Source organism: Oryctolagus cuniculus, chromosome X (genome assembly GCF_051225735.1).
Source record: "Oryctolagus cuniculus isolate XC-2025 breed Fujian yellow rabbit chromosome X, ASM5122573v1, whole genome shotgun sequence".
NCBI lineage: Eukaryota > Metazoa > Chordata > Mammalia > Lagomorpha > Leporidae > Oryctolagus > Oryctolagus cuniculus.
In genome coordinates this window covers 37,445,384-37,733,741 of record NC_142888.1, presented here as the reverse complement: position 1 = coordinate 37,733,741, position 288,358 = coordinate 37,445,384, and the positions used below count along the sequence as shown (strand labels likewise).

Below are 288,358 nucleotides of genomic sequence, written 5' to 3'. Positions count from 1 at the left end.
CAAGCAAGAGCAAGAGCAAGCTCTTCCATTTGCTGGTTCACTCCCTGGTTAGCCGCAAAGGCTGGAGCTGTGCCAGAGCCAGGAGCTTCTTCCGGGTCTTCCCCGCGGGTGCAGGGGCCCAAGGACTTGGGCCATCTTCTGCTTTCCCAGGCCACAGCAGAGAGCTGGGTCGGAAGTGGAGCAGCTGGGACTAGAAGCGGTGCCGATATGGGTTGCCGTTACTGTAGGCGGCGGCTTTACCTGCTATGCCACAGCACCGGCCCCAGTACCTGGTTTCAAGTTCTAGCTCCAGCTGATTCCAGCTTCTTATTAATAGGGACCATGGAAGGGAACAGTCACAGCTCAAGCAGTTTGGTTCCTGCCATTCATGTGGGAGGCCTGGATTGAATTCCCAGCTCTCAGGTGTACCTACTTCCCCACTGCCCACCTCTTGAAAGCATTTGGGTAGTGAACCAGCACATGGGAGTGTACTCTGGTTCTGCCTCTAAAATAATTTAAAAATCTTGCTGGGACAGGTGTTTGGCACAATGGTTAAAAGACTGCTGGATTGGGAGAGCAATGCTGTGGCATAACAACTTAAAGCCCTGGCCTGCAGTGCCAGCATCCCATATGGGCACCGGTTTGAGTCCCAGCTGCTACACTTCCAATCCAGCTCCCTGCTAATGCACTTGGAAAAGTAGTGGAGGATGGCCAAAGTAGTTGGGCCCCAGCACCCATATGGGGGACCCAGAAGAGGCTTCTGGCTCCTGGCTCCTGGCTGTTGAGGCCATCTGGGGAGTGAAACAGCAGATGGAAGACCTCACTCTGTTTGTCTCTACCTCTCTCTGTAATTCTACCTTTCAAATAAATAAAATAAATCTTTAAATAAAATTTAAATAAAAGAGTGCTTGTGAGGGGCCGATGCTGTGGTGCAGCGGGTTAACACCCTGGCCTGAAGCACAGGCATCCCATATGGGTGCTGGTTCTAGTCCCAGCTGCTCCTCTTCCGATCCAGCTCTCTGCTGTGCTCAGGAAAAGCAGTAGAAGATGGCCTAAGTCCTTGGGGCCCTGCACCCACAAGAGGGACCTGGAAGAGTCTCCTGGCTCCTGGCTTTGGATAGGTACAGCTCCACTCATTGTGGCCAATTGGGGAGTGAACCATTGGATGGAAAACCTCTGTCTCTGTCTTTCAAATAAATAAAATAAATCTTTTTTTTTTTTTTTAAAGAGTGCTTAGGAAACCGGCATTCCACATTGGAGTGCCTGGGTTCAAGTCCTAACTCTGCTTCTGATTCTAGCTTCTGTTAATGTGTAGCCTGGGAGGTAGTGGTGATGGCTTAAGTACTTTGGTTTCTACCACTCGTGAGAAACTTAGATTGAGTCTCAGGCCCCTGGCTTCAGCCCAACAGAGCCCTGGCTGTTGTGGGCATTTGGAGAGTAGCCAGCAAATGGAGGATATCTCTCTCTCTGGCTCTTTCTCTGGTCTTTCAAATACATTTTTATTTTTAAAAAAGATTTATGTATTTATTCTGAAGGAGTTAGAGTGTCAGCAAGTGCATGTGTGTGCGCTTCCATCCACTGGTCCACTCCCCAAATGGCCACAATGGCCAGGGCTGGGCCAGGCCAAAGGCAGGAGCCAGGAGCTTCCTCTGGTTCTCCCACATGCGTGACAGGAATCCAAACACCTGGACCATTTGCTTTTCCCATGCCATTAACAGGGAGCTGGATCAGAAGTAGAGCAGCCGGGTCTGGAAACTGGCATCCATATGGGATGCTGACATTGCAAGCTGCAGTTTAACCCAACGATGCTGGCCCCCAAATTAATGTATTAAATTGCACGTTCTTCTGTGTGGTGTGTCCAGCACATCCATGTTGTACACAGCACTCATCATGTTAGCCACGTAGTAATTGTCATGGTTATCACATCTACTGTCATGGCATTTCAGTGCTTGTGTTTCAGTAACCCTGATTTTATTTAGTAATAGCCCCAAAGTACAAGAGCAGTGATGCTGGCTGGTAATTTGAATATACCAAAGAGAAGCTGGGAAGTGTTCCTTTTAAGTGAAGAGCTAAAAATTCTCTATATAATAAAAATAAAAAAGATCATATTCTGAGGTTGCCAAGACCTACTGTGAGAAGAAGTCTGTCCTTGAAATTGAGGAAGGAAAAATAAATTTCACTTAGTTTTGCTGTTGCACCTCAAACTTCAAAAGTTACAACTATGGTGTGTGATAGATGCTTAGTTAGCATAGAACAGGTATTGAATTTATGTATGTATAGAAAAAGCAGTTTATATAGTATTTGGTACTATCCACAGTTTCAGGCATCCACAAGGGTTCTTGGAATGTATCCCCTGCAGATAAGGCCAGGGTGGCTACTGCACTAATGTCTCATGATGTTGCTGCAAGGTTGGTGGACATTAGATGGGTTTAAAACAGTTCCTGGTACATAGGTGCTCGACTGATACCTAATACTGCTTTGCTTCTTGAGCTGTAGGCAGGCTGTAATCTGGGTAGATGTTTCTAGTAATTTTCAATCTGTGTGCTACAGAAGTCATATGCAGGCAGGATGCTCCCCTCTCATTTGCCAGGGCTGCTTTTCTTTTTCACAACATCAACAGACGTGTCCTTGCTAGTTGGAAGGACATTGTTAGGATCGCAGGAGGTGCACATAGGAGTAAGTTGGAACCTGTGGTCTTGGACATTAATGGCAGTGTCCCTTTAGTTCTGTGACGGTGTCATGTGTCTCAAGTCCTATAAGAGTGAAGAGGAAAGTAATTATCAAACAATTTATCTAAGAGGGGATAGACTTATGGGAATATTTGGAACATTGGGAAAGAAAGGCCTAAGACATAGTAAGACATTCTGGGTAGAGAAACCAAAAGACGGGGCAGCAGGAGCAATCTCAGAAATGGGTATTTAGCAAACTAGCCTGGTAGGAATGGGGTGTTGGGGAACTATGAGATTCTTATTCTGTTGTTTTCCATTACCTACTATTCCTGCAGCTGGAAACATGAGGTTTTCTTTTTTCTATTCTTGGTTCTCCTGCAAATCAGGTAAAAATGTCAAGTCATTGGTCCTCTCAAGGCCTCAGTTGCCTAAGCAATAAAATGAGTAATCAGATGACTTCAGTGGTTCTCAACTGGGGATGTGTATTAGAATGTACTAAGCTGTTTTTAAATATAGGTGTTTGGATCACACTGAGAGCATTGTTTCAGTAGGTCTGAGGTGAAGTCCACATTTCTATATTTCGTTTGTGTTTTTTAAAAATTTTTTATTAACGTAAAGACAATAGATTTCCTGTAGTTCCTAGATACAGTTCTGAGAATATAATGATACTTCCCTCTCTCTGTATTTTGAAAAATCCCTGGAGGTAATTGTGATGTTCATTCGCAGTATTTTAAGAGCCATCTGATTAGATAAAAATCACTAGTCCCACTTTCTGGAGCTCAGATCGCTTGGGTGGTAGCATAAACTGCTTCAAACCAGCTGCAGGTTGACTGTAGACAAGCATGGATTGTGGTCCATTTGATCCAGGTGGCTGTTCCCAAGATCTCTGACTCTGAGCAGGGCACCTAACTTTTCTGAGCCTCATTTTCCTCATCTGTTAAATAGGCCCACATGGTCAGGTTGTGGTGACGAGAGAGAATGTAACACATGTAGTCTGTGCCTGGTACAAGGCATGCTCAACCAAGGCCCGCCTAGAACTACTATTGCATCTGCAGTTAGCTGTAACTCTAGATACAAATATGTTGCAATGCTTTCTGGTCCTTCTCCCTGGATATCAAATACAGAACTTTCTTCATTCTCTGCAAACCGGCATCCTTCCTTTTGTGTGACCTGATGTGTGACATGACTATCAACTGTGACTAGACTCTTTTCATAACCCAGCAAAAGTTTAATGCACTGGGATTCCTGTTAGACTCCAGAAAACTATGAAAAGTAGGTCAGTTGAATTCAACAAAATTATCTAGGTCTATGGACTTTAGAGCCCAAATCTGGGCTTTGCTCCTTCTAACCATATGACTGTGTCCTCAGAAGGTTATAGTATCAAGCTAGTTAATGCATATAAAGTACTTGGAGCATGGCTTTGCATATAGTAGATATTCAGTGTCTCTTAGTCATTACTGTTAATATTACTATGCATCAGGTCTTACGAGGGAGCTTGGAATACAGAAAGTCTCTGTAGTCAAGAAACTTAGTGCAGTGAGCCAATATGCAGATAATTTTAGTAAACTTCCGGTGCAGCTGGAGAGTCATGGACAAGAAGGGTACTTAACAGTCTGCTGGGGCTGCCGCTGTACCACAGCAGGTTAAGCCACTGCCTGCAATGCTGGCTCCTCTGTGAGAGCCAGATGGAGTCCTGGCTGCTCCATAGGAGACCTGTATGGAGTTCCAGGCGCCTGGCTTCAGCCTGGCCCAATTCCTGCCATTGCAGCCATTTAGGGAGTGAACCAGCAGAGGGAAGATCTCTTTCTGTCTCTGTGTCTCTCTTTATTTGCGTAACTCTTCCCTTCAAATAAATAAAATAAATCTTTAAAAAAAAAAAACAATCTGCCTCTATTACATAAAAGCACTCTGCTGGAAGATGCCTGGTACAATGGCAGGTATCCATTCATTCAGGTGAGTCTGAGTTTGATCCCTGTCTACCACTGACTCTTGCAACTTTGGGGACAGCCAGTCTCTCACGGCTTTAGTCTCCCCATTTCTAAAATGAAGTTTCTCATTTTGTTGGAAATGCCTTGTTTAGGTATCCTGTAAGTTTTTTCATCCATTTGTATCTTGCCGTAGTTGTTCTGATCATAAGACAATATATATAAAATGCTCATTTGTGTATTGCATAGTTGATGCTGAGTGAGAAATAATAGCTTTGTTATTTTTCTAGCAAAAGCCTCTTCTGTTATTTTTTGAAGTAAAAACTTCAGAAACATAGGGGGCAGGCATTTGGCCTCATGGTTAAGACACCAATTATGATACTTGTGTCCCTTCTTGGAGTACCAGCTTCAACATTTGGCTCTAGCTCTTGATTCTAGCTTACTGCTAATGCAGCATGCTAAGTAACTAGATTCCTGCCACCCACTTGGGAGACCTAGATTGAGTTCCCAGCCACCATCATTGGCCTTGGCCATTATGGGCATTTGGGGAGTATGAACCAGTGGATGAAAGCTCCCTCTGTGTTTGTCTGTATGTGTCTCAATTAAATAAATAATTTAGAAAACTTAAATAATACATACCTTGTGTATTTCAGTATTCTGATTCTGAAGCACTTCAGGCCAAGTTTCATTAAAGAAGTTGGGAAAGACTAGGTCTTTGAATGAACACATGTATAATACTGTTTGTGTTTACAGGAGTAATAAAATTCTAGGTTGGGAGAGATTTTTTTTCTTATTTTTAAAAATAGAATCTTATTTTCATTTTTTTATTTGAAAGGCAGAGAGACAGAGATGTAGACAGAAAGATCTTCCATATGCTGGTTCTCTCTCCAAATACCTCTAACAGCTGGGCTGGGCCAAGCTGAAGCAGGGAGCCAGAAACACTAGTACTTGAGCAGGGACCCAAATACTTGAGCCATCACCTCATGCTCCCCCTCCCTGCAGGATGTGTATTACCTCAGAAGCAGAACCAGAACTCAGATCCAGGAGCTCAAATGTGGGATTTGGGCATCTTTTTTTTTTTAAGGTTTATTTATTTGAAAGTCAGAGTTACACACCCAGAGAGAGAGAGAGAGAGAGAGAGAGAGAAAACGAGTACTCTTCCATCTGCTAGTTCACTGCCCAATTGGCCACAATGGCCAGAGCTGCATTGATCCGAAGCCCGGAGCTAGGAGCCTCCTCTGGGTCTCCCACGTGGGTGCAGGGGCCAAGGACTTGGGCCGTCTTCTACTGCTTTCCCAGGTCACAGTAGAGACCTGGATCGGAAGAGGAGCAGCCAGGACTTGAACGGCACCCATATGGGATGCCGGCACTGTAGGCAGCAGCTTTACCTGCTATGACGTAACACTGGCCCCTGATTTGGGCATCTTTTTTTTTTTTTAAGATTTATTTAGTTTATTTGAAAGAGTTACAGAGAGAGGTAGAGACTGAGAGAAAGGTCTTCTGTCCGCTGGTTCACTCCCCAGATGGCCACAACAGCCAGTGCTATGCCGATCCGAAGCCAGGAATTTCTTCCGGGTCTCCCAAGTGGGTGCAGGGGCCCAAGGACTTGGGCCATCCTCTGCTGCTATCCCAGGACATAGCAGGGAGCTAGATCAGAAGTGGAGCAGCTGCGACTAGAACCGGCGCCCATATGGATACTGGTGCTTCAGGCCAGGGCTTTAACCTGCTGCACCACAGTGCTGGCCCCTGATTTAGGCTTCTTGAGCAGCATTTTAACTGCCCTGCCAAATACCATTTGCGTTGATTATGTGTTTCTTAAAGTGTTCTGTTCAAACAGATAGAACCTTAAATATCACCAAGCTGTAACATTGTTACTAAGATTCCTGACTTGAAAGAAAATACAGATGAGTTTCTGTGGCATGATGCGTTCTCCTCTGCTCCCTGCCAGGTCTTTCAGAGCCTTGAAGATCACCATCTGGAAGTGGTAGCTTTTTTCCGGGAAAATGGCTTCCACGGCCTTCTTGCCCATGACTCCGAGTACGCACTCTACAATATCCCCTCTTACTACAGTTCCCATGCTCTGAAGCTGAGCTGGAATGGGAAGAACCTCACTACGAACCAGTTCCTGATGCAGGAGGTGGCCAAACAGCTGGGCCTGAAGCGGATGAATTTTCCTATATTTGCTGCACTGCTAGGTAGGTAGCCCAAACAGTAGGCTCCAGTGAGCCATAAGGTCTCCTTTTCCAGTGTTACATGATGGAGACTAAACTGAATTAGACTGTCATGATTGGGTTTGCTTTTCAAAGTCCACAGGGTAAACACTGTGTTTGGGAGAACCCAGGGGATTATTATGCTTCTTAGGAGACCATACTAAAGCTCAGAATGTTTGCGTGATGGATTGCTACAGAATATTCTAGACCTTTATTCTGATTCTTGTCAAGCTTTTCTCTTGTGTTAACATTGCATAGCTGTTTTATTTATTTACTGTTTCAGACCAAAAGCTTTGTTAGTCCTATACAACTTTGGTTCCCTACTCACGACATTGGCATTTATAAAAAAGTACTGAATTTAGATCAGGAACAAAAATGGTTGCTTATGTTTTCCTCTTTGTTTCTTTTGTACTAATGTTTTATTTTGAAAATTTCCAAAAATACAATAAGATTTTAAAAAGTTTGAAGTGAAAACCCTATATTCACCACTTGTATCCCACCATTAGCATTTTATTATACTTGGATACGTGTTTATCTGTCCAGCAATCTGTCTTTTTAAAAAATTTTTATTTATTTATTTGAGAGGTAAAGTTACAGACAAAGAGAAGGAAAGACAGAGAAAGGTCTTCCATCTGCTGGTTCACTCCCCAAATGGCTGCAATGGCCAGAGCTGAGCCGATCCCAAGCCAGGAGCCAGGAGCTTCTTCTGGGTCTCCCACGTGGGTGCAGGGGCCCAAGGACTTGGGCCATCTTCTGCTGCTTTCCCAGGCCATAGCAGAGAACTGGATCAGAAGGGGAGCAGCTGGGACTAGAACCGAGCCCACATGGGATGCTGGCGCCATAGGCAGAGGATTAACCTACTGCACCACAGTGCCAGCCCCGCAATCTGTCATTTTAAAGATATATTCCAAAGTACAGTGCATTGCAGAGAGGTGATTATGTTTTGAGTTGGTTTGCTAAGTACTGGCAACATGAAGATTAGTATCTTGTCTTAGGTCTGTCCTCTCCTCTGTAATCCCAAAGAACATGAGTTTGGAAAGTCTAATGGATTCACCATAAGTTTTGAAATTTAGCCTTGTGAGAATCACTGAAGTCACATCTCCCTGGTTTGTTTCTTCCTCTGTGAAATAAAAATAATAACAAGAATATTTCATGATGGTGTCAGAGGGGTTAAATGAAATGAAATACAAGAATACTTAAAAGTTTATGCAAAAATAGAATTAAAAGACAAGTTTATTTTGGTATAAAACATTTCTGAAATCCACACGTAGTTTGTCCATAATATACAGTTTCCACAAACCTTTTGAAGACCTCTCTATGTATGGATTTCAAATTTTTTTGCACCACAAAACTTATCTTTTAATTCCAGTCTCCACAAATGTTTTGAAGTTCCTTTGTATATACAATGCCCAGCACTTATTAGAAAGTCAGTAATTGTGCCTGCTGTTAGAGCAGGCAGCGTGACTAAGTGATGAGTAATAGCTTTAGTGTGTGATAGTCTTACCTTCTTTTTAAAATTTTTTATTGGAGCTAGCGCTATGGGGCAGCGGGTTGAGCGTCCATCCCATATGGGTGCTGGTTCTAGTCCCTGCTGCTCCGCTTCCAATCCAGCTCCCTGCTAATGTACCTGAAAAAAGCAGCAGATGATGTCTCAAGTCCCTGGGCCCCTGTACCCATGTGGGAGACCCAGATGAAGCTCCTGGCTTCAGCCTGGCACATCCCTGGCCATTGTGGCCATTTAGGGAGTGAACCAGCAGATGCAAGGTTTATCTCTCTCTCTCTCTCTCTCTCTCTATATATATATATATATATATATATATATCCTTCTCTCTCTGTACTTCTACCTTTCAAATAAATAAATCTTTAATTTTTTTAAATTTTCATTTAATCTGAAAGGTGGGGGGGATGGGGTACAAAAGATCTTGCATCTGCTGGCTCACTCCCCAAATGCCCTCCAACAGCCAGGGCTGGGCCAGGCTGAAGCCAGGAAACTGGAGGTCAACCCAGGTCTCCCACATTGGTGATAGAGACCCAAGTTCTTGAGCAATTGTCTACTGCCCCCCAGGGTATGTATTAGCAGGAAGCTGGACCGGAAGCAGAGAAGGTGGGGTGTAAATCAGGCTAACAGGGGATGCCTGTATCCCAAGCAGCATCTTAACCACTTTGTGTGTACCGCCTACTCTGAGACAGTTCTAGCTTTTTATATTAGTATGGGCACTTACTGGCTAGCTGCCTTGGGTCAAGTCACCAAACTTGTCCAAACCTCAGTTTCCTTTTCTATAAAATGGGGATAATAATACTGTTATGCAAGTCATTATTAAGATGATTCACTTAATGCACTTGATACAAAGTAGCTAATCAAGCACATAGCTGTTGTAATTATTGCATCAAGAATATCGTCCTTTGTGAATGATGGAATTATTTTCTGCCCCCCAAGACTCCTTTCGTGGCCTGGAGGTTCTAAGAAAACTTGGTATAATCAATAAATGACCAATGTACTTTATAGGTAACCACATTCTCCCAGATGAGGACCTGGCTGCTTTTCACTGGAGCCTCTTGGGACCAGAACATCCTCTTGCATCACTTAAGGTAATGTGCCCCATTTCCTGCCTATAGAGGTTAGCGGACATCAGACTTTAACTGGAGTTTAATGGAATAATTATCTGTCATTAAATTGCAAGTCTCTGCCGGCGCCGCGGCTCACTAGGCTAATCCTCCGCCTAGCGGCGCCGGCACACCGGGTTCTAGTCCCGGTTGGGGCGCCGGATTCTGTCCCGGTTGCCCCTCTTCTAGGCCAGCTCTCTGCTGTGGCCAGGGAGTGCAGTGGAGGATGGCCCAGGTGCTTGGGCCCTGCACCCCATGGGAGACCAGGAAAAGCACCTGGCTCCTGGCTCCTGCCATCGGATCAGCGCGGTGCGCCGGCCGCAGCACGCCGGCCGCGGTGGCCATTGGAGGGTGAACCAACAGCAAAAGGAAGACCTTTCTCTCTGTCTCTCTCTCTCACTGTCCACTCTGCCTGTCAAAAAAAATAAATAAATAAAAATAAATAAAAATAAAAAAAATTGCAAGTCTTTCACATATTTATACAGATAAAAATAGTTATGGTCAATACCCTTAATATCTTAAGAACTCAAAGAAATATATGAAGAAAAATACCTCTGTCTCAGTTATAAAATAATCAGAAAAGGACAGAAGCAGAAAATTAGCTGCAAAGGAAATGCAGTGGCCAATAACATTACTTTTAGCTGTTTGCTCTCAGTAGTGATCAGGCATAGGAACTCATTGAGCAGTGTGAGAACAGTTTAGCAAGTATTGCGGCATTTATCTACCCACTTCTATGAGGGCTCTAGCTGGTACACTTCTCATACACTTCTGGTAGAGGTGTAAGTGGTAACTGTGTTATTTTTCACCAGTTGCTTCACTCTCCTAGACAACTGTTTCATCCTTTCTCCCCTGCTCCCCAAGCCTATATCATACTAGTACTTTCTCCTCATTGGCTCACTCTCCCATCCAAGTACTAACCAGGCCCGACCATGCTTAGCTTCCAAGATCAGACGAGACTAGGTGCATTCAGGGTGGTATGGCCATAGACCTTGGCTCACTCTCAATTCATGAGCTCACCTGCTATTTCACTGAGAAAATGAAAGCAACATGAACTTCTACGAGCTCCCAAACCCTCTTCATCTGACCTACACGTACTGGTGTGCATGTACACTCTGCTTGCCTCCGATTAACTGTGGATGACCTGCTGATGCTCCTGTCTAAAACCACTCCACTTAGACTAGATCCCATCCTGTCTTGCCACCTGAAGAATATCAGTACAGCAATTCTCCCACTCTTCTTCCTGCATCATCCTTTTTCCTCTTTTCATTGGCTCTTTCCCATCAGATATATAAGCATACAGCCAATCTTGACCTCATTCTCCCCACCAAAGCGCCTGCTCCATTTTTCTTCTTACAACAAATTCCTCTAAGGAGTTGTCTATACTTGAGCTGCTCACTCTCCTCTTCCCCTGTTCTCACTTCCATCTGATTTGCTGAAATTGCCCTGACAAGGTCATAAATTACCCCCACGTTAATAAGCACAATGGCCAGCTCTCTGTTTTTATCTCACTTGACCATCAACAGAATCGGACAGGGGCTGGCGCTGTGGCATTGTGAATAAAGCCGCCACGTATAGTGCTGGCATCCCATATGGACACTGGTTCAAGTCCTGGCTGCTCCACTTCTGATCCAGCTCTCTGCTATGGCCTGGGAAAGCAGTAGAAGATGGCCCAAGTGCTTGGGCCCCTGCACCCACATGGGAGACCTGGAAGAAGCTCCTGGCTCCCGGCTTTGGATTGGTCTAGTTCTGGCTATTGCAGCCATTTGTGGAGTGAACCAGTGGATGGAAGATCTCTCTCTCTCTCTCTCTCTTTCTGCCTCTCTGTAACTCTACCTTTCCAATAAAATACATCTTTAAAAATACAGCATTGGAAGATTATGGCCGGCGCCGTGGCTCAATAGGCTAATCCTCCGCCTGCGACGCTGGCACACCCGGTTCTAGTCCTGGTCGGGGTGTCAGATTCTGTCCCGGTTGCCCCTCTTCCAGTCCAGCTCTCTGCTGTGGCCCAGGAGTGTAGTGGAGGATGGCCCAAGTGCTTGGGCCCTGCACCCCATGGGAGACCAGGAGGAAAGCACCTGGCTCCTGGCTTCTCATTGGCGCGGTGCGTCAGCCGCAGCAGCCATTGGGGGGTGAACCAATGGAAAAAAGGAAGACTTTTCTCTCTGTCTCTCTCTCTCTCACTGTCCACTCTGCCTGTAAAAAAAAATACAGCATTGGACAGAGTTGCTGATTCTTCACTTGGCTTTAAGGACATTACTGTCTTCTTGCTTCCTTCTTGCTTACTGCTACTACTATCTCCTGTGCTTCTTCTGTGTCTTCTTCTCTAGTTCTTTTCAATTAACTTGTTTCCATTTTATTTGAAAGGCAGAGAGAGAGAGAGAGAGAGAGAGAGAGAGAGATTTCTTCCATCTCCTAGTTTACTCCTCAAATAGCTGCCATAGCCAGGGCTGGGCCAGGCTGAAGCCAGGAGCCTGGAACTTAGTTGGGCCTCCTACAGGGGTGGCAGGGAGCCTAGTACTTGAGCCATCATCTGCTGCCTCCCAGGCATGCATAAGCTGGAAGCTGGGTTGGACGCAGAGTAGCTGGCACTTGAATCAGGTACTCTGGTGTGAGATGCAGGTATCCCATGTGATGACTTAACCTCTGAGCCAAATGCCTGCCCCTCTTCTAATTTTTTTTTAAAGATTTAGTTGTTTGAAATTCAGAGTTACACAAAGAGAGAAGGAGAGGCAGAGAGAGAGAGAGAGAGAGAGAGAGAGAGAGAGAGAGGTCTTCCATCCACTGGTTCACTCCCCAATTGGCCGCAATGGCCAGAGCTGTGCCAATCCAAAGCCAGGAGCCAGGAGCTTCTTCCGGGTCTCCCATGTGGGTACAGGGGCCCAAGGACTTGGGCCATCTTCTACTGTTTCCCAAGCCAATAGCAGAGAGCTGGATCAGAAATGGAGCAGCCGGGACTTGAAGCGGCACCCATATGGGATGCCAGCACTACAGGTGGCAGTTTTACCCACTATACCACAGCACCGTCTCCTCCTCTAATTCTTAACCGCGGAGTATCCCAGAGTTCCACCCTGATTCCCTTCTCTTTTCTGTTTACACACATGATTTATCTCATCAAGTCTCTTGACTGAATAACATCTGCCCATTGAGGATTCCTAAATTTGTGTCTCTGACCTCTCCCTTGAACTCTGGATTCTAGTATCTAACTGCCTGCTGAACATCTTCTTTTTCATGTCATAGGCATCTTGAAGTCATATGTCCCAATGGCAATTCTTGATCTTTCCCCTAAGCCTCCTCCTTTCTCAGACCTCCTCACATTCATTAATGACAACTTCAGTCTTCAAGTTTTTTAGACTAAAATCCTTGGGATCATCCCACCTCCTCTCTTCCTCACCCCCTATATGTCATCTGTTGGCAAATACCATCAGAGCTTCCTTCTATTTATTTCAAGTTTTAAACATTTTTTAAAAATGTTGACAGATACAAGGATTGTGCATATTTTGTGGTATTATGTGATATTTTGGTACATGTTACACATGTATAATAGTGTAATATCCAATCAGAGATTGTGTAATATCCAATCAGGCATTTAACATTTGTTAATAGTGAAAGCATTTGAAATATTATCTTCTAGTTTTTTAAAATAGAGAAATATACCGTACATTAAGATTATGTATTGTCACTCTACTGTGCCATAGAACTCCTCAACTTCTTACTCCTATCTAGCGCTAACCTACTACCCATCGATGACCATCGTTCCATCCTTCCCGTCCCACTTCCCTCCCCAGCCTGGGGTAATGACTATTATATTTTTAACTTCTATGAAATCACCTATTGTTTAGACTCCACATAGGGTAGGAGTGAGATCATGTGATGTTTGTCTTTCTGTGTCTGGATCATTTCACTTAACATTATGACCTCCAATTCCATTCATGTTGCTGTAAATGACAAGATTTCATCCATTTTTATGATTCAGTAACATTTCATTGTGTATATGTACCACATTTTCTTTATCCATTTATTGGTGGACAGACACTTAGGCTGTTTCCATTTCTTCACTATTATGAATAGTGCTGCAAAAAATGTGGGGATGCAGATGGTTCTTTGACAGATGGATTTCATTTCCTTTGGCTATATACCCAGGAGTGGGATTGCTGGATCATATGGTAGTTCTATTTTTAATATTTTGGGGAACCTCCATAGTGTTTTGGGGAACCTCCATGGTGTTTTCCACAATGTCTGTACTAATTTACATTCCCACCAACAATGTGAAAGGTTCGTTTTTCTCCACATCCTCCTAAGCACTTACTGTCCTTTGTCTTTTTAATAAAAGCCAACCTTACTAGAGTGAGGATCTCTCCTTGTGCTTTTCATTTGCATTTCCCTGGTCATCAGTGATGTTGAGCATGTTTACTTGTACCTGTTGGCCATTTGTATGTCTTCCTTGAGAAATGTTTATTTAGATCTGCTCATTTTTAAATTGAATCATTTGGGTTTCTTTTTTGCTTTTGAATTAAGTTCCTTTTATGATCTGAATATTAATCACTTGCTATAGCTTGTAAATTTTTTTTTTTTTTTTTGCCATTTGAAAGTTGTCTTCTCTTTGTTTGTTTCCTTTGGTGTGTAAAAGTTTTCTAGGTTGATGTAATCTCATTTTTCTATTTTATCTTTTGTTTCCTGTGCTTTTGGTGTCTGATTTAGAAACTCCTTGCCCATTCTGATGTCCTATTGTGTTTTCCCTCTTTAAAAATATATTTATTTATTTGAAAGGTAGAAAAACAGAGAAAGACACACACACACAAGCACACACACACAGACACACACAGAGACATCTTCTGTCTGCTGGTGCACTCTCCAAATGCCTGCAATAGCCAAGGGCCCAAGTACTTAGGTCATTTTCTGCTGTCTTTCCAGGCACATTAACAGGGAGCTGAATCAGCAGCTGAAAAGCTGGGACTTGAACCTGTACTCCAATATGGGATACATTGTTACAAGCAGCCACTTAATGTGCTGTACCACAGTGCCAGCTGCTTGCCTGTGTTTTCCTTTAGATTCTGAATTTCAGGTCTCATATTTAGGTCTTTAAGCTGATTTCAGTTGATTTTTTAAAAAAAGATGTATTTACTTTATTTGAAAGGCAGAGTTACAGAGAGGGAGAGAGAGAGAGATCTTCCATCTGCTGGTTCACTCCTCAAATACCTGCAACATTTAGGGCTGGGCTAGGCTGAAGCCAGGAGCCAGAAGCTTCTTCTGGGTGTCCCACGTGGGTATAGGTGCCCAAAGACTTGGACCATCATCTGCTACTTTCTGCTGCTTTCCCAGGTGCACTAGCAAGAAGCTGAATTGGAAGTGGAGCTGCTGGGACTTGAACTGGCATAAGGGATGCCGGCACTGAAGACAGTGGCTTAACTCGCTGTGCCACAATGCTGACCCCTTGGGTTGATTTTTGTACATAGTGAGAGATAGGAGTCTAGTTTCATTCTTCCGCAATCAGATATCCAATTTTCTCAGCATCGTTCATTAAAAATACTACCTTTTTTGGGTTGCATATTTTTATAGCATCTTTGTCAAAGATCGGTTGGCTGTGGATGTAAGGGTTTACTTCCAGGGTCTCCATTCTGTTCCACTGATCAATGGATCTCTTTTATGCCAGCATCATTCTGTTTTAATCACTGAGCCTGTTGCTTTGTTCTTTTTGCTCACAATTGCCTTGGCTCTTCAGGGTCTTTTATGGTTCATTGTAAATTGTTCTAGTGTTTTTTTCTAGTTATATGAAAAATGTCATTGGAATTTCATAGGGATTGCATTGAATCTGTAAATCACTTTGGATAGTGTGTTCATTTTAATGCTACTGAATCTTTCAGTCCATGAATACAATTTGTGTTTCCAATTCTTCGTGTTCTCTTCAATTCTTTCATCAATGATTTATAATTTTCATTGCAGAGATCTTTCATCTCTTTGGTTAAATTTATTCCCAGGTATGTTTTTGTAGGTATTAGAAATGGGATAACTTTCTTGATTTCTTTTTCAGCTGATTCATAACAATGCTACTGATTTTTGTACTTTACTTTTGTTTTCTGCAACTGTGTTGATTTTTTTTTTACTAGTTGTAATAGCTTTTTGGTGGAATCTTGGGAGTTTTCTATAAATAAGATCATGTCATCTGCAAATAAAGACAATTTGATTTCTTCCTTTCCAGTTTAGATGCCCTTACTTTCTTTCTTTTGTCTAATTGCTCTACTTAGGACTTCAGTACTATGCTGAATAAAAGTGGTGAAAGTGGGCTTCCTTATCTTGTTTCAGATCCCAGAAATCCTTTAGCTTTCCCTGATTCAGTATGATGTAAGCTGTTGGCTTGTTATATACAGCTGTTATTATGTGGAGATATGTTTCTCTACCTAATTTGGTCAAAGTTTTTATCATTAAGGGATATGGGATTTTTTCAACGTTTTTTTCTGCTGTTATTGAGATGATTATATAACTTTATTCCTCATTCTGTTAATATGGTATATCACATTTTTCAATTTGCATATGTTGCATACTCATTACGCCTCTACAATGAATCCCACATGATTCGTGTTAAACTTTCTAATATCCTATTAGATTTGATTTACTAGTATTTTTGCATTGATGTTCACTAAGGATCTTGGCCTGTAGCTTTCCTTTTTGTTGTATCCTTGTCTGGTGTTCTTTTCTTAAAGACTTTTATTTATTTGAGAGGTAGATTTACAGACAGTGAGAGGGAGAGACAGAGAGAGAGGTCTTCCTTCCAGTGGTTCACTCCCCAAATGGCTGCAACGGCCAGAGCCGAGCCGATCTGAAGCCAGGAGATTCTTCTGGGTCTCCCTCAAGGGTGCAGGGGCCCAAGCACTTGGGCCATCTTCTACTGATATCCCAGGCCATAGCAGAGAGCTGGATCAGAAGTGGAGCAGCCGGGACTCAAACTAGCTCCCGTATGGCATGCTGACACAGCAAGCGGTGGATTAACTTACTGCACCACAGCGCTGGCCTCCCTTGTCTAGTTTTGATATCCAGGTAATATTGATATCTTAGAATGAATTTGGAAGAATTAACTCCTGTTGAATTTTAAAATAATATAAGCACAATTCATGTTAATTCTTTAAATGTTTAGTAGCATTCAGCTGTGAGTCCATCTGGTCCTGGGGTCCTCTTCAATGGGGAGATTTTTTTTTTTTTACAGGCAGAGTTAGACAGTAAGAGAGAGAGAAAGGTCTTCCTTCCATTGGTTCACCCCCCAAATGGCCGCTATGGCTGGCGTGCTGCGGCCGGCGTGCCGCACTGATCCGAAGCCAGGAGCCAGGTGCTTCCTCCTGGTCTCCCATGTGGGTGTAGGGACCAAGCATTTGGGCCATCCTCCACTGCACTCCCGGGCCACAGCAGAGAGCTGGCCTGGAAGAGGGGCAACCAGGACAGAATCCGGCGCCCCAACCAGGACTAGAACCCGGGGTGCCAGCACTGCAGGTGGAGGATTAGCCTAGTGAACTGCGGCGCTGGCCAGGGGAGATGTTTTTAATTACTGATTCCATCTCACTTCTCATTACTGATCTGATTAGTTGTTCTATTTCCTCAAGATTCAATCTTGGTAAGGTGTATGTGTACAAGAATTTGTCACTTTCTTCTAGCTGATTGAATTTGTTGCCATATAATTGTTCATAGTAACCTCTTAATCCTTTGTATTTCTGTGGTGTCAGTCAGAATGTCTCCATTTTCATCTCTGATTCTATGCATTTGAGTCTTCTCTTTTTTCTTGGTTAATCTAGCTAAGAGTTTATCAATTTTCTTTATCTTTTCAAGGAACAAGCTTTTTATTTCATTTTTTATACCATTGTTATTTTAAGTCTTGTGTCATTTATTTGTGCTCTGAGTTTTTTTTTTCTTTTTTTTTTTTTCTTGACAGGCAGAGTTAGACAGTGAGCGGGAGAAACAGAGAGAAAGGTCTTCCTTCCATTGGTTCACCCCCCAAATGGCCGCTGTGGCCGGCATGCTGCGCCGATCTGAAGCCAGGAGCCAGGTGCCTCCTCCTGGTCTCCCATGTGGGTGCAGGGCCCAAGTACCTGGTCCATCCTCCACTGCACTCCCGGGCCACAGCAGAGAGCTGGACTGGAAGAGGAGTAACCAGGACAGAACCAGCACCCCAACTGGGACTAGAACCCAGGGTGCCGGTGCCGCAGGCGGAGGATTAGCCTAGTGAGCTGCAGCGCCGGCCTGAGTTTTTTTTAAAGATTATTTATTTGAAAGTCACAATTACAGAGAGAAGGGGAGGCCAACAGAGAGAGAGAGAGGTCTTGCATCCACTGGTTCATTCCCCAATTGGCTGCAACAGCCAGAGCTGTGCCAATCTGAAGCCAGGAGCCAGGAGCTTCTTCTGGGTCTCCCATGTGGGTGCAGGTGCCCAAGGACTTGGGCCATCTTCTACTGCTTTTCCAGGCCATAGCAGAGAGCTTAGTGGGAAGCAAAGCAGCTGGGACTAGAACCGGCACCCATGTGGGATGCCGGCACTGCAGCTGGCGGCTTCATCCATTACACCACAGCGCTGGCCCCATGCTCTGAGTTTCATTATTTCTTTCCTTCCACCAATTTTGGGTTTGATCTGTTCTTGTTTTTCTAGTTCCTTGAGATACATGCAATAAGTTGTTTGAAATGCAAGCACTGATTGCCATAAACTTCCCTCTTCGTACTGCTTTTGCTATACACATAAGTTTTGGTAGGTTGTATTTCCATTTTCATTCATTTAAAAATGTTTTGATTTCCTCCTTGATTCACTGATTGTTCAGAATTGAGTTGTTTAATTTCCATGTATTTGTGTAGTTCCCAAAGTTTTTATTGTTACTGAATATAGTTTTAGGGCATTGTGATCATAAAAGATACTCTATATGATTTCTATTCTTTTAAATTCATTGAGACATGCTTTGTTACTTTTCATATGATCTATCCTTTAAAATGGCCCATGTGCTGCTGAGAAGAACGCGTATTCTGCTGAGGTTGGATGGAAAGTTCTGTAGATGTTTGGTGGTTCCATTGATCAAGGTTATAGTTTACCTCTACTACTTTGATGATTTTTCTATCTAGATGATCTGTCCACTTCTAAAAGTAGGATGTTAAAGTCCTCTGTGGGGAGCAATCCGGACTAGACTGAGTTACTGGAATTAAGACTTATTCTATGCATCTGCTCTCCCACAATATGGCGCTGGGAGAGAAGTAAACAGCTTCTGCACAGCTGCCTCCAGTTCAACCAATAAACTGTAGGACTTGCTCCTGATTGGAGGAGAGCAGCGTACTCAGCGTGTGGGCAGCCGAGTTGGGATTGGCAGAGGAGGACTATAAAGGAGGAGAGAGACGGCATGCATCAGGAACATCTAAGGGGAACATCTAAGGGGAACACCTGTGCAGCCCCCGAGAAGAGCCGGCCGGCGGTGTGCCGCTCCCCTGCGGAAGTGGGGAATGTGGCCAGGGGGAACTGCCCTTCCACGGAGGTGGAAGGGATAGTAGCCAACCCGGGAAGAACCAGCAGCAAACCCGGGAAGGGCCGAGCAGATGAAAGAACAGCGCAGGGTCCTGTGTCGTTCCTCCACGAAGAGGGGGAGCGACATAATGGTGCCGTGACTCGGATATGAAGCCTAGGCAGGGCTTAGTGTCGTTCCTCCACGAAGAGGGGGAGCGACATCCTCTACCATTATTGTATTATAGTCTGTCTCTTCCTTTTTTTAATAGTTGGCTTTTTAGAAAGTTAATTTATTTATTTGAAAGGCAGAGTTAGAGAGAGGCAGAGGCAGAGGCAGAGAGAGAGAGATCTTCATTCACTGGTTCACTCCCTAGATGGCTGCTACAGCTGGAGCTGCCGTGATCTGAAGCCAGGAGCCCGGATGCCCAAGCACTTGAGCCATCTGCTACTGCTTTCCCAGGCCATAGCGGAGAGCTGGATTGGAAGTAGAGCAGCCAGGACTTGAACTGGTGCCCATATGGGATGCCGGCACTGCAGGCGGCAGCTTTACCTGCTACATCACAGTGCTGGCCCCTCTCTCTCTTCCTTTAGGTATACTAATATTTACTTTATGGGAGCAAATGAGGTAAGCCACTGCCTGTACCACCAGCATCCCATACTGGGTTCTGGTTTTTAGTCCAGGCTGCTCCATGTCTCTCTCTTTCTCTCCCTCTTTCTGTAATTATGCTTTTCAAATAAATAAATGTTTGCTTTATGTATTTGGGTGCTCTAACATTGGGTGCATATAATATATAAGTGTTACTTCCTCTTGCTAATTGAGTTCTTTATTATAGTTATATAAAGACCCTCCAGTTCTCTTGTTACTGCTTTTGATTTAAAATCTACTTTATCTGATAGAAGTATGGCTACTCCTGCTTTCTTTTGAGTTCCATTCTTTTTAAACATTTTTAAAATTTATTTGAAAAAGGTAGAGAGGTAGAGAGAGAGCGAGAGCTAGAGTGTAAGAGAGAGAGAGGGAGAGGGGTTTGCCATCCTCTGGTTCATTCCTCAAATGCCCTCAATGGCCAGAACTGAGCTGATCCAAAGCCAGGAGCCAGGAGTTTCTTCTGCATCTCCCACATGGGTGCCGGGGCCCAAGAACTTGGGCCACCCTCTGCTGTTTTACCAGGCACATTAGCAGGGAGATGGATTGAAAGTGGAGCAGCTAGGACTTGAACCAGCACCCATATGGGATGCTGGCACTGCAGGCCAGGGCTTTAACCCACCACACCACAGCACCGGCCTCTTGAGTTCCATTTTCATGGAATATCCTGTTCTATCCTTTCACTTTTGTTCTGTATAGCTAAAGTGAGTTTCTTGTAAGCAGTATATAGTTGGGTACTGTTTTTTAAATTCGTTCAGTCATTCTTTTAATTGGCAAATTTAGACTGTTGACATATAAGGTAATTATTACATATGATCTTACTACTACCATATTGATACTTGCTTTATATTTTTATTGTTGTTCCTTTCTTTGTCCTTCTCTTATCATCTTCATTTGTGATTAAGTGGTTTTCTCTAGTGGTATACTTTGATTCTTTATATATTTTTTGATAAGTCTGTTATAAGTTTTTGCTTTATGTTACCAGAGAAATACAAAAAATTTCTTTAAGCTATAACAAAGGGCTGGCATTGTGGCAAGGCAGGTAAAGCTGCTGCCTGCAGTGCTGGTATGTCATATGGACACCAGTTTGAGTCCTGGCCACTTCTGATCCAGTCCTCTGCTATGACCTGGGAAAGCAGTAGAAGATGGCCCAAGTCCTTGGGTCCCTGCACCCACGTGGGCGACTGGGAAGAAGCTCCTGGCTCCTGGCTACAGATCAGCACAGCTCCAGCTGTTGCAGCCAACTGGGGATTGAACCAGTGGATGGAAGATATCTCTCTCTCTCTCTCTCTCTCTCTCTTTCTGCCTCTCTGTAACTCTGCCTTTCAAATATTTATTTATTTCCACCCACTGGTTTACTCCCCAATTGGCAGCAACAGCTGAAGCTGTGCCGACCTGAAGCCAGGAGTCAGAAGCTTCTTCCGGGTCTCCCACGCAGGTGCAGGAGCCCAAAGACTTAGACCATCTTCTACTGCTTTCCCAGGCCATAGCAGAGAGCTGGATCGGAAGTGGAGCAGGCGGATCTTGAGCCAGCACCCATATGGGATGCCAGTACTGCACACGGTGGCTTTACCTGCTACGCTACAGCGCCGGCCCCCTATAGTATTTTTGATTGGTAATTTTTTCCTTAGTATAGTATCGTATTTTTCATTTTACTTTTTTTTTTTTTTGACAGGTAGAGTGGACAGTGAGAGAGAGAGAGAGAGAGAAAGGTCTTCCTTTTGCCGTTGGTTCACCCTCCAATGGCCGCCTTGGCCGGCACGCTGCGGCCGGCGCACCGCGCTGATCCGATGGCAGGAGCCAGGAGCCAGGTGCTTTTCCTGGTCTCCCATGGGGTGCAGGGCCCAAGCACCTGGGCCATCCTCCACTGCACTCCCTGGCCACAGCAGAGAGCTGGCCTGGAAGAGGGGCAACCGGGACAGTATCCGGCGCCCCGACCGGGACTAGAACCCGGTGTGCCGGCGCTGCTAGGCGGAGGATTAGCCTAGTGAGCCGCGGCACCGGCCTCATTTTACTTTTCAATTGAAGGATTCCTATTTTATTTTGTTCAATTTCATTTTTACTGAATCTATTAGAATATTGAATCGTTTCTCTATATTCTCATTTATTTTGTTGAGTTTCCTTAAAACAGCTAGTTTGAGATCTTCAAGCATTTGGAATTTTCAGTTCCTAGGTGACTGGTTGTCTTGCTGTTTCGGTGAGGTCATGGTTCCCCAGAAGTTCCTGATGCTTATTGGGGTGTGACATCCTCCGCACATTGAAGGATTAGCTTTTAGTAATCTGGCATTGTCTGGGGCCACCCTTCTAGAAATTCTAAGCAGTCGGATCATTTTCTCTGAGCCCATGGATACTTCTGCTATTTCTACACTAGCTAGCACCCTACATCATGGTTTGCCTCAGGTCCACTGTTGATATGTTCTTGCTGAGTCATTTCCACAGTGCTCTTCAGACTCAGTTTACCTGCAACCTGCAGTTGATGTGTTGTTCAATAGGACTGAGGAAGTACCTGAAAATGAGTAGCGTGTCCCTACACGCCTCTTCCTGGGCCTGTGGTAGTCTCAGATTCCTTGTCCTCTGTCCACGAACGCCATGATTCTGTACTACATCTGGAACCCTCAGCCCACCAAGAGCAGTGCAGCCTGGAGGTAGGAACAAAGCTCACACTGCGGTGAGCTGTTGGCTGCTGAGACGTGCTCAGCGCCCGATGTGACACCCACCAGCTACCACTGATGCTGGCTGGGATATGCGCTGGGCCCCGAAGCATGTGCAGAGGCTCTGCCTGCCAGCACTGTCCTGGAGACAGGACTGTTAGGATCTGTTCCATGCTGGATTTTACCAGCCTGCCACTGCGTCTCCAAACAGTCCTATGATTCCTTGCTGCATGCCCAAGATTGTAGGGGGTGTGATGGGGCAGCCCCTCAGCTACTCAGGCAGGCCCTAGATGGATCACACCTGAATCTCACAGTTACCCGGCCCTGTGCAATCTCAAGGGTGCACAGCAGGGCTGCGAGAAGCTGATGGTGCTACACTCCGAAACTAGTGTGTCTCACCAGGGCGCAAGGCACTGCCTGCTACAGGGCTAAGTCCAGAGACTGTGCACAGGGACCTGCTGTGGGAGACACTGTCAGGATCACACTTCCCTGGCCCCTTGCTGCCCAAGGTTGCAGGAGAGTAATGAAAGTAGACCATGGCCCCAGGCTCCCACAGTCACAGGTCCCTATAAAGTCCTCAGGGTTTCCATCAAGCCCTCTAGAGGCTGGCAGTCATATCCGCCAAAATGAGCCCGACCTCCTGAAGCATAGGTCTCCACGTGATGCCTTGCTAGGGAATACTGGCTGAGAGCTAGAGGCTTGATCAAGTGCAGGTCTCTGTGCAGCAGGCCTGGCTCTGAGCTGCCAGGAGCGATCCTGAGCTCCCTCTTCTGGCCTCTCGGCATTGCTGCAGTTTGGCTTTCTGTAGGCTGTTGGAGGAGGGGCGGAACCGCCAAATACTCACTCCTGGGTTTCTGGGCCTTAGGGGCAGCACAGGGGAGCTCGGTCCGATGGAATTTTTGCACAGTGGGCCTGACACTGGGCTTCAATCCACTGTCCCTTTCCCAAGCAGGAGTGTCTCTCCATGCCGTGGTCTTTGGATCTGGGGCAAGGTTAGCACAGTCAACTCTTTTCTTGCTGCTTTCTTCAGTGGGACAATGCTTATGATTCTAACAAGGCAAGGCACTGTGCTCTCTCACCTGGCTTCAGGAGTGCTTGTGAAGGTGACTTGATGTGTTGTCCAGCTGTTCACATTGCTTTCTCTGCGTGGAGGTAGTCACCATTTTGGTTCCACCTCTCTTCAAATTGACTGGCTGCTCACCATTTCCCCACTGCTACCCTGGCCAAGCCACCATTACTTGTTTATTGTTATTTTAAAGATATATGTATTTATTTATTTGAAAGAGAGAAAGAGAGAGAGAGCGAGAGAGAGAGAGAGCTGTTCCATTGGTTCACTTCCCAAATGGCCACAACGACCAGCAACTCCATCTGGGTCTCCCACATGGGTGGCAGGGGTCCAAGTACTTGGGCTGTCATCTGCTACCTTTCTGGCCATATTGGAAGCCAAGCAACCTGAGCTCGAACCAGCACTCCCCTAGGGGATGCCAGGATCACAGGCTTAGTCTGCTGCCCGCAATCCCAACCCCATTTGCTGGGATTTTGATAATAGCTTGTTAACTGTTGGTTTTCTGCTTCCTCTCTCCCTACTTTCATATATTCTCAACATATCAGCAGAGTGCATCTTTAAAAAAAAATGACTGACTCATATCCCGTCACTTCTCTATTTCAGATCTTCCAGTGCCTCTTCATGTCACCCACCAAATCCTTACCCTGGTTACAAAGCCCTGTATTGTCTGGGCCCCTGTGCTATGTCCAATCTCATCTCCTCTTTCGCTCTGAGGATCTTTGCACTTAGCAGTCCCTCTACTTAGAATGCTTCTTCTTCCCACATAACTAATTTCCCACTCCTAGATGTTTTAACAAACATCATTTGCCCAGTGAGGACTTCCTGTTCACACTCTTTAAAATTATGGGCACACATGCACATGTGTACACACACACACACACTCACATTCCCTAGCCATTTCTCTATTTTATATTTTCTTTAAAGCACTTATCTCCCTTTATCACACTGTGTAGTTTTCATCTTTATTTTCCTTTTTTAAACTCCCTTCATCCCATCCCAGCTCAGCTACAAATAGAATTTAAACTCCTGCAAGGGAAGGAGTTTTTGTCTTGTCTTGTTCACTGCTATATCTCTGGTCCTAGGACAGTGCACGCAGTACATAGCACGCAGTAAATATTTTTTTAAAGGAATGAATGATAGTCACCTTTTAGCAAAACAGTTTGTATTGAAATTGTTGAAGGGGTTTATGCCCTGACTCAGCAATGACAGTTTGAGGGAGCTTGTAATTAAATGATTGGAAAATGGACAGCAAGGTATACCCACATTTCATCATAGCCGTACCATTTATATCTCTCTAACAATTTCAAGTATCATGAAAGAAGGGAAAGGGGTATAATGGTACAGTGAATCACCCTTGTAACGTCTTCCAGATTCAACAGTTAACAAGATTTTGCTGTACCTTCTGGTTTTATTGTTGTTGCTAGTGTAATTCAAAGCATACAGCAGATTTCAAGTCATGTCACTTAGGCATTCTTACATATACATCACTGAAACACTTGGACACTTTCTTACATAAGCACCATGCCATTATTATCCCTAGAAAATGAGTGCTAGGTCCTGATACTATCTTAATATCCATTCAATTTTCATATTTCTTGATTGAATCTTAAAAAAAATCTTTATGAGGTTGCTTCAGATGGGATCTAAACATGGTCCACACATTACAACTTCCTTTTATTCATCTATTTTTGAAATATTGATTTATTTCTTGAAAGGCAGAGTTATACAGAGAGAGAAGGATAGACAGACAGATCTTCCATCCACTGGTTCACTTCCCAAATGGCCGCAATGACTGGGGCTGGGCCAGGCTGAAGCCAGGAGCCAGGAGCTTCCTCCGAGTCTTCCATGTGAGTGCAGGGACCTAAGGACTTGGGCCATGCTCTGCTGCTTTCCGCAGGTGCATTATCAACGAGCTGAATCAGAAGTGGAGCAGCCAGGACTCAAACCGGTGCCCATATGTGATGCTGGCATTGCAGGCGGTGGCTTTACCCGCTATGCCACAATGCCAGCCCCACGACATTATTTTTAAAGGCGAATAATTGGAAGCAGCCAAAATGTCTCCCAAAAGAAACCTGATAAATTATGGCATGACATAAAATAGTAGTTTTCTGTGTAGAAGGGTTATTAGTATCTTTGCAACTGTTTGGTCTTTTCCAAGTGCACTGTACTGGGATAGGTTTGTGTCTGGAGTTTCTTACCCCACCTCACCGTTTTCCTTAGTTGTCCATCCTTAATATCAATGCCCCTTCCTTATCTTGCCTTTCCTAGGTTCGAGCTCATCAGCTGGTTCTTCCTCCCTGTGATGTGGTGATCAAGGCTGTCTCCGAGTATGTAAGTTCCATTAAGGACCCCTCAAACCTGGATGTGGTTGGGAAGGATGTTTTCAAACAGTCTCAGGTGAGCTGGCCTTCTCCTTCCTTTCATGCCCTCCTCAGCAGCTCTCCCGATATTTACTGTGATGCCCAATTGCTCTCCTCTGAGCTGCTTGTCTTTAACATGCTTACAGACTACACCCTCAACATTTCCTAGTTTGTTTGTTTGTTTGTTTGTTTACCAAAAAACATTACTAGGCCTTGGTGGAAAGGGCACTTCACCTTTTTTGTATGGATAATTGGAGTAATGCAAGTCCATTCTGGAAAATTTAGAACATGAAGAAAAGAAGCCGTTTAAAATCTCATTAACCAGGAACAGCTTGCGGCTGTTAACACTCTGACATGTCTCCAAGTTTTCTTTGTTTGTTTTGATGTATATGATAACATAAAATAAGCCTCTGTGGTGGATGATAATGGGTAATGAAAAAGACCACTCAAAGTGAGTCTGCATAAAACAAGAATCAGGGGTGGGCATTTGGCCTGACAGCCACATCGTATCTGGGGACAGAGCCCACCTTTGCTTCCAATCCAGCTTCCTGCTACTGTGCATACTGGGAGGCAGCAGGTGATGGGTCAAGTAGTTGAGTCTCTGCCACCCACGTGGAAATCCTGAATTGAGTTCCAGTCTCCTGGTTTCAGCCTGGTCCAGCCTTAGCTATGGAGGGCATTTGGGCAGTGAACCAGGGGATGGGAGATCTCTGTCTCTCTCACTTTCTGCCTTTAAAACTAGCCAGAATCAAAATTTCATGTTAATTAAGGAGAAAGAACTCAACTGATATCCTCCAGAATGAAACTAAAAATTAAGCAAATAAGTTACTTTTATTTCTGACAAATCGCATTATACTTACAACTGGATTTTTACTTTTTAAGGTAACATACAAACTGACTTTTGTGTGTATGTGTATACAGTTCTATGGATTTTTAGCATATTCACAGGTTTACATAACCACCATGGCAATCAGGATACAGAACAATTTTACTATCCCAAAAATCTCTCATGCTATCCCGTGGTAATAATAATCCCCATCCTTAATTCCTGGCAACCACTTGTCTGTTCTCTGTTGTAGTAGTTATGTCTTCTAGAGAATAGTCATGTGAATGTAATCATATAGTATAGAATCTTTTGAGAATGGCTTTTTCCATTCACATAATGCCTTGAGATTCTTCTAAGTTGTAGAAGATTAACACATCAGTAACTCATTCCTTTTTATTACTGAATAATATTCATTGAATGGATATAGCAACAGTTTGTTTATCCATTCCCCCTTCAATGACAGTTCGATTGATTACTGTTTTTGGTGGCTGTGAATAGAACTGCTATAAATATTTATGTACAAGTTTTTGTACAAGCATCACTATTCAGTTCCCAAGTGTAATTACCTAGGAGAGGAATTTCTGGCCACATGGTAGGTAAGTGCACATCCAATTTTATAAGAACTTTGCCAAGCCATTTCCCAGAGTAATTGCTCCATGCCTAACTGGCGCTTGATAGTCACAGTATTTTTTGATTTATCAAATACGATTTCTATATATTTATGTATACAACACATCAATTTGACATATGTGTACATCTTGGAATGGCTAAGTTGAGCTAATTAACATGCATTGCTTCACATATTTTTCCTATATGTGGTAAGGGAACTTAGAACCTACTCTCACTAATTTTCAAGAATAAAATGTTATTAACCATATCATCATGTTATACAATAGATTGTCAGTTTTTTATAGTGATTCTAAAGGTGCAATGGTGGCACCTTATCCTCCTTGTAATTTGCATTTTCCAAGTGACTAATAATTGTTCTTCTTTCCTCTATGATGAATGGTCTTTTCATGAGCAATCTTTTTCCTGTTTTGTTTAATAGGTTTGTTTACTTAATGTTGAGTTTTGAGAATTCTTTATATGTTCTGTATACAAGTCTTTTGTCAGGTATCTGGTTTGAAAATATTTTCTCCTACTCTATTAATTTTTTAATATTTATGTTATTTATTTGAAAATCAGAGTTATAAAGAAAGAGGGAGAGACAGAAAAAGATCTTCAATCCACTCCTCGAATGATTGTGATGGTTGGGGCTGGGCCAGGCCAAAGCCAGGAGCCCAGAACTCCATCTGGGTGTCCCATATGGATGGGCAGGGGCCAGAGTATTTGGGACATCTTCCTCTGCTTTGCCAGGTGCATTGACAAGGAGTTGAGTTGGAATCGGAGCAGCTGAGACTCAGACCAGTGCTCTGATATGATATGCTTGTGTTGTAGGTGGAGGTTTAACCTGCTGCACCACAGGGCTGGCCCTCTATTAATTCTTTTAACAATATCTATTACAGAATAAAGTTTTTAATTTTCATCAATTTTTATCTTTTATAGATCATGCTTTTGATCTCATATATAAGAATACTTTGCCTAACTATGGGAATGAGAATTTTTTCATGCTTTGTTTTAAAAGTTATATAGTTCTTCACTTCACATTTAGGGCAGATCATCCTTTTTTAGTTCATTTCTGTGTACAATGTAGTAGTTTTAAATTTTTTTTGTATATGGATGCTCAATTGTTTCAACAGTTTATGGAGAAAACTATCTTACCCATTCAGTTGCCTTTTCACTTTTGTCAGTAATCAACTGGTCATACTTGTGTGAGGCTATTTCTGGACTGTCTTTTGTTCAGTTGATTCATCTCTATCCTTCCACCACTAGCACACATTCTTGAATAGTATAGATTTATAGTAAGTCTTTAAACTGGCTAGTGATCCTCCAATTTTATTCATTTTCAGTATTATATTATTTTTTAAGTTTGTTTGCCTTTCTTTGTAAATTTTAGAATAGCTTTATATTTACCAAAGAAAAATCTTGGGCTCTTGATTAGAATTATGCTAAATATATAGATGAATATCATGAGTCATTGAATCCATGAATTTAGTTTGCCTCTCTATCGAGGTCTTCTTTGATTACTTTCTTTTTTTAAAGATTTAATTATTTATTTGAAAGGCAGAGTTACACACACTCACAGCAGAGAGAGAGGAAGAATCAGAGAGAGAGGTCTTCCTCCCACTGGTTCATTCTCCCAGTGGCCCCAGTGGCCAGAACTGGGCCGGTATGAAGCCAGGATCCAGGAGCTTCTTCTGGGTCTTCCCAAGCACTTGGGCCATCTTCTACTGCTTCCCCAAGCACATTAACAGGAAGCTGGATTAGGAGTGGAGCAACCAGGACAGGAATTGGCACCCATATGAGATGTGGACATAGCAGGCTGCAACTTAACCCACTACACCACACTGCCAGTCCCTTGATTTCTTTTGTGTAAAACTCTCATAATTTTAAACATATAAGCCCTGTATATATTTTTCTATTTAAGTATTTCATGTGTAAGTATCTAATATAAAGGATATTGTGTTTATTTCCATTTCTGATGGTTCATTGCTTATATATAGGAATATGATTTTCCGTTGACCTTATACTCTGTGATCATTCCAAACTCATTACTTCTAAGAGTTTTTTGGTAGATTTCATATTGTCTGTGTATGGGGACAGCTTTATTTCTTTGTTTACCATCTGTATGCCTTTTTTTCTTGATTTACTGTGCTGTTTAGGGTTTCCAAGTAATGTTGGATAGCAACGCTGAGAGTAGATATCCTTGTCTTGTTCCTGATCTTTAGAGAGAGTATTCAGTCATCATTAAGTATGATATTAGCTATTTATTTTGTACATGTATGTTATCAGACTGAAAAAATTCTATTTTTCAGTTTGGATTTATTTTATTTGAGTGGTAGAGAAAGGGAGGGAGGGAGAGAACAAACATGTAGTGTTCTGCTGGTTTGTTCCTCAAATGCCAACAACAGTTGTGCTGGGTTGGGGCCAAAGCCAGGAAGTCATTCCAGATCTCCCACATATGTTGCAAGAGCCCAGCAACTTGAGCCAGGTCTGCATTGGCAGGAAGCTGGAAAAAGGGGCTAGAGCTGAGAACCTGCCTCAGGTACTCCAGTGTGAGACCCTGGTGTCCTAATCAGCATCTTAACTGCTATGCCAAATACTGGCCCCAAGTGAGAAAATGCTCTTCCATTCCTTGTGTGCTGTGTGGTATATTTTGTCAAGTACATTTTCTACATCTATTGATAGAATCATATTGTTTTTCATCTTTGGTCCTTTAGTCCATTAATATTTTGGATTGATTTTTGAATATTGAACCATGCTGCATTCCCAGGACATGGTTCTAATGAATTATTCCTTTTTTGTATTAGTGAATCTGAATTGCTGGTATTTCATTGAACATTTTTATGTTTAATTTCATGAGGGATATTGGTCTATACTTTTGTATACTGTGTTGATCTGTTTATTTTTTATTTTTTTAAGATTTGTTTATTTACTTGAAAGAGTTACAGAGAGAAAGAGAAGGAGAGACCAATGCAGATCTTCCATGGGGCCAGTGCTGTGGCATAGTAGGTTAAGCCTCTGACTCCACCTCTGGCATCCCATATGGGCGCCGTTTCCTGTCCCAGCTGCTCCTCTTCCAATCCAGCTCTCTGTTTATGGCTTGGGAAAGCAGTAGAAGATGGCCCAAGTGCTTGGGCCTGTGTACCCTCGAGGGAGATCCAGAAGAAGTTCCTGGATCCTGGCTTCAGATGGGCCTAGCTCTGGCCCTTGTGACCATTTGGGGAGTGAACCATTGGATGGAAGACCACTCTCTATGTCTCTGTCTCTGTCTGTCTGTTTCTCTCTCTGTAACCCTGCCTCTCAAATAGTAAACTTAAAAAAAAAAAAAAAGAGAAATCTTCCTCCTATTGGTTTACTCTCCAAATGGCTGCAAAAGCAGGGGCCGGGCCAGGCTGAAGCCAGGAGGAGCCAGGAACTTCTTCCAGGTCTCCCACGTGCGTATAGATGCCCAAGGACTTGGGCCATTTTTCACTGTTTTCCCAGGTACATTAGTAGGGAGCTAGATCAGAACTGGAACAGCCAGAACTTGAACCATTGCCCATGTGGGATGCCAGCACTGCATATGGCGGCTTAACTCATTGCACCACAGCGATTTTACTTTTAAGTCAGGGTGTTGCCACACTCAAAATGAAAAGGCAGCTGCTCCTCTCTCTTCTGTGGGGACTGCTGATAGTTTTGGTTTAGCAGACAACCCACTTAGGTTCAGATCACTGGATCTCAGCATCCTTCTGTGGGCTGTGCTTTAATGGAAGTGCTTTTTATAAGGCCTTTGCAGATATAGGTGTGTTAACTCCATGTACAAAAGGTCTTCAGAAGGTTCATGGAAATTGTGTGTTGTGGAAAACTGCACGAATTTCAAAGTTTTTGTCACCAAAAATGTCTTTTTAATTCTGCTTTTCTATAAACTTTTTGAAGTGCCCGTGCATGTACTAGTTAGTGCCTGGTCTGGGTCTATGGTCTATCTCTGCCTCTCCTTATTTTTTTAAGAGATAGATTTATTTATTTATTTATTTGAAAGGCAGAATGACAGAGGGAGGGAGGAATAGAGAGAAAGAGATTTTCCATCTGCTGGTTCACTCCCCACATGGCTGCAACAGGCAGGTCTTGGCAGCCTGAAGCCACGAGCCAGGAACTCCATCTTATATGGGTGGCAGGGGCTCAATTACTTCAGCCATCAGCTGATGCCTTCCCAGGTGTATTAGGAGGAATTTGGATCAGAAGCAGAGCAGCAGCTCCTTGAACTGGCACTCCATTATGGAAGTTGCAGTTTACCCTGCGAGGCCAAGATGCCTACTCCCCTGGTTTCTCAAAATCCGTGTTCTGCTGTTGATTGTAAGATTGATAGCTCAGGGGGTGAGTGTAAGAGTTCATAACCAAGCTTGTTTAGTTGATTTTTGAGCTGTTCCATCTCTGTGATCTCTTCAGTACTTCCTGATCATTGAGCCACTCCCTTTTCAGTCCTCTTGCCATAAAGTCAGGAATTTAATTATTCAACTCTGCCATATAATTTTTGTGACTGCATTTGTAGATGTCTCTCTCTTATTTGAAATGCAGTTACACAGAGAGAGAGACAGAGAGAAAGAGATTTTTCATTTTCTGGTTCACTCCCCAAATGGCTATAACAGCCAGAACTGGGTCGGGCTTAAGTCAGGAGCCTGGAACTCCATCCAGCTCTCCCTCATGGGTAGCAGGGGCTTAAGGACTTGGGCCATCTTCCGCTACTTTCCCAGGGCACATTAGCAGGGAGCTGGATTGGAAGTGGAGCAGCGGGGACTCAAACCGTTGCTTATATGGAATGATATGCTGGTATCACAGGCACTGGTTTAACCTGCTGTGCCACAATGCTACGCCTGCCCCAGCAGCATCCTAACCACTACATGAAATGCCTACTCCTAAGCTTACCTTTTTATTCCATTTCCACCAACTTTCTAAAGCCCTTTCATATTATTTAATGGAAAAAGAAAGATGATGATGTGATGAAATGTGATGATTTCACTTATGTGGAAAAAAGTAAAACCCACGTTGGCATCTATATAAACATGAGCACTTCAAAAATTTCATGGAATAACGAAAATAAAAGGTATCTGTGCAGTTTCACAAACTTTTTGAGGTACCCTATATACGTTATATGTACAAGCACATAGCAAAACTTAGGAAAGAACATCTACGTAAACTGTTACCATTGCTCACATCTGGGGAAGGGAGTGGGTACAGAGAGAGATATTAAGGAAGACTCTGTATGATTTGGGTTGTTTTAGATAGTTTTCAATTGTAGATGTTACTAAGTATAATGAGATAATAAATAAATAAATAGGTAAGGGAACATTGTTACGATAGAGTGTTGTTCAATCACATAAGTATCATTCCCTAAGTTTGTCATTTGCAAATGTTCTTTAGATTTGGAGCCCTTTTTTTTTCAAACAATTCTGTCAAGTCTAGTTGTTTGAGAAGGTGGACAGATTTTTGTTTCTGAGTAAGGCTGGAGGGCTAGGAGATCTTTATTCCTCTGGACATGCACGCATACATGCAAATAAAGAAGGCTGGCACGATATATAGCTGTGGGTACTAGCAATCACAGTCTCTGAGAGATGACACTGTAAGTTTCCCCAAAATTTGTATTACGTGTTTTAAGTTTTCTGCAAGAAGCAAACACTATTTGTTATAGTCAATTATTTTTTTCTAAAACTGTTCAAACTTTGGGCTGTATCATGAACTGAACATTCTCATATGTTGATGATAGCAATAGAACTTGAGGTGTCTGTTCTGCAAAGAGATTTAGTACCATGTGTCAAGAGTCTAAAAATGATCATACCCTTTGATCTAGTAATTATACGTCTAGGAATTTTCCATTTGAAATAACCCAAGAGATTTATATACACATATGCTTATGAGAGCATGATTTATCATGAAAAATGACATAGGATAGCATAGTCTTACATTCCATTTGATAAAATAGAAAGATTTCTAAATAGTCGTGGAAAAAGCATGACAAGTGAAAAAGGCCCCTTCTCAGCCCTTCCTCCCCCTCTACAAGAGATAAACAGTAATTTTTACCTGTGTTGCCATAGATTAGATAGCTAAGCTTTATATGTCCTCATTTGTATCTCTCTTCTTTTACCCAATATGATAGTATTGATGAGATTTATACATATTATTGTGTGTATCAGTGCTTTGTTCTTTTGATTGCTGTATGGTATCCCACTGTATGATTTTACCATAATTTGTTCTCTTGTTGATATACATTTGAGTTGTTTCCAGTTTGGGACTTTTTTAAATGAAGGGATTGTTAATATTCTTTCATGTTTCTTGGTAGATATATGTGCTCATTTCTTCTGGGTAGATACACAGGAGTAGGGTTGTTGTGCCAAAAGGAAAGGACATGTTTAATTTTGTAAGAAACTGCCAGACTGTTTTCCAAACTGTACCAGTGTATACTCCCACCAGCAGTATGCTGGAGTTCCAGTTAGTCCATGTCCCTGAAGGTGCCTCATACTGATAGCCTTCCATTGTAACCATTCTGGTAGATGTGTAAAGGTGTCACATTGTGGTTTTATATATGTTTCAGTACTTTGGGTTTAGCTCATACCTTTTGAACCAATATAATTTCCTTTTTAAGTTTTCTTCCTAAGGATATTGCCTGAAATACACAAATAACTTGAATGGACAGTGTATACCCTTTGCTGCATAACATATTTTTAAAATATGTATCTATTTTCAATTTATTTGAAAGGCAGAGATCTCCCGTCTGCTGTTGCACTTCCTAAATACCCACAATTGTTGGGCCTGGGCCAGGCCAAAGCCAGGAGCCCGGAACTCCATCCAGATCACCCATGTGGGTGGCAGGGACCCAAGTACTTGAGCCATCACATGCTCCCTCCCAGGATTCACACTAGAAGGAACTGGTTCAAAAACAGAGTAGCCAGGACTTGAACCAGGCACTCTGGTATGGGATGCAGCTGTCTCCAGTGACAAGCACTGCACCAAATGCCCAGCCTCTGCATGACTTATGATAGCCAAATGTGAGAATTAGTTACATGTTAAATATTAGGAAAGTAGTTACATAATTTATGATGCATTCATGATGGTGAAATATGCAACCATTTAAAGTTATTTAGGCGGGGGGATGGTGCTGTGGCACAGCAGGTTAACACCTTGGCCTGAAGCACCGGCATCCCATATGGGCGCTGGTTCGAGACCAGGCTGCTCCACTTCCAATCCAGCTCTCTGCTATGGCCTGGGAAAGCAGTAGAAGATGGTTCAAGTCCTTGGGCCCCTGAACCCATGTGGGAGACCCAGAAGAAGCTCCTGGCTCCTGGCTCGGGTTGGCACAGCTCTGACCATTGTGGCCAATTGGGGAGTGAACCATCGGATGGAAGACCTCTCTCTCTCTGCCTCTCCTCTCTCTGTAACTCTGACTTTCAAATAAATACATAAATCTTTAAAAACAAACAAAAAACCCCAAAACCACAAAATTACTTAGATAGGTTAGTTTAATATGATAAAATCAAGACACAAAATTAGACATAGGTGTAATAAAATAGAACGGCTATACTTCAACAACAAAAAGTTCATTTAAAAGAATACTGTAAGGGGCCAGTGCTGTGGCATAGTGGGTAAAGCCACTGCCTGCAGTGCTGGCATCCCATATAGGCGCTGGTTTGAGTCCCAGCTGCTCCACTTCTGATCCAGCTCTCTGATATGACCTGGGAAAGCAGTAGAAGATGGCCCAAGTCCTTGTGGCCCTGCACCCATGTGGGAGACCTAGAAGAAGCTCGTGGCTCCTGGCTTCGGATTGGCTCAGCTCCAACTGTTGCAGCCATTTGGGGAGTGAACCAGAGAATGGAAGACCTTTCTCTCTCTCTGCCTCTGCCTTTCAAATAAATAAATAAATCTTTAAAAAAAATACTGTAAGGAAGCACAACAAAATATCTTTGGATAGTGGTACAATATAATTTTTCCTGCTAATCCCTAGGGTTTTTTTTAATGATCATGTGATCATTATAGATAGCAGAAAATGTAAGTAAACTTCATTTTATCTAAGAAATTTATTATTGGGGCTGAAATTGTGGTGTAATGGGTTAATCCACAGCCTGCAATGCTGGCATCTCATGTGGGTGCCTGCTTGAGTCCCAGATGCTCCACTTCTGATCCAGGTCCTTGCTGGTGCACCTGGGAGGGCAGCAGAAGATGGCCTGAATGCTTGGACCCTTGCATCCACATGGGAGACCCGGATGAGGCTCTGGGCTCCTGGCTTTGGCCTTTGCCCAGCCCTGTCTGTTGTGGCCATTTAAAGAGTGAGCCAGTGGATGGAAGATCTCAATCTCTCTCTGTCTCTCTCTTTCTCTCTCTCTTTAAAAAAGAGAAATTTATTATTATTTATTTCAGAGGCAGAGAGAGAAGGAAAGAAAGAGAACTGCTTCACTCCTCAATTGCCTATAGTGGCTGGGACTGGGCTGGGGCTGGAGCCAGGAGCTAGGAACTCAATCAGGTGTTCCACATAGGTGATAGGAACCTAAGTACTTGAGCTGTCATCATTGCCTCCCAGGATTTGCATTGGCAGGAAGCTGGAGTCAAGAACCAGAGCCAGGAATTGAACCCCGGGCACTCCACTATAGGACACAGAGATCTGAACTGCTAGGCTCAATGCCAACTGGCTTTCATTTTATGTCCTATAATACTGTCTCCTATCTGTTTTTTCTGCAAAGTGGAAATTCATTCTCTTGTGTTTTTAAAACTATTTGATTTCTGCTACTGTTTTGACTCCCAGATTATAAGTTATATGAAACAGACACTCTCGTATTGTTTCTGCTTCTGAAAGTCTGATGTTCTATCATGCAGTCCAGGACAGAAGATAAAATAGAACGATTCAAGAAAGCAGTTGAGTACTATTCAGTCACAACCAAACTCTCTTCGCTGCCAGTGGCTCCCTCATTTCTAGGTAAGGCTTCCATTTGACCCAAAACTATTTTGTTTACAGGGGAAACTGAGTTGGTCTCTCAGGAACTCTGGGGCCAGAATGGAATCATTTGTTTGTATTGTGCCCTCCTGTTTGACAGGCATTCTTCTTTTGATTTCCATGTCATAAGAGTTACAACATAAGAAATGTTAGTGAAATGAGCCGGTCCCCAAAAGGCAAATACCATATGTTCTCCCTGCTCTGTGGTAACTAATGGAGTACCTAAAATATAATGTATAGGTATGAAATTGACACTTTGAGATGCCATGATTTTTAACAGCCCTTGTCTTGTCTGTTGAGGAACAGTATTTATTTTCTCTTTATACTATTTGTTGAACTCTTTACTTACTGCAGGGTTAATCTCATGAGTATAAAGTTAACTGACAATAGATTTTTGTAAAACATAAGAATGGGAATAGGAGAGGGAGGAGGAAGAAGGGTGGGATCATGTGTGGGCAGGAAGGGAGGGTGGGAAGTATCACTATGTTCCTAAATCTGTGTATATGAAACGCATGAAATCTGTATACCTTAAATTAAAAAAAGAAAAGGAAAGGTTCGTGATTTCTCAAATTTATAGATGGGATATAGTTGCTATTTCCTTAGCTTGTCCTCCTGCTCGTGCTAACCCCCCATTCTTGCCTGACATATGTAAAATAGCTCTGTCTTTGGGAACTGAGTTAGAATTCTACCTTGGCTGCTTGCCAGCTGTGTCACCTTGGCAACTCACACTTGTATAAAATGTGGCTCATGACACTTACTTTATAGGGTTGTTATCAGCTGAAATAATTTACATTAAGTTCTCGGCATGGCACATAGTAGCTATTCAATGAATCATAAATTTATATATGAATAACTGTTCATGTGATAGTGGGTTAGCAGAATGTAGCATGCTAAAATTATTAGGATTGAATGAAGTATAGGTCTTTTCTCTTACCTTCAGGCTTTCGGAATAATCGACTTGGAAATCCTCCCCTTCCACGAAATCAAATGGGCACCATTTCTGCGGGAAAGCCAATGGTAAGTATCCTCTAGAAGGTCTGAGAGCATTCGTTCACATTACTCAGATTGCTTCCCAATTTTTATAATCTTGAGTTAAGGAGTGAGGTTGATTCAGTGTTGTCGGACCTCCAAGGCTGCATAAGCCTATGTCACATTCTTAACTTGAGGCTGGCAGACTGTGTAAAGATAGCATCCAAACCAGTAACCACTAGGACATTGTAGAGACAGATGAACTAATGTCAGAAAATGGTTCTAGGACACCTGGGCAGGTTCATTATCCAGCTTCTGGTAGAATCTGTTCATACATCTCTATTGAAATTATTCCTCACTCCTCTCAGGAGGCACTTTGTATCTCAACAATCCCTGCTACTGGCATCATCTACTATGTCGCAAACTCTGAGGGACGCATCTTGGAGCCTAGTAAAATGTTAAATAGTTTTTGTGTCTGTTTTGTCCTTTAGTTTTCTCACCAAGTGCCCCAGAAAATGAAATATCCACCACCATTCCCAATGGGACCCAACTCATCTCTTCTCTTGTCTCCCCATGCTTTGGGGGACTCACATGCTTTCTCTGAGGATCCCGTGCTGCAGGACAGCCCCTTTGCCAATTGGGCTGTCTCTTATGACTCCTCTGCATCTCAGTTTCCCAATTACCTGACTTCCAAAGCTTCACCTCCTTTGGGACCAGACTCTTCCCACTCCTCTTCCTCTGATGGTGATGAGCCAAATGGAGGCAGCTCTGAGTAAGTATGAGTATAGACTCCATGGGAAAAGACTTTTGAGGCATCTGTGTTATTTGTTGCAAACTTGGCCAGAGATGTGGGAGAGTGTGCATTGTTGTATTTCCACTTAAGAAAGCAAAATGGAAAACCTTCCTTTTGGCTTACTCACTTCATGCTCATCGGAGCCGGTGTGTGTAGTAATTTTCAGACATCCGGGCCACTGAGGCAAGAGGCAGCAAAATGGGTAGTTAGGGAAGCCCTGCTAATGGACAAACTGGATATCGTGGCTGTCACTTCTTAATTTGTGGCAGAGGTAGATTAGGTAGATTGAATATTTTAAAAAAGAGTTTATAGAGTTGAGTAGTTAATTTTGTTGTTTAATAAGTAAGACTGCATTCTGAGGATTGAAATAGTAGTATTTTGTACTAGTGTGTTTCTTCTTAGATTACTAGTGCTCTAAGCATATTTTGCCTGGGACACACAATTGCCTTGAGGTTGCAATTGTAACTATTTTTCTTAGAACATTAGCAGCCTCTAAGCCTGGCCTCTTAGAAGGTGGAAAGGACTCCGTGTGATGTGCGTGAAGCCCTGAGGGCAGTAAGAGGGAAGATTTCAGGTGGAGTGCTTAACTCAGCGTCCTGACCTGCAGAGCCGTTGTGTGATTCCTTGGGATTAGAATGGGCATCTTGAGTTTAAATCTGTCAACCTCCCTTTTATCTCTGTACTGTCTTTCTGCGTTTTTATAGTCACATCACAGAAGCACTTCAGCTTCAGCAGCAGCCTGGATGGACAGATCCCAATGGTGACAGAGAGTCTTGGGTACAGCCCGTTGATGCTGGAGTTTCAGAAGGCAGCCTAGGTGATGGTGAACCCCACATCCCATCTCTGCTGTCTATGTCCACGAGGAACCACATGGACATCACCATTCCACCCTTACCTCCAGTAGCACCAGAAGTCTTGCGGGTTGCTGAACACAGACATCGCAGGGGTCTTATGTACCCCTATATCTACCACATCCTCACTAAGGTGAGACCACACAGCAGCATCCACCTCCTGCATCTTAATGCTGTACTTCATGCTTTCTAGGACCATAGGTAACCAGAGAAAATGCACATCGTTGGTATCTGAAGGGAGATAAACAAAGACCAAGTGTGCTGGTTGATGTGAAACCACCAGGAGATGGGACTGTACAGTAAATTAGGCCCCTACAAGACAAGAACCATGCATAGTTTTTAAAATGTTATTTTTATCTACTTGAAAGATAGAGATTTTTCACCCACTGGTTCATTCCCCAGATGCTAGCAACAGCCATGGCTGGGCCAAGACTGAAACCAGGAGCCTGGACCTACATCTGGGTCTCCCCTGTGCGTGGCAAGGGCGCAAACACTTGGACCTTCTTCCTCTGCTTCCCCAGGCTCATTAGCAGGGAGCTGGATTGCAAGTGGAATAGCTGGGACTCAAACTGTCACTCTGATATGGGATGCATGTGTCCCAAGTGGCTCCTGGCTTTGGCTTGGCCCAGCCCCAACTGTTGCAGCCATTTGGTTAGTAAACCAGCATATGGAAGATATCTCTTTTTGTTTCCCCCTCTCTCTGTAATCCTGCCTTTAAAATAAATAAGTAAATTTTTAAAAAATGAAATATAGCTTTTTGTTAAAAAATATTTATTTTTTATTTATTTGAGAGGTAGAGTTATAGACAGAGAGAGGGAGAGACAGAGAGAAAGGTCCTCCATCCACTGGTTCTCTCCCCCAAATGGCCATAATGGCTGGAGGGGAGCCAATCTGAAGCTAGGAGCCAGGAGCTTCTTCCAGGTCTCCCACATGGGTGCAGGGGCCCAAACACTTGGGCCATCTTCCACTGCCACCCCAAGCACATTAGCAGGGAGCTGGATCAAAAGAGGAGCAGCTGGGACACAAACTGGCGCTCACATGGGATGCCGGCACTGTAGCCGGAGGCTTAGTTTACTATGCTACAATGCCTACCCCAGAATATAGCTTAAAGTTGGCTGTGGTGAGCTGGGTTTCTTACAGCTTCTTTTCATTTGAAATTCTGTCTGAATACAAACAGAAAATGTAGACAGGTTGCAGAGCCTGCAATTCATTGCTTGTTTTTCTCAGCTCAATTCTAAATCTTGATGTGGCTGATTTTCTTCTTTTCCCTTTACTATTCTCTCATTAGGGTGAGATTAAGATCCCTGTATGTATTGAGGATGAGTGTAACATGGAGTTACCTCCAGCTGCTCTCCTGTTCCGATCAGCTCGTCAGTATGTGTATGGAGTCCTTTTTAGTCTGGCGGAGACACAGCGGAAAATGGAACGCCTGGCCATACGGCGGCGACTGCCTGTGGAAAGTAAGTATAGTTCTTGCTTTGACAGTTCTCTCCTTGCTTGACTCGGAGTAGAAATGTTCTGTGCAGATGCATCATCCATTTGGTTGTAGAGCAATCTTTAAGAAAATGCGTCATTACCAGAATACATATTGGTATGAGCAATGCATGAAGTGCAGCCCAACTCTGCAGTTATCAAGCATTCTGAGTGATTTCTACTTAAAAGAATCACACTGGGCTTGGAGAAGGTAGAGGCATATCTGACACAGTTTCTCCTCTGTGAGTTCTTTGTTTTGGGATTTGATCCTGCAAGTAGTTTTAAGCTGCAGAGTGACAAAGTAAAATTAGTTTATTCAAAAGAACACTCTAGATTTCTGCTTCCAGGAAGATGGAGTATATCAGATGTAATTCTACCTATTCTTTCTGCTAAGTAGAACTAAAAGTCCAGGACATTATATATAAAATGAGCACAAGACATTCTGGGAGGTAAAAGAAAAGGCAGACCGGCTGAAGATTTGGGGACCCTAGGTGTGACATGGTAGTACCGGGATGAGTTTCCTGGGTTTTCTTTTTGATTCACATATCCTAGACTGGGTATATGATGAGCTGGCATCCCAGAAATTTCAACAGCTTCCGACAAGAAAAGTCCTCCAAAAAGCCTGCTTTCTCTGGGTGAAGGACCTAAAAGAGTAACCTGACAATACAGAAAAATTTTAGATAATAACCACTGTACTCCAGCCAAATATCATAGAAAAACCTGTGAGCCACTCCCACTCCCACCAGAAATGCCAGAGGAAGAACTTGGACTTCTACCCTTACCAGTCTATGATGAGGTCCCTCAACTTCTCCTCCTGGGGAGGTATCGACAAGTCAGGAGCCAAGACTTGTGCTCACAACTGCCAGTAATTAGACAGTGTTCCACTTCACCTACCAGAATGGTGTCAGAAAAAACCTGCTAAAACATAAGACTTTCTAAAAAAAAGATTTATGTATTTATTTATTTGAAAGTCAGAGTTACAAAGAGAGAGGGAGAGACAGAGAAAGAGATCTTCAATCCACTGATTCACTCCCCAGATGGTCAAAAGGAGCCAGGAGCTTCATCCAGGACTCCCATGTAGATGACAGGAAGTCAAGTCCCTAGGCCATTATCTGCTGCCCCCCCCCCCCCAGGTACATTAGTAGGAATTTAGATCAGAAGCAGAGGAGTCAGAGCTCATACCAGCACTCCAGTATTATATGCAGACATCTCAAGAGGTGACTTAACCCACTATACCACAAGACCTACTGTGTATATATAATTTAATACCTAAAAAATGTACTGAAGAGGATATACAAAGAGATACTCTCAAAAACTGTGTGGATAAATCAAAATGGAATTATAAAATTAGTTCATAGGGCTGGCGCTGTGGCGCAGTAGGTTAACGCCCTGGCCTGAAGCACCGGCATCCCATATGGGCACCAGTTCTAGTCCCAGCTGCTCCTCTTCTGATCTAGCTCTCTGATGTGGCCTGGGATAGCAGTAGAAGATGGCCCAAGTCCTTGGGCCCCTGCACCTGCATGGGAAGACCCGGAGGAAGCTCCTGGCTCCTGGCTTCAGATCGGCGCAGTTCTGGCTGTTGCAGCCAATTGGGGAGTGAACCATTGGATGGAAGACTTCTCTCCCTCTCTCTGCCTCTCCTCTCTCTGTGTAACTCTGACTTTCAAAGTAAAATAAATAAAAATCTTTTTAAAAAATTAGTTCAAGTTTTTCATAGGAAGGGATGAACAAGAAAGCAGGTAAATAAAAAATAGAAAAATTACAATGACAGATTTAAGCCTAATATATCAATGATTCATTAAATGTAAGTAGTATATGCCAATTAAAATGTAGAGATTGGGGTCTGTGTTGTGGCACAGCAGGTTAAACTGTTGCCTGCAATGACAGCATCCCATATGTGCAGGTTCGAGACCAGGCTGCTCCACTTCTGATCCAACTCCCTGCTAATGTGCCTGGGAAAGCAGTAAATGATGGCCCAAGTACTTGGGCCCCTGCCACACACTTGAGAGACTTGGATTAAGTTCCTAGCTTCCACCTTTCCCCTAGCCCAGCCCAAACCATTGCAGGCTTATGGGGAGTAAACCAAGAGTTGAGAGCTCTCACTCTCCCCTCTATGCAAACAATAATTTCAGACATCATATAGAGTATATTCTTAAACCACTGGAATCAAACTAGAAATTAATAGCAGAAAGGTAACAAGAAAATCTGTTAATACTTGGAAAAATAACAAATCATATGTATATAATTTATGAGTCAGTGAGGGAATCTCAAGAGAAAGAAATAAACACATTATTCTGAATGAAAATAAAAATATAGATACTTCTTGACTTAGGATGGTGTTATGTCTCAATACATCCATTATAAATTTAAAATAACATGAATTGAAATGTATTTAATGCACTTACTGAACATCATAGCTTAGCAACACAGTACACTGTAGAATATTTGATGTTTATCTTCATGATCACATGACTGGGAGCTGTGAATCACTGTTGCTGCCCAGAATGAGAAGATAATACTGTATTTTTTTTTAATTTTTGGGTTATAGCCATTCTGATTGGGGTGAGGTGATACCCCATTGTGTTTTTATTTGCATTTACCTAGCGGCTAGTGATCCTGAGCATTTTTTCATGTGTGTGTTGGCCATTTGTATTTCATCATTTGAAAATTGCCTATTCATGTCCTTTGCCCATCTCTTAACTGGATTGTTTGTTTTGTTGTTGTTGAGTTCCTTGAGCTCTTTATAGATCCTGAATATTAATCCTTTATCACTTGTATAGTTTGCAAATATTTTCTCCCATTCTGTTAGTTGCCTCTTCACTTTCCCGAGTGTTTCTTTAGCAGTGCAAAAGCTTCTTAGCTTGATGTAATCCCAGTTGTCTATTTTTGTCTTTATTGCTTGGGCTTCTGGGGTCTTTAACAAGAAGTATTTGCCTATGCCAATGTCTTTCAGAGTTTCCCTGATGTTTTCCTCTTGTAATTTGATGGTATCAGGTCATAAATTTAGATCTTGATCCATTTTGAGTTGATTTTTGTATAAGGTGTGAGGTAGTGGTCTTGTTGCCTTCTTCTATGTGTGTAGATCCAATTTTCCCAGCACCATTTCTTGAAAAGATTTCCTTTCTTCAGGGATTGATTTCAACTCATTTGTCAAAAATCAGTTAGTTGTAGATGTGTGGATTAATTTCTGGGAATTCTTTTTTCTTCCATTGGGTTACATGTTTATTTTGTTGCCAGTACCAGGCTGTTTTATTTATAACTGCCCTGTAATATGTCTTGAAGTCTGATATTATAATGCTTCCAGCTTTGTTCTTATTTAAGATTGCTTTAGCTATTCATGATCTCTTGTTTACGTATGAATTTTAGCATCACTTTTTCTAGATCTGAGAAGAATGTTGTTGGTATTTTGATTGGGATCACATTGATTCTGTAAATTACCTAGGGTAGTATGGAAATTTTGATTATGTTAAATTTTTAAATTTACAAGCATGGAAATTTTTTCCTATTTTTATGTGTCTTCCATTTCTTTCTTTAATGTATTATAATTTTCCTTGTAGAGATGTTTCTCATCCTTGCTTAAATTTATTTCAAGATAGTTAAGGGTTTTTTTTAGCTATTATGAATGATACTGATCTTACAAGTTGTTTCTCAGTGCTGTCATTGTTTGTGTATACATAAGGTGTTGATTTTTGCATGTTGATTTTATATCCTGCAACTTTACCAAACTCTTGCGAGTTCCAGTAGTCTCTTCGTGGGGTCTTTTGGATTCCTTTTTCAAAAAGATATATTTATTTATTTAAAAGGCAGAGTTACAGAGAGTTAGAGACAGAGAGAGAGGGGTCTTGCATCCTCTGGTGCACTCCCCAGATTGCCATACTGGCCGGAGCTACGCTGATCTGAAGCCAGGAGCCAGGAGCTTCCTCCAGGTCTCCTACACGAGTGCAGAGGCCCAAGGACTTGAGCCATATTCTGCTGCTTTCCCAGGCTGTAGCAGAGAGCTGGATTTGAAGAGAAGCAGCTGGGACTCGAACCAGAAACCATATGGGATACTGGCACTGCAGGCAATATCTTTACCTGCTACACCATGATGCCAGCCCCTTGGACTCCTTATATATAAGATCATGTCATCTGCAAACAGGGATAATTTGACTTCCTTCTATCCCTTTGTTGTTGTTGTTGTTGTTGTTGTTGTTGTTTTGTCTAATGGCTCTGGCTAAAATTTTGAGATTGATAACTATATTGAATGGCAATGGTGAAAGTGGGCATCCTTATATGGTTCTGAACCTTAATGGACATATTTCCATTTTTCCCCATTTAATAAGATGCTACCCATGGGTTTGTTATATATTGCCTTAATTGTGTTGAAGAATGTTTCTTCCATACCCAATTTGCTTAAGGTTTTTATCATGAAAGGCTATTGTATTTTATCGAATGCTTTCTCTGCATCTATTAAGATAATCATATGGTTTTATTCTTCAATTTGTTTATGTGATGTATCACATTTATTGATTTGCATATGTGGAACCATCCCTGCATTCAGGGAAAATCCCACTTGGTCCAAGTGAATGATCTTTCTGATGTTGGATTTGATTAGCTAGTATTTTGTTGAGGACTTTTGCATCTATGCTCATCAGGGATGTTGGTCTATAGTTCTCTTTCTTTTTTTGTATCTTTTCTGGGATTAAGAATTAAGGTGATTCTGGCCTCATAGAAGGAGTTTGGCAGGATTCCCTCCCTTTCAGTTGTTTTGAGTAGTTTGAGAAGAATTGTAATTAATTCTTCTTTAAAAATGTGGTAGAATTGAGCAGTGAAGCCATCTGGTCCTGGGCTTTTCTTTGTTGGGAGGGTCTTTATTACTGATTCAGTTTCCATCTTGGTTATTGTTCTGTTTAGGTTTTCTGTGCCTTCATGGCTCAATTTTGGTAGATTGTATGTGTCCAGAAATCTATCCATTTTTTTCTAGATTTTCCAATTTGTTGACATTATAGCTGTTTATAGTGATTCCTGATGATTCTTTTTATTTCTATGGTATCTGTTGTTACATCACCTTTTTCATCTTTCACTTTATTAATTTGAGTCTTCTTGATGGTTTAACCCACTGTGCCACAACACCAGGCCCATTGCCAACTGATTTTTGACAAAGCTATAAAGGTACTTCTTTGGAGGAAGGAGAATTTTTGTTAAATGGTGGTAAATCAACTGGACATCCATAAATAAACAAGAATCATATATCTAGACTAGAATATAAAGTATATAAAGAACTCTCAAAAGCAAACATTTTAAAAAAAATGTTTGTAATGTATTTTTGAAAGAGTTACAGAGAGAGAGGGAGGGAGGGAGAGAGAGAGAGAGAGAGAGAGAGCGAGCATATGCGAGAGAGCGATCTTCCATCTGCTGGTTCACTCTCCAAATTGCCTCAGTGGCTGAGGTTAGGCCAAGTCAGAGTCAGGGGCCCCATCTGAGTTTCCCACATGGGTACAAGGGTTCAAGGACTTGGGCTATCTTCTGCTTTCCAAGGTACATGAACTGGGAGCTGGATAGGAAGTGGAACATCCGGGTCTCAAACTGGCACCCATATATTATACTGGCATCACAGGCAGTGGCTTAATGCATTATGCCACAACACTGACCCAGAAAAGTAAACATTTTTTTAGAAAAATCAGTATAATTTAGATAATTGGCAAAAGACAATACAATAGATTTTTCACTGAAAAAGATGTGAAAAAAGGGATGGGTGTTTGGTGCTGCAGTAAGATGCTGCTTGGGATGCCTGCATCCCATATTTGAGTGCTTGGCTTCTAGTCCTGGCTCCTCTGTGGATTGCAGCTTCCTATTAATGCTCATCCCAGGAGACAGCAAGTAATGGCTCAAGTACTTGGGTTTCTGCCACTCTCATGGGAGAATTGAATTCTCAGCTTCTGTCTTTGGGCTGACCCAGCCTCTGTAATTGTGGACATTGGGGAGTGAATCTGCAGATGGAAGATCAAAATCAATTAATCTCTCTCTCTCTCTCTCTCTCTCTCTCTCTCTCTCTCTGTGCTTTTTCTAATAAATATAAATAAATACATTATAAAGAGATGTGAAAATATATTTAACACTATTATTCATCAGAGAAATACAAATTGAAACCACAATGGGGTGACTTTGGGTGTCTCAACAACCTTGGTACAGGGATTGCCCAAGCCCAGACCTAACAGATTTGTTTTCTCATTTCGGATTGGAGGCTTCTGCTCTGAACATTCTCCACCAGATCCTCAGTAAGGCCAAGAAGCATCGAAGCTTGATCCCCCTCATGGTATTTGTTGGAGCCAGAGGTACTAGAGCAGTATTATATTTCTAGAGAAATAGAAAGTTGTATGAGCAGTGTTGTATGTTATGCATCTGACACTGCAATCCAGATGTCATTGGGGATAGAAAGAACACCTTGTAGAACAAAGTGGGTCCCAGTGATCAATACAAGTTCTATTCAATAAATGTGGATTACAACAAACTGAAGAATGAAGGTCCAGATTTTTAAATTACATGTTTCACCATAAAATTGCTTAGAATGGAAGTACTCCAGGCGCCATCCATGCAACTTTCTACTTTACTAGGAAATATTTCCTCTCTAAATACTCGAAATCTTGGTGATTTTTTGAAGTCTCTTACACTGATTAATAAATATATGAAACTTAGAAAAAATGTAAAATGAAGTATCATTACATATCTTTCAGTATGGCTAAGATAATGATAAAATCACATGCCAAAGAAGATGTAGAAAACTGGATCACTCACAAAATTTGGTAGGAATACAAAATGATACCACTACCTGGGGAGATAATTCATCAGTCCCTTCCAGTAGTAAAAAATCAACTTATCATACAACCCAGCACTTAGCTGGGTGGGTATTTATTCCAGAGAAATTAAGACTTATTTTTCATGCAGGAGCTTGTTCACAAAGCACTTTTATTAATAGCCCAAGCTAGAAACAACACAGATATTCTTTAAAGGGTGAATGGTTAAACTGTGTTATGTTTTCATACCATGGAATACGAATCAGGAAAAAGGAATGAACTGTTGATTAAACAACAGGAATGACCCACGAGGGCATTATGCTGAGTGAAAATGTCAATCTGAAAAGGTCAAATATTGTATGATTCTGGTTGTGTAACATTCTCAAAATGGCAAATGGGAGAGATGGAGAACCGATTATTATTGCCATGAGTCAGAGATGGTGCTGGAAAGCACTGGGTGTGGCTGTAAAGGGGCAGCATAGTGTGGCTACGGAATAGTCCTGTAGCTTGATTACCGTGATGGTCACATGAATCTACAAATATAGAACTACACACACACACACACACATATTGTCCCAGTGTCAGTTTCTTGGCTTTGACATTATGATTATTGAAAGCCTAACCATTGGGGAAATTAGGTGAAGAGTACGTAAGACCTCAGTCTACTATTTTTGCAATGCCCTGTGAATCTGTATTTATTTCAAATTAAGACTTTTTTTCTAAAAGAGAACCCTAGTGATTGTGGAGCAATGGACATGAGGGGGACCAGACAGGCTGAAAGCAGGAACAATCAATCTGGAGACTCTTGTGAAGTAAAAGATGATACCCGAACCATTACAGTATTTGTTGTGATTAAGACAAGGGGACAGATAGAAGTAATAAGAGGCTAGAGTCAGCAGGACCTTGATAATAAACAGATGTGGAGGAGGTGGAGAAAGAAGACGCTAGGATGACTCCTGGGTCTCCAGCTTAGGAGCCTCATGAATCCTAGAAGCAGATAGAAGACACGTTTGCCTGGTCCTGATAAACCTTCGGAAATCTAAAAGATGTTGGAGTTTTGAGAATTTCGTGAAATTCCTTACATTCTTTTTACATCTTTCTTTGCCCAGCCTGGTGTATGTGGTTAAGAAATGAGTTTCTTTTAACATTTTATTTGTATATTTGAGAGGCATAGAGACAGAGAGTACCCACATCCTCCCACTTGATGCTCACTCTAGTAGTTCAGCATTGTGTGACATTGAGCCTTGATTTCTTCATCTGCAAAATGAACACCATGTTTTTGATAATGTTGTCATAATAATTCTCTCAGGATTTCGTGAGATAATATATGTAAAGTACTTAATGTGTATCAAGCAGGTAATGCTTGCTATGCATGCTGTTACTATTGCTAACAATAAAAATGATAGTGATACATTATATATGTGTATTGAAATGTCACACTAGAGCCCCAACATAGGAGTAATTATTGTTAATGAAGAATCAAAAATAGAACACAAAAAAAAAAACTACTGAGAAAAAAATTAAGAAAGGTTGAAATGCGATAGATCTTCTGAATTGTGACCGACTGCAGAAATACTCAGAGGTTATCTTAGAGCCCATGTTTCCACCATTTCTTCTTTCCAGTTCCTTCTGTGATCCTCAAAGAGTGGTCTGCCTATAAAGGGAAGTCACCTCAAACCCCTGAGCTTGTGTCTGCACTGACATTTCGGGAATGGACTTGCCCAAACCTCAAGAAGCTCTGGCTAGGCAAAGCGGTTGAAGACAAGAACAGACGAATGCGGGCCTTCCTGGCCTGTATGAAGTCAGACACGCCCAGCATGCTCAATCCAGCTAATGTCCCCACCCATCTGCTGCTCATGTGCTGTGTGCTCAGGTAAGCCATGTGACATGGAGGTGGCCAGTTCCATGACCCTTGTTGTGTTTGATTTTCTTTAGTTTTTGTCCATTTCAGTCCTTATTCCTGATCCAGTTCCTTCCTCCTTATTACCCATAAGTCATCCATTCTTGAGTATTTGGTATGTGTCCTTCCAAGTGTATACTTAAACATGCGTGTTTGCACAGAACATACTATTGTTCATATGGTCATTTTTCCCCATTTTTGATATGAATGGTATTGTGCTTACACATCTCAATTTTTTTCTTACTTTTTTGACCTGATGTTTGTTTTTAAGACTGATCCGTTGATTTGAAAGGCAGAGCGGCAAAGAGAGTGGGCAGAGAGACTTTTTGTTGCCTGGTTCGCTCCCTAAATGACCACAACAGCCAGGTGTGGGCCAGGCCGAAGCCAGGAGCCAGGAACTCCATCCTGGTTTCCCACATGAGTGGCAGGGCCCCAAGCACTTGGGCCATCTTTTGTTGCCTTCCCATGCACGTTAGTGGGGAGCTAGATTGGAAGCAGTGCATCCGGAACTGAAACCTGCAATCTGATATAGGATGCTGATGTCACAAGCAGATGTTTATGCTGCAGTGTTACAATGCCAGCCCCTCAGTGTTATTTTTGAGATCTAGCCATATTCAGTCTTCTTGACTGCTGGATTATGTTCCATCAGATACTGATTTTTAAAAGTTTGAAATTGATATTCATTTTATTTGAAAGGCAGAGAGACAGAGACATCTTCCATCCTCTGGTTCACTCCTCAAATGCCCACAACAGCCAGGGCTGGGTCAGGCCAAAGCCAGGAGGTATGTGTTAGCAGGAATCTGTATTCAGAAGCACAGTCAGGGCTCACATCCAGACACTCGGATATGGAATGCAGACATTCCAAGCAGCTACACAAAACACCTGCCCCCACTGTATTTATTTCAATGATGAATGGATCATTGTTTCCAGTTCTTGGTATTACATAGAGTGCTGTAGGGAAATCTCACAGATGTATGTGTCTCTTTGTGCTCATGTACTAGTTTGTCTAAAGTATATACACAGGTATAGAATTTCTGTGTCCTATGAAATATGCATGTAGGTTTTTCACTGAAAATTGACAGATTAGGGGCCAGCACTATGGCTCACTTGGTTAATCCTGTGCCTGCGGTGCCGGCATCCCATATGGGCACCCAGTTCTAGTCCCGGTTGCTCCTCTTCCAGTCCAGCTCTCTGCTGTGGCCCGGGAGTGCAGTGGAGGATGGCCCAAGTCCTTGGGCCCCTGCACCCTCATGGGAGACCAGGAGGAAGCACCTGGCTCCTGGCTTCAGATCGGCATAGCTCCGGCTATAGTGGCCATTTGGGGAGTGAACCAGCGGAAGAAAGACCTTTCTCTCTGTCTCTCCCTCTCACTATCTAACTCTATCTGTCAAATAAAAAAAATTGCCAGATTGCTCTAGATAATAGCTATACTAATTTGTATTCCTATAAATAATACATAAAGATTCCTACTTCTTATTATTGCCAGTATTAATATCATATAACTTAATTTTTGTGAATCCTATTATCTTTGAATTTATATTCCTTTGATGAAGTTGATATTTTATTTTTATGCTTATTAGCCATTTGAGTTTTCATATTCTATAAAATGCTTATTTATCTGTCTTTCAAATTTTCTATTAGGTTACTACTTTTTCTGGTTGCTTACAGAAGTTCCTTGTCAGACTTGTGTATATATACACACATGTATATACATAGCAAATATCTGGTTTTTTTATTTAAAGATTTATTTATTTTGAAGTCAGAGTTACAGAGAGAGAGCTAGAGAGAAAGATCTTCCTTCCACTGGTTCACTCCCTAGACAACTGCAATGGCCAGGGCTGGGCCAGACCAAAACCAGAAATTAGGAGCCTCTTCCAGGTCTCCCATGTGCACACGGGGGCCAAGCACTTTAGCTGTCTTCAGCTGCTTTCCCAGGTGCAATATCAGGGAGCTGGATTGGAAGCAGAGCAGCCGGGTCTCAAACCAGCATCCATATAGGATGCTGGTGTCACAGGCTGGGGCTTTACCCATTACACCACAATGCCAGTCCCCAGCAGATATCTTTTCACTATGCGTGTACCTGCAAGTATGTGTCAAATATCTTTTCCAATTGGTCACAATTTGTTTAAACTTTATACACAGTATTTTTTTTAACAGAAGTTGAATTGGAAAAACAAACCTAGGCTTAGTTTGTCCTATTATACGCTTACAACACCAGTTACTTTTGTGACCTGGAAAATGTTAAGACTTGTCACCACCAGCAGGCAAGGCAAGCAGCCAGTTCTGCAGTGGATATCAGCTGGGTGGCCTCCACTTTAATTCACATCTAACACTGTCCTGGGGACAGCATCATATCCCGCAGGTTGAAGGCTCGGTTCCCAATACTGCCCCCTTCCACTTTATAAGCCAATCCCCAAAAGACAGATAACATGTGTTCTCCCTGATCTGTGGTAACTAATAGAGTACCTGAAAAGTACTCTATAGGAGTGAATTTGACACTTTATGATGTGATGACTTTGAACAGCCCTTGTCTTCACTGTTTAGAGACACTGTCGTTTGTTTTCTTTTTTCTTCATACTAGTTGAACTCTCTGCTTAGTGTAGAGAGTTATGAGTATAAAGTTAACTGCAAATAGACCTTTGGAAAAAATAAGAATGGGAATAGGAGAAAAAGAAGGAAGAAAGTTGGGAGTATGGGCGGGAGGGAGGTAGGGTGGGAAGAATCACTATGTTCCTAAATTTGTATATATGAAATGCATGAAGTTTGTATTTCTTCAATAAAATTTAAAAAAATAAATAGATGCCAGTGACAAGCCCTGTGTGGTTTTACCTGTGCTTACGACTGGTTATATAAACCAGTCTTCCCACAACCCCTTCCTTGGGTTCACTTCCTTGGAGTGACTCCAGAAAATTGCTGATTCATTATAAAGGATATTACAAAGGATGTGATATGGACGAAGAGATGCATAAAGCAAGGTATGCGGGCAGGGGCATCAAGCTTCCATGCCTTCTCCAGCTTCATCACCCTCCAGAAACCTGCACATGTCCGACTATGCAGAAGCTCTCCAAACCCTGTCCTTTGGGGCTTTTATGGAGACTTCATTGCACAGACATGTTTGAAGTGTGGACAGCTGGCTTGAAATGTGATTGGACAAAAAGGCTTTGGTAAGATCTAATTCTAATCAAGTGAGTAAGAAATCCCAGTGACGCCTGTCCAGATATGTCAGCCTTTCTTCCTCAAATATGGGGCAGGAACCCTTCCCAAATGGAAATCTTAGCTCTCTGCTGATGCTTTGGGAGGCAGCAGGTGATGGCTCAAGTGGTTGAGTCCTGCCACCCATGTGGGGGGCCTGGATGGAGTTGCCAGCTCCTGGGTAAGGCCTGGTCCAGTCCTGACTATTGCCAGCATTTCAAGAGTTAACCAGCAGATGGGAAACTTCTCTTTGCCTTTCACTCTTTTTTTTTTTTTTTTTTTGACAGGCAGAGTGGACAGTGAGAGAGACAGAGACAGAGAGAAATGTCTTCCTTTGCCATTGGTTCACCCTCCGATGGCCACCGTGGCCAGCGCTCTGCGGCCGGCGCACCGCGCTGATCCGATGGCAGGAGCCAGGTACTTCTCCTGGTCTCCCATGGGCTGCAGGGCCCAAGCACTTGGGCCATCCTCCACTGCACTCCCTGGCCACAGCAGAGAGCTGGACTGGAAGAGGGGCAACCGGGACAGAATCTGGTGCCCCGACCGGGACTAGAACCCAGTGTGCCGGCGCCACAAGGTGGAGGATTAGCCTAATGAGCTGCAGCGCCGGCCCTTCTCTTTGCCTTTCAAACAAATAGAAATTTTTTTAAAGATTTATTTATTTATTTGAAAGTCAGAGCTACACAGAGAGAGAAGGAGAGGCAGAGAGAGAAGTCTTCCATCCGCTGATTCATTCCCCAATTGGCTGCAATGGCTGGAGCTGCGCTGAGCCCAAGCCAGGAGCCAGGACCTTCCTCCGGGTCTCCCACGCAGGAGCAGGGGCTCAAGGACTTGAGCCATCTTCTACTGCTTTCCTAGGCCATAGCAGAGAGCTGAATTGGAAGTGGAGCAGCCAGGCCTTAAACCAGCGCCCATATAGGATGCTGGCACCACATGCAGCGGCTTTACCCGCTACACCACAGCGCCGGCCCTACAAATAGAAATTTTTTAAAAAATAAAATGATTACCTTATTTTTTTTTTTGACAGGCAGAGTGGACAGTGAGAGAGAGAGAGACAGAGAGAAAGGTCTTCCTTTGCCATTGGTTCACCCTCCAATGGCCGCCGCGGCCGGCGCGCTGCAGCCGGCGCACCGCGCTGATCCGAAGGCAGGAGCCAGGTGCTTCTCCTGGTCTCCCATGCAGGTGCAGGGCCCAAGGACTCGGGCCATCCTCCACTGCACTCCCTGGCCACAGCAGAGAGCTGGCCTGGAAGAGGGGCAACCGGGACAGAATCTGGCGCCCTGACCGGGACTAGAACCCGGTGTGCCGGTGCCGCAAGGCGGAGGATTAGCCTAGTGAGCCGCAGCGCCGGCTAACCTTATATATTATGTGAGAAGGTAGGTGAAAATTTATTTGTGGTCAGCAGCTCTACAGCAGTGGTGTGACAGGGGGAAGATTAGAGTTTGTATGACCTATGTTGTGGAAGGAATTATAAACCAGGAACTGTTGACAAAAACCAAAATACATATCTATCATAGTATCACAGTAGTGTTTAATTTTTACTAAGCTTTTATTTTAATTTCATGTTTACAGAAAAAATTGGAATAACAGCACAATGAACATACATAACCACCACCTATATTCTATGGGAGTCTTCAAAAAGTTTATGGAAATGCATATTAATGGAAAAAAGTATACATGAATTTCAAAACTGTTTTGTTAATTCCATTTTCCATGAGCTTTTTGAAGTACCTTCATATAATTTTATTATACTTGCTTTATCACATATAACTATGCATGTATCAATGTCTAGTCATTCATTCATCCTTTTTTATTTGAAATAAATTACATCTATCAGTACATATTTCAAAATAAATTGTAGCTGTCAGCACACTTCTCCACTCGCCAAGAAGTTTTTGGTCTTGTCAGACCCATCAATTTATACCTTATGATATGTGCTTCGCAGTCTTATTTAATGAATTCTCCCTTACCAGGGCTAGTGCTGTGGGGTAGTGGGTAAAGCCACCGCCATCAGGGTCGGCATCCCATATAGCTGCTGGTTTGAGTCCCGGCTGCTCCCCTTCCTGTCCAGCTCTCTGCTATGGCCTGGGAAAACAGTAGAAGATGGCCCAAGTCCTTGGGCCCTTGTACCCACGTGGAAGACCCAGAAGAAGCTCCTGGCTCCTGGCTTCAGATTGGCCCAGCTCTGGCCATTGCGGACATTTGAGGAGTGAATCAGTGGGTAGAAGAGCTCTCTCCCAATCCCTGTAACTCTGCCTTTCAAATAAAGAACATAAATCTTTAAAAAATCCTCACCTACCCTTGGGTTGTAAAGATATTTTTCTACATTTTCTTATAGTTTTCTAATGTTTACTTCCAAGTCAAGTCTTTAATATAGTCATTTATTTTGTAAATTCTGTGAGAGCTAGCTTATTTTTTAAATGTAGTATAGCCATTCCCCAGTTCCATTTATTAAATATTCCTTTCTTCCTATATGCCAAGTTCCTATATATACATGGGTTCATTCCTGGATTCTGTTTTGTTCCATTGCCTGTTATATACCTCATCAGTACCACATTGTTTTAATTATTAAGGGTTTATATTTTCCTTATTATTAGGGCAGGGCAAATCTCTACTCTTTGCTTCTTTTGTTTCAGAATTATACTAGCTATTCATGTGCCTCATGAACCTTTATTCTCGCATATATAATTTAGAATCAGTCCAGTTTCCACAAAACCTTGTTGGATTTTTTTTTCTTTGTCATTGAGGCACTGATTTCTTTACAGTATAACATTTTCCCAGCCGAAGATCATAGTTTCCTTTTCCTGTTTATTCAGGTCTCTTTCTTTATGTCTTTTTTTTTTAAGATTTATTTATTCATTTGAAAAGCAGAGTTACAGAGGCAGAGGCAGAGGTAGAGTGAGGTCTTCATCCACTGGTTCACTACACAGATGACCACCTTAGCTGGAGCTGTGACAGTCCAAAGGCAGGAGCTAGGAGCTTCTTCTGGGTCTCCCATGTGGGTGCAGGAGCCAAGCACTTGAGCCATCTTCTTCCACTGTTTTTCCAGGTGCATTAGCAGAGAGCTGGATCAGAAGTGGAGCAGCAGCCGGTGCCGCGGCTCAATAGGCTAATCCTCCGCCTAGCAGCGCCAGCACACCGGGTTCTAGTCCCAGTCGGGGCACCGGATTCTATCCCAGTTGCCCCTCTTCCAGGCCAGCTCTCTGCTGTGGCCAGGGAGTGCAGTGGAGGATGGCCCAAGTGCTTGGGCCCTGCACCTGCATGGGAGACCAGGAGAAGCACCTGGTTCCTGCCTTCGGATCAGCGCGGTGCGCCAGCCGCGGCGGCCATTGGAGGGTGAACCAACGGAAAAGGAAGACCTTTCTCTCTGTCTCTCTCTCTCACTGTCCACTCTGCCTGTCAAAAAAATAAATAAAACAAAAAGTGGAGCAGCTGGGTCTCAAACCAGTGCCCATATGGGATGCTGGTGCTACAGGCAGCGCTTTACCCACTGTGGCACAGCACAGGTCCCTTACTTTATGTCTTAGTAGAGTTAATTCTTTTCCAAGGAGGTCTCCTACATTTAAAATTATGTCATAGGTACTTTATATATATTTTGATTATGGTTGCTAGTCTATTTTCTATTATACTTCCTCATTTTAATTTGTTGCCAGAGAGGAAGTAAGTTCTTACATAAAGCAGATATCGGGCTCTACAAATCAACAGAGAGTTCTAGAAGCCTGAACTTTGATACTGGGCAAACCTAACTTTCAATTCCTGTTCTGGTGCTTTTCAGCTTGCATAAGTCACTGTAGCCTTTCTGGACATCTGTTTGTTCACAATATATGGGTATTATAATTCTGGGAGCTATTTCAGCAATGAGATCACATATACTGAGCTCCTACCATGTAATAGATATTCAATATATATTAAGTCCCTAACCAGCTTGACATTAAGAATGGTGACTTTTGAAGTTTTCACAGTAAGAATAAATGGGAAGGATTTATTACTACTACTTCCTAACATGTCCCTGAGCCATATCCCTGTGGCATCCCATATTAACTCTGGAATTGTATATTTTGCTTATCTTCTCTGTAAAACGTTTAAATGCTCATTTTCCCATTTATTTGGCCCTGTGGATAATATGTAAATGACTAAAAATGAGTTATGAACAGTTATAATAAACAGCAATAAGACTGTGTTCTTTTTTTTTTTTTTTTTTTTTTTTTTTTTTTTTTTTTTTTTTTTTTTTTTTTTTTTTACAGGCAGAGTGGATAGTGAGAGAGAGAGACGCAGAGAGAAAGGTCTTCCTTTGCCGTTGGTTCACCCTCCAATGGCCGCCGCTGCAGCCGGCGCACCGCGCTGATCCTGGCAGGAGCCAGGAGCCAGGTGCTTTTCCTGGTCTCCCATGGGGTGCAGGGCCCAAGCACCTGGGCCATCCTCCACTGCACTCCCTGGCCATAGCAGAGAGCTGGCCTGGAAGAGGGGCAACCGGGACAGAATCCGGCGCCCCAACCGGGACTAGAACCCGGTGTGCCGGCGCCGCAAGGTGGAGGATTAGCCTATTGAGCCACGGCGCCGGCTCAAGACTGTGTTCTAATAGAGTCTCTGTATTTCCTGTGAAAAGAATCTTCTTTATTCTATTTTTTTATAAGTTTAACTTATTTTCATTTTATTTAAAAGACTCAAAGAAATCTTGTGTCTGCTGGCTCACTCCCTCAAATGCCTGCAAAAGCCAGGGCTTGGCAAGCCAAAGCCGGGCGCCTGGAACCTAATCTGTGTCTCCCCATATGGATGATAGGGACCCAATTACTTGAGAAATCATCTGCTGCCTTCTAGGATGTGGGTTAGCAAGAGGGTGGATCAGAAGCCGAGAAGCTGGGACATGGAACTAAGCCCTTGATGTGGGATATAGGCATATCAGTCATCAACCTAACCGTGTGCCGAAGCCTTCCCCTGCACCTACTCTTCATTTAGACACATTTCTGATAGTTTTGCCCTATGATTTTCCAGTATGAAACAGACCAAAAGCAGCAAATTGTAAAGGAAGTGAGAGAGGGAATAGGTGCTACTCTTTCAACCAGTGTCTTTTAACCAGTTCTAGTGACAGTAATGATAAATGATAGCCTACTGCCTAAAAGCAGGGGGAAAAGACAACTAAAAAAAAGAAGAGGCAGCATCTGGAGTCATTTAGTGTAGGGTGAAATAGCCCTATATAAATCATTAACCCAGTGTTCAAAAAATCATAAAGAAGAAGTACTATATGGCCAGCGCTGCAGCTCACTAGACTAATCCTCCGCCTGCGGTGCCGGCACACCGGGTTCTAGTCCCGGTCAGGGCGCCAGATTCTGTCCCGGTTGCTCCTCTTCCAGGCCAGCCCTCTGCTGTGGCCAGGGAGTGCAGTGGAGGATGGCCCAGGTGCTTGGGCCCTGCACCCACATGGGAGACCAGGAAAAGCACCTGGCTCCTGCCTTCGGATCAGCGCAGTGCGCCGGCTGCAGCAGCCATTGAACGGTGAACCAACGGAAAAGGAAGACCCTTCTCTCTGTCTCTCTCTCTCACTGTCCACTCTGCCTATCCAAAAAAAAAAAAAAAAAAAAAAGGCTGGCGCCGCGGCTCACTAGGCTAATCCTCCGCCTAGCGGCGCCGGCACACCGGGTTCTAGTCCCGGTCGGGGCGCCGGATTCTGTCCCGGTTGCCCCTCTTCCAGGCCAGCCCTCTGCTGTGGCCAGGGAGTGCAGTGGAGGATGGCCCAGGTGCTTGGGCCCTGCACCCCATGGGAGACCAGGAAAAGCACCTGGATCCTGGCTCCTGCCATCGGATCAGCGCGGTGCGCAGGCCGCAGCGCGCCGACCGTGGCGGCCATTGGAGGGTGAACCAACGGCAAAGGAAGACCTTTCTCTCTGTCTCTCTCTCTCACTGTCCACTCTGCCTGTCAAAAAAAAAAAAAAAAAGAAGAAGAAGAAGAAGAAGTACTATAGTATTACCTATTATGTACCTGGCAATTTACTAAGTCAACCCTTTGGGTATGATAGTTCTAATCTTCATAATAGTGCTGAAAAGGAGGTGGTATTTACCTCCATGTGGGGGTGAGGAAATAGGCTCAGAGAGCCATAACTCATGAAGGTTACCTAGCTAGTGAGGGATAGTGAAGGAGGTTAACCCAAGTTTCTCCAACTTGCAATCCCTAAGTTATTTAAGAATATAAAATTTCAGGAAAATTCAGTTTAATAATTAGCGTAACATATGGTTGGAAATTTACAATTGAGCTTTAGATGAAGAAAGTAAGCACTGGGTAGGAACACTGAACTAGGACCTGATTAAGTACTAGGCATCTAAACTCAATTAGCTTTTCTAACTATAGGTGAAGAGTGCCTCCTGTGAAAATAAAGTAATACCTGAGAATTTATGGCTAAAACTTATCTTGGTGACGCTCTTGAACAGTCGGTCTATGGAAATGGAGTCTTCTAGCAAAGGTTGATACAGTTTGAGGAAGGCAGAAATAGTTGCTGCACAGAGTGAGAGATACTGAAAAACTCTTGCCAGGTTTCTGAGATGCAGCCCTGTTGAATATGGAAAGGCATGAAGCAAATCGCTTACTGTTTCTAGCCAAAGTTCACTCAAATTTCAACAGCTTCCAGAAATAGAGCATGATGTTGTGCAAGGTTTCTGGGTAAAGTTCAGGAGTCTCTCCTGAGAAATAAGTATATTAAGAAGCAGTGGTTCGGGGCTGGTGTTGTAGCACAGCAGGTTAAGCCACCACCTGTGACACTGGCACACTTTGAGTGCTGGTTCAAGTCCTGGCTGCTCTACTTCTGATCTGGTTCTCAGATAATACACCTGGAGAAACAGCAAGTGATAGCCCAAGTGCTTGGGCCCCAGCACCCATGTTAGAGATCTGGATGGAGCTCCAGGCTCCTGGAGCTCCCGGGGCAGCTCGGACTTGAACCGGCACCCACATGGGATGCCAGCACTGCACGCAGTGGCTTTACTTGCCATGCCACAGCACTGGCCCCAACTCTTTCCCTTCTTTACATGATATATAATACATTGTTATGAACTGTATTCCACCCACTTTCTGTGCTGTAGAACATTAGAACCTAATCTGCCTTCCAGGATGTGCATTAGCAGGAAGCTGGATCAGAAGCCGATAAGCTGGGACTTAGAGCCAGGCAGTTGATATGGGATGTAGGCATCCCAAGCCTCAGCCTAACCATGTGCCAAAGCCTTTCCCTCTACCTCTCTCTATTCTCCCTTCACCCCACTCTTCTCAGCCTCTACTAATCACTTTTCTAACTTTCCAATTTTTTCTAACCAATTACTTTTTCTATCATTTTTCACTTCTATATATGTGAAAGAACATATGGTATTTGTCTTTCTGTGTCTTATTACTTCTGGCTTATTTCACCTACTATAATGCTCTCCAGTTCTATGCATTTTGATGCAAATACCAAGATTTCATTCTTTTTTTATGGCTGAGCAATATTCCTTTGTGTGCCCATTTTAAAATTGGATTGTTTGTTTTTGCTATGGAATTGAGTTCCTTATAACTTTTAATATTTATTTTTGGAGTTATTGGAAATATAATTGCTTTTTCAATTTCTTGTTCAGATAATTTGCTATTGGTGTATAATATCACTACTGGTTTTGGTACATTGACACTCGTTGGATCTTATTATTAGTTCTAATCATTTCTTTGTGGACTTTGGGGTTTTTTATGTGGTAGATGATGTCATCTGCAAACTGACAGCTTGACTTCCTCCTTTCCAGTTTGAATGCCCTTCAGTTGTTTCTCTTGCCTAACTGCTGTAGCTAGGATTTCTTGAATTAAAGTGGTAAAAGTGGGCCTCCTCGTCATGTTGCAGATCTCAGAGAGAAAGCCTTCAAAACTTCCCTCATCCAGGATGATGTCAGTTGTTGGTTTACTATACTTGGCCTTTATTTTGTTGAGGCATGTTCCTTCTGTGCCGCATTTGTTAAAAGTTTGTAATCATGAAGGGATGTTGAATTTTATCAAGTGTCCTTTCTGCGTCTGTTGAGAGGACCCCATGATTTTTGGCCTTCATTCTGTTGATGCGGACTATCTCATTTATTGACTTGCAAATGTCGAACTATCCTTGTGTCCTTGGGATGAATAATCTTTTAAATGTGTCATTGGATTCAGTTTGCTAGTATTTTCTTGAGGATTTTTACATCTACATTCATCAAAAATATTGACCTTAGTGCTTTTGTGTGTGTGTGTATTGGGTCCTTTTCTGGTTTTGGTATCAAGGTAATGCTGATCTCATAGAAAAGTTTGGAAGAATTCCTCCTTTTCTGTTTTCTGGAATCATTTAAGCAAACTTTGTACTAACTCTTTTTTTAAGATTTATTTATTTATTTGAAAGTCAGAGTTACAGAGAGAGAGGAGAGGCAGAGAGACAGAGAGGAGAGGCAGAGAGAGAGAGAGAGAGAGAAGTCTTCCATCTGCTGGTTCACTCCCCAGATGGCTGCAATGGCTGGAGCTGCGCTGATCTGAAGCCAGGAGCCAGGAGCTTCTTCCAAGTCTCCCACATGGGTGCAGGGGCCCAAGGACTTGGGCCATCTTCTGCTGCTTTCCCAGGTCGTAGCAGAGAGCTGGATTGGAAGTGGAGTAGCCAGGTCTTATACCGGCACCCATATGGGATGCTGGCTCTTCAGGCCAGGGTTTTAACCTGCTGTGCCACAGCGCCGGCCCCTGTACTAACTCTTAATGTTTGCTTGACTTTAGCAGTGAAGCCATCTGATCTTGACCTTTTCTCTGATGTTAGGCTTTTTATTAATTGATTGAATCTTGCTACTCTATTGGTCTGTTCAGGTATTCTATTTCTTCATGATCCTTTGTGAGGTGTAGGTATTCAGGAATTCGTCCTCTTCTAGGTTATCAAATTTGTAGCTGTATTATTCTTCATAAAAATTCATAACAACCCTTTGAATATCTATGATCAGTTATAATGTTTCCCTTCATATATATATATATATATATATATATATATATATATTTGAAAGGCAGAGCAACAGAGAAGGGGAGAGACAGAGAGAGATATCTTCCATCCCCAAATGGCTGCAACAGCCAGGGTTAGGCCAGGCCAAAACCAGGAGCCTGACCAAACTCCATCCAGGTCTTTCACGAGGGTGGCAGGAACCCAGGTATTTGGGACATAATTTGCTGCCTTCCCCAAGCACATTAGCGAGAATGCTGGATTGGAAGTTGAGTGGCCACATTGATATGGGTTGGCAGAGTCCTAAATAGTGACAACCTACTGCACCACAATGCCACCGCCCCATTGTCTCCCTTTTTATCTCTGATTTTTTTTTTAATTTTTTTTTTTTGACAGGCAGAGTGGACAGTGAGAGAGAGAGACAGAGAGAAAGGTCTTCCTTTGCCGTTGGTTCACCCTCCAATGGCCGCCGCTGCAGCCGGCGCACCGCGCTGATCCGATGGCAGGAGCCAGGATCCAGGTGCTTTTCCTGGTCTCCCATGGGGTGCAGGGCCCAAGCACCTGGGCCATCCTCCACTGCACTCCCTGGCCATAGCAGAGAGCTGGCCTGGAAGAGGGGCAACCGGGACAGAATCCGGTGCCCCGACCGGGACTAGAACCCGGTGTGCCGGCGCCGCAAGGTGGAGGTGATTTTATTTTTTAAGTCTTATTTTTTTTCTTATTGAGTTTACATAAAAACTTTATCAGTTTTGTTTATTCTTTCACAGAACCAACTCTTTGTTTCATTGATACTTGTTTTTTTTTTTGTTCCTACTCTCTCTTTTTTTTAAAGATTTGTTTATTTATTTGAAAGACAGAACAGAGGGGGATGTATGTATGTATGTGTATATATATATAAAATAAAAAACTTTAATTTTTTAAAAATGTATTTGAAAGAGAGATAGTGAATCAGAAGTAAAGGAGGCAGCACATGAACCAGGCATTCCAATATGGTACGCAGGCACCCCAAGCGGCAACTTCACCCCCACTGTACCACAATGTCCTTCCCATGCCATTTTTTTTTCTGCTCTGAGTTTTGTTGTTTCCTGCTACTAATTTTGGGTTTGGTTTGTTCTCCTTTTTCTGGTTCTCTAGGGTGCAGCAGTAAGTTCCAATGCTGCTTCCTGCCAATGTACACCCTGAAAGGTAACTGCTGGATGGATAAAGTAGTTGAGTCTCTGCCATCCATGTGGAATATCTGGATTGAATTTCAGGTTCCTGAGTTAGGCCTGGTCCAGTCCCAGCCATTGCTGGCATTTGAGACACGAACAAACAGTTGGAGGACCTCTCTCTCTCTCTTTCTGTCTCTGGCTTTTTCAAGTAAAATTTTTAAAAAAATTAGAAAGTTTTTTTCATTATGGATTTTTAGTTTTATTGCATTGTGGCCAAGAAAGAGATTTCATAAAAATCTTTTTAAAAAAGATTTATTTATTTGAAAGACAGTGTGAGAGAGAGGTAGAGACAGAGGGTGATCTTTCATCCACTGGTCCACTCCCTAATTGCTTGCAACACCTCAGGCTGAGCAAGGCCAAAGCCAAGAGCTGAGAACCCCATCTATGTGGCAGGGGCCCAAGTACTTGGGCCATCATCTACTGCCTTCCGAGCTTCATTAGGACGAAGCTGAATCAGAAGCAGTATAGTTTGGACTTGAACCAGCACTCTGATATGGGAGGCTGATGTCCCAAGTGGCAGTTTAACTCACTGCACCACAATGACATCCCAAGATGTGTGCTTTTAAAAGTTTGTTGAGACTTGTTTTGTGACCTACCATATGATCTATCCTGGAGAATGTTGCATGTGCTGTTGAGAAGAGTTTGAATTCTGCAACTGCTACATGGATCATTCTATAGATGTTTGTTAAGTCCATTTGAGCTAGGGTGCAATTTGTTTGTTCTGTTTCTTTATTGATTTTTCTGTATGGATGATCTCTCCATTTCTGAAAGTGGAATATTAGTGTCCCTTTGTATTACTGTCCTGAGGTCTGCCTCTCCATTTAAGTAGATTGATATTTGCTTCTTGTTTTGGGTGCTCTGACATTGAATGCATGTCTACACACACACACACACACACACAGACACACACTCACACATATATATATTTACAATTATTATTTCCTCTTATTGGATTGACCCCTTTGTCATTATATAAATGACCTTTGTTTGCTGAATTGGTCAATATAGTTACTCTTACCCATGAGTTTTCTGCCTTCCAGAGAACATATGACTAGTAAATCACAATTTCAGAGCTATAGGATACAGTAGAACCCTTACCCACGTCCCATGGGGCAAGTACAGTTACGCTGGGGTTTGTGTACTGGCAGATGTGGTCCTGGCTCTGTGGAATGCAGATTAGCCCTTCTTCTGATTCCATGAGGTGAGTTTGGGTGTCCTTGGGACTTACAGAACCAAATCACAGTCTCAGAACCGCAGAATGCAATGCAGTCTTTACCCAGGCCCCACACAGCAACCTTGGCTTATACTAGGGACTGTGCACTGACAGGTGCAGGCCTAGAGTACTGGAATGAAGGCAGGGCCTCCCTCAAGTCCCACAGGTTGAGCCCTTGAGTTCTCAAGGGCTTATAGAACCAGAAATCACAGTTCCAGAGCTGCAGGAAGAGATGAAAATCTTACCTGAGTCCCACTGGGGGACAATTCAGGTTATGCTGGGGATTGCACACTGGCAGCTGCAAGCCTGAGGTGGTAGAATTCAGTTAGGGCCTTCCTCAGATCCCTTAGGGCAAGTGTGGATATCCCCAGGGCTTATGGAACCAAGAGTCCCAGTCTCAGAGCTGTAGGAAACAGGGTACCTTGCCAACTGCAGAACTGCAGCTATATCATGCAAAGAGGACCTTCCTTTTTGACCATGGGGTAAGTGCGGGTGATTATTGTACTCCTGAGATGATTGGACCAACAGCCAGAATCCCAGAGGTGCAGGACCCAGAAGGAGCCTTCCCAAGGTCTCATGGCATAAGCAAGTTTACAATGGGGATTGTGTTCTGATGACCAAGTGCCCAGAATCAAAGGATACAGAGAGGGGCTTTCACAGGCCCTTCTAGGACTTGTATACTGGCTGCTGCCAGTGCTCAGCTTCAGGATGTGGAAGGCAACTTCTGGAGATCACACAAAGCAAGCAAGCATGACTACAGAGTTTGTGTCAGGCAATCCTGCAGCTGTGGGATGCAGAGGGGCCTTACATCTGCCCTGTGAACCACGCTGTTTCCAGGGGCTTCTGTTTGTAACTTCGGGCTGCCTACTGGCCCATACAGCAGAATGGAGTCTAATGGTGGCTGTGATACAGTACCTTGTTATCTAGGGCTTTGGGGAGGAGGCATTATGGGTTCCTTTTTCTGGAGCAAAGCAGTTTCTTGGACCCCAGTCAGCTTTCCATACTGGACTGAAAGCTTGGGAGGACTGTGGAACTCTCCTGTAGTTAAGGCTGCTGGTCTCTAGCAATGATGGCATTGGCTGAGCTTTTCTTCTTACCTTTTCCTGGCAATGTCAAGTTCTCTCCCAGCCTGGAAGCTAGGAAAAGAGTTGCAGTGGGCTTTGTTCCTTCTCTATATGTTGGCTCTCCGAGTCTCCATTGTTCAGTGTTCCTAATACTTTTTTGTGTCTTAAAAAGGGTTTATTTATTTACTTGAAAGGCAGAGTTACAAAGAGAGGTCTTCCATTCACTGATTCACTCCCCAAATGGCCACGATGGTCAGTGCTGGGTCACGCCAAAGCATGGAGCCTGGAACTCCATCCAGGTGTCCCACATGGGTAGCAAGGGCCCAACCACTTGGGCCATTTTCTGTTGCCTCCCCAGGTGCATTAGTGGGGAACTGGATGAGAAGTGGAGCAGCTGGGACTCTAATTGGTGCTCTGATGGGGTCACTATTGCAGGCAGTGGTCAACCTGCTGTGCCACAACACTGGCCCTCCCATCACTTCTGCAGTAAATCTGAAAATGCTGTCCTTCCTTTGTTGTCCTGGTTCTTCTCTGTGGCCAAGGCAAGCGCAAGGCACCAGCTTTCAGCCATCTTGGACCCTTTCTTTGGTATTTTCTTCTTATTCATATCTCTTTCTTTTTGTTAGAAGAACTCTTTTCTCCTTATAAGGAGTCTGGTGGAATAAGGTCTCCCTGCTTTGTTTCTCTTTGTCTGTCCCTCGTCTCTATAGGATACCTTTTCTGGGAACAGTGTTCTTGGCTGCTAATTTTTTTTTTTTTGACAGGCAGGGTTAGACAGTGAGAGAGCGAGAGAGACAGAGAGAAAGGTCTTCCTTTTCCGTTGGTTCACCCCCCAAAATGGCCACTACAGCCGGCGCTCTGCGCCAATCCGAAGCCAGGAGTCAAGTGCTTCCTCCTGGTCTCCCATGGGGTGCAGGGCCCAAGCACTTGGGCCATCCTCCACTGCACTCCCGGGCCACAGCAGAGAGCTAGACAGGAAGAGGAGCAACCGGGACAGAATCCAGCGCCCCAACCAGGACTAGAACCTGGGGTACTGGTGCCACAGGCGGAGGATCAGCCAAGTGAGCCGCAGTGCTGGCCTGCTAATTTGTTTTCTATCCACACTGTGAACGTCTCATCTCACTTGCTTCAGGCCCAGAAGATCTCTTCTGCAAGTGCTGCTGTTAAGTACACTGGGATATCTTTATTTGTTGCTTCTTTCATCCTACAGACTTCAGGATCCTCTCTTGAGCTTGGAGAGCTTGATTATAGTATGTCTTGGGGTAGACTTGGTTAACTTGACTATAACTAATGATCTCTGACCTTATTTTCTGCTCCAATTATGTATCTTCAGAGAAGCAGTCTTTAAGCTCAGTGATTCTTTATTTAGTTTGTTCTATTCTGCTATTGATAGCTTCTGAATTGCTTTTTTTTGTTTCACTTATTGTACTTTTCAGAGAATTAGTTTGATTTCATCTCTCTGCAAAGTCTCTTGTTTAGAATATTAAATCATTTCTGTGTTCTATGAGTTCATGGCATTTGAAAATGTATGTTTCTTTTTTTAAAAGATTTATGTATTTACTTGAAAGAGTTACACAGAGAGAGAGAAAGAGACGCAGAGAGAGAGGTCCTCCATCTGTTGGTTCACTCCCCAATTGGCCACAATGGCCAGAGCCATGCCGATCTGAAGCCAGGAGCCAAGAGCTTCCTCTGGGTCTCCCATGCGGGTGCAAGGGGCCCAAGGATTTGGGCTGTCTTCTATGGATTTCCCAGGCCACAGCAGAGAGCTGGATCGGAAGTGGAGCAGCTGGGTCTCAAACAGGCACCTATATGGGATGCCAGCACTGCAGGCAGTGGCTTTACCCACTGTGCCACAGCACTGGCCCAAAAAATGTATGTTTCTAGCTGGTCAGTTTCTGGCATTTTATTTTGTTCATTAGGTGAAGTCATAGGTTGTTGAGAGTTATTGACACTTACTGGTGTTTATCATCATCTACACATTTTCAGGATTGGTTGTTGTAACTTTGCTTCGTGGCTGTCCTTTCAGAAATTCTAAGTAGTTGTTTATTTTATGTTTTTAAACTTATTTATTTATTTGAAAGGCAGAGTTAGAGAGAGAGAGAGAGAGAGAGAGAGAGAGGTCTTCTATCTTCTGGTTCACTCCCCAGATATCACAATGGCTGGAATTGCGCCGATCCGAAGCCAGGAGCTTTTTCCAGGTCTCCCACATGGGTGCAGGCGCCCAAGGACTTGAGCCCTCTTCTACTGCTTTCCCAGGCCTCAGCAGAGAGCTGGATCAGAAGTGAAGCAGCTGGGACACAAACTGGTACTCATATGGGATGCTGGCACCACAGGTGGAAGCTTAGCCCACTGTGCCACAGTGCTGGCAAATAGTTGTTTATTTTCTCCCAGCCTGAGGATACTTTTGCTATTTGAGCACTAAATGGTACCCTAAGTTGAGGTTTACTGGAGGCGCATTGTTGGTGTGTCTTCACTATTTCAGTCCTAGAAGATGCCCTGAGTTCAGTTTTGCCCCAAATCTGCTGTTGATGTGTTGTTCAGATTGAATTTGGGAGGTGTCTAAAAAGTGGTCATCCATCCCTGCAAATATAGTCCTATGGCCACCAATGCTGCAATATTGGTTCATATCCAGAGCCCATAACCTGCTGAGACCAGTTCAGCATGAGGGATAGGACCAAAAGCAAACTCTGATATGCTCTGTCAGCTGCTCGTGTGCACTCATAAACTGAGAGTGCTCCCACAAACCACAGGTTATGCTACCTAGAATATAGGATTAACCAACTGGGCTTGTGGGGCTCCAACTGGCATGGGGACAAATTGAGAGGCTTTGTTCTTAGGCACCGGCTTGGATACAGACACCATCTGAATCTGCCAAGCACTGGATTTTTTGAACATAGCACTGAGTTCCACAACACTATCCTGTGGTTCTTTGCTGCCTGCCCAAGGTTGGTGTTCGAGTCATAAAGGCCAACTGTTGAACTCCCGGATTGGCACTAAGCTGGGTCACGCCTGGGTTTCACAGTCACCACACCCTTCATAGTCTCCAGGGTGCCCATCAGGCCCATGTGAGGCTGGTGGTGCTACACAGTGAGATGAATCTGTTCCAGAGCCGGTGCTTTGGCATAGTGGGTAAAACTGCAGCCTGCAGTGATGGCATTCCATGTGGGCACTGGTTTGAGACCCGCTGCTCCACTTCTGATCCAGCTCTCTGCTATGGCCTGGGAAAGCAGTAGAAGACGGCCCAAGGCCTTGGGCCCCTGTAGCCACATGGGAGATCTGGAAGAAGCTCCTGGCTCCTGGCTTTGGATCAGTGCAGCTCCAGTCTTTGTGGACATCTGGGGAGTGAACTAGTGGATGGAGGATCTCTCTCTCTCTCTCTCTCTCTCTCTCTCTCTCTCTCCCCCTCTCTGCCTCTCTGCCTCTCTCTGTGTGTAACTCTTTCAAATAAATAAGTAAATCTTAAAAAAAAAATCTGTCCCACCAGGTGCAGGTCTCTTGCCTGATATCAGGGCAATTCTAGAGCTCCCTCTGCAACCCCTGACCTGGGGGTAGAGGCTTTTGGGTTCTATTAGGTACTGCATCTCATAGTGATGGGACCAACTCTGAGCTCAAAGGCAATGTCTCATGTTCCTCTTCCTGCTCTTCTCCTCAGCAGCTGGAGTCTTGCTCTGCTGTCTGCAGGAGGTTAGGGATATGGTGAGAGTGGCAGGGCCTTAGCCTCATTATTAAAGAAGTTCCAAACACTCCAAACACTCATTCTGCAGGTGTGGGCCTTGGGGCAGGAGCCATGGGCCCCATCTGGCTTTGGTTGTTATCGTGGCAGGACTAGTGCTGGGATTCAAGTTTAAGGACGGGGCTTAATTCACATTCCGTCTCCCAAGCAAGGGATGAGGTATCTCTCTCCATACTATGCTCCTTGGAGCTGGAGGAGAGGTGACATGGGCAACTTGTTATCTCTTGGTTTCTTTAATATTTATTTAGTTATTTGAAAGGCAGAGTTACAGAGAGGCAGAGGTACAGAAAGAGAGGTCTTCCATCCACTGGTTCACTCCCCAGATGGCTACAAAGACCAGAGCTGCACTGATCCAAAGCCAGGAGCCAGGAGCTTCTTCCAGGTCTCCCACACTGGTGCAGGGGCCCCAGCACTTGGGCCATCCTCCACTGCTTTCCCAGGCCATAGCAGAGAGCTGGATTGGAAATGGAGCAGCCGAGACTTGAACTAGTACCCTTATGGGATGCTGGCACTGCAAGCAGCAGCTTTACCCGCCATGCCACAGTGCCAGCCCCTCTTTAATGCATCTTTTCTTCTTGTTATACTAAAGTCAGACAATGTGGTCTCTCACTTTGCTTGTCTTGTGAAGGTGACCTCTGCTCATAAGAGGTGTGTTGGCCCTATTAAACACAAAAATGTATTATCAGATCCCATTATAAGACCCTGGAAATACTTGATGTTAAAATATTCCAAAGGAAGCATCACAAATCAGTGTTCAAGAGATGAATTTAAAAAACCATTATTTTATTTGTTTCAAAGGTAGAGTTAGAGAGGAAGAGACAGAAAGAGAGGTCTTCTGTCCACTGGTTCACTCTCCAAACAGCCGCAACAGTTGCGGCTAGGCCAAGCCAAAGCCAAGAGACAGGAGTTTCACCAGGTCTGCCATGTGGGTTTAGGGGCCCAAGCACTTGGGCCATCTTCCACTGCTTTCCCAGGCCATCAGCAGGGAGCTGGATTGGAAGTAGAGCAGCTGAAACTCAAACTGGCCTGCAGGCAGCAGCTCAACCCTCTATGCCACAACACCAGCCCCCTAGAGATGAATTTTTTAAATAGTTATGGCTTAGAGAATTGGATTCGTATTGGGGAGAAAACTTCCATTTAGAGCATTGTCTCATATACATCCCAGATGGATTGATTGTAGAGATAAGGGTTTTAGAAAAGGTAAAAGAATAAAAAACAGCCCAATGATTTAATTGACCTTGGGATAGGAATGGGATTTTTAAAATGAAAATAAGCCTCAAAGCTGGGCGTTGTCAGAAACTGTAGCAGTCTAGGGCAGTCAGGAAAGGCCAACACTTCAGTTGCTCGTGGCTGCAATACAGCAAGCTGAAAACTTGACGGGGAGAGCTGGGCAACAAAGTAGTCTTAAGGGGCCTTGATGCAGTCTCACATATTCCTGAGAATCTAGAAAACTGCATGCATCCTCAGGAGAAACCAGACAGTAGCCTGGATACACATTCATACCTTGCTGAACATGAGGCCTTGCACAAGGTAAAAGTAGAAACCAGGCACACTTGTAAACAGCCTGGATTTTTAATCCATGCCTCGATATATACATATATCCCCTTGAAGTCTTGATGCTCAAGGTGTTTGTGCACAACTTTGACCAATCATTGGCTAACTAAAAAGATATGCTATGTAAGGAAGATGCTTAAGAAACATGTACAGAGCAGTTAAAAATCTGAGCAGGCACGTTAGTGGCCACATAAATCAGGCAAGACAGACTTTTCTCCAATGTTAGTATGAATGAGTCACTAAACAAACAAAAGTGCATGAGACCTATAAATCTAACCGTATTAGTAATTACACCAACTATACATGAATTGAGCACTCTAAAACAAAAACAAAAAGAAGATATCATTGGGCTCGGCACTGTGGCATAGTGCCACCTCTTGCTGTGCTGGCATCCCATATAGGCGCTGGTTCGAGTCCTGGCTGCTCCACTTCTGATCCAGCTCTCTGCTAATGCACCTGGGAAAGCAGCTGAGGATGGCCCAAGTCCTTGGGACCCTGCACCCATGTTGGAGACCCAGAAGAAGCCCCTGCTGCTGGCTTCTGCTTTACCCAGCCCTAGCCATTGCGGTCATCTGGGGAGTGAGCCAGCAGATGGCTCTGTTTCTGCAACTTTGACTTTCAAATAAATAAGTAAATCCTTAAGAAAATTGTGATGATAGTTGCACAGCTCTATAAATTTACTAAAAATAATTAATTTGTGACTTAATAGATGAATTTTATGAACTATACCTTTAAAAAGCTTCTTTAAGGTAGGTTTCAGTGTATATTAAAATTATTCCTGGGGCCAGCACTGTGGCACATAGTAGGTTAAGCCTCCGCCTGCAGCAATGGTATCCCATATGGGTGATGGTTCGAGTCCCAGCTGCTTCTCTTCTGATCCAGCTCTCTGCTATGGCCTGGGAAAGCAATGGAGGATGGTCCATATGCTTGGGCTCCTGCACCCATGTGAGAGACCCAGAAGACGCACCGGCCATTGTGGCCATTTGGGGAGTGAACCAGTGGATGGAAGACCTCTCTCTGTCTATGGCCCTGCCTCTCAAATAAATAAATAAATCTTTAAAAAATTATTGCAATGGAGTGGGCATTGTATGTAGTGCAGTAGGTTAAGCTGGCACTTGAGATGCTCATACACCGTGTCAGAGTAACTCGTACCTCCTCTGCATCCAATACAGCTTCTTGCTAATGCACCTAGGTGGCAGCTGATGATGGCCCAAGTGTTTGAGTTCCTGCCACCTACATGAGAGACCCCAATGGAGTTCGTGGCTCCTGGATTTGACTTGGCCCGAGCCCTGATGATTGCGCCCATTTAGGGAATGAACCAGTGAATGGAAGATCCATCTCTTTCTCTAACTCTGCTCTTCAAATAAATAAATGAATCTTTAAAAACATAAATAAATAAACAAACAAACAAACAAATAAATAGTTGGGGCCGTGTTGTGGCAAAGCACTTTAAGCAGTAGCCTGCAATGCCAACATCCCACATGAGTGTTTGTTTGAGTCCTGGTCGTTCCATTTCAGATTCAGCTCCCTGCTACTGCACCTAAGAAAGTACTAGAAGATGCCCCAAGTGCTTGGGCCCCTGCCACCCATGTGGGGGACCTGGATGGAATTTGTGGCTCCTGGCTTTGGTCTGGCCCAGCCCTAGCTGTTGCAGCCATTTGGAGAGTGACCAGCAGATTGAAGATCATATTTTTTTTCTCTCTTTCTCACATACTCTCATTTTTCCTTTCAATTAAATATAATAAATCTTTAAAAATAAATATTTTAAACTCAATTGTGTTGATACTTGCACAGGTTTGTAAATTTACTAAAAATTATTAGGATTAATTTTATGAATTATACCTCAATAAAGCTTTTTTAAAAAAAGATTTATTTATTTGAAAGTTGTCATTAGATCTTCCATTTGCTGGTTTACTCCTCAAATGGCCATAACAGCTGGGGTTGGGCCACGCCAAATCCAGGAGACTAGAACTCCATTCAGATCTCCCACGGAGGTGTGGGGGCTGAAGCAATTAGGCCATCTTCCACTGCATTCCCAGACCATTAGCAGGGAGCTGGATAGGAACTGGAGTATCTGGGATATGAACCGGTGTCCATATGGGGTGTGGGCATTGCAATTGATGGCTTTACCTGCTGGCCCCTCAATAAAGCTTTCAGGTAGGTTTCAGTGTATGTTAATTATTCCAAAGGAGCCATCCTTGTGGGACACTCATATCAGAGGTGTCTGGAATCAAGTCTTACCTCTGCATCCAATCCAGCTTCCTACTATTGCACACCCTAGGAGGCAGCAGGTGATGGGTCAAGTGTTTGGTTCCCAGACTCTCACGTGGGAGATCCTGATGAAGCTCCAGGCCCCTGGCTTCAGCCTGGCCCAGCCCTCAATGTTGCAGGCATTTAGGGAGTGAACCAGCAGAGGATGACTCTGTGTGTGTGTGTGTTGCTCTGCCTTTCAACCTTTCAAATAAATAAAAATAAACTAAACAATTCTGAAATAAAGTTTTTTTCAAAGGTGAATTATGACAAAAAAAAAAGACTGAGCTCTTTCCCCCTTGAAAAAGGGAATACTTAAAAAGGAGACCAAGAATTGTGACTGCATCTGTATGCCCAAATACCCAAAATGAAAATGACAAGTGACAAACTAGGGAAATATTCGCAACTATTAGGACAGTATGTTAATATTCTTGCTATACCATGATTGTTTAAGAGATTTATTTATTTGAAAGGTAGAGTGACAGGGAGAGGAGAGAGGAGAGAGGAGAGAGGAGAGAGAGAGAGAGAGGTCATTCTCTGTTGCTTCACTTCCAAAATAGCCACAATAGCTGGGGCTGGGCCAAGCCAAAGTCAGGAGTCAAGAATTTAATCTGGGTCTCCCATGTGAGTGCAGGGGCCCAAGCACCCTGTCCATCTTCTGCTTTCCCAGGCACACTAGCAGATAGCGGGATCAGAAATGGAACAGCTAGGACTTGAACCGGCGCTCAGATGGGATTCTGGCATCACTGGCAGCGGCTTAACTTCCTGTGCCACAATGCCTGCCCCATAAAGACTTTTTTAGATAACAGAGTCCCACATGGGTAAATGACATTCTCTTCAAACTCATTTGTTTTACAAGAAACAAAAGCTGCTCTAATCATCTTATTGTGTTAACAGGTAATCTCATAGTCATCCCAGGACAAGAAAAGCGCTACATACCTGGAGTGCTCCTGGAAAGGCGGGACAGTGATTGTCACTCTCTTGGGGTTCTGTAGCTCCTTTCTGCATGTCTGTTTTGTTGCATCTGTTGGCTCAAAATTTCAAGACCCTAATTAGGAAGTCATGGATATATTAAATTTGGATCAGCTGTTCACCTTACTAAACTGTCAGTATGGAAGATTATTTTATTTGAAAGGCAGTTAGAGAGGGGAGAGGGAGAAGGAGAGACAGAGAGAGATCCTGTGGTGTACCCCCAAATGGCCGCAACAGCCGAAACTGGGCCAGACCAAAGCCAGGAGCCAGGAGCTTCATCCACGTCTCCCACACGGGTTCAGGGGCCCAAGCATTTGGGCCATCTCCCGCTGCTTTCCCAGACATATTAGCAGGGATCAAAAGTGGAGCAGCCACGAATCAAACCGGCGCTCATATGGTTTGCCGGTATCACTACGCCACAGTGCTGGCCCCTACTGTCAGTATTATAAAGATAGCACTTCAGATTGTCTGAAACGGAGGCGCAGACAGAACAGGAAAATGAACTGATATGTCTGTGATTGTCATAGATCCGCTACAGAACTACGTGTTTGGAAAAGATGTGTAACCTCGCCATTAACAATCAATGACAAATTTTAATACTGAGATGCCTATTTTTTTGCCCACTATATCCTTAAAGATCAGTAATAATCCTTGGTAACATACTGCTAGGAGATGGGGCATGGATTCTCCCAAGCTGGCCTGGAAAATAATTTTTCTGTATTTATTTAGGATCTTTAAAATGAGGGAAACCTTTGGCCTGATAATTCTACACTGGGAGTCTAGTCTGAGGGAATGAATAATCAGAAATGTAGACAAGATTTAATATGTGAATAAGTTTATAGTGTTAGTTATAAAATAAAATGTATAGACAGCTTAGAACTATTTAAGTAAATTGATATACTCAATGAACATGCAGTCATTAAAAACCGCATTTTAAAAAAGTACTTAATACAAAGTTCTCAGAGTATAATCTTGAGTGAAAAACAGCCAGATGCAATGTTCTGTATATACAATGAAAGAGAAAGAAATTGAGGTGTGAGATACTAAAAAGAAGCAAACTCTAAGCAATCATAACTTTCGTTATAACTTGAATAATTTGATTATGTGTTATTTCATTTTTCAGTGTTTTCCTTTTTTCTGTTTTAAGATTTTCTGAATGAGAATGAATTTGAACTTTTGTTACCAGAATAAAATTGTAAATATTATTTAAAATTGAAAAAAATTGAGGACAGACATTGTGGCATAGCTGGTTAAGCTGCCACTTTTAATGCCTGCAACCCGTATTGGAGAGCTGCTCCACTTCTGATCCAGGTCTGTGCTAATCCAACTGGGAAGGCAGTAAATGATGGCCCAAGTGCCTTGCTGGGATCTTAAGCCTGAGACTAGCCCCTGACCAGCAGGGGGCAGTACAAGCACTCCCCGACAAGGCGAACGGGAGAGGTAAGGTCAACGGGTCAAGCACACCACAGCAAGAACCCGTGAGTTCTGTCGAAGCAGGAACCACTTTATTGAGGAAGTGTACAGGCTTATAAAGCTTATGAAGGACATGCACAGTAGAGGAGCCAATCAGTGAAAAGGTCACGCAGGCACCGGTGGACCACGCACAGGGGCACCTTAAGCGAGGTATAGGGATCACGCACTGTCCACGTGTCCGGAACTAAATCGGACCTATCCCTGCAGGTGGTCCAATCTCGCGCTGATTAACCGCAGACATGCCCCCTGATCATCTGCCAGGCGCCATGTTGTTAGGGACTATTTTATGCAATGCCCAATAGTGCTTGGGCCCCTGCCACCCATGCGGGAAACCTGGATGGAGTTCTTGGCTCCTAGCTTTAGCCTGTTGCACCCTTAACTATTTTGGCCATTTGGGAGTAAACTAGCAGATGGAAGATTCTCTCTCTCTCTCTCTCTCTCTCTCTTTCTCTCTCTTTCTCTCTCTTTCTCTCTCTTTCCCTCCCTCCCTCCCTCCATCCCTCTGCCTTTCAATAAATATTTTTAAAAATGAAGTTGAGGGGCCAGCATTGTGGCAAAGCCACTGCCTGTGATGCTGGCATTCCATATGGGTGCCAGTTGGCGTCCCACTGCTCCGCTTCTGATCCAGCTCCATTCTAGTGGTCTGGAGAAAGCAGTGGGAGATAGCCCAAGTGCTTGGGCCCCTGCCACCCACGTACAAGACCCAGATGAAGCTCTTGGCTTCCGTCTTCAGCTTGGGCCAGCTCCTGCCAATGAGGCCATCTTGGGGATGAACCAGCAGATGGAAAATCTCTGTCTCTCCATGTCTCTCTGTAATTCTTTCAAGTTTATAAATAAATCTTTTTTTAAAAAAAAGATGTTACATAAAAGGGGAAACTACTAAATATTAAAGCATATCTAAAACTTAAGTCAGTATAGGTCTGATGTGAGAAATAAGCATAAAGTGATTAGGATGGAAACAAATCTTTGTATATGTGAGAGTTTAATATATGATTGAAGGAGATCTTTACCAAATAGTAAAGGAAGGCTTTTAGCATAGTTGAAAGAGTTACAAATGGTGATCAAGAATGCCTGCTGAGCCCTTGCTTTTTCTCTTTTGCTTATAAACTTTGGAGATGTAGGTAGTATTATGCCATTCTAGAGATGAACAAACTAAATCCCCAGAGGTTAAAGCAATTGCCCAGAATCACAGAAAAGGAGTAGTGGCACCTGGGTTAGAACTAAGTTTGCCTCCAAGTTTGTATTCTTTTCCACTACATTCTGTGTATATGAAGTTCCTGGCAATGTGTCTAAAATATCAGAGGCATTTAGGAAATGTTATTCACATGAGTAACTTATAGTTTGCCAAATAGAATAGAATATACTTATATATGATGTTAAATAATATAACTATCAATAGTGATGATAAAGATGCTATCTTGGCCGGCACCGGCACACCGGGTTCTAGTCCCGGTCGGGGCGCCGGATTCTTTCCCGGTTGCCCCTCTTCCAGGCCAGCTCTCTGCTGTGGCCAGGGAGTGCAGTGGAGGATGGCCCAGGTGCTTGGGCCCTGCACCCCATGGGAGACCAGGAGAAGCACCTGGCTCCTGCCTTTGGATCAGTGCGGTGCACCGGCTGCAGCGTGCCAGCCGTGGTGGCCATTGGAGGGTGAACCAACGACAAAAGGAAGACCTTTCTCTCTGTCTCTCTCTCTCACTGTCCACTCTGCCTGTCAAAAAAAAAAAATGCTCTCTTGTTGTTGAGATGAAGGAAGTTCTTTGGGAAATAAGCAATGATGTAATTTTCCCAGAGAAAATCCCTAATGAAATCATATACTTCGAAGCACCAATGATTACTGATTGATTCAATTGTTATTTAGTGCTGTCCCATTTCTGAGCCCTTCAGTCCTCTGAGTCATTGTACCGTATACTCTGTATCTCATGATTCCTTCATTCATGACTAGCTGAATAGCAGTATCAGCCCAAATATGAAGCTAACAATCCCGGGGAGTCTCTGGGCATGGACTGATTTGCTCAGCAAACGTTTGTTGAGCACCCACTCTGTACTTTCTAAGCCTGAGGGATATATAAAGTTGCAAGTTAACATGAAAGTATAAACCAAACCAAACAAAAAGCTCCAATTCTTAGTAAATTAAATGCCCCAGCCTCAGGCCGGCACTGTGGTGTAGTGGATAAAGCCACCATCTGCAGTGCTGGTATCCCATATGGGTACTGGTTCGAGACCTGGCTGCTCCACTTCTAATGCAGCTCTCTGCTATGGCCTGGGAAAGCAGTAGAAGATAGCCTAAGTTCTTGGGCCCCTGCTAGCCATGTGGGAGACCCAGAAGAAGCTCCTGGCTCCTGGCTTTGGATTGGCTCAGCTCCAGCCATTGCAGCCATTTGGGGAGTGAACCAACGGAAGGAAGACTTCTCTCTCTCTCTCTCTCTCTCCCCCTCCCCCTCCCTCCCTCCCTCCATCCATCTGCCTCTCTGTAACTCTGCCTTTCAAATAACATAAATAATTCTTTTTTTTTAAATGTTCCTTCCTCTATGGCACTCTCTGATTCCTTCAGGCACATGACCCCTCTCTCCTTAGAGCACGCAGAACAATCTGTATAAACATACCCCTTGTGTTGTTTTAGTCTTTGTGTAAACTTGACTCCTTTAAGGAGCTCCTATAGGCCAATCTTTCTTGCACAGTAGGAAGGACGTGACTGATATGATTGTGCTTTGGAGGAGTTGTTGTTGAGGTTTGTTTTGTTTTTCTTCTGTTTGTTTTGACATGGCCTGACTGCTGCATTTAGTCACTCATCCAATAAACATTTACTGATAACTACTGAAATGTCATGTACTGTGCTAAGATAGTTCATGATAAGTAAGGAATTTCAAACAAGGACAAACAATTTCATACAAGTTTCCATACCTCACGGGAACTCACACTGGGACTTGAAAAGAATATGTTGGCTTTGTACGACTTCAGTCAAGCATTTAAACCTCTCTCTGTCTGTAACTCGACCTTTCAAATAAATAAAAATCTTTAAAAAGAATAAAGAAGCAGTGGGACTTGTTGGCATTTTCAGACTCATCCTAGAACTCAGAGAAATAATAATTGGTCTTGAAAGTTATGGTTATAAGACTACCCATGCTGTTGTGATCATTCCAAGGGAGAAAATGGGAGCTCAGAGAAGTTTCTAGGTCACACAGCTAGTGAACGGCAAGTTATTGATTCTAAACCAGGCTGTCTGGCAGCAGAATCCAAGCCCTCTCTAGGGTACCACACTACCTATTTGTAGTAGTAACTGGACTGGAGTCCCCAGGAACCCATCTCATGTGCCACTCAGAAGATACGATCACTTGCTTCAAATGCCAGTGTCTGAAATCATTCATAGCTCCAATAATTATATATGATCATTATGTTGTGGGCCATCAGTTAGCTAAGGATACAGACTTCGTATTTCTCATTCTCTCTCCCTCTCTTACTCCCTCCCTCTCTTTTGTCCCCTCCTCCCTTCTCTCCTGCCCTCCCTTCTTCTCCCTGTCTTTTCCTTTCTTCTGATTTCTGTATTCTTAGTTTCTAGAACAGTATGGCATATTTAGTTTCTGAACATGCAAGTACTCACCAGTGAATACCTATTTATTTACTTAGTGGATTTTCTGTCTTAGAGAATGGCCCCATCCTACCCAACCACGTGCCCAAGCCTCAATTCCAGGAGACTTTGCTCTTCCCTTCTCATCACTCCCTTCTCATAAAAGTCTTGTGAATTTATCTCCTTTATAGGTCTTATCCTTGTCCCTGGTCCTGCTCATCCCCTTAGCCAGTATGTTTGTTCAGTCCCTCTTTGACCTCAATTTGCTGCTGTTGCCTCCCAACTGGTATGCATGCCTCCTGTCTCTTCTCCTCTGAGCCAGGAAGTATCAAACCAGTCTATATCACTCTTCTCCTGAGAATCTTTAAATATTTCCCTACAACTTCGGGATTCAGGTGGAAATTTCATAATCCTGTTTTGACATCCTTCATGAACTAGCCTATTTCTAATCTCACCTCTTGTCACACCAAACATGTTTAGTTCCAGTAATATGGGACCTGGTGCATTGTGCTGAGCCAAAGTTCCATGCCTTCACACATATTCTCCCTTAACCTAGAACATTCCTTCCCCACCTTTTTTTCTTACTAAATCCTATAGACCTTTTCAAACTCAGATCCTGCTGACTTTGGTCAGTATGCCTCCCCTTGCACTTAAAAGTCATGGCCCTCTTATGTGCTCTCATAGACTCCTCTGCCTTATCCCATCTTGGTATTTAGCATGAAGTCCAGGTACTGATGTATGTGCCTATCTCATTTACCACCATGACTGCATATAACCACAGGTAATAATTCTTTTACTTCACTCAGTTGAAATTGTCAAAACCTAGCCTAAAATCTGACCTGCTATAGGTTCTTAGCTCAGTATTTATGACATGAATAAGTGAGCTTTTGTGGCCTAATGATGATGCTTTTCTTTTCTAGGTACATGATTCAGTGGCCTGGTGGCCGAATCCTGCATCGCCATGAGCTCGACACCTTCCTTGCCCAGGCAGTGTCAACCCAGCTTTACGAACCAGATCAACTCCAAGAACTCAAGGTAAGTCGATCAACCCTCATTTATATTCTTTATTTTGTGAGCTCATGGGTCTACTTTAGGAGTTTTTTTTTTCTGGAGCTGAGGAGAAGAGTAAGTTCTACAGCTAAATGTATGATTTACTTTAGCTAAATATGTATGTCTGTTAATGAAACCAAGAGGCACCTGATAGATTGTCCCATAATCATGGGTGGAAATGGACAGAAAAAGTGGATATCATGCAAGACAAATAAATCATGGCCCATAGACTTCAGTAAGGTTTCTGTTCTTACAAGATATCCTACAGGGTCCTTGTCCTAATGTCTCCTGCTTGTCTCTAAGTAAATGATCACAGTGCCTCCTTTTAATAATCCATGTTGGGTATTAAGAGAAAATATAAAAAAGCATAAGGAAGAAAATAAATCTGCCATGTAGTGGAAGGCAGTAGAACACAGTGATAAACACATTTGCATAGATTTTAAATTTTTGCACCAAAATAAACTTTTCATTTTTTTCTACAAATACTTTGAAGTACCCTTGCAGAATTTGAATCCTGGCTTCATAACCTCCTAGTTATGTGACCTTGGGCGGGTTACTTAACTGCTCTAGCTTCATTGTCCTTACTTGTAGGATTGAGAGTAGTAAGTAAAATAATCCATTCCTTGCATATTTTACGTACTTAGTACTCAATAAATATTAGCTATTAATGCAGGACACTCCTCCCCTAACTTTAGCTAGTAGCCAAGTTGCTTTGAGGCCCTAATAAGACTTGCAAAATTTTAATTTATGTGAAGTCAACTAAGGGAAAGATAAAATAGTACTAGACAAATAATGAATGGTTCCTTTCTGCAGTAAATGTAATATTGCTTGGTCCTAGAGCAGCTATTGATTCCAGACCACACCAAGTAGGGGCCCTATAAATACTTTCTTATTGAAGCATCAATACCTGCTGCAGGACCAATTTCAGATAACCGCCATGGAGGAAACATCAGTGTTTTCTTCCAGACTCTTGCCATGTATTTCTTACATAGTTGAAATATTGTTTGTGTAATTGTGTACACCCAGCCCTCTGTACCTGTGAGTTCCACATCCACAAATTCATCCAACCCTGGATCAGAATTACTCAGGGAAAAAAACTACATCTTGGGTTGGGTGTTGTGGCATAGCAGGTTAAACTATCGCTTGGAATGCCTGCATCCTATTATCAAAGTGCCTGATTTGAGTCCCAGCTTGGCTTCTGATCCAGCTTCCTGCTATTCCACATCCTGGGAGGCAGCAGATGATGGATCAAGTACTTGAGTTCTTGCCATCCACGTGCGAGACCTAGATGGAGTTTCAGGCTCCTGGTCCAGCCATGGCTGTTGCAGGCATTTAGGAGATGGACCAGCAAAGGAAGATCTTGTGTGTGTGTGTGTGTGTGTGTGTGTGTGTATGCCTCTCTCTCTCACTGTCTTACTCACTACGCCTTTCAAATACATTATTTTTAACGATGGTGTCTGTACTGAACATATACAGACTTCTTTTATCATTATTCCCTAAACAATACAATAAAATGACTACTAACATAGCATTTACGTTGTGTTAGAAATAATACAGTAATTTGGAGATGATCTAAAGGGTATGGGAGAGGGCCAGCGCCGTGGCTCACTTGGTTAATCCTCCGCCTGTGGTGCCGGCATCCCATATGGGCACCCGGTTCTAGTCCCGGTTGCTCCTCTTCCAGTCCAGCTCTCTGCTGTGGCCCGGGAGTGCAGTGGAGGATGGCCCAAGTGCTTGGGCCCTGCACCCGCATGGGAGACCAGGAGGAAGCACCTGGCTCCTGGCTTCGGATCGGCGCAGCGTCGGCCGTGGCAGCCATTTGGGGAGTGAACCAACGGAAGGAAGACCTTTCTTTCTGTCTCTTTCTCTCTCACTGTCTATAACTCTACCTGTCAAATAAATAAATAAATAAAGGGTATGGGAGGATGTGCAGAGGCTATATGCAAATACTATACCATGCTTTATAAGGGACTTGAGCATCAGTGGATTTTGATATCTAAAGAGGGGGTCTTGGAACCAAATCTTCCATGGGTACTAAAGGAAGACTGTATAACAGGTTTTTTTCACTTAACATCACCTGTATTTCCTATGTCTCAAAAAATTTAGTAAAATCCTATCATATGGGTATATCATTTAATTATTTAGATTGTTTCCTCTTTTCCCATGTAATATTATAATTAGCATCTTTATGCATAAAGCTTTATTTACATTTCTGTTTCTTTAGAATAAATATTTTTCTTCTTAAAATATTTTTATTTATTTTATTTATTTGAGAGGCAGAGAGAGAGAGAGAGAGAGAGCGAGCTCCCATCTGCTGGTTTACTCCCCAAATGCCTAAAACAGCCAGGTCTGGGCTGAGGCCAAAGATTAGAGCCAAGAACTCAATCCAAGTCTCCCACACAGGTGGCAAGACCCCAACTACGTGGCCATTACTGCTGTCACTGAGATTGTGCATTAGCAGAATCTCCAGAGAGCAGAGCTGGGCATCGAACCCAGGCACTCAGACAGGGGACACAGGGCTCCCAAGTGGCATCTTAACTGCTAGACCAAGCATCTGCTCTAGAATAGACTTTTTTAAAGATGTATTTATTTATTTGAAAGTCAGAGTTACACAGAGAGAGAAGGAGAGGCAGAGAGAGAGAGAGACAGACAGACAGACAGAGAGGTCTTCCATCCACTGGTTCACTCCCCAGTTGGCTGCAACGGCCGGAGCTGCGCCATTCTGAAGCCAGGAGCCAGGAGCTTCTTCTGGTCTCCCACGCAGGTGCAGGGGCCCAAGGACTTGGGCCATCTTCTACTGCCTTCCCAGGCCATAGCAGAGAGCTGGATCAGAAGTGGAGCAGCTGGGACTCAAACCGGTGTCCATATAGGATTCCGGCACTGCAGGTGGCAGCTTTACCCCCCTACACCACAGCGCTGGCCCCTAGAATAGACTTTTAAAAGTAGAATTTCTGAGTCAAGTATGAACATTTTCAAGATTCTTGATATGTGTTGCTTAATTGTAATGTATGTTCCTTGTCAGCTTTATGAGTACCCATTTACTTTACTGCATACTCATCAATATTGAGTGTTGTTTCAATCTTTGGTTTTTTAATTTTTCCTAATTTGACAGGCAGGAGAAAGGTATCTTCAGTTCTTCTCTTTTTTTTTTTTTTTCATCTCAGTATGATTTTTATTAATGAAGTTTCAGTTTCCGTTCATATCTTTAGGTGCGTCCTTATTTTACACAAATGAATATAGCGTTTATGTGCCTAATATAATTAACATGCAGAAAAATATCTGTGTTTTGCTGTCAGTTTGTGGTTTGAAAGTGCTGATGAGCACAGCGTTACCAATTTTGCAGAGACAGAGAACTTGAAACAGAATGAATCTGTTAAGATGGAGTTCCCCGAAAGGGACAGTTTAACTGATGGCCTAGGGAGTGTCTTTTTTTTTTTTTTTTTTTTTTTGACAGGCAGAGTGGACAGTGAGAGAGAGAGACAGAGAGAAAGGTCTTCCTTTGCTGTTGGTTCACCCTCCAATGGCTGCCACGGCCGGCGCGCTGTAGCCGGTGCACCGCGCAGATCTGAAGGCAGGAGCCAGGTACTTCTCCTGGTCTCCCATGGGGTACAGGGCCCAAGCACTTGTGCCATCTTCCACTGCACTCCCGGGCCATAGCAGAGAGCTGGCCTGGAAGAGGGGCAACCGGGATAGAATCCGGCGCCCCAATCGGGATTAGAACCCGGTGTGCCGGCGCCACAGGCGGAGGATTAGCCTAGTGAGCCATGGCGCCAGCGGGAGTGTCTTTCAAATCATCTCAGACGGTATGGGGGGGGGGGGAGCCATTGTAACCCATGAGTCGTACTTTGGAAATTTATATTCATTAAATAAAAGATAAAAAAAAAATCATCTCAGAGAAAAGCATGGACAGAAGCTGTGTGTGCACTCCCATGGCTATATTAAAGGGCAACATATTCAGAGTTAACTGGGAGAATCAGCATGGAGGAAGAAGAGTAAATGTAGTCAATCATTGTACAGATTGAGTATCCCTTTTCTGTAAAAGCTTGGGACCAGAAATGTTTTGGATTTCAATTTTTTGGGGGGATTTTAGAATATTTCCATATATTTTATAATTTGATATCCTGGGGTTGGAACCTAAGTCTAAACACAGAATTCATTTATGTTTCATATATACTTTGTGTACCTACCCTGACAATGATTGTATGTAATGATTTTAATGTGCCTACATTTTGTTTACAATCTTCCACTCTGGTGTCACGTGAGTGCCCAAAAAGTTCCAGATTTTGAAGCATTTCAGCATTTCAGATGCTCAACTTGCAGCTTGTTACTAGTAATTTTTCCTCTGTGGTTGTTTCAGATTGAGAAACTGGATGCCCGAGGGATTCAACTTGCTGCTCTGTTCATGAGTGGAGTCGACACAGCTCTGTTTGCTAATGATGCCTGTGGCCAACCAGTCCCTTGGGAGCACTGCTGCCCCTGGATTTACTTCGATGGCAAGTTGTTCCAGAGCAAGCTCATTAAAGCAGGCCGAGATCGCGTATCCCTGGTCGAGCTCTGTGATGGCCAGGTACCAGCCTGTCGGGCAGCAGCTAAGGCCTATCTGGGATCTACTGTGGGGATAAATGGGCCGGGATGGGAAGGGAGCAGAGACCTCAGGGAAAGAGGGAGCAGAAGTGGGAGAATGTGTCTGCCCCTCCCCTAAGCTAGCCAGTGCGGTCCCAACAGCCTGAAGTCTGAATTATACATGTTATAACAGTGTATGTTGGAAAAAGTTGTGAGGAGATGAAAGGGTTCATATCCCCCTCTCTTTTGGGGCTATACTTGTTCCCCATGCAATACTCAGTTATACTTTATGCCTTTCCTCCAACTCTTGGGATTTCATTTCCCTTATTTTCAAAAACTGTTAAGTCACTTTTGCAATGATGCTTGTTTTATTGAACTGTGTTTAGAAATGGAAGAGGATAGTCAAGTGGATGACAGGGTAGAAGCAGGTTCTTTTGCAATGAAACCTTGGGCAAGGTGAAGGCAGGCAAGGAGAAGGGAACCTTCCTTATTCCTTTATCTATCTGGGGGGGGGGTGGGCTGAGGGACTAGGGCAGGGGTCGGCAAACTACCCAGCCTGTCCCCTGTGTTTTTATTTTTTAAATACCACTCATCCCAATTTTGTTAAAAAAAAACTTTATTGGAACACAAGTATATTCATTCACTTACACTGCTTTCATGCTATAATGGCAGACAATATGGCCCATTAAGCCTAAAATATTTACTATTTCACCCTTTTCAGAAGAAGTTTGCTGACCTCTGGACTAGAGGTATGGACTTACCCTGGACAAGAACTCAGGGTCTTCAATCCTGGGTATGGGGAAAACGGTTAAAAGGCTTTGTGTATATCAGGTTTTCTCTCTCTCTCTCCCAATTCTTTTACCTCTCTCATAAAAAAAAATTCCTTCATCTGTTGCTGACTGTGTACTATAGATCCTCAGGAAATCCATATTGTTATGTTTGCCTTCCTTGGCCTAGTCAATGTGCCTCGCAAGGCCACGGTCACAACTGATATGACTGTTGCGCGGTCTCATGCGACGACTGGGGGATTTAGTGCCAAACAGACTTCCTGAGTGTGCAGCCTGACCCATTTACCTCCAGGCTTCAAATTCCCTTAATACAATTGTGAATTGTAATTCAATTGTAATACAATTGGAAATACAATTGTGAGACTGTACCTAGAATGCTCCGTACTGTGCCTTGAAACATGGGAGAGGTTCAAAAAAGTGGTAGTCGCTATGATTATTCTGTTCCTCTTTTGAAGGCTGACCTGGCAACCAAAGTGGAAAAGATGAGACAGAGTATCCTTGAAGGAATCAACATGAATCATCCGCCACCTTCTGCTCTACTTCCATCACCTACTTTTGTGCCTCCCATGGTGCCCCCTCTCTACCCTGTTTCACTTTATTCCCGAGCCATGGGCTCAATGCCACCTCACCCTCAAGGAAGGAGCCGGGGGTTTGCAGGTCAGTACCTAAGAACAAGATATTTGCCATCCTCCATTTATTTGATAAGAACCCCCGGAGTCATTATTACCAGTTACGGAATCAATAGATTCACGTGTGTCTCATCTCATTTTACTTTCCGTGCCATGTTGTGATAGGCTGACAATAGCTGACTGAGATGGAGGGTGATAGCCTGCAGAAAAAAGAAGTCCATTGGATCCCCAGTCCACTGTCCGTAGAGATTTTTTTGGTTCCCAGGAATTTGCTTCTCACCAACGAAACTCATGCAGTGACTGATATGGAAACCAGGAATGACTTTATTAAGATCTATCACTAATATGACTCATATCTTCTTGGTTACTGTTAATTTATTCATTCTCTATAGGCAGATGCACACAGGAGCTTGCAAGCGGAGCAACGGGAGTAGATGGCCCAGCATTGATAACTCCCCGGTCCCAGGTCTACTCTGGGAGTAGATCTGACCTGTTTCTCTTTCTTAAGCTCCAGAAGCATGGAGAGAAAGAATTCACCATGCATGCCCCTCAAAGGGTTGCAGTGCAGTGGGGGAAACACATGCATGCACATAAAGACATGTACATGTATAAGGGGTCTTCAAAAATTTCATGGAAAATGCATGTTTTGAAAAAAAAAATCTATGTGTGGATTTCCAAAAGATTTTGCACCACAATAAGCTTACCTTTTAATTCCATTTTTGTACAAACTTGCTGAAGTACCCCTGTACATGCATATACCTACATACATGTATAAATTGTGGTGACACCTGAGCTGCCCCTTACAGGTGACTAGACAGTAATGCTTAGGTAACTCAGATACTGAACCTGAAAATCTAACCAACCTGTCCCTGATAAAACAGTGTATTTCGGTGGGGAATTTTAACATGAAATAGCAGGTTTCTGTATTATTGCTGTGAATGAAGGTGTTTCTTGTCTGCTGTTCCTTGCTTCAACGATAGTAAAGCTGGAATTTGAAGGTAATCTTTTAGGGTCACAAAAATTCAATATGGCTGTTTAGCTCCAGGCTGGGCTTAGATGAGCAATGTGAAAGTCAGCTCTGGTAATGCCCTCATCAGCCAGGTAATGATGAAGTCTTATAAACCCGGGAGCCACCCATTCCATCTCTTTGGAGTAACTTTGCAGATGCCTCAGTCTTGGTGTGTTGTCTTTAGTGTTTGCATCCCAGAAAACAGCCTTAAGGTCAGATTCGCAGGGAGCCCTCACACTCTCCCCAGCTACCAGCGATGCTTAGTCTCCAGTTACTGGTGGTTCGTGGGGAGCTTCTTGCCTGCCTCCTGAAAAGCTGCAATAGGATCCCAAATACAAGTCTCTCTTGTCCCTCTTAGAAATACTTCCTTGTTTCCTGGACCCTGAGTTTTACATAAATGAAAGGCTCTTTACGAAGAACTTGCTAAAATGGCTTAAGGGTCATTAACATTTGATTTCTTCCTGTAAACTCAAAGGCCTACGAGAACTCCATATTCTGTGCAAGCTTACTTCTGTGCCAAATATCAAAACTCAACTGTTCTTTGGAGTTCACACATGTAGAATTGGAGTTTCCTCTGTTTTAAGGATTGTGCTGTCTTGTCTCAAATTCATTCTGGTTTTCAATTGCTGGTATTCCCATTTTTTTTTTATCATAAAGCACTATTTAGTTTCATTATTTTCAGTTTAATTTGCTGTTTGGCTCCTTCTACAGTGTATAGTGATGTGTATTTGTACCAAATTGCTTTTGGCCTATAAATTTCCAATAACAAGATTTTAAGACAATTTGTTCTGTGAATGAATATTGAATTCCCATTATATGCCAGGCCCTGCAGCTGAGAAATGAATCACTCACACCCCACTTGCTAAAAGTGAATGTGCACTTATCTTCAGTCCCCTCCCCCCGACATTTGCTTTCATCATCACCCCTCACTGCTTATCAGAGAGACATGGAAATATAAAGAGTAAGTGGGCTATAGGGTCCTTTGTTCCCCCTCTTGTCCTACATTACACTTAGCATTCATTACTGCCATTCTTCCTTGCTTGCCAGGTCTCCATCCCATTCCAACCCAAGGAGGAAAACTAGAGATTGCCGGGATGGTGGTGGGCCAGTGGGCTGGCAGCAGATCCTCCAGGGGCCGAGGATCCTTTGGCATGCAAGTGGTGTCTGTCGGCGGGCCAGGAAGGGGGTATGTATTCAAGTGGAGTGCTCTGAGCTAGTGTCAATCAAGGAGTCCTTGGGGGATGCTCAGCTGTTGAACCCTTTTATTAAGGTAAGAGGTGTTCACTAACTCCCAGTTTGAAAGCTAGTTTTACATTTAGTTTAGCAAACATACAATCAGTGCCCTCCCTGGGATGCTGAGCAATTCAGTGTAATATAAAAATGACTGAGATAGGGGTTTGCAGTGATAACACAGAGGAGGAGCATCTAACTTAAGGAGGTCAAACTTCTTAGAGGAGGTGAATAGTTGATGAAGTAAAAATGGGGATGTCATTTTTACATGTTTCTCATGATGACTTTTTCTCCCACTTGTTAAAGGCATGGAAAAGAACAGACTGGTAGAGGAATCAAAGGACACAAAAAAGGAAATAAACAAGTAAGCATCCTTTTTTTGACATTATCTAGCTTCTGTTTGATACTCCTTGCATTTTCAGCTAAATTACAGGAGATCAGATCCGACATGGAAGCCCGAGCTGCTGCTCTGCGGAGCTTTCATACCTTCTCCAGGTATTCGCCTTCATTCCCCTGTTCTTCGGTCATCTAGCAAGGGTTTGCCTGCCCAGAACTCTTCCCACAGAGCTGCAAAGTGCCATCCTTTCCCTGCATGGGGTCATAAGTAGAAACAAGGTATCGGGTCCTGAAGACCTGTGTCTAACATGGTGTGTGTTACCTGCAGCCAGAGGAAGGCCAGCGTGAAGCCCGAGGGGCCACCAAGGATGCTTAAGGCAGTTGGTCCTTTATCTTTGCTGAGTATGGAGAGGGAGAGCATTGCTGTTCTGCTCCTGTGTTTTTTTTTAAAGATTTGTTTATTTATTATTTGTTTGAGAGGTGGAGTTACAGACAGTGAGAGGGAGAGACAGAGAGAAAGGTCTTCTGTCCACTGGTTCACTTCCCAAATGGCTGCAACGACCAGAGCTGAGCCAATCTGAAGCCAGGAGCCAGAAACTTCTTCCAGGTCTCCCACGTGGGTGCAGGGCCCAAGGACTTGGGCCATCTTCCACTGCTTTCCCAGGCCACAGCAGAGAATGGGATCAGAAGAGGAGCAGCCAGGACTAGAACCGGCGTCCATATGGGATGCCAGCACTGCAGGTGGTGGAGGATTAACCTACTGCACCACAGCGCCGGCCCCTGCTGCTGCTTTTTTAAAAATTATTTTTTGTTTTTAAAAATGTATCGCTTTATTTATTTCATTTGTGAGGCAGACAGAAAAATAGAAAGAGCTCCCATCCTCTGATTCATTCCCCCAAATGCTGGAGAGGTCGAAACTCAATCCAGGTCTCCAGCATGGGTGGCAGTGACCCACTGCTTGAGCCAACACCTGCTATCTCCCAGGGTGCACATTAGCAGGAAGCTGGAATCAGAAGCAGAGCTGGGACTCAAACTCTGATATGGAATGCCAGCACATCCTATGTGGCATATTGACTGCTATACCAAACACCTGCTTATTTTTTTTTTTAAGTTTTTTTATTTGTTTGAGAGACAGAGACAGAGAGAGAGAAGTCTTTCCTCTGCTGGTTCACTCCCCAAATGGCTGCAACAGCTGGGGCTAGGCCAATCCTAAGCCAGGAGCCAGGAGCTTCTTCCAGGTCTCCCACATGGGTACGGAGTTCCAATGACCTGGACCATCTTCCACTGCTTTCCCGGGCACATTAACAGGGAGCTGGATCAGAAGTGGAGCAGCTGGGACTCGAACCAGCACCCATATGGGATGCCAGTACTGCAGGCCACAGCTTTAACCGCTACACCACAGCACTGGCCCCCTGCTTATTCTTAAAGACTCAGAAAGGTCTTAAACTTTATTCATGGTCTTGATTAAATAGCCAGCCCCATCCCAAATTCTTGTAGTGAGCCACAATCTGGTATTGGACTAAAACTGCTGGGTTCCTCATACTGTAACAGCTCCCATTTACTTGAGTGTGTACTTTCTACTAAGCCCCCTCAACTAGATGTTTTACATGTACACTCTATTCCTAGGCAATTTTGTCAGCAGTTTCAAATCCTAAATATGTTCTCTGGCATACAGTCAGCCCTTATTGCATCCATGTTAACCACTGTTGGTTAATGTTTTCTCAAAGAATAAAAATTAGCTTTAAAGTTATTTTGAGCCAAAAATGGAACTAGAATAGTAGCATTTTACCATGTGCTCAAAAACTAGAAAGCAGTGACTTTCGGATTTTTCCAAAGCTTCTCAGCTCTTTCCAGAAGCTTCTCAGTAAGGCAGAAACAAGTGTACCTAGAATGAAAACTATCCCCTACATAGGCTCCCCTAAGAATGGTGCAGCCTGGGTGAGTGCAAGATGTGAGCATCAGGCTTACAATCTGAAAAGCCTGATCCTTTTGGCATACTTAACAGTAGATCCACCTCTCGGTGGTTGATTCACACTAACCAAGACCACAGAGATGGCTTTGTGAATAGGGCTGGGGCTAGGAAGAAAACAGAAAAAGATCAAGTTCCAATTTATAAGAAGAAGAAATAATCATCGCAATATATCGCATGCTTTCTCTTTTCCAGTCACTCTTAACAAAAACATGGGCTCATTGACACCAAATAAATACCCTGTGAGGTATTTATTACTCTCCATTTTCAGTAGGAGGAAACTGAGGGTCAGAAGAGTGAGGTATCTTGCCCCCAACTGTCTATCAAGTCAGTATCAGAATTGACATTCCAGCCCAAGTTAACTAATTCCAAAGCCCGGTTGTGGGCTGATTGCAATACAGTGTAAAAACTCTAATCGCTGGAGACAAGAGTAAGATTCAGGTCTGGCTGCTTCTAATGCACATGCTTTTAAGCATGACTGTGAGAGCTTTCTTTCTCTAATGGCAAGTTGCAAGGGAGGCCATTGCATCAGAAGCTTGCTTGGGAACATGGAGTCAGAGCAATGATATCACCTAGCGTTTATTAGTCCGTACGGTGTGCTGGAAACACACAGTGTATTTCTAAGTGCTTTGCATGCAGTGTCTCATTGAATCCTTACCAGAACCCATGGAGTAGATACTATTATTCTCTCTATTTTACAGAGGAAAAAGCAAGAGAAAACAGGGGATGGCAGGTGATCTTAAGTTTCTGGCACTATTATCTATTCTGGAGGTAACCTAGCCAAGGGAATCCCCACATTAACTTCGTAGCAAGGCGTCTAGAAAGCTGCTGCTGCTGGTCAGAGCTGCTGCTGCCTACCTTGCTGACTTTTTCTGTCCACTCACCCTTTCTCCAGAGTATGAGATAATTAGTTGTTTCACCTTGTTAAATCTTCTGACACTGTAAGTCCTGTCTCCTTAAGATTATTCCTACACCACTGAGTTTTCCATGTTCTCAAATTCTTTTTTTTAAAGAGTTTTATTTATTTATTTGACAGGTAGAGTTACAGACAGTGAGAGGGAGAGACAGAGAGAAAAGTCTTCCTTCCTTTGGTTCACTCTCCAAATGGCCGCAATGGCCGGAGCTGTGCTGATCCGAAGCCAGGAGCCAGTTGCTTCTTCCAGGTCTCCCATGCAGGTGCAGGGTCCAATCACTTGGGCCATCCTCCACTGCCTTCCCAGGCCACAGCAGAGAGCTGGACTGGAAGAGGAGCAGCCAGGACTAGAACCAGCGCCCATATGGGATGCTGGCGCTGCAGGCAGAGGATTAACCTAGCGCGCCACGGCACTGGCCCCTCTCAAATTCTTAAGTCATTTATCTACAGTGTTTCGATTTCTTTATTGACTCCCTTAGGAATCAGGTAGCTAATTCCATCCCTTGTGTGACTTTTTGCTACTTGCATCCAATTCTCATGTTCTTGGGCAGCATTTCAAAGTGACCTCCATGTGTTTTGCAGACTTTGGAGCCAAATGATTTAGCTATGACTCTCATTTTGCCAAAAATTTAACAGGTATTAGATTTCTAATATGAATTGTATCTTAGTGAACATGATAAGGCCTTGGAAGTCAAGCAGGCTAGGATACAGTCTAGCCATGCCATTGACCTTAAGCAAGCCATCTTAAGAGACAAAGTGAGAGAAGGTGAGCACTCAGATCTACTGGTTCACTCCTCAAATGCCTGAAACAGCCAGGACTGGACTGAGCATCAAAGCCGGGAGCCAAGAACTCAACCCCAGGTCTCCCACATGAGCAGCAGGAATTCAGTCACTTGAGCCATGACCACTGCTTCCCAGTATCTGCATTAGCAAGAAGCTGGGAGTGAGCAGTAGAACTGCTATAGAATTCAAGTACCCCAATACTGGACATGGGCATCTTAACCAGTGTCCAAACCAGTAACCCAAACACTCACCCCATTTTACTTTTTTGAGTGATCCTCCGTTGTCTTATCTGTAAAATGACCAACAGAATATGTGGCCATTATTAGTAGTAATAAGAAGTTGTTTTCATTCACCATTAACATTCATTGAGCGCCAACATCATGCTGCAAGGTAATACAGTTCATGTGATTGTTGTTAGTTATAAAAGATCCTGTAGAATATTACACACACACAGATCCTCTGTGGGTTTTTTTGTTTGTTTCTGTTTTTGTTTTTGTTTTTTGGCCTTTCATTTAATTGTCAGCATGGGAGAGTGTTAAAAGGCAGTTTGGTTACTACAATGAAATATCTGATACAAGCTACTCATGATGGAAAGAGAGGTTCTGGAGGTTCATGTCCACATTTGGGCAGCCCCATTGGTTGGGTGTCTGCTGAGGGTGGCAAGTGGCAGGGCAGCACGAGGGCAGAGGAAGGATCACCTGGCATGCCATGAAGCAGTGACAGCAACTGGGCCTCGCTCGGGCTTTGATAAGCAACCCTCTTGTGAGAACTGCCTTCCGAGGACACGCTCATTGAGCTGAGACCTTCCACCAGGCCCGCTTGTCAAACACCATAACTGGATTAAGTTCCTACCTTCCATTAATTTCTGACTTTGGGGTTTAATGTCCTGCCTGAATTCTGGAATCAAGTCGTGTTCCAACCATAGCAGCAAAGAGAATAGACTTTGGAAGCTGAGCAAGCCAGGGTAGAATCTTGATCCTGCCACTTCCTATCTGGGTGTCCTTGAGCAAGTCACTTTAACCTTCCCAAGCCTCAGCATCCTCATTGGTAGCTACCGTTTAGGATCCCTATGAGTAGTAGAAAAATATTAGAAAATATATTGTAAGGCTTTGGGTTTTTTTGTAAAGATTTATTTATTTATTTATTTATTTATTTATTTATTTATTTGAAAGTCAGAGTTACACAGAGAGAGGAGAGGCAGAGAGGGAGAGAGGTCTTCCATCCAATGGTTCACTCCCCAGATGGCTGCAATGGCCGCAGCTGAGCCGATCCGAAGCCAGGAGCCAGGAGCTTCTTCCAGGTCTCCCATGCGGGTGCAGGGGCCCAAGGTGTTGGGCCATCTTCTACTGTTCTCCCAGGCCACAGCAGAGAGCTGGATTGGAAGTGGAGCAGCCGGGACTAGAACCGGCGACCATATGGGATGCTGGCACCTCAGGCCAGGGCGTTAACCTGCTGCACCACAGCACTGGCCCCATAAGGCTTTGTTAAGTGGTAGCTGTGTCCTTTTTGTGTTGTTGTCACCACTGAATTTCAGTCAGATCCACCTGCTGTCACCCTTAGTTCTCAGGATGGAGTCAGAATAGATGAGGTAGCCACAAGCTTTAGCCTCTCTGGTGTTTTTGAAGAACTGAAGCCGCTTCCTTAACTAGCTTGCAGACACGCTTGGGAGGGTTGCCAGTTGGGAAATGTGATTTTCACAGAGTATCTCTGTTTTTGACAGGGTTCTTCAGATGGAATTGCTAAATCCCTGGAGCTTCATCACGGTCGATCTCGCTTACAGGTAAATGGAAACAATGGCACATTGATCAAGGAAGAGAAGAGTGATCATCGTCTTCCAGCTCCATCACAGTGTGCCTTACCCAGAGACAGCAACATGTGTAACAATGGGAACCGCTGCCTCCCCGTGAAGAATGGGGAGAAGAACCGCTTACAAGAGCAAAAGCTAGAAACTATGGCACAACGGAAAGAGGAATGACACACTGAAGATGGCTTCACCAGATTAGCAAGAGGGGAAAACCTGTACTTTTCTGATTCTAGGCCCAAGCTAGAGGAGGATATAAATGCTTACCCTAGATTTACCCAGCATTTTGATGAACTTTCCTGTTGTAACCATCTTTTCTCCCTCCCTGTCTTTTTCTGGGCTTCCCGACTTAGAACGTGGGGAAGTTCTAGTTAAAGATAATTAGCTCCTAATTCTCAAATTGAATATGTAGCACCAGCATTTTCTTTATCTCCCCTGGGAGCCTATTAAGGCAATAACTGTCAGAAATTGGATATCATTGTGCAAGCTACTGTAGGAAAATCCCAGCTTTGGTTTTCTGATTATTTACCAGGATACTCATTTAAAGACTTCTGTGATCATCTGCTGATGAGGTTTGGGGGACAGCTGTCTATGGCTTCCTGACACCTAATCCGTAGTACCCACCTCCTCCTCTCTCTCCCAACTCACTCACCCAAGAATTTTGTACCACGACCTCTAGCTCTGACCTAAAAATCAGAAAGGTAGATGTTTTCGAAGAAGGGACGTAGTACTGGTTATTTTTATTTTATTTTATTTTTTGTTTTATACATTTAAAAAATAACTACCAATGGCCTTTGTACTGGGAGATTCAAGTGAGTCGGAAAAGTACTGGGCAGATTTTTCCTGCCTCTCAACCAGTGCATTGTTTGTAAAATAGAAGACGTGGTGCAGTTTACCCACTCCTTGCTGCCCACACCCTGAAAGGGTGGGAATCGATGTAATGAAATTGAGTATGAAAGGGACTCAAAAGACTGTATGTGTGTGTGTGTGTGTGTGTGTATGGGTGGGTGGTTGTGTGGGTGGGTGTACATATGAATGTGTGTATCTATAAGCATACACATACCCTTTATATAAAGAAACAGATCTATTTATCTATACATATTTTATATATATATAAGTGTGTGTGTGTGTATATACATATACATGTGTATATGTATACACATACAAACATACATACATGGTGATGTCCCAGAGGAATTACTGAATTTCCAAGAAATGCTTCCACTGCTATGGACTGGTGGGTTTCAAAAGACCACACTTTAAATCTGAAATCCTTACTAAGTCACAGCCCATCACAATTAATGAAAACGTGGGCTATTCTAAATCAGACAAAAAGTACTTTCCTGAGATTGCCTGTTCGGAACAACATATACCTGGGTTGTCACAACCTTAAGCTTGAACAGAGCCCTCACATCCCATATGGTGAAAACAGGAGGTTGGAATGGGATTGGGAAGAGTTGTGCAATTCCTTCTGAAGGTTTGGAGAGAAAAAGGGGTGGGAGGCATTTGAAAGGGCTGTCAGCCAATTCGGAGAAAATCCTTTCTGGAACTCCAGAGTCAAATTGCCTGGGATTGGTTGACATGAATCCCTGAAGGAGAGGTCTAGCATTGGAAAGATACGGGGTAGGGAAGTGCGAGGAAACTGACAATTTGCTTTTACATGCCTAGAATGTTTCATTTGTTCATTGACATTTTGACTACCGGATCTTTTCATTTGCTTTGCAAGGAAGACTTCAGAGGACTCTGGCCTGGGCCTTGAGAAGTATTCTGTGAGAGATTCTCAGCCCCCTTTGTGACCAGGATCTGCCCAGGACTAAGAGGCTGTTCCTCCTTGCTGGAGATAACCTTGAGACAACCTTGCATTTCCAGTTTCCCTCCTTGAGCAGCCAGAATATGAGGGATGAAAACATGGCTAGCAACAAATTAGCATTATGTCTACATTCAGGAATTGAGGCTTCCAGCCCCACACACCTCCTTTGGGGCTTTATGATATTCCTGCCCATGAAGTACTGTTTCTACAGGAATACAACTGACTAGAATTGTAGCTGATTCTCTCTTTTTGAAAAACTCCATGCACCTTAACCCTTAGCAGGTCCTTGGTGATTTTTTTCCACAGACAACCAGAAGGCTGTTTGCTCACTGCCCACTTATAATGACCATATCATGAGAACTTGAAAAGTCTCAGACTGTTCAATCCCAGTCTGGTGCATTTAAGAGAACCCATAGTTTGCAGGGGCAGGGAATCCTGGAATGCCTTGCCTCCTGCCCAGACCATTCTTCCATAACCCTCGGATGACAAGAGTGTCTACCTAGCCAGATATTAGCAGGAACAGAGTGTACAAAAGCAGCCTCTTTGGAATCATCTCCGCTGATTTGGTTCCCCTTCTTCTCTTGGACCTGCTCAACCTTTCACGTCGTCTTGAAAGCTAGGACTTCTCTATCCAGCAAGGGAGGGAATTTGTAGTTAATTTAGATGGCTTGAACTTTTCTTTCTAGAGCACAGAGGGATGAATCCTTTGGAGTTCTAAAAATAACCAGAATCACTGAGCTCTGATATATATATATATATATATATATATATATATATATACACACATATATATATATAAAAAATCAGGTATATATCTATATGTAGATATATATCTATATATAGATATATATGTAGATATATATATATATCTCCAGTTTCTAATAGGAAGTAGGTGGAGTTCAGTGGTAAGATTTTTTTTTTTGGTTGCTGTTTCTATGCATCTTGAATCTACCTGATACACTCAGATGACAGTATTGTTAACTCTCACGGCAGTAAGATGTTTTGTAGGCATTCACTGTGAGAGGTAAAATTGCTGCTTTGACAGAGATGATTCCAGTTTGCCAAAAGGCTTGCTTTTCTCCTTTCTGTACAAACTCTACCTTCCTGTAACCTGGCCCATGGTGAAACAAGTGGCCCACCTCCAACCTTGATTTCTATTTGGAGTCGATATTTTGGGCTTGAAAGGTTACAAGAGAGAACCATAAAGGGCCATATTCCTAGATTTTCATTTATCTGCCAAAACACACAATTTAAAAGCCAGAAAACTAAGGTTCATCACTGGGAGGTGAACTTTTTCTAATTGGAGACCCAACTGGGGGAGGTGGAGCCTGATCTTTGCTGTACCACTTGAAGCGACCGTCATCCTTCACTTGAGGTTCCATTTCTGACTGTGAAATGGCCTCTCTTGAACAAAGTCATGTGGGAACCCATAGAAATGACCCCTTTACCTTGGAGGGTCACAAGCAAAAACACCCTGGTTGTGCATAGCCACTGATCCCCGAGGACTTGCCATTCTTGATTTCTGTTGGTGTATCTTGGGGTCAGCCTATAATTCCTACCCTTATTCAGTGGCCAGTCCTGTCAGGACCAGGCCTGACAAACTTCTGCTCACTTGCATTATGTTTATTCTGAGCCAGTAGGACTCTGGGTAGACTTTAAAGCCCAAGGAATGGTACTTGCTTTGGCTTAGGGACATTTGATTTTTGTCTCCATCCTGATTTTCTGACATTGTTGGCCAAGTCACACTAACTTTTTTTGATCACTGAGAAACACAGCCGGACAAGGCATTAGGGAGGGTGGTTGAAGTCGGGGGGTGGGGTGGGGGGGGCAAGAATGCTTATATAGGGTAGAAAGAAGGTGGGCGTAGCAGTTTGGTTATGCTGGTTCAGTCCTTTGGAGCCCAAGGAGGCCCCTGTGGGTGTGTCAGTGCTACCGTTTCAGCCTCTAAACCCCCCACCCCAACTCCTTTGAAATGACAATACAAGTAGACCACAGTTTCAAGTAGTTAGTATAATTTTACTAAGGTTTAATCATTATACTTGTTCACTTCCTGGTGCATATTTCCTAAATATTCCTAGGGTTCAGGGTTACGGGGTGGGGGGGTGAGTTTTCACTGTTCCGTTGTGTGTCACTCTCTATTTTTCTCCCTCCTGTGACTTTGGCATCTTCTCATTTGATTTTCTATTTTCTTTTCCCTTGGCTTATTGCAGTAGTCCGCTGGTGCAGGTAGGGAGCTCAGTGCACCCATTCTCCTATTACTGCTAATTACCTTCAGTATTGTCAGAGGTTATTTTGATGTTCTAGGAAAATAACGTCATTTTTCTACAAAATCATCTGTTCCAAGTTAAAAGCAAAATAAAACATCCCCTGTGCTAGGGTGCCCATTTCAGCTTTTGACGTTGCCCTTGTACTTTTATAGATGCTCTTTTTGTCCGTGTTGGTAGTAACTAATGACTAGTGAATTTTCATGTAAATGAAGCAAATTAAGTATTTCAGGTTTTATTAATCTCTCATAACCCTGCCAAATCTGATGACTTTATACTACTTCCCAGAAGGCACTTCCCCCTCCTACCTTTCATTTTATTCTATTCTATTTTTAGACTAACACACTAGGTAAAGAACTTTAACTACAAAGAGTCAGTGATTTTTTTTAGTGCTCCCTGATAATGATGTTATTGACAAAAGTAAGAGATTCTTTCATTGTTTTTTTCCTGTGTTACTATCTCCTCTCCTGTGCTCTTGACAGTGTGTTTAGTGGATGGATAATATGTATTTCTCTTTCCCACTCCCAGATTCCAAATTCCCTGCCTTTTTGGCCCACCTCACTACAAAAGCTCCATAGTTTATTAATGTAAGTTTGAATGGATGCTTCTTTGGGGAAACTACAGGAGTTAATGGAAATGTTTCAGAAAGGAAAGAGAATGTCTCAGGAGTTGTTCTGTGATGGAATCTGGTCTGTTGTTCTGTTAATGCTGATGGAAAGAAACTTACAGCGCTTAATAAAAGTTTATTCTTTTAGTAAAAAAAAATTGTGAAATAATTTTAGGCGTGTGAAGTGTGATTTCTTCTCCCATCTCTGGAACTCTTTGTGCAAATGGGGGATATACTTCTGTTGGTTCCAGAAGTATTGTACAGAGATTTAGGGGTCTATCTGTAGAATATCAGGGCAAGAGACTCAGTACAAGAATCATCAAAAGCAAGAGCATATTTTACATCCTGATTGACTTCTTCTAAAGGTACCTTTGACTCCACATCTCCCAAATGGAACTTATCTTTCCGAAGTCTGCTCCTTTTCATGAGTGGCACAGCCTTCTACTTGCTGACCTGGGTGTCAGTTATCTTGCCTCATCCCTTTCCTTCATGCCTCAAATCTAGCTGCTATCAACAAAACTGTCTTTCCATTTCTCACATCTCTCCTCTTTTCTGTCCTTGCTCCTGTACCTTCCGTGGTTCAGGCTTCCGCATGTCTCACCTGGACTGTTGTAGTTGCTTTCCTGTCTTACTCCCAGTCAGATGATTGTAAGCAACATTTTGCATCGAAGACAATGTGACATACCCCCCCTTTTAGATTTATTTATGTATTTGAAAGGCAGAATTACAGAGAGAGAAACAAAGATCTTCCATCTGCTGGTTTATTCCCCAATTGGCCGCAATGGCCGGAGCTGGGCTGATCTGGAATCAGGAGCCAGGAGCCTCCTCTGGCTCATCCACATGGGTGCAGGAGACCAAGAACTTGGGCCATCCTCTGCTGCTTTTCCAGGAGCATTAAGAGGGAGCTGAAGCAAAAGAAGAGCAGCCAGGACTTGAAATGGCACCTATGTGGGATGCCGGTGCTGCAGTTGACAGCTTTACCCACTACACCACAGTGCCAGCCCCAACAGTGTACCTTTCTATGACAAAAGAGCCCATACCTTTTTCTAGGTTCTTGAAGGAGTCTATGACACAAGAACCATTTGTTTAACACATCATGTTGGCCGGCGCCGCAGCTCTCTAGGCTAATCCTCTGCCTTGCGGCGCCAGCACACCGGGTTCTAGTCCCGGTTGGGCCGCCGGATTCTGTCCCGGTTGCCCCTCTTCCAGGCCAGCTCTCTGCTGTGGCCAGGGACTGCAGTGGAGGATGGCCCAAGTGCTTGGGCCCTGCATCCCATGGGAGACCAGGATAAGTACTTGGCTCCTGCCATCGGATCAGCGCAGTGCGCCGGCCACAGCGCGCCGGCCGCGGCGGCCATTGGAGGGTGAACCAACGGCAAAAGGAATACCTTTCTCTCTGTCTCTCTCTCTCACTGACCACTCTGCCTATCAAAAAAAAAAATCAAGTTTATCAGCTTCCTGAGTAATCTGTACACTGCTTCTCAGCTTCCATGGCTCCCTTATGATCTGGCCCCTGGCCACTTTTGTAGCCTCATTTCCTACCCCCCTCGCCCATTCCAGTGGTAGTAAAGTACATCTCATGCACATTAAGTTGTCCATACTCATTTCTTCTCATTTGCTTGTACTGTTATTGAGAATGCATCTCTCCCTTTGCCTCTGGTACAGTCTCAACTTTTTCCTCCAACATTCAGCTCATGTCTTTATGATTATTTTCATGATTCACAACTAGGTAGGAATCCCCATACAGACTCATCACAGCCAGCTCCCATAGCACTTTGTTGTGTCTCTGACCCTGAATTAAATTTGAGAGCAATGTGCTTGACCATCTGTGTATTCTTGGCACTTTACAGCATGTACTTAGTAAATTCAGTTTGATGAATAAATCAAGAACACCTTTGAAAATGTTCTTTGATAAAAGCAGATTGTAAGGGCTGGCGCTGTGGTGCAGTGTGTTAAAGCCCCAGCCTGCAGCACCGGCATCCTGTATGGGCGTCGGTTTGAGTCCTGGCTGCTCCTCTTCTGATCCAGCTCTCTGCTATGGCCTGGGAAAGCAGTGGAGGATGGCCCAAGTGCTTGGGCCCCTGCACCCATGTGGGAGACCTGGAAGAAGCTCCTGGCTTCGGATCAGCTCAGCTCTGGCCGTTGCAGTCATTTGGGGAGTGAACCAGCGGAATGGAAGACCTCTCTTTCTGGCTCTACCTCTCTCTGTAACTCTGTCTTTCAAATAAATAAAATAATTTTTAAAAAAAGCAGATTGTAGACTTTCAAAAAGGATATGCTGGTGCCAAAAGAGTATGAGGGGTCAAGCCTGGATGATACTCATTTAGATGTGGGTTTTTTTTAAAAGAATTATTTTATTTATTCGAAAGAGTTACAGAGACAAGTAGAGCCAGAGAGAGAGAGAGAAATGTCGCTCCCCCACTCGCGGAGGAGCGGCACCGTATGCTGTTTTCTTTCCCGGTCCTTCCCGGATTTGCTGCCGCTCCCCTGCCTCCGCGGAGGAGCGGCACCATCGAGCTCTTCAACCGACTCTCTCAGGGGCCTCGCATGTTGTCTCTCTCCCCCTTTTATAGTCCTCTCCCACCAATCCGTGCTCCGCTGCCCGTGTGCTGAGCACGCCGCTTTCCTCCAATCAGAGGCTGGATCGGGAATCAGCTAATTAACGAAGCAGCTGTGTAAGATTTGTTTACTCCCTCTCAGCGCCATGTTGTGGGAGATCAGATGCAGAGAGTTAGTTTCAGTCCACAGTCTCAGTACTTATTTGTCTCCCCACCATGTTGCGCCCCACCATGTTGCGGGAGACGGACCCTGCTCCCCACAGAGAAAGGTCTTCCATTCCACTGGTTCACTCCTCAAATGACACAACGGCCAGAGCTGAGTTGATCTGAAGCCAGGAGCCAGAGGCTTCTTTCAGGTCTCCCACATGGGTGCAGGGGCCCAAGGAGCTGGGCTATCTTCCACTGCTTTCCCAGACCATAGTAGAGAGCTGGATCAGAAGAGAAGCAGCCAAAACTTGAACCAGCACCCATATGGGATGCCAGCATGTTGGGGCTTTAACCCATTGTGACACAGTGCCAGCACCTAGATGTGTTTTTTTTTTTTTTTTTTGACGGGCAGAGTGGACAGTGAGAGAGAGAGAGAGACAGAGAGAAAGGTCGTCCTTTTTGCTGTTGGTTCACCCTCCAATGGCCGCCGTGGCCAGCACGCTGCGGCCGGCGCACCACACTGATCCGATGGCAGGAGCCAGGTACTTATCCTGGTCTCCCATGGGGTGCAGGGCCCAAGCACTTGGGCCATCCTCCACTGCACTCCCTGGCCACAGCAGAGAGCTGGCCTGGAAGAGGGGCAACCGGGACAGAATCCGGCGCCCCGACCAGGACTAGAACCCGGTGTGCCAGCACCGCTAGGTGGAGGATTAGCCTAGTGAGCCGTGGTGCCGGCCTAGATGTGTTTTAAAATTGGGCTTTGAGGGACTGGTATTGTGATGCAGCAAGTTAAGCCACCGCTTGCACTGCCAGCATCCCATATGAGCACTGGTTGGAGTCCTGGCTGCTCCACTTCAGATTCAGCTCCCTGCTAATGCACCTGGGAAAGCAGCAGATGATGGCCCAAGTAACACCAATCCACAATGACTACTTATCTCCTGCTGAGATCTACAGCATGCACATATTCACCTTTATAAGGCAGGGAAAAGTTATTTTTAAAAGTATTAGGAAGTAGGACTAATAAATAATGCCTACCTTATCCCCCTTACACATAGTTTTGAGAATAACAGTCTAATGCATGTAAACATTTAAAATACGCTAAATAAGACATGGTTGCACTGTTTTTTTTTATAATTAAAGAATTATTTATTTATTTGAAAGGCATAGTAACAGAGAAGCAGATGCAGAGAGAAAGAGAGAGGTCTTCCATCTGCTGGTTCACTCCCCATATGGCCGCATTTGAAGCCGATCTGAAGCCAGGAGCCAGGAGCTTCTTCATGGGTGGCACGGCCCAAAGATTTGGGCCATCTTCTGCTGCTTTCTCAGGCACATTGGCAGGGAGCAGGATTGGAAATGGAGTAACCAGCACTTGAACCAGCGCCCATGGGGGATGCGGGCACTGCAGGAAGTAGATTAACCTGCTGTGCCACGGAGCCAGCTCCTCTACTCACTCTCTGGAATCCCTGGAATTACCATATGAATCATCATGGGCTAGCCTTCTGGAGGCGAGAGACCTTGTCATTCAAGTACCCCAGCCAAGACCACCCTAGATTCGCCAGCCTCCAGCCAACCCAAGAGCATACTGCAGATATATTAGTGAGCCCATACCAGATTAGCCAAACCTACTACAAATCAGCAGAACTATGTAACTGACCCATGGACTCATGAACAATGATAAATGGTTGTGGTTTCAAGCCACTGAGTTTTGAGATGGTTTATTATATAGCAATTGCTAATACAGAACCAGTAATGCAATACAAATTATACTTTACTGCAAGATCTACTTGATCTGTACACAGAGGGCTCTTCACATTATCTTCTCTTCTATACTGCCTCCCTGACTACTTTGCTTCCTTAGTGTGTCTCTTAAGATTAGCATTTCCCAGATTTTCTATGCTCAGTTGTCTTCTCACTATACTCTCACTGGTCAGTTTCATCTTATTCTATGGGCTCAACATTTAACATATAGATAGATAGATGATAGATAGATAGATAGATAGATAGATAGATGCCTCCTAAGTCTACTCAGCTCTGCTGAGCTCCAGATGAGGAACTCAAGTAGACTGCCAGACAAGCCCGCATAATACTCTTCCAGAAAAATCACAGATGTTCAAATGTGAAGTCTTGAACCTGCCCCTCCATTGATTCCTATATTTCATCATCTTTTTTCCTAAGATTTTATTTATTCATTTGAAAGAGTTACAGAGAACCAGAGCAGAGAGAGAGAAAGACTTCCATCTGCTAGTTCACTCCCCAAATGGCAACAATGGCCAGAACTGGGCCAATCCGAATCCAGGAGCGAAGAGCTCCTGGGGCCCAAGGATTTGAACCATCTTCTACTGATTTCCTAGGCCATAGCAGAGAGCTAGACAGGAATTGGAGCAGCCGGGACTTGAACCAGCACCCATATGGGATGCTGACACTGCAGGTGGTGGCTTTACCCACTATGCCACAGTGCCAGCCCTGTCCTCCTCATCTAACTTGATTGCCCCATATCTGATTAATGGCGCCACCACCACCTTCATATTCACTCAGGCCTGAAACTTCAGTCATCTCAGACTCTTCATGCTACATACCTAATCACTTCTTCTGCAGCCTCTCATATCTGTCTCTCTTCTTCATCTTTATATCCTGCCCCATTTTCCTTCTTTCTATTCCAGTGAGCAGTGGTTCAGCAACATTAGCATCACTTGGAAATCTGTTAGAAATGCAGACTATTGGGCCCCACCTCAGTTTTACTCAATGAGAATCTGCGTTTTAACAAGATCCCTTTGTAATTCAAATGCACATTAAATCAGCATTATAATGTAATCTAAATCTAGATAGATATAAGTCTTCACCAGTTGTAACCTAGGCTCCATGACAGTGGCACTCAAAGCTGACTATATATCAGCACATTTGTGAAGTCTTCATTTTCTGTGCATCTTTTCATGACTTATAATGTTTACTAGTCATCTTCTCACACAGAGATACAAAGAAAAAAATTAAAATTGAACTATGCCTTGCCCAGATAGCTCAAATGACATTTTCTTTTTTTTTTTTTTTTTTTTTTTTTTTGGACAGGCAGAGTGGACAGTGAGAGAGAGAGACAGAGAGAGAAAGGTCTTCCTTTTGCCGTTGGATCACCCTCCAATGGCCGCCGCTGCAGCCGGCGCACCGCGCTGATCCGATGGCAGGAGCCAGGATCCAGGTGCTTTTTTTTTTTCCTGGTCTCCCATGGGGTGCAGGGCCCAAGCACTTGGGCCATCCTCCACTGCACTCCCTGGCCATAGCAGAGAGCTGGCCTGGAAGAGGGGCAACCGGGACAGAATCCGGCGCCCCGACCGGGACTAGAACCCGGTGTGCCGGCGCCGCAAGGTGGAGGATTAGCCTATTGAGCCACGGCGCCGGCTGACATTTTCTTTTTTTAAAAAAAATAGAATACCCAGGGGCCGGCACTGTGGTGTGGTAGGTTAAGCATCTGTATCCATATGGGCACCAGTTCACGTCCTGGCTGCTCTACTTCCAGTCCAGCTCTCTGCTATGGCCTGGGAAAGCAATGAAAGATGGCCCAGCTCCTTGGGCTCCTGCACCCACCTGAGAGACCCAGAGGAAGCTCCTGGCTCCTGGCTCCTGGCTTCGGATCAGCACAGCTCCAGCTGTTGTGACCATTTAGGGAGTGAACAAGCAGATGGAAGACCTCTCTGTGTCCATATCTCTGCCTCTAAAGTAAATCAATAAATCTTTAAAGAAAAAATAGAAAACCCAAGGGTGTGTCTGGCTCAGGGGTTATGCTGCTTGGAACACCCACATCCTATATTGCAGTGCCTGGGTTCAAGTCCATGCTTCTACTGATGTGCATGCTTGGAGGCAGCAGGCACTAATGTCCCTGCCATCCATCTGGGAGACCTGGACTGTGTTATTTGCTCCTGGCTTTTGCATGGTGCAGCCTCAGCTGTTAGTGGCATTTGGGGAGTGAACCAGTAGATGGAAGAGACTTGTGTGTGTATGTGTGCCTGTCTGTTTCTCTACCTTTCAAAGAGAATGAAAATAAAAACCAAAATAAATAAGTAAAAATTGAAAAACAGCTTAGACAATTCAAACAGAATAGAAATGCACAAAGAGAATACTGAAGAACCTGTAGTACCACCTTAATCCCAACCCCCTTCCCCAAATATAGCCATTCATAATCAGTATTTCCTTCTAGAAAATTGACATATACCTTTATATGTATATCTGTTTATTTTTTATTGTTGCTTAAAACTATAAAACATAATCATCATATTTTTATACTTAATATTTTTCAGAGCTATTTTTCTAAAAGCATGCATGAGTCCATTTGCTGTTATAACACAATACATTATTCTGGATGATGATTTTTACTTAAAGAATACAGGTTAGGCCGGTGCCGCGGCTCACTAGGCTAATCCTCCGCCTTGCGGCGCCGGCACACCGGGTTCTAGTCCCAGTTGGGGCGCCGGATTCTGTCCCGGTTGCCCCTCTTCCAGGCCAGCCCTCTGCTGTGGCCAGGGACTGCAGTGGAGGATGGCCCAGGTGCTTGGGCCCTGCACCCCATGGGAGACCAGGAAAAGCACCTGGCTCCTGGCTCTTGCCATCGGATCAGCGCGGTGCGCCGGCTGCAGTGCGCCGGCCGCGGCGGCCATTGGAGGGTGAACCAACGGCAAAGGAAGACCTTTCTCTCTGTCTCTCTCTCACTGTCCACTCTACCTGTCAAGAAAAAAAAAGTCTTTAAAAAAAAATACAGGTTAATTCTTTATATCATTTCAACTCATGGCAGAAAACAGAAGGACAAGTGGGCACATGCAAAAGAGGCAAAATGCCACAGGCAAGCTTGCTTTATAAAAACCCCCTTCTGGTGGTGAATAATCCAGCCTTGCAGTATCACATTAATGAGAGAATTAACTCAGTCCTGAAAGAAAGGCAATCATCCGTGCCTCCATGACCCAAACACCACTCACTTGATCCTACCTTCCAACACTGCCACAATGAAGAATGTAGTTTCCAGCCATGGACATTGGGAATGGGGGGGGGGTGACACTGAAACCATTGCACAACATATGCACTGTTTTTTTTTTTTAATAAAAGACGTATTTATTTCAAAGTCTGAGTGACAGAGAGGGAGATCTTCCATTTGTTATCCATTCCCTTAAATGGCCACAATGGCCAGAGCTTGTCCAGGCTGAAGCCAAGAGCCAGGAACTCCATCCGGGTCTCTCTGTGGGTGGCAGGGGCCCAATTAGTTGGGCCATCACTGCTGCTTCCCAGGTGCATTAGCAGGGAGTTTGATTGGAAGCAGAGCAGCTAGGATTCAAACCAGCACTCTGATGTGGGATGCCAGAATCACAAATGGTGTCTTAGCCTGCTGCATCACAGAGGCGGCCTCCCTATTTCATAATATTTAATCCCATGTCCTATTCATTAGATGGATAAATTCCTTATTGATAACTGTTGTGATCATTTCACATGCTGGGTGGTATTAACCTGTTGAACTAAAGCTACAGCGATTTCCTGTTTTAGGTGTATTGCAAGGATCATCCATGTACATATATATTGGTAAACTTGTACAAAGATATCCAGAGCATAAATTTTTAGTGTCAAGATTGTTGGATATGTTGCTTTTGATTGTTACTTAAACAAACCCCCGATTCTAGCAGGATTGCTAAATTGCTGAAGCTGTTCAGTTTTCTATTAGACTGTCTTCCGTGCTGGCCATACCTTATCCAAGTAGTTTTTTTTTTTTAATTTTTTAATTGTTGTCAGGCAGAGTGGACAGTGAGAGAGAGAGAGACAGAGAGAAAGGTCTTCCTTTGCCGTTGGTTCACCCTCCAATGGCCGCCCCGGCCAGCACGCTGCGGCCGGCGCACCACGCTGATCTGAAGGCAGGAGCCAGGTGTTTCTCCTGGCCTCCCATGGGGTGCAGGGCCCAAGCACTTGGGCCATCCTCCACTGCACTCCCTGGCCACAGCAGAGAGCTGGCCTGGAAGAGGGGCAACCGGGACAGAATCCGGTGCCCCGACCGGGACTAGAACCCGGTGTGCCGGCGCCGCAAGGCAGAGGATTAGCCTAGTGAGCCGCGGCGCTGGCCTTCCAAGTAGTTTTCTCAGTGTAGAAACATCACTCTGCCTCCATCCCTGCATCAGCAGCAACACCATCATCTGGAACTTCTTAGAAAGCAAATTATCAGTCCCCACCTCAGATGTACAGAATCTGTAACTAGCATTCTATGCTTTAACAAGCTAGGTGACTCGAATGCATGCTAAAAGTTGAGGACTATTCATTGCTTTAGCCAAGGAAGCCAAAAGATGGTTGCCAGTGACAATGGAGGTTATGAGTCTCTTCCTTTAAGGCCAAGAGGAAAAAGAAAACTGCTCACCATTCCCAGCAGGATTCCCAAGGCTCACCCTAACTGGCTTGCTTAAGTCACAAGTGCTCTGCTGAATAATGTCGGTGATCAGAAGAACTTGGAGTAGGATCAACGTATCCTAAAATACATGGACTATGAGTGGGAAGAATGGATACACAAATAAAAATCTAGTGATTACTACAAAGGAAAAGGTGGGGATGCATGTTGAGAAGGCACTATCAAAGGCCACAGCATTCAATCAAGCATTAGACGCATGTTCTATTTTAATATATGTTGCCAGATTATACCCTCGAAAGATTGCACTAATTAATGATCTTCCCAGCAGTACACGAAAAATATGTTTCCTAATGTCATCACTAGCCCTGTGTGTAATCAGAAATCAAAATATTTCCCAATCTGGCATGTACATATGGTGTTTTATTGTTTTGATTTGTATTTCTTTAACTGTGGATGAGGTTAGACAGCATTTCGAATCTCTGTTATGTATTTACCTTCCTTTCTAAACTATTTGCTTATTCCTGAGCTCACTGACTATCGGATTTTGCCTTTTTCATACCGTTCTTCTTAGAGAATTACTTATTTGAAAGATAGAATGATAGAGAGGGAAATTATATATATATATATATATATATAGAGAGAGAGAGAGAGAGAGAGAGAGAGAGAGAGATCTTTCATCCACTGGTTTACTCTCCAAATGGCCATAATGGCTGGACTGGGCCAGGCTGAAGCCATGAGCTCAGAGGTGCATCCAAATCTCCATGTGGGTGGCATGAGCCTGAGCACTTTCGGCTGTCTTCTGTTGACTTTTAGTAGCAAGCACTAGAACCTGTGCTCCGATATGGGATGCCAAATTCACATGCACCAACTTAGCTCACTGTGCCACAATACCTGCTCCCATATAGATTTTTCTGAAATCTTTGTAACTTTAAAAAAAGAAACAAACAAAAACTAGCCCTTTGGCATGTGTGAGGGTATTTCAAAAAGTTCATGAAAATGAAATTAAAATATAAGTTTATTTTGGTGCAAAAAAACTTGAAAGCCATGCATAGATTTTTCATAGAATATATCTTCCTTCCTTCCTTCCTTCCTTCCTTCCTTCCTTCCTTCCTTCCTTCCTTCCTTCCTTCCTTCCTTCCTTTCTTGGCAGAGTTAGTGAGAAAGAGAGAGAGACAGAGACAGAAATGTCTTCCTTCCGTTGGTTCACCCCCCAAATGGCCGCTATGGCTGGTGCCACGCAATCCGAAGCCAGGAGCCAGGTGCTTCCTCCTGGTCTCCCATGCAGGTGCAGGACCCAAGCACTTGGGCCATCCTCCACTGCCTTCCCGGGCCACAGCAGAGAGCTGGACTGGAAGAGGAGCAACCGGGACAGAATCCAGTGCCCCAACCGGGACTAGAACTCAGGGTGCCGGCACCACAGGTGGAGGATTAGCCAAGTAAGCCATGGCGCCGGCCCATAGAATATATTTTCTATGAATGTTTTATAGACCCCTTATATGTTGGAAATATGTTTTCTAAGTTTTGTCTTTTCTATTTTTAACTTTATTTAGAATTTTATTTCAGAATAGTTTTAAATTTACAAAACAAAAATTCTGGGGCAATAATACAACGAATTCACATATATTCTCACCCCATTTCTCCATTAATATCATATTAGTATCTGTCACAATTAATGAATGTTTATGATTTTTTTGCATCACAAAACTCTGACCTTTTAAGTAGTCAAATTCACTAATATTTTCCTTATGACACCTGAGTTTAAAATGGCCTTCACTGGGGCCAGCTTTGTGGCATAACAGGTTAAGCTGCCACCTGCGACACTGGCATGCCATATGAGCGCCAGTTTGAGTCCCAGCTGCTCCGCTTCTGATCCAGCTCCCTGCTTATGGCCTGGGAAAGCAGCGGAAGATGGCACAAGTCCTTGGGCCCCTGCACCCACATGGGAGACCTGGAGGAAGCTCCTGGCTCCTGGCTTTGGCCTGGCTCAGCCTTGGCCATTGCAGCCACTTGGGGAGTGAACCAGCAGATGGATGATCTTTCTGTCCCTCTATCCCTGTGATTCTGACTTTCAAATAAAAAAACTAAATTAAAAAAAACAGTTTGCAGTTATACTACATTTTGTGGCAATACTGATATTATCCTGCTGAAAGAAGCTGTGTTACTCATTTTCGATTTTGCCTAAAATGCAGGTAAAATCATGACAGACTGACATGAACAATTCTGAATAAAAAAGAAGTAAAAAAATCTTAAAAAATATAAAAGGGCCTTCCCCATTCCTAGAATACAAATAAGTACATTCATATTTTAATCTGGAATTGTGTTTTTACTTCTGGTCCATCTAGAACTATATTTTGGCCAAAAACAATGAGATAAGCATACTTCCACTTTATCATCTACTGTGGAAGAAGCCCTCTTACTCTCCACTGATTTCAGTTGCTATGTTTATCATAAATAAAATTATCTTACGCTGGGGCCGGCGCTGTGGAGCAGTAGGTTAATCCTCCACCTGCGGCACCGGCATCCCATATGGGCACCAGTTCAAGTCCCGGCTCCTCCTCTTCCAGTCCAGCTCTCTGCTATGGCCTGGGAAAGCCATAGCAGTCCTTGGGCCCCTGCACCCTCGTGGGAGACCTGGAAGAAGCTCCTGGCTTTGGATTGGTGCAGTTGCGGCCAATTGGGGAGTGAATCATCGGATAGAAGATCTCTCTCTCTGTTTCTCCCTCTCACTGTCTGTAGCTCTACCTCTCAAATAAATAAATAAAATCTTTAAAAAAAATTATCTTATGCTTTGTGAATCTACTTATGCAATCCATTTTTCCTCATTGGCCTAATTTTTCTTTACTAAACTGGATCATTTTATCTTTGTAGTATTTTAAATGTCTGACAGAAATTGTCTTCTATCATTTTAATTTTTACAAATGTTCTGGTTATTCTCTCATGGTTTACTTTTTCAAGTGAATATCATAATCATTTGCCAACTCAGAAAACCTTTCAAAGTTGGGGCTGCTAGAAGATGGGCATTTGGCCTAGTGGTTAAAATGCCTGTGTCCATATTGGAGCACCTGGGTTTGATGCCCAGCTCCAACTCCTGGCTCCAACTTTCTGCTAATGCAGACCCTGGCAGGCAGTGGTTCTGGCCCAAGTAATTGGAGAATGAACCAGTGGGAGAGAGAAATATCTCTTGCCCTTCTCTCGATAGATAAATGATAGATAGACAGATAGATAGATGATATAGAAACAGATATAAATATAGATGTCTCTGTGTATGTGTGTGTGTATCTGTCTCTTAAATTACAAGTAAAATTTGAAATTCTGAGCCTCCATTCCAGACATAGTGAAGTACATTTTTTCAACTTAATATTTTCTTTATTATTTCTTAAGATAAAATTTTTGATTTATAATATAACCAAAGGTTTAATGGCTCTGCTAAGTAGAGAGTTCAACAAACCAAAAATAAAAAGATCATATTCCAGCAGAAAAATAGGCAAGGGCTATAAACAATAATCAAATTAAAACATGTTCAACTTCACTCACAGAAAACAAATTTCAAAATATAGTGAAACATGTTTTAAAAATATAATATTCTTGGGGCTGGTACTGTGGCATAGTGAGTAAAGCCACTACCTGTGGCATCAGCATCCCATATGGGTGCTGGTTCAAGTCCTGGCTGCTCCATTTCTGGTCCAGCTCCCTGCTGGTACACCTGGCAAAGCAGCAGAAGATGGCCTAAGAACTTGGGCCCCTGCACCCGCGTGGGAGACCCAAAAGAACCTCCTGACTCCTGGCTTCAGATTAGCCCAGCTCTGACTATTGCAGCCATTTGGGGAGTGGACCAGCAGATAAAAGATTCTCTCTCTCTCTCTCTCTCTCTCTCTCTGTGTGTGTGTGTGTGTGTTTGTCTGTAACTCTGCCTTTCAAATAAAAATTAGATCTTTAAAAAGTATACAACATTCTGGAGTGGGCATTGTAGTACAACAGGTTGATCTGATGTTTTGGATGTCTGCATCTCATATCAAAGTGCAGGTTCAAGTCCCTGCTCCTCTGCATTTCCCCTGCTACTCTGCACTTCTTTTTTAATTAATTAATTTATTTGAAAGGCAGGGTTACAGAAAAGCAGAGGCAGAGACACAGAGAGAGAGAGAGTCTTCCATCTGCTGGTTCACTCCTCCAAATGGCCGCCACAGCCAGAGCTTCGCTGATCCGAAGCCAGGAGCCAGGAGCTTCTTCCGGGTCTCCCACACGGGTACAGGGGCCCGAGGACTTGGGCCATCTTCTACTGCTTTCCCAGGCCATAGCAGTAAGCTGGATGGGAAGTGGAGCAGCCAGGACTCAAACGGGCACCCATATGGGATGGTGGAACTGCAGGCAGCGGCTTTACCCACTACACCACAGCGCGACAGTGCTGGCCCCTACTCTGCACTTTTTTTTTTTTTTTACAAAACTTTTATTTAATAAAGATAAATTATGAAAGTACCAACTCCCTGCACTTTTGATTCAGCTTCCTGCTAATGTGTCTGGGAGGCAGTGGATGATGACTCAAATACTTGAATTCCTGCCACCGATGTGGAAGAGTAGGTGGAATTCTTGGCTCCTGACTGTAGCCTAGTCTAGCCCGGGCTGTTGTGGGTATTTGGGGAGTGAACCAGCAGTTGAAGATCTCTCTCTCTCTCTCTCTCTCTCTGCCTCTCAAATAAATATATTTATTTTTAAAAATTATGACATATAGTACATGAATTGTGTTACCCCAAGTTCATGTTCACCTGGAATCTGTGATCATGACCTTATTTGGAAATAGGGTCTTTGCAGATGTAGTCATATTAAAATGAGGTCAGGCTATATTAGGGTGGGCCCTAATCCAATGTTTGGGGCCCTAATAACAAAAGGAAAATTAAGACAGAAGGAGTACAACATGGGACAAGGGAGGCAGAATGACAGTTCTGTAAGCCAAGGAATGGCAAGGACTGTAAGTACCAGAAGTGAAGAAGGATGCTCTCTAGAGCCTTCAGAGAACATGCCTCTGCCAACACCTTGATTCCAGACTTCTAGGCTCCAGGACTATAAGACAATACATTTCTGTTGTTTTAGCTATTTTTTAGGCAGTGGCTTTTTTTTTTAAAGATTTATTTATTTATTTGAAAGTCAGAGTTATACACAGGAGAGGCAGAGAGAGAGAGAAAGAGAGAGAGAGAGAGGTCTTCCATCTGCTGTTCACTTCCCAGTTGGCTGCAATACCCGGAGCTTCGCCGATCCATAGCCAGGAGCCAGGAGCTTCTTCTGGATCTCCCACACGGGTGCAGGGGCCCAGGACTTGGGCCATCTTCCACTGCTTTCCCAGGCCAAGCAGAGAGCTGGATCAGAAGAGGAGTAGCTGGGACTAGAACCAGCGCCCACATGGGATGCCGGCACTGCAGGCGGCAGTCTTACCCACTACACCACAGCGCCAGCCCCAATTTTGTTGTTTTAAACCATCCAGATTGTGGTAATCAATTGTGGCTGCCCTAGGAGGCTAATAAACATTCTGTATCTGAATTTTAAATAAATCTCCAAGTATGGTTCTTATACACAACCAGTGTTGAGAATCAGTGTACTAAATAATATTGTAACTATCTTTGACTCATTCAAAAGATATATGGCAAGAAAAAATAGGCGGGGCTGGTGCCGTGGCTCACTTGGTTAATCCTCCACCTGCGGCGCCAGCATCTCATATGGGCGCCAGGTTCTAGTCCTGGCTGCTCCTCTTCCAGTCTAGCTCTCTGCTGTGGCCCAAGTGGTTGGGCCCCTGCACCCGCATGGGAGACCAAGAAGAAGCGCCTGGCTCCTGGCTTCGGATTGGCGTAGCGCCGGCTGTAGTGGCCATTTGTGGGGGTGAACCAACAGAAGGAAGACCTTTCTCTCTGTCTCTCCCTCTCACTGTCTATAGCTCTACCTGTCAAATTAAAAATAGACAAAGTTTTTATTTTTAAAAAATATTTATTTATTTATTTATTTATTTGAAAGGCAGAGTTACAGAGGGACAGAGGCAGACGCAGAGAGAGTCAAAGTCTTCTATCTGTTGGTTCACTCCCCAAATGGCCACAATGGCCAGAGCTGTTCTGATCCAAAGTCAGGAGCTAGGGGCTTCCTCTGGGTCTTCCCACATGGGTGCAGGGGCCCAAGGACCTGGGCCATCCTCTACTGTTTTCCCAGGCCATGGCAGAGAGCTAGATTGGAAATAGAGCAGCCGGGACACAAACCGGCACCCATATGGGATGCCAGTACTGAAGGTGGTGGCTTTGCCCACTATTACAGAGGCATGGTCCTGCAAAGGTTTTAAACAATTGACAGAGGATATCCATTAAACATCATATGAAAAGATGCTCAACATCACTAGTGATGAGGGAATGCAAATTAACAAACATAGGTTAACATTTTTCTTTTTAAAGATTTATTTATTTGAAAGGCAGAGAGGGGAAAAAGAATGAGAGGTCTTCCATCCACTGGTTCACTCCCCAAATGACCACAACAGCCAGGGCTGGGTCAGGCCAAAGCCAGGATCCAGGAACTCCATCTGGGTCTCCCACATGGGTGGCAGGGGCCCAAGCACTTGGGCCATCTTCTGCTGCCTCCCCAGGTGCATTAGCAGGGAGCTGGATCAGAGGTGGAGCAGGTGAAACTGGAACCAGTGCTTATATGGGATGCTGGTGTTGCAGGTGGTGGCTTAACCCACTGCAAACAACAGAACCCTGGCCCCGAGTTAACATTTTACATCCATTAGATTGGCAGTTTAAAGGTCAGAGTCTTAGTAAATGTCAAAACATACCACTGATGGGATTGGTAATTGGCATAATACTTTTGAAGGGGAAATGAGCAGTATTAGTAAAATTGAAGATATCTGTACTCCATGACCTGGAACCCACTTTTGAGTGTTCACCTGGAGAAACATGTCAGCACCAGGAAGCCCTACCAGAAGGTTCACTGCAGCTCTGCAACAGTGAAAAATTAGAACTACTTCAGCGGTGGTTTTTTTGTGCAGTGTTTAAGATATTGTTTGGAATACCTACATTCCATATGAAAAGTGTCTGAGTTCAAGTCCTCGCTCGTTTTTTGTTTTTAAAGATTTATTTTGTTTATTTGAAAGAGTTGCAGACAGAGGCAGAGAGAGAGAGAGAAAGAGGTCTTCCATCTGCTAGTTCACTCCGCAGATGGCTGCAACCGATCGGCTGTGCCAATCCGAAGACAGGAGCCGGGAGCTTCTTCTGGGTCTCCCACGTGGGTGCAGGGGCCCAAGGACTTGGGCCATCCTCTACTGCTTTCCCAGGCCACAGCAGAGAGCTGGATCAGAAGCAGAGCAACCAGGACTAGAACTGGCACTCAAATGGGATGCCAGCGCTTCATGCCAGGGATTTAACCTGCTGCGCCACAGCGCCAGCCCCCTCGCTCGCTTCTGATTCTGGCTAATACACACCCTGGGAGACAGGAGATGATGACTCAAGCAGTTGGGTCCCTGCCACCCTGGCTCCTGACTTTGGCCTGGCCCAGCTGTTACAGGCATTTGAGGAGTGAACCAGCAGATGGAAAATCACTGTCTCTTTGCCTTTCAAAAATTATATATATATATATATATTTATATATAATACTTTTTTAAAAAAGGAGAAACTATGCCTTCTAAAAAAATTCAAATACCCATCAGGGGAGTGGAGAAATAATAAAGTAATACACATCCATACAATGGAATTTCCTGCATCAGGTAAAAGGAAGAAGGTACATTTCCCTTTTTTGTAGAAAGATCTCCAAGACATATTGTCAAGTGAAGAAAGCAATTTGTTACATAATATGAATGAACAATATGATCCCATTTGTGTGAAACGATAAGGAGCCACACTGACTTCTGTATTTCTGTATTATTATCCTGCCTGTCTTCACGCCTACCCCTACTCCCAGTGGAGTTTGTTTAGAGCAGTGAGGCTGTTTATGTAGCTGCTATCCCAGTTCACCTCACAATCAGCACCAAGCAGGAGAGAGACCCTGTTACGTGTTTTGTGGGGCCTGGTGTAAAGTGAAAGTGGAGGGCCCCTTGTTCAACAAGCAGGGGAAAGGGGAGAAAGTGTAATTAAAAGTCCTAGCTGGTACATTTTTTTCTTTAGAGTTATTTTTTTTAAAATGTATTTATTGGGGCGGGCACCATGACATAGCAGGTAAAGCTGCTGCCTGCAGTGCCAACAACCCATATGGGCACCAGTTTGAGTCTCCGCGGCTCCACTTTTAATCCAGCTCTCTGCTATGGCCTGGGAAAGCAGAAGATGGTCCAAGTCCTTGGGTTCCTGCACCTGCATGGGAGACCCAGAAGAAGCCTCTGGCGCTTGGCTTTGGTTTAGCTCAGCCCTGGCCATTGTGCCCATCTGGGGAGTGAACCAGCGGAATGGAAGATCTCTCTCTCTCTCTCTGCCTCTTCCTCTCTGTAACTCTGCCTTTCAAATAAATAAATGCATCTTAAAAAAAAAAAAAAAAGATGGCTAAAACAGGGGCTGGGCCAGGCAGAAACCAGGATCCTGGAACTCCATCCAGGTTTCCCACGTGGGTTGCAGGGGCCATTATCTGCTGTTTTCCCAGGCACATTAGCAGGATACTGGATCAGAAGTGGAGCAGCCAAGACTTGAGCTGATGCTCTCATGGCAGTGGCTTAACACTGCACCAAAACACTGGCCCCTACAACAAATATTAATATATCTTCATCATAAGATTTTTCTGGCTTACTAGTCTGCAAATTCAATTACTTTGTCATCAAAATTTATATTTTATCATTTTTAAAGCAAATTTTATCAGTTTAAAATGAGAAGCAGGGAGACAGAACTTCCATCCTCTGGTTAACTCCCCAAAATGCCAACAAAGGGCAGAACTGGGCCTGGCTAAACCCGGAAATTGGGAACTCACTTCAGGCCTCCCACATGAGTGATAGGAACCCAGTTACCTGAGCCATCACCACTGCCTCCCAGGGTCTGCATTAACAGGAAGCTGGAATCAGAACGGAGCTGCAACTTGAATCCAGCCACTCCAATATGGGTTGTGAGCACCCCATCCAGCATCTTAACTGTGCCAAAATGCTTGGAAATAATGTCAGTCACAAGATTGCAATAAGATTTGATAGGTTTTTAATTCTGAGGATGATTTTCTGCTGATACCACTGTCATTGGCACTGTTAAGAGTATTTTGTAGGCAGGCAGTGACAATATCTGTGATGAATTATTTCAAAATTCAAATTTTAGTACATCTAGAGCTGATGATTCTTGCACAAACATTTTTCTAAAAATATTTAACTTCATACATTAGTTTCATGGAAGTCTGAATCTAATTTTAAATATAAATTTATACAATGGCATTTAATGTTTTCTCTAACTTTTTTGGATCTTTCTTTTTTTCTTTCTTTTATTTATTTATTTTGAAAATCAGAGTTATGGGGGTGTAGAGAATCTTCAGTCCTCTGGTTCACTCCCCACATGGCTGTAACAGCCAGGCCTAGGCCAGGCCAAAGCCAGGAACCAGGAGCTTCATCCATGTGGCAGGGGCCCAAGTAGTCAGGCCATCGTCTGCTGCTTTTCCCAGGCCATTAGCAGTGCGCTTAATCAGAAGAGGAGTAGCCAGGACTTGAACAGATGCCCATATGGGATGCTGGCATTGCAGGCGGCTATGAATGTCTGTATTCTACTGCTGTATCTCCAATTACAAGGAAAAACTTTTCCATTATCTTCCTCTTTAATGGTTGATTCATCCTAATTTTTTTTTTGTCTGATGTGTCTATTATGTTGACATTACATGTAATTTCTATCTCTATTTCTAAGCCTGAGGACATTTCTTTGCAAAGTTGTACTACTTTACTGAACCAGAGATTCTAAACTCTGACAAATTCTAAGAAGTCCTTCACATACATTTCTGCAATGTCCAAGGGTATGTTTTTATTTTGTAATCATTTCCTGGGAAAGTTTACTGCCTAAGCACCAGCAGTTCCTATCTCAGTGTGCAGGCTAAAGAGTTCATCTTTGTGCAGATACTGTAGGGACAAGTTCTGGTGACAGGACTAGCTTGCCTCTCATCAAGGGTCCCCTCACTGCCCCTATGCAGAGATCCTTCTCTCTTCCAGGGCTGTGGCTACTGCTGGCTCCACTGCTGCTTCTGCTACTGTTGCCCCTCTGGTTGCTGGCCTGATATCCCTCTCTGGGCCCTGTGGTGTCCTGGACTTCCCCCAATGTGCTTGTGCACACCAGGTGGCCTGGCCAATGGGTCAGCATGCTCACTCTCTGCACTGCCCAGAGACTGAGCACTGACACTCAGTGCATCTCCTCTGCTCTCATGCATGCTCCATTCGCATTTCAGATTACATTTTTTAAAAGATTTATTTATTTATTTGAAAGTCAGAGTTACACAGAGAGAGAGAGAGAGAGAGGTCTTCCATCTGCTGGTTCACTCCCCAATTGGCCACAAAGGCCGGAACTGCGCCGATCTGAAGCCAGGAGCCAGGAGCTTCTTTTGGGTCTCCCACGTGGCTGCAGGGGCCATCTTCTACTGCTTTCCCAGGCCACTGTAGAAAGCTGGATTGGAAGAGGAGCAGCCAGGTCTCAAACCGGCATCCATATGGGATGCTGGCGCCTCAGGCCAGGGCATTAACCTGCTGCACCAAAGCGACGGCTTCTCAGGTTACATTTACAAAACACAAGTTCGAACATAAACTGTTAAGGATTTCAAGACAGTAAGAGTATGCCTTAAACTGCATGGTGCACCTATTATCCTGAAGGGGAAAGTGGTGTTCCTCAACTTCGTTGTTTGGCACCTAGGACACCATTCTGCTCATTTTTATTCCAAGTGTGTGTAACAGCATGTTTTCCTTCTGATGTTCAAATCAAGCCAATAACTGTTGATTGATTACCTTCCTCCATGACATCTATACATTGGTTGTTAAATCCACACCAGTGATAGAATGGATTGGTGATGTGCCTGGATTCTGGACCTGCATCACCAGGAACCCCTGCTTGGACACATACTAGCTATGCAGCCCGAAACAAGTGAATTAAAGTCTCTATATACAGCTTCTTCATCTATAAAATGGGGATCATCCTAGCACCGCCCTCATGGGGTGGCTGGAAGGATTAAGTAAGCTAATGCATCTAAGGAACCATGCACCACCTGATAAAGTCTCAGATTTGTCATTTTGTCTTTTGTTTCAACTCTCCATGTACTTTCAAATCTGTTTTAGGGCAAGACTGTACTTTCTCACATGTGTTCTTTTTTCCCTGCTGTGACCCTCATCATGTCTCCTCTCAGCAGCTATAGTACTTAGAATTCTGCCGAGAAATGAGTTGGCAAAGAGCAGGGATTGAATGGTGGTCAGGGGTGAACTTCACCCTAGCTGTTTGAATACTCACAATGGGAATGCAATCTCTTATCTGTATAACTAAAAAGAAAAGCTTATAACTGTTAAGTGGAGGTGGGTATTGGAGGAAAGCTTCCAGAGCACCCTCATGCTATGGCAGTCAGTCCAGATCGTGCACTACATCCTCTAAGAGACAAGGCACCAGACCACACAGGGAAGCAACTAGCTGCTTCCCAAACTTGGCAATGGCTAGAGTTTTCTTTGCCAGCAAATCGTACTTCCTTGGGTTCAGCTCCCTGGCAGCTTTGCCTTTCTCAAAATTCGAAGCTCCCTCTGCTTACCTCTCCGGAATACTGGGGAGGAACTTTCAGGGCAGAGGGTGAGTACCAGCATTACTCAGTTTTTCATCACTATAACTAAATATCTGAAACAAACTACTTACAAAGGAAGGAGTATATTTCAACTCACAGTTTTGAAAGGTCACAGTCTAAGATCAGCAGGCCCCATTTGGTTCAGTATCTGGTGATGGCATTCTTGCTGGAAGAGTTCTTTATAAAGCCACCAGGATTTAATCATGGGGCTCTCTAATGATGCAGTCCAATCTCATCACCTCCCAAAGGCCCTACCTCCAAACACCCTAATTGGATTAAGTTTCTACCTTCTTAGTACCGTTAACTTAAGACTTTGGGGAACCAAGCCTTTAAGACATGGGTATTTGGGGGGACATTTAATAGCGGAACAAATATCCAAATTGTAGACACTCCACTGTATGTGGTCAAATGCTACGTCCTGTCAAGCCTTTCCTGACACACTGACTGGACATGTTTGATTTATAACTCTTTGTTCACACACAAGTTGCTCATACTTCAGGTAGCACATAAAGTTTGATCTTTCTCAGCCTTTGTTCATTTTCCCTTGTCTCCCTCATTAGATTGTATACTCCTTAAGCATCTTTTGGGGCCACATTGTGGCACAGCGGGTTAGGCTGCCACCTGTGACACTAACATCCTATGAGTGCCTGTTCAAGTCCCAGCTGCTCCACTTCTGATCCAGTCCCCTGATAATGCACCTGGGAGAGCAGAAGATGGCCCAAGTCCTTGGGCCCTTGCTACCCATGTAAGAGATCTGGATGGAGTTCCTGGCTCCTGGATTTTAGCCATTTGGGAAGTAAACTAGCAGATGGAAGATCTCTTTTTCACTCTGTCTCTCCTTCTTTCTCTGTAACTCTGCCTTTCAAATAAATGAATAGATCTTGTGGCATAGTGTATAAAGCCACTGTCTCAACACTGGCATCCCATGTGTCCCAGCTACTCTGCTTCTGATCTAGCTCCCTGTTAATGTCCTGTGAAAAGCAGCTGAGAATGTCCTGACTATTCAGGCTCCTGCTACCCATGTGGGAGACCCAGATGAAGCTCCTGGTTTTGGCCTGGCCCAGCACTGTCCATTGCGGCTATCTGGGGAGTGAACCAGTGGATAGAAGAGTCTCTCTCTGTCACTCCCTCTCCGTAACTGGCTTTCAAAATAAATGAATAAATAGAGTCTCAGGGCTGGTGCTGTGGTGCTAGCTGCAATCCTATGGATGCCAGTTCAAGTCCTGGCTGTTCCACTTCTAATCCAGCTCCCTGCTAATGCACCTGGGAAAGCTGTGCAAGATGGCCCAAGTCCCTGGGCCCCCTGGTGTCCACATGGAAGACCCTGATGAAGCTCCTGGCTCCTTGCTTTCGCCTGGCCCAGCCCTAGCTAGCCCTAGCATTTGCAGCCATTTGGGGAGTGAACCAGTGGATGGAAGGTTCTCTCTCTCTCTCTCTCTTTCTCCATCTGTCTCTGTAATTCTGACTTTCAAATAAATAAATGAATCATAAAAAAGAGTCTCATTCATATCTGGAAACCCATATAGGATGGAGGCACTGCAGGTGGCAGCTTTACCTGCTACACCACAGCGCTGGCCCCTATAATGTTTCAAAATGTGTTTAAACTTCAATCGATTCAAACTGCCCTTTCCACTGAGAACCTGACCATACTTTCCCTTGCATTACATAGCATTATGACTTAAGTGAACATTGCTTTGGGGAATAGAGTTTGAGTTTTGTCAGACATTTATATGTGGTTTATATCACTTCTAGTCACACATATTACCCAGGTGTAGAAGTTGCTTCTAGAAATACTCTTCTTGCTCACCTTTGAATCTAATTTTGTATCCATAAGTCTATATTTCTTTTTTTAAAAAAAGAACTTCAAAAACATGCCACTTATTATCATTTTATTTGAAAGGCAGAGAGAAATATACAGAGACAGAGAAAGATCTGTCACTCATCAAATGTCCCCAACAGCAGGGGCTGGCTGAAGTCAGGAGCCCAGAACTCAATCCAGGTGTCTCATGTGGGTGGCAGGAGCTCAACTACTTGAGCCATCACCTGCTGCCTCCCAGGGTTTGCATCAGCAGGAAGCTAGAATCCAAAACAGAACCAGGACTCTAAAACAAGCACTATGATATGGGATTCCAGAGTCCCAAGTAGGGTGCTTTTTTTTTTTTTTTTTAAAGATTATTGGTGCCGCTGCTGTGGCGCAGTAGGATAATCTGCCTGTGGCGCTGGCATCCCATCCGGGTGCCAGTGCGAGTCCCAGCTGCTCCTCTTCCAATCCAACTGTCTGCTGTGGCCTGGAAAAGGAGTAGAAGATGGCCCAAGTCCTTGGGCCCCTGCACCCGCATGGCAGACCAAGAAGAAGCACTTGGCTCCTGGCTTCAGATCGGCACACCTCTGGCCGTTGCGGCCATTTGGGGAGTGAACCAACGGAAGGAGGACCTTTCTCTCTTTCTCTCCCTCTCACTGTCTGTAACTCCACCTCTCAAATAAATAATATTTTTTTTACTATTTTATTTATTTATTTGAGAGGTAGAGTTACAGAGAGAAGGAGAGACAGATCTAACTGCTGGTTCAGTCCCCAAATGGAGCAAAGGCCAGAGCTGGGCTAAGACAAAATTAGGAGCTTCTTCCAGGTCTCCCACATGGATGCAGGGGCCCAAGCACTTGGGCCATCTTTCACTGCTTTCCCAGGCCTTAAGCAGATAGGTGAATTGGAAGAGGAATAGCTGGGACACTGGCCGCCCACATGGGATTTTGGCTCCGTAGGCAGAGGCTTAACTTAGTACGCCGCAGGGTGGGCTCCCCAAGTAGGGTCTTGACTGCTGGGTCAAATGGGCCCACCTACTCCCTACACCTATTCTTTTCTTTAAGACATCCTCCCTCCCCCAAACTGTAAGCTTCAGATCCCACTAAAATTGGAATTTCCTCTGGCTAAGACACAAGTGTGACTTAGTTACTCCTGCTGAAAACCCTTCACTGGTTTCTTACTGCTTTCAGGATAAAATCTAAACTCTTGCATTTTTTGCAATCTTTCTTGCCCTCTTTACTTAGTTTGACTTCCTACCTATATTTTGTCCTTCCTCTTTGTTTCAACAATAGTCAATATCTTTAGGGAAATGTATGTGCCTCCATGCATTTGTACATGTTGATCCTTTTATGTACTTATTCTTGTTTATTTCTGTAGCCTCCGAATCTTCCTGACGTCTTCCTAGCCGCAGCAAACAGTTTCTGAGGCTCTTTCTTTTATCTTATTTGTTTATTTATTTGAAATGCCGAGTGACAGAGAGAGAGAAAAGAGCCATCTTTCATCTGTTGACTCACTTCCCCCAAATTCCTGCACGTAGTTTGCGGAAACCTAAGCACTTGGGTTATCACCTGTTGACTTCTAGGTGTACTAGGAGGGAGCTGGATTGGGAGTAGTCAGGACTTGAACTCAGGCACTCTCCTAGGGAATGTGGGTATAGGGGAGGCTGGTGTCCAAGGTGGCAGCTTAACCTGCTGAACCAGGAACCACCCCCTACACACACTGCCCCAGCTGTTTCGTAGCTTCACTTTGCTCTTTGCATGAGGTATTTGTGTGCTTACTGGGTCTTCCATTCCAATTGCATACTTGCAAACTTGTTTCCTGCCCTGGCTTGTTATTTCCCACTGCAGAGGGAAATCTTTTCATCATTGTACAAGTACTCCAGGACCTAACACACTGTCGTCACTATGAGTATCGTCAGAACATAACTCAAAGGGCACTGATTAGGAAATTGCTGTACGCCACTGTGCATATGCACACGCACACAATTTTCTGTTTTTTTAAAAGATTTACTTATCTGGGAGGTCGAGTTACAGAGAGAGGGAAAGACAGAAAGGTCTTCCATCTGCTGGTTCACTCCCCAAATGGTCTCAACAGCCAGAGCTGGGCCAGGCCGAAGCCAGAAGTTGCTTCTGGGTCTTCCACGTGGGTGCAGGGGCCCAAGCCCCTGGGCCATCTTCCACTGTTGTCCCAGGCCATAGCAGAGAGCAGGATCAGAAGTGGAACAGCCAGGGTGCTAACTGGTGCCCATACAGGTGCCCACACTACAGGCCGAGTCCTGCTACGCCAAGATGCTAACCCCACATTTTTTTTTAAGTATTGGGGCCCTTTAAGAAGGAGGTCTATTAAGCGAACTAGATTAATTTCTAGAGTGCTTTTGAAAACCACGACCAGGTGTTTTGAGCTGGATTCACTCAACCTCTCTTGTAATCCCACCCCCTCAGGCTGCAGTCAGAAAATCTTGGAACAGGTGAAGCAAAATCCATGAACCCAATTTGAACTGAGTAACAGGGTCAATGCAAAAGAGTTCAGAGGGAGGAGCCAAGCAACACAGAGGGAGGGGATGAAGTTGAAACGCCGAGGTGGCAGAAGGCGCAAGGTTTAACTTCCCGCTTCTGAAGCAGGCTTCTCTCAAGCTGTATTTCGGGGTAACGACAGAGCTTCCCTCACAGGGTAAAGAACAAGCGACATGGAGACCGTGGGAAAGAGCTTATGGGGCCGCTGAAGGTGCGCAACGAACGGGAGCCTCTGGGACTACTCTGCCTGTACCCCGGCTGCAGCCCGCCCCCGTCGCCTATTAATTTTGTAGTTTGGAGTCGTGGAGTTCACCTCTTCTCATAGGAGGAGAAGGCTGAGGAGGAGGAGTGCGTGTGTGTGAGTGTGTGCGAGAGCGAGAGCGAGCGCGAGCGTGTGTGTGTGACAGAACTGCTTAACTCCCTGCGTGCCCAGAGGAGGAGGAAGGCTAGGAAATTTCTGGCCCCACTCAAAATGGAACCAAACGCCTGCCTCGCCTAAGATGGCGGCTTCTCCGCCTCTTGGCTCAAGGTCTTCGGCGGCTATTGGGCACCTTTAAGAGACGAGCGGGTCTAAAGGTAGCTGAACACCGCCCTCCTTTCTCAAGGTGCTGCTCCGCCCCCGATTACGTCACGCGGGAGTCGCCGGCGCGCTGCTCCCCGCCTCCACCGCGGTTACCTCGCATGCCCGGCCTTCATAAGATGGCGGCCGGCTCGCCTCTCGGCGGCCGTGCCGCCACTCTCAATATGGTAGCTGTTTACCTCATATTTCTCCTCCCCAACTTCCTCGTTGTTTTGAATAAACTTTATTGACTCCCCTGAATTGTCTACCACCACCACCGGGCTTCTGCCGGTGACTTTTTGGATCGTCTTTCTCAGACCTAGGGGCCGGTTCATTTCATTCCTCGCTGATTTGCTCGCTGCTATCTGCTGCCGGCTCAGCGACAACGCCACTAGCCCGTTGGCCGGGGTGGGGTGGGGTGGGGGTTGGGGGGGGAAGCGGCCGCTGGACTAGGCCTGAACCGTGGTTTCCAGTAGGCCCAAACGGGCCGGGCCGGGGGGTGGGGTGGGGGTGTGCTGTGGAGAAAGCTCTCCTGAATCCCTGCGGGCGGCAGCACCTCGCGACCCGGGGGGTGGCTTGAGGGGAAAAGCGAGCAAGGTTTGCTGCGTTACGGCGTCTCTCCCAGAATTCGGCGCGCGCCGCCGCTGGGGCCGGAACTGCCCGGCGAGCCTCCGCTGAGCGAGGCGCCGCGCCGCCGCGGAGCGAGCCCGGCCGCCGGCGTGTCGCTGGGACTGAGCTCCGCGGGCGTGAGGAGCCCTTGTACGGTTCAGGATTGAAGACGTTCTTGTCAGGTTTGGGGACGTGAGGAGGTTCCTGTCAGTTGGGGAGGCGTGAGGCGATCCTCGTAAGTTTCGGGGGCTGTGAGGAGATTCCTGTCAGTTTCAGATTCTAGGATGATGTAGATCCCTGTCAATTTGTGGCGGCGGGGGGGGGGGGGGCGGAGGGACGCGGAAACGCTGATGAGTTTCAGGGGGCTGTGAGGAGATGCCTGCCAGTTTTGGAGCGACAAGAAACAATCCATGCTTAGTTTCGGGAGACTGAGGAGATTCTACCCAGCTTCGGGGTTTGGGGAAAGAGATGGTTTTTAGTTTGAGGGGTGCAACGAGAACCGTGCCATTTTTCAAGTAGGGGACGAGCTGATCAGTTTTGAAATTGGGATCCCTTTCCTTTTGGGGGGTGGGGAGGGTGACGAGACTCCTGACGGGTCGGGAGCGGACGGATAGACTGAGAGTGACGGAAGGGATCATTTAAACTCAGCAAACGCGACCCCAGAACTGTGATTGGAGTTGAGCGCCCAGTAGGCTCTGCCTTGTTCCCGAAGGCTTTGAGATAATTTCCGAGTAACCCGAGCAGACTTTTCAAGGCTGCCTCTATTTTGGGGGGTGTGTGAAAGAAGGGGCTTTCCGCGAGGCACACCCCCACCCCACCCCGAGCCTCATTCTTTAGGCTGGGGTTTTGTCTCCCCATAAAAGCGAGCCCCCCGAGGGGGGAAGGGGGAGGAAGGGTTTTCCGTGAGGGATTAAAAGCCTTCCTGAAAAGGCGTCAGGTATTATCCTGAAACCCGGAAAGAAGTTATCACGGACTTGGGGCCCGGGGAGGTGGGGTGTGGGGGGGGTGGGGGGCGGGGAGCCTGGACGGCCAAGCGCCCGACGCTCTTTCCGTGTGAAAGAAATTCTATAGGCCGGGCGGACTTGCTCCGGGGCCCCCTACAGCCGCGCCAGCTGGGTTGCATCCCGCCGCCGGACGCGCCCGCCGCTCGGGAACCCTGGCTGGAGGCGGGGGCGGGGGCGAGGGCGAGGGCGGGGACGGGGGCGGCGGGGGAGGGGGACACCTGATTCACTCTGTAAAAAGTGTTGTTTGTGCCTAGCCTTCGTCCAGAGAGGACGCGTGCCGCCGCCGCCGCCGCCGCCGCTGCCGCCTCCGGCCCCTCCTGCCATCACGAACCTGGCCCTCCACGGAACGCTCCCAGGCAGGGGGAAGATGGCCTCGGTGCCCGTGTATTGCCTCTGCCGGCTGCCTTACGATGTGACCCGCTTCATGATTGAGTGTGACATGTGCCAGGACTGGTTTCACGGCAGGTAAGGAGGGCAGGCCAGGCTGGACAAGGTGTAGTGGCTCACTTGCTCGCTCTCCTTTCTTCAGCTCTGTTTTAGGTTCCCGCTCAGGCTCAGAAACACCCCTCTAACCAACCACCACTACCAATAATTAATTACCATCCCAGTACCCTGCTTGCTAGCTCACTCACTCACTCACCCACTCACTCCCTCCCTCCCATCTTCCTCCCTTCCTCCCTCCTTGCAAACCAGGGCCTAGCCAGGTCCTTAATCTCTGGTTTCCCCTTTTTCTCTGTTTTCCCCAATGTATTTCTTTGCACCCTTCTTTTGAAATTTTTTTTAAAAAAACATATTTGAGTCTCTTTCTCTCCAGCCACAAAGAAAATGTCATTTTTGTATTCTGGTACTTGTATTTTGCCTTAGACACTGGCTTCAGGGGAGACAGTACTGCATTTTTGAGATATTTGAGTCCAACAAACATGGATTGGAGCCATGGCTTTGCACTTACTATCAGAGTGACCTTGGGCAAGTTGCTTTGCTTCTCTGAGCCTCATTGTCTCTTCCTATACCGTGCATCAAATATATCCTCTGGACTATATAAAGCACTTTGCCCGAACTCAATAAATTTGGAAGCAGAAATGCCATAGTATTTACAGTACTTATCTGCAGAACCATCCAACTAAATTTAATTAAGCAAAAGAGACGTTGGGTAAAACAGCAGGAGTAAAATTGCTAATGAATTCCCTCAAGTTAACCATGTGTGCCCATAAGCACCTGTCACTGAGGATTCCAGAGCGGTTAGTGTGTGGAATAAAAGTGTAATATTATCCCATTATTGGGATTAAAATCCCAGCTATGGAAAGATAACCATGAGGGGAATTTTTACACTCTGTGGTGCCACCCTCCTGATGCATGTTAGTTGTCACTAGCTGTCATTAGCCCCTTGCAGAGGAGCTGTTCTGTTGTCATGTGCAAGACTAAACTAAAATTTGACCCTCAGCAGGGACTGACTGCCCACACTCAGTGCATCCCAATTCATATTTAACTGATCTTTATTGACTATTTACTGTGTGCCAGGTGCAGAGTTCTGTTTATTGCCCCTTGTTGTTTAAGAGGGAACAAACCTGGCAGGTGGGGTCTTTTCCCTTGCCCTGGAAGTAAGTTGGGGATGTCTTTCAGGATTCTAGCTATCTTTGCTAGTGCTGATCAAGTAATTCCTCAGGTAAACATTCTTCTGTCAGTGTTTCCCCTATAGGATGAAGTTTAGTAACTTTTGTGTGAAAAACAAGACCTTTTGTGATCTCATTGTTCTATCATTTCCTGCCACTCCTCCTCATTTGATTATGTCCCAGCAAGACTGAACTACCTGCAGGTCTGGGAAAATTCTGTACTCTCTTCTGCCTCTTTGTATATGCCATTCTCATTAATTTCCTTCTCTTTACAACTCATAGAACACCTCCCCTGTTAGAGAAATCTTTCTGGGTTTGACATTAAATTTTGTATGCATCTTGTTAAAAACAAATAATTTTAACATAGTTATAAATATGTCTGTCATTCATTAGGCTAGCTGGAGCTAGTTCAGTGCTAAATATGTAATGGATATTGGGTACAGTTTTGAATGAATGACTGTTCATGAGAAAAGCTATTGTGTGTTGCCCTTTGGATTGTATGGGACATGTGTAGTTCAGCCCTGGAGAATTTTTGCTTATAATATAAAGACCCTAACTCTACTCTGGGAACAGAGAATAAATGCTTCCTAAGTGCTTACTGTGTGCCAGACACTATGACAAGGATTTTGCATAAATTATTTAATCTACCCACAAACCTGAAAGGTATTTTTCTTTTTTTTTTGTTTGTTTGTTTGTTTTTGTTTTGGACAGGCAGAGTGGACAGTGAGAGAGAGAGAGAGAGAAAGAAAGAGAGAAAGGTCTTCCTTTTCTGTTGGTTCACCCCCCAATGGCTGCTGCGGCCAGCGCACCGCGCTGATCCGAAGCCAGGAGCCAGGTGCTTCTCCTGGTCTCCCATGCGGGTGCAGGGCCCAAGGACTTGGGCCATCCTCCACTGCACTCCCTGGCTACAGCAGGGAGCTGGATTCGAAGAGGAGCAACCAGGACAGAATCCAGTGCCCTGACTGGGACTAGAACCCAGTGTGCCAGCACCGCAGGTGGAGGATTAGCCTATTGAGCTGTGGCACCGGCCATGTATTTTTCTTTTGAATAATGTTTTTAATTTTTCCTTATTATATAGGTGAGATATGCTCATTATTAAAAAAGTATAGTAAAAGAATAAAGAAGGGAATGAATGTCATCTATGAGTATACAGTTTGACAATGCACTGCACATTTTTATTAACTCCCATATTTTGACTTGAAATATAAGCATATATTTTTATAGAGTAGAATCTGTATTAAAAATACCATTTTGCAACCTTTTATTCCTACCCAATGTTATGTGGTTATTTGCCATGTGTTTAAATGCTTACTTAAACCTGGTTTCTGATGATATCCCACCACATATATTTGTTACCAGTTACTTGGTCATTTCCTTAATGGGTGTACACTTATATTATTTGTACTTTTTTAAAAAGGGTTTATTTTATTTATTAGAAAGGCAGAGTTACAGAGAAAGGTGGGGGGGTGTGAGAGAGAAGATTGATTGATTGATCATTCAATCTTCCATCCATTGGATCACTCCCCAAAATGACCACAACTACAGGGGCTGGGCCAGTCTGAAGTCAGGAACCTGGAAATCCATTTGGGTCTCCTATGTTGGTGCATTGGCCAAAAAACTTGAGCCATCTGCCACTGCTCTCCCAGGCACATGCGCAGGGAGCTGGATCAGGAATGGAGTAGTCAGGACTCAGAATGACGCCCATATAGGATGCCAACATTGCAGGCAGCAGCAGCCTAACTTGTGCCACAATGCAGGCCCCTATTTGCACTTTTTAATATTATAAATAATAGCATGAGGTGAGTAAACTTTGGGGACCTGGAAAGGTTTTGCATCTTTTTTTTTATTTGAAGCTTACAGAGGAGGACATGTGGGAAGGGAGGGAGAAAGAAAGAGAGCGAGAGGGAGCAAGCAAGTGAGCTTCCATCCACTAGTTCACTCCTCCGTTGGCCTCAATAGCCAGCACTGGGCCAGGCTGAAGCCCAGAGCCAGGATCTCCCTCCAGATCTTCCACATGGTAGCAGGGGCCAAAGCACCTGGGCCATCCTCCACTGCTTTTCCTAGACCATTGGCGGGGTAGCTGGATTGGAAGTGGAACATCCAGGATTTGAACTGGTGCAATATGGGATGCCAGTCTTGTGGGCAGCAGCTTTACCTGGTAACCACAACAATGGCCCAAAGTTTTGCTTCTTAATATTCATGCTAGTTAAAAAGAAAAAGCATTATTGTGGTAAACTTCCTTGACTAGCAGACACTTGACATTTATGAGGAGTACCACTGGGACATTTAGGAATTGTAGGTTTGAGACCAGCATTGTGGCATAGTGGGTTAAGCTGCCACACACCACAATGCCAGCATCTCATAGGCAAACTGGTTCAAGTTCCAGCTGTTCCACTTCTGATTCAGTTCTCTGCTAAAGCACCTGGGAAAACAGTAGAAGATGGCCTGAGTGCCTGGGCCCCCTGCCACCCACATGGGAGACCCAGGAAGAGTTCTTGGCTCCTGGCATAGCCCTGGCCTTTGTAGCCATTTGGGAAGTGAATCAGCAGATGGAAGATTCTCTCCCTCCTCTAACTCTACCTTTCAAATAAATAAATAAATAAATAAATCTTTTTAAAAAGCATTCAAGGTGTACAAGTATGAAAATCAGTTTATGGGCCAATCCCCTCTTTAATTACACTTCTATGGTGAGACCTGTGTTTCTGTTACCACCCTGACACAATTTTTGCTCCATGAAAGAAACCTTATTTTTTCTTTTGCCTCTTCTGCTTCTTTCGATGGGCTGCCAGAGAACAAGGAAGCTAGCTGAGAATCAGGTCCTTGGTGGGTGGCTGCTCTTGCTTACTCAGTGCATTGCTCACACACGCCAGACTCACAGTACTCCATTGAAGTTTATACTTCAGTATAGTTGAGAGTTGCTAAATACTGTGAACTTTTCATGGCTGGTTATAATAGTTAAGCCCACAAATTATATTTTTTCTCTTAATTTTTTTAAGATTTGTTTATTTATTTGAAAGAATTACAGAGAGGAAGAGGCAGAAGGTGGAGGGGTAGGTCCTCCATCCATTGGTTCACTCCCTAAAAGGCAGCAACAACCAGGGCTGGGCCAAGCTGAAGGCAGGAGCCCAGAGTGTCATTCAGGTCTCCAGTGTCTATGCAGGGGCACACAGACCTGCACCATCCTTTGCTGCTTTCCCAGGCACATTATCAGGAGGCTGGATTGGAAATGGAGAAGCTGAAACTTGAACTGGCATCCACGTGGGATGCTGGTTCCACAGGCCATGGCCCCTCTTTTTTATTTGAAGCTCACAAATTTTAAATCCACATACCTTTGATGACTTTTTTTTTTTGACAGGCAGAGTGGACAGTGAGAGAGAGAGACAGAGAGAAAGGTCTTCCTTTTGCCGTTGGTTCACCCTCCAATGGCCACCACGGCTGGCGCGCTGTGGCCGGCGCACCGTGCTGATCTGAAGGCAGGAGCCAGGTGCTTCTCCTGGTCTCCCATGTGGGTGCAGGGCCCAAGCACTTGGGCCATCCCCCACTGCCTTCCCGGGCCACAGCAGAGAGCTGGCCTGGAAGAGGGGCAACTGGGACAGAATCCAGCGCCTCGACCGGGACTAGAACCCCGTGTGCCGGCACCGCAAGGCGGAGGATTAGCCTAGTGAGCCGCGGCGCTGGCCCTGATGACTTCTATAAAATAGATTTCTTGGAGTGCGGTTAGGGATTATAGTATGTAATGCCAAAATACTTCTTGGAAAGATCATAGCAAGGGAGGCATCTATTCCATTTAGCTGATGAGAACCTGGAACTCTTGGAGGTTACGTGACTTTCTGAGTGTGGATTTGAACTTTGAATTACTTGGTTCCAGAGCTCAGGTTTTCAAAATTTGAGAAAATATGAAATAGCTTAATTCCTCCTGTAACTGGGTTTTGCAAAGACACATAGACTCGTTTAGCAGTAGCTCTCAAAATTTAGCATGCATCAGGATCACTTGGCAGACCTGTTAAAACATAGTAGGTAGGGGCCACTCATTGTGTTTCTGATTTGGTTGGTTAGTGGGGCCCACCCCAAAGAACTACTGATTAAAAGCATTATCCAGGCCGGCGCCGTGGCTCAATAGGCTAATCCTCTGCCTTGCGGCGCCGGCACACCGGGTTCTAGTCCCGGTTGGGGCACCGGATTCTGTCCCGGTTGCCCCTCTTCCAGGTCAGCTCTCTGCTGTGGCCAGGGAGTGCAGTGGAGGATGGCCCAAGTGCTTGGGCCCTGCACCCCATGGGAGACCAGGAGAAGCACCTGGCTCCTGGCTCCTGCCTTCAGATCAGCGCGGTGCGCTGGCCACAGCGCGCCAGCTGCGGTGGACTTTGGAGGGTGAACCAACGGCAAAAGGAAGACCTTTCTTTCTCTCTCTCTCACTGTCCACTCTGCCTGTCAAAAAAAAAAAAAAGCAGCATTATCCTGTTTTCGCCTTCTGTGGAGTGTGATAGCTTCTGATATTGCAGCGTGGATGGGCTAATATACCATTACTGTACTAGTTGTTCTTAAAGTAATGGTTCATCAACCAGGAATTTGTTAAAAATGCTAATTCTTAGACTGGGATTCAATCTATATTTTTAACAAACAGATGATTTGGATACCTCCTAACATTTGGCAATCATTGCTGTGCACTGGACTAAAACTGGTTGGCAAGTATTTATTGACATGTGGGATTTTGGCATAAACTTCTCTTCTTTACAGTTTTCCTTTTTATAAAGGAAGTATTTGACATATCCCTAAGAAGTTAGCTGTGGTATGAATTCTATACTCTACAGGAAGGGGTAGTGATTTCAGTTCTGTGTCCAAATTCTGGCTGTGAACTTATTAGCAAAGGATCTAATTTCTGTGAAACCTCAGTTTCGTTAAGAGAGGTTGTACTGATCTAAATGAAATGGTTGTAGTTATTGTAAGCACTAGCTAACATGCTAGGCACTATGCTAAATGTGTTTGTTGCCTAATGACATAGTTTTTTTGAGAGTTTTAAAATTGTGAATTCTCTTTCATAGTTATAGAACATTTCAAATTATGTATTGAATGTCTTGTAGTAGTGTATACTTTTCAAGGAATTGATCCATTTCATCTGAGTTGTCAAATTTATGTTTATAGAATTGTCATAGTATTCCCTTATTATTCTTTTGGTATCTGCAACCTCTGGTGTTATCTTGTTTCATTTTTTATATTAAAAATTCATGTCTTTTTCTTTATCACATTTGTTAGAGGCTTGTCATTATTTTTCTTGTTCTCATTTTTGATAATATTTTCAAATAAGAGGCTTTTTGTTTCGTTGGCTTTTGTTTTTCTGTTTTCAATTTCATTGATTTATGGATTTTGTTACCTCTTCTGTTTGCTTTTGGTTTATTTTTCTTCTCTTTATCTAGTTTCTTGAGGTGAGAGCCTGGATTAAGATTTTCTGACTCTTCTAATGTAAGCATTTAGTGTTATAAATTTCTCTCTCAGCACCAATTTAGCTGTGTCCCACAAATTTTGATATGTTATGTTTTCCATTTCAAATAAATGCCTTTTAAAATTTTTTTGCGACTTACTGTTTGACCCATGAATTATTTCCAGGTATTCGTGGAAGTTCCTGTTAATCTGTTGTTGACTTCTAGTTTGATTTCCTAGTGGTTAGAGAATATAGTCTGTGTTACTTCAATTCCTTTAAATTTATTTATTTTTTTTTACATCTCAGTATATAACCTATCTTGGTAAATGTTGTAAGATTACTTGAAAAGAATGTGTATTCTGTTGTTGGGTGAAGTGTTCTGTAAATGTCACTTAACTGAATTCTCTCTATTTGCTGATTTTTCTATATAGTTGTTTAGTCAGTTGTTGAGAGGAAGATGTTGAAGTGACCAACTATAATCTGTTCCTCTTTTCAGTTGTATCATTTGTTGCTTCACATGTTTTGTAACTTCATTGTTTGACACATTTGTACTCCTGTCTTCTTGGTGGATTGAACCTTTTGTTATTTTATATTGTCCTTCTCTGTCTCTAAATTTTTTTGCATGAAAGTCTGCTTCACCTGATATTAATTATAGCAATTTTTGTTTTCTTTTGATTAAGGATAGTATGGCATATATTTTTCTACCCTTTTATTTTTAGCCTATTTGTATATTATATATAAAGTGAGTTTCTGGTCAATAGCATGTAGTTTGGAATCTTTTTATCCACTCTGCTAATCTTTCTTTTCTTTTTCTTTTTTTTTTTTTTAAGATTTATTTATTTATTTGAAAGGAAGAATTAGAGATTTCTTCCATCCGTTAGTTCACTTCTCAAATTTTTGCAACAGCCAGGGCTGGGCCAAGCCAAAGCCAGGGGCCAGGAGCTTTTGGGTCTCCTACATGGTGTAGGGGCCCAAGTACTTGTGCCATCTTCTGCTGCTTTCCCAGGCACTTTAGCAGGGTGCTTTATTGGAACTGTGTGAGCAGCTGGACTTGAACCGGTACCCATTTGAGGTGCCAGTGTTGGTACTATAGGTGACAGCTTAACCTGCTAACCATAATCCTGGCCCCTAATCTTTCTTTTTAAAATAAGCACAATTAAGTTTACTTGTGTAAAACCATGTGTTCTAACCCCAGGTGGAGCCTATATCCTCTGCACAGACACTCTGGTGTGAGTCTTTTCTTTTTTTTTTCTGCTTTTTTTTTTAACTTTTATTTAATGAATATAAATTTCCAAAGTACGGTTTATGGATTACAATGGCTTCCCCCCCATAACGTCCCTCCCACCCGCAACCCTCCCCTTTCCCACTCCCTCTCCCCTTCCATTCACATCAAGATTCATTTTCGATTATCTTAATATACAGAAGATCAGCTTAGTATACATTAAGTAAAGATTTCAACAGTTTGCTCCCACACAGAAACATAAAGTGAAAAATAATAGATCATTTTTTAAATAATGATGAAATCAGATCAGACCTATTGTCATGTTTAATCCCAGTGAGAGTCAAGTTGGGAATTGATAATTTCTTTTTTTTTTTTTTTTTACAGAGGATCAGTTTAGTATGCATTAAGTAAAGATTTCAACAGTTTGCACCCCCATAGAAACACAAAGTGAAATATACTGTTTGAGTACTCGTTATAGCATCAAATCTCAATGTACAGCACATTAAGGACAGAGATCCTACATGAGGAGTAAGTGCACAGTGACTCCTGTTGTTGACTTTACAAATTGTGGTGTGAGTCTTTTCAAGATGGTCGGTGAAGTCCTGATAGGGAGACTTGGTGAACACGGTCTCCTTCCAGAGTTCAGAGGTCAGATAACTGTAGGTCTTGGAGATGGTATCAAAAGTGGCCTTGGTAAAGTTGCCCAGGTTTGTGGTGCAGTTCCTGGCTGAGGTGTAGCAGTCATCAATGGCAGCCATCAGTAACAGCTCATTGGGGCCAGGGGCCAACATGATGCCAGTGCCTCTGGGTCCAGGGATGAGGCACCAGCATAGAGCCACAGCATCATGCAGGCACGGTGTGAGGTTTACTAATCTTGTTCCCCCAGTAGCCTCTCTGCATGGGCACAACGGAGGGCTTGGCCAGAATGATGTCCCCTCAGATGGCAGTGGCTATCTGCTTGGAGCACTTCACACCCAGGCATGTGTAACCATTGTCATCCCTGATGACGACAAATGCCTTGAACCTGGTCTGCTGGCCAGCAGCCTCTGCTTTTGCACCAGCATAATCTTGAAAACCTCATCCTTGAGGGATGCCCCCAGGAAAAAGTCAATGATGGGCTGGAGAGAAGAGATAGATCTCCAGGGACCTGTTTTTCATGTCCTTGACCAGGCTGCTCAGCTTGGGAGCCACTCTTTGTCCTCCACCTTGACTCCTAGAGCTCTACTGCCTTGTTCCCAGCCAGGACCCCTGTTGCAACTGTAGCCCCAGATGCCTCTGCTGCTGAAGCCTCTGCAGAAGCTGCCTTGGCCTCCCATTCCAGGGCCTCTGGAGCCTCCCCCAGCGCTGCACTGGCATCATCCACCATTTGGTGTTCTTTTGAAGAAGAAGCCTGTTATTCTTTCTAAATTGGCATATTTAGGCTATTTTAGTGTGGTTATTGATATATTAAAGCTTAATTTTGTCATTTTTGTTAATTATTTTAGATTTCAGATTCCATATGATTTGTACATAGAATTCTAAGAATGTAATATTCCATTCCTCCCTCCCTCCTCCTCCCCCGCCTCCCCTCCTTTCTCCTTCCCATCCTTCTTTCTTTTCTTTCTTCTCCCTTTTTCTTTTCTTTTCTTTTCTTTTTTTTTTTTTTTTTAGTTTTTGGGAAGAAAGTCATGTGTTTCTTTCTGCCTCTGTTGTATTTTCTTCTGCTTTTCTCTGGGTTACTTAAACCTTTTTTACAATTCCATTTTGATTTATTTGTGGTGTGTTTGAGTGTATTTCACTGTAGAACTGTTTCAGTATTTGTTCTGTGTATTATATCATATATGCATATTTTAACCACAGCCAACAATGTACCAGTTTGAAGAGTAGAATCTTTTCTTTAAATTTCTTTATGCTAGCCGGCGCCGCGGCTCACTAGGCTAATCCTCCGCCTAGCGGCGCCGGCACACCGGGTTCTAGTCCCGGTTGGGGCGCCGGATTCTGTCCCGGTTGCCCCTCTTCCAGGCCAGCTCTCTGCTGTGGCCCGGGAAGGCAGTGGGGGATGGCCCAGGTGCTTGGGCCCTGCACCCCATGGGAGACCAGGAAAAACACCTGGCTCCTGGCTCCTGCCATTGGATCAGCTCGGTGCGCCGGCTGCAGTGCGCCGGCCGCGGCAGCCATTGGAGGGTGAACCAACGGCAAAGGAAGACCTTTTTCTCTGTCTCTCTCTCTCACTGTCCACTCTGCCTGTCAAAAAAAAATTTTCTTTATGCTCCCTTGTTTATCATATCATTAATCTTAAGTATTTGCTATGCCATACATTGAGAATCATGTCAGACAGGGCTATAATTTTTTGCTTCAACCCTCAAACATGGGGTTAGAAAATTCATGAGGAGCTAGGAAGCATTATTCATACATATTTTTACTCCTGTTTTTCCTTACTTCCTGATGTTTCAGGATTCCTTTCATCATTTCCTTTCTGTTTAGAGAGGTTTTCTTTACACATTCTTTAGGGTAAGATCTGTTACCAACAAAAAATATAGTTTTCCTTCATCTGAGAATGTCCTGATTTCCCTTGAATTCCTGAAAGATCTTTTCACTTGATAATAGAATCTTGCAATTCCAGTTCTTTTCTTTCAGGACTTGAAAACTGTTGTGCTGTTTCCTTTTGTCCTTCATGGAAGTAGCTGTGTATGAAGTGAATTACTTGCCAACAGCATATAGTTTGGATCTGATGAAAGATCCATTGTCAGTCAAATTGGTGTTCTCCTTTAAGTAATATGTAGTTGCTCTACTTTCAAAATTTTTCCTTTGCCTTTTGTTTTTAGGGGTCTGATTAAGTCATGTCCCTAGATTTCTTTGGGTTTGTCTTTTGTTAGAGTCATATAGATTCCTGAATCTCTCTTCATTTTTTTCAATCTATTTTCTTTCTGTTTAAGTTCTGTTGTTTTGTTGTCAAGTTCACTGATTCTTTTTTCTGTTGACTCCATTCTGCTGTTCAGCTTATCCAATGAAATTTCTGTTTTTCAGATCTAGAAGTTCCATTTGGTTCTTTTCTTTCTTTCTTTCTTTTTTTGAAAGGCAGAGTGGACAGTGAGAGAGAGAGAAAGGTCTTCCTTTTGCCGTTGGTTCACCCTCCAATGGCCGCGCTGATCCGATGGCAGGAGTCAGATACTTCTCCTGGTCTCCCATGGGGTGCAGGGCCCAAGCACCTGGGCCATCCTCCACTGCACTCCCTGGCCACAGCAGAGAGCTGACCTGGAAGAGGGGCAACCGGGACAGAATCTGGTGCCCCGACCGGGACTAGAACCCGGTGCGCCGGCGCCGCAAGGCAGAGGATTAGCCTAGTGAGCCACAGCGCCGGCCGTGTTCTTTTCTTTTTTTAAAAAAAGATTTATTTATTTGAAAGAGTTACACAGAGAGAGGAGAGGCAGAGAGAGAGGGAGAAAGCACGCGCGCGCGAGGTCTTCCATCTGCTGCTTCACTCCTCAATTGGCCGCGATGGCCGGAACTGCGCTGATCCGAAGCCAGAAGCTTCTTTGAGGTCTCCCACGTGGGTGCAGGGGCCCAGGGACCTGAGCCATCTTCTACTGCTTTCCCAGGCCACAGCAGAGAGCTGGATCGGAAGTGAAGCGACTGGGTCTCAAATCGGCGCCCATATGGAATGCTGGCGCTTCAGGCCAGGGCATTAACCCGCTGCGCCACAGTGCTGGCCCCTCATTTGGTTCTTTTCTATATCTTCTGTTTCTTTGTAGAAATTTTTTATTTTTTGCTGACACTCTTATTTAACTGTTTCAGGAATGTTTATAATTGTTCATGGAAGCATTTGTATGATGGCTCCTTTAAAATCCTTGTCAGATAATTCCAGCATCTGTGTCATCTCAATGTTGACATCAGTTTATTTTCTTTTCTCATTCAAGTTGTGATTTTCTTTGTTCTCGCTATGATGAATGATTGTTTTAATTATATCCTGGACAGTCCAGGCATTGTTATGAGATTCTTATTTAAAACTTCCATTTTTACCAGCCTCTTCAGACATTGTGCTTTATTGGCAGGAATAGGGTACCATTTTGTTATTGCCATGTGGGTGTGAGAGTCCAGGTTCCCCACTTGGTCTCTACTAATACCCACCACCTGTCAGGAGAACAGGTCCTACTGTCCTTAGTTGTTTTGCCTTCTTTCTACTGTTCAGAGTCTCCTTGTTTGTTTTTTATGTAATGTCCAAAGATTTTAACTGTGCTTAGTGGGAGGAATAGGGAGAAGTACATTTACTTCATATTGTTCCAGAACACGATGTGACCAATAATCTTTAAAGTAGCTCTTTGGAGATAACTATTTTCCCTCATGAGGTTAAATAAATTGCCCCAAGCCACATAGCTGGTTGGCTACTGAACCACAAGTCAAACCTGGATTTCTCGGGCTCTTGCTATAGAATATATAGTATTATAGACAGTATAAATGACGGTTTAGGTGAAATTGTGGAAGGTAAGGGAAGATTGGAGCTTATAAAGTCACAAACCTTATTTTTGCTCCAAGTTCAAAACCATTTGTCTTCCATCCACTGGTTCACTCCCCAGATGGCTGCAGTGGCCAGAGCTGTGCTGATCTGAAGAAAGGAGCCAGGAGCTTCTTCCGGGTCTCCCATGTGGGTACAGGGGCCCAAGGACTTGGGTCATCCTCTGCTGCTTTGCCAGACGATAGCAGAGAGCTTAATTGGAAGAGGAGCAGCCAGGACTCGAATGGGTACCCATATGGGATGCAGGCACTGCAGGCCGGGGCTTTAACCCACTGCACCACAGCACTGCCCCCCAGCTTTAAAACATGGAGAATCCTTATTTCCTATACTTGTTGTGAGGCTTTAAAAATGTCAGTAAAGCATGTAGCACAGTCCTTGGTACAATAAATACTGGATTATGACTATCACCAATCATGCAGTAAATTGTTATTGTTTGCCAGTGAGTAACATAAGGAACTATATGCAAAGGGGCAAGTGCCATGGTGCGGTAGGTTAAGCCGCCATCTTAGACACCAGCATTCCACATGAGGGTCTGTTCAAGTCCCAGCCGCTCCACTTCTGATCCAGCTCCCTGCTAATGTGCCTAGGAAGGCAGCAGAAGATGGCCCAAGTACTTGGGCCCCTATCACCTATGTGGGAGATCCAGATGAAGTCACAGGCTCCTGAATTTGGGCTGTCCCAACTCTGGCTGTTGTGGCCATTTGGGGAGTGAACCAGTGGATGGAAAATCTTTCTCTCCCCCTACCCTGCCCTGCCCTCACCACTTGTCTCTCTCCATCCCTCTCTGTCTCTGTAACTCTTTCAAATTTAAAAGTAAAGATCCTTTGGCCCACAGAGCCACAGATATTTTTAAAAACTATATATAGAGATGGATAAGAGTTGTGACCTCTAGATAATCTCAAGATAGATTAGATAGGTTCATTAATTTAGTCATTCATTTATGCACTCTTTTTTTTTAAGATTTATTTATTTATTTGAATTCAGAGTTACACAGAGAGAGAAAGGAGAGGCAGAGAGAGAGAGAGAGAGGGAGGTCGGTCGGTCTTCCATCTGCTGGTTCACTCACCAGTTGGCTGCAAAGGCTGGAGCTGCACCGATCTGAAGCCAGGAACTTCTTCCACCTCTTGCAGGGACCCAAGGACTTGGGCCATCTTCTGCAGCTTTCCCAGGCCACAGCAGAGAGCGGGATTCGAAGTGAAGCAGCTGGGACTCAATCCAGCGCCCATATGGGATGGCAGCACTGCAGGCAGTGGCTTTACCCTCTACGCCACAGCGGCCCCTCATTTATGCACTCTTATTAACAGATATATGCTATGTGCCAGGCACTGCTCTAGACACTGGGGGTGGGGGGATACAGCAGTAAACTAACAGTTAGATGTATTGTGTACCAAGTGATAATAGATGATAAAAGTAAAGCAAGGTGGGCAGGAGAAGGAGTGCCATTCCAGGGGTGGAGCCATGATTATTTTATTTTATTTTCCAATGAAAATACAAATTTCATAAGTACAACTTCAGGTATATAGTTACTCTTCCCATCATACCTGCCCACCATGATTATTTTATGTAGGGTGATTATGTATGGGTTACACATGAGCAAAAGCCTGAAGCAAAGTGAGAGGAAGGGAACCTCTGTCATCTCTTACACTAAGTCGGGGAAGTGCTAAAGTGGCAAAGAGTGTTCCAGGTAGAAAAAATAAAGGACCTGAGTGAGGAGCAGGACTAGCACATTGCCACTGGAGTTACAGCCAGGAGGCAACGTTATTGGAACAGAGGAGGATAGTAGTAGAAGTTGATGTTAAGGGTAGAGGCACAGATCATGGAGGGCAGTGATCCTTTGTGTGGGGTCCCCAGAGTAGCAGGATCAGCATTACCTGAGAACTGGCCTAGCCTTACTGAATCCGAAACTCTGGAGGCAGGGCCCAGGTGATTAACAGCCCTTCAGGTGATTGTGGTGCACACAGAAGTTTGAGAAACCTAGGTGTAGGGCCCTGTAGGCCATTGTAAAGACTCTGTTATGGGAGCCACAGAGGGGTTTTGAGCAATGGAGAGTTGCTATCTGAATTAGATTTTGGCTGTTGTGAGGATGAACTCAAGATGAAGAGCAAGGGTGGAAGCTGAAGAATCTGGGGGCTACTGTAGATTATTATTCCTTAAAGTGTAGTCTGGACCAGAAGCATCAACATCCCCTGGGAGCTCACTTGAAACACATGTTTATAAGCCCCACCTCAGACCTAATGAATCAGGATCTCTGAGGATAAGGCCTAGGAATCTTTGTTGTTTTTTAATAAAGATTTATTTATTTATTTATTGAAAGGCAGAGTGCCAGAGAGAGAGGGAGAGACGGAGAAAGAAAGAGGTCTTCCCAAATGGCCGCAATGGCTGCGGCTGGGCCAGTGCAAAGCCCGGAGCCTGGAACACCATTTGGGACTCTCACATGGGTGACAGGGACCCAAGTGCTGGGCCCTTAGCCACTGCTTTTCTAGGTGCATTAGCAGGGAGCTAGATAAGAACCAGAACAGTTGGGATTCCAACCAGCATTTTGATTTTGGATATCGATGTTGTGGGCTGTGTCTTAACCCACTGGACCAGGAGTCTGTTTTGACAAACCCTCTAGGTGATTCTGTCCCTAAAACTTGAGAACCATTGATCTGGTTACATATTGGTGACTTGTACCAGAGTCAGTGGTGATGAGAGTAGTTGGATTTTGAATATATATTGATACAGGAATTGCTGATAGATTGGATTTTGTGGAGTTTTAATGTAAAGGGGAACAGAGTAATGGATCAGTGAGAGAGTAAAGGAGAGGTTTTTAATTTCATATTTTTGGAGACAGAGGTAACCTGTTTTGTGTGCGTGCCAGCACATATGCAGTTATTCTGTTGGTGCATACAGAATTTAATGAAGCCTGTTATATGGCAGACTCACATGCTGGGGACTAGGTAGACAAAGAAAAGATTTCCCAGGTCACTGGAACTTGCTCTGTGTCCTTTGCAGTCCTCCAAGTCCTTTGTGTCTGGAGGACTGGGAGCCATTGGTGGGAAAGGTAGATGCCTCAGCTTCTGGCTTTTTAATTTAAATTAATCAACATTTTTGAATTTGAGACGCAGAGAAGTTCTATCTACTGTTGACTCCCCAAATGCCTGGGAGACAGGAATTTTTAACCTCTGTACTTTAGTGTCTCAGAATACTGCACAGAATGCCCTGATTTGTTGTGGAGATTAAATACCATAATTTATAAGAAGTTTATAGCTCAGTTTTCTTCTCAGTTCCTTTGCTGCTAGCTTCACATTTACTCTGCCACTCACCATCCTATTACCTTGCCTTATTTATTTTTTAGCACTTTTGATATTTCTGGCTCCACTTGTCTGTATCTCTAGAATGTCTACTCCATGAAGACAGTGTCTGTGTTTAATCAATATTGGTTGAATTTATGCACTCATTTACTTAACAAATATTTGAGTGTCTGTGCTAGGTTTTGCAGTACATCTTGGGGATAATTCTTAATCTTGAGACCTGGTGCTGTCATAATTGTCTTCTTCCCTGAGGAAGCCACCCAGAGCAAAACAGCACTAATTACTCTTGGTTCCTGGTGATAATTATTGAGAAAGTGCAGCAATAGCCTGATTTTCATCTCTCTGTGCCCCTGAGCTGAGGAGTTATCTAGCCCAATGTATGTTTGTTGAATTGAATTGAAAAATAAATAAAGCAAGACTGGAAGATGGGGAAGATAAGGACTTTTAGTGAGCAAGATATGTTGTCTACCTAATGTAGTGAGGGCAGACAGCAAGTAAGGGAGTAGTTGCCAGTCAGCTTGGTGAGAGCTGAAATAGGGACTAGTGTGTGGGGCTGACCAAGGCAGCAAGAAAGAGGATTGTTCATGGCAGAGAGCGCCATGTGCAGTCAAGTCCAGAGGCTAGAAAGAACATGGCACTGAGAGTGCAGCTGGTTTTTTTTTAGAACAGAGCTGGCTTCAGGGGTGTGTGACCACTGTAGTCACTTGGGGACCCATGCTTGAGGGTTAATACTCTGCAGTTGTCATCTTGAAATCCTAATAATTTTACTTTCGAAGTTATGTTTTGTATGTAATAGGACCATGGAGCCTGTGCTGGGCACTTAAGACTCCTGTCTCATGTGTGGTCCTACCTCCTGCTGCCTCCCCAAACAGGTTTTTGGCTAGCTACTTGGGGCACCAGGCTCAGATGCAGATATAGATTCAAGTCATGTACATATACCTTGTACACTGCGTCAAGGGGTGGGGTCCCAGGGAACATGTGAGGGACTGCACTTGCCCTTTGAATAGCCCTATATCCCAGGGAGCAGGACAGTAAATAGCAGATAGAAGCCCCATCCATGGTAAATTGAGAAACCATGGAAGAAAGAGCAAAAAAATCTTTTTTTTCTGTTTTTTTTTTTTTTTTTTTGAAAAGGGAATCCCACTTTTTATTTTTACTAGACTCCACAAACTATAGCTGACACTGTATGTGAGGGGCAAAAGATGAGGCCAGAGAAGCAAGGCCTTTTAGGCCATTGTAAGTATATTGTTTACCATAAGAAAAATGATTACCCATAATCCTTCTTTCAGAACCACTGTTAAATATAAAATCTTCTTTTTAGAGTATTTTCATTTAATAAAGTATCTCAAAGTTTAAAATTTGGATTCTATGTCAAAATATGGTTGAATTATTTGGTTATACAGATTGAATATCACATATTCACAGTATTCAGGACCAAGGCAGGCATTTAGTACAGTGGTTAAAACACCACTTGGGGCACCCACATCCCATATTGCAGTGTCTGTGCTTAAATCCTGCTATTGCACACCCTGAGAGCCTTTGCCTGACCCTGGCTGTTGTGGATATTTGGGGAGTAAATGAGCAGATGGAAGACTATCTCTTCTCTCTTTGTCTGTCTGTCTGTCTAGAGAACTCGTCCATCTGCTGATTCACTCCCCAGATGGCCAAAACTGCCAGGGCTAGACCAAGCTTAAGCCAGTAGCCAGGAGCTTCTTCCAGGTCTCCCACATGGGTAGCAGGGGCCCAAGGACTTGGACCATCTTTTCGCTGCTTTCCCAGGCACATTAGCTGCAGGTGGATCAGAGGTGGAGCAGCTGGGACGTGAACCAGTTACCCATATGGAATGCTGGTGTCTCAGGTGGTAGTTTAACACACTGCAAGCCCTAGATTTTTTTTAATTAAATGTTTAGAACCAGAACTTTTTTAGATTTCAGGGATTTCAGAATATCTATTTATAATGAGATATCTTAGGATTGGACATAGGTCTAAACATGAACTTCATTTATGTTTCACATATACATTATACATATAGCCTGGAAGCACTTACTACAATTTTTCTTTTTTTTTTTTTAATTTATTTTTTTTGACAGGCAGAGTGGACAGTGAGAGAGAGAGACAGAGAGAAAGGTCTTCCTTTGCCATTGGTTCACCCTCCAATGGCCGCCGCGGCCAGGGCGCTGTGGCTGGCGCACCGCGCTGATCTGATGGCAGGAGCCAGGTACTTATCCTGGTCTCCCATGGGGTGCAGGGCCCAAGCACTTGTGCCATCCCCCACCGCACTGCCTGGCCACAGCAGAGAACTGGCCTGGAAGAGGGGCAACCGGGACAGAATCCGGCGCCCTGACCGGGACTAGAACCCGGTGTGCTGGCGCCGCAAGGCAGAGGATTAGCCTAGTGAGCCGTGGTGCCGGCCAGTTACTACAATTTTTAAAGTGTGTCTGTTTTCACTGCAACCAGTCACATGCAGATGCATGTTTTTTTCAGTTTGTGGCATCATGTTGGTGCTCAAGTGTCAGATTCTTTTTTTGAAGATTTTATTTATTTGAGAGAGAGTTACAGAGAGAGGGAGAGACAGCGAGAAAGGTCTTCCATCCACTAGTTCACTCCCCAAATGGCTGCAATGGCCATAGCTGGGTCAATCCAAATCCAGGAGCCAGGAGCTTCTTCTAGGTCTCCTAAAGTGGGTGCAGGGGCTCAAGAACTTGGGCCGCCTTCTACTGCTTTCCCAGGCCATAGCAGAGAGCTGGATCAGAAGAGGAGCAGCCAGGACCTGAACCAATATCCACATGGGATGCCAGTGTCATAGGCAGAGTCCCCACTACCCCACAGCACCGGCCTCAGTTGTCAGATTTTGAAGCATTGTGGAGTAAGTGTGCCCAATGTGTTTTGGGTTAAATAAGATATTAATTTCATCTGTTTCTTTTTATGTTTTAAATGTGGATGTTAAAATATTTAAATTACATATTTGGGTGATGGGCATTTTATCTAGTAGTTAAAACTCCACTTCTCACATTGGAGCCCTGGGTTCAAAACTCCATCCCTGGCTCTTGATTCCAGCTTCCTGGTAATGCAGATTCTGTAAGCCAGAGATGATGGCTCAAGTAATTAGGTCCCTCCCACCTACTTGGGAAACCTGGATGGAGTTTTAGGTCTCTGGTTTCAGCCTGCCCTAGCTTCAGCTATTGTGGGCATTTGGGGAACAAACCAGTGGATGGAAGGTATTTTCTCCCTCTCCCTCCCTCCCTCTCTCTCTCCAGTGGATGGAAGATATTTTCCCTCCCTCCCGCCCTCCCTCCCTCTCTCTCCCTCCCTCTCTCTCTCTCCCTCTCTCTCTCTGCCTTTCAAATATATAAAAATATTTACATAAGAATTTTTTTCAATAAAATTTCTATAAACCTTGCCTGTTTTTCTCTTTTCCAGTTGTGTTGGTGTTGAAGAAGAGAAGGCTGCTGACATTGACCTCTACCACTGCCCAAACTGTGAGGTCTTACATGGACCTTCCATTAGTGAGTAGATCTTAGGGGTTTCCAACAGAAGGCTGTTCAGAGGAGAGACAAAGTGAAGTTTAAGAGGGCAGTTGCTTTTGGCTGCACACTGCAGATTTCCCTTAGGAAATAGTGAAGTTTATTAATTTATTTGAAATGTAGAGTGGGTTTGCCTGGAGGAGTTACCCATCTTCACTAGGAGCTTTACTGATTCCTTGAAGGCCTCCTTGATTCCAGATGTTCTAAGGGGGTGTTAGATTAGAAGAGAAAAAGGATCTACTTATGTCTTCGTTCTTGCTCAACTCATAGTCATCCTGTCTCATAATCTCTTGTCTTTTTCTCGCTTAGTGAAAAAACGTCGTGCATCTACCAAAGGGCATGATACACATAAGGGGAAGCCAGTGAAGACTGGAAGCCCTACATTCATTCGAGAGCTCCGGAGTAGGACTTTTGACAGGTGAGGACCTATGCTTCAGGGCTGGTGAGTGCCAGGACTTTGGGAGGCTGAGACTCCTCTCTTCCCAACTTTCCCATTGGTCATCCCATTAGATGCTCCTCAATTTGTGGGTGTCTATGTATTGGTCAGTTTCTGAGAAATAGTAGCCAGAGTAAATATGATATACAGAGTATATTAAGGTCCACTTATAAAAACTTTTGGTAGTTGGGAGTCAGAATTCACATAAATCAAGCGAGGATATTTACATGCACCCAAGGAATGCTACAACTAGAAGTCTTAAAGAGCATAAAGATTAATTCTCTTATTGTGGAGAAGAGGAAACACTTCTAAAAATAAAAATTTTTAGTGGTCATATTTCTTTTTGCAAACAGAATATTTTTTATTAACCTTCACTTATTAAAAATAAATTACTTGAGTAAAAATAATGAGGTAAAAATCAATAAAGCATTTTTACTTTGTTTTTAATTCTCTAGACCATTTTCAGGTCTTTTCTTGAACTTAATGTTTTTTGTTTTGTTTATTTAAAGGTAGTGAGTCTCCTCTCTATCCCAGATCCCAAAATTGACCAATTTCTTGTGTATTCTCTCAAAAATAGTTTTTGCATAAACAAATATATATGTTTATTCCTCTTTTTCTCATTTTTTGACACTAGTGGAAACACTATATTCTGCATCTTCTTGTCTAATCTAAATTATATAACTTGGAGATTAATCCAGAACAGCATATATACGTATTTCTCATTTTTCCCCATTGTCATCTAATATTAAATTGTATGGATATACACTTTATTTAATCTATTGATGAATATTTGATTCCAGTATTTTGCTGTTTAAAAAATCCTGCAGTGAATATCAAGTACTTAAGTTTTTCCATATATGGTGAGTATATGTAGATTTCCTGTCTAAAAGCAAAATTGTTAGATCAAAAAGTAAGAGCTTTAAAAATATAAATATTGCCAATTGTTTCCAAAATGACTTGACCATTTCATACTCCCATAGACAGTGTGTTGGGGTGCTGATTTTCTTACGTCCTGGCCACCACTGTTTTATTTTTTTTGCCCTTTTAATAAGATAAAGAATGAAATCTAGTTTCTACTTAAATTTCTTTGATTATGAAAGAGGTTGATTTTTGTACATTATAAGCAATCTGTCTTTTTCTGTTTTTCTATTAACTGCCTACTTTTGTCGACATCTTATTGATATTTAATGGCTTTCCTTGCAGAAAATCTTATTTTTATATAGTTAAACTTGTTACTATTTTTAGTGAGTACTGGACCTTGTATTTTCTGTGTTTTTTTCTACTGTTCTTATGGCTTTATCTTTTGTAATTTAATCTTTGTGCCATCTAGCATTATATAGAGAATAAGATAGATACTGAGCTAAATATGTTTGACCAAATACAACTTGTCAAATAGTATGCCATTTTATCCAGCATGATTTTTTTAAAAAAGAATCTCAGTTTTTCTTTTTCTTTTTTTAAAAAGAGATTTATTTATTTATTATAAAGCCAGAATTACAGTGAGAGAGAAAGATATCTTCCATCTGCTGGTTCACTTCCCAAAGGGCGGCAACAGCTAGAGCTGGGCCAGGCCCAAGCCATGAACCTGAAACACCATCTGGGACTCCTAATTGGGTAGCAGGAGCCCCAGTACTTGGGCTATTTTCCATTGCTGTCCCAGGAGCATTAGTAGGAAGCTGGATCAGAAGTGGAGTAGCCTGGACCTAAGCCAACACTCACATGGGATGCTGGTGCCACAGGTGGCTGCTTGACCATGCACTGATCTGGCAACATGATTTTTAAAAAATTCCATATTTTCTAGTTAAGTATAAAATTTGTTTTTTTTTTTTTTTCTTTTAAGTTATTTCCTATTTTTTTTTTTGTGCAATGTTTTAAATTGGATGCTATTGCTCTGGTTTAGAACAAATTAGCTAGATTTACCATATATGCTTTTTCTCCCTGGGTAGGCTATTGATTGATTTCTTCCTTTGTCAACCACAGAAGAACACCCTGTTGAATGGATTTTGCCCACCTTTTCTGGTCACCTGGCCTCTTGGACAGGTCATTATTCCCTGGCACATAAAGTTTATGCTATTAATTTCTAACTCACATTAGCTTCTCTCAGGAAGCCTCCATCCATTGAATGAGTGTGGTGAGTGTAGTAGCCCTTTGATAGGCAGGGCTCAGGCTTAGGCTTTCTCTCCTGTGGCCCACAGCTCAGATGAAGTGATCCTGAAGCCCACTGGAAGTCAGCTGACTGTGGAATTCCTGGAAGAGAATAGCTTCAGTGTGCCCATCCTGGTCTTGAAGAAGGATGGGTTGGGGATGACTCTGCCCTCTCCATCATTCACTGTGAGGGATGTGGAACACTATGTTGGTAAGAGGCCACAGACTCTCTCAGCAGTAACATTGTTCACTCCCTTCAAGACCCATGTCCCTTCCTCTTTAGTCTACTTTTTGCATTTCCTTTCTAGCCATCTTAGGAATCTGAGGTGATGTACCTTCCCTGAAGTCATTCTTTGGCAAAACTAGAGCCAAAATCTTACTCTTTTCTTCCTTTTCCTCTTAATAGACTACATAGCCCTATATGGAGCTGCATCTTTTTATCAGGGAAATTCTAGGGATCTTAGTCTCTCTGTCCTCTTGTCCTCTACTGAGATGATAATGCCTTTGACTTTTTTTTTAAAGATGTATTTATTTATTTGAAAGTCAGAATTACACAGAGAGAGATGGAGAGGCAGAGAAAGAGAAGTCTTCCATCCACTGGTTCACTCCCCAGTTGGCTACAATGGCCAGAACTGCACCAATCCAAAACCAGGAGCCAGGAGCTTCTTCTGGGTCTCCCATGAGGGTGCAGGAGCCCAGTGACTTGGGCCATCTTCTGCTGCTTTCCCAGGCCATAGCAAAGAGCTGATTGGAAGTGGAGCAGCCAGGACTCCAGCTGGTGCCCATATAGGATGCCAGCACTGCATGTGCCACAGCGCTAGCCCCAATGCCTTTGACTTTTACCCTTACATACCAGTTGAGTTTTGGGGGGAGAGGAGGAGAAAAATTGATTAACACGGCTGACCCTAGCAGGTGACTGTACTTTGTGTGAGGCTGTGAGTCAGGTAGTTCTGTAACTCTAGCAATACTGGACCTACCACAAAAGTATGATGGATTCTTGCTCCTGCTCCCCAAACCCACACAATACCTGTACATACAATGTCTGAGGAGAGAAGCCTTGAGCAAAAAGCCATTCTATGGACTGGTAAGGGACTGAGAGTTTTCTCAAGACCACCTGGAGCAGAACTTGTCTCTTTACTTCAGGTTCTGACAAAGAGATCGATGTGATTGATGTGACCCGCCAGGCTGACTGCAAGATGAAGCTTGGTGATTTTGTGAAGTACTATTACAGTGGGAAGAGGGAGAAAGTCCTCAATGTCATTAGTTTGGAATTCTCTGACACCAGGTAGGAGGGGCAGGGGTAACAAAAAAGCATGACGAATTGTCTAGAACTTATGATATACTGAGTATCTTTTCTGTGTTCTTCTCCCTTCCTCTTTGTGGTTTCTTCCTTTGAGATGGGGAGCCGAGTTACAGTTTCTAGGGTAGCAGCTTTCATTATAACAACCAAGTCATAATATTTCTTCTGTATAATTTCTAACATTGGATAAATTACACAGTAGCTATTTTAATTTATTTTTATCACCTTCAAGATCTAGGGCAGCTTTCTTTGACCTTTTTCTGTTATTTAGATTGTGGCATGGTCACTGTTTTGACTACCAGGATAAGTCCTTTGTCTAAATTTACTAAATTTACCAAGTAGGTTGTCTAAGGATAAGCATTTGGATTGAAAAAGAAAAGGAAAAGGCTGTATCATAACATTTAAATGATTCTGTCTAGACTTCCACACTCAATAGATAAATAGTCTTCTCAGTGCTCAGAACTGAGGGAAATACCAAGAAATCACATGTCTTTTTGCTCTTAGGAAGCTTGCTGTATGCTCATTTACATTTTTTGACTTTTAGTTTTGAAATAATTAGATATTCCCAGGAAGTTGGTCATGTGTCTTCTTCCAGTGTTCCACATAGTAACATCTTACATTATTATAGTACAATATTAAAACCCTTGCTTTTGTTTTTAAAATACTAGGCTAAACAACCTGAAGATGTTTAAAAACTGTTTCTTTATGCCTCACTTCTGAAAGATGATTTGAGGTAGCTTACAGAGAATGCAGTGAGGTAAAAAAAAGATAATTAGGACAAAAGAAATTTCAGGTATTGAAGTAGGATGCATCTGGTGGGTACTCTGCACATAAAATGTATATAATGAATGTTTTGATAATTGATAGAGATGTATTATAGAGTTTTCACTGAATTTCCTGAAGGTCAGAATAAAGGAGAATGCAACGTTTTTAAGATTTGTGGTTTTACATAGGATAAAAACAACCGGATGTTTCAGAAAAACACTTCTTTACCTGTAACTAAGCCCTGAGAGGTTTCCCTAATGGTTTCTCATAAAGAAGACACTATGAGGTGAGGACAGCACAATAACTTATAAATCAAGGGCCAAGTGAGTAGACTGGTATTGGAGGGTGAGTATGATGAGCATTTAGTAGAGAAAATGACCACCTTCCACTGGGGAAGGCTGTGCAGCTGGAACTTGGGACTTCTGGAGCTGAATGGAATGAGAATGCTGACCAGAATTACAGAAATAAGTATCCTATGTGCCTTTGGGGATTCTATGGAATGAACTTGTTTTCCGTCTTATTTGATCTGACTGAGATGCAGGGTATTTTATTCAGGCTCCAATCCCTGATCAGCTGACATCTACTTTCACTCTCTCTTACTTGCTAGGCTTTCTAACCTTGTGGAGACACCCAAGATTGTTCGAAAACTGTCATGGGTCGAGAACTTGTGGCCAGAGGACTGTGTCTTTGAGAGACCCAATGTGCAGAAGTATTGCCTCATGAGTGTGCGAGATAGTTATACAGACTTTCACATTGACTTTGGTGGCACCTCAGTCTGGTACCATGTGCTCAAGGTATGACTGGATATGGCTTCTAGAGGTAAACAGGCCTTGGGCCCCCTTCTTGTATCAGGTGTCAGCACAAAACAGGCTGCTATGGACCACATACTTACCACATTCTGTTTGGGTAACATTTCCATATAACTGCTTTGTCAGAATTTAGTATTTGGTAGATGTGCCATACACCCTGATGATTGTTTGTCTGTACAGTTTATCAAAATTGTTTTGAAAAGCATCAAATGTCTATGGTTTTTCCAACTGTTTCCTTCTTTAATTGAAGCGATTTATGCTCCTACCAACATGTGTGGTCCTTCAGACCACATATGTCCTTCAGAAATTCCTAGTAACATGAGAGTTCCTCCTCCCTCTCCCCTTCATAGAGTAATTATTTATTTATTTATTTTTAACAGAGTGGACAGTGAGAGAGAGAGAGAGAGAAAGGTCTTCCTTTTGCCGTTGGTTCACCCTCCAATGGCCGCTGCGGCCAGTGTGCTGCGGCCGGCGCACCGCGCCTATCCGAAGGCAGGAGCCAGGAGCCAGGTGCTTCTCCTGGTCTCCCATGGGGTGCAGGGCCCAAGCACTTGGGCCATCCTCCACTGTGCTCCCGGGCCACAGCAGAGAGCTGGCCTGGAAGAGGGGCAACCGGGACAGAATCCGGTGCCCCGACCGGGACTAGAACCTGGTGTGCTGGCGCTGCTAGGCAGAGGATTAGCCTATTGAGCCGCGGCGCCGGCCTAGAATAATAATTTTTTCTTTTTTTGACAGGCAGAGTGGACAGTGAGAGAGACAGAGAGAAAGGTCTTCCTTTTGCCGTTGGTTCACCCTCCAATGGCCGCCATGGCCGGCGCACCGCGCTGATCCGATGGCAGGAGCCAGGTACTTATCCTGGTCTCCCATGGGGTGCACGGCCCAAGGACTTGGGCCATCCTCCACTGTACTCCCGGGCCATAGCAGAGAGCTGGCCTGGAAGAGGGGCAACCAGGACAGAATTCGGCGCCCCGACCGGGACTAGAACCCGGTGTGCCGGCGCCGCAAGGCGGAGGATTAGTCTAGTGAGCTGTGGTGCCGGCCTCCAACATCTTTTTTAAAAAGATTTATTTATTTATTTGAAAGGCAGAGTGACAGAGAAAGAGGGAGAGACAGAGAGGGATCATCTGTCTGCTGATTCACTTCCCAAATGCTTGCAATAGCCAGGACTGGACCAGGCTGAAGCAAGGAGCCAGGAACTCCATCCAGGTCTTCTACACGGGTGGCTGTGACTAAAGTACTTAAGCAATCATCTGCTGGCTTCCAAATGCATGAGCTGGAAGCTGGATCAGAAGCGTAGTACACAGCACTCTGATATGGGATGTAAGCTTCCTTGTAGTGGCTTAACTTGTTGTACCACAACGCCATCCCTATAAATGATTTCTGAGGGCTGGAGAGCAAATTACTTAAATACTTTTGATTGTTACTGTTTTCTACCCTTGTTCATATTATTTAGTTTTCTTACCAGAAATGCCAAGGAAAGAGCAGAAATCTTGGATTATAGCTCTGTCCAAGTGATCACAAATTCTGAAGTAGCTGTTTTCTTTTTTTTCCTTTTTCAATTTCAATTTTAATTTTTTTTTAATTTGACAGAGTTAGACAGTGAGAGAGAGATACAGAGAGAAAGGTCTTCCTTCTGTTGGTTCACCCCCCAGATGGCTGCTACGGCTGGAGCTACACCTTCTGAAGCCAGGAGCCAGGTGCTTCCTCCTGGTCTCCCACATGGGTGCAGGTGCCCAAGCGCTTGGGCCATCCTCCACTGCCTTCCTGGCCACAGCAGAGAGCTGGACTGGAAGAGGAGCAGCCAGGACTAGAACCCGGTGCCCATATGGGATGCCAGCGGTGCAGGCAAAGGATTAGCCAAGTGAGCCACGGCGCTGGCTCCCTCAATTTTAATTTTTAAAAGCTATTTGAAAGAGAGAGATAGACTGACAGATTTTCCATCTGCTTTTTTTTTTTTTAAGGAAACTTTGTATGTTTGAAGGTGAAGGTTATAATTTTTTTATCAATTTCTTTTAAAGATTTTTTTATTTATTTACTTGAAAGTCAGAGTTATACAGAGAAGAAGCAGAGTGTGTGTGTGTGTGTGTGTGTGAGAGAGAGAGAGAAAGCGAGAAAGAGGGAGAGGTCTTCCATCTGATGGTTCACTCCCCAGTCGATCACAATGGCTGGAGCTGCGCTGATCCGAAGCAAGGAGCCAGGAGCTTCCTCCGGGTCTCCCCTGTGGGTGCAGAAGCCCAAGGACTTGGGCCATCTTGTACTGCTTTTCCAGGCCATAGCAGAGAGCTGGATCTGAAGTGCAACAGCCAGGTCTCAAACCGGCGCCCATATGGGATGCTGGCATGCAGACAGCGGCTTTATCTGCTATGCCACAGCACCGGTCCCTGCTCCACTTCTTATCTAGCTCTCTGCCAATGGCCTGGGAGAAGTAGCAAGATGACCCAAGTGCTTGAGCATCTACCAACCATGTGGAAGACCTGGAAGAAGCTCTTGGCTCCTGGCTTCAGCCAGACCCAGCCCTGACCATTGCGGCTATCTGGGGAATGAACCAGCAAATAGAAGATCTCTGTCTTTCTCTCTCCCCTCTCTCTGTAACTTTCATGACAGACAGTGAGAAGATGAGACACAGAGGAAGTTTTCCTTCTGTTGGTTCCCTCTCCAAATGGCCGCAACAGCTGGAGCTGCACCAATCCAAAGCCAGGAGCAGATGTTTCTTCCCAGTCTCCCACACGGGTGCAGGGGCCCAAGCATTTTGGCCATCTTCCACTGTTTTCCCAGGCCATAGCAGAGAGCTGGATTGGAAGAGGAGCAGCTGGGACTGGAACCGGCGCCCATATGGGATGCCGGTGCCAAAGGTTTAACCTGTACCACCATGCCGGCCCAAATAAATAAAATCTTTAAAAATGTTTTATTAGTCTGTAAACTGGATGTTTTGTTGGCTTACCATAAAGAAATTGAAATATGTAAATGAAAGTGTTTTTATGCAAATGTAAATTTTTTTTAAAGATTTATTTATTTGAAAGTCAGAGTTACACAGAGAGGAGAGGCGGTGGGGAGGGGGTCTTCCATCCAATGGTTCACTCCCCAAATGGCCGCAACAGCTGGAGCTGCACTGATCCGAAGCCAGGAGACAGGAGCTTCTTCTGGGTCTCTCACGCGGGTACAGGGGCCCAGGGACTTGGGCTATCTTATACTGGTTTCCCAGGCCATAGCAGACAGCTGGATTGGAAGTGGAGCAGCTGGGTCTCGAACGGCGCCCACATGGGATGCTGGCACTTCAGGCCAGGGCATTAATCCACTGTGCCATAGTGCTGGCCCCAAGATTTAACTTTTACTTAAAAATAAAAAGTAGTTTAATTTTTATAGAAGAGTTTCAAAAATAATGGAACGAATTCCTGTGTGCCCTTCACCCAGATTCCCAAATGTTATGATTTGTTACATTCTCTTTTTCTAAAGTAGACGTAACAAAGTGTTTTTTTCTGAGATATTTGAGAGTATAGATATAGTCCCTTTATCTCGAGTGTGCAGTCTTAAAAGTAAATCATGCTCTTATATAATATAATTATCTAGTTACCAAATTAGGAAATTAACATTGATGCAGTTCTACTAATTACAGATATGAGTTTGTCCAGTTATACAGATTTTTCTAGTGTTGGTTTTCTCTGTTCTGATTTACTATTGTGAAATTTTGATTAAACCAGTCAAGCTCTCAGGATGTCTTTGTGCTGGTGAGTTTTCGTTTCTTATCTAGTGATTATCAAAGAAAACACGATTAAGAAATAAAATGTTCTAACAGATAATCACCTAATGTAATCTTAGAAATCCTTGGGTGATTACTGAACTTTTAAACTTTTATTAACTTTGATTGCAGGTGTGAGAAGGAACATTCAGTAATGGCATTTAAAGACAACTTCAATTTTCTTTTCATCAGTAATGTGGCCTTAAATTCTCCTAGGGCTAGTGGTATTGATCTACTCATTTGTAGAGGCCATTTTTCATTTGGCATTGTGTCTAAAATAGGAATACTTGGTGTCCATTTATCCTAACTTGAACAATTTTGTTTGAAATGACCTTTCCAAATTGTTTTTGTCAAATTTATAGGAATTCGGCAGTGCAAAGTGCAAAAAGACCTTTTCAAGTTTTCCAATTCCACATAAAAATGATTGTTAGATGGGTTTTGAACTCTGGCAGATAGTCAGCAGTCTTTGAGCATGAGAGAATTTCCCTTTGCAGCACCCCTGATGGACTTTTCTGGAAACCAAATGTATTTTGGGGTACTTCAATCTCTATTTGTTTCAGGGTGAGAAGATCTTCTACCTGATCCGCCCAACAAATGCCAATCTGACTCTGTTTGAGTGCTGGAGCAGCTCCTCTAATCAGAACGAGATGTTCTTCGGGGACCAGGTGGAGAAGTGCTACAAGTGTTCAGTGAAGCAAGGACAGACGCTTTTCATTCCTACAGGTCTTCCTTGGGCCCCGGTGGGAGGGTTTGTGTAGGGATGGAAAGAATAAGGGAGCTTGTGGCACCACAAGTTGACCACTTCCCATAATGCATTAGTCTGTTTATATGGATATCTCTGTCGTATCAGTTGAGGCTCAGAACTGGACCTCAAGAAAACTCGTGTGGTGACCAGTGGGCAGCATGGTTCCTTGGGGAGGCTGCAAGTGAACAGTGAGGGGAGAGTTGTCCACGAGGAAGGTGATGGATTCTTTTCACTGGGTCAATGGTCAACTTGTCAGACAGATAGAAAATAGGATTTCATAGCCTCATGACTAAGTGACTGGAAAGCTGGCATTCTAGGCTATAAATCAATGACCTCAGGCAGGAGTGGGTTTTTTTTTCTCCCTTAAAAATATACATGCCTGTGCTTCACCCCTATAATTATGAATTCTTAAATCCAGGTAGAGTCTGCATATGTGGTTTTTTTAAACCTAGAAGCCTTTTATTTAAGGTATACAAACTTCATGCATTTCATAAATACAAATTTAGGAACATAATACAAATTTAGGAACCATACCCTCCCTCCCAACTAAATATGTGGATTTTTAAAAAGTCTGCACCTCATTGTTTCCATTTGGGAGAACTGATATCTTTAATTTGTTAGGTCTTTCATGAACACAGTATGTCTTTCCGTTTGTTTCGATTTCCCTTGGTTTCTTTTTTTTTTTCTTTAAGATTTATTTTATTTATTGAAAGAGTTACAGAGAGAGGTAGAGACAGAGAGAGAGGTCTTCCATCTGCTGGTTCACTCCCCAGATGGCTGCAATGGCCGGAGCTGCACTGATCTGAAGCCAGGAGCTTCTTCCAGGTCTCCCATGTGGGTGCAGGGGCTCAAAGACTTGGGCCATCTTCTACTGCTATCCCAGGCCATAGCAGAGAACTGGATCGGAAGAGGAGCAAGCCGGTATTATAACCAGCACCCATATGGGATACCAGTGCTTCAGGCCAAGGCGTTAACCCACTGCGCCACAGTGCCGGCCCCTCCCTTTGTTTCATTAATCATAATTAATGTTAAGTTTTCTTGACATGTTTGATATAATTCTCTAGTGAAGTCATATAGACTTGGATATTTCTTTGGTGGGAAATTTTTAATTAAAATTTAATTTTCTTTTTAAAATTTAATAAGTGAATTAATTTACTTGAGCTATAGAAAATGGTGGGAGTGGTTAGGGGTAGGAGAAAACATGCGAGTGCTCCAACTGGGCTGGGAAACCAAGCCAGGTCTTGCACACAGGTGGCAAATATCTAGTTAAGCCATCACTGCTGCCTCCTAGGGTTCCCGTTAGCATGAAGCTAGTTAGGAGATAGAACTGATGATTGAACTCAGTCACTCTGATGTGGGGCACAGGTTTCTAACTGGTATCTTAATCACTAGGCCAAATGCTGCCCTATTCAATTGCCTTAATTTTTATGAGGCCATTCAAATTATCTATTTCACATTGGATGAATTGTGGGAGTCTGTTTTTTTCAAGGAATTGGTATATTTTATAAAATCTGAATTGTCAAATTTATGTGTGTAAAGTATTTATTATCTTTTTAAAAAATTTAAGTATTTAATTGAAAGGTAGAGACAGGGGGGAGACAGAGAAAGAGATCTTATCTGAGGGTTCACTCCCCAAATGCCTACAACAGCAAGAGCCAGTCCAGGCCAAAATTAGCAACCAGGAACTCAATCCAGATCTCTTATATGGATGACAGTGACCCAAGTACTTGAGCCATCACCTGCTGTCTCCCAGTATGTAAATCCCAGGAAGCTGGAAGCCCAGACACTCCAGTATGGGATGTGAGTGTCCTAAGTGGCATCTTAACCATTACACCATTATAATTTTGTTTTCTTCCAGAACACAAGTGGTATCCTGATTCATTCCTCTATTACTTATGTGTGTCTTCTCTCTTATTCATGTTAGTCTTACCTAGAGGTTGGTCAACTTTATTATCTTTTCAAAGAACCACATTATGTTTCATTGTTTTCTCTGTTGTCTGTTTTCAGTTGAATTGATTTCTGCTTTTATCTTTATTGTTCTTCTGCTTGCTGTGGGTTTATTTTGCTCTCCTTTTTCTACTCTTGAGATGGGAGCCTAAATTATGGATTTAAAACTTTCTTTCCTAATGTAAACATGTGCTGTAAATTTCCCTCTTAGTACTGATTTAACTATACCACATAAGTTTTGATATATTGTATTTTCATTTAGTTAAATGTGCTTTTGAAAAAAATTAAGGTATAATCCATATAACATAAAATGTAGTACTTTAAAGGACATAATTAATTTGTTTTTAGTATATTTATAAAGTTATACATGCATCACTGCTATCTAATACCAGAAAATGTTCATCACTTCCGAAAGAAACCCCATATCTCCTCTCCCTCAGTCCCTGGCAACTACTTTTGTACTTCCCCTGTATACAGATTTTGCTCTTCTGAATGTTTCATATAAATGTAATTAATATGTTTTCTTTTGTGTCTGGCTTCCTTTACTCAGCATGTTTTCAAGATTCATCATGTTACAGCATTTATCAGTAATTCATTTTTAAAAGCCTAATAATGCCATTGTGTAGATATGGCATATTTTATTTATCCATGTATCAGTTGATGAATTGTTTTTACTTTTGGCTCTTACAAGTAATGCTGCTATAAACATTCATTTATGTTATTTGTGTAAATATACATAAATTAGGCATCCCAAATCTAAAATCTGAAATGCTCCAAAATCTGAAGCTTTTAAGAAGCAGCCTGACACAGAGGAACATTTCACACCTGACTTTATTTGATAGGTCGCGGTCAAAACTCAGGCAGGATGGGCATTTAAACTTAGTGGTTAAGATGCCTGCATCCCATATTTGAGTGCTTAGATTCAATGCCTGGCTCTATTCTTGACTGTAGCTTCTTGCTAATGCAGACTGTGAGAGGCACTGGTGATGACTCAAATGCTTGGGTTCCTGCTACCCATGTGGGAGACCTGGATTGAGTTCTCAGCTCCCAGCTTTGGCTCTGCATCATGGGTATTTGGACAATTAACCAGCACTTTGGGTGGGAGACAGAGAGAAAGGTCTTCCTTTTGCCGTTAGTTCACCCTCCAATGGCCGCCATGGCCGGCGCACCACGCTGATCCGATGGCAGGAGCCAGGTACTTCTCCTGGTCTCCCATGGGGTGCAGGGCCCAAGGACTTGGGCCATCCTCCACTGTACTCCTGGGCCATAGCAGAGAGCTGGCCTGGAAGAGGGGCAACCGGGACAGAATTCGGTGCCCCGACCGGGACTAGAACCCGGTGTGCCAGCGCCACAAGGCGGAGGATTAGCCTAGTGAGCCGTGGCGCCGGCCTCCCTGCCTTTCAGATAAGTTTAAAATTTTTTTAAAACTGCCAGTATACTAAAAATACTGCATCATATTTTCTTGATGCTAGGGTAGGTGTTTGCAGCAGTTAAGCTGCTACCTAGGATGCCTGAATCCCATATCAGAGTGCCTGGTTTGTGTCCCAGCTCCTCCACTTTAAATTCAGCTTCCTGCTAAGGCACATCCTGAGAGGCAACAGCAGATAGATGAAGTGCTTGTGTCTTTTTCACCCGTGTGGGAGGCCTGGATTGTGTTCTGGGCTTCTGGCTTCAGCCTTTCTGTTGCAGGCATCTGAGAGTAAATCTAGGGATAGAAGATCTCTGTCTCTCTGCCTTTCAAATAAAGTGACAATAAATAAATTTTTCAAAATTACCATAGGCTAAGCATATATATATATATATGAAATACAAATGAATTTTTTATTTAGAATTGGGTTCCATCCCCAAGATATCTCATTTTGTATATATAAATCTTCCAAAATCCATAATCTAGGACTTCTGGTCTTAAGCATTTTTGATAGGGATACTCAACTTATATTTTCAATTTTCCTGCATGTAGACCTAGGAAGGAATTTAACTGTGTTTAAACTTTCAAAGAAATGCCAGACTGTTTTCCAAGGCAGCTGCATGTGCTATTTTATATTCTTGACAGCAGGAATGAGGGTTCCAATTTCTTCATATCCTCCCCAACATTTGTTATTGTCTGTCTGTATGATTACAGCCATCCTAGTGAGAGTAAAGTGGTGTACTATTGAGTTTTTGGTTTATATTTTCCTAATAACTATTGGTGTTGAACTTCTTTCCACATGGTGATTGGACATTTATGTATCTTTTCTTTTGGTTGGAGAAAGAAATACTCAGTCAAATTCTTGGCCCATTCATAAATTAGATTCTCTTTTTATTGTTGATTTGTAAGACTACTTTACATGTTTTGTATTCTAGACCTTTATCAGATATATGATTTGAAAATATTTTTTCTTAAGGCTTTTTCACTTTCTTGATAGTATCATACAAGGCACTAATTTATGAATTTTGATGTCCCATTTTTTTTATTTGCTTATTCTTTTGATGTCTAAGAAACTGGTGCTTAATTCAGAACATAAATATTTACTTTAGTTTTTTTTTAAGGCAGAGTTACAGAGAGAGAGAGGGACAGACAGAGATCTTCCGTCTGCTGATGCACTCCCCAAATGGGTGCAAAAGCTGGAGCTAGCCGGTCTGAAGCCAGGAGCCAGGAGCTTCTTCTGGATCTCCCACATGGGTGCAGGGGTCCAAGCACTCAGGCTATCTTCTGCCGCTTTCCCAGGTGCATTGTCAGGAAGTTGGATGGGAAGCTGAGCAGCTGTGACTCACACTGATGCCCACATGGGATGTCAGTGCTGTAGGCAGCAGGTTTACCCACTATACACAACACCAGCCCCCTTTATTTAGGTTTAAAGATTTGTTTATTTGAAAGGCAAAATGATGTATGAGAGAGAGAGCAAGAGCTATCAATCTTCCATCTACTGGGTTATTCCACAAATGTCTGCAACAACCTGGTCTAGGCCAGGCCAAAGCTAGGAACCAGGAACCAGAAACTCCATCCGGATCTCCAACATGAGTGACAGCTACCCAAGCACTTGGGCCATCATCTGCTGCCTCCCAAAAGTATTAGCAGGAAGCTGGATCAAAGCATGGAATAGTTGAGTCTTGAACCAGGGACTCTGATATGGGATGCAGGTATCCCAAGCAGCAGCTTAACCCACAGTACCACAGTACCTGTTCCTCAGGATCGTAAAGATTTGTGCCTATGCCTCTAAGTATTTTATAGTTTTTAGTTCTTACATTTAAATCTTTAATCCATTTTAAGTTAATTTTTATATGGCATGAGGCAAGGGTCCAATTTCATTCTTTGCACTGTAGCTATCCAGTTGTCCCAGAACCATGTGACAAGACCTATTCTGTTCATCAGTGAATTGTCTTGACACCTTAGTCAAAAGTCAGGACCATAGATGGATGGGTTTATTTTTTGGCCATAAATTCTATTCCATTGCTCTACATGTCTCTTATGTGTAGTATCATATTGTCTCAGTCACTGTGCATTTGAAACTGGTTGTTTCAGCCCTCCAACTTGATTTATTTTTTCAAAATTATTTTGGCTATTCTTGGTCCCGTGAATTTTCCCATGAATTTTTAGGTTCAGATTTTTAAACTGCTTTTACTGGTTATTCTAGTTACTTTTTATTTGCTCTTGATTTACTGTTCAGTGGTTGTACTAGTTGTTATATTTTACATAGCATATCTCAGTCTACTGGTATTTATGTTTAGCAGTTTGAGGGAAGGGTTGAAAACTTACAGAATTCTGTTTACATCCCACTTCCCATCCATTTTCTAATATTTTCCTATGTCTTAACTTTTTTCCATGAAGTTCTCATAAGTATTTTCTCTGCAGACCCTGAAAGCTACATCACACTGTGTTAATAACTTTTTCTTCAACTGCCAAACATAATTTAGAAAGCTCAAGAGAAGGAAATTCTGTTATGTCTTTTCTTTCATTCTGTCTTCCTTTATGGTGTTCGTTACGAGATTTCTTCTTTTGTAATTTTTTCTGTTTAGAGTTTCATGGTAGGTCTGATTGCAGCAAATTTTCTTAATTTTCCTTATCTGTAAGTATCGCGATTTCCCTTTTGCTCCTGAGATATATTTTTGCTGGATATAGAATTCTGGATTGATAGGTTCTTATCTTTCAGCCCTTGAAGAATGTTGTATTGCTTCCTTTGAGTTGTTTTTCCCCTATAGATAAATGAGTCATTCAATACTCCTTTCAGTAATTGTTTTTCTTTTTCTTTAGTTTTAAGCAGTTTGGGATGTGTTTTGGCATGTATTACTTTGGGTTTATAATGCTGTGTATGTTCACTTAGCTTCTTGAATGTGTAGGTGTATGTCTTTTGCCATAGTTGTGAACTTTTTAAATATTATTTCTTCAAATACTTTAACTTCTCTTTTTTAGAGTGATGGTTATATGAATGTTGTGTTTTGTTTTAGTCCTTCAATCCCCTAAGCATTTCTTTCTCTCTGTTAATGTTCAGATTGGGTAATTGCTATTGATTTATCTTTAAATTCTCAGTTTTCTTTCTACCATCTCTAACATTATGTTGTATAATTTTGGATTTTTTATTGCACAGATCTGTTTTTCTGTTCATGTATCAATAGCACTGATTTGATTTTATTAATTTTGTAGAATGTTTAATATGTGTTTAAGCCAGTCATCCTCTATGTAGAAAACTATTAAGTTTTCTATTCTAAGGCATTTATTTACCCATCTTTGAATCCTTTGACAGCTTTGGGTACTTGATAACTGCTTAGTGAATTGAAATTTGCCTACTATGTATTTGATTTAGATTAATTTATGTCTTGATAGAAATGTTCAGTCCATAAGCATTGAGTGTTGATTCTGTGTCTCAGCATTCGGCTAGGTGCTAGGGATAGATCGAAAGGACATTTCAGCATGATGTTCTTATAACCACGGTAACACCAATAGAGATATTCACCAGAAGTTTTGGAAGCACAAAGAACAGTACTTGGTTTCACAAGTGGTTTTTGGAAATCTTTTTTTTTAACTTTTATTTAATAAATATAAATTTCCAAATTACAGCTTTTGGATTATAGCGCCTTTTTTCCCCCATAACCTCCCTCCCACCTGCAACCATCCCATCTCCCACTCCCTCTCCCATCCCATTCACATCGATTCATTTTCAATTATCTTTATATACAGAAGATCAATTTAGTATATACTAAATAAAGATTTCAACAGTTTGCACCCACACAGAAACACAAAGTGTAAAGTACTGTTTGAGGACTAGTTATAGCATTAATTCACATAGTACAACACATTAAGGACAGAGATCCAACATGGGGAATAAGTGCACAGTGACTCCTGTTGTTGATTTAACAATTGACACTCTTATTTATAACGTCAGTAACCACCCAAGGCTCTTGTTATGAGCTGCTAAGGCTATGGAAGCCTCTTGAGTTCGCCAACTCTGATCTTATTTGGATAAGGACATAGTCAAAATAGAAGTTCTCTCCTCTCTTCAGAGAAAGGTACCTGCTTCTTTGATGGCCCGTTCTTTCCGCTGGGATCAGGAAATCTTATCAGAGTTATATTTGAAGGATGAGTATGGATTGACCTAGGAGAGGAAGGCAGGAAAGGTGGTTAAGATATAGGGAAAGACACAAGTGAACCAAGGCTGTGTGAGGCAGTTTATGACTACTAGAGCCTGAAGAGCCAAGGCTTGGAAGTGGATGAAGCTGAAAGCCATTAAAGGCCAATGGTTTGTTTATTTAATTTCTAATGGGTCAGCTGGTGCCGCGGCTCACTAGGCTAATCCTCTGCCTTGCGGCGCCGGCACACCGGGTTCTAGTCCCGGTCGGGGCGCCGGATTCTGTCCCGGTTGCCCCTCTTCCAGGCCAGCTCTCTGCTGTGGCCAGGGAGTGCAGTGGAGGATGGCCCAAGTCCTTGGGCCCTGCACCCCATGGGAGACCAGGATAATTACCTGGCTCCTGCCATCGGATCAGCGTGGTGCGCCGGCCATTGAAGGGTGAACCAATGGCAAAGGAAGACCTTTCTCTCTGTCTCTCTCTCTCACTGTCCACTCTGCCTGTCAAAAAAAAAAATAAAATAAAAAAAAATTTCTAATGGGATATTTCAGATGTAGCAAAAAATATAATGAATAAAATTGTACTTATAATTAAACTAAAAATATAAAATATGCCATATATATTTGAATTTTCCAATAATACCACTCCTTTTTTTAAAAAGACTTATTTATTTGAAAGAGTTACACAAAGAAGGAGAGGCAATGAGAGAGAGAGAGAGAGGGAGAGAGAGAGGTCTTCCATCGCTGGTCCACTCTGCAATTGGCTGTAATGGCCGGAGCTGTGCTGATCTGAAGAAAGGAGCCAGGAGCTTCTTCAGGGTCTCCCATGTGGGTTCAGGGGTTGAAGGACTTTGGCCATCTTCCACTGCTTTCCCAGGCCATAGCAGAGAGCTGAATTGGAAATGGAGCAACCAGGACTTGAACCAGTGCCCATATGGGACACTGGCACTGCAGGCGGTGGCTTTACCGCAGGTGGCAGCTTTACCTGCTATGCCACAGCCACAATATCTCTTCTTAATTACATGGTCATTCTTCCCTCTCAGAGCTAACCATTGTCCTGAAGTTAGTGTTTCCGATTCTCATGCATTTTTATCCTTCTGTTTCATAGACATGCCTCACCAAACAGTTATTTTTTCACATGTTTTTAAATGTTATACAAATGGACACATTGATTACATTATTCTCAACTTTATTCTCTGAACATTGACTGTGAGGTACATGTTGATACATGTAGCTATAGTTCATGCATTTCACTTTTTTTATAGTTTTCCATTTTATAAGCTTATGAAAATGTATTCATTCTCCTGTGGGTGGACATTTCATTGGAGATTTTTAAGACAGGGAATGGATGACATGGGGAGATATGCATTATAGATAGATCATTTAGGATTGGATATGGATGACAGATTTTAGATTGGTATAGAGCAATGGTTTATAAACATTTTGTATTCCTTTATACTTTTTTTAAAGATTTATTTATTTGGAAGAGTTACAGAGAGGCAGAGAGAGAGAGAGGGAGAAAGAGAGAGAGAGAGAGAGAGGGAGAGGTGTCTTGTATCCGCCGGGTCACTCCTCAGTTGGCTACAACAGCTGGAGCTGGGCTGACCCGAAGGCAGGAGCCAGGAGCTTCTTCCAGGTCTTCTGCGCAGGTGCAGGGGTCCAAGGACTTGGGCCATCTTCCACTGCTTTTCCAGGCCATAGCAAAGAGCTGCATTGGAAGTGGAGCAGCTGGGACTCAAATCGGCGCCCATATGGGACACTGGCACTGCAGGCCGTGGCTTTGCCCACTATGCCACAGCCCCAATCCCCTCCTGTATACTTTTAAAAATCATTGCAAACCCAAAAGAACTTTTTCTTGTGTAGTATAGATTTATCAATCTATATATTAAAACAAGTTTTTTCATTTTTGAAGTGTTATTTATTTGAAAGGCAGAGTTGCAAGGAGTGAGGGAGACAGATTTTCCATCTGTTGGTTCACTCCCCAAATGACTGCAATGGCTCGGGCTGATCCAGGCTGAACCCAAGAGCTAGCTTCATCTGGGTCTCCCATGTGGGTACAGAGACCCAAGCACTTGGACTATCTTCTCATCTTCTGCTGTTTTCCTAGGCACATTAGCAGGGAGCTGGATCAGAATTGGAGCAGCTGGGATTTGAAGCCATGGTCATATGAGATGCTGGCATTGCAGGTGATGGCTTAACCAGCTGCGTCACAACACAGGCTCCAAAAACAAAATTTTTAAACATATATGTATTAATTCATGGAGAAATAATAAACCTATCAAATTTTAGTATTTTTGAAAAATAACTTTTAAGCAAAATCATTTAGTGAGAAGTGTTACATTGTTTTATATTTTTGCAAATCTTTAGTGTCGAGGATAATAGAAAATGACTGCATTCTCAAATCTGTTTCTGCCTTTAATATTATGTCATATCCTCTTCGGGAAACATGGTATACCTGCAAGAAGTTGACGGTAAAAAAGACAAAGAATACCTTTTTTTCCTAGAGTCAAATACAGAAATACTTCATTAGCAAGGACAGAATCACCTGATCTCAAGGATGTGTGTAGGATTCTAGAATAAATGATCTTGGGCAGCAAACATGAATACTAACAAGAGTAGGCATCCCAATGTGTCTGTCTCACAGCTGTCCAGTATAAGCAAGGAAAAACAAGAGCAATACTTGTACCACAAATTGACTGTGAAACACTTCATTACTTAGGAAAAAGGTAACACATGGTCACAACTCCTAACTAGAAAAAAGGAGCTTTTTGAATATTAATTGGGTCAAGCAGTCTTGTTAAATTGTATTTCTGCCTGATACTGATTTCCTCTCTATATGTGAGATCAATGTACATGTTAATAGGAATTATTAGTCTTTCTGATTGAGGCAGTTCAAACCCATTTCATCTCAGAACACTAGGTCTAAGATTCAACTTGTTGTAGCATTGATATATTTTCTATGATCTTGAGTGATGTTAAATCAGAATGTTAATATAATCTGAAAAACATTTATGGCATAAGGGAACCGTATGTAAGTATGTATACACACATACATATATGTACATGTATATACATTCACATATATATAAATAAAGTATCCTAAAATCACATTACAGAATTTATATTTAAAATTAAAATGATTTAAGCATTTAGTTTTCTTGTAGCCAGTCATGTATAATTTTTTTAAAGATTTATTTATTTATTTAAGAGGCAGAGTTATAGACAGGGAGAGACAGAGAGAGGTCTTCCATCCATTGGTTCACTCCCCAAATGGCTGCAACAGCAGGATCTGGGCCAATATGAAGCCAGAAGCCAGAAGCTTCTGCCAGGTCTCCCACATGGGTGCAGGGACCCAGGTATTTGGGCCATCTTTCATTGTTCTCCCAGGCCATAAGCAGAGAGCTGTATTGGAAGAGGAGCAGCTGGGACTTCAACCGGCGCCCATAGGGATGCCAGTGCTGCAAGTGGAGGCTTAGCCTACTATGCCACAGCGCCTGCCTGTAGCCAGTAATTTAATTAAGAAAGGACCATCAATGTTTTGATAAGATCCCCTTTGAACACAATATTTTTCATGATTTTTTAATGCTCAGAAAATTCTACTTTCAGTCTCCAAAGGGCTTCCTAAGATATAATTTAAAGTGGAACAAATGTTGTCTTTTTTTTTTTAAAGATTTATGTATTTATTTGAAAGAGTTACACACAGAGAGAAGGAGAGGCAGGGAGGGAGGGAGGGAGGGAAGGAGGGAAGGAGGGAAGGAGGGAGAGGTCTTCCAACCATTGGTTCATTACCCAATTGGCTGCAATGGCCAGAACTCAGCCAATCAGGAGCCAGGAGCCAGGGGCTTCTTCCGGTTCTCCCACGTGTGTACAGGAGCCCAATGACTTGGGCCATCTTCTACTGCTTTCCCAGGCCATAGCAGAGAGCTGGATTGGAAGTGGAGCAGCCAGGACTCGAATTGGTGCCCATTTGGGATGTCAGCACTGCAGGTGGTGGCTTTACCTGCTGTGCCACAGCACTGGCCCCACAAGTGTCTTCTGATTCTAGTTGAAACAGTGAAATAGTTTCTGTCTAAATTCTGGGAAATCTTAAATAATATGCCTTCTTTGTGAAGCTGAAGAAAGATCAAATCACACAAAGATAAAGGTTGCAATAGATACCAAGGTGGGTAAATGGCCAATTATTTTTGGTCATCATTTGTGCAAAGCCAGGTGGTAAAATTGGGCCAAATCTGATGGCTAGTGTGAGGATGGTGTTTTCCTATTTGATGCATAAGAAATTATTGTATGAAAATATGAGGATAGAAGAGGGAGCAGCTTTGTGCTTCCTGCTGTGTTATCTTTTTTTTTTTTTGACAGGCAGAGTGGACAGTGAGAGAGAGAGAGACAGAGAGAAAGGTCTTCCTTTGCCGTTGGTTCACCCTCCAATGGCCGCCGCGGCCGGCGCGCTGCGGCCGGCGCACCGCGCTGATCCGATGGCAGGAGCCAGGAGCCAGGTGCTTTTCCTGGTCTCCCATGGGGTGCAGGGCCCAAGCACCTGGGCCATCCTCCACTGCACTCCCTGGCCACAGCAGAGGGCTGGCCTGGAAGAGGGGCAACCGGGACAGAATCCGGCGCCCCGACCGGGACTAGAACCCGGTGTGCCGGCGCCGCAAGGCGGAGGATTAGCCTAGTGAGCCGCGGCGCCGGCCCCTGCTGTGTTATCTTTATTATGTTCCCAGTTTCACTTAGACTAAAACTAGATTGCCACAGAATTTTCCTTTTTTTTTTTTTTAAGATTTATTTATTTATTTGAAAGAGTTAGGAGAGGCAGAGAGAGAGCGAGGTCTTCTGTCCGATGGTTCAATCCTCAGATGGCCGCAATGGTCGGAGCTGCACTGACCTGAAGCCAGGAGCCAAGAGCTTCTTCCGGGTCTCCCACATGGGTACAGGGGCCCAAGGTCTTGCGCCCTCTTCTACTGCTATCCCAGGCCATAGCAGGGGGCTGGATTGGAAGAGGAGCAGCCAGGACTAGAACCGGCGCCCATATGGGATGCTGGCACTGCAGGCCAGGGCGTTAACCAACTGCACCACAGCGCCGGCCCCACCACAGAATTTTCTAATCACTAACCACCTTTTCCACATTACTGCTTTCTCTGTCGCTTTATATTTTTTGTTGCTGGAGTTCCTGCAGGTTTCTTGGTGTCTTGTGGGTATGATATTACTTATATCAGTAGAAGCTGTTGCTGTACTCCCATATCTTGGCAGTGTGGTTGAGCTGCTTCTTAAAAATATCATGAATATAGATTTGGCCTTTCATATTCTCTGAAAGTCTCAGGGAGCATGAGGTTTCTCTGAATCATACCTTGAGAACAACTGGCGTACAGAAGCCAGTTTAGAGGCTGTTACAGTAGCCTAGATGAGAGATAGTGAGGGATTTGAACCAAAGCATTAGTAGGATGGATAGATAGAGAAAGGGAGATGAATTTGAGAGATTTAAGAATAAAAATATTTTTAAAGGATTTATTTATTTGAAAGGCAGAATTACAGAGAAAAGGAGAGGCACAGAGAGATCTTCCATTTGCTGGTTCACTCCCCAGTGGCCACATTGGCTAGGGCTGGGCCAGGCTGAAGCCAGGAACCAGGAGCTTCTTCCAGGTCTCTCACGTGGGTGCAGGGGCCCAGGGAGTTGGGCCATCTTCTGTTGCTTTCCCAGGAGCATTAGCAGGGAGCTGGATCAGAAGTGAAGTAGCCAAGACTTGAACTGGCACCCTTATGGGATGCTGGTGTTGCAGGCTGTGGCTTTTACCTACTGTACCACAGTGCTGGCCCCAAGAAGAAAAATCTTCAGGTCCCAGAAGGAGGTACTGTGTCAGGGGTAAAAGGAATAATTGAGTTCCAGTTGGGTGTGTGCTTCATAACCACACTGTGAGGTAGATAGTTACCTAGGAAATGGCAGAATTTGAACTCAGGTCTGACCAGCACAAAAGCTTTTTGTTTAGCCAGGTTAGAGGTAGAAGGAATAGTTATAGGAAGGAGTTGATGTCCTTAGAGACAAAAGATTGGATGGTAAGGCAACGGAAATATTTTGAAATGGAGAGGAGCGAGGTGGCAGAAGTGCATTAACCCCATATTTTGGTCCAATGCAGGATTATAAATGATGGCAGGCTGGGTGTTGAAAGAGTGTATTAACTAAGAAAGTTCTGAGTCATCTGCTCTTCAGGAGTTGGAGTTGACTTGAGTGGGCTATGGAGAGAGGAAGAAAGGCCCTGTATCAACTATAATTTTTGCTTTGTTACACTGCAGGATGGATCCATGCTGTGCTGACCCCTGTGGACTGCCTTGCCTTTGGAGGGAATTTCTTACATAGCCTTAACATTGAAATGCAGCTCAAGTGAGTCCTGAGGCTGTGGTGATCCTGAGTTGGCCCCTCCTGTCTGCTGGAGTTCTTGGACTCTTCCTTAGAGCAAGGAAGTGCAGCATAGAAGGAGGCATGATGATCAGATGGAAATGGATCCTGGTTCCTGATGCTGTTCAGTTTAAGGATTAACAACTTTTCCTCACATACTAGTTAAGTGACCTTGGGCAAGACATTGTAACCTTTGATTCCAAAGTCTCCTAAATATAAATCTTACAGGATCCTTTTTTAAGAAAATTATTTTAAAGGCAGTGACAGAGAGAGAGGCAGACACAGAGATCTTCCATCTGTTTGTTTAGTCCACAAATGGCCACAATGGCTGGGGATGGGGCAGGCCAAAGTGAGGAACTCCATCCTGATTTTCCACATAGGTGGCAGGGGCCCACGTATTTGGGCCATCTTTTGTTGCTTTCCCAGGCACATTAGTAGGGAGCTGGATTAGAAGCAGAGCAGCCAAGACTCAAACCAGCACTCCAATGTAGGATGCCAGCTTTGCAGGCAATAGCTTAGCCAGCTGCATCATGCCAATAGCCCCTTTTATGGGGTCTTTTGAGTATTAGAGATAATATATACAAAGTACCCAGAATATGCCTGGTATGTAGTAATTGCTAAGTAAATAGATCCTTGTTATGCCTCTTTCTTCCAGAGCCTATGAGATTGAGAAGCGGCTGAGCACAGCAGACCTCTTTAAGTTCCCCAACTTTGAGACCATTTGTTGGTATGTGGGAAAGCACATCCTGGACATCTTTCGAGGTATGGGTCCGTTATGTCCTGCTCCCCTGACTGTGTGTGTGTATGTGTGTGTGTGTGAGAGAGAGAGAATATGAATATGTATAACTATCAACTTGATCAAGATATAGTACTATTCATCACCACAAAGATCTCCTATGTATATGAAAACATTGTGTTGACACTTTCTTCTGGTGGTGGGCATATAGCTTACCCTGTTCTGGGGAAAATGGAGCTCAAGGCCATGAACCTGGCTGTCTTCCCTCATCTGACCATGGTGCTTTTGGCCACTGGCATGTTCTTCACTTGGTTCTTTGTTTTTAAAAAAAGATTTTATTTATTTATTTGAGAGGTAGAGTTACTGACAGTGAGAGGGAGAGACAGAGAGAGAGGTCTTCCATCCGCTAGTTCACTCCCCAAATGGCCACAACGGCCGGAGCTGCGCCAATCTGAAGCCAGGAGCCAGGAGCTTCTTCTAGTCTCCCACATGGGTGCAAGGGCCCAAGGACTTGGGCCATCTTCTATTGCTTTCCCAGGCCATAGCAGAGAGCTGGATTGAAAGAGGAGCAGCTGGGGCTAGAACTGGTGCCCATATGGATGCAGGTGCCACAGGTGGAAGATTAACCTACTGTGCCACAGCGCTGGCCCCACTTGGTTCTTTGTTTATGAGGTCATTCCTGCCATGTGCACTTGAGATATCTATGGAGAGTATCTTCTCCTTGGTGGCCTTGTTCTTTATGAACTGTGTCGCCTTCATCATCTTGTTCTGGGTTGGCATCTACATGTGAGCTCCAAAGGATGCCAACCAGGAGGTTTCATGGAATTCTTTTTTTAAAAAGATTTATTTTATTTATTTTGAAAGAGTTACAGAGAGAGAGAGAGAGGTCCCGCTGGTTCACTCCCCAGATGGCTGCAATGGCTGGAGCTGAGCCAATCTGAAGCCAGGAGCCAGGAGCTTCTTCTGGGTCTCCCACGTGGGTGCAGGGGCCCAAGGACTTGGGCCATCTTCTACTGCTTTCCCAGGCCATAGCAGAGAACTGGATTGGAAGAGGAGCAGCTGGTATTAGAACCAGTGCCCATATGGGATGCCGGCACCCCAGGCCAGGGCTTTAACCCGCTGCACCACAGCACCGGCCATGAGAATTCTTTATAAAGCCCAAATCTGGTTCTAATAGTCTTCCCCTGAAGTGAGACCAAGCACAGCTAATCCATCTTCTATGTTAATGGCCCTTCACATCCTAATGTAGCAACCATGGTCATCCTGAGTGTTCTCATTTTGAAACCCAGTTGGCAGAGTAGTTTAATGGAAGAAGCACACCCTCAGATTCAATTAGGATTTCACTCTTGGCTCTGGCCTTTACCAGGTGTGGCCACTTGGTCAAATCTGTTTTTTTCTCTGAAACCCAGTTTCCTGAACTGCAAAATGAAGATACTAATACCTGCCTAGTAGGGTGGTTATAAGGATTCACATGTAGTAGATACACAGTAAATGAACACCAATAAGAGAACTTCAAATCTAGAGTTGAACTCAGAACTCTGAGCATTTTCTCTAGTTGTATGATTTCCCTAGTTGTATTTACTTTCCTGCAGCGCTTCACTGATACTCTGCTTTCCTCTTTCCCTCTTTAGGTTTGCGACAGAACAGGAGACACCCTGCCTCCTACCTGGTACATGGTGGTAAAGCACTGAACTTGGCCTTTAGAGCCTGGACAAGAAAAGAAGTAAATATGTCTATTTCTTTATCTCCTTGGGAGTTCTGCCCCCTGTAGGGACTGTCTTTGGGCATGTGCTTTGAAGAAGCAGAAGAGTGGAGGACTGGGCTAGGATTCCTTGGATTACATTATTAAACCTTTCTTTTAGCTCATAAAAGTAATGCATACATACTTTAGACAAATAAAAAGAATATAAAATAAGAAAACATCATCTGTAATTTTAATACTTATAGGGAACTATTAATATTTGGACATGCTTGTATTTCTGATCTTCTTATGTGTTTTGTTTATTTTTAATTTTATTTATTTGAGAGACAGACGGAACTCCCATTTACTGGTTGACTTTCCAGATGTCCATGATGACTCAGGCTTGTGGCTGAAACCGGGGGTGGGAAACTCAATCAAGGCTTTCTACATGGGTAGCAGGGATTCAACTACTTGAACCATCACCTGTTGCCTCCCAGGGCACATATTACCAGGAAGCTAGACTTGGGAGCTGAGCTGAAGCTCCAAACAGAGGCACTCTGATAATGGGATGCAGGTGCCCTAACCCTTGGGTTACCTACTGGCCCAAATGTCTTCCTCTATATGAATTATTTTTAATGATTTATTTATTTGTTTGAAAGAGTTACAGAGAGAGTAGAACCACTGGTTTACTCCCCAGATGACCACAATGGCCGGACTGGGCCAGGCTGAAGCCAGGAGCTTCTTCCAGGTCTCCCACATAGGAGCACTGGGACCATCTTCTGCTGCTTTTCCTAGGCTATTAGCAGGGAGCTGGATTGGAAGTAGAGCAGCTAGGATGCAGGCATTGCAGGCAGTGGCTTTACCTGCTATGTCACGACACCAGCTCTCCTATATGAATTTTAAAAACATAATTGCAATCATGCTGTAATCTAATTCTATGTTTGAGTCTATTGGCTTATTGTAATTTTCATAAACATGAGCATTTAATAATTACATGATATACTTCAGTAGGACTGTATCATCCTTACCTAACTACTTGTTATTGTGTCCTTTTAATTATTTATTTGGAAGAGGTATAGAGAGTCTTACAATAATTATCTGTATGCATCAGTCTTTATCCCACATTGTTTGATTAAGAGCAGTTATTACATCAGAGTTTATGAAAAAAATGTAAGGCTCTTGATGCATACTGCCAAAATGGCTTTTTAGAAATGTACCAATAAACATCAATCCAACTGAATACTAAACAGCTGTGACAGACAATAAGAAAGCTTTCTATGTACTGATTTGGAAAGATCTCCAGAATTTGTCAACTAAAAGCATAGAACCATGTGTAAACTATACTACTTTATATGCAAAAAAGGAAAAAGCAAGAATTATATTTGCATATACTTGTATTTGCCTGAAGACACATCTTGAGGAATATAAAAACAAAGGAAGTATTATTTGTGGGTTAGTTTATGGAGGTGATGGTAGGGACAAGGTAGGATGAGACCTTTCACTAGTTATCTTTTACACACACACACACACACACACACACACATTTGAGAGGTAGGGATTCAGAGAGCATGAATGAGTGCAAAGCATTCTCATCTGCTGATTAACTCCCCAAATGCTTGCCATGGCCAGGATAAGGCCAGGCCAAAACTTGGAGCTAGGAACTCAATCCAGATCTCCCATGTGCTAGCAAGGATGCAACTACTTGAACTGTCATCTGCTGCCTTCCAGGATCTTCATTGGCAAGAAACTGGAATTAGGAGGCAGAGCTGGGGATTGAACCTAGGCACTCTGATATTTTTTCATATTATTTGCTTTTAAAAAAATATTTATTTATTTGAAAGAAAGAGTTACATAGAGGGAGAGACAGAAAGAGATTTTTCCATCCCTGGTTTGCTCCCTAAATGGCCATAATAGCCAGAGCTGTGTCAAGCCAAAACCAAAATGGAGCTGGTACTGTGGCGTAGTAGGTTAAACCTCCGCCTGTAGCACTGGCATTCCATATAGTGCTGGTTGGAGTCCTGACTGCTCCTCTTCTGATCTAGCTCCCTGCTCATGGCTTGAGAAAGCAGTATAAGCTGACCCACTGGCCGGCGCCACGGCTCACTAGGCTAATCCTCCACCTTGCGGCGCCGGCACACCGGGTTCTAGTCCCGGTCGGGGCACCGGATTCTGTCCCGGTTGCTCCTCTTCCAGGCCAGCTCTCTGCTGTGGCCAGGGAGTGCAGTGGAGGATGGCCCAAGTGCTTGGGCCCTGCACCCCATGGGAGACCAGGAGAAGTACCTGGCTCCTGCCATCGGATCAGCGCGGTGCGCTGGCCGCAGCGCGCCGGCCGTGGCGGCCATTGGAGGGTGAACCAATGGCAAAAGGAAGACCTTTCTCTCTGTCTCTCTCTCTCACTGTCCACTCTGCCTGTCAAAAAAAAAAAAAAAAAAAAAGCTGACCCAGGGGCGTGGGCCCCTGCACTCACGTGGGAGACCTGGAAGAAGCTCCTGGCTCCTGGCTTCAGATTGGCCCAGCCCCGGCTATTATGGCCATTTGAAGAGTGAACCAACAGATGGAAGACCTCTTTCTCTGTCTCTCCCTCTCTCTGTTTGTAACTCTTCCTCTCAAATGAATTTAAAAAAAAAAATCTCCAAAAAAAAACCACACCAAGTTTGTGGAATGCAAGAAAATGGAAGATATATGAGTGTTTATGTTTAGGCTGCATGTACCCTATAGATTCCTCCCCCTGCATTCAGTGACCTAAAGAGACTTCTCAGCTATTGCAGGCTTAACCTACGTATCTCCCATTTCTTTCTTTATTAAAGTGACATATTTGAGAGGGAGAGTGACAGGAAGGGAGGGGGGAAGAGAGAGAGAGAGAGAGAGAAAGAGAGAGAGATTAATTCTATCTACTGGTTCACTCCCCAAATGCCTGCAATAGCTAGGGTTGGGTCAGGTTGAAGCCAGAAACCAGGAACTCTGTCTGGGTCTCCCACATAGGTGGCAGGAATTCAAGTAATTGAGACACCATCTGCTGTTTTCCCAGGCCCATTCTCAGGTAGCTGGCTCAGAAGCAGAGGAGCCTAGACTTGAGCCTGCATTATGGAGTGCTGGTATATCCAGAGGTAGCTTAACCTGCTGTAACAGAGTGCCTACCCCAAAATGTTGAGTTCTTAAAAAGCAAGCAAGTGGGGCCCGGTGCTGTGGAGTAGTGGGTAAAGCCTCTGTCCACAGTGCCAGCATCCCATATGGGTGCTGCTTCGAGTCCCAGCTGTTCCACTTCTGATCCAGCTCTCTGCTGTGGCATGAGAAAGTGGTAGAAGATGGCCCAAGTCTTTGGGCTCCTGCACCCGTGTGGGAAACCCAGAAGAAGCTCCTGGCTCCCAGCTTCAGATCAGCTCAGCTCCGGCCATTGCAGCCATCTGGGCAGTGAACTAGTGGATGGAAGACCTCTCTCTCTCTCTCTCTCTCTCTCTCTCTCTCTGCCTCGTCTTCTCTCTCTGTGTAACTCTGACTTTCAAATAAATAAATAAATCTTTTTAAAAAAGCAAGCAAGTTTATGAAATCCAAGAAAGCAGAAGAAATATCAATATGTACACTTAGACTTCAGGTAGCTACTTCATTGTCCTAAGGAGACCTTTCAGCCATTGAGGCTTATCCCACACAGTCTCCCATTTCTTGTTACCAGACTTTCCCATAGATATTCTTGGCCTTCACACTTTAGGCCTTCCCTTGCTCCCTGCACTCACCTATACCTGGGCCTTAGTCTGTGACTCTGTTTCTGAACACCTTATAGGTGTGGTTTCCTTGAGTTTGAACACTGAGCCCATCCCATGAATGAAACTTCACCATGATTGGGTCCCCAGGAATACTAAAAAAAGAGTTGCATGGGTAGAAAGTACTCATGCTCTTGGTTAAGAACCAAGGGATGGCCCCAAGCAGTGTGATCAAATGGAACTGAAGGAGAGTAAGACATTTCTGAGGAGCCCATGCTCACGGAAGAAGTCTGTGAAGTATACTGTCTGTCTTGGGAAGCACTTGCTTCCTCACCTTTCCTGAGCCCAGGTCTTAGAGGGGAGGGAGGGAGCCATTAAAGTTATGCTGGGTCACATAGATTCTTGGCCCCTGATCCAACCACTAAAATAAATTCCAGATAGATTAAAGGAGTTAAATGAAAAGAAAAAAAAAAAAGAATCCAACCTTGAGAAGCAAGGGAATGCTGAGGAAATTTTTTCCATCCTCTGGATGCAAAAGTAATGTAAAAAGTAGTAGAAGAAATGACAAAGAAAAAGTTTCAGATCTACATAAAATATAAATCTTCATATTAAAAAATATGGAAAATAAATTTGAAAGAGAGACAACTGACATGTTATCCCCCAGTTTATAGTTGAGCTAGGTATAGGCCTGTAGCTGCTGAGTACTGAGTTCTATCCTCTAAAGCGCAGAGGCCATTTTGTCCCCATTCATCTCCCTCAGGTCCTTGATTTTTTTAAAGATGTGTTTGTTTTTTTGAAAGGCAGAGTTACAAGGAGACAGGTCCTTAATTTTTTGAGCGGTGTAGCTCCAACCCACAATTGAGTTCCTTACACCTCTTGATACTGTCCTTTAGCAGATATATTTGGTAAATATTTTCTCTCAGTCTGTAACTTGTGTTTTTTTTTAAAGATTTATTTATTTATTTGAAAGGCAGGATTACAGAGAAGGAGAGACACACAGAGAGAGACAGATGAGTCTTCCTTCCGCTGGTTCACTCCCCAGATGGCCACAATGGCTGTAGCTGGGCTGTCCGAAGCCAGGGGCCAGGAGCTTCTTCTGGTTCTCCCATGTGGGTGCAGGAGCCCAGGGACATGGGCCATCTACCACTGCTTTGCCAGGCCATAGCAGAGAGCTGGACCAGAAGTGGAGCAGCCGGGGCTTGAACTGGCACCCATATGGGATGCCAGCACTGCAGGCTATGGCTTTAACCACTACACCACAGCACTGGCCCCTTTAGCTTGTCTTAAAAGTAGCATTGATGGTAAAGTAGTGGAGATTTTGCAGAGAGTTTTTTAATATGTCTAATTTATCACTTTTTTCTTTGCTTGTTCATGTTTTTTATATCCTATGAAATCTTTGCCTAACTGGAGGTTCCAAAGGTTTTCTACTCTCTTCTAAAAATAATGGGTTTATAATTTTTATTTTTAGATCCATGAGCCATTGTGTGTAAGATCTGGATCAACGTTCTTGTGTCTTTTTTTTTTTTTTTTTTTTTTTGTACATAGATTTCTAATTGATCCAGTATCATTTGTTGATTGACACATTTATTGAAAATCAGTTGTTTATTTACTTGTGGGTCTCTTTCTCATGCCTCTTATTTGACAGGCTCTTCCAGACCACGAGGATGAGATCCCGGAGACAGTACGGACTGTACAACTCATTAAAGATCTGGCTAGGGAGATTCGCCTGGTTGAAGTAAGAAGCATGGGAAGAGGGAAAGGCATTTGGGCTCAAGGCTCAAATGGCAGATCAGGTTTCTGCAGTTGACATGAGCGCCCAGAGGAAGGATTGGGAAAATCCCATCAAGCAACCTATTTGTTCATTCAGATAATTATTATGTGCTTCAAATGTGTTCTACACATTGGGCTACCCTCTAAGGATACATAAATAATACAGTGCCTGCCCACAGTAAACTTATAGTCTGTTTGAGGAGCCTTAGCAAAGTTAACCTCTCTTGAGCCTCAGTTTCTTCATCTCTTAAATGGGGATAATTGTATCTACTCAAGGATTGTTAAGAGAATTACATAAGGTAATGTGGGTTGAGTGTCAAATATAGTGTTTGGCACACAATAGATCCTTAATAAATTATGATGGGTTGTGGTGGTAGTGGTGGGTGGTGGTGGCGGCAGCGGTGGTACTAGTAGTAGCTGTTGTTGTTAATATTTTGATTCAGTCTCTGCATTCTACAAAATGACAGTTCTCTCGGGTTGCAGATGATTACAAAGCCATGTTTCAGCAGGTGGCATATACCACGAGGCAGTAAGGTATAGTGGTAAGAGACTCAGAGAAACCTGGATTCTGGTTCCTACTCTATCACTTGCAAGTCTTTCAGAGTCTCAGTTTCCTCATCTGTAAAGTAGGAACCAACTTTACTAACGTTTCAAAGTTTTGTTGGGATTAACAGCTAATATATGTAGAGCCTCTCATACAGTGCCTGGCAGAGTAAGTACTCAATAAATGTGAGCTGTTGTTATTAATAGACTTTGTAGCAAAGAGAGAACTCAGTGTGGGATGGTGAAGTAGCAGAGGCACCAGAGGAGAATTGGACTTAGTATGTTTCAACTTTCGTTTAGCTCAGGAACTGTCAAGTTCCATTTACTACCTAGGATGTAATCCTTGCTGAATGATAGATACAGTGAGCTACTGGGGAGTTAAGCTTCTAGCCTCACTGCTTGAAGAGTGTTTCACTGCCTATAACTGTAGCTTACAGTGTCCACTCCCCCCTACCTTATTTTCCTCCATTTCCAGCTGTCAAAATCCTTCAGGAAAGGTTTACCTTTTCTCCAGCTCTTTCTACTTAAATCAGTCTTATAAACAGAACTTTGGGCTGGTTGGAAGAGGACTTAGATATAGACCATATCTGATCCATTGGTTTTAAAATTTTTTACAGCACTGGACTCCTCTTTTACAAATGAGATTTCACATGGAAACCCAATATATATATGACAAATCAGAATAGCTGCTTTGAATACAGTGATGATGGGAGGCCTTGTTCCTTTTATATACTTTCTATCTGCTTGGAGTCTCCAGGGTTTCTTTCAAGAAGCTAGGTTAGGAGCCATAGAACATCTTTGGAAATCACCTTTAGAATCTAGTCCTTTAATTTTACAGCTGAGCAAACAGCCATAAAGGGGTCAGATAACTTTCCTGAGGTCATAGATTTAGATAGCTAGTAGCAAAATTAGGACTAGATCATCTCTCCTTCTCTCAAATCTTGTAGTTCTTAGAGTTTGAACCACAGTTTTGTACTTGATTATTTTCTGTTTCATGTCAGCTACTCTTGGAGTCTTTTCTCTCCAATTTTGACAGCATTGCTGGACTTTTTCTTTGCTCGTCTTCACACTTGTCAATGGCTGGGTTAAGAAATGCCACCCAATAAATTCTTGATGAGTCATTGTACAAAAACTAGGGTGTGCATTTGTAGAGTATCTATAAGCCACTTCAGACCTCTGCTCTTAATATAGAGAGAATCTTTGAGTAAGCGCTAACCCCCTCATGTACTAATACTCTTGTAGGACATCTTCCAACAGAACGTTGGGAAGACGAGCAATATCTTTGGGCTGCAGAGGATCTTCCCAGCCGGCTCCATTCCCTTAAACAGGCCAGCCCATTCCACTTCAGTATCCATTTCCAGGCTGTCACTGCCCTCCAAAAGTGGTTCAAAGAAGAAAGGCCTGAAGCCCAAGGAACTCTTCAAGAAGGAAGAGCAAAAGGGCAAGGAGAGTTCACCCTTGGGGCCTGCTGGCCAATTGAGCTATAATCTCATGGATACATACAATCATCAGGCACTGAAGACAGGCTCTTTCCAGAAAGCAAAGGTGGGTGCGGACCCATGGGTTCAGCCCAACCCTTTTGGGTCCCTTGGAAGAGCAGGGTTTCAAAAAGACAGGCTTTCCTGTATTGCTCCCACCTCCCGTAGGGCCCCTGGTGTTTGGCTACCAGTCCCACTCATTTAACAGGCATTTATTGAGACCTTTTCTGTGCTGGGCACTGTGATAGGTGCTGTGGGCATAACTCTCAAGAGTCTCATATGATAGGCCAGTGAGAAAGATAGGCATCAAAACAAATGAGTGCAACAAAGTGCTATATAGATGCCACAATCAAGGTATCTGTGAGACTCTGTGACACATACAGAGGGGTTTGAGGTATAGAAAATGGTCAGGGGCTCTTCAGAAAACAAGACACCTGAGTTGAATCTTGAAATTCCCAGAGGGAATGGGATTTGAGAACATTGCATATGAATATCAGGTTAGAATTTTAAATAAGTCCTTTAGAAAAGTTTTCCCTCAGGGTTCTACCTTGCCTCAATATTTTGGTGCCCTCTATAGGCATCTGAAGCTGCCCCCCACCCTTTTAGAGAACGTGTTTCACAAGATTGACAGGTTTCCCCGGAGCCACTCACTCATTCTCAGCCTCATGCTTCTGTGATGTTTGGAGGGTGGGAAAGGGAGGGAAACAGAGCAGAAGGCCTTGGTTCAGATGGTTTTGACAGTGAACTCAACCAGTGAAACCAGAGGGAACTGACCATCGTGATTGAGATGGGAGTCTCAGACTGCTGACAACTGAGCCTCCTCCTTCTGCAGTTCAATATTGCTGGTACCCGCTTGAATGACTCGGAGGATGACTCGCCAGACCTGGACCTTGATGGGAATGAGAGCCCATTGGCTGTTTTGATGTCTAATGGCAGGTGAGGTGGTAAGAAGGAGTACAGAAATAATGGGACTGACAAAATTGGAACCTTGGTGTTAAGACATGGGTGGTGGAGGGGTTAGGGTAGGGGCATTGTAATCTAATTGCAGTATAATTGGAAGTCTTGAGAAGAATACTAGTTCTAGAAGTTTCATCAAGATAGTAATAACCACTGGGAGAAATAAGAGGTGGTATGGCATGCTTGTTAAAAGCATTAATTTCTTATATACCTTTTGATTTGCAGTTTGAGTGTTAGGAATTTAGTTTGTAGAAATGTTTGTACAAGAGTGTAATGAGAAGTGTTCACTGCATCAGTTTTCATAATGGTAAATAATTGTAAGCATCCAAATGTTTATCAATAAGGGTTGAATAAATCAATTTTTATACATCTGTAGAAAGAATTACCATGTAGTCGTTTAAAAAGAATGAGACAGTTTACTATCTGTTGACACAGAAACATGTCTAAGGTATATTCCTAAGTGAAAGAGATAATATATAGGAATAGTTCCATTTTTATTTTTTAAAGGCATCTTTGCACAGAAATATGTTTAGTCATGTGTAGAAAAGCAACAGACTTTTCACTTTATTTTTTAAAAAAGTTTTATTTATTTAATTTCAAAGAGTTAGAGAGAGGCAGAGGCAGACAGAGATAGAAGTCTTCCATCTGCTTGTTCACTCCCCAAATGGTTGCGACGTCCAGGGTTGGAAGAGTCTGAAGTCAGGAGCCAGGACCTTCATGTGGGTCTCCCATGTGGGTACAGGGGCCCAAGGACTTGGGCCATTTTCTACTGCTTTCTTAGGTACATTAGCAAGGAGCTGGATCAGAAGTGGAGTGGCTAGGACTTGAACCAGCACCCATATGGGATGCCAGCATTGTAAGCAGTGGCTTTACCCACTATGCCACAATGCCAGCCCCTCCCTTTAGTTTAAATTTTTTGAAGTTTAAAATTCAAAAACTATGAGAAAGGTGCCTCATAAAAAACCAATTTCAGTGGTTTCCTTCCAGAGATATTTATATGCATTCTAGCAAATAATTGTGTTTGTAACATATTTTATAGTTGTTATACCATGTATTCAAAAGTGTTTTATGTTTGGAGAGTAGTACAGGGGTGGTGGGAGAGGAAATTTTCACTTCAGTAGCACTGAAATTTGTATGAGTATAATGAGCATGTATTAGTCTTCTGAAAATAATTGTAGGCAACATTTTCTAAAAGAATAAAAACAACAAAATCAGGGACTTGGGAATTCCTACTTTAAATCACAGCTGTGACATGTGTTCATGTGTGACTTTGGCACATGAGCCTATCTGAACTTCAGTGTCTTCATCTTATCTGTTCTGTAGATAAAATTTGCCGTATGTAGTAGAGGATGGCCCAAGTGCTTGGGCCCTGCATCCGCATGGGAGACCAGGAGGAAGCACCTGGCTCCTGGCTTTAGATCGGCACAGTGCTGGCTGCAGCGGCCATTTGGGGAGTGAACCAACAGAAGCAAGACCTTTCTCTCTTTCTCTCTGTGTCTATAACTCTACCAGTCAAATAAAAAAAAAAAGATTTATAAAAAAAAATTTGCCTTATGGTTGTTGGAGGGTTAAATGAGAGAATGCATGCAAAGTGCTTATCAAAGGATCTGTTGTATAACAAATAGTATCTCAAATATGAAGATGTAACGATGTAGGTGTGGCCAGAAGTGGAGAAGGTCATCAGAAACCCTGAAATACATATGGAGCTGGAGGCAGAGACAGGAGAAGGTAGTAAGTATTATCATCTGGGTTCTTTTTTGTTTTTTAATTTGACAGATAGAGTTATGGACAGTGAGAGAGACAGACAGAAAGGTCTTCCCTCCATTGGTTCACTCCCCAAATGGCCATTATGGCCGGTGCTGCGCCAATCCAAAGCCAGGAGTCAGGTGCTTCCTCCTGGTCTCCCATGTGGGTGCAGGAGCCCAAACACTTGGGCCATCCTCCACTGCCCTCCCAGGCCACAGCAGAGAGCTGGACTGGAAGAGGAGCAACCAGGACTAGAACCTGCTGCCCACATGGGATGCCGGTGCCGCAGGCAGAGGATTAACCAAGTGAGCCACGGTGTCAGCCCTATCATCTGGGTTCTTAAAGCACTAGACAGCAGCATTCAAGAGCCAAGTACAGAATTGGAGCACAAACAACAGGGGTACCTTAATAGCCTCTTTGTAGGAAAAGATTATCTTTAGACCCCAACGGAGCGTTGTGGTAGGTCCATCTGTCTGGAAAGTAAGGGAAAGGGAGTGAGAGTAGGGCATATTCTGAAAGCAGCATAGCTATTCTTGGGGTTTGACAACTCCATTTGTAAAAGTAATATTAGAGAGATTGTTGGGTGTTGTCTTTATTCAGAATTTCTGGTAGGTCGCCTGAAGAGGAAACAACTGAGTCCAAAGAATCCAGTATGTATTATCTACTAAGGATATAATGAAACATTTTTTCTTTCCCCATCGGTCTTTCTTATTCTGCTTCTGTTGCCTGCTGTAGCTGCCAGAAGCTGCTGTTAATTGAATCTAGATAGTCAAGGTGTAGAAATATATACAGATGATAGGGTATTATGTCTGGACTTTTCTCCAAATTTAGTCCTTTGTAAGGAGAGAAGGATAAATAAAACAAGATTAGATGTGTGTTGATAATTGCAGAGACTTAGCTGGGTGATAGATGGGACTTCATTAAACGTTTGTGTTTTTATATGTTTGAAATTTCTCACAATCAGAAGTTAATAAAAGGTCAGGTTACAAATAGCTATTATTTATTGGGCATCTGCTCTGTGTCAAACTTGTTTAAATATGTTTTTTAGTCCCCACAACCTTGAAAAAGTACAGAGCCAGTGTTGTGTCCAGCTCCCTATTAATGGCCTGGAAAAAGCAACACAAGATGGCCCAAGTACTTGGGCCCCCGCCACCCATGTGGGAGACTGGGATGTAGTTCCTTGCTCTTGACTTTGGCCTGGCCCAGCTTTGTCAATTGTGGTCATCTGGGAGTAAACCAGTAGATGGAAGGGATACATTATGTGTGTGTGTGTGTGTCGTCTTCTCTTTTTTTTTTTTTTTAAAGAATTATTTTATTTATTTGAAAAGAGTTACAGAGAGAGGCAGAGCCAGAGAGAGAGAGGTCTTCCATTCTACTGGTTCACTCCCCAAATGACCGCAATGGCCAGAGCTGAGCTGATCCGAAGCCAGGAGCCAGGAGCTTCTTCCAGGTTTCCCACGCAGTGTTTAAGATGCTGTTTGGAACACCTACATTCCATATGAAAAGTGTCTGAGTTCAAGTCCTCGCTCGCTTTTTTTAAAAGATTTATTTTATTTATTTGAAAGAGTTACAGAGAGAGGTAGAAGCAGAGAGAGAAGTCTTCTATCTGCTGGTTCACTCCCCAGATGGCTGCAATGGCTGGAGCTGTGCTGATCTGAAGCCAGGAGTCAGGAGCTTCTTCCGAGTCTCCCACATGGGTGCAGGGGCCCAAGGACTTGGGCCATCTTCTACTGCTTTCCCAGGCCATAGCAGAGAGCTGGATCAGAAGAGGAGCAACTGGGACATGAATTAACACCCATACAGGATGCTGGCACTGCGGGCTGAGGCTTTAACCCACTGTGCCACAGCACCGGCCCCAACTCTGACTTTCAAATAAATAAATAAATAAATTTTAAAAATAAGTGCAGGCCGGCGCCACAGCTCACAAGGCTAATCCTCTGCCTTTCGGTGCTGGCACACCGGGTTCTAGTCCCGGTTGGGGCGCCGGATTCTGTCCCGGTTACCCCTCTTCCAGGCCAGCTCTCTGCTGTGGCCAGGGAGTGCAGTGGAGGATGGCCCAGGTGCTTGGGCCCTGCACCCCATGGGAGACCAGGAGAAGTACCTGGCTCCTGCCATCGGATCAGCGCAGTGCGCCAGCCGCAGCGTGCTGGCCGTGGCGGCCATTGGAGGGTGAACCAACGGCAAAGGAAGACCTTTCTCTCTGTCTCTCTCTCTCTCACTGTCCACTCTGCCTGTCAAAAAAAAAAAAAAAATTGCAAGGGATCTTCAAAAAGTTCATGGAAAGTGTGTATTTGAAAGAACTGTGTATGAATTTCAATATTTTTGCACCAAAATGAACTTGTTTTAATTCTATTTTCTTTTTAAAGATATATATATATATTCATATATATGTGTGTGTGTGTGTGTGTGTGTGTGTGTACACATACATATCTATGTATTTGGAAGGCCAAAGAGTTAGAGAGCGAGTTTTCATCCACTGATTCATGCCCCAAATGTCTGCAACAGCCAGATGCTGGGGCAGGCCAAAATCAGGACTCCCACATGGACAGCAGGAATCATTTCCCCCTGCCTTCCCACATGGATTAGCAGGGAGCTATATCAGAAGCTGAGTATCTGGGACTCAAACTGGTGCCACGGCATCTTAACCTGCTGCACCACAGTACTGGCCCCTTAATTCCATTTTCCAAAAACTTTTTAGGTACTCTCATATTGTTACCCCATTTTACTCATGTGAAAATTGGGACCCAGAGAACTTAATTATAATATTAGCTACAATTTGGCACTTGCCGCTTGTCAGGCTCATTAGCTCATTTAGTATTCCCCAACAGCCTTATGAGGTAGAAAACAGGCCAATTTAATGACAACCAATTCACTGAAGGACTGTGGTTTATGAGGTTTCATTGATCAGTTTGTACTGATTAATATTGTTCACTATGTGTAACAGAATTATCCAAGCCATTTTGAGTTTTTCCTTTTCCTTTACATATTTTTAACAGCATTCTTGACACATGATTCATATACCATAAAATTTGCCTTTTCTAGGTTAAATTAACCTGTGGTTAAATGAATTTTAGTAACTCTACAGAATTGTACAACCATTACAATCCAGTACAAGAACATTTCTGTAAGAACAAAAGGATCCCTCTTGCCTATTTGCAGGCAGTCCTCATTCTCATCTCTAGGCCCAAGCAACTACTAATCTACTTTCTATAGATTTGCTTTTTCTGGATCTTTTGTAGAAATGGAATCATGCAATACGTGGTCCTCCATATCTGGCTTCTTTCACTTAGAGCATAATGTTGGGGGGTGGGTAGATCATTCATGATGTAGCATGTATCATTAGTTGATTCGTTTTTACCACTGAACAACATTTCATTGTATGGATATATCACATTATATTTATCTAAACATTTACTAGTTAATGGTCATTTGCATTACTTCTGCTTTTTGGCTACTACGAATAATACTGCTTTGAACATTGATGTATAAGTTTTTGTGTAGACATAGGTTTTCATTTCTCACCTATGAGTAAAATTACCCAGTCACATGGTAACACTATATTTAGCTTTTTAAGAAACTGCCAAAGATTATTCCAAAATGTGTGTACCATTTTGCAGTCCCACCAGGAACCATGAGTTTCTTCACGTATTGACCAACAATTTTTTTTTTTAATTATAGCCATTCTGAGAGATGCAAAGTGGTATCTCATTTTTTGATAAAAATTATATACATACACACACACACATATATATATAAGTTTTGATACACATCTAAATTGTGAAATGATTGCTGTAGTCAGGCTAATTAACAAAGTCATCCCCTTACACACTTACCATTTTGTGTGTTTGTGTTTTTATCTACTCTTGGGAAATTTCAGGTATATGTCTGTAGTCATCTTGCTGTGCATGAGATTTCTAGAACTTTTTCATCCCACATAACTGAAACTCTGGTTAGCATGTTCCCTTACCCCACAGCCTTTCAAAACCACAGTTATACATTTTGTTTCTATAAATTTTATGTCTGTAGGTTCCGTATATAAGTGAAGTCACTGCGTATTTCTTTTTTAAAGATTTGTTTTTTATTTGAAAGGCAGAGTTACAGAGAGATGGAGAGACAGAGAATCTTCCATCTGCTGGTTGACTCCCCAAATGGCTGCAATAGCCAGGAAGGGCTGTGCCAGGCCAAAGCCAGGAGCCAGGAGTACTTTCCAGTCTCCCATGTGGGTGCAGGCGCCCAACCAAGTACTTGAGCCATCTTTGCTGTTTTCCTAGGTGCATTAGCAGGGAGTTGGATCAGAAGTGAGCAGCAGGGTCTCAAACCAATGGGATTCCAGTGCTACAGGTGGTGGCTTACCATGCTGTGCCACAATGCCAGCCCCATGGAGTATTCTTCATTGCGTGTCTGACTTGTTTCACTTAGGTTAATGTCCCCTAAGAATATATTGTCACAAATGGCAGGATTGTTTGGATAAGCATTATCTTCTTAATGGTCAGTTTTTAATTTACCTATTGTCAGGTCAAAAGATATTTTCCTGTGATTTCTTCTAGAGAGTTTATAGTTTTAGCTTTCACATTTAAGTTTATGATGTATTTTTAGTTAATTTTTGTGTATGATGTGAGATAAGGGTCCATATTCATTTCTTTGCATATGGCTATTCAGTTTTATCAGCACCATCTCTTTCTTTTTGAACAAGATTTGTTTATTTTATTTGAGTCACACAGAGGAAGAGAGAGAGAGAGAGAGAATGTTCCATCCACTGGTTCACTTCTCAAATAGCCACATTGGCTGGGGCTGGGCCAAGCCAAAGCAAAGAATTAGGAGACTCTTCAGGATCTCCCACGTGGATGCAGGGGCCCAAGCACTTGGGCCATCCCCCCACCCCACCCGGCTGCGTTCCCAAGCACATTAGCAGGCAGCTGGATAGGAAATGGAACAGCTAGGACTTGAACCAACACCCATATGGGATGCCAGTATCACAGATGGCAGCTTTACCTGCTACCTCATAACACCAACCCTGTCTCAGTACCATTTCTTGAAATCTTTTCCCTACTGAATTACCTTGACACCTTTGTCAAAAATCAGTTGATCATAAATTTAGGAGATTATTCTGGACTCACAGTTCTGTTCCACTGATCTGTATGTCTATCCTTAAGCCAATATTGCATTGTTTTGATTACTATAGCTTTATTATAAGCTTTGTAATTGAGTAATATGTCTTCCAACTTTTTTCTTTTTTGAAATAGTGTTGGCTATTTAAAACTTTTTGCATGACTATGTACAATTTACTATCAGTTTGTCAGTATACAAAAAAAGCTGGCTGGATTTTGATAGAGGTTGCATTGAATCTTGCCAAGATCAATTATGGGAGAATTACCATCTTAACAATATTGCGTATGATTGTTTGCTTTTTTTGTTCTCCTTCCCTTTATCTTCAGTACCAAGAGGATGAAGAGCTTACCCAAATCCCGGCGAGCCAAGATTGCAAAGAAGTCCGAAAAGGCTAGGGCGGTGACAGAACAGATGATGGAGGATGAATTTGACTTGGATTCAGATGATGAGCTCCAGATAGACGAGAGACTGGGAAAGGAAAAGGCGACCTTGATAATAAGACCAAGTGTGTCTCTAATTTTCTCTTCCCTGGCCTGCCCATTTCATATATATTTTTGGCCCCTTTGGTAGTCTCAAAACATTAGGCCTGAATTTGTTGAGATTCTGATTTACCAGACTTTGTAGGCCCCCCCATTGTTTCCTTTTCTCTAGAGATTTATCAGTTAATGTTTCATCTCTCTAAATTAGTGGGCTGTGATCATTACTTCCAGGAAAATTACTGTGTTATTTTCTTCCCTCTGGGTATTTGGCTCAGATGCTAATCTTGGCTTCAAAATAAGTGCGTTCTGGTTGTTTTGTTTTTGTTTTGTTTAAGAATTTCCCCGGAAGTTGCCCCGTGCAAAGCCTTGCTCTGACCCTAACCGAGTTCGTGAACCAGGAGAAGTTGAGTTTGACATTGAGGTAGGAACCCATCCTATATCTAGTCTTCTGCTCATTCTGGTCATGGAGATAGACGACAGATTGTCATTCTCATTGGGAGGGAGTCGAAATGTCCTGTGCATTCAGTTCCTGAAGTGTCCATTAAGTAAAAGATCATTTGCTAAGGACTGCTTCGCATTAAAATGGGAAATTACAGGTTAGTTGAAATATTTTTAAAATCTTTTAATACAGAATAGAATAAAGACAGTGTGATGTAGCAGAAAGCATATCTGATTTGGAGTATCTGATGTGACCTTACTCAAAGTATTTAGCTTTACTGAGCCTTAGTTTCCTTATCTTTAAAATATGGATGTTAGAATTCTTAACTCGCAAAGGTGCTGCAGAGATTAAGATGAAAGTGTGAATATTCTGCATAGTACTTGGTGCTCAGAAGATACTATCAGAAGTCAGACTGTCAACTCTGTATTCAAACCTTATGAGAGTAGAATAGCAGATGTCCTAAACAGCACTCTGGCCTCAGAATCAGCCCTTGAGGCATTTGGATCTGGCTGAAGAGCCCATGAGAGTATTTTAGGCATGGAAAGCCAAGACACTCTGTTAAAAAAAAAAAAAAAAAAGAAAAACCTAAATGAAAGATCTCAGTGAGATCCCAGTAGAAAGAACGGACCATCAAAGAAGGAGGTACCTTTCTCTGAAGGGAGGAGAGAACTTCCACTTTGACTATGACCTTGTCTAAATATGATCAGAGTCGGTGAACTCAAAAGGCTTCCATAGCCTTGGCAACTCATGACAAGAGCCTAGGGAGATTACAGACACCATAAACAAGAGTGTCAATTTGTTAAGTCAACAACAGGAGTCACTGTGCACTTACTCCTCATGTAAGATCTCTGTCCTTAATGTGTTGTTCAATGTGAATTAATGCTATAACTAGTACTCAAACAGTACTTTAAACTCTGTTTCTGTGTGGGTGCAAACTGATGAAATCTTTACTTAATATATGCTAAATTGATCTTCTGTATATAAAGATAATTGAAAATGAATCTTGATGTGAATGGAATGGGAGAGGGAGCGGGAGATGGGAGGGTTGTGGGTGGGAGGGAAGTTATGGGGGGAAAAAGCCATTATAATCCATAACCTGTACTTTGGAGATTTATATTTAGTAAATAAAATTAAAAAAAAAACCTTGTGAGAGGAACTCTGGGCAACTGACATTACATGTTCTCTCCCTAACAGGAGGACTACACAACAGATGAAGACATGATGGAAGGGGTTGAAAGCAAGCTTGGGAATGGAAGTGGAGCTGGTGGAATTCTTGATCTGCTCAAGGCCAGCAGGCAGGTGGGGGGACCTGACTATGCTGCTCTCACGTGAGTATTGGCTTTGGTCTTCCCTTTCCATGCTATCAGACAGCATTCTTCCCTCCCACCCAAGGGGCTAGGTCAGCCAATCAGTAGATATGTTTTGAGCCATTTAAAGGAACAAAGAATTATTGAGGGCATTTGGGGTGAAAGAATAAAGTAGATAAGAAACCTGTCCTGAGGAGCATAAGATCTGACAGTGATAGGATATACAGATTTCAAGGGAAATAAATTTGGGGAACTTTGGAGATTGGGAGAGTTTAGAAGAATCATGGAAGGAGTACAGTTAAAAATAAAAGGAGAGAATGCAGCATGGGTGAACTGGGTGGGAGGTATGCTCCTTAGTTTTTGCCATCTTGCCTACTGTCTATGGAGGCACTTGAGACAAGAGGGACTGGCTTTTCATAAAAACGATCTTTAATACTGTCTTGATCCTTTAGCTTGATTTCTAGTTTATCACCTTGAGTGGTCCCCCCCTTCTTCTTCCCTCCTTGATCCCCACAGCTGTTGTCCCTCCACCCTGATTATTCTGATGACTGGCTTCCTCTGACAACTAGAGAAATTCCCTCAGCATTTCTCCTCTGTCCCTTGCAGCGAGGCCCCAGCCTCTCCCAGCACTCAGGAGGCTATCCAGGGCATGCTGTGCATGGCCAACCTGCAGTCCTCATCGTCCTCACCGGCTACCTCCAGCCTGCAGGCCTGGTGGACCGGGGGGCAGGACCGAAGCAGTGGGAGCTCCAGCAGTGGGCTGGGCACAGTGTCTAACAGTCCTGCTTCCCAGCGCACCCCAGGGAAGCGGCCCATCAAGCGGCCAGCATACTGGAGAACCGAGAGCGAGGAGGAGGAGGAGAACGCCAGTCTGGATGAACAGGACAGCTTGGGAGCATGCTTCAAGGACGCAGAGTATAGTAAGGGCAGCTAAGCACGTGGGTCCAGGCCAGAAGGGCTCCCCTCAGCCCCAGTCTCAAACCCAGCCCCAACAGAGGACAGGCTGTAGTTCACAAAAGGCCTGGCTTTAAGCCTGTTAGTTTCTCTGAGCCATGTTTACTTAATGTGTAAAATGGGGGCGTTTCTCAGGTTGTGTAAGAATTAAAGACTATGCTTGTACAGAGCACTTGGCACAGTGTCTTGTTTATGGGAAGTCCTCAAGAAATGGTAGCTGTTATAATTAGCTATCATCAATTTTTAGTACTGTCCAATTTTCATTGCTTGTAACTCTTGGTTTTTTCCTGGCCTATTTTATTTCCACAACTTGTATTTATGTTATCTGGCAGTTCATGCCTTGCAAAGGTATATATAGTCTGCCCTCTGTATCCACAGTTTCTGCATCTGCAGATTCAACCAAGTGTTGGGGAAAAAATTGCATCTGTACTGGACTTGTGCAGACCTTCCTTATCATTATTCCCTAAACAATACAGTTTGACAACCATTTGCATAGCATTTACAGTGTATTAGATTTTATAAGTAGAGATGATTTTTAAGTATGTAGGAGGATATGTATAGCTTATGTGCAAAGACTAGACCATTTTATATAAGGAATTTGAGCAGCCACAGATTTTTGTGTCCACAGGACCTCTGCAAACCAATCCCTGTGGATTCTGAGGGATGACTGTAATGACCTTTCCATGGGCATTTTACGTTTAGGAACTGAGCCCTTATTTTTAAGCTAAGATTTAGTGAAACTGCAATGTGTAAAGAATTTTTTGTATAATACAGGTGATGAGAGGTTTTTAATTTGGTAGTATTATCAAAAGTTATTTATTTGGTCAAGGTTATTGGTCAAAATTAGAACATGATAAAAAAAATTCTTGTGACTAACACTCTAACCTGGGTCCAAAGGCATCCTTTGTTAGTAATTTGATGTATAACTTTCCTTTTATTGTGTTTATTCCCTTATATAGACATGCGTAGATAATGGTACTCAAACCAGCATTCTGATATGGGATGCCGGTGTTGTAGATGGAGCTTATCTCATTGTGCCACAATGCCAGCCCCAAACTTTTAGTTCTTTATCGGGAATTAAGTTTTTTGAATTATGGGAGGTAAGAATCTAACCTTATTTTTTTCCACACAGATAGTCATTTACCTCAATACCATTTATTGATAGTTCACCATTGTCTCCCTGATTTGAAGTCCTGCCTTTGTCATAAAATAAATTCCCATATTTGTTTATATGTGGATTTGTTTTTTTACTGTAGTCCTCAGTTCTGTGTTTTAATGGGTACATGACCTTGGCCAAGCTAGTTAATCTCTCTATGCCTCTTTTTGATAATAGTACCTACCTCATAGGTTATTATGAGGATTACATATACAAAAAGCATTTAAAGCATTTCCCAGCATATAGTAAGCACTGTGTGTTAGATATTATTAATATTATTCTGTTCCATAAAATTAATTTGTTTATTCCTATGGCAGTACGAGGTAGGTTAGTTACCACAGGCCTTGTGTCTGGTACAGCTAATCCCTTGTGCTGAATGTACTTTGGATTTGAGCACAATGCTCAACAAACCCATCATCTCTGTACTAAGCTGTGATTGGGCTTAGGGGCATTCTTCTGGCCACCTACTCTTCCTTCAGCAGCCAATCACATTAAGCTGCAACCAAGACATCTGGACCTGGTTTAGCCAATCCTCTTAGAAAAAACAGCTTACTCAGCCTCTGCTTCCTCCTTCTCCTTCCTGCTTTGCCCAGCAACACTGCAAAGGCAGTTTAACAAGGAGAGAGCTCCCTACTTGTCTTTATTTTTTCAAATTTTCTAGGCTAGTATTAAGCCTTTTCTATTCCAGGTGAATTTTAGAATTAGCGAATAATTTAATTGAGATTTCAAGATTTAAGAGTATATAATATTTATAGATTAATTTATGGAGAATGACATCTTTTATTGGAGGCCCCTCTGCTATAATGGGGTATATACATTCCTGAAAAATCACATATCTTGAAAATTTGTGTGGTAAAAGTAATAGGGTTTACAAGAAAAAGAGATTAGGGGCGTATCTTTCAAAATGTATATGCCTTTGAAGCCAAAACGCTGACCCAAATAATGAATAGTCCTAACTTGTCCAATTAAAGGCCATTGGCATTTACTCTGATCACAATCACTGGAGTCTTAAACCCTGGACTCAGGCTTTTTCCTTCCAGAAGTGGAGTCTTAAAAGCATTTGCCTAAAATGCATATCAACTTCATCAAATAAAAATTGAATTAAAATCTGACCCAGTGTCTAGTCTTCATCAATTTTTTAAACACGGGGGGAAATGTCTTTGCAGTTTTTTCATCTCCTCTTTTAACCAGTCTCCTATCCCATCAGAACTTAATTTTGTAGAAAACAGAGCCAGTAGTTGCTCTTTCACTGATAGGTGGCACAATTGCAGGATCTTTGTACATCTTCATATATTATTAAGGCTTTCTTTGTAGTTTTGAGAAAGTCCACCATGGATTGGTTAGAAACAGTATGCCAGAGAAAATTGCTTTTGAAATAGTACAATTTCTGGACAGCATTGACGTCGTTCCCCTATTTACCTTTTGGGTTTAAGCAGACACAAAATAGGTCATCTTGTCTTTCTGTCTTCACAAATGAGCTATCTCTCAATTTATTCAGGTCTTCTTGTACAAGGGCATTTGAAAAGGTTCATGGAAGTTGGAATTAAAAATTGTTTATTTTGATGCAAAAAAAATTTTAAATCCCTGAACAGCTTTTTTATAATATACATTTTCTATAAACTTTTTGAAGACCCCCTCATATATCTCTTCCTTGGTTTATTTCTTCTTCAGTTTATTCTTAGGTATTTTATTTTGGTTGCTATTAAAAGTGACATCTTTTTATGTGTTACATTTTCTATTTGGCTTTCCTAAGTATGTAGGCAAATTATTTTCTTTCCATATTGATCCTGTATTGGACTGCCTTACTATATACTTACTAGTTTTATTAAGTTTTTTCGTAATTGTCTTGAGTTCTTGAGCTAGTTGATGTATTTGTTCTGTTTTAGTTTGATAGTGCTGCCATAACAAAATACCGTAGACTGTGCAGTTTAAACAAGAGAAGTTTATAACCTTACAGTTCTGGAAGTTGGAAGTCCAAGATCAAGGTATCAGCAGAGTTGGTTTCCAGTGAAGCCTCTCTCCTTATCTTACAAATAACATCCCTCTTGCTGCCTTTTCATGTGATCATCCATCTGTGCATGTGTCCCTATTGTATCTCTGTGCATCCTAATGTCTTCTTGTAAGGACAGAAGTCAGATTGGATTAGTGCCGCCACCACCACACCCAGCCTTATTTTAACTTAATTACTTCTTTAAAGGCTTTATCCCCAAATGCAGTCACACTCTTGGGTTTTGCGGGATTAGGCCTTTAGCATACAGATTTTTATAGGACACAGGTCAGGCCCTAATATCCCCTTTCTTTCTATATTCATACTTAATGATTTTTCTAGTTTTATTACAGTGCTGTCATAGTGGAGATAGGGGGCATCCTTGTGCTGTTTCTGACTTTAAAGTAGTACTGCTTATGTTTCTCTACTCAGTATGTAAGTCTCTCTAGGTCTCTGGTAGACTACTTTCATAAAGTTCAGGAGAGTCTCTATCTCTAGTTTGGAAGGCTTTTGTTTGTTTCAAAATCAAGTCACATGAGGTTTTAACAAATGGTTTTATGGTATCTTTTTAAAAATATTTATTTAGTTTAAAGGCAGAGAGAGAGATCAATCTTGGATCTACTGATTCACTCCCCAAAAAATGTCCACAACAGCTGGGGCTGGGCCAGGCTGAGGCCAGGAGCCTGGAATTCAGTTTGGGTCACCCATGTGGTAGGCAAATACCCAAGAATTTGAGCCATCTTCTGCTGCCTCCCAGGGTGTATAATAGCAGAAGCTGGAATCGGAAGTGGAGCCAGGACTTGGAACCCACATACTCTAATATGGAACATGGTTTTCCCAAGTGATAGTATCTTAACTGCTGCACCGAACACCCGCCCCTATTTTTGTTGTTTCTGATTTTATTTTATTCTCTCTTTTAATGTTCTTCATCTGACATCCTGAGTTGAAAGTTCTGTTCATTTGCTTTCATTGTGTCTATAAAATTGTATTTTTTTAAGTTGGTCTGAAGCAAAATTGGCTTTTTTCTGTATCCATGTTTACATTCTAGCAGCTACCACAATCAGGACACAGAACACTTTGTCTTCTTACTCCTGCCCCTCTTTGTCACCTTACTCTCTCCTTACTCCTAACCCTGGAAACCATTGATCTACTCTCCATCACTGCACTTTTGCCTTTGCCAGAATGCCATATAAATGGAATTATTTAGTATGTAATATTTTGAGATTGAAATCTTTCACTCAGCACAGTACCTTTAAGATTCATACATGTTGTGTATGAATAGCTTATTTCTTTTTATTGTTGAGCAGTATTCCATTGTGTGGATGTACATGTTAAAGGACATTTCAGTTGTTTCCAATTTGAGATGATTATAAATAGTGATACTGTGAACAGACTTTTGTTTGAACATGAGATTTCATCTCTCTATTTACTAAAATACCTAGAAATGGGATTCCTAGACAATATGGATTGTGAATGTTTTAACTTTAGAAAATTACTACTAAACTTTCCCAGAGTAGTTATGGCATTTTACATTCCCATTACAAGTATATGAGCTTCAAGTTGCTGTACCTACTGGTCAGTATATATATTTTAGCCATCCTAATAAGTGTAGTGATATCTCATTTAATGGCTTGTTTAATGGTTAATGATCTTGAATGAGCATCTTTTTCTGTGTTTGCCATTTATATATCCATTCTTTTTGAAGTGTCTTTAAACAGCACTTTAAATGACTTTTGCCTGTTTTTCTTTGGGGCTCTTTCTTTCCTTAACTGTTGAGCTTTGAATATGCTTCATATAGTCTGTGTAGTCCCTTATTGAATATGTGATTGGCAGATATTTTCTCCCAGAGTGTAGCTTGTTTTTCTTTTTCTTTTTAGTTTTCTAAAAATTTTTATTTTCATTTCATTTGAAAGGTAGACATATACATACATATACATACACAGAAATCTTCTGCTGGTTCATTCCCCAAATGCAGGAGCTATGAATGCCTACCCCCATTCTCCATTTTCTTTTAAAAATATTCCAGATAAAGAGGTTCTACTCACTGATTCACTCCTCAGATGTCTGAAACAGCTGGGTCTGGGCCAAGCCAAAACCAAGAGCTAGAAACTCAATTCTGGACTCCTATGTGGGTAGCAGAAACCCCATCACTTGAGTCATCACTGCTATTCCCCAGAGTCTGTATTAGAAGGAAGCTGGAGTCTGGAGCTAGAGCCCAATATTGAACCCAGGCACTCTAATGTGGGACACAGCATCTTAATTGCTAGGCTAAATGCCTGCTCCATCTTTCATAAGAAAATACTTTTAATTTGGGGATGAGGGAGGTGGAGGTGAGGGCAGGCATTTGGCACAGTGGTTAAGATACCGCTTGGGATGCCCATATCTCATACTGGAGTGTCTAGTTTCACATCCTAGCTTTTCTCGTGATTCCAACTTTTTGCTAATGTGCATCCTGGGAGGCAGTAGGTGATAGCTGAAATAGTTGGTCCCTGCCTTCCATGTGGGCATCCCAAATTGGATATTGGAGCATAAGGAGAATGAACCAATAAATAGAAGATCTGTCTTTCTGTGTTTGTCTCTCTGCCTTTCAAATAAAATGAAAACTTTAAAAAAAGAAAAGCAAAGAAAGAAAATAGTAAACATCAAATATTAGAACCAAATGATAAGACACAAAAAAATCCCTACTTTTTGAAAATACTGGTAATAAAATAAACTAGACACACTATTGTTGAACACTATGACCAAGTACAGCTAACTGCAAGAAGAAAATTTGGGTATAAAGTCAGTAGTAATCCTATTAATGTTCATCACCACATTAACAAATAAATCGAGAAAAACTATTTGTCAAAAGATACCAGAAAACCATTTAAAAAATCTCATATTACTAGATTTTAAAACAAAAGCCTTTCAAACTATATAGATAATTTGGGGAGGATTAACATCTTTATTTTTATTTTTTATTTACACAGCTTTTTTTATCCACATTCCCATATTTCCATTTAAGTGATACATGCGGGACTGAGAATATCAGATTTATTATTGTTTCATACAACCATTTAAAAATGCATAGTTCAGTGGCATTAGTGCATTTACAGTGCTATAAAATGGTCACTTCCATTTTTGAAGATATTGCCCTCACTAGAAAATACTTCATGTTCAATAAATAATTAATCTCCATATCCTCATCTCTTTATCCTCTGGTATCCCGCAATCTGCTTTCTGTTTCAGAAAATTTGTGGAGAAATCAGATTCAAAGATGAGGATTTTTTTCATGTGAAAAACTTTGAGATCTTTGTGTAGTTTTTCCATAATACACATTTTACTTGAACTTTTTTTTTTTCATAGGCAGAGTGAACAGTGAGAGAGAGAGACAGAGAGAAAGGTCTTCCTTTGCCGTTGGTTCACCCTCCAATGGCCGCCGCGGCCGGCGCGCTGTGGCCGGCGCACTGCGCTGATCCGATGGCAGGAGCCAGGTACTTATCCTGGTCTCCCATGGGATGCAGGGCCCAAGCACTTGGGCCATCCTCCACTGCACTCCCTGGCCACAGCAGAGAGCTGGCCTGGAAGAGGGGCAACCGGGACAGAATCCGGCGCCCCGACCGGGACTAGAACCTGGTGTGCCGGTGCTGCAAGGCGGAGGATTAGCCTAGTGAGCCGCGGCGCCGGCCTACTTGAACTTTTTAAAGCCCCCATTTATTACCACAATTTTTTTATCCATTCATGTGCTAAACAAATTTTTTGTTTCCACCTTTTGGCTGTTAGGAATAATGCTGCTATAGACATCCTTATGCATGTTTCTGTGCAGATACATGTTTTCATTTCTCTTGGTCATATATCTAGGAGTAGGATTACTGAGTCATAGTAATTCTATTTTTAACTCTTTGAGAAACCACCAAAATGTTTTCCCACAGAGTACAAGAGAATTTGCATCATAGATAATATTGATTCTTCCAAACCATGTATATGATATGTTCCTTCAATTTATTTTCTTTCTTTTTTGAGGTTTCTGCATACAAATCCTACACATTTTGTTAGAGTTTTAAGTTATTTTGTAAATGGTATCTTTTTAAAAATTTTTGTTTTCTAATTGTTTATTGCCAGTATATATAAATATGATTGATTTTTGTGTGTTGACCTTGTATCTTGCAGCCCTAGCAAAATCACTTATTTGTTCTAGGACTTTTAAAGGAATATTCTTGTGATTATCTATTTAGATGATCATGCCGTATGGAAGAAGTGACAGTTTTATTCATTCTTCTCCAGTCTTCATGTCTTTTGTTTTTCTTTTTTATTCTGATGTGGGACTTCAAGCAGAATGTGGCGAGAGTGGCCATCCTAGCCTTATTTCCAATGAAAAAGAGAAAACAGTTAGTCTTTCACCATTGAGTACTATGTTAGCTCCAAGTTATCAGGTTAACGAAGTTTACTTCCAGTTCCTAATTTGCTGAGTTTTTTTTTTTTAATTATCATGTATGGGTGTTGAATTTTGTCTAATTTTTGTCTCCATTAATGGGTATTACTGTGTGTTTTTTCTTTTTAGAATTTTTTTTTTAGAAATTGTATTTTGGGGGAGGGAGAGAAAAAGAGAGACTGTGTGTGGGTGTGTGTATATCTGTGTGTGTTCTCATCTCTTGGTTCACTTCTCAAATGCCCACACAAACAGGGGCCTGGGGCCAGGAACTCAATCCAGTTCTCCCAGTTGAGTGGCAGGCACCTAGTTACTTGAACCATCACTGCTGCCTCCCAGGATCTTAACATGGAGCTGGAATCAGGAGCAGAGTCAGAACTTAAACCCAGGCGCTCTAATATGGGATGTTGTTGTCCCAAGTGGAGTCATAATTGCTAGGCTAAATGCCCACTCCCCCATTTTTCTTCTTTAGTCTGTTAATATGGTATATTACATTGATTTTTGAATATTGAGCCAACCTTGTATTCACAGGATAAATTCCATCTGATCATGATGTATAATTATTATTCTTACATATTGCCAGAATTAATTTAGTATTTCACCAGAGATTTTGTGTGTGTGTGTGTGTGTGTGTGTATATATACACATATTCTCCATGTGTACATGGAGAATAGTGATCTGTAATTTTCTTTTCCTGTATTCTTTTACTCTAGTTTTGGTATCAGATTAATGCTGGCCTCAAAAAATGAGTTGGGAAATGTTCCTTCTTCTTAAAGAAAATATTTTCTGGAAGGCGTTATGCAGAATTGGTGTCTTGTCTTCTTTAAAGATTTGATAGAATTTACAATGTGACCACCTGGGTTCCAAGATTTCTTTTTCAGAATTTAACTGTGGGATTAATTTTTAAAGAAGCTGTAGGATTTTCAGGTTATTTATTTCACCTTGAATGATTTTTTGGTAGTTTGTGTCTTTCAAATAATTGATCCATTTCATCTAAGTTGTTCAGTTTCTGGGCATAGAGTTTATAGAGTTCTCCCATTATCCTTTAATTTTCTTTGGGACATTTAGTGGTAGCCCTTTTTTCATTTTTGATATTAGTAACTTGTGGCTTCTTTTTTGTCATTCTTGTTGGCATTTTGTCAATTTAATTGATCTTTTCAAAGCTTTCAATTCCATTTTCTGTATCAATTTCATTAATTTTTGCTTTTCAAAAAATTTAGTTTATCATTAGTTTTCAATGTGATTTGTAGATACAATTCTTGGAACATAATATTCCCTTCCTCTCTTCTTCCCCTGATTTCTGCTCTTGAGATTATTGTTCTGCTTGCTATGGATTTATTTTATTCTTTTTCTAATGTCAAAAGTAGAAATAAAGATTATTGATTTGAGGCCTTTTTTACATTTCTAATGTAAACTTTTTTTGAAGGTTTTATTTATTATTTGAGAGTAGAGTTACAGACAGAGAGAGGGAGAGACAGAAAGGTCTTCCATCTGCTGGTTCACTCCCCAAATGCCCTCAACAGCCAGAGATGAGCCAATCCAAAGCCAGGAGCCATGAGCTTCCTCCAGGTCTCCCACATGGGTGCAGGAACCCAAAGACTTGGGCCATCTTCCACTTTTTTCCAGGTTATCAGCAGGGAGCTAGATTGGAAATGGAGCAGCTGGGACACAAACAGACGCCCTTATGGGGTGCTGGTGCCACAGGCCAAGGCTTAGCCTATGTGCCATAGCACTGGCCCATTTAATGTAAACATTTAATGCTTAAATTTCTTATTTATTTATTTGAGAGGTAGAGTTATATATATAGAGAGACAGTTGGGGGGGGGGGGTCTTCTATCCGTTGGTTCACTCCCCAAATGGCTGTAATGGCTGGAGCTAAGCCAATCTGAAGTCAGGAGCCAGGAGCTTCTTCTGGGTTTCCCACACAGGTGCAGGGGCCCAAGCACTTGGGCCATCTACTACTGCTTTCTCAGGCCATAGCAGAGAGCTGAATTGGAAGTGGAGCAGCCGCAACACGAGCAGACACCCTTATGGGATGGTGGCCACAGGCTGATGCTTAGCCTACTGTGTCACATGGCCAGCCCCCTTAAATTTCTTTCTAAGCAGCACTTCATCTATGTCTCACCAATTTTCTGTGTCACATTAAACTATTTTCTATCTTTGAACTCTTTTCTTTGACCCGTGGATCAAAAGGATGTTTTAATTTCTTTTTTTTTTTTTTTGAGATTTATTTATTTTATTTGAAAGAGTTACACAGAGAGAGGAGAGGCAAAGAGAGAGAGGTCTTCCATCTGCTGGTTCACTCCCCATTTGGCTGCAATGGCTGGAGCTGCGCAGATCTAAAGCGAGGAGCCAGGAGCTTCTTTTGGGTCTCCTAAGAGGGTGCAGGGGCCCAAGGACTTGGACCATCTTCCACTGTTTTCCCAGGCCATAGCAGAGAGCTGGAAGGGAAGTGGAGCAGCCAGGACTCGAAGCAGTGCCATATGGGATGCCGGCACTGCAGGTGGTGGCTTTCCCCGCTATGCCACAGCACTGGCCCTAAGGATGTTTTAATTTGAAGTGTTGGAGATATTCTAGTTATCTTTCCATACTGATTCATGGTCTAGTTTGACTGTGGTCAGAGAACATACTTTGTATGATTTCTTTTGGGCTGCTCCACTTCCAGTCCAACTCGCTGCTGGTGTGCCTGGGATAGCAGCAGAGGATGGTACAAGTGCTTTGGTGTCCTGTTACCCATGTGTGAGACCCGGAGGAGGCTCCCTGGCTCCTGGCTTCAGACTGGACCAGCTCCACAATGTTGCAGCCATTTGAGGAATGGACCAGTGGATAGAGGATCTTTGTCTCTGTCTCTCTCTTTCTCTCTCTCAATTCTGCCTTTTCAAATAAATAAATAAATCTTTAAAAAAGAGAAATGTATTTTATTACCAAGGATTTAGTCTATTTTGGTGAAATTTCTTTATGAACTTGAGAATTCTGTTCTATTGTTACTGAGTTAAGTGGCCTATAAATTTTGATTAGATCAAGTTGGTTGATGACACTTTTCTGTGTCCTTGCAGATCTCTCTACTTGGTTCATTGATTACTGAGAAAGATGTGTTGAAGTCTCCAAGAGTATTTGAGGATTTTTCTGTTTGCCCTTTCCGCCCTAACAGTGTTTGTTTCATATATGTGGAACCTTTGCTGCTAGGTGCATCCACGTTTAAGATTACTATTTCTATGAATTCATTGCTTGTAATAATGGTATATCCCTTTTTATCCTTGGTAATTTTCTTTGGTTTGTAGTTACTTTGATAATATAACTGATTTAGAGTTCTTTAATTAGTGTTAATATATTACATCTTATTCTATCCTTTTATTTTTAGCTTACCTTTATGATTACAGTTAAGTAGTTTTCTTATAGACAGCGTTAATGATCTTTTAGTTGGTGTTTTTAAACTAATGTAATTGAAGTTATATAAAGATAAAGGTTTAGTATTATTTATTTCTCTTTGTTACATCTACTTTTTGTTCCTTTTTCTCATTTCCTTCTTTTGGATTTGAATAAATTTTTTGCATTCAGTTTTTTTTTTTAATTTTTTTTTTTTTACAGACAGAGTGGACAGTGAGAGAGAGAGAGACAGAGAGAAAGGTCGTCCTTTTTGCCGTTGGTTCACCCTCCAGTGGCCGCCGCGGCTGGTGCGCTGCGGCCTGCGCACCACGCTGATCCGATGGCAGGAGCCAGGTGCTTCTCCTGGTCTCCCATGGGGTACAGGGCCCAAGCACTTGAGCCATCCTCCACTGCACTCCCTGGCCACAGCAGAGAGCTGGCCTGGAAGAGGGGCAACCGGGACTAGAACCCGGTGTGCCGGCATCGCTAGGTGGAGGATTAGCCTAGTGAGCTGCGGCGCCGGCCTGCATTCAGCTTTAAATTATCAATTGATATTTTTATTCTTTCTTTGTATAACATCAATTATTGAAGAGGTAATTCCTTCAATTGAATGGTCTTGGCACCCCTAATATCAATTAACTATAGGTATATGAAATTCTTTCTATACTCTCAGTTCTATTCCATTAATGTACATGTCTGTTCTCATACTGAGACTATAATGTTTTGATTACTGTAGTTTCGTAGAAAGTTTTTTTTTTTTTTTTTTTTTTACAGGCAAAGTGGACAGTGAGAGAGACAGACAGAGAGAAAGGTCTTCCTTTTGCCGTTGGTTCACCCTCCAATGGCCGCTGTGGCCGGCACGCCGTGCTGATCCGAAGCCAGGAGCCAGGTGCTTCTCCTGGTCTCCTGTGTAGGTGCAGGGCCCAAGGACTTGGGCCATCCTCCACTGCACTCCCGGGCCACAGCAGAGAGCTGGACTGGAAGAGGAGCAACCGGGACAGAATCCGGCGCCCCGACCAGGACTAGAACCTGGTGTGCCAGTGCCGCAGGCGGAGGATTAGCCTAGTGAGCTGCAGCGCCGGCCATCGTAGAAAGTTTTAAAACTAGGAAATATGAATTGTCCAATTTGTTCTTTTTCAACATTGTTGGTATGGGCTGCATGTTTGTGTTCTTCCAAATTCCTTTGTTGAAACCTATCCCCAGTGTAATAGTGCTTGCTGAGCAGGCATTTTGGGAATGATAGGCAGAATTCTCATGAATGAGATTGCTGCCTTTATGGAAGACACCCTTAAGAGATCCCTTGCTCTTTCTGCCAATGTGAGGATACAGTAAGATGACAGCCGGCTAGTTGTGACCAGGAAGCAGGCCCTCATCAGACACTAAATCTGCTGGTGCCTTGATCTTGGACTTCACAACTTCTAGAACTATTGGAAATAAGGTTCTGTCATTTATGAGCTACTCAAATTATGGTGTTTTTGTTACAGAAACACAAATGGATGAGAACAATTCTTTGGGCTATTCAGGGTCCCCTGCAATTCCATTTAAATTTTAAGAGCTCCATTTCTGCAAAAAATAAAAATAAAAATAAAAAATAAAAAGCATTGTTATTTTGATAGTGATTGCATTTAATCTATAGATTGCTTTATAGCTACCTTAACAATATTAAGACATCTAGTCCGTAAGCATTGGATGTCTTTCTGGTTATTTTGGTTTTTAATTTCTTTCAGCAATACTTTATAGTTTTCAGCATGCAAATCTTGTACTTCCATTGTTAAATTTATCCATACCTATATTATTCTTGTTGATATTATAAATGGAATATTTTTCTTAATTTATTTTCTAGATTTTTTATTACTAACACAGAGAAAGACAACTAATTTTTGTTTGTTGACCATGTATCTTGGAACTTTGCTGAATTCTATTACTAGCTCTAAATTGTTCTCTGTGTATATATGAATTCTTCAGAATTTTTTTATGTAAGTTTATTTGTAAATAGAGATTGTTTTACTTCTTCCTTTTTAATTTGATTGTCTTTTATTTCTCTTTTGTTTCTTTGCCTAATTGCTATGGCTAGAATTAACAGTACTAGTAAATAATTTATAGTGTTGACTAGTAATGATGTGGGCAGTCTTGTATTATTCTTGATCTTAAAGGAAAACTTCAGTCTTTTACTATTGTGATATTAGCTATTTTTCATGTTGAGGAAGTGCATATTTTTAATATGCATATTGAAACATATTTTCTTTCAGTGTACAGAGTTAATTATTATCTACATCTTATCCCCTCTTGAATAAGACCTGAACTTTAGAATGGAATTACTTTTGTAAGTTACTTTGCAGATAGAATCTCTTAATTCTCAACAACTTTGCAAGGCAGGTGGTATCTATTATTTCAGGCTTATTGAAGAAGATAATAAGACTTAGAGAAGCTCTCCCAGGTCACTAGTAGGTCAGTCCAAGATTTCAAAATAATTGTGACCCTGAGGCTCAGGGTGTTTCTTTCATATCTCACTTCTCTTGAGTTGGAAAATCTTTCAGATGCAGTGAAATAACACTAACTACTCTGTGTTACCAGGTGTCATTTCCTTCTAGGGACAATTACTCCTCTTTCTTAAAAGAAAATCATTATACAGGAGTTCTTAATTCTTTGCTCAAGGAGGAAGGCCTGAAAAGTAGACTTATTTTTCTGCAAAGTGGCCCTTCTAGGAAGAAGTAGGCAGCTAGGTTCCTCTGATGAAGTAGGATTTTCTATAGAATTTTGACACTGATTATTAGAAATAGTGGCGTTACAATAATTTAGGAGGACATTTTAACTCTTTGACATTATTTCTCTTCTAGGTTTAGCAGCAGTTTCAGAGGTTTTTTTTTTTTTAAGATTTATTCATTTATTTGAAAGACAGGGTGACAGAGAAGAACAGATGGAGAAGGGATCTTCCATTTACTGGTTTACTCCCTGAATGCCTGCCACATCCAGGGCTGGGCCAGTCCAAAGCCTGGAGCCAGAAACTCCATACAGGTCTCCCCCATGAGAGACCCAAATACTTGGGCCACCTTCCACTGCCTTTCCATGCACATTAGCAGGAAGCTGGATCAGAAGCAGAGCAGCTGGGACTTGAACTGGCACTCACATGAGATGTCGGTATTGCAGTCAGCAGCTTAACCTGCCATACAGCAACGTCAGCCCCTATTATCAGAGTATGGACCTCATCAATAGGACCTTTCTAGATCATCTTCCCTTTAAATCCTGTGTGTGTAGCTTGTGAATTACGAGGACAATGTGATAAAGCCATGTGTTTGTGTTTGTGTTAGATGAGATAACTTCTGTATGTGTGTTTTGTCATTTAGATCATGCAGTTCCAGTAATCTTGTTCCTAATTCACCCAAGTGCTCTTTCTGTTCCCTTTGTGAATTAATTATATATCACTTATTTTTCCATTCAGTCAGCAAACACTGGGCACACCTACTCTTCATTGTGTTAGTCTCTCTTAATATGAAATAATACGTGTCCCTGCCCTCATGGTAAATTGGAGGCAACAGATTTACTAATCACTTTAATACTATATAACAAATAACTCCAATAGAAGTATGCATAGGATATAATGGTGAGCTGACAAGCAGGCAGAATCATATTAGGAGAGTGAAGAAAGGCTGCTTGTGCGGAGATGAATCTAGAGCTAAATTTTGAAGAGTAAAGTGAAACCCATGAAGTTAGGCACTGAGTGGACATTGGATGAATGAGTCAGAATTACATGAACCTTGGAAATGGACATTTGCAGCAAAGGTAGAAAGAAAGGCATGAAATATGTGTGGCATATTCAGGGGTTCTTGGAGTTGAGAATGGATTAAGGAAAGGGTACACTTGTAGGGGAGTGGGAGGAGTTAAATAGATATCTATCATTCTGTCTTCACCCTTTTGGATGAGATCTCAGTTTGTCCTGTTTTCCCCTTTCCCTGCAGTCTACCCTTCACTGGAGTCTGATGAGGACGACCCTGCTTTGAAATCTCGACCCAAGAAAAAGAAGAATTCAGATGATGCTCCCTGGAGTCCTAAAGGTGATCCAGTCTCTTAAACTTTGTAGGGGGTGGTCTGGAGAAAATATAGGCTGGGGCAGGAGGGATATTTAATCTAAGAATACCTAATTCAGTCACTCATTTGTTTATTCTGCAAGCATTTGTGGTATTCAGGTACCATGTTAGGTGCCGGAGCTAAAATCCTCAGTAAAACATGGAGTTTGTATGATCAGTGCAGCAAAACCAGAAGTAATGGAGCATTGCTTTTGATATTACATGGTTTGAGATGAAAGGAAGAAAGAACTCAGATTTCACAGAGCAGTCTAAGGCTTCTGCAAACATTGTGATGTCATCATCCCAGCCCTTTAGTTATTTTATTGTCCAAGAGGGAAATTTTGCTGACTCTGCAAAGCCCAAAGCTGTCTCCTATATTGAGAAACCATCCCTTAGGGAGGAAGGAAGAATGATAATTGAGTTGGACATAGGAATTAGAGTGATCACAGAATTTTCTTTATCTTGTGGACTAAGTTTCACATTGGAGGGTCTATCAGCAAGCTTTTGCTGCTCAATAAATGTAGTAACTTAAAGTACCCCAATGTAGTAGCTTAAATGTACCCCAAATGTAGTAGCTTAAAGTAGCAATAGTTGGTCATGTCTCATGATTTTATAGGTTGGCTGAGTTCTTCCAGTTTGGGCCAGCTAGAGTAGGAGCTGGATATTCTAAAAGTATCTTCCTTGGGGTCCTAACTTAGATGGCCAGGGCCTGTTTCCACATAGTCTTTCAAAAAATGTCCAATCTTTTTCACAAAGTAGGAGCAAGGTTTCCAGCAGCAAGAGAGGAAAAACCTAAATGTGCAAATCCTTTTCAAGCCTCTACTTATGTCTGCTACCGTTCCGTTGGCCAAAAGCAAATTACACAGCCAAGCTTTGGTTCCAAGGGTGGGAAGTAGATTGCACCTCTTGAGAGGACAGCTGCAAAGTCACATTGCAAAGGAGGAATGCACACAATGAAATATCTGCTATAGAGGGTGCTGGGATCTGTGAATGCCTGTTGTTCCCTCTCAGCCATATTTGGCCTTTCTGGTGTTTGCCGAGGGTTGATGGAGTGGGGCAGCAGGATATTCCTGGGAAGGGCTCTCTTAGTGAGTCAATCAGCAAATGTTTCTTTCTTTTTTTTTTAATTTTAGACCCATTTTCTGACTTTTTTTCTCCTGTAAGTTTTACCTGTATTTTCTCCTCTATCAAAGTAAATTTTTCTCATTAGTATAATGGAAAATAAGGAAAGGGCCGGCGCCGCAGCTCACTAGGCTAATCCTCCGCCTAGCGGCGCCGGCACACCGGGTTCTAGTCCCGGTCGGGGCACCGGATTCTGTCCCGGTTGCCCCTCTTCCAGGCCAGCCCTCTGCTGTGGCCAGGGAGTGCAGTGGAGGATGGCCCAGGTGCTTGGGCCCTGCACCCCATGGGAGACCAGGAAAAGCACCTGGCTCCTGGCTCCTGCCATCGGATCAGCGCGGTGCGCCGGCCGCAGCGCGCCGGCCGCGGCGGCCATTGGAGGGTGAACCAACGGCAAAGGAAGACCTTTCTCTCTGTCTCTCTCTCTCTCACTGTCCACTCTGCCTGTCAAAAAAAAAAATAAGGAAAAATACTGAAAATAGAGGAAGTTATAAAGAAGATACTGCCCATGATTCTGCTATCTAGAATTAACCACTGTTAAAATTTTGACATATTTTCTTTTAGTATTTGTTTTCTCTGCATTTTTCCTTTTTGGTGTTTGAAATCACACTGTGTATACAGTTGTGTATCCTACTTTTTCATTTTGTTTTCTGCCTTTTAATCAAAGTAGAATGTATAGCATATCAAATAGTACAAAAAAGAGTTTAAGATTAAATGCAAAGTTCTTCTGCACCTGCTTTTCCTACCTTCAATCCTGTGTCTAAACAGCAACCTCATAGTGTTCATTTTCCTAGTAAATGCCTTCAGAATTAAAGGTGATAAAGTAGTTTATATCCTCATTTCCCTATTTATCAACTCTATTTCTTCTTTCACTAATTTCTGTCAGTCTCTCTTGATTACCTACTTTGTAAGATACGCATATCACTGCCCCTGTTCTTACCCTCCTCCAATCTTCTGTGATCCACACTTTATGTTTAAACCATCCAAGTTGTTACTGTATACATTGTCTTGTGATTAACATTCCACATCTACTAGAAATTGACTTTAAAAATTGAACACTAATAAATATACCTGGTCTTTTAATATTATATTGTAAGCATGTTCATAAAGATTTATTCATTTTGAAAGAGTTATTGAGAGAGGGAGAGACAGAGAGAGAGAGCTCCCATCCACTGGTTCACTCCCCAGATGTCCACAACGGCTGACACTGGGTCAGGCCAAAGCTGGGAGCTTTTATCTTCCACTGCTTTTCCCAAGCCATTAGCAGGGAGCTGGGTCTGAAGTGGAGCAGCCGGGACACAAACCTGCACCCATATGGTATGTGGGCATTGCAGGCAGTGTCTTTACTTGGTATACTATAGTGCTGGCCCCATAAACATGTTCTTAAGCCATGGGTTATAAATAAAATATTTGAATAGAAATAAAATAGCTATTCCATGGATAGTCCCAATTTACTTAGCTTCTCCTTTAATGCTATAGTCAAGTTTTCATAGTTAGTGATAACATTTGGAATGGACATCTTTGTACATAAATGTATTTCTGTGATTATTTACTTCAGATAAATCCCCATGGAACCTTAGAAGGACCAAAGTATATGAGGATAAAACTGTGCAGAGTCTCCTTCACAACCCTGTTCCATAGCTTTCCAGTTCCTTACTTGGAGTCAACTGCTGTTACAGTTTCTTATTTATCTTGTCAGAGATCATTTATGTATAAATAAGCAAATATGTGTATATGTTTTCTTTATTTTTTTACTCAAATGGAAACATACTTTATACACTGTTACATGCTTTGCTTTACTCAATAATAGATCTTAGAGATGTGTTTACACTGCTACAAGCAATGCATGAGAGTGCTTGTTTCCCTACACGCTTGCCAACACAGTTTGTTAATATGAATGTTTTTAAAGCTCTTGATACTAATTGCCAAATTGCTTTTCAGAAAAGTTGTACCAATTTACACTCCCACCAGCCATGTGTGAGAATGCTTCTTTATGAAATCCTTGTAGGCCTTGAGGAATAGTGTTTGCCTATGAATAGCAGGAACCTCTCAAGCATCCTTAGTGAGTGCTTATTCCCTCAGGATCACAAGATAATTACTTTACCTCCAGCACTGAATCTGGGTTGCAGTCAGGAGAAAAGGGAAAAGCAAAAGGAAAAAGGAAATGGCCTGCTAAGCCTCACCTCCTCCAAGGAGTTTTAAGGTCTAATTTTTAAAAATTTGTTTGAAAGACAGTTCCCATCTACTGGTTCACCTTTCAAATGCCTGCATTAGTCATCCCTGGGACCAAAACTTGGAGTTGAGAATTTAATTCAGGTCTCCCATGAGTAGCAGGAACGCAGCTACTTGAGCCATCATTGCTCCTCCTAGAATCTGCATTACCAGAAAGCTGGAATCACGAGCCAGAGCCAGGTGTTAAACCCAAGCATTCCAGTGTGGATAGTTGGACTTCCTATCATATTCTATGGTAAACACCTGTTCCCCTCTACTTTTGAACATCTCTTTGGCTGAAGTTATGTCAAGGCCAAGACTACATGTCACAGGAGCCAGGAAGTGTAGTTTTTTATCTAGGCATATTGCTGTCCCACAAAATCAGAGTTTTTATTACTAAACAGAAAAGGGAGAAAGATACTTGGTTGCAAATGTGGAATGTCTACCTTGATCTTTGGTAATTCATAAGCAAACAAGTCTCATTGGTTTAATTTACATTTTTGATTAATCATTGCCTATGTTTTTGTACATTACAATTTCTTATTTTGGAAATTTTGATTCTATCCTTTGCCCATTTATCCCTGTGGGTCTTCAAGCATTTTAAATTGCCCTTTCTATTTAGATAGTAAAGAAATAGCTAATAGCTATCCTTTGCCTTACACACACACACACACACACACACACATACACATACACAGTTATGCCTCAAAATTTCAACTTGATTAACACAAAGTGTAAAATATTATATTGGAAAATACATTTTAATGCACCCAATTTATCAAATATCATAGCTTAACAACACTATAGAATATCATGATCCTGTGGCCAATTGGAAGCTGTGGCTCCCTGCTGATGACTAACATTATAAGAGAGTGTTACATGGTAGGGTGTAAGCCCTAGCCCAGGGAAAAGATCAAAAATCAGAATTCAAAGTACTGTTTCTACTGAATGTATCATTGTCATACCATTGTAAAGTATACAGTGTTTAACCGTTATAAATCAGGGACTGTATATACACACACACAAATACACATACTTTTTAAAGATATAGTTTGCTGGGGCTGGCATTGTGGTGTTGTGGGTAAAGCATGGGGAAAAGCAGTGGAAGATAGCTCAAGTGCTTGGGAGACCGAGGCAAAGCCCTTGCTATTGCAGCCATCTGAGAAGTGAAACAGCAGATGGAAAATATTTGTCTGTCTCTGTCTTTCCCTCTCAGTAACTGTGACTTTCAAATAAATAAATAAATCTTTTTTAAAAAAAATACAATTTGCTTATAGTAATTTCCCTCATGAATGAAAAACCTGGATATTTCTATATCAAATGTTGTTTTTTTCCATTGTTTCCCTGGTCAGAGAACAGATAATTAGCACTCATGCATTTAAAAAACAAAAAAAATAATTATTTATTTGAAAGGTAGAGTTACAAGAAAGGGATAGTTAGGGAGAAAAAGGGCTCTTCCATCTGCCAGTTCACTCCCCAATTGGCCAAAATAGCCGGGGTTGGGCCAGGTGCAAGCCAGGAGCCCAGAACTCTGTCTGACTCTCCCACATGGGTGGCAGTGACCCAAGTACTGGGGCCATCTTCCTCTGTTTTTACAGGTGTATTAGCAGGGAGCTGGATTAAAAGTGGAGCAACTGGGACTTGAACCAGTACTTATATGGGATGCCATCATCATAGGCAGTAGTTTAACCTGATGCACTCACAATGCACGCTCCCACCCCTGTATTTTTTAAGCATGATTTTTAAACATCTAATGTTTTAATCTAACTAGAATTATTTAGAATATAATGTTGAACTGAGTCTTAATTGGTTCCCTCCCCACAATTAGGTAACTATTAGTACTAGAACCATATTCTCACTAAGCTGAAATGCTTTCTTTTTAAAAATTTTAAAAGGATTTATTTATTTGAAAGGCAGAGTTAGAGAGAGAGAGACAGAGGCAGAGATCTTCCATCCACTGATTCACTCCCCAAATGGCTGCAATGGCTGGGGCTGGACCAGGCTGAAGCCAGGAGCCAGGAGCTTCTTCCAGGTCTCCCACATGGGTGTAGGGGCCTAAGGACTTGAGCCATCCACAGCTGCTTTCCCAGGCGCATTAGCAGGGAGCTGGATCAGTAGTGGAGCAGCTGGGACTTGAACCAGCACTCATTTGGGATGTCGGCACTGCAGGACATGGCTTTATCTCACTATGCCACAATGCCAGCCCATGAAATGCTTTCTTTACATTATCTACTAACTCATATATATCATGGACTGCTTGGGGAGCATCTACTTTGTGCCATCAATCTTTTTGTCTATTCTTGTGTGCTATCTCTCTTACGCTATGCCTATTTGTGACTTTTTAAAAAACCCTACAAAACAATAAAAGCAACCCAAAGTTGAGATGCATTTGACCTAGTAGTTAAGACACCACTTGAAATGCCTGTATTCCATATCAAACTGTCCTGGCTCTGCTCCCAACCCCAGCTTCTTGCTAATGTGTACTCTGGGAGGCAGCAGGTAATGGCTCAGTTCTTTGGATTCCTGCCACACACACGGAGACCTGGACTAAGTTCTCAGCTCTCAGCTTTGGCTAAGCACAGCCCCCACAGTTAGGGGCATTTGGGGAGTGAACAAGCTGTCAGGGGAGTAACCCCCTCCCCCCCTCCCCTCTCTGCCTCTGAAATAATTAAATTTAAAAAAAAATCTCAAAAATAGTGACTTTTAGTTATCCAGAAATAAAAGGTTGCTTCCTTAATATGAAGAAGAATGTCTATCTTAAGATCAACAGGATGAAACTATAGAGAACTGTTTTAGTTTGTGTTCATGGACTTTTGGATCTTTGAATTATCTAAAACTTTATATAAATGTATGTGTATATAAATGTATTTTCCTTGCTAGTAACATTTATCATGTTTTCTTTTTTTAAGAAAGATTTATCATCTTCTGGTTCACTCCCCAAGTGGCCTCAACAGCTGGGTCCGTGCCAGGCTGAGGCTAAAAGCCTAGAGCTCCATTTGGGTCTCTCATGTGGATGGCAGAGACTCAAGTACTTGGGCCATCTGCTGCTGCTTTCCCAGGCACATTAGCAGGGAGCTGGATTGGAAGTGGAGGAGCATAGACTCAAACTGGCACTCATATGGGGTGCTGGATTTGCAGGTGGCTGCTTAACTCTCTGTGCTACAGTACTGGCCCCAATTTACCACATTTTCAAAGTGAGTTCTTAACTCTGAAAAGGTTGACACAGTCTACTGAAGCTATTCTCATTAAAATCAAGAATAAGACAAATGTGCCCACTGCTTTTTATTTAGCATTGTTCTAAGGAAGTTCTAAACAGTTATATTAGAAATGAAGCACTAATAAGAACAATACCTTTTAAAAATTAAGAGACCAGCTGGCACCGTGGCTCACTAGGCTAATCCTCCGCCTGTGGCGCCGGCACCCCGGGTTCTAGTCCCAGTTGGGGCGCCGGATTCTGTCCCAGTTGCTCCTCTTCCAGTCTAGCTCTCTGCTGTGGCCCGGGAGTGCAGTGGAGGATGGCCCAGGTCCTTGGGCCCTGCACCTGCATGGGAGACCAGGAGGAAGCACCTGGTTCCTGGCTTCGGATTGGTGCAGTGTGCCGGCCGTAGCAGCCACTTGGCGGGTGAACCAACGGAAAAAGGAAGACCTTTCTCTCTGTCTCTCTCACTGTCTAATTCTGCCTGTCAAAAAAAAAAATTAGGGGACCAAATTATCATGATTTGAGGATTCCTCAGGGTGATAATCCTTGTCATTTTTGTGCATCATTGAATCTGTAGCACCATACATAGTACCTAGTACTTGGGAGATGTTTAATAAGTACTTGACAAGTGAAAGTAATTATATAATTGTGTAATATATATAGAAAATAGAGAAGCTGGTGCTGTGGTATAGTAGGCTAAGCCTCTGCCTGCGGTGTTGACATTCCATATGGATGCCGGTTCGTGTCCCAGCTGCTCTTCCTATCCAGCTCTCTGCTTCAGTTCTGGGGAAGCAGTGGAAGATGGAACCAGTGCTTGGGCCCCTGCACCTGAATGGGAGACCAGGAAGAAGTTCCTGGCTCCTGGCTTTGTTTTGGCCCAGCTCCAACCATTGCAGCCATTTGGGGAGTGAACCAGCACATAGAAGACATTTCTCTCTGTCTCTCCCTCTCTGTCTGTAACTCTACCTCTCAATAAATAAAATCTAAAAAAAAAAAAAAAAAGAAAATAGATATATATGACTAAAACATGTTAGAAAATACAAAGGAATGAATTAAAAACTGTTAAAAGTAATAGAATTCAATAAATTGGGTAATCATTGGATATAAACCAGATATTCAAAACTTAAGAATTATATTAGTAATAACCATAATATACTTAGAAAAAGATCCTATTGACAATAGCAATAATTTTTTAAAAATTTTATTAATAATTATATTTTTATAAGCTATATTATGACATTTCAATACATGTATACTAATCAAATCAGGGTAATCAACATTTTTCTTTCACATTACTTTATGATTGGAGGCTTTTTTCTGTTTGCTCATAAAAGTGTATACTATGTTATTATGAATTACTATCTCCTACTATATTTTGTTTATTTTTTTTAAGATTTATTCATTTATTTGAAAGAGTTACACAGAGAGAGGAGGGGCAGAGAGAGAGAGAGACGTCTTCCATCTGATGGTTCACTCCCCAGATGGCCACAAAGGCCGGAACTGTGCCGATCCAAAGCCAGAGGCAGGAGCTTCTTCTGGGTCTCCCACGCAGGTGCAAGGGCCCAAGGGCTTGGGCCATCCTCTACTGCTTTCCCAGTCCATAGCAGAGAGCTGGATAGGAAGTGGAGCAGCCGGGTCTCGAACCAGCGCCCATATGGGATGCCAACACTTCAGACCAGGGCATTAACCCACTGTGCCACAGTTCCGGCCCGTCCTACTGTGCTTTGTAACACTAAGAATTTATTCCTTCAGTTTAACTCTGATTTGATACCCATTATCCTAACTCCTTCTATCCCTACCTACCCCTCCAAGCTTCTAGTAATCAGCAGATTGAGGGGTTTTTTCAGCTTCCACATATGAGGGAGATCATGTGGCATTTGTCTTTCTGTGTCTGATTTATTTCATTTAACATGATAGCCTCGAGTTCCATCCATTTTGCTATAACTGACAGGATTCCATTATTTGTAAGATTATGTAAAATCCTCCCAAATAATAATTTAAAAACATTTTTATGAGACAGAGAACATCCCCATCTACTGGTTCACTCCCTAAATGCCTGCAACAGCTGGGTCTGGGCACGGACTGGGCTGGGGCTGAAGCTGGGAGCCAGGAATGCAATCCAGGTCTGCAACATAGGTGGTAGAAACCCAATTACTTGAACCATCATTGGTATCTCCTAGGGTCTTTGTTGATAGCATGTTGGAATTAGGAGGTACAGCCAGGAATTGAACCCACAGACATTGATATAGAATGCAGGTGTCTTTTTTATTTCCCCCAAAGAAACCTTTTATTTAATGAGTACAAATTTCATAAGTACAACTTTAGGAAAATAGTGATTCTTCCCACCCTCCCATCCCTCCACCTCTTCCCTCTCCCATTCCCATTCTCCATTAAGATTCATTTTCAATTAACTTTATACAGAGAAGACCACTATACTATACTAAGTAAAGATTTCAACAATTTGCATGCACACACACACAAAACTGTTTGAGAACAAGTTTTACAGTTAACTCTCATAATACAGCTCATTGAGGATAGAGGTCCTGCATGGAACGTTAGTGCATTTTGACTCCTATTGTTAATTTAACAGTTAACACTCTAGAGTATGATGTCAGTGAACACCCAAGGCTCTTGACATGCGCTGCCTAGGCTTTGGAAGCTTTTTGAATCCACAAACTCTATCAGTATTTAGACAAGGCCATAAGCAAAGTGCAAGTTCTTGCCTCCCTTCAGAGAAAAGTACATCCTTCTGTGGCCACTTATTTCTGCTGGGGTCTCACTCACAAAGATCCTTCATGTAGGTGAGCAGTCATCAAGATTTTGCCATATTTATCTCTTTCTTCTTTTTTTTAAAATTGTCTTTGCTTTAAAAAGCAAATACCAGATACGATTTCATTTCCACCATGTATTTCAGTATGAATGTATTTTTTTAAAGATTTATTTATTTATTTTATTTGAAAGGCAGAGTTGCAGAGAGAAGAGAGGCATAGAAAGAGAGCGAGTGAGCTTTCATCCGCTGGTCACTCCCAAATGTCCATAATGGCTGGGGCTGGGCCTGGGCCAGGCCAAAGAAAGGAGCCTGGAGCTTCATCCGAGTCTTGTCCGTGCAAGGACCCAAGTACTTTGGGGCATCTCTTGCTTTCCCAGGTGCATTAGCAAGGAGCTGGATCAGAAGGTGGAGCAGCTGGGTCTCGAATCAGCACCTATATGGGATTTTGGCATCACAGGCAGAAGCTTAACCCAATATGCCACAATGCCAGCTTCTTCAGTATGCATTTCTCTTTTTTTAAGATTTATATATTTATTTGAAAGCCAGAGTTACACAGAGAGAGAAGGAGAGGCAGAGAGAGAGAGACGTCTTCCATCTGTTGGTTCACTCCCCACGGGCCCTCAACAGCCAGAGTTGCACAGATCCAAAGCCAGGAGACAAGAGCTCCTTCCGGGTCTCCCTCGTGGGTGCAAAGTCCCAAGGACTTGAGTCATCTTTTACTGTTTTTCCACCATCCTCTACTGCTTTCCCAGGCCATGGTAGTGAGCTTGATTGGAAGTGGAGCAGCCGGAACTTGAACCAGCACCCATCTGGGACGCTGGCACTGCAGGCTGCAGCTTTACCTGCTGTGCCACAGTGCTGACCCCCAGTATGCATTTCTAAAAAATATGGACATTTTTTCACAAAACTATAAGCCTGTTATCATACATGATAAAATCAATGATTATTTGATAATTATTTGATATTTAATCCCAAGCCCATAACCAGACTTCCTACTTTGTCTGAAATGGTTATTTTTACAATGGATTTGCTTAAGTCAGCATCTAATTCAGCAGGGTCTATGTGGCATTTAACAGTCATGCCTTTTAAGTCTTTATCTAGGTTACTCCCTCCCCTTTATTGTTTCATGCTATTTATTTGTTGTAGAAACTGATACAGTTACCCTTTAGCATGTCATACCTTCTGCAATTGTCTGTTTGCTTCCATGTGATAAGGTGTTTTTTCAAGAGACTAGATCAGTTATCTTAGAAGTTTTGCTTGTTTTCTCATGGAATCATTTAATTTGTTTTTTATTCATAAACACTGGAAGCAATAAGAATGACTTGCTTGATTTTTAACTCTGACATAACTACTTCCCCAGGTGATGCTGTGAATTTCCTAATGTGTTACATCAGGAAGTTCAAAATGTCTTGCTGTCTATTACTGACACCAAAGTTAATGTTTTGTTTAGGTGGTGATTTCCTGATCTTACCATTGTAAAATTAGGTATTTCTTCTTCTTTTTTAAAAGATTTATTTATTGGGGCCAGCACTGTGGCGTAGTAGATTAAGCCACCTCCTTCGGCGCCAGCATCCCATATGGACGCTGATTTGAGACCCAGCTCCTCCACTTCTGATCTTGCTCCCTGCTAGTGGCCTGGGAAAGCAGTGGAACATGGCCCAAGTGCTTGAGCCTCTGCACCCAAATGGGAGATCCGGATGAAGCTCTTGGCTTCAGATCGGCCGACCTCCAGCTGTTGTGGCCATTTGAGGAGTGAACCAATGGATAGAAGACTTACTTTCTCTCTCCCTCCCTTCCTTTCCCCCTCCCTTCTCTCTCTTTTTAGAAAAAGATTTATTTATTTATTTCGGAGGCAGAGTTATGTAGAGAGAGAAGGCAAGTGAAGGGGAGAGAGAGAAAGATATCTCTTCCACCCGCTGGTTTAATCCCCCAATGGCCACAATGGCTGGAGCTGGGCCAGGCCAAAGTCAGGAATCAAAAACTTCTGGATCTCCCATGTAGGTGCAGGGCCTCAAGAACTTGGGCCATCTTCTGTTGCTTTCCCAGGCTCATTAGCAGGGAGTTGGAAAGGAAGTGGAACAGCTGGGTCTTGAAGTAGCACCTGTGTGGGATGCTGGCATCACAGGCAGCTAGCTGCTTTACTGGACATGCCATAGCACCAGCCCCAGAATTTTCTTCTTGAGAATGGCAAGTAATTTGGTGCTGTGTGACTATCCACTTGTCTAGAATCAGTTGTTTCATTAGAACTTGAAATTTGTGATTTTCTAATTCTGCCATTCCTTCTACATTTATTAGCTGTTTTCTTCGGTACTAAAGAGCTGCTCCTCGTCATCTGGGGCTATTTGGTTATCTTGAAATGTAGTTTCTATTGAAAAGGTGGGATGAGTAACTATTTTTGGATTCAAGGTTGTTAAGGCCCCATAAAAGAGTTATCCAAGAAGTCAGTCTTCATGAATTCAGCCTGGTTTGTAGACAAAAAAGCATACATCAACATCGATGAGACAAGGTTATATGTGCTGTGCTTGAAGTGGCTTATATAGATCATAAGTTCAGAGGAAGGAAAAGTCACTGAGACTGTAGAAGTCCTGGCGATTTCCCATAAGAGACTGATTCCAGCTTGTCTTTGAAGGAAGAGCAAGTTATGAATAGACAGGCAAAAGGGAAGGAGGTACTCCTGTCAGAGTAGATGGTTTAAATGAAGGCACAGGGAGTGAGAATGAGCTATACATATTCAGGAATTGTAATAAGAAAGCCATCTATCTGGAGAATCTTAGAGTGTGGGTGTCTCTGTCTGTTTTCTGCGGCTATAACAGAATACTACAGACTGAGTAAAAGTTTATTTGGTTCACAGTTCTGGAGGCTGGGAAGTCCATGAGCTTTGTGCTGGCTGGCATCTGGCATCATGTAGACTTTGTGCTACATCATCCCATGATGGAAGGTGCCGCATGGTGAGATCGTACAGGGGAGAGAGAAGAAAGGTCCAAACTCCCCCATTTTATAACCATCCCATTTCCACAGTGATGATCTTAATCCATTCATGACGGTTGATGACAGAATCACCTCTTAAAGGTCCCACCTCTTAATACTATCACAGGGGCAATTCAATTTCAACTTCTGGGCTGGCGCCGTGGCTCACTTGGCTAATCCTCCGCCTGCGGCGCCGGCACCCCAGGTTCTAGTCCTGGTTGGGGCGCCGGATTCTGTCCCGGTTGTTCCTCTTCCAGTCCAGCTCTCTGCTGTGGCCCGGGAGTACAGCGGAGGATGGCCCAAGTGCTTGGGCCCTGACCCCTCATGGGAGACCAGGAGGAAGCACCTGGCTCCTGGCTTCGAATTGGCACAGCGTCGGCTGCAGTGGCCATTGGGAGGCGTGAACCAACGGCAAAGGAAGACCTTTCTGTCTCTCTCTCTCACTGTCTAACTCTGCCTGTCAAAAAATAAAAAAAAAAATTTCAACTTGTGTTTTGGAGGAGACATTCAGACCATAACAGTGGGTTGGGTATATGAACAAAGTTGGGAAGATAATAGCCCAGGAGCAGAATTTGGACAACTTTAAATGCCAATTCAGGGAGGTTAACTTTGTTTATTTGTTTTTAAGGTTTATTTATTTATGTGAAAGGCAGAGTTAGAGAGAGGCAGGGGCAGAGAGAGAGAGAGAGAGATGGAGATCTTTCATCTGCTGGTTCACATCCCACATGGCTGCAAGAGCCAGCGCTGGGCATCAGGAGCCAGGAGCTTCTTCCAATTCTCCCATGTGGGTACAGGGGTCCAAGCACTTGGGCTGTCTTCATCTGCTTTCCCAGGGGCCATAGCAGAGAGCTGGATTGGAATTGGAGCACCGGGGTTTTGAATCAGCACCCATATGGGATGCTGGCACTGCAGGTGGCAGCTTTACCCGCTGCACCATAGTGGCAACCCCAACTGTTATTCTTTTTGTTTGTTTTCTTCTTTTTTTAACTTTTATTTAATAAATATAAATTTCCAAAGTACAGTTTTTGGATTACAGTGGCTTTTTCCCCCCATAACTTCCCTCCCACCCGTAACCCTCCCATTTCCCACTCCCTCTCCCATTCCATTCACATCAAGATTCATTTTCAATTATCTTTATATACAGAAGATCAATTCAGTATATACTAAGTAAAGATTGCAACAGTTTGCACCCACACAGAAACACAAAGTGTAAAGTACTGTTTGAGTACTAGTTATAGCATTAATTCACATTGAACAACACATTAAGGACAGAGATGGGGAGTAAGTGCACAGTGACACCTGTTGTTGATTTAACAGTTGACACTCTTGTTTATGGCGTCAGTAATCACCCTAGGCTCTTGTCATGAGTTACCAAGACTATGGAAGCCTCTTGAGTTCGCCAACTCTGATCTTATTTAGACAAGGCCATAGTCAAAGTGGAAGTTCTCTCCTCCCTTCAGAGAAAGGTACCTCCTTCTTTGATGGCCCATTCTTTCTACTGGGATCTCACTCACAGAGATCTTTCATTTAGGTTTTTTGTTTGTTTTTGCCAGAGTGTCTTGGCTTTCCATGCCTGAAATACTCTCATGGGCTCTTCAGCCAGATCCAAATGCCTCAAGGGCTGATTCTGAGGCTAGAGTGCTCTTTAGGACATCTGCCATTCTCTGAGTTTGCTGTGTATCCCGCTTCCCATGTTGGATTGTTCTCTCCTTTTTAATTCTATCAGTTAGTATTAGTAGACACTAGCCTTTTTTATGTGATCCCTTTGACTCTTAGTCCTATCATTATGATCAATTGTGAACCGAAACTGATCACTTTGGCTAGCAAGATGGCATTGGTACATGCCACCTTGATGGGCTTGAATTGGAATCCCCTGCCACGTTTCTAACTGTACCGTTTGGGGCAAGTCCGATTGAGCATGTCCCAAATTGTACATCTCCTTCCCTCTCTTATTCCCACTCTTATATTTAGCAGGGATAACTTTTCAGTTAAATTTAAACACCTAAGAATAATTGTGTGTTAATTAAAGAGTTCAACCAATAGTATTAAGTAGAACAAAAAAGTATACTAAAAGGGATAAAGTATTAAGTTGTTCATCGACAGGACAAGGGCTGATCGAGTCACTGTTTCTCATAGTGTCCATTTCATTTCAACAGGTTTCCTTTTTGGTGCTCAGTTAGTTGTCACTGACCAGGGAGAACATACGATATTTGTCTCTTTGGGACTGGCTTATTTCACTCAGCATGATGTTTTCCAGATTCCTCCATTTTGTTGCAAATGACTGGATTTCATTTTTTTTTTACTGCTGTATAGTATTCTATAGAGTACATATCCCAAAATTTCTTTATCCAGTCTACTGTTGATGGGCATTTAGGTTGATTCCAGGTCTTAGCTATTGTGAATTGAGCTGCAGTAAACATTAAGGTGCAGACAGATTTTTTGTTTGCCAATTTAATTTCCTTTGGGTAAAAATTCCAAGGAGTGGGATGGCTGGGTTGTATGGTAGGGTTATATTCAGGTTTCTGAGGAATCTCCAGACTGACTTCCATAGCGGCTTTACCAGTTTGCATTCCCACCAACAGTGGGTTAGTGTCCCTTTTTCCCTACATCCTCGCCAGCATCTGTTGTTGGTAGATTTCTGTATGTGAGCCATTCTAACGGGTGAGGTGAAACCTCGTTGTGGTTTTTGATTTGCATTTCCCTGATGGCTAGTGATCCTGAACATTTTTTCATGTGTCTGTTGGCCATTTGGATTTTCTTTTTTGAAAAATGTCTGTCGAGGTCCTTGGCCCATCTCTTAAGTGGGTTGTTTGTTTTGTTGTTGTGGAGTTTCTTAATCTCTTTGTAGATTCTGGTTATTAATCCTTTATCTGTTGCATAGTTTGCAAATATTTTTTCCCATTCTGTCGGTTGCCTCTTCACTTTCCTGACTGTTTCTTTTGCAGTACAGAAACTTCTCAATTTGATGCAATCCCAATAGTTAATTTTGGCTTTGACTGCCTATGTCTCCGGGGTCTTTTCCTAGAAGTCTTTGCCTGTGCCTATATCTTACAGAGTTTCTCCGATGTTCTCTAATAATTTGATGGTGTCGGGTCGTAGATTTAGATCTTTAATCCATGTTGAGTGGATTTTTGTATAAGGTAGGGCTCTTGCTTCATGCTTCTGCACATGGAAATCCAGTTTTCCCAGCACCATTTGTTGAATAGACTGTCCTTGCTCCAGGAGTTGGTTTTAGATCCTTGATCAAATATAAGTTGGCTGTAGATGTTTGGGTTGATTTCTGGTGTTTCAATTCTGTTCCATTGGTCTATCCATCTGTTTCTGTACCAGTACCATGCTGTTTTGATTACAACTGCCCTGTAGTATGTCCTGACATCTGGTATTGTGATGGCTCCAGCTTTCTTTTTGTTGTACAAGATTGCTTTAGCTATTCGAGGTCTCCTGTGCCTCCATATGAATTTCAGCATCATTTTTTCCAGATCTGAGAAGAATGTCTTTGGTATTTTGATTGGTATTGCATTGAATCTATAAATTCCTTTTGGGAGAATGGACTTTTTGATGATATTGATTCTTCCAATCCATGAGCATGGAAGATTTTCCATTTTTTTGTATCCTCTTCTGTTTCTTTCTTTAAGATTTTGTGATTCTCATCATAGAGATCTTTAACGTCCTTGGTTAAGTTTATTCCAAGATATTTGATTGTTTTTGTAGCTATTGCGAATGGGATTGATCTTAGAAGTTCTTCCTCAGCTGTGGCATTGCCTGTGTATACAAAGGCTGTTGATTTTTGTGCATTGATTTTATATCCGGCCACTTTGCCAAACTCTTCTATGAGTTCCAATAGGCTCTTGGTAGAGTTCTTTGGATCGCCTAAATAAAGAATCGTATCGTCTGCAAAGAGGGATAGTTTGACTTCTTCCTTCCCAAGTCGTATCCCTTTAATTTCTTTTTCTTGTCTGATGGCTCTGGCTCAAACTTCGAGAACTATATTGACTAGCAATGGTGAGAGTGGGCATCCCTGTCTGGTACCAGATCTCAGTGGAAATGCTTCCAACTTTTCCCCATTCAATAGGATGCTGGCCGTGGGTTTTTCATAAATTGCTTTGATTGTATTGAGGAATGTTCCTTCTGTACCCAGTTTGCTTAGAGTTTTCATCATGAAAGGGTGTTGTATTTTATCAAATGCTTTCTCTGCGTCTATTGAGATAATCATATGGTTTTTCTTCTGCAGTCTGTTAATGTGGTGTATCACATTGATTTGTGAACATTGAACCATCCCTGCATACCAGGGTTAAATCCCACTTGGTCTGGGTGGATGATCTTTCTGATGTGTTGTTGCATTCTATTAGGCAGAATTTTATTGAGGATTTTTGCATCTATGTTCATCAGGGATATTGGTCTGTAATTTTCTGTCAGTGCTGCATCTTTTTCAGGCTTAGGGATTAAGGTGATGCTGGCTTCATGGAACGAATTTGGGTGGATTCCCTCTTTTTTTGATTGTTCTGAATAGTTTGAGAAGAATTGGAGTTAGTTCTTCTTTAAATGTCTGGTAGAATTCAGCAATGAATCTGTCTGGTCCTGGGCTTTTCTTTGATGGGAGGGACTTTATTACTGATTCCATTTCTGTCTCTGTTATGGGTCTGTTTAGGTTTTCTATGTCTTCATGGTTCAATTTAGGTAGGTTGCATGTGTCCAGGAATCTATCCATTTCTGATAGCTTTCCCTGTTTGCTGGCATACAACTCTTTGTAGTAATTTCTGATGATTCTTTTTATTTCTATGGTGTCTGTTGTTACAGTCCATTTTTCATCTCTGATTTTATTGATTTGGGCCTTTCCTTTTTTTAGTTAGTTGGGCCAGTGGTGTGTTCTTTGAGTATAGGTGAGCTAGCTTTTTACCTAAATGAAAGCAAAATCTGGCTTTGAAAAAGCCAGAAGCAGTAAGGCCAATGAGATTACATTTGGGGAGCTTGGAGGTGGGGAATATATAGTTGGCATTCTAATAACTGTCTTAGAGAGTGACACCTTCTCTCATCCTGTCTCCCTGTAGCCCGTGTGACCCCAACTCTACCAAAGCAGGATCGTCCTGTTCGTGAAGGGACACGGGTAGCCTCCATCGAGACAGGCTTGGCTGCAGCAGCAGCAAAACTGGCTCAACAGGTAAGTGCTGACATCTCAGACACTAACCCTGCTACTGATTCCTATTTGACTTAGAATCTAAAACTCGGATTTTCAGGCTGATAGGATCCCACTAGTGTCTCAGTGGAGAGTGGGTAACCTTTGATCTTTATCCTTGGCAGTATCCTTGTCCCCTCCTAGATCCTTCATGTCCCAACTCATTGACAAGCTACTTCCACAAGTTACATAATTGACATGATTTAGGATGAAAGAAAATACAGGGCTGGAGAAAAACGCTTGCTGATATCACTTGCCTTTCAGATTGTATAAAAAGTCTCTCAGATGAGAAGGACCTGATCTCCCCTTTGCCCCCAGATAAAACACAAAGAGATCACTCAAATGAGTACACTCAAGTTCTTAGCCACTCAGTATTGGAATTTGGTCTGTTAGGGAGTATTCCTATCCCCTTTATTAAATATACTATTACTTTGATCTTAACCACCTGCCTCTCAAGAAAACTTTTACACACCACTTTGTCTTAAAGTGGCATTATCACTAGAATCAAATTCACCTCTTAGCATTATAGATTACAAAGTTCTTCAACATGTAGTGTGGTTCGCAAACTCTAGGAACGTTTGGAGGTGAATCTTTTGGTTCTTTCCTTGTCAACATCTTCTTAGTTCTTCATGCCGTATCCTAGCTTAGCATATTATTGAGCATCTGTGTGTCAGGTGTTTCCATGTATAATGTCTCATGTCATATGTCCAGTAGCCCTGTTCAATGGGTGGTATTTTCATCATTTTACAGGTGAAGAAAATGAGGCTCTCTTTGAATAGTCCAGGATAATGCATCCAGTAAATGGAGGAAACAAGATTCAAACTCATATCTTCTAACTTCAGATTTTATGTTTCTTGCTATTTAAATAAATAGTTAAATGTTTATATAATTTATTAATTATATCCTATTTAAATAAAATTTAATAGCATGATGTTTTCATAGTATGTTTTATGGAGCTCTTGAGTTGCTTAGAAATGTCTCAGAGGCTATTACTGGAGCCAGTAGTTACCAAGCAGGCCAGGTGGCCCTACTTTGACCAGAACATCTATCTAGTAGGTATACCCCAGTGCTATGCAAGACATACTTTGAGGAAAAGGGATTCTACTCTTTAAATATATAGTAATTAATTAAGAGTATGAACTAGTGCCTTTTAAGGAGCATACTTCTGTTTGGGTTGACCAGGGATTATCTCAAAGAAGTTTTGAAATCGGGGAGGGGTTTTACAGGATAAGCTTTTTGTAGGCAACAGAGAGGCAGTCCAGGAGAAGGGAACACCTTGGTACAACATACAAGGCCCTCTTGATTTGTCTGTAATCACCTCTCCTCCCAGCCCTTCATGCACACATCCTTTATGCCAGCCACACTGCACTATAGTACTCATAATTTACTCCGTGTTTCTAGTTGTCTCATGCATTGCACCTTTGCACAAGCTGCTCCTTCTTCCCTCTTCGATGCCTTACCTAACAACCCTCCACACCTCCTACCACCAGTTTATTTTAGTGACTTTCTTCCATGCTTCTGTAGCATTATCTCATAGTGCTTAAGATCCTAAGTGTACATCTATGTCCCTTTCTAAACTGCAGGTGCTTTAAAAGTGGGGATATATTTAATTTAACTTGGTGTCCTCACTATGGTAAGCAGATGTGTTTAGTCAGTGTTGGGTTAGTGAATGAGTGACTTTTCTAGATTGGAGACTTCATGGTACAGAATGGGATAAAATAAGAAATGTTAAAAGAGGGCCGGCGCCGCGGCTCACTAGGCTAATCCTCCGCCTAGCGGCGCCGGCACACCGGGTTCTAGTCCCGGTCGGGGCGCCGGATTCTGTCCCGGTTGCCCCTCTTCCAGGCCAGCCCTCTGCTGTGGCCCGGGAGTGCAGTGGAGGATGGCCCAGGTGCTTGGGCCCTGCACCCCATGGGAGACCAGGAAAAGCACCTGGCTCCTGGCTCCTGCCATCGGATCAGCGCGGTGCGCCGGTCGCATCGCGCTGGCCGCGGCGGCCATTGGAGGGTGAACCAATGGCAAAGGAAGACCTTTCTCTCTGTCTCTCTCTCTCACTGTCCACTCTGCCTGTCAAAAAAAAAAAAAAAAAAAAAAAGAAATGTTAAAAGAACAAATTTTGGGGCCAGCCTTCCTGTGTTTGAATCCCAGCTCTACCACTTGAGCAGGTTACTTAATTTGTTCTTGCCTCAGTTTCCTCATAGATTTTATCTTAGGATTAAATGAAGTTATATATGTACAAACTCTTAGAACAGCACTTGGTACAAAGTAAGTGCTATAGGCATGTCAGCTTTCATCATTGTCATTATGGGTTGGCTAGCTGTAAGCAGCCACACTGTGAAGATCATGAATGTCAGACAAGGGAGTTGGAAGTTGGTTGAGGACCTGCTAACAGCTTTTTCAGCAAGAGAATGAATTGGCAAGTAGTCTTTACTGTAAGGTATTCTAGTCATTTAAAGGGATATATGGATAAAAAGTATGCCTAAGATACTGGCAGCAAAGGTAGAAAAATCTAGGCTAAGTGATCTAGATATGAAGGGACAGTTTTAGAGCAAGATGAAAGAAAGGGGAAGAGAAATGTTCTTTCTGCTATGGGTAGAATAGCAGTGTGGCTGAGAGAAGAGATTCTAAAGCCACATGGCTTCAGTCTAAATCACAGTCTGGCCACTGGGGGAACTGACTTACCCTTTCTGTGCCGCAGTTCCTTCGTTCTTAAAATGCGATTATAATTCTTACTTCTTGTATTTTTATGTTTATTAATTAAATAAAGAACAGTACCTGCATGTATTACTAATATTATTATTCTTGTCCTCCAGAAATTTCTATGGTAGCCATGGACTATCAGATCTTCTGAAGGCAGGAATAGGCTCGTGTTGCCAAGGGAAGGCAAAGAAATGTAATCACTGAGGTGGTCTGTGTGGCTGTGTAGCATTTCAGAAGGTGAAGTTGTTCACATGCTCTCAGCACTACCTTTCCAGGTTCTCAGGGCTACAGATGCCCATTATGCAGGTATTCTATTCATTATACAGTGAATAGCAGCCCATGGAGCAATAGATGGATGAAATCCAAGGTATTGGGAGAAGTGACACAATTCCTTATTACTCCCTCCCATATAAAATTGAGGTTTTTAGACCCAGTGACCTGGAGGATTGTCAAGTTTTTTTTTTTTGTGAAAAGGAAAGGACCAGTGAAAGAGGGTAGATGTTGTGGTGCACTAGGTTAAACTACCAATTGGGATGCCTACATTCTATATGGGAATGCTGGTTAAGGTCCCAGCTACTCCACTTCCAATCCAGCTCCCTGCTAATGTGCCTAGGAAGCAGAGGATGATGGCTCAAGTGCTTGAATCCTTGCTCTCCATGTAGGAGACCCAGATGGAGTTCCTGGCTCCTAGGTTTGGCCTGGCCCAGCCCCAGCAGCACGGCAGCTGATGGAACCAGTGGATAGATCTCTCTATTCTCTTCTCTCTTTCTTTCCTTCTTTTTTTCCCTCTCCCTCTGTCCCCTCCCCCCTTCTCTCTGTCACTCTGTATTTCAAATAAATAAATCTTTTTATGTAAAGCACCAGTAAAATGAAGATAATACATTATAAGAGGTAAAGATAGACTGGTTTACCACTTGAATGCCACTGCATGCTATGTATTTTTTAAAAATTTATTTTTTAATTTGAAAGGCAGAGTTAGAGAGAGGAGAGATAGAGATCTTTCATCTGCTGGTTCACTCCCCAAATGGCCACAACAACCAGGACTGAGCCAGGCCAAATCTAGGAGCCAGGAGCTTTTTCTGGGTCTCCCACATGTGTGCAGGGGCCTAATCACTTGGGCCATCCTCCATTATTTCCAAGGCACATTAGCAGGGAGCTGGATCAGAAGTGAAGCAGCCAGGACACAAACTGTTGCCCATATGGGATGCCAGTGCTGCAGGCTGGGGCTTTAACCCACCGAGCCACAGTGCTAGCCCCCATGCTATGTATTTTTATATTGTTAATTTATTTAATCTTTCCCACAACTTTGAAAAGCAGATATTATTTTAGCCATTTTATAGGTGAAGCAGCTGAGATTCAGAAAAATTAGTAACTTTGACAAAGATCCAATTTATGGAGTGTAAGCCTTGATTATCCCAAAACTAATAGTTCTACTCCCCAGATATTTGATTTTGAGAAGTTCACAGGGTGTATCTTTAGATAGACCTGGTTAAATACTGACACTAACTACTTCAACTGTGAGGCTTTTGGCTCAAATTACTTAATATCCCTGCACCTCAGTTATCTCATCTGTAAAGTGAGGGTTCTTCATTCTTAGGGCTGTTCTGAGTATTTAAATAAGATAAAATGTCTACTGTGCCTTAGCTCCTAGTGTAAATTTGGTTGTTGTTAGAAATGTTCACCATCAACTCACTAGTGACAAAGCTAGGACGAAAGTCCAAGTCTCCAAATTCATCTACAGTTCTCTTGCCAGTGTACTGATCAGTGGTAGTGATGACTTAAGGATGGATGGTACCAAAGAGATCACTTCAGGTACTGGAAGGATTTGTGTTGTGGTGTATATGCTGGCTAGACTTGGTGGGGATGGGAGGTGGGTGATGGGTTGCAGAACCATATCATTCTCTAGTTCTTTTCCTGGGAAATTTTCTTCTTTGCTCCAGTCCTAAATCTCTGCTCTCACTTGGTTTGTGTTTCAGGAGTTACAGAAGGCCCAAAAGAAGAAATACATCAAGAAGAAACCTTTGCTAAAGGAGGTAGAACAACCTCGACCTCAAGACTCCAATATCAGTGTGACAGTACCAGCCCCAACTCTGGCTGCTGTTCCCCAGCTTCCCACCTCTTCTTCACCCCTGCCTCCTCCTGAACCCAAACAAGAGGCTCTGTCAGGAAGTCTTGCTGACCATGAGTATACTGCTCGTCCCAATGCTTTTGGCATGGCCCAGGCAAACCGCAGCACCACACCCATGGCCCCCGGCGTCTTCTTGACCCAGCGGCGCCCTTCAGTTGGCTCCCAGAGCAATCAGACAGGACAAGGTACAACTACCATATTGTTGAAGAACTGAGAGGGATCTCAGGGCCACCTGCTCTAAACCCTAGGTGTTCTAGTAGATGAGAACATCAGGGAGGGATGCTGAAGGCCAATCTAAGGTGCTTGTACTAATCTTAATCTCATGGGCCATGGAGAGACGTTGACTGATTTTAAGCAGAGACAAGATCAAGTTTGGCTTTAGAAACATCCTTCTAGTAGGCAGATTAGAGGGTAGATGGGAGGTGGGAATTCTAGGAAGGAGACACATAGGAGGGTATTCAAAATGTTCATGGAAAATGTGTATTATGATATACATAATACACATGGGGTCTCTGCCTATATGACCTCAGCAATAGCTACTCAGTATTTCTCAAGGTAGCACATTCCATCCTTACCATCAAATTAGTTAGCCTTGATCTTTATGCACCAATATAAACTATATTTTAATTCCATATTCCATAAAGTTTTTGAACTGCCCTTGTATCCAGGTTCAGGCAGAAGTGAAGAAAAGCTGGGACTAAATGGAGAGGGAGGGGATAAACTGATGGAGAGGGTCAGATGGAACCAGGGAGGAGATTTGATGTGAGGGGGAGAGAAACAGGCAAGAAACAGGGTTCAAGCCCTCTCTTCCCTCACATTGATCCTCAAAGCTGGGTCCCTAGAGTGTGCAGATCAAGGATTCTGAAATTGGTGTAATGTTGGGTGGTAAGAATATGGGTGAGCTATAATCATTAAGCAGACACTTGTCTAATCCTGGTGGGCAAAATGAGATGACATGGAAGCACATTTACTTCCTTGCAGAATTTTAAAAGGAAAACAGGAAAACAAAACGTACAGACTATAAGCAGGGTGTCTGTGTCTGTATCTGCATCAGGAGGTCAAAGGAGGAAGAACCAGGGCATGTGGTCTTGGATGGAAATGATTAAAGAGGGCTTCTTGCCCATTATGGTTGAAGGATGAGGAGGCTTGGTGAGCAAAGAGAGGAGGGGAGGTGACCTGAGGATAGTTGGTGCTAGAGTTGCTGCTGACACCCTCCCTTGCCATATCCCTTGCTTACTTTTCCCTTCCCCCACAGGAAAGCGTCCCAAAAAGGGCCTGGCCACAGCAAAACAGAGACTCGGCCGTATCCTGAAAATCCACAGAAATGGCAAACTACTTCTGTGAGCTTCCTTGTGTTCCAGCTCTCACCCCTACACCCCCATTGCCTTCTCTGTTGTCAACTGTCGGGGCACTCCTGGATCTTATCTGCCCTGGACAAGGTGCTGAGGTGCACTGTCCTGCTTTCTTTGGACTGACCAAAGGCACGGACTCCCCCCACAGACCCCGTCCTCCAGCTGCTCCCAACTCCTTCTCCATTTCCACTGGATCATCCTGCCGCCTTCTCTCCATACCCTGAGTAGCAGGAAAATGGGAAAGGTCTCCAGCTGACCAGAACCACTTTTCTCCTTTTCCAGCCCAGGTCCCTTTTACCTGCCTTGTCTGTCCTTTACTCTTGGCCCCCATCCCCACCCTGCCCCAGAGTTGGATGGTAGGAGGCAGAGAGGCATGAAGAAAGAGAACCTGGGCCCTCCCTATTTCTCTGGCCATGAAGTGGGAGGTCCCAGTACTCAATACTTTGTGCAACTCAAGCCCTTTATCCAGAAGCCTGTCCATTCTGCCTTCGTCTTCCTCCCAATCCAGTGGATGTGCCCCACCTCCAAACTTGTTCCTGAGAGAAGGCTATGGTGTCTGCCCCCTCTTGCCAAAACTTTGTGGAAATAAAGAGGAGGGCCTAGTGTCTTTCGTACTGCCCCACTGTGGGCCATTTCCAGAGGTAGCCTAGAAAGGCTGACTTCACTTATCCTTGGGAGGAAAAGAGATTCCTGTCACTTTTAAGTGGGGAGAGAACAGACACCCAAGCTGTTGACCATTGACTTTGTGGCCCATTGGAAGAAGCTACTTTTGGCTGGCTACATTTGAAGCCCCTCGTGCCAGGTAAGCTCCAGGGATTTGCCTGGACTTTGAGATCCTGCAGAACATTATCCACGTGGCTGTGGTCGGGCCCCAGCAGATGAAAACCATCTCCCAGAAACCTGAAAGCACCTGCCACTGAAGCACATAACCTTGGCCCTCCAACCTGTTTCTTCCACCTATACCACCGAGCCCAGCCTGGACCTTCCAGACAGGGTGCGGCAGGACAACCCATCCCTGGGAACCTCTATGCTTCTTTCCTCACCTGAGGTCTCAGTCTGAAGAAAACTTCAGGTTTCACATTTTCAATCCTGGGCTTTTGCACTTCCAGGCCACAGGTCAACTCGACGTTCAAGCAAAGTACAGATGGGCCACTGCTGACCCTAGGCCCAGAAGAGACATTCAGATGTGAAGAAGCAGACCATCTGATGATGATCCTCCCTTCCCCCTTCTTTCCTGCGTGGATTGTCTGCATTGTCCAGACAGTGCCCCCACCTCCCTCCTGTCTTGTCTCATTGGCAATCTGGACTTGATGGAGAATCCCCTGCCCCTCCATTTTGGCACTTCCCAAATGGAGTGTATCCTTGATCTTTACCCTTCACTCCAACCTCACCCCAGCTTGCTCAGTGCTTCTGGGGAATTGAACAGCTACCATGCAGGCCACAGGGAATTTGTGAGGCTTCCTTTGTGTTCTTTGTGTCTCCAGTTTGTCTTTCTTTTCTCCATAGCCCCTCCTCTACTCTCCTTCCTTGGAATCAGGGGTCCCTTAGTCCATTTGCTTTTTCTACCTTGGGGACCCCAGGGGCCAAGCAGTCCTCCATCTAGTCACACCAAAGGCAAAAAGCCTGGCTACCTCCCCCTTAGCACTTGAGGTCCTATTTCCCTCCCCTCTGTTTCTACCCAGCTTTGCTTGTCTTGGGGATTTCAAGGGAGCAGAGAATAGTGAGGGGAGGGCAGGAGAAACCTCTGTCCCTGTGTAGGCGACTGCCTGACTAGGCGCTGGCTGCTGTAACCAATACCAGGTCCCCAGCCCTTTGCCCGTTAACACCTACTCTTGATCTTTCAAAGGCAGCTAATTGCTAGCAAATTCCCCTGATTCCAGGCCTCTTTCCCTTTGTTTCTTTGTTAGTTTCTGTGGAGCTGAAACCCAGCCTCCATTTGACTGGGTTTTATTTAGTTTAGTTGGATTCTCATAGCCTCCTGTTTGTTGTTTTGTGTTGTTTCCAATGAAAAGCAAGTTTACCCTCAGAGTTACGCTTTTCCAAAGAGGCTGGTGTTTTTTGTTTTTGTTTTTAATGTTTCAGGTTCTAAGTGAAGTGAGTTGAGGAGGAGGTTGGGAGTTGGTAGTAACCAAGGTTTAGAACATGGTGAGATAGTTACCTCTGATCTCCAATCCCCAGCAGAGAGCTGAGGGTTAGATAGGGGGCAGGGAGAGAGGATTTCTATTCACCTTTAATATATTTTTACAGACAAAGCAAACAATTTAAAAACAAGCCCACCGCTTCTGTACATGTCTAAATATATTTTTAGAAGTGGGTAGGATTGTGAATTTCTGATGCAGGGCCTTTTTATAAATAGGTTAGAGTAGTATCATCCAGACTTCTCGTTTTTTTTTTCCCCTGTTTTTTTCTTATGTTGTGTTACTAATGTAATTTATATTTTTTTTAGATTCTCCCTTTCCTATAGAGATAAAAGTGATTTATCTTGGCAATTGCTTTGCTTGGCATTCTTTTCTTTTCTTTTCTTTTTTTGTTTTGATTTGTTTTTGTTGGTGGTAATGTGGTGTGGGGTCCAGGAGTTCCGCCTTCTACCTTCTCGTTGTATTCTTTTTGTCTTTCAGCAAATTGTCACTAGGCACTTCTGGTGCCCAGCCTTGTGCCTGGTGTGGGAAGGGGACAGGATCCCTGCCCTTAGGAGGGACACAGTTCACACACTCGAAACAGATAACCAGAAGTATAGTGGGCAGAAAAGAAAGGGTGCAACAATTCAGAGGGACTTAAAAGTTCAGTGGAGAGACTTTCCATAGCTTCCATGAAGAAGCTGTTTATACTGACTGTGCTTGTGTCTTCTTTTTGTGAATGTGGGATAACATACATATATATATATATATATATATATATATATATATATATGTATATGTATGTGTATATATATATATATGGACTCATTTCATCCTCACCAACATCCTCATCCTGCCAGTGAGGGAACAGGCAAAGCAACCTTCCAGCATCGCATATAAAAGAAGTTCTGGGGCCAGCCTGGATCTAGAATGTTTGTTTTTTTCATAGAATGCAAATTCTTTTTATTCTTAAGATTTTATTTATTTATTTATTTGAAAGGCAGAGTTATGGGGGGGCTGCTGGGGGGATATCTTCCATCCACTGGTTTACTCCCGAAATGGCCACAGCAGTCAAGGCTAGGCCAATCCAAAGCCAGGATTCAGAAACACCATTTGGGTCTCCCATGTGGGTGGCAGTGGCCCAAGCACTTGGGCCATCTTCTGCTTTTTCTGACATATTCACAGGGAGCTGGATCAGAAGTGGAACAGCAGAACCTGAGCTGGCAGCCACATGGGGTGCCAGCATTATAGGCAGCAGTTTAACCTGCTGTGCCACAATGCTGGCCCCAGAGTCTGTGTTCTTATTACTGTATTCCACCACATCTCACTGATAACTGCTATCATTTATCAAGTGCCTTTAGGGTGCCAGTTTAGGGCTAGTTTAATCCTCACTGACAACCTCATGAAATAATTAGCCTTGTTTTACAGTTAAGGAGACAAACTTGCCAGCATCTTCCTGGTTCCAAAGCTCATGTTTGTTGTTTTTTCCCCTTTACCATGCCCAAAAACCTTTTGAAGCTCAAGCACCCCTGGATGTCTATTCAGCACCTGTTGCATGCAAGGTACAGAATTAAGAGTTGTGTCCAGAGGACTATCCTGAGAATACAGTTTGGAACCTAATTTCAAATTCACCACCACTTTGACACTATGTGACCCTGAGTACCTGTTAAAGAAACCCTATCTAAGATGTCTTGAAAATTCTACTTCGGGGGTCTGGAGTGAAGCAGTCTGAGTCTGGCACCTACTGGTTAAATCATCTCCAGTTCTCAATCTGAGTCTCAGTATTAGCCAGGATTTGGGTAGAGAAGATTCATGTCTGGGGCACAAGGAACTACATCTCTTGATAGAAAGGCAACAGGAAAGCAGAGGGATTTCATAGCCTTTCCAGAAATGATAGGCTAGGTTTTTTATGTCACCAACTCCCAGCCTATTCTGTGAAGGGACAAAGCACCAGCCTCAGGTTAGAGGATAACCTAGAGTCTTAGTCACCTTACTTCTCAGTCCAGGCAGGAGATGCCAGCAGATCAGAGGCTGCTTTCTAACTCTGGGAGGGGAGCAAGGCACCCAGCGCCATTATTCCCTTTTTCCAGTATGGAGTGAAAAAGTATATAGAAAAAAATTACACAAGAGCTTTCCATCTCAATGAGTAATTTGGGAGCATGTTTTGTGTAGCTAAAATAGAATGCCATAGACTGGGTAAGTCATAAAGAAAAGAGGTTTCTTTTGGCTCGTGAGCATGGAGGCTAGGAAGTACAAGGTCAGGTGACCTCATCTGGCAAGTGCCACATGCTGCTTCACCTCATGATGGAAAAGTAGGAGAGGAATATGTGCAAGAGGGGCACGTGTGACAGGAGATGCCAGCTTTATAATAACCCACTGTTGCTAGAACTAATCCAGTCTCAAGAACTAACCCATTATCTAGAGAAAGAATCATTTCTTGAGGATTGTGTTCCCATGACCCATTCACCACCCAAAGGCCCACATTCCAACGCCACTGCATTGACAACCAAATTTCAACATGAGTTTTGAGAGAGACAAACCACATCCAAACCAGAGCAGAGAGAGGGCTCTCTGGGTCTACATTTGCCAACTTTAATTATCTCAGCTAAGAAGCCCTCTAGAGGCTTGATTTTCCCTGAACTTTCTGAATGCTATAAATTCCCAAACTGAATCCTCTAGCCCTGACTTGCCCTGGGTACAGATCTCCATTTTTGCTTGCTCACATAGTGTACCCTGCCTAAACTAAACAGCCCCTCCATTAGGACCCTGTTCACACCAAGTTGACTGAAAAGATACTTGCGCTCCAATAAGTTGTGTAGAGAAGAGCACCAGATGGTAGAGCATAGTGGTAGAGATGAAAATGGCATATTGGACAGGGAATCCATCTTAAGGAAGCAGGTAATTTAGGGAAGGCTTCCTGTCAGATGATGCCTGAACTGAAAAATGAAAAGTAATTAGGAGAGGCAGTGGGAAGAATGTTCCATACCAAGGCCATAGCATGAATAAAAATAGGTGGAGAAAGAGATGAAGAGAAGGACAAGCAATTTGGTGTAAGTGCAGCCTTGACTCACTGAGAAGGAGGGGGTGGGGCTTATGTAGAATCTCCAGGAGGAAAGGTGTATTTTGAGAAGGTATGTGATTATAATTAATTAGGTCTTTAATATTTATTTCAAAACCCCAGATAATGGAGGACTGGAGTCCTATTTAATGGCAGAGAGCAGTAAAGAGTTTTAAACAGAAAACTTATTTTAAAAAATTAGTTATTTGAAAGAGGAAGAGAGAGCACTTCCATTCACTGGTTCGTTCACTCCCCAAATGACCACAACAGCCAGGGCTGGGCCAGGCTGAATCCAGGAGCTTTATCCGGGTCACCCATATGGATGCAGGGGCCCAAGAACTTGGGCAAACTGCTGCTGCTGCTCCAGGCACATTAGCAGGGAGCTGGATCAGAAGTGGATCAGCTGGGACTCCAACTGCCACCCATGTAAGTTTCTGGCATCACAGGCAGTGATTTTACCCACTATGCCACAGCACCAGCTCCAACTTACTTTTAAAAAGGATCTCTTTGGGGGAGAGATTGAAGCCAGGGAGGCTAGTGTGGAAGTTACAGAAAGATGGGGAGGGCACCATCTTATAATTGCTCCCATCGAAAGCCACTTCACTAGGAACCCTTTACCCAGCTGTCTCGTCAAATGGTGACTTTGTCCTATTTCTACATCTCATAAGGGGTGGAAATCCAAGCCATTTCCAGAAGGTAAAACAATGGAGTCAGCCACTCAGAACCCAAAGTAAAGAAGATGGACTCCTGTATCCCCCTTTCAGTTTTTAAACTCAAAGCAGTTCATTTTACCGTAGAACCAACCATAATGCCACCTCTCATCACTGGATGTGGTAGGAGAGATAAAATAATCATTTTATATTCTCAGAGGCCAGCGCCTTTCCCTACATTCTATTTCCATTCTGTCATATACAACCTATCAGGAGTACCTCCCTACAGTTCTATTTTCTTCTCCTGCTTTTTTAAAGAACATTCCATGGCCTTCCTTTGCTTTTTACAACCCAAGATTTCAAGGTTTTCCAAAACCTGACCCAACATAGACAGTGGACTCTTGTGGAAAGTGGATGTGTTTGGGAGTTGAAAACATCAGTGATTCAATTTCGGTTCTGCCACTTATGCTATCTTGAGCTGGTTGCTTCATATCTCCTTGCCTCAATTTTGCCATCTGTAAAATTAAGACATAATCCCTACATCATAAGGTTGTCAGCTACATGAGGAAGGTGCTGTTTAAAGAACAAAGGGAGGTGGCTGAATCTATTGGTGTGGTGGTCCTTAAATTCCTGTAGTGAAAATACAAATTTGTGACAGAGTTGTTGAAAGATGCCAGTTCAGTATCAGTGGCTCAGTTCTACAGTGACTTATCACAGACTCTCATGTCAGGCCCCGTGCATACCATTGATCTTCAGGAAGCATGTGCTTTAGTATGCAGCGATGAAAACCCAAGTACAGCATATTGGGATTAATACTGTGTCGCTAATGAGTACAAGGTGCCACGGGAGAATGAAGTAGGGAGACCCAACCCATTCTGCAAAGTAGGAAAGTATTCTGGAAAGATTTTAACACCTGAGTTGAGTTTCAAAGCATTTACCAGAGAAGGGAAGTTGGAAAAATTCCAAGCAGGAGGGACAGCAAAAGTCAGATGTCCTGAAGCATCCTCATATGTGAATCAAACTACAAGCCCTTGAGTTGAGCTAGATCTCAGTCTGAAGTAGCGAGGCATATCGGGATGAAGCTGAAGAGGCCAACAGGGCCTGGAACATGGAGGTCAGATTTATCTTTCAGAATGTTCTCTTTGGGGATCCTTGGGGTTATAAAGACCAAAGTGGGTTAGAAACCAGCGTGAAGGCTGGTTGTGAGTTTCTGATTAATATGTAACGGAGGTCTAACGAGTGTGAAGATACCAGAAATGTTAATCCACATCCTTTAATTTTGTCTTTAACATTTTACTATGAACATTTTCAAACATTCAGAAAGTCAAAGTAACTCTACCATGAACACCCATATATCCACCACCCAGATTCCATAACTACCATTTTACTACAATGGATTTTATCAGATATGTTTATGCATCGACCCATCTTTATTTTATGCACTTCATAATTATATGTGGGTATACATTCCTTTGAAGACTTCAGAATCCATGCCATTTACTAGAGTTCAATGTGATTCTTTTTTAAGGTAAAATATTCATACAATGTAATAAATGTGCACATCTTAAGAGTATAATTTCATGTGTTTAAACAAATGTATACACCTCTAGCTCATGCCCGTGTCAAGATATGAACATAACCATCCACTCAGTTCCCATTAGTCCCTTCCCAGTCCCTCACAGCCTTCCTCCCTCCTAGAGCAAGACTTGAGTTTGAAGGGGTAGAATTTAGAACGCATGAAAATAGAAAGATGCTCCAGGTGGAACTTGGCTGGCTCCATCTCCAGCAAAGGCATGGAGGCAGATGACTAGGAGGAGGGATACACAAGCAGTAATAAACAAGCATGGATGCCCTTGAACCTCTTTCTCTTGCTACTGAGCCTCATCTTTATGGCTTAATGCAAGAAATAGTGGAGCAGGGAGGAGCCAAGTGGAAGGATTGTCAGACCCTCAAGAACTGATGGTCTTGTAGAGGAAACAGAGTCACAATTTTAACAAATGTTGAGTATCACATTGTACCAGGATCAGTGATACAACTGAGGAAGGGATGAAATGTGAGGCAAAGCAACATGAAGATGCCATAAGGGTTTGGGGCGTGTGTGTGTGTGTGTGTGCATGCGCGCACATGTCAGAAAGAGGGTGGGAGAGCCGTGATAAGGTGAGTGGCTCAGACTCTGAACTGGAAGAGCTCAGAGGAAAAAGGAACATTTAACAGACATGAAAAATTTCCTGAAGGTGAAACAAGTCTTAAAGGATGTTGACTTGTAAGTGTGGTAGACATGAGGATGTTTTCAATTGGAAATGACAAAAAACACAAATCAAGCATGGGACATTGGCTTATGTCATTTGAAAATGTAGAGGTATGTGGGTTTTAGGCACAGTGTATTCAGAGATTTGATTCACTTCAGTGCTACCCTCTTTGATATGTGTTAATTTTATCTTCTGGATACTTCATGGTCACAGGATGGCTGCCTGCAACAAATGAGGATGTGATCATTTCCCACAAATATTTTTCAAAACAGGTCTGAGTTTTGTACCAGTTTAATTATCCCTGACTTGATCCCCGTAGTCTAGGAATGCCATCTACTTGCCGATTTAGGCCTGGATTATAGGCTGTAGTCGTTGTGGCAAAAAAGGACCCTCTGGAGTTGTGAGTGTGGTCATCCCACATAAACCACATCACTTCCACCACAATGCTTCCATACTTGTGCTTATGTGCCATTTATACATCTGTGGTGAAGTGTCTGTTCAAGTCTTTTGATATTTTTAATTGGATGGTTTGCTTATGGTTGAGTCTGGGGAGCTTTTTATATATTTAGGATACAAATCCTTTGTTAGATATGTGACTTGCTAATATCTCTCCAGTCTGTAGCCTGTCTTTTTATCCTTATATCAGTGTCTTAATTTGGATAAATTCTAATTTATCAATTTTATTTATTTTCTGGATTATCCTGTTTAAAAATTCTTTGCCTAACTCTAGGTCATGAAAAATTTCTATGTTAACTCTTAAAATTGTACATAGTTTTATGTTTAGATCTATGATTCCTTTTGAGATACTTTTAGTATATAATAAGAGGTTTAAGTCAAAGTTCTTTTTTACTTATGAAATGTACAATTGTACAAACATAATTTATTGAAAAATACCATCCTTACTCTATTGAGTTAGTTGCCTTTGCCAAAAATCAGGTGGCCACACTTGTATGGGTCTCTTTCTGGAATCTGTATTCTGTTCCATAAATCCTCCACCAAAATCACAGTTTTAATTAATGTACCTATATAGCAATCCTTACTATTGGGCAGAATGGTTCCTTCCATTTTATAGGGCCTGTGACTTTTCATATAGATACATATTTTTAAATTTTTATTTGAAAGGCAGAGAGAGAAACAGATGGAGAGAGCCCTTCCATTCACTGGTTGACTCCTCAAATGCCTGCAAAAGCCAGGACTGGGCTAGGCCAAAACCAAGAGCCCAGAACTCCATATGGGTCTCCCGCATGGGTAGCAGGGACCTCAGTACTTTAGCCATCACCTGCTGTCTTCCAGGGTATGCATAAGCAGGAAACTATATTTGAAATGAATTATCTGAGATTCAAACTAGGTGCTCTGATATGGTATGTGGATGTCTCAAGTGCAACATACCCACTGTTCCAAATGCTCACCCATACATATATATTTTAGAACAAACTTTTCTCTCGCTGACATTTTGAAAGGAATTGCCTGTAATCTATATATCAATTTGGGTAGAATTGGCCCATTAATGGTTTAAAAACATGTTTTGCTTTTCATATCCTTTTTTTTTTCTTGACAGGCAGAATTAGTGAGAGAGAGACAGACAGAAACCTTCCGTTGGTTCACCCCCTAAATGGCTGCCATTGGCTGGCGTGCTGCGCCAATCCGAAGCCAGGAGCCAGGTGCTTCCTCCTGCTCTCCCATGTGGGTGCAGGGCCCAAGCACTTGGGCCATCCTCCACTGCCTTCCCAGGCCACAGCAGAGAGCTGGACTGGAAGAGGAGCAACCGGGACCAAATCCCGGTGCCCCGACCGGGACTAGAACCCAGAGTGCCGGCGCCGCAGGTGGAGGATTAGCCTAGTGAGCCACGGCACCGGCCTATTTTTCATATACTTTTTAATTAAAATATAATCTACATGTAGAGAAGGGTACAAATTTTAAAGGTAAATATTGATAAATCATCACCCAAATTAAGAAATATTAGAACAAAGTGGGATTATTCTTTTTTTAATATTTATGTATTTATTTGAAAGAGTTACAGAGAGGCAGAAGCAGAGAGAGATTTCATCTGCTGGTTCACCCCCCAAACAGCCACAATGGCTAGAGCTGGGCTGATACGAAGACAGGAGCCAGGGGCTTCTTCCAGGTCTCCCACATGGGTGCAGGGGCCCAAACACTTGGGCCATCTTCTGCTATCCCAGGCCACAGCAGAAAGCTGGATCGGAAGTGGAGCAGCCGGGCCCGTGTGGTGTCCATATGGATGACAGCAATGGAGGCGGCAGCTTTATCTGCTTGGTCACAGTGCCGCCGGCCCCCGGGAATTTGTCTTAATTTGAAAGGGAAAGAGAGTGCTTTTGGACATCCTTATGATGAGGTTGCCTTCAAAGAACTATACCCTCAGGGAAAGGGACTAGGAAATAACCTTCCCATTGGCATAGGGACACAAGGTAGGTGGTTTGTCTGATTTTGGCCTGGACCTAGGATGGAGGAAGTTTTGTTTTCCTTCTCTATGAATGCTTAACCCCATTTACGGTTCAAATCTGAACTACCTGATTGGTCACAGAACCTACAACTTCTGAGATTAACACATAAATTGGTCTTTCTCAGATATCTGGAAAAAAACAAAAACCAAACCTCTCAGTGTAAGTATGCCTTCTAGTCAGGATGAACAGGATTGTCATCAATGAATCCTAGCTGAACATGAGTAAAAAAATCCACAATAAGCAAGAGTCAGCAAACACAATAGACAGTAGGATTAAACTTCTATGAACTTCAGATAACAAGAAAGCTCACAGAGATAATAAATGTTAAAATGGTTAAGGCTATAATTTAAAATAAATAAATTTTACAAAATGATGGAGGACATACAAGAAGAAATAAAAAGAACAAGATGTTACTGAAAAGGACAGCTATATTTGAAAAAAAAAAAAACAGAGCAGCCTTCTAGAAATCAAAAATACAATACAATTGACTGTGTGAATTCTGCAACCAAGGATTCAATCAACTGTGGAAATAACTTTTTTTATTTTCTGTTTTGAACATACATCATTTCCTAAAAAATACAATTTAGCAACTATTTACACAGCATTTAGATTGCATGATGTATTATAAATAATTTTAAAGTAGAAGAATATGTGTAGGTTATATGCAGATACTGTATCATTTTTCTATAAGGGACTTGAGTATCCACAGATTTTGGTATGCACGGAGGGAGGGTCCTGAAACCAATCCCATGTAGATACTAAGAGGTAAAAGTGAAAATTTAAAAGTCAATGGGGCCCAGTGCTGTGGCTCAGCAGGTTAACGCCCTGGCCTGAAGCGCTGGCATCCCACGTGGGCGCCGGTCCCAGCTGCTCCACTTCCTATCCAGCTCTCTATAGCTGGATATTGGGGAGTGAACCAGTGAATGAAAGATTCTCTCTCTCTCTCTCTTTTCTCTCTCTCTCTGCCTCTCCTCTCTGTGTAACTCTGACTTTCAAGTAAATAAATAAATCTTTAAAAAAAAGTCAATGAATGAGTTAAGCAGAGATGAGTTACTTGTGGAGAGATAATGTAATTGGAAAATGGATCTTAAGAACTTATTCAGCAAATAACAGAAGAGAGAGAGACAGAGAGAGAGAGAGAGAGCAAGAGGCCAGCATATGTGGAACATAAAATGAGGTCTCACAAATAGCTAAAAGGAATAAATAAATTAAAAGGAATAAATAAAGAGAAGAGGGATAGGCCAGCGCCGCGGCTCACTAGGCTAATCCTCCGCCTTGCGGCGCCGGCACACCGGGTTCTAGTCCCGGTCGGGGCGCCGGATTCTGTCCTGGTTGCCCCTCTTCCAGGCCAGCTTTCTGCTATGGCCCGGGAGTGCAGTGGAGGATGGCCCAAGTCCTTGGGCCCTGCGCCCCATGGGAGACCAGGATAAGTACCTGGCTCCTGCCATCGGATCAGCGCGGTGCGCTGGCCGTAGCATGCCGGCCACAGCGGCCATTGGAAGGTGAACCAACGGCAAAGGAAGACCTTTCTCTCTGTCTCTCTCTCTCACTGTCCACTCTGCCTGTCAAAGAAAAAAAAAAGAGAAGGGGGAGAGAAGTAGTGCACAACTGTCTTCTCAACATTTTCACCCGAAAAATATATCCAAACTTAAACTCCTAATCTGTTCTCTCCAACCTTGCTTCTCTCCCTTCCCCATTAGTAATTAGCACAATCATTTTTCCAGTTGCTCAAACCAAAAACCTTGGATAATCCTTGATTCCTCTGTTTCCCAGCCCCCATATCCAAGCCATAAGCAAATTTTTTTTGGATTTCCTTAAAAATATTCGTAGAATCTGACCACTCCTCACCATTTTCACTGCTACCACTTTGACCACACCATTGTCACCTATCATCTAGAAAATTACAATAACCTCCTACCCTATATTGCTGTCTCCTCCATGGTTTTCCTCCAGTCTAATTGCAACTCAGCATCAAGAGATATTCTTTTTAAATTTATTTTTGTTATGTTTGGAGAAAGGGAGAGAGAGAGAGAGAGAGAGAGAGAGACAGACAGACAGGCCTTCCATCTGCTGGTCCACTCCATAAATATTCGTAACAGCCAGAGCTTGACCAAGCTGAAGCCAGGAGTCCAGAACTTCATCCAGGTCCCCTGTGTGGATGTAAGGCACCCAAATACTCAAGTGATCCTGTGTTGCTTTCTACTGTACACATTGGCAGGCAGCTGGATTGGAGGTGGAATAGCTGGAACTCCAGGCATTTTGATATGGGAATGCAGGTGTTCCAAGTAGTGACTTAAGCTGCTGCACCAAATGCCCACCCCAAAAGATGTTTTTTTTGAAACTTCCACTTCAGAGAAGATGGAGTAGATATATTTTCCCCTATTCTGCCCACCAAATGCAACTAAAAACCCTGGATATTAAGTACAAAGCAAACATAAGACTTTGAGAGGTAATGAGAAAGCAGATCAGCCAGGGACACTGAGATCTAAAGGAAGATACTGTGCTGAGTTCCTTGGTTTTCTTTCTTGCCGCACACGTCCTAGACTAGACACTGGGTCCTAGACTAGACACTGGAGAAGCCAGCAACCCACAGAGGCAGAAAAAAGAACACCAAGGAAAGTCCGATTTTTCCAGCTGAAGGCCCATGAAAGGGGTGGTCTGGCAATACAGAAAACAGACAATGACAATTGTACTCCAGTCAAACACTGGAGAAAAACTGACTCCACCATTACCCTCACCATCAGACTGATTGAAAAGCATAGACATTTCCCAGGCTCCAATATCCCCCCATTCCCCACCAAGAGACAAAGCTAAGTGGAGAGCTTGGTCTTTTACCATATTTGGCATTAATGAGGCAGCATCACATCCTTCCCCTACCAGAACCTTCTCATAAGAGACCAACACAGAAGATTTAACTGAGTGCCAGAGTCTCATAATAACACCCAAAATAGTAAGGATTTAAAAAAAAAATCATACCAAGAACCAGAAAGATTTCCAACTGAGAGCCAAAGGATAGAAATGATGAAAAGTAAAAATCAATGACCTTGAAAACAAAAATAATAGGGAAAATCAGTAAGACAAATAGCATATTCTTTGACAAAATCAATACAATTGACACATATCTAGCAAGACTGATGTAAAAGAAGACACAAATTATTAATATCAGAAATGAAATGGAATAATTCTACAAGCCTTGCAGACATCAAAAATAAAATAAAAGATGCTACAAACAATTTTACATGCATTTCATTAAATCAATAGCATAGAATAATGGACCAATTCCTTGAAAAGTACAAACTTACACCACTCACCCAACACAAAATAGCCCAACACAAAATAGATATTTAAATAGCTCTGGGGCCAGCACTATGACATAGTGGGTAAAGCCGCCCCCTGCAGTGCTAGCATTCCCATATGTCCTGGCTGCTCCATTTCTGATCCAGCTCTCTGCTATGGCCTGTGAAAGCAGTAGAAGATGGCCCAAGTCCTTGGTCCCCTGCACTCACGTGGGAGACCTGGAAGAAGCTCCTGGCTCCTGGCTTCGGAAAGGTGCAGCTCCAGCCCTCTGGGGAGTGAGCCAGTGGATGGAAGACTCTCTCTCTCTCTCTCTCTTTTTTTTTTTTTTTTTTGACAGGCAGAGTGGACAGTGAGAGAGAGACAGAGAGAAAGGTCTTCCTTTGCCATTGGTTCACCCTCCAATGGCCGCTGCGGCCGGCGCACCCTGCTGATCCGATGGCAGGAGCCAGGTGCTTTTCCTGGTCTCCCATGGGGTGCAGGACCCAAGGACTTGGGCCATCCTCCACTGCACTCCCTGGCCGTAGCAGAGAGCTGGCCTGGAAGAGGGGCAACTGGGACAGAATCTGGCGCCCCGACCGGGACTAGAACCCGGTGTGCCGGTGCCGCAAGGTGGAGGATTAGCCTAGTGAGCCATGGCGCCGGCCAAAGACTCTCTCTCTCCCTCCCTCCCTCCCTCTCCTTCTTTGTCCGTGTAACACTGACTTTCAAGTAAATAAATAAGTCTTTAAAAAATAAATAAATAGCTCTATAACTGTTAAGGAAATTGAGTACTAATTTAAATCACTCCTCCCCCAATATTCAGGCTCAGATGGTTTCACTAGGTAATTCCAAATAATGTTTCAAGAACTAACAATTCTACACAATCACCTCCAGAAAAATAGAAGAGGAAACACTTCCCAGTGCATTCTGTCTGGTTGGTGTTACACTGAAACCAAAATCATCCAGTACAAGAAAACTAGTTAAAAGAATCGTAACATTTTAGTGCTTAATTTTATAGTGTGTGAATTACGGCTCATGAATATAGATGCAAAAATCCTTAGCAAATTGTTTGCAAAAATTAGCATAAAATACTATTTGACCAAGTGGGGTTATTCTAAGCCTGCAAAGTTGATCCATTATTTAAAAATTAATAAATGTAATAATATTAAACAGGTTAAAGTGAAAAAGTCATATCATATAAATCAATGGAGAAAAAAACATTTGACAAAATTCAATACCCATTCATGATTTAAAAACTCTCAAAAAGAACATCTGTTTTAGTTAGCTCATGCTTCTATAACAACATATCATAGATTGGGTGGTTTAAGCAATAGACGTTTATTTTGCACAGTTCTGGAGGCTGGGAAGCCTGAGACCAGGGTGCCAGCATGATAGGGCTCTGGTGGGGGCATACAGCTTCTTTTTCACTGTATTCTCACATCATGGTGGATGGGGAGAGGTTTCTTTGGCCTCACCCTGATGATCTCATCTAAACCTAATTGCCTTCCAAAGGCTTCATCTCCTCATACCATCACATTGGGAGTTAAGGCTTCAGCATAGGAATTCCCGGAAGGTGGGCTAAACATTCAGTTCATAACAACTTCCTAAGCTTGGTAAGAGACGTCACAATGGTGTAACTAGTATATTTTAATAGTCTGAAGGTCAGGAGCAAGTAAGGATATCTGATATAGCTGTTATTCAATTTCGTATAGAAGCCCTATCCAGATCAAATAGTGAAGAAAACAAAAGGCATGCATATCAAAAAGGAAGAAAAACTGTTCTTATGTGCAGATGTAATGATATAGAAAAATTCCAAGAATCTACAAAAAGAAATTCCTAGAACTGATAAGTGACTTCAGCTAGCCCATAGGATGGGTATGAGGTCAACAATGTACAAAAAGTGAATTGTATTTCTATACAAAGCAGCAAGCAACACTTGGAAGATGGAATTGAAATTACATAAAATATATAAATTTAAAATTGCTATTGTTCAAAAATGCAATGCTTAAGTGTATAACAAAATATAAGAAAAATACACTGAAAACTACAAAATGCTAATGAAAGAAATCAATGAAGTTCTTTTGTTTTTTTGTTTGTTTGTTTGTTTTTGTTCTTTTGACAGGCAGAGTGGACAGTGAGAGAGAGAGAAAGAGAGAAAGGTCTTCCTTTGCCGTTGGTTCACCCTCCAATGGCCACCACAGCTGGCGCACTGCGGCCGGCACACCGTGCCTATCCGAAGGCAGGAGCCAGGTGCTTCTCCTGGTCTCCCATGGAGTGCAGGGCCCAAGTACTTGGGCCATCCTGCACTGCACTCCCTGGCCACAGCAGAGAGCTGGCCTGGAAGAGGGGCAACCGGGACAGAATCTAGCGCCCCGACCGGGACTAGAACCCGGTGTGCCGGCGCCGCAAGGTGGAGGATTAGCCTACTGAGCCACGGCACTGGCCAAAAATCAATGAAGTTCTCAGCAGACATTTAGTGCTCATTGATTTCAAGACTCAACATAGTCCTCCTGAATTGATATACAGAGTTAATGCAATCTTGTCTAAACTATCAACATTTTTTTAGGATACAAAGATTATTCTGAAGAACAAAGCACAAAGAACGAAGTAGCTGTAGTGTGATGGATGTTGGTTCATGAAAAGACATATGCATATCCAAACTCCGGAAATTTGTGAATGTGTATTCACTCAGTAAAATGACCTTTGCAAATGATCTTGAGATCATTCTGGATTATCTGGGTGAACCCTAAATCCAATGACAACTGTACTTAGAGAGAAGCTGGGAACACACAGACACAAAGAAGTCTATGTGACAGTGGACACAGTGAATGGAGTTACACAACCATAGTGATCAACATTGTGTGCTATTAATGAGGAGATAGACACATGGATCAATGGAACAGAGAACCCAGAAACTGCCAACCTGTTTTTGACAAAGGCAAAAAAGCAATTAGGTGGAGGAAGGATAGTCTTTTTAACAAAAAGGTATTGTAGCCATTGGAGATATATATATATATACACACACACACACACACACATATACATTTTTTGTTTAAGTAATAGTATTCTTGGGGGGCATTTGGCATAGTGGTTAAGATGCTGCTTGGGATACTCTATCCCATAGTGAAGTGCCATGATAAAAGTCTGATTCCAGCTTCTGGCTAATGGGCACATTGAGAGGCAGCCAGCGATGGACTCATACTTTCTTATTTTTTATTATTATTTTTATTTATTTATTTCAGAGGTAGAGTTACAGACAGTGAGAGAGAGAGACAGAGAGAAATGTCTTCCGTCCACTGGTTCACTCCCCAGTTGGCTGCAATGACTGGAGCTGCGCTGATCCTAAGCCAGGAACCAGGAGCTTCTTCCGGATCTCCCATGTGGGTGCAGGGGCCCAAGGACTTAGGCCATCTTCTACTGCTTTCCCAGGCCGCAGCAGAGAGATGAATTGTAAGTGGAGCAGCTGGGACTAGAACCAGTACCCATATGGGATGCCATTGCTATAGGCAGAGGATTAACCTACTGCACCACAGTGCCGGCCCCATATTTTCTTATTTTAAAACATGATTCAGGAGTGGGCATTTGGCATAGTGGTTAAGACACTGCTTGTAATGTCTGCATTCCATATATATAGTAGTGCCTTGGTTCAAGTTCTGACTGCACTCCCAAGTCCAGCTTCCTGATAATGCACACTCTGGAAAGCAGCATGTGATGGCTCGAATAGTTGGGTCCCCACCATCCACATGGCATACCTAGATTGAATTCCTGACTCATGGCTATGCTATGGCACAGTCTCAGCCATTGTGGGCACTTGGGGAATGATTCAGTGGATTGGAGTCCTCTATTTGCCTCTCTGTCTCTCAAATAAACAAAATTTTAAAAAAATTCAAAGGTACAATAGTCAAAATATTGTGGTAACAGTATTGACATGTAGACCAATGAAATAAGTTTGAGAGTTCAGAAAAGAACCTATGCATCTATGGTCAATTGATTTTCAACAAAGGTGCTGGGACAATTGAGTTGTACAAGAACTCTTTCTACAACAAATAGTGCTTGGACAGCTAGATATGTGTATGCAAAAAGATGAAGTTGGAACTTACCTCACACCTTCTACAAAAATTAGCTTAAAATAAACCCTGTAACTAAATATAAAAGCTAAAAGTATAAAACTCTAATGGTTAGGAATACAACATAGGAATAGATCTTTATGGCCTTGTATTGGGCAATATATTCTTTTTTTAATTATATATATATATATTTATTTTTTGACAGGCAGAGTGGACAGTGAGAGAGAGAGACAGAGAGAAAGGTCTTCCTTTGCCATTGGTTCACCCTCCAATGGCTGCCGCAGCCAGCGCACTGCGCTGATCTGAAGCCAGGAGCCAGGTGCTTCTCCTGGTCTCCCATGGAGTGCAGGGCCCAAGCACTTGGGCCATCCCCCACTGCACTCCCAGGCCACAGAGAGCTGGCCTGGAAGAGGGGCAACCGGGACAGAATCCAGCGCCCCGACTGGGACTAGAACCCGGTGTGCCGGCGCCCCAAGGCGGAGGATTAGCCTAGTGAGCCGCGGCGTCGGCCTTGGGCAATATATTCTTAGAAATGACAACAAAAGTACTAGCATCAATGGATAAAAATAGATAAATTGAGCTTCATCAAAGTTTAAACCTTCTGTGCATCAAAGCACACTATGAAAAAAATAAAGACAACTCTCAGGAAAATATTTTCAAATTATGTATGTGAAAAGGGTCTAATATCCAGTATATAAAAAGAACATTGAGGGGCCGGGTTGTGGTGCAGCAGGTCAAGCTGCTGCCTGTGACGCCAGCATCCTACATGGGTACCATTTCAAGTCCCAGCTGCTCCACTTCTAATCCAGCTCCCTGCTAATGTGCCTGGGAAAGCAGCAGAAGGTGGCCCAAGTGTTTGGGCCCCTTTCACCCACATGGTAGACTGCAGTCATGTGGGGAGTGATCTAGTGAAGGGACCATTTCTCTCTCTCTCTCTCTTTCTCTCTTTTCCTCTTACTGTAACTCTGCTTTTCAAATAAGTTTTTTATAAAGAACATTTGTTACTTGAAAAAAAAAAAAAAGATGAACAACCCAATTAATAGTGCACAAATGAATAGACATTTCACCAGAGAAGATCAACATATGGCCAAAAAGCATGTGAAAAGATGCCAACATCATTAGTTAAAAGGAAAATTGAAACCACAACGATATGCCACTTTACACTCACTAGGATGGCTACATTACAAAAATAACAAAGCTATTGTTGGCAAGGATGTGGAGAATTTACACCATTGTATATTGCTGGTGGCAAAGTAAAATAGTGCTTCCACTGTGGAAAAGAGTTTGGTAATTTTTTTAAAAAGTTAAACATAGAATTACTATGTGGGGCCAGTGCTGTGGCCCAGCGGGTTAACGCCCTGGCCTGAAGCACCGGCATCCCATATGGGTACGGGTTTGAGTCCCAGCTGCTCCACTTCTGACCCAGCTCTCTGCTATGGCCTGGGAAACCAGTAGAAGATGGCCCAAGTCCTTGGGCCCCTGCACCCACGTGGGAAACCCGGAAGAAGCTCCTGGCTTCGGATAGGTGAAGCTCCAGCAGTTGTGGCCAATTGGGGAGTGAACCACTGGATGGCAGACCTATCTCTCTCTCTCTCTCTCTCTGCCTCTCGTCTCTCTCTGTAACTCTGACTTTCAAATAAATAAATCTTTAAAAAAAAGAATGACCATGTGATCAGTCAATTACACTACAATATACCCCTACTAATGAAACAGATATTCAAACACTGATATAATAATGTAGATAGCAGCACTAGTCACGACTGGAAAATATCGACTAACAGATGAATAAATTCTAAACCGTGCTATATCAATACATGAATTTTTTTAAAGATTTATTTATTTTACTTGAAAATCAGTTACACAGAGAGAGGAGAGGCAGAGAGAGAGAGAGAAGTTTCCATCTGCTAGTTCACTCCCCAATTGTCTGCAATGGCCGGAGCTGGGCCAATCCGAACCCAGGAGCCAGGCGCTTCTTCGGGCCTCCCAATGAGGGTGCAGGGGTCCAAGCACTTGGGCCATCCTCTACTGCTTTCCCAGGCCAATGCAGCCAGCGGCTTTACCTGCTACGCCACAGTGCTGGCCCCAGTACATGAAATATTTAATCACCACAAGGCATGCAGTATTGATACAAGAGGTTAGATGAACTTCAATCACTGAATCTATGAGCCTATTGCCGGTTGCACGGAGCCTCCTCCCTTCCCGCTTGTCTACCACTCACCCAGCACCTGTACTTTGTCCCTCCTGTGTCTGGAAGTGTTTGTTGATCATCCCCTCACCCTCCTTTCTTTTCACTTCTTTCCCCCTCCGTGAGCTCCATTTCCCGAGTGTTAACCTGCACTCACGTGTATTGAAAGACTAGGACAGGTGGCGCTGGACGCCTTCCCTCTTAGTCGTACACTGCTCAGCCGCCCTCACTGTGGTTTGAGCATCCAGTAGTGCTAAAGGTGCTTTGCTAAGGTCACCGGACACCAACGGGCTGCTAAGTCCAGCGGCCGCTTCCTAGGCCTCACCCCATCGAGCCCTCATCTGCACCTGACACGCAGGGATCGGTCCCAGCTGGAGCTGTCTTGAAAACACATCCCTACCATTTGGCCAGAAACGTTTGCTCTAGCCAAGTACTGACGGTGACGATGCTTCAGGGTTCTCCTAAGTCACTTCTTTTTCCCCTGTTCTGGCTTCCCAAGCTATCTCACACACACCTGTGGATCTAAGGGACACCTGTGTGCAGATGAAGACTGCCCACCGTAGGAAATTCAGATAATGCAGAGCAGCACAAAGAAGACAGGAAGACAGTTACCTAAGCTGCCACACTCCATGGCGGGCGTCATTAACATCAGCTGAACACCTCAGACGTCTCCCAGTGCATAAGAAATCGTGGTTATTAAGTTCTTCTCTGTGACGCCGCGCTAGTGGGCAATTTTCTTCTGTCCCCTGGGTTGTGTTTGCCTTCAAATTTGGTTTTCAGCCCGTCTGCATACGATGCTCTTGTTTTCTTCTTGGCTTTGTTGTGTCTGCATAACAGCCTGCTCTTTTCAACTTGCTCACACTTCCGTGGAAAGCTGGGTGGAGTGTGCTCCCGTCTCGGGTGCAGGCTGCACGGATCCCCCCACACCACACGCACCTGAACCGAGACCTCCTGCCCCCTTCTCCGGGCTGAGCTGTAGCACGCTTGTGTAGCTGTCCACGTCACGGCAGCTTTGGCATCACGGAGCTGCGGTAGGTTGTGCTGGTGATGCGGAATCTTGACTTGGAGGGTCTGGGCACTACCACTTTTCAAACTTGTGGCCTGAGGGGTTCCTGCCTTGTTTTTTTTTTTAAGATTCATTCATTTATTTGAAAGGTGGAGTTACAGAGAGGCAGAGGCAGAGGCAAAGAGAGAGAGGGGGGCCTTCTATCCACTGGTTTACTCTCCAAATGGCTATACGAGGCAGAGCTGGGCAGATCCAAAGCAAGGAGCCAGGAGCCAGGAGCCTCCTCTGGGTCTCCCACATGGGTGTAAGGGCCCAAGGGCTTGGGCCATCTTCTACTGCTTTCCCAGGCCATAGCAGAGAGCTGCATCAGAAGAGGAGCAGTCGGGCCTCGAACCAGCACCCATATGGGATGCCGGCACTGCGGGCGGTGTCTTTACTGAGCACAATGTCAGCCTCCTGCCTTGTTTTGTTGTGACTTGCTGTGCTGTGTGCTGGCCTGCCCCACTTCTTTTATTTTTTTAAAGATTTATTCATTTATTTGATAGGCAGTGTTAGAGAGACAGAAGCTGAGAGGGAGAAAGGGAGAGAGGTCTTCCATCGCTGATTCACTCTCCAAATGGTCGCAATGTCCGGAGCTGCCGATCTGAAGCCAGGAGCTGTAAGCCTGGGAACTAGGAAGGCTGATAGCATAGCTCCCAGTCTGAGGCAAAAGGCCTGAAAGTCCCCCGAGGGCTACTGGTGCAAGTCCTAGAATCCAAAGGCTGAAGTGCCTGGATTCTGAGGTTTAATTGCAGCATCAGTGGAAAACATGCACCCTGCTTAGTGAGGAAGAACCAGAGAATGAGTTTGCCTTTTTCCTCCTTCCTGTCCTTTCGGAGCCCCCAGCCAATTGGATGTTGACAGCTGACACTTAGGACAGCTTTCCCCCAGTCAGTTCAAGTCACACACAACGATCTCTGAAAGCACCTTCACCGACACACTAGAAGTATGCTTTAGCACTTCTCTAAGTGTCCCCTAATCCAGCCAAATTGGCAATCCAAATTAGCCATCACAGGAGGCAAATGCGATGGAAGAGTAACGCTACAGGAGAGAAGCTGCCCTCCCTGCGTTCATGATGGTTGATTTTATGTGTAAATTCGACGTGGGCATCAGATGCCCAGATATTTGATGAAACATTGTGGTTTTTTTTATATCTGTGTGGCTGTTCCCCAAAGAGATTAACATTTGAGGTGGGGTACTAAGTACAGTGGGAGCCACTCCCATGCAGATAGGCATCTTCCAATACACTGAGGGCCTGAATAAAACAAAAATTCTTAGCCCTAGTTATATTGTCCCCTCCACTCCCAGTTGTATCAGCCTTTCCACCCCTGTCTGAGGAGATTAAGCCTACGTTTCCCGAGGAAATTATAATGGCCTTCTTGGAAGCAGTTAGCATGCAAGGCAATGCTGACTCCTCAGTACCCACCTCCACCACCTTTCTTTGCTTCTAGATTTATAACTAAACACAGGTGCCAGCAGGCACCTAACAGTGAGGTACAAAGTCTGACTCATAAGGAGGTGTGCTACTCTTCAAAAGAACTACTTCAGTTTTCTAATTCTTACAAATAAAATCTAGGGAATACGTGGGAATAGATTTTGAGGATGTGGGGTAATTGTAAGGAATGTAAAGTTGAATCAGGCCAATTTATTGACAGGGGCCCAGTAAGCAGAGGTTCTTCACTTAGTGGTGCTGCTCAGAGAGGTAGAAAGGGCTCTGGTTGACTCAAACATGAACAAAAGAATGGCCCAGAGTGAGTACATGGCAAATGTCTGATGCGCCTTGATTTGATGTAGAGGAAGGGATTCACGGGCTTAGAGAGAGAGTGGGACATTGTAGTGAATTTGTCATTTAATACATATGCATCCACAATGGGAGTATCCAATAGACCTACATTTCACCAATGCTGTGAGGAATAAATTTGTAAGGGGATTTCCGGCATCCTTGAAGGACTCTGTGATTATTCTTGTAATAAGGCCAGACCTTACAATGGGAGCCACAACCATTCAGTTGGGAAAATGGAATGCAGTGGGAATAACAGGATCCTAAAGTGATAGGGCCCATGTGTATGTAGCACTCAACCACCATTGGCATGATGGACGTTTTTGCCATAGCAGATAGTGGAGTCAAAGAAGCAGAGTAGTCACACTTGCACAGACCTAGGGCATTGGCTAGTTCATCGTCACATTCCTAGAAATGTAGTAGATGGGAAGCCTACTAAATTCTTACTTGATCTATGTAAGTAGAAAAGTTCTAGGCAAAGTGATGGACGTCTAATCTGACTAATAAGAACAGAGTCATGGTCCCTCAGTCAATTTCTGGATTCGGGATAGCTTATAGAGCCAGAATTCCTTGAATGAAGGGGAGGCTGGGTCCTCTTGAAGAAGGACGCTAGTTTACTACCAAACATTAACACTGTAATCCTCTCCAAGCCTTTTCCAAAAACGTTGACAGCTTTTTCCAAGCGTAACTGTGCATTGAGGGAAAGGAGAAAAATCAGACATATCAGGGACTAATAAACTCTGTATCTGGACTGACACTAATTCTAGAAGGCCCCAAACTTCACTGTGGCCCTCCAGTCAATATACAGGCTTATGGAGGTCAGGTGATTGATGGAGGTTTAGCTCAGACTCAACTCATAGTTGGCCTAGTAGGTAAATGGACTCTTCTGGAGTGTATAATGGGGCTAGACATTCTCTGAAGCTGTCACAATCCCCACATATGTTCTTTGACCTATGGAGTAAGAGCTATTATGGAGGGAAATGTAAGGTGGAAGCCACTAGAACTGCTTCCACCTGGGAAAACAGTGAACTCCATTTCCCTTCTTAAACAAAATTATAAAGTGTCAAGAGGAGAAAACTATTCTCTTTTCCCATCTTCCTACTTGGAATTTGATGTATTTAATAGCATTTTGTGATCATGAGAAGGTCAAGAAAATTATAGAAATGTCGGGCATGACATTTTAAAGTCACTGAACCAACTACAACAGCCATCTTCTTCTAGACTTGTGAAAATTTCTGCACTATGTTTTGTGGAATTCAATGGTGAAGCCATCAGGTTCTGGACTTTTCCTTGATGAAAGACTTTTAATTACTACTTCAATCTCATTGTTTGTTATGGGTCTGTTTAGATTGTCTATATCTTTTTGATCTGATCCTGGTAGGTTATATGTATCCAGGAATTTATCCATTTCTTTGAGGTCTTCCAGTTTAGAAGCATACAGTTTTTCATAGTAGTTTCTTATGATCCTTTGTATTTCCACAGTGGCAGTGGTAATGTCTCCCTTTTCATTCTAAATTTATTTATTTGAGGATGTACTAAGAGAGCAGATATAATCAGTATCCAATCAACAAGATGACAGATGTTATTTTTTATTGACCAATACTAACCTTGAATGAAAGTGGATTAAATTATCCAGCCAAAAGACTTAGATTGGCTGAATGGATTAAAAAAAAAAAAAAAACCGCAACAGCCCAGGATTCTGCTATATGCTGCCTATAAGAAACTCACTTCACAAATAAAGAAACACATAGACTGAAAAGGAAGGGCTGGAAAAAGTTATACCAGGCAAATAGAAACCAAAAACAAGTTGGAGTAGCTATCTTTGTATCAGATAAAAAGAAAAAGACAAAGACGGACACTATATTTTGATAAAAGCTTTGATTTGGCAAAAAGATGTAATTTATGTGTATATATATTTCCAACACCAGACCACCCAGATATACCTATTAGACCTAATGGGAGAGATGGATCCGAATTTAATAATAGCGGATGACTTAAACATCTCACTCTCATCAATGGACAGATGATCCATACGGAAAATCAATGAAGATACATGGGAGTTGGAACGTACTGTTGAGCAAATGGAGCTAACAGACATTTACAGGACATTTCATCCAGCAGCTGTAGAATACACATTCGTTTCATACGACCATTTGACATTTTCTAAGATAGACCATAGATTAGGTCACAAATTAAGTCTTAGCAAGTCCAAAAATATTGAAATCCTATCATGTATCTTCTCAGTTTACAAAGGAATGAAACTATAAGTCAACAAGAACAATAGAATATTCATAAATACGTGACATTCAACAACATGTTCCTGAATGATCAATAGATCACTGAAGAAATGTAAAAGGAAATAAAAAAGCTTCTTTTTTTAGCTTTTATCTAATGAATATAAATTTCCAAAATACGGCTTATGGATTACAATGGCTTCCCACCCCCCCATAACTTCCCTCCCACCCGCAACCCTCCCCTTTCCCACTCCCTCTCCCCTTCCATTCACATCAAGATTCATTTTCAGTTCTCTTTATATACAGAAGATCAGTTTAGCATATATTAAGTAAAGATTTCAACAGTTTGCACCCACATAGAAACACAAAGTGAAAAATACTGTTTGAGTACTAGTTATAGCATTAAATCACAATGTACAGCACATTAAGGACAGAGATCTTACATGAGGAGTAAGTGCACAGTGACTCCTGTTGAAAAAGTTTCTTGAAATAAATGAAAATGAAAACACAACATACCAAAACCTGTGGGATACAGTGAAAAGCAGTATTAAGAGTGAAGTTTACAGCATTAAGTGCTTACATTAAAGAAAGAGAAATGTCTCAAGTAAATGATCTAATGATGCATCTCAAAGACTTAGAGAAAAGGAGCAAACCAAACCCCAAATCAGCAGAAGGTGAGAGGTAATAAGGATCAGAGTAGAAATAAGTGAAATGGAAACTAAAATAAATTTAAAAATCAACAAAAAGGCTGTTTTTTTCAAGAAGATAAAATAGGTATAACTTCAGCCAGGCTAACAAAAAAAAATAAAAAAGAGAAAAACTATTTAATTTGATACAAAATTCTCACGTTTCCACAGTCAAAAATTTCAACCTCATGGGCTGGCATTATGGTGCAGTGGGTTAAGCCATCACCTGCAATGCCAACATCCATATAAGCATCGGTTCCATTTCTGATCCAGCTGCCTGCTAATGCACCTGGGAATGCTTTGGTTTTCGAACCAGCACCGGTATGGGATGTCAGCATTGCAGGTGGCATCTTAACCCACCGTGCCACAATGCTGGCCCCAAATAAATAAATCAAAAAAAAAAAATTCAGTCTGTTAATCTTGAGCCCAATTTTTTTTTTTCTGTTACAAGGGAGAAATGTTTCTCCTTTTATGCCTTCAGTTGTACTTCGGATTCCATCTTGCCTCATCTTCTCACGTATGTTGAGCCTTTGACTCTCTGCCTCCAAATACACAATTTTCAGAATCATTAATCAATCCATCTCATTATCACTAACATAAACATTTAAACATATGTCGGTAGATCCCTTTTTTTAAAAGATTTATTTATTTACTTGAAAGAGTTACACAGAGAGAGAAGGAGAAGCAGAGAGAGAGAGAGGTCTCCTATCCACTGGTTCTCTCCCCAGATGGCCACTGCAGCTGGAGCTGTGCCAATCCGAAGCCTGGAGTCAGGAGTTTCTTCCAGTTCTCCCACGCGGGTGCAGAGACCCAAGGACTTGGGCCATCTTCTACTGGTTTCCCAGGCCATAGCAGAGAGCTGGATAGAAAGTGCAGCAGCCGGGACTCGAACCGGAGCCCATATGGGATGCCGGCACTGCAGGTGGCGGCTTTATCAGCTACACCACAGCGCCGGCCGCTGAGCAAAATATTGATGAATACATCTTTTTTTTTTTTTTTTTGACAGGCAGAGTGGACAGTGAGAGAGAGACAGAGAGAAAGGTCTTCCTTTGCCGTTGGTTCACCCTCCAATGGCCGCTGCAGCCGGTGCACCGCGCTGATTCGAAGGCAGGAGCCAGGTGCTTCTCCTGGTCTCCCATGCGGGTGCAGGGCCCAAGGACCTGGGCCATCCTCCACTGCCTTCCCGGGCCACAGCAGAGAGCTGGCCTGGAAGAGGAGCAACTGCCCGGGAGTGCAGTGGAGGATGGCCCAAGTGCTTGGGCCCTGCACCCCATGGGAGACCAGGAGAAGCACTTGGCTCCTGCCTTCAGATAGGCGCGGTGCGCCGGCCACAGTGCGGCGGCCATTGGAGGGTGAACCAACGGCAAAGGAAGACCTTTCTCTCTCTCTCACTGCCCACTCTGCCTGAAAAAAAAAAAAAAAAAAAAAAAAAAAAAAAAAAAAAAACAACTACTAGTATAGTCACTGGAGACATGAAAACATTTTTGGCACATGATTTTCCTCATTCTTTTCCACCACCAATATTTTGAAATAGTTGAGTTATATTTACATTATCAGAGCACATAGCTTATATAATATAAGCTCTGCCTCTTAATCTATGTTGATTTTTCATTCTAGGGTAATTATACATTTAATGCTCACAACCAGAACTTACATCTGGTTATAGGCATTTATTTGGTTATTCCAAGCTGGTTATATGGGGTTAGTTCTCTGGTAGGTACTTTAGGAGGGGCTCATAGGAACGATATTCTGAGTTCTTTTTTTTTTTTTAAATCAGGTTTATTAGTAATTTTTTTTGACAGGCAGAGTTAGACAGTGAGAGAAAGAGAGACAGAGAGAAAGGTCTTCCTTTTTCCATTGGTTCGCCCCCTAAATGGCTGCTACAGCTGGCGCTGTGCCGATCCAAAGCCAGGAGCCAGGTGCTTATCCTGGTCTCCCATGGGGTGCAGGGCCCAGGGCCCAAGTTCTTGGGCCATCCTCTACTGCACTCCCTGGCCACAGCAGAGAGCTGGCCTGGAAGAGGGGCAACCGGGACAGAATCCGGCGCCCCAACCGGGACTAGAACCCGGGGTGCCAGCGCCACAGGCGGAGGATTAGCCTAGTGAGCCGCGGCACCGGCCGATGAATATATCTTACTATCCATTTTCCCAAGAAGCACAAGAGGCCCGAAGGCAAGATCTACACTGATTTACGGACCGTAATTAATGACTGGGCTAGAAGATCAGGGAATTCAAAGGAACAGGATTGGCAGATTGGTGACAAGCTTTGAGGAGGAGGTATGTGCACGACCCTCTTCTGATGGACCCAGACTCTGAGAATATTTGTGTACCATGTGAAAAATTGATCTCTTTTTTTAGATTTATTTATTTATTTATTTGAAAGTCAGAGTTGCAGGGAGAGATGGAGAGACAGAGAAATCCCCATCTACTGGTTCTCTCCCCAAATGGCTGCAATGGCCAAGACTAGGACAGATCAAAGCCAGGAGCTAAGAACTTCATCCGGGACTCCCATGTGGGTTCAGGGCCCAACGACTTGGGCCATCTTCTGCAGCTGTCCCAGGCATGTTATCAGGGAGGTGGGTCAGAAGTGGAGCAACTGGGACTTGAACCAGCACCACAGACAGCAGCTTAACCTGCTGCACCACAGCAGCAGCCCGGAAAACATTGATTTTCAGTATCCAGATTGATCCACCAAATATTGTGCTTCGTTAGTCATAGAGGACGAAAACTGAAATGATTTGGCCTGCGCGTTGGAGGGAGCATTTTGAGTTGCCTCATGCCCCTTGACCCCTGCCAATTTCACAGAGGTGCAAACTTTTGTAAGTTCGAAGGATTGAACTGAAAGTCAGTCTCTTGAACTTCAGGAGTCTTTCCAAGATAGTTAAGGTACCTGCTGTTTCCTATTTTCTCTGTCCTATCAGCATGTTGTCATGAAAGAGCAGGCTAATTTTCACTGGACAGTGGAGCTCAGCCTAGGAAATATGACAGTAAGAAAATAGGAGTATCTATGCTGAGGAAAGCAAAATGCTTTTCGTATTCTGCTTGCTCCAGTAAGAAGGTCACTTCTGGGACAGCAAGTTCTGTGGGCGTCACCATCTGATTGAATTTATGACAATTCACATCCATGCTGCAAGTTCTGTCTACCTCTTGCACTAGTGAAGATAGGAATGGGAATGAGATAAGAATCTCTACCTCTAAATCTTTTTTTTTTTTTACCAAGAAAGATTTTTATTGATGTATAATAACTGCACATATTTTTGGAGTCCAGTGTGATAATACATATAGACAATGTGTAATGATCAAATCTGGGTGAATAGAATTTCTGTCTCTTTAAACATCATTTCTTTCTGTTGGGAACCTTCAAACTCCTCTCCTAGTTTTTGTTTTGTTTTGTTTTGTTTTGTTTTGTTTTGTTTTGTTTTGTTTTGTTTTTTAATAAAATGTCTAGGGCTGGTGCTGTGGCACAGTGGATTAAAGCCCTGGCCTGCAACTCTGTCATTTCACATGGATGCCGGTTCAAGTCCCGGCTGCTCCACTTCCAATCCAGCTCCCCGCTAATGTGCCTGGGAGAGCAATGGAGAATAGCCAAAATGCTTGTGTCCCTGCACCCGCGTGGGAGACCTGGAGGAAGCTCCTGTCTCCTGGCTTCAGATCAGCGCAGCTCAGGCTCTTGAGGGCATTTGGGGAGTGACCCAGAAGATGGAAGAGCGCTCTCTCTCTCTCTCTTTCTCTGTAACTCTGTCTTTCAAATAAAAATAATTCTTTGTGTACCATGTATATTTCATGTATTTCAAATAAAAAATCTTTGTGTACTTTCTGGTGATAACTATTGTAAAATTGTGAGATGATAACTATTATAAAATTGTGTATAATAGATAACTATTATAAAATGTGAACTCATTGTGGTTTTAACATGCGTTTCCCTGATGATTAGATATCTGCTGGTCAGTTGTGTGTCTGTTGAGAATTGTCTAGTCAGGTTCTCTTCTCATTTTTTAAGAAATTGGGTTTTTTGTTTTATTGCATTGAGTTTCTTGTATATTTTGGGTATTAATTGTTTATCAAATATATGGTGTGCAAATATTCTCTCTCAGTCCATAGGTTGGCTCCTCACTCTGCTAATTATTTCTCTTGTTGTGTAGGAGCTTTTAGTTTGATGCAATCCTACATGTCTGTGTTTGCTTTTGTCACCTGTTCTTTCAAGGTCACATCCAAAAACTCATTGCTGAAAGCAACATCATGGAGATTCTCTGTTATGTTTTCTCTCAGTAATTGTATTATTTCAGGTCTTACATTTAAATGCTTAGTCCCCTTTGAGTTGGTATTTGTATACGATGTGAGATAAGGATCCGATTTTGTCTTTCTGCATGTGGACATCCAGCACCATTTATTGAAAGGAATATCCTTTTCACATTGTATGCTTTTGGCACCTTGAGGAAAAGTCAGTTGTCCCAACATGATGTTCATTTCTGGGATATCCTCTGTTCTATTCCAGTTTTTATGCTAGATTTTCTGTTCTATTTTTTACGCTAGTACCATGCTGTTTTGACTAGCATAGAATTGTAGTGTATTTTGAAAGCAGGTAGTATAATGCTTCCAGCATTGTTTGTTTTGCTTTCAATTCAGCCAATTTCCTTTTCACATAACAAGAATGACCCTTCCTCCAATCTCCAATAAAAAGTTCCTCATTCCTGTCTGGGACTTCACCAGATTGGCTTTTACTACCCCCATTTCGACCAGTATTCTGTTCATGACCTCACCAGAATCTCTTAATGGCCCACTCATGGTCATTAAGGATTTCGCTAGTATGTACCACGAAACTCTTCCAACCTGTCCCCATTACCTAGTTCCAATGCTGCTTGTACATTTTTAGGTATTTGTTACAGCGACATTTCCCCCCACCCCCACACCCAGTACCAATGACCTATCTTAGTATGCTGGAGCCGTAATATATAACAAAGTGCTATAAACTGGGTATCTTATAAAGAAGAAAAAATTATTTCTCACTGTCTGGAAGCTAGGAAGTCTAAGCTCAGGACATCAGAGAATTAGGTATCTGGTGAGAGCCTATCTTCTGGTTCACAGATGCACATTCTAGCTGTGTCTTTTAAAAAAAAAACTTATTTATTTATTTGAAAGTCAGAGTTACACAGTGAGAGGAGAGGGAGAGAGAGGTCTTCCATCCGCTGGTTCACTCCCCAGATGGCTGCAACGGCCGGAGCTGTGCCGATCTGAAGCCAGGAGCCAGGAGCTTCTTCCAGGTCTCCCATGAGGGTGCAGGGACCCAAGGACTTGGGCCATCTTCCACTGCTTTCCCTGGCTGTAGCAGAGAGCTGGATAGGAAGTGGAGCAGCTGGGACTAGAACCTGTGCTCATATTGGATGCCGGCACTTTAGGCCATGGCGTTAACCCACTGCGCCACAGCACCAGTCCCTATAATAAACTTTTGAAAAGGAAAATTTAAAAAAGAAAAATTACTCTGATAGCTGAAAACTATCAAATACGTTTATACAGGTGAATTAATAATGAATTTTTATGTTTTTTAAGATTTATTTGATTTATTTGAAAGAGTTACAGAGAGACATAGAGAGAGAGAGAGAGAGAAGGGAGAGAGTGAGAGAGAGTGAGGTCTTCCATCCACTGGTTCACTCTCCAAATGGCCACAACGACCAGAGCTGAGCTAATCCGAAGTCAGGAGCCAGGAGCTTTTCTGAATCTGAAGCCAGGAGACAGGAGCTTCTTCCGGGTCTCCCATGTGGGTGCAGGGGCCCAAACATTTGGGCCATCTTCTACTGCTTTCCCAGGCCATAGCAGAGAGCTGGATTGGAAGTGGAGCAGCCAGGACTTGAACAGGTGGCCATATAGGATGCCGGTACTGCAGACCAGGGCTTTAACCTGCTGCACCAAAGTGCCAGCCCCTGTCAGTCTTCTTTTATCTTTTTCTATCCTATTTGGTTGCCCTCTCCCAGACACCCCAATTGTAAAGTTACCTTCTGTAGAAAAGTCCAAAGTATTAAATACACACACATACACACATAGGGAGGAACAATCTCTTGTAGTCCCACCAGCCAGAGACAACTAATTACCATTCTAGACTATTTCTTCCCAGCATTATTTATAGACATCTATACATAGTTGAGATAAATTATATTCTTTTTTTTTCTTTGGACAGGCAGATTTAGACAGTGAGAGAGAGACAGAGAGAAAGATCTTCCTTTGCGTTGGTTCACCCCCCAGATGGCCACTACGGCTGGCGCTGCGCCGATCCAAAGCCAGGAGCCAGGTGCTTCCTCCTAGTCTCCCATGTGGGTGCAGGGCCCAAGCACTTGGGCCATCCTCCACTGCACTCCCGGGCCACAACAGAGAACTGGCCTGGAAGAGGAGCAACCGGGACAGAATCCGGAACCCTGACCGGGACTAGAACCTGGTGTGCTGGCGTCGCAGGTGGAGGATTAGCCAAGTGAGCCGAAGCACCAGCCAAGATAAATTATATTCTAATATTAAATTTTAACACTTTTCCACATCAGCAAACTTCTGTGATGAAAAGTATAACAGGCCAGCACCGGGGCTCACTAGGCTAATCCTCCACCTTGCGGCGCCGGTACCCCGGGTTCTAGTCCCAGTCGGGGCGCCGGATTCTGTCCCGGTTGCCCCTCTTCCAGGCCAGCTCTCTGCTGTGGCCAGGGAGTGCAGTGGAGGATGGCCCAAGTCCTTGGGCTCTGCACCCCATGGGAGACCAGGAGAAGCACCTGGCTCCTGCCTTCGGATCAGTGCAGTGCACCGGCCGCAGTGCGCCGGCCGCAGCGGCCATTGGAGGGTGAACCAATGGCAAAGGAAGACCTTTCTCTCTGTCTCTCTCTCTCACTGTCCACTCTGCCTGTCAAAAATAAATAAATAAATAAATAAATAAATAAAATTTAAAAAAGAAAAGTATAACAACAGTTTTTTCAAAAACCCACATAAACAATACTGTGTATTTCCTATGAGTCCAAATATATGCATGTGAAACTATTTAAGTAAATACATAAAAGCTCACAAAATAGAAAATAAGCAGCATTATTCCTGGAAGAGAATAAATAGAATAGGATTGAGAGTGGTCAATGAGAATTTTTGGGGCCGGTGCTGTGGCGCAGCGGGTTAACACCCTGGTCTGAAGTGCCAGCATCCCATATGGGCTCCAGTTCTAATCCTGGCTGCTCCTCTTCCCATCCAGCTCTCTGCTATAGCCTGGGAAAGCAGTAGAAGATGGCCCAAATCCTCGGGCCCCTACACCTGCGTGGGAGACCCGGAGAAGGCTCCTGGCTCCTGGCTTCGGATCGGCGCAGCTCCGGCCATTGCAGCCATTTGGGGAGCGAACCAGCAGATGGAACACCTCTCTGTCTGTCTGTACCTCTCTTTGTAACTCTGTCTTTCAAATAAAATAAATCTTTAAAAAAATGAGAATCATGGTCTTATTTATAATGTTCTGAATTTATTTTAAATACAGAATGTTTTGTTTCCATTGTGTTATAAGTTACATAAAAGGGATATATATGTAATTTACTTTCAAATGATTCATAAAATATACATATTGAAAGAATGCAAATGCAAATTTGCAAAAAGGCAATGGTGGATGAATCTTGGTGAGTGATATATGATAGTTCAATATTATTTCCTAATAAAAGTTTTAAATTCATCCAAATATATCATTCTGGATCATTGCCGTGTCTATCCAGTCTTGCCACAGGGTTTTACTGCCCAATTTCAGTTTCTGTTTAAGAGTCCAACAACATCAAAGAAAATTGTTGGTGCAGGCGCTGTGGCATCACATATGGTTGCTGGTTTGAGTCCTGGCTACTCAACTTCCAATCTAGCTCCCTGCTAATGCACTTGGGAAAGCAACGGAAGATGGCCCAAATGCTTGGGCTCCTGTACCCATGTGGGAGACCTGGAGAAAGCTCTTGGTTTCTGGCTTAAGATCAATCTCAGTCCAACTCCAGCCATTACAGCCATTTGGGGAAGTGAACCAGCATATGGAAGATTCTCTTTCTCTCCTCTCTCTCTCTCTCTCTCTCTCTCTGTCTCTCATAAATAAGTCTTTTTTAAAAAAGAAGATTGTTTTGATAATCAGGGCTTTGGGGTGGGTGTTGTAGCACAGCAGGTTATGGGTTGCCTGTACCCCATATTGGGGTACCAGTTCAAGTCCTGGCTGTTAGGCTTCTGAGTCAGCTTCCTGCAACCGCACATGGGAAGGCAGCACGTAATGGCCCAAGTGCTTGGGTCTCTGTGATCCACATGGGAGACCTGGATGAAGTTTCAGGCTCAGGGCTTTGGCCTGGCTCAGCCCCAGCTGTTCCGGCTATTTGAGGAGTGAAGCAGCTATTTGAAGATCCCTCCCTGCCAGTCTACCTTTCAAATATTTAAAAAGAATCAAGTGTTAATGAAGCACACACTCACACATACAACATAGACAGACATAAAAGCCAAATGATATATTCAAACCGTATTATAGGTGTGCTATAATCACCACAATATAGTTTTTAGAAAATTTCCATCGAACAAGATCAGCTAGCAAAAATTAGTAACATTTCAATGAAGAAAGCAGTCCCATTAAAACAACAGCAGCAAAAACTGAAAAATAACTCGGACTAAATTGAAACAAAGGGGTAGAAGAGATCACTAAGACCTGGAAAGCCATCCCGTGGTCATGGGTTTGAAGAACTCATGTTTTTGAATGTCCATACGACTAAAATTAGTCTACAGAGTCAGTGCAGTCCCTGTCACAGTACCATGACATTCTTCACAGAAACAGAATGGGAGAGAATACTTCCAAGCTGTCCAGATGCTGAGATGAAAGAACTCAACCCAGCACCCCCCACCACCCAAATCCAATTTAAAAAGTGAGCGAATGATCTGAGTAGCCATGTCTGAAGAGAAAATACGCAAATGGGCAACAAGTATATGAACTCATCAGGGAAAGGGAAATCAAAGCCACAGTGATACTATCACACCTGTTCGGATGGCTAAAGAACAAAAAAGACTCAGATTCTGGCGAAGATGTAGAGAAAGGGGAGCTCTCCTACACCGTTGATGGGAATGGTAATCAGTGCAGCCCTGTGGGAAACTGGAGTTTCCTCAGAAATCTAGAACCAGAACTGCCTTACGGTCCAGCAGTCCCACTGTGAGTTTTTATATCCAAAGGAAAGGAAGCCAGATGCCCGTGTTTATTGTTGCCCTGCTCACACAGCCAGGGTGTGGAGTCGACCTGGGTGTTCTGTTGGTGGATGAGTGGATAAAGAGCACGTGGTTACCTCTACACAGTGGAATAGTACTCAGCCATAAAAAAGGATGCAGCAGAAATGAGGCAGGAGGACATTGTGTCAGCACAGAAAGAAAACTACTGCATGTTCTCACTTGAGTGTGAAAGCTTAGAAAGCTGATCTCAGAAGAACAGGGATCACCAGAGGCCGGGAGGAGGAGCATGGGCCGTGGGTGCCCGGCTGCAGCTGGGTGGGAGGGGTAACTTGGTAGGTCATTCACTGAACAGTGGTTGTGTGTCTCAGAGTAGCTAATGGGATTCTGCATGTTCCCAACACAAGTGATCAGCATTTGAGGTGACGGGTATGCTAATTAACCTGGTTATTACATGTTGTGTACATGTACTGGAATACCACACTGGACCCCATATGGATGTATGATTGTATGTGTCAATTATGAATAAATGCACATGTCACTGTCTTAAAAAAAAGAAAAGAAAAAGAAAATTTCCATCTATCCCCAAATACCCCTGGTTACCATTTACAGTCATTCCCCACTACCAGTCCCAGACCCAGACAACAACTATTCTGCTTTAATACATTTTGAAATCAGGAAGTATAATCCTCTAGCCTTGTTCCTCTTTTTACGATTGACTAGGTTATTCTGGATCTTTGCATTTACAAAGAAATTTTAGGATCACTTTGTCGATTCCTGTAAAAGTAGCCTGCAGGAATTTTGGTAGAGATTGCAATGAATCGATAAAACAATTTGACAGTAATTGCCATCCCAACACTGTTGAGTTTTTCAATCCATGAAAATGTAAACTCTAGGGTAGGCATTGTGATACCATGGGTTAAACCACAGGTTGCGATGCCTGCATTCCGTATTGGAGTGCCAATTCCAGTCCTGGCTGCTCTGTACTTCTGATCCAGGTTCCAACCAATACACCTGGAAGACAACAGATGGAAGCATTCTCTCGCTCCCACTCCCCGGCCATTTACTCTCTCTCCCTCCCTAATCTCTCCCTTTTAAATAAATAAAAAATAAATAAATCTTTTTTTTAAAGTCAAAGAGAATCATTTTCGATTCCCATTCAGGCTCCCCATGCCTGCAAAGCCAGGGCTGGGCCGGTCTGAAGCCAGGGGCCCAGAACTCTATCCAGGTCTCTTACATGTGTGGCAAGGACACAAACACTGCCGTCTCCCAGGATGCACATTAGCAGGAAACTGGATCAGAAGTGGAGTAGGGGCTGATGCTGTGCCCCAGCTGATTAAAGCCCTGGCTTGCAGCACTGGCATCCCATATGGGTACCGATTTGAGTCCTGGCTACTTCACTTCTGATCCAGCTCTCTGCTATGGCCTGGGAAAGCAGTAGAAGATGGCCCAAGTGCTTGGGCCCTTGCACCCTCATGGGAGACCCAGAGGAAGCTCCTGGCTCTTGGCTTCAGATGGGTGCAGCTCCAGCCGTTGTGGCCATTTGGGGAGTGAACCAGTGGATGGAAGACTTTCTCTCTCTGGTTCTACCTCTCTCTGTAACTCTTTCAAATAAATAAAATAAATCTTAAAAAAAAAAAAGAAAGAACTGGCATAGCCAAGGCTCAAACCAGGCATTCCCATATGGGCATCCCAAGTGGTGACTTAAGCCATTGTGCAAAATGTTCACCAGCATCTTAACCATTTTTAAAAGATGTATTTTTTATTTATTTCAATTTATGTATTTTTTAATGATCGCCCCTTGCCAGTGTATGCACTGTCTAGGTTGGCATTTTCTCTTTTCCAAAGCTCTCCCTGAGAACATGCTTGCTTTTGGAGAGCGGCAAGATATTCCATCTTTCAAGACTTTCAGTAGACACCCTCAAAGGCCTGGTTGCTTTAAGCAAAGAATAGTTCAGTAATTCAAATTTGTATCATGTAGTGTACCCTGTGTCTTCCAAGCAGTTGCTGGCAGGGTACCGTGAATGACTGCGATCCGGAATGCAGAGGCCTAAGAACTGCCAGCTCAAGTGACTTCTTCCAGCATACCTACACTGCCTCTCCTTTTTAGAGATCCTGATTTGGTATGCAAGATATCTCCATTCTGTGAGGGAGGAGGTATATCTTCCCACTAAGTTCAGTATTTTTTTCTATAAACTGTCACACCAAGCCTTGTGCTGAAATACTGTCCAGAGGGTTTTTTTTTTAAAGATTTATGTATCTATTTGAAAGTCAGAGTTACACAGAGAGAGAAGGAGAGGCAGAGAGAGAAGGAGAAGCAGAGAGAGAAATCTTCCATCCGCAGGTTCACTCCCCAGTTGGCCACAGTGGCCTGAGCTCCAATAATGCAAAGCCATGAACCAGGAGCTTCTTCTGGGTCTCCCACGTGGGTGCAGGGGCCCAAGGTCTTGGGCAAGATGGAGAATTATTATTTAATGGTGACTACTAGACAGAAGATCATTAAGGTTATGGAAGAACTCAAAAACATCCTCAATCAACATGATCTAATCAGAATCAATAGAACACTTCAACAGTATCAGCATATGCACCCGTTTGAAGTGTGCATGGAACACTCACCAGTATAGACCATACCCTGAGTCATAAAACAAATATCAAGTACTGTAGGGGCTGGTGCTGCAGCACAGTGGGTTAAAGCCCCAGTCTGCATTGTTGGCATCCTATATGGGCACCAGTTCGAGTCCTGGCTGTTCCGCTTCCAATCCAGCTCTCTGCTATGGCCTGGGAAAGCAGTAGAAGATGGCCTAAGTTGGGGCCAGTGCTGTGGCATATAGCGGGTAAGGCCGCCGCCTGTGGTGCCACTGCCTGTGGTGCCATTATCCCATATGGGCACCGGTTTGAGACCCGGCTACTCCACTTCCAATCCAGCTCTCTGCTGTGGCCTGGGAAGGCAGTGGAAGATGGCCCAAGTCCTTGGATGCCTGCACCCATGTGGAAGGCCTGGAGGAAGCTCCTGGCTCCTGGCTTCGGATTGGTGCAGCTCTGGCCATTACAGCCATGTGGGGATTGAACCAGAGGATGGAAGACTTCTCTCTCTCTCTCTCTCTCTCTCTCTCTCTCTCTCTCTCTGTCTGCCTCTGCCTCTCTGTGACTCTGGCTTTCAAATCATAAATAAATAAATCTTTAACAAAAAAAAAAAAAGGTCTAAGTCCTTGGGCCTCTGCACCCACATTGGAGACCCAGGAGAAGGTCCTGTCTCCTGGCTTCAGATAGCTCAACTCCAGCCATTGTGGCCATTTGGAGAGTGAACCAGCTGATAAAAGACCTCTCTCTCTCTCTCTCTCTCTCTGCCTCTGCATCTCTGTAATTCTGCCTTTCAAACAAATCCGGCGCCATGGCTCACTTGATTAATTCTCTGCCTGTGGCACCGGCATCCCATATAGGCACCAGGTTCTAGTCCCGTTTGCTCCTCTTCCAGTCCAGCTCTCTGCTGTGGCCAGGGAAGGCAGTGGAGGATGGCCCAAGTGCTTGGGCCCCTGAACCCCGCATGGGAGACCAGGAAGAGGCACCTGGCTCCTGGCTCCTGGCTTCGGATCGGCGCAACACAGGCCATAGTGGCCATTTGGGGGGTGAACCAACGGAAGGAAGACTTTTCTCCTCTGTCTCTCTCTCTGTCTATCTCTATCTGTAATAATAATAAAAAAGAATCCAAATCATATGGGCCTTAAAAAGGAAGGAAATTCTGTCACATGGTACAACATGCATAATAAACCTTGAGGACATTATGCTAACTTGAATATGCCAATCACAAACAGACAAATAGTGTATCATTTCACGTATATGAGCTATCTAGCACAGGTAGAGTCATGGAAACAGAAAGTGGAATGGTGGTTGCCAGAGACAGGGGAGCTAAAGGAAAGGGAATTAATGTATAATGTGTATAGAATTTCAGATTTGTACAACTAAAAGGCTCTGCAGATCTGTGTCACCATATTGTTCATATGCTTAACACTAAGGAACTGTACCCTTATATGGTTAATGTGGTCTTTAAAAATCACCTGGAGTATGTGCTCTGAGCATATAGGAATCAAACTGGAAGTCAGCAACAGATAACAACAGGAAACTCTCCAAATTTGGGGCAGTTAAGCAACACACTTCCAAATAATCCACAGATCAAAGACAAAGTATTAAGGAAAAAAATTTAAAAGCACTATAACTTAATGAAAATGAAAACACAATGTATCAAAATCTCTGTGATACCAATAAAATAGTGTTGAAAGTGAAATTTATAGCTCTAAACATTTTCATTAGAAAAGAGAAAAGAATATCTAGAACTTAAAAATCTAAATTTCTCAAAGTAGTCTAATTCTTAGAAATAGAAAGTAGAATACAGGTTCCCAGATAGTTGGGGAAAAGGATGAACAGGGTTGGTGTTTAACAGGTGTAGAAGGATTTCAGTTTGAAAAGATAAGAAGTCTCTGGATGTTGGTTGTACAACACTATGAATGTACTTTAATACAACTGAACTATACACTTAAACATATTTAAAATGGTGAATTTTATGTTATATACATTTTAAAGATTTTATTCATTTATTTGAGAAGTAGTGTTATAGAAAGTGAGAGGGAGAGACAGAGAGAGAGGTTTTCCATCTGCTGATTCACTCCCCAAATGGCCGCAATGGCCAGAAGTGAGCCGATCCAGAACCAGGAGCCAGGAGCTTCCTCCGGGTCTCCCATGCGAATGCAGGGGCCCAAGGACTTGGGTCATCTTCCACTGCTTTCCCAGGCCATACAGAGCACTAGATCGGAAGTAGAGCAACCGGGACACGAACCAGCACCCATATGAGATACTGGCACTGCAGCTGGAGACTTATCCTACTGCACCACAGCACTGCCCCATGTTATGCATTTTTTTTGACAGGCAGAGTTAGACAGTGAGAGAGACAGAGAGAGAGAAAGATCTTCCTTTTTCCGTTGGTTCCACCCCCAAGTGGCCGCTACGGCTGGCACGTTGCAGCCGGCGCGCTGTGCCGATCCAAAGCCAGGAGCCAGGTGCTTCTCCTGGTCTCCCATGTGGGTGCAGGGCCCAAGCACTTGGGCCATCCTCCACTGCCTTCCCGGGCCACAGCAGAGAGCTGGACAGGAAGAGGGGCAACCGGGACAGAATCCAGCGCCCCAACCGGGACTAGAACCTGGGGTGCTGGTGCCACAGGTGGAGGATTAGCCTAGTGAGCCACGGTGCCAGCTCATGTTATGCATTTTAATACAATGCATTTTCATTTGAAAAAATAATAAATACTAAAATAAAATGTATGCTCATTAGTTTGACAGCTGAGCAGAAATGGACCAATCCTCAAAACACACAAACTTCTAAAAGCAGCCAAGAAGAAAGAGACAATTTGAATACACATAAAACCATTAAATGAAATGAATATGTATTTAAATCTCCCAAAAAAAGAAAACTCTAGCACCAGATGGTGTTCACTGGAGAATTTTACCAAACATTCAAAGAAAATATCACCAATTTTACACAAATATGGAAGAGGGGACACGTCCCAATTCATTTTATGAACAAACTACCAAACAAGGCAAGGACTGTACACAGAAAATTACAGACCAGTATCCCTCTGCAATGTAGATGGAAGCCAGAAGCCTGAAACTCAATCCTGGTTTCCCAGGTGGGTGGCAGGGATCAAAACACTTGAACTATCAGCTGCTGCCTCTCAGGGTCCACATTAGCAAGAAGCTAGACTCAGAAGTGGAGCTGGGACTCGAACATAGGCAGTCCAATATAGGATGCAAATGTCCCAAGTAGATACAGGTGTTCCAATGGCATCCCAACTGCTGGACCAAATGCCCACTGCTGGGCCATTTTTTAAGGGAAAATCTTTTGAGCATTTAGGGGGAAAATCTGTGATTTATGACAGTAAGAAATTGAAATAAGCATCAGACTTTTCAACAGAAACACTTTGCATCTGAAGAAAATGCAGTAACACATTGAATGCAGTTAAGGGAAGAAAGTGTGAGCCAAGGATTTTACATCCAGCAAAACTGCCACTCAAGTGTAAAGGACAAACTATTATCAATCGGCAAGAACTCAGTGGGCCGGCGCCATGGCTCACTAGGCTAATCCTCCGCCTGCGGCGCTGGCACCCCGGGTTCTAGTCCTGGTCGGGGCGCCGGATTCTGTCCCGGTTGCCCCTCTTCCAGGCCAGCTCTCTGCTGTGGCCAGGTAGTGCAGTGGAGGATGGCCCAAGAACTTGGGCCCTGGGCCCTGCACCCCATGGGAGACCAGGATAAGCACCTGGCTCCTGGCTTTGGATCGGCACAGCGCCAGCTGTAGCAGCCATTTGGGGGGCGAACCAATGGAAAAAGGAAGACCTTTCTCTCTGTCTCTCTTTCTCTCACTGTCTAACTCTGCCTGTCAAAAAAAATTACTAATAAACCTGATTAAAAAAAAAAAAAGAACTCAGAATATCGTTCCTATGAGCCCCTCCTAAAGTACCTACCAGAGAACTAACCCCATATAACCAGCTTGGAATAACCAAATAAATGCCTATAACCAGATGTAAGTTCTGGTTGTGAGCATTAAATGTATAATTACCCTAGAATGAAAAATCAACATAGATTAAGAGGCAGAGCTTATATTATATAAGCTATGTGCTCTGATAATGTAAATATAACTCAACTATTTCAAAATATTGGTGGTGGAAAAGAATGAGGAAAATCATGTGCCAAAAATGTTTTCATGTCTCCAGTGACTATACTAGTAGTTTTTTTTTTTTTTTTTTCAGGCAGAGTGGGCAGTGAGAGAGACAGAGAGAAAGGTCTTCCTTTGCCGTTGGTTCACCCTCCAATGGCCACCGCCACCGGCGCGCTGCGGCCAGTGCACCGTGCTGATCCGAAGGCAGGAGCCAGGTGCTTCTCCCATGGGGTGCAGGGCCCAAGCACTTGGGCCATCCTCCACTGCACTCCCGGGCCACAGCAGAGAGCTGGCCTGGAAGAGGGGCAACTGGGACAGAATACGGCGCCCCGACCGGGACTAGAACCCGGGGTGCCAGCGCCGCAGGCGGAGGATTAGCCTAGTGAGCCACGGCGCCAGCTAGTAGTAGTATTAGTATGAATACAAATAGTAGTGGCTGGCATTGTGGCATACTGGGTAAATCTGCCACCTGCAGTGCCAGCATCTCATATAGGTGCCAGTTGGAATGCTGACTGTTCCACTTCCAGTCCAGCTCCTTGCTAATGCACCTGGGTAATCAGCAGAAGATGGTCCGAGTCCTTGAACCCCTGCACCCATGCGGGAGACCCAGAAGAAGCTTCTGGCTCCTGGCTTCAGCCTGGCCCACACTGGCCATTTTGGCCATTTAGGGAGTGAACCAGTGGATGAAGATTCTCTCTCTCTCTCTCGTGTGTGTGTGTGTCTGTAACTCAGACTTTTGAAAAAATAAATAAATTTTTGAACAAATACAAATAGTAAGGAAGTAAGAAACATTAATGAGCTATAGATTTGTGGACAATATTCAATTATAGTATCCAGGAATTCACATTGGGGTAATTAAATTACAACTAATTACAAGGGATTCATTAGTATAAAAGTCAGAACAGTAGTTATCTACTGGGGCAGGAGGGTCTGTGGTTGTAGTGTGGCACATAGATGGGGCTTCCCGGGGAGTTGACAAAGTTCTAATTTATACCTCCGTGTTTTTTCACCTTTTAATAAATCAGTAAGCCATAGACTTGATCCATGTGGCTTTATCTGTGTTTTATTTACAGTGAAAAGATTGCTTTTTAAAAAGAATCTCAGGGGGCCTGTGTTGTGGCACAGTGAGTAAGCTACTGCCTGTGACTCTGGCATCCCATCTGGGTGCCAGTTCAAGTCTTGGCTGCTCCACTTCCCACCCAGCTCCCTGCTAATGCACCTGGGAAAGCAGTGGAAGATGACCCAAGTGCTTGAGTCCCTGCACCCATGTGAGAGATCTGGAAGAAGCTTCTGAGTCCTGGCTTCAGCCTTGCCCAGCCCTAGCCATTGCAGCCACTTAGGGAGTGAACCAGGCGATGGAACATTCTCTCCCTCTCCCCCTTCAACTCCAACTTTCAAATAAATAAATAAATAAATGAGAATCTTGGGACTAAAGGACACAGTTGTTTCCTTCCCTTTCTAAGTACAAATTTTCCATTCTTTATCCCAAATTATTTAAAAGGATCTAATTTGATAAAGTGTTAGATTGAAGACATTTACAGAAATATAACTTTTTCTCTATAAGAAACAGAAACTTCTGTGTACTAAATAGCTGGTGTCAATTGCTCTCTCTTTTTTTTTTCATATAATCTAGCCTTGGGGATATCATTTGTACGAGAGAATATTGTAAAGTTCCCAACATTTGAGAAAGTGTTGCCATAGCCTGTGAAAATAACCTTCAAAAAGAACTTGTAATTCTGATTGGCTGTCATGTTTGATAAATTTTTGTCCCAGTAATAAAATAGCAATTGACATCTCTGAGTTGCCAAAAGATTTAAACATTGACTTTCAAGTTGCTCTATCAATTCCGAAGTCCATCTTTGGAATCCTCTCATTTGCAACAGCATGGATGAACCCATTATGTTAGGTGAGATAAGCCAGGCACAGAAAGACAAACTTGGCATTATCTCACTCATTATGTGCAATCTACAAAAGTTGATCTCATAGAAATTGAAAGCAGGATAGTGATTACCAGCAGGTGGGGAGGGGAGGAGTAAGGGCGGAACAGAGAGATTTGGGTCAATGGATATGTTACAGCGAGATTGTAGGAACAGCTTCTGGTGGACTGTAGTGCGGCTCAAAAGAACTAGAAGGAGGAGTTTTAATACTCTCACCACGAAGAAATGACAAATTATTGAGGCAATGGATATGCTAATTATTCTAATTTGATCATCACACAATGCATACATGTATGAAAATATCACACTGTATCACACAAATATGTATAATTATTGGTCAGTCAAAATGAAAATAATATTTTAAGGAACAAGTCCATCATTGACACCTACTTCCTCACCCATATGAAGGAGCTTTAAAATCCCTATTATTTTGGAAACTAAAGCACTTTATAAGGAGATGGAAAATTCTATCTATAACAAAGAGAATAAAAGGAGGCTGAATCTCACAAACATAAAATTCAGAAAGAGACAACATACATATAACATGCTAAAAATTTAGGGAACTGGCTAACATCTGGGGTGGGGGAGTTGGTGGCTAGCAGGGAGCCTGAGAAGTGGCTTTAAAGGAGAGATAACTATGGAATATTTTGAAGTCTAACTAATACGCTGCCATAACTTCGTATTAACTAACATGCTGCCATTATCAGAAGGCATCTCAAGCTGCATCTTATTTTTCATTGTTCATGGCCCTCTGAATGTGTCATTGCATATAGCGTTTCCATATAAAGAATGGTGACAAAGATCAGGGGAAAGATTCCTGCATCCTTGGGTCTTCTGACAATTGTACCAATTTGCTGCCATAAGAATTATGCCCAAATAAACTCCAGTCCTGGCAGGGAAATTCAGAAGATTGACCCAATGAAATGGTGGAAGAAAAACAATGCAATCACGCCAAAAAAAGAAAAGAAAGACAAGACCTTTAGTTCAGCATCACCTGGTCAGTGATTATGCTGCATGCCACGGGGCACATCCTTGGAAGAGAAAAATGTCTCTTGTCAGCAAGCTGGCTTCTCTGGCTCCTACATTCTGATATATTTCCCTTGCCCTTGTCCTTCAGGGAAGCCCTGGGAAGAATACTGAAGACAACTGATCCTGAGGAGCTGTAAGCTTATAGTAGGTCAGCTCAGGATGGCACTACCATCTTTCTCCTGGAGACCAGGGTTTTCAGAAGAGTCAGGACTTCCGGTTATGCTGGGTCAGGCCATAGGCAGGCCCCCATTCTTGAGATTTGAGGTTTTTCCAGTAACACAACTCCTTATTGGAGGCCTGTCAATTTGGGTTTTGTTTTGAAGGACTTCTGTTGTCCATACATCAATGCCAGAAATTGCTCCAGTACCTTCTAAGGTTCTGATTTGGGGATGCAACCACGATACCTTTTTTTGTAGTTTCTGTCTGCAAAGTCAGTGCAACACGTCAGAACTACATTGATCTCGTTTTTAAAGCTTTTTCTTAAAATGGTTTGCATTTGAAATAATTGGTGACTCACAGGCACCAATCTGATTTTGAGTCTCAGTGCTACCACTTGCCAGCTGGGTCCCTGGCAAGTCTTTTCAATTCCATGAGCCTAAAAATGTTCCTCATCACATCTCCAGCACGTATCGGCACACTCAACACTCAGGACCGTGCTCTTGCCAAACGAGTCCCCCCCCCCCCCCCCCCAGCAGCACGGCCAGCAATTAGACCCTTGCACCACTGTGCAGCCAGCTCTCCACTACCCAGGCCTGTGACTCCTGAGCACTATGCGGCCCCACTGCATCTGCTCTTACAACACAAGGGCCTTTGAAGTCTCTCGGATTAAACGCATGTTCTGTATTGCTGCCTTTGGAGTCTTTCTACCAGCCTGCAACAGCATTATGAGAGTATTAGTGCCTGTTATCTTATGGCCAGGATATACGCGCTTGACAATCTGGTGACCCAACTGACTCCATCCTGCCTCCAAATGCTATTTTCCTTGGCCACTGCCCAGATCCATGCCTTTTATCATTTCCCCTTTCTCCCTAGAGCTCCAGCTTCCCCTCCCTTCATAAACAACCCTCCACTAAACCTTGTTCTTGCTGTCTCAGATCCTTACAGCACACTCCCTGGAATTCCTGCCCCGTGTTGCCCAAACCCTCCTACCTTTCCAACTTCTCTAGATATTCTTTCCTCTTCTTGCTTTAACTCAACCCTGGCTATCCCGAATCACCCTGCTTCGGCTGCAGCCCCCTTTGGTGAGGGTGCTTCTGTTCATACTTTTCTCACACGTCAGAGTGGAAGTATAAAGATGGTGTCACCATGACCCCCACTGTACTACTGCCAACCAATATTCCCTCTGTCATGAAAAGGGTCACGCTCCCTGTGTAGCTTCCATATTTGGCTTTACCACCCTTCATTGCTGTCAACTACAAACCTACGAGGCACACTGCTCCATACATTTGTAACCTTGGCACTTAAAGTAACAAGCCTCTTCATAGCAAGTCTTTCTCTCATCCTGGGTAAACCCAATGTCCATTCTATCCACCAAGTTGGACTTTTGCTTTGCATAAACTCGAATCCAATATCCTTTGTTCTGCTCAGTCCAGTCCCTTATGCCTAAACTCACATCCTGCATTTTATAAGAAAGTGAAACTTCTCTACTTTAAAAATTTCTTGCTCTGGGGTCAGCGCTATGGTGTAGCCAGTAAAGCTGCCACCTGCAGGACCCGCATCCCATATTGCCACTAGTTCGTGTTGCAGCTCTCTGCTATGGCCTGGGAAAGCAGTGGAAGATGGCCCAAGTCCTTGGGCTCCTGCACCCACATGGGAGACCCGGAAGAAGCTCCTGGCTCTTGGCTTCAGATGGGTCGAGATCTGGCCATTGTGGCCATCTGGGGAGTGAACCCTCATATGGAAGACTTTTTCTCTCTCTCTCTTTCTCTCTCTCTCTCTCTACCTCTACCTCTACCTCTCTATTACTCTGCCTTTCAAATAAATAAATAAAAATATTTTAAAAAATGCTTCTTGCTCAAATATCCTACTGTGATCCTTGTGTCCTCTCCTTACACCACTGGGTTCTGCTCAACTCTTGCTAAACTTCCTAAGGATTGTTAGAAGAGCTGACTCATCTAACTTCCCCCTTGCTTTATCTTTCTGATGTCCTCGTTTTCTCTCATCCAACTGCAAATCCATGGTTCAAAGACCGTCTTGTTAATACCCCCGATTTCCATTCCTTGTTGCGTTTCCTTGCAACATTAGAATGAACACCAACCACAGATTACAGTGTCATCTGTATGCTTACATTTGGCAGCCAAGCAAAGCCAGACAAAGTCTCAGAATGTGGCAGACTGTTATCACTCTCGATAAATGGTGATGAATGCCAACGGGACAGGGATGTATCTTTTTGTGGTTTTTCTTTTATCATCTCTTCCTCTTCCATTATCATCAAGACTCTCCCTCTACATCCCTTCGCTGAACACTCAGCAAATAATTTTATCCTCCTTCACAAACAAACAGAAATTATCAGCTGGGAACGACCTCATCTTTCCACCACTGAATCTATGAGCCTATTGCCGGTTGCACGGAGCCTCCTCCCTTCCCGCTTGTCTACCACTCACCCAGCACCTGTACTTTGTCCCTCCTGTGTCTGGAAGTGTTTGTTGATCATCCCCTCACCCTCCTTTCTTTTCACTTCTTTCCCCCTCCGTGAGCTCCATTTCCCGAGTGTTAACCTGCACTCACGTGTATTGAAAGACTAGGACAGGTGGCGCTGGACGCCTTCCCTCTTAGTCGTACACTGCTCAGCCGCCCTCACTGTGGTTTGAGCATCCAGTAGTGCTAAAGGTGCTTTGCTAAGGTCACCGGACACCAACGGGCTGCTAAGTCCAGCGGCCGCTTCCTAGGCCTCACCCCATCGAGCCCTCATCTGCACCTGACACGCAGGGATCGGTCCCAGCTGGAGCTGTCTTGAAAACACATCCCTACCATTTGGCCAGAAACGTTTGCTCTAGCCAAGTACTGACGGTGACGATGCTTCAGGGTTCTCCTAAGTCACTTCTTTTTCCCCTGTTCTGGCTTCCCAAGCTATCTCACACACACCTGTGGATCTAAGGGACGCCTGTGTGCAGATGAAGACTGCCCACCGTAGGAAATTCAGATAATGCAGAGCAGCACAAAGAAGACAGGAAGACAGTTACCTAAGCTGCCACACTCCACGGCGGGCGTCATTAACATCAGCTGAACACCTCAGACGTCTCCCAGTGCATAAGAAATCGTGGTTATTAAGTTCTTCTCTGTGACGCCGCGCTAGTGGGCAATTTTCTTCTGTCCCCTGGGTTGTGTTTGCCTTCAAATTTGGTTTTCAGCCCGTCTGCATACGATGCTCTTGTTTTCTTCTTGGCTTTGTTGTGTCTGCATAACAGCCTGCTCTTTTCAACTTGCTCACACTTCCGTGGAAAGCTGGGTGGAGTGTGCTCCCGTCTCGGGTGCAGGCTGCACGGATCCCCCCACACCACACGCACCTGAACCGAGACCTCCTGCCCCCTTCTCCGGGCTGAGCTGTAGCACGCGTGTGTAGCTGTCCACGTCACGGCAGCTTTGGCATCATGGAGCTGCAGTAGGTCATGCTGGTGATGCGGAATCTTGACTTGGAGGGTCTGGGCACTACCACTTTTCAAACTTGTGGCCTGAGGGGTTCCTGCCTTGTTTTTTTAAGATTCATTTATTTATTTGAAAGGCGAAGTTACAGAGAGGCAGAGGCAGAGGCAAAGAGAGAGAGGGGGGCCTTCTATCCACTGGTTTACTCCCCAAATGGCTATAAGAGGCAGAGCTGGGCAGATCCAAAGCAAGGAGCCAGGAGCCAGGAGCCTCCTCTGGGTCTCCCACATGGGTGTAAGGGCCCAAGGGCTTGGGCCATCTTCTACTGCTTTCCCAGGCCATAGCAGAGAGCTGCATCAGAAGAGGAGCAGTCGGGCCTCGAACCAGCGCCCATATGGGATGCCGGCACTGCGGGCGGTGTCTTTACTGAGCACAATGCCGGCCCCCGCCTTGTTTTGTTGTGATTTGCTGTGCTGTGTGCTGGCCTGCCCCACTTTTCCTTTATGAGCCATTGGAGAAAGGGAATTTGCAGATTCCACCTTTTGCCGTCAGATTTTTCCTTGGCAGCTAAGAGAATAAAATCGATTTGCAGTCCAGACTTCTCTTCCATTCTCTAGAGCCACATAACCAACAGGGTCATTTACATCTCCTCCTCTTATCTGCTGGGCAGCCTCTGTGCTAAGCCTACTCAGCAAACATTCCCTGCCCTACCTTTCCTACTCAGATCATTTCACAGTTATCCCTTGGCTTCAAGGCCTGATCTAAATAAGTGATGGTAATTTCAATCATCTTACGTATTGATTGGCCTAAAGGTGGTGTATTGTTTGGGGTTCTCGAGAGAAGGAGAACCAGGAATGTTTTTATATTTATGTGTGTTGTCATGTATGTGTGTCTGTGTGTATCTACCTGTCTACTTATGCACACCATCAAGGGTACTTCAAAAACTTCTTGGAGGGGCAGGCATTGTTGTCAGCAGGTTTAGCTGCTGCTTTGGGTGCCCATATCCTCTACTGGAGTCCCAGTTTTTCCATGCTTTCAATCCAGCTCCTTATTAATGTACCTGGGAGGTAGCAAATAATGGTGCAAGTACTTGGGTTCCTGGATGGAGTTCATACTTCCTGGCTCCTGCCTGGCCTAGCCACAGCTGCCACAGGCATCTGAAGAGTGAACCAGTAAGTGCAACATTTCTCTCTCTCTCTCTCTCTCTCTCTCTCTCTCCAGCTCTCCAGCACTCGCTGTTGTTCTGCCTTTCATATGAAAATATTCTAAATGTTAATAGAAAGTGGATTTGAAAGATGAGTTTGTCACAAAAAATTTGAAACCCATGCATACCATTTTTTGTAATATACATTTATTATGATCTTTTAAAAACAGATTTATTGATTTTTATTTACATGAAAGGCAGAGTTACAGAGAGAGGGGGAGAAAGAGAGAGAGAGATCATCCATCTGCTGATTCGCTTCCCAAATGTCTGTAACAGTCAAAGCTAGAAGCCTGGAAGTTCATCTGGGTCTCCCATGTGGATGGTAGGGTTCCAAGCATTCAAGCCCTCTTCCATTGCTTTCCCAGCCATATTAGCAGGAGCTGGATTGGCAGTGGAGCAGCTGGGACTTGAATTGGCACTCATAGGGGATGCCAACATCACAGGTGGCTTGGCTTGGTGTGCCACAACATCAACTGCATTTATCATACTCCTTTTAAAAATGTTTATTTATTGTTTTATTTACCTACTTGAAAGGCAAAGAGAGAGGTGGGGTGGGGGATTTCATCTACTGGTTCACTTCCCAAACGTTGAAAGGCAGAGAGAGAGGTGGGGTGGGGGATATCTTTCATTTACTGGTTCACTTCCCAAACGTCTATAACACCCAGGCATGGGCCAGAGCATGAAACCAGAAGCCCAGATATTGATCCAGGTCTCCCAGGTCAGAGACAGGGACCCAAGTACTGGAGCCGTCATCTGCTGCCTCCCAGGGTGCATTAGCAGGAAGCTGGATCATCAATGGTGTATCTGGGACTTGAGTCCACACTCTGATACAGGTGTGTCAAATGGAGGTGTCCCAAAAGGAAGCTTAACCTACACTGTGCCACAATGCCCCCACTCTGTATCATGACATTTCTAAAGACTGTGTGTGTGTGTGTGTGTGTGTGAATTTATTAGGAAATTGGCTCACACATTCACAGAAGTTGAAGAGCTCCACAATGGCCATCTGCACACTGGAGAGACAGAGACGCTGACAGCAATGATTCAGTGTAAAGAGGCCAGAAGCCTCTGGGAACCAGGGAGGCTGAATTTCAGCTGATGATCTGAGGCTGAAGGCCTGAGAGCCCCCGGACAGCCACTTGCTGAGTGTGGGAAACTTCAAAGGAGCTGATGCAACGGATATTAGATAAGCTGGACATGCTTCTGGATTAGCTAAGAATCTTGTGTTCTCTCCTCTTGTTTGCTGGCCTGCCAGAACTGGAGCTTCACCCTCACTAATGATTAGTCAGAATTATTTCGTTGCAAAGTGATAGAAACCAACCTTGAACTTCCTGAACCCAGAAGAAGAAGAAAAAAAAAAGAAAGGAGAAAGAGAGAGAGGAAGGAAGGAAGGAAGGAGGGAAGGAAGGAAGGAAGGAAGGAAGGAAGGAAGGAAGGAAGGAAGGGAGGAAGGAAGGAAGGAAGGAAGGAAGGAAGGAAGGAAGGAAGGAAAAGAAAGAAAAAAGAAGACTTTGCTCATCAAATACATGAAACTGTCAAGTCCATGAGCAATCCAATTACAGGAAATGCTAAGATGTGGGGTCTCAAGGGAGACAGAAAGAAGGGATTATTAAAATGCTGTGATGATTCAAGGTTCTTGAGTTCAATCAACAAAACTTGTCCTTGGCTAATTCAAATACAAAAGGAACTTATTGCAAGAATGCTGTGGTTCACATATGTTCCCTCTAGCTATTCATAATGAAGAAATGATTGCAAAAGATTCCAGGTAATTTGCACCTCTAACCGGTTCTTGAATCAGAGGAGCTCAGAGGGCCACAGTGTGAAATCTCTTTACATCTCTCCCACTTTCACCTTTAAGTATGCTATACAGTTGTACCTTTTCCACCTCTTGGTGACTTCTCATGCTGATTCTACAGTTACTCATCGCCTTCATAAAAATAACAGCCTAATTTTCAGATATTTGAAAAAAACACACACTACTGAGAAATTTGTAAAAGCTAATCCATTCTAAGTAGACTCCGACTTCTCCTTGACTTAAAGTGTATTTTCTTTTCTGCTACCGAATGTAAGCCCCAGGACTTACAGAGGATGTACTCTGTCCTGAAATACCCAACTCTCTCCTCAGAAACCCCAATTTTGGAGCTGGCGCCTGTAGCATAGTAGGTTAAGCCTCCATCTGTGGCACTGGCATCCTACATGGCTACTGATTCATGTTCCGGCTGCTCCACTTCTGATCCAACTCTCTGCTCGTGTCTTGGGAAAGCAGTGGAAGATGGCTCCAGTACTTGCGGCCCTACCATCCACATGGGAGACCTGGAAGAAGTCCTGGCTCCTGGCTTCATATTGGCCCAGCTCCAGCTGTTGCAGCCATTTGGGGAGTGAACCAGTGGATGGCAGATCTCTCTCTCTCTCTCTCTCTCTCTTCTCCCCCACCGATAACTCTGCGTCTCAAAAAATAAATATTTATTAAAAAACAAAACCAGTCTCTCCTAGAGCTGGGGGCGAGAAGGATGTGCTTTGCAGATTTTGAACTTTGTTAGCTAGCTCTGGACGCTTAGTGCAGCTCTATGAATTTCCAGGGATGGTTAATATGAGCTAGATATGTTCCTGGTTTTCTCTAAAATACTTTGAAATACCATAAATTCCTTGGTATATTGTGGAGAAAGTAATTAAACTGAATTTAAAAAACTCTGGGGAAAGCTGGAAAGGAACTATCATGTGTGTCACCTCACGCCTTGACTACGCAATTCTAAGTTGAACCACAAACTCTCCCTGTACAATTTGGCCTCTATGTTGGAAAAGAAAATGCCAGAATATTTTAAAATGCTCTTCTCAATAGCTATGGAATGCTTATGAGAAACACTGCAGTTAAATTGGAATTGCTGGTCTTAGTGAGGGTGTAGAGATCTCTGAGCAAGTAAGGCCAACCAATGGTTTTTGAGCAGCACAGGACATGTGTGTCTGGGATTATAAGGAGCAACGTACAGTTGCTCCTTAGGTACAGTCTATAACAACCAATTCTACTGTAGAAAAGAATTTGAGGGGCTGGCGCTGTGGCACAGCAGGTTAAAGCCCCGGCCTGCAGTGCCAGTATCCCATATGGGCGCCAATTCGAGTCCTGGCTGCTCTGCTGCTCCACTTCTAATCCAGCTCCCTTCTAATGTGCCTTAGAAAGCAGCGGAAGATAGTTCAAGTGCTTGGGTCCCTGCACCCACGTGGGAGACCTGGAAGAAGCTCCTGGCTCCTGGCTTCAGCTTGACCCAGCCCCCCTGGTCGTTGTGGCCATTTGGGGAATGAACCAGCAATGGAGGATCTGTCTCTGCCTCTGCCTCTTTCTCTCTCTCTGTAACTCTGCCTTTCAAATAAATAAAATAAGTCTTAAAAAAAGAAAAGAATTTGAGGGGAAGAGCATGAAATGAAAATATTTGAGGAGATGGAATTACTAATTACCTTGATTTGATCATTACACATCTCACACACGAAACGAGGTCAGGAATGGCCCAATGTTAGAGGTCACTGGCCGTGGTAAATTTATCATGGAGTCTGGATGAATGCAATGGATGTACGATCCACTAGAGGTTCCCACAGGGTTTGGACAATTGTTGGAGGGAATCCTATCCCCTATAAGCAGAACAAAGTTGATGTAGTGAGATGAAGTGAAGCAGAGAGCTTGGGGGTACAGATTCTGGGTCTATCCCTAAGTTCTTCTTTTTTTAAGATTTATTTTATTTATTTGAAAGACAGAGTTACAGAGAGAGGTACAGACAGACAGAGAGGTCTTCCATCCACTGGTTCACTCCCCAAGATGTCCGCAATGGCCGGAGCTGCACCTATCCAAAGCCAGGAGCCAGGAGACCCTCCAGGTCTCCCACATGGGTGCAGGGACCCAAGGACTTGGGCCATCTTCTACTGCTTTCCCAGGCCATAGCAAAGAGCTGGATGGGAAGTGGAGCAGCTGGGACTAGAACCGGTGCCCATATGGGATCCCGGGACTTCAGGCCAGGGCGTTAACCCACTGCTCCACAGTGCCGGCCCCTATCCCTAAGTTCTTAAAGCTGGGGTGGCTGAAGGAAAATTCATGTACTCAAAAATATTTATTAAGCAATAAGTAGGTGGTAGTTACTGGGGAGACACTGAGTAAAGAGTCACGAGCCAACATACAGGTTTCCCTAGGCTAGAAGGGAAGGTAGGCATGCCAAGAGGAAACTGTGATGCTGGCACTGTGGGAGAAGTAGAGGAGCTGTAGGAGCACACACATGACAACGATGGTCTCAAGGCCTTTCCTGGAGGAACTGACATCTGAAATAAGACCTGAAGTATGAGGAGGGCAAAGAGAAGAGAAAGGTTACACTCCCAGTTGGATAAATATTAGCTATGGGTGAAGAAAGATGAAGGGGTAAAAATTATGATCAAAGAACTTAAAGGACAACTGTGTCAGGACAGGCAGTGTGGTGTAGTGGGTTAGCCATCAGCTGGGATTAGTGCTGGTTTGAATCCAACCTCCTGCCAAAGAATCCTGGGAAGCAGCAGACGATGGTCCAAGTGCTTGGGCCCCTGCCACCCATGTGCGAGACCCAGATGGAGTTCCAGGCTCCTGGCTTTGACCTGACCCAGCCCTGGCTGTTGTGGCCATCTGGGGGAGTGACCCAGCAGATGAAAGATTCTCTCTCTCCCTCTCCCTCTCCCCCTCCTCCTCCCCTCCCCCTCCCCCTCCCTCTCCCTCCCCACTCCCCCTCCCCCTCCCCCTCCCCCTCCCTCTCCCTCTCCCTCTCCCTCTTGTTCCCTCTCTTCTTTTCAAATAGTTGAAAATAAAAAAGGAAAAACAGGAATAACTGTGCTTACAAGTGTAGACGACTAGATCTCCTCATTATTCCATACTCTCCCTTCCCACGTGCTATCAAATTTGTAGACCTATTAAATGATCAAAAAAGTAGAACAAGATTTCTTTTAAACGTGTAGTTGAAGTAAAAAAAAAAGTTAAAGGAAGTCACAAAGGCCAAGAGTGAGGAGGAAATCGGAACACAATGCTACAGCACAGAATCAGACACCTTGGCCTCTCTGAAGTAACTTACTGGTTTTGCTAACAGTATTTGAGTTTCAATGACCAGCGAGGATGAGAAAGAGTGTTGGTAAGGAGTTGGCAACTCCCATGATGATTTTTGGTCGGGATTTACTCCAAATTCATCGTCTAGGATCCTTCAGTCTGGTATATTAACATTAAATACGCTCCCAGACTGGTGAGATTCGAGGCTGTAGCTGCCTGGAAGAATCAAAACCAGAACTTTTCTGAAGGCACATTCTCCACAGGACTCCCACAAGGCCCTATCAAATAGGAGCTCAAATTCCATTCTCATAAAACACAGGAAGAAACAATCTCCCATGAACAAGAAACAGCAGAAAGGAAAAAAAAAACAGCATAATTAGATCCCTAGGAATTTCGGCTAACAGAATTATCATATAGACATTAAGAAACAGTAAGTTAAACTAAGAGACATAAAAGAAGATGTGCAAAGTTAAGAAAAACAGAAATTTGGTATTTTTTTAAATGGCTGTAAAAAGAGAAAACTTATAGAATTGAATAATATAGCCATTGATAACAAATAGCTACTATACAAGTTAAACAGAAAATTAAGCTGAAGGGAGGGGCCGGCGCTGTGGCATAGCGGGTAAAGCCAGCACTGCAGGCGGTGGCTTTACCCACCATACTACAGTGCCCTCCCTGATAGAATACTTTAAAATGTAATGGTTGAGAATATTTTAGAATTGCTGAAATATATGAATACTCAGATTCCGGAAGCCAATAGCATCTGAAAAAATGCTCAACATTACTAATCTTCAGTAAAACTACAAAGAAATGTCACCTCACCCTAAATTTCCTATCATCAAAAAGTCAAACAAATGCTGGCAAGGATGAGGAGAAAGAGGGACTTTCATATACTGCTGGTGAGAGTGTAAATTAGTACAACCGTTATGGAAAACAGTATAGAGTTTCCTCAAAAAACTTAAATTAGAACTACCATAGGATCCATCTATCCCACTATTGGGTAGACCATCCAAAGGAAATGAAATCAGTATATCAAAGAGATAACTACACAGTTGTGTTTATCACAACACTATTTACAATAGCCAAGACATGAGATCAACCAGTGGATGGATAAAGTAAATGTGAGATATGTGGCCCTCCCATAATTTGCAGTAACATGGATGGAACTGGAGGATGTCATGTTAAGTAAAATCAGCCAGACAAGGAAAGATAAATAGAGTAGATTCTCACTCAGTTTGGGGGGTTAAAAATTTAAGCATACAAAGAGAGTAGACTAGAAGTCAGTGGAGGCTAGAAAGAGGAGTAAGAAGGGCGAATAGTGAAAGGATAGATAATGGGTGGCAAAGCAAAGTTGAGGGGGTAGAGTTCCAATGTTATGTAGAATAGGGCAACTAGAGTCGACAACAACTAACTCTACCTTAGAAAAGAATTTGAGGGGAAGAATTTGAAATGAGATTATCTGAGGAGATGGAAATGCTACTTACCTTGATTTGATCATTATACATCGCACACATGCATCACATTACAATACTGTACTACATAAATAAGTTCAACAATTATATGTTGACTGTAAAAAGATATGGAATCAACTGAGGGGTCCATATATACACAATGGAATGTTATCCAACGTAAAAATGAATAGAATCGTGTCATTGAAGCAACATGGATGGGATTGGAAGACACTGCTAAGCGAAATAAGCCATGCACAGAAAGACAAATACTGCATGGTCTCTCTCATATGTGGAAGCTAAAAGTTTATTTAATAAAAGTAGACAGAATAGTGGTCATTAGAAGTTGGAAAGGGGGGCCGGAGCCGTGGCTCACTAGGCTAATCCTCTGCCTTGCGGCGCCGGCACATCGGGTTCTAGTCCCGGTCAGGGCGCCGGATTCTGTCCCGGTTGCCCCTCTTCCAGGCCAGCTCTCTGCTGTGGCCAGGGAGTACAGTGGAGGATGGCCGAAGTCCTTGGGCCCTGCACCCCATGGGAGACCAGGAGAAGCACCTGGCTCCTGCCATCGGATCAGCGCGGTGCGCTGGCGGCCATTGGAGGGTGAACCAACGGCAAAGGAAGACCTTTCTCTCTGTCTCTCTCTCTCACTGTCCACTCTGCCTGTCAAAAAAAAAAAAAAACAACTTGGAAAGGGGATGGCACAAGCAAGATAGAGGGAAGTTGAATAACAGGTAGAAAAATATAGTTACCTAGGGGAATACGTTCTAATGCTTTACAGCACAGCAAGGAGACTATAGCTCACAACAGTTCATTAGACATTTTAGTTTATAAAGGTTTATTTTAGGGGCTGGTGCTGTGGCATAGCGGGTAAAGCCGTCTCCTGTAGTGCTGGCATCTCATATGGGTGCCACTTTGAGTCCCAGCTGCTCCACTTCCTATCCAGCTCTCTGCTATGGCCTGGGGAAGCAGTAGAAGATGGCCCAAGCCCTTGGACTCCTGCACCCGCATGGAAGACCCAAAAGAAGCTCCTGGCTCCTGGGGTTGGATCAGCTCAGTTCTGGACATTGTGGCCATTTGGGGAGTGAACCAGCAGATGGAAGACCTCTCTCTCTCTCTGCCTCTCCTCTCACTGTGTAACTCTAACTTTCAAATAAATAAATATTAAAAAATGAGTTTTTGATGTGACCTTGAAAGAACAGGTGGCAAAAGCAAACACAGACATGTAGGATTGCATCAAACTAAAAAGCTCCTACACAACAAGAGAAATAATTAGCAGAGTGAGGAGCCAACCTATGGACTGAGAGAGAATATTTGCACACCATATATTTGATAAACAATACCCAAAATACACAAGGAACTCAACTCAATGCAATAAAACAAAAAACCCAATTTCTAAAAAAATGGGAAGAGAATCTGACTAGACAATTCTCAACAGACACACAACTGACCAGCAGATACCTAATCATCAGGGAAATGCATGTTAAAACCACAATGAGTTATCGTCTCACAATTCTTACAATAGTTATCACCAGAAAGACAAAACAACACATTTTGAGAAGGATGTGGAATAAAGGGAACACTTAAACACTTCTGGTGGGAATGTAACTTAGTACAGCTATTATGGAAGTCATGAGATTCCCCCCAAAATTGAAAATAGAAGTGCTATATGACCCAGCAATCCACCACTGTATGTTAAAGAGATTTAACTGTATGTTAAAGAGATATCTGATCTCCTGTGTTTATTGCAGCACTATTCATAATAGCCAAGATGGAATCAACTTACGTGTCCATCAATGGATGAATGGATGAAGGTAATGTGGTGTATTTACACAATGGAAACTATTCAGCCTTAAGACAGAAAGTCTATCATTTGCAATAACCCAGATAAACTTGGAAAGCAATATGCTAAGTGAAATAAGCCAGGCATAAGAAGTCAAATACTGCCTGATCTCATTTATATAAGGTATCTGAAAAAGTCAAACTTATAGAAGTAGAGAGCAGATGGGGCGGGGAGGGGGAGGGCGGCACTGTGGCGTAGTAGGCTAAGCCTCTGCTTGCACCGGTCTGTGTCCTGGCCGTTCCAGTTCTGATCCAGCTCTCTGCTATGGCCTGGGAAAGCAGTACAAGATGGCCCAAGTCCTCGGGCCCCTGCACCCTCATGGGAGACCCAGAGGAAGCTCCTGACTCCTGGCTTCAGATTGGCTCAGCTCCTGCTGTTGCAGCCATTTGAGGAGTGAACCAGCAGATGGAAGACATTTCTCTCTGTCTCTTCTTTTCTCATCTGTAACTCTACTTTTCAAATAAATAAATAAAATCTTAAAAGAAAGAAGTAGAGAGCAGAATAGTGGTTACTATTGAACAAAGAGGTGGTGAAGGGGAATGAAGAGATGTAGACCAAAGGACACAAAATTTTAGTTAGACAAGAGGAGTAAGTTTTGGAGATCTAGTTCACAACATGATTATCATAGTTAATAATAATGTTTCAAAATTGCTAAAAGAATAGATTATAAGTATGATAAACAAGGTAGGCATTTGGTCAAGCAGTTAAGACACCAATGTCCCCTATAGCAGAACTGGGTTTAATACCTGGCTCCAGCTCCTGATTGCAGCTTCGTGTTATTGCAGACCTGGGAGGCAATAGTGATGGCTAAGTAATTGAGTCCCTGCCAACCACGTGGGACACCCCCTAGATTGTGTTCCCAGCTCCTGGGCTCAGCCCCCAGCCCAAAGCTGTTAAGGGTAATTGGGTACTGAACCAGCAAATGGAAGCCCTCTGTCTGTTTCAAGTAAGTTAAACTTTAAAAATGATATGTGTGGCCAGCGCCGCGGCTCAATAGGCTAATCCTCTGCCTGCGGTGCTGGCACCCCAAGTTCTAGTCCCAGTCTCTCCCGGTTGCCCCTCTTCCAGTCCAGCTCTCTGCTGTGGCCCGGGAGGGCAGTGGAGGATGGCCTAAGTGCTTGGGCCCTGCACCCGCATGGGGGACCAGGAGAAGCACCTGGCTCCTGGCTTCGGATCAGCGTAGCACGCCGGCCGCAGAGGCCATTGAGGGGTGAACCAATGGAAAAGGAAGACCTGTCTCTCTCTCTCTCTCTCACTGTCCACTCTGCCTGTCAAAAAAAAGGGGGGGGGAGAAAAATGGTAAGTGTATGAATGATAGATATGTTAATTACCTTGATAGAATCATTTTAAAATGTTCATGTCTTAGAGTTTTGTGGAAGGTAGACCTTTTTAAGAAAAAAATTTTTTTGAAAAAAAAAAAATGTATCTGAAAGAGTTACAGGGAGAGAAATAGATCTCCCATCACTGATTCACTCCCCAGATGGCTGTAATGGCCAGGACTGGGCCAGGCTGAAGCCAGGAGCCTGCACCTCCATCTAGGTCTGCCATGTGGGTAACAATGACCCAAGCACTCAGGCCATCTTCTTCTGCTTCCTCAGGAACATTAGCAGGGAGCTGGAATGGAAGTGGAGTGGCCAGGACCTGAATCAATGCTCATATAGGATGCTGGCATCACAACCAGTGGCTTAACCACAATGCCGGCCCTGGAAGGCAGATCTTGTAAGCAATGAAAGTGGATATTTAGTGGAAGCTATATCTTCTTTTAATTGACAAAAATAGAAACATTTGTGGTGCAAATATGATTCTTTGAAATATGTATACACTGAAGCCTGGCATCCCATATGGTTGCCGGTTCAAGTCCCGGCCCAGCTGCTCCACTTCTGATCCAGCTCTCTGCTATGGCCTGGGAAAGCAGTAGAAGATGGCCCAAGTCCTTGGACCCCTGCATGCATGTGGGAGACCCAGAAGAAGCTCCTGGCTCCCAGCTTTAGATAGGCACAGCTCTGGTCGTTGCAGCCAGTTGGGGAGTGAACCATCGGATGGGAGACCTCTCTTTCTCGCTCTCTCTCTCTTTCTGACTCTTCTCTCTCTGTGTAACTCTGACTTTCAAATAAATAAATCTTTAAAAAAAGAAAAGAAATATGTATACATTGTAGAATGGTTAAATTGAGTTAATTACCATAGGTATTACTTCACATTTCTTTTTCAATGAGATCACGTAAAATCCATCTTTTAATAATTTGTGAGTATGCAACGTAAGTATAAACTTATTCCATCTGTCTAACTAAAATTTGATACCTTTTGCCCAACATTACCAATCACCTTTCTCCAGCTCCTGGTAACAACCATTCTATTTTCTATGAATAACTCAAGCTATTTCTCAGCAAATTGTTTAAAGAGCAGGCTGGTTCTTTTTGACTGGCTATAGTGAAACCGTAGAAGGAGAAAAATGATTTAAGAAAGAAATTGCTAATCAAAAGTAAAGCAAAACTTAAAAATTTGGAAAATTCTCAACCTATCCATATTGAAAAAAGAAAATGAGAAAGTCTAGACAGAACAAGAGTGTGGCCATTTGATAAAAGTATTAGCATGGATTGGCACTATCAAAAGGGAAACCAGGTCCAATTTCTCAAGATAATCGAAGAATGAGCTTGAAGACACTCCAGAGCTCCTTAGGACTGACCTTCCCCTCACACCCCTCCAAGGAAGGTGTTGTGGGAAACAGATATCTTTGCTGTCTCCATAGTTTTGCCATTTTCAGAATGTCATATGATGATTGGAGTCTTTGGGGGGTCATACTTTCCCCAGTTTGTTTATTTTGATCTCTTTCCTACATGTAGC

At 43.3% G+C, this 288,358-nt stretch overlaps 2 protein-coding genes, 1 non-coding gene and 1 pseudogene across 11 annotated transcripts in view; all 4 read left to right on the top strand.

Moving 5' to 3' along the window:
* The window catches only part of FAM120C (family with sequence similarity 120 member C), a 111,694-nt gene extending 18,246 nt beyond the window's left edge, over positions 1-93,448 (top strand). For 2 of the 3 annotated variants that reach the window (XM_002720026.6, XM_089324764.1), the window contains exons 2-16: positions 6,522-6,768; positions 9,290-9,372; positions 25,476-25,604; positions 35,835-35,934; positions 36,893-36,969; positions 37,413-37,693; positions 38,419-38,698; positions 39,854-40,025; positions 48,435-48,684; positions 78,798-78,912; positions 83,285-83,494; positions 84,734-84,935; positions 86,964-87,102; positions 87,453-87,510; positions 92,868-93,448. In XM_002720026.6, the coding sequence (XP_002720072.3) occupies positions 6,522-6,768; positions 9,290-9,372; positions 25,476-25,604; positions 35,835-35,934; positions 36,893-36,969; positions 37,413-37,693; positions 38,419-38,698; positions 39,854-40,025; positions 48,435-48,684; positions 78,798-78,912; positions 83,285-83,494; positions 84,734-84,935; positions 86,964-87,102; positions 87,453-87,510; positions 92,868-93,122 (2,598 nt within the window). In that variant the 3' untranslated portion in view covers positions 93,123-93,448. Of the gene's footprint in view, positions 1-6,521; positions 6,769-9,289; positions 9,373-25,475; positions 25,605-35,834; positions 35,935-36,892; positions 36,970-37,412; positions 37,694-38,418; positions 38,699-39,853; positions 40,026-48,434; positions 48,685-71,135; positions 71,273-78,797; positions 78,913-83,284; positions 83,495-84,733; positions 84,936-86,963; positions 87,103-87,452; positions 87,511-92,867 lie in introns of those variants that run through there. The other variant, XM_089324765.1, reaches the window with a different exon arrangement.
* LOC127484859 (cytochrome c oxidase subunit FA4 pseudogene) lies at positions 40,787-46,837 on the top strand (annotated as a pseudogene).
* A 15,339-nt stretch (positions 93,449-108,787) lies between the features above and the next one.
* On the top strand, positions 108,788-108,915 carry LOC127485037 (small nucleolar RNA SNORA69). The gene has a single exon (XR_007912238.1). It is a non-coding gene; the product is annotated as a small nucleolar RNA SNORA69 (small nucleolar RNA).
* Positions 108,916-122,752: 13,837 nt separating this feature from the next.
* On the top strand, positions 122,753-230,244 carry PHF8 (PHD finger protein 8). Of its 7 annotated transcripts, none has more exons than XM_070067348.2 (22): positions 122,753-122,878; positions 125,148-125,358; positions 144,347-144,432; positions 144,760-144,868; positions 147,082-147,242; positions 148,175-148,316; positions 149,704-149,890; positions 154,202-154,364; positions 168,156-168,243; positions 168,914-169,020; positions 170,626-170,717; positions 176,019-176,108; positions 177,929-178,231; positions 178,997-179,100; positions 186,303-186,481; positions 186,791-186,876; positions 188,089-188,222; positions 188,808-189,121; positions 204,029-204,124; positions 221,451-221,560; positions 226,252-226,588; positions 227,659-230,244. In XM_070067348.2, exons 2-22 carry the CDS (start codon positions 125,261-125,263, stop codon positions 227,745-227,747), a joined length of 3,075 nt encoding a protein of 1,024 aa, XP_069923449.1. In that variant the 5' UTR covers positions 122,753-122,878; positions 125,148-125,260; the 3' UTR covers positions 227,748-230,244. The 7 variants fall into 7 exon arrangements, with proteins under 7 accessions (XP_069923449.1, XP_002720073.1, XP_069923450.1 ...); XM_002720027.6 differs by having other exon boundaries at positions 122,761-122,932; XM_051827713.3 differs by lacking the exon at positions 122,753-122,878 and adding an exon at positions 123,924-124,124 and having other exon boundaries at positions 226,252-226,308.
* Positions 230,245-288,358: the final 58,114 nt, after the last annotated feature.

What these genes read in the sequence shown, in the direction of transcription:
- PHF8 (XM_070067348.2), top strand. Translation starts at nt 125,261, where the DNA reads ATGGCCTCGGTGCCCGTGTATTGCCTCTGCCGGCTGCCTTACGATGTG. An exon ending in AAGTTGAGTTTGACATTGAG is followed by an intron (nt 186,877 to 188,088) that starts GTAGGAACCCAT and finishes TCTCCCTAACAG; the next exon opens with GAGGACTACACAACAGATGA. An exon ending in TGCTCCCTGGAGTCCTAAAG is followed by an intron (nt 204,125 to 221,450) that starts GTGATCCAGTCT and finishes GTCTCCCTGTAG; the next exon opens with CCCGTGTGACCCCAACTCTA.